The 210,120-nt window shown below is 54.4% G+C and overlaps 4 protein-coding genes across 13 annotated transcripts; all 4 read right to left on the reverse strand.

Annotated features, from left to right (window-relative positions):
* Positions 1–44,097: 44,097 nt before the first annotated feature.
* Positions 44,098–49,306, reverse strand: LOC142905441 (uncharacterized). The gene has a single exon (XM_076052162.1). It carries the CDS (start codon positions 45,856–45,858, stop codon positions 44,395–44,397), a length of 1,464 nt encoding a protein of 487 aa, XP_075908277.1. The 5' UTR covers positions 45,859–49,306; the 3' UTR covers positions 44,098–44,394.
* Positions 49,307–71,883: 22,577 nt separating this feature from the next.
* PEDS1 (plasmanylethanolamine desaturase 1) lies at positions 71,884–92,406 on the reverse strand. Of its 2 annotated transcripts, XM_032945054.2 has the most exons (6): positions 92,172–92,402; positions 85,570–85,689; positions 82,604–82,695; positions 75,154–75,298; positions 72,373–72,585; positions 71,884–72,150 (listed from the first exon to the last, which is right to left on the reverse strand). In XM_032945054.2, the coding sequence occupies exons 1-6, from the start codon at positions 92,380–92,382 to the stop codon at positions 72,029–72,031; spliced, it is 903 nt and encodes a 300-aa protein (XP_032800945.2). In that variant the 5' UTR covers positions 92,383–92,402; the 3' UTR covers positions 71,884–72,028. The 2 variants fall into 2 exon arrangements, with proteins under 2 accessions (XP_032800945.2, XP_032800946.2); XM_032945055.2 differs by lacking the exon at positions 85,570–85,689 and having other exon boundaries at positions 92,172–92,406.
* A 4,263-nt stretch (positions 92,407–96,669) lies between these two features.
* On the reverse strand, positions 96,670–120,122 carry MCM4 (minichromosome maintenance complex component 4). The gene is made up of 19 exons (XM_032945056.2): positions 120,014–120,122; positions 116,086–116,206; positions 114,631–114,852; positions 112,805–112,950; positions 112,371–112,466; positions 111,587–111,685; positions 110,632–110,727; positions 109,913–110,051; positions 109,276–109,496; positions 107,975–108,095; positions 106,394–106,536; positions 106,083–106,199; positions 105,417–105,519; positions 103,778–104,040; positions 103,138–103,265; positions 101,619–101,826; positions 100,487–100,715; positions 99,758–99,891; positions 96,670–98,373 (listed from the first exon to the last, which is right to left on the reverse strand). Exons 2-19 carry the CDS (start codon positions 116,168–116,170, stop codon positions 98,281–98,283), a joined length of 2,643 nt encoding a protein of 880 aa, XP_032800947.2. The 5' UTR covers positions 116,171–116,206; positions 120,014–120,122; the 3' UTR covers positions 96,670–98,280.
* A 4,778-nt stretch (positions 120,123–124,900) lies between these two features.
* On the reverse strand, positions 124,901–195,762 carry LOC116954070 (sodium/hydrogen exchanger 3-like). Of its 9 annotated transcripts, none has more exons than XR_012929621.1 (17): positions 194,695–195,762; positions 160,354–160,656; positions 158,982–159,142; positions 158,475–158,553; positions 157,775–157,952; positions 157,318–157,538; positions 150,605–150,807; positions 150,140–150,229; positions 148,831–148,901; positions 148,420–148,549; positions 147,381–147,496; positions 145,334–145,481; positions 144,419–144,574; positions 143,693–143,762; positions 142,526–142,663; positions 128,098–134,340; positions 124,901–128,048 (listed from the first exon to the last, which is right to left on the reverse strand). XR_012929621.1 is itself a non-coding variant. In XM_076052163.1 (16 exons), exons 1-16 carry the CDS (start codon positions 195,302–195,304, stop codon positions 133,931–133,933), a joined length of 3,084 nt encoding a protein of 1,027 aa, XP_075908278.1. In that variant the 5' UTR covers positions 195,305–195,762; the 3' UTR covers positions 124,901–133,930. The 9 variants fall into 9 exon arrangements, 1 of the variants encoding a protein (XP_075908278.1); XR_012929623.1 differs by having other exon boundaries at positions 124,901–127,560; positions 127,654–134,340; XR_012929627.1 differs by having other exon boundaries at positions 124,901–127,209; positions 127,410–134,340.
* Positions 195,763–210,120: the final 14,358 nt, after the last annotated feature.

Genomic DNA, 210,120 nt, shown 5'->3' on the forward strand with positions numbered 1-210,120 from the left:
TCTCTCCCCCTATCTCTCCCCTATCTCTCCCCCTATCTCTCCCCGTCTCTCTCCCTATCTCTCCCCTAACTCTCCCTTATCTCTCCCCCTATTTCTCCCCATGTCTCTCCCTATCTCTCCCCCTATTTCTCCCCCTATCTCTCCCCCTATCTCTCCCCGTCTCTCTCCCTATCTCTCCCCCTATCTCTCCCCTATCTCTCCCCCTATCTCTCCCCCATGTCTTCCCCCTATCTCTCCCCGTCTCTCTCCCCTATCTCTCCCCCTATCTCTCCCTTATCTCTCCCCCTATTTCTCCCCAGTCTCTCCCCTATCTCTCCCCTATCTCTCCCTCTATCTCCCCCTATCTCCTCCCGTCTCTCTCCCCTATCTCTCCCCTATCTCTCCCTATCTCTCCCCCTATCTCTCCCCCTAGATCTCCCCCCATCTCTCCCCTCACCTCTCCCCTATCTCTCCCCCTATCTCCCCCTATCTCTCCCCTATCTCTCCCTATCTCTCCCCCTATCTCTCCCCGTCTCTCTCCCCTATCTCTCCCTCCTATCTCTCCCTATCTCTCTCCCCTATCTCTCCCCCGTCTCTCTCCCCTATCTCTCCCCCTATCTCTCCCCTTATCTCTCCCCCTATTTCTCTCCCCATGTCTCTCCCTATCTCTCCCCCTATCTTCCCCCTATCTCTCCCCCTATCTCTTCCCTTCCCTCTCCCCTATCTCTCCCCCTATCTCTCCCTTATCTCTCCCCTATTTCTCCCCATGGCTCTCCCCTATCTCTCCCCCTATTTCTCCCCTATCTCTCCCCCTATCTCTCCCCTATCTCTCCCCCTATCTCTCCCCTATCTCTCCCCCTATCTCTCCCCGTCTCTCTCCCCTATCTCTCCCCCTATCTCTCCCCTATCTCTCCCCCTATCTCTCCCCCATGTCTCCCCCTATCTCTCCCCGTTCCTCTCCCCTATCTCTCCCCCTATCCTCTCCTTATCTCTCCCCCTATTTCTCCCCATGTCTCTCCCCTATCTCTCCCCTATCTCTCCCCCTATTTCTCCCCCTATCTCTCCCCGTCTCTCTCCTCTATCTCTCCCCCTATCTCTCCCACTATTTCTTCCCCTTATCTCTCCCCCTATCTCTCCCCATCTCTCCCCATCTCTCTCCCCATCTCTCTCCCCTATTTCTCCCCTTATCTCTCCCCCTATCTTTCCCCATCTCTCTCTTGGCTCCTTGGTCGTGTCTCTCTCTCCCTCTTCTGTATCCTCTCTACCGGGGAGCCGGGGCTTGGGGGGCGGGTGATAGTGTGGGGGGGGTGCTAGTGTGGGGGGGGGGTGGGAGGGGAGATGGGAGGTGGGGGGGAGGTCTCGCGACGCGCGTCGCAGCGGTAATTGGTTGCCATGGTAACGAGCCGCCGTGACGCGCTCGGGTGACATTGAAGGCGTTGGGGTGCGGGTGGGGGGAGTGGGGGGGGGTGTGTGGGGGGGAGTGGGGGGGGGGTGTGTGGGGAGGGCCGGGGACTCTCCGTGTGGATGAGTCTGCGCGTTATGAATCCCGGAGACGATCTTAATTAAATAATGAATGGCAACATTAACATGTGGGGCCGGTGGGGGGGGTCCCTAATTGACCACACACAGAGAAGGGGGTTCGCTCACAGCTGCCCTCACTGCAACCCCCCCACTCCCCCACTCTACCCCAGTAGCCTCCCTCCGCCTCCTCCCTCCCTCATCCTCCACCCTCTCCATCCCTCCTCCTCCGTGTCCCTCTTCTCCAGGAGCGCCTCCACCTCGTCCCACGGCTCTCTCCCTGTGTCCCCCTCTCCTCCCCTCTCTCCCCGTGTCCCCCTCTTTCATCCCCTCTCTCTCCCCTCTTCCTCCGTGTCCCCTTCTTTTCTCTCTCTTCCCTCTCTCTCCCCTCCCTCCCCGTGTCCCCCTCTCCCCTCTCGCCCCCTCCCCTCTCCCTCGCTCCTCTTGCTCTGATTCACCCCTCCGGCGCGCGTCTTCGGCGTTTGTTTCGCAGGCTCCGCCCTGTTCATCTCAGCGCCACTTCTGATTGGCCCGAGCCTAGTCGAGCAAAGGAACGCCACGTGATTGGTCGACAACGCTTGTGAACTGGGTTGTGGCAGAGTGCATCCCGCCACGTGGAATCTCACCGATCATAAGACGCACGCACCCCCCTGTTGTCAATAAAGTTTTGGCCAAACCCACACTAGATTATAAGATGCACTCAATAAAGTTCTACAAATCTGGTCACACACACCAGCCGCATTAAAAGATTAACTAAATTAAGTTATACAAACCTGGGCACACACACCAGCCGCATTAAAAGATTAAACTAAATTAAGTTATACAAACCTGGGCACACACACACACACCTACCGGAGTATAAGATGCGCGAAGCCTAGGGGTGTGGAGCCAGGCCTGGGGTGGTGTTTTGCCGGTAAGCGCCTGATGGCCGGGTGGCCCCCACGTTAGCCGATCGGGCCCAGCCTGACCTGGCTACGCGGGGCCCACCACCCGCAGGGTGAAGGGGCGAGGGGCGGGTGTGCAATGCCGCTGTGTGGCGGGGAGAGCGATGGTCTCAGACGGCCTGGACCTTGGCGACAGACACTCGCTTTTGGGACGTGGAATGTCACGTCACTGGGGGAGGAAGGAGCCGGAGTTGGTGGAGGAGGTGGAAAGGTACCGACGAGACGTAGTCGCTCTCACCGCCACACGCAGCATTGGCACTGGGAGCCAAACTTCTCGATCGGGGGTGGTCTCTCTCCTATCCTGGAGCAACCCATGGTGAGAGGCCCCGGGCAGATGTGGGGATACTCACAAGCCCCCAGCTGGGTGTGGGGATACTCACAAGTCCCTGGCTGGGTGTGGGGATACTCACAAGCCCCCAGCTGGGTGTGGGGATACTCACAAGCCCCTGGCTGGGTGTGGGGATACTCACAAGTCCCTGGCTGGGTGTGTGGGATACTCACAAGCCCCCAGCTGGGTGTGGGGATACTCACAAGCCCCTGGCTGGGTGTGGGGATACTCACAAGCCCCCAGCTGGGGTGTGGGGATACTTACAAGCCCCTGGCTGGGTGCTGTTCAGTTGGAGGTTGTCCCAGTGGATGAGACAGTTGCCTCAATGAGACTTGCGGTCTCAGAAAGGAAAACTCTGATTGTTGTTTGTGCTCATGCACCAAACAGCAGTTTAGAATATTTGACCTTCTTGGAGACAATGGTGCTCGACAGAGTGCTGCCTACCGACTCCACAGTCTTGCTGGGCGACTTCAATGCTCACGTGGGAAAGGATGAAGATACCTGGAGAAGCGTGATTGGGAGGAATGCCCCCCCCCCCCACCTGATCTCAACCCGACAAGTGAGTTGTTATTGGAATCCTGTGCTAGTCACGGAATGTCAATAACAAACACCATGTTCGAACACAAGGATGCTCTTAAGTGTACTTGTTTCAAGAGCACCTTGGGCCGAAGATCAATGATTGACTTTATAGTTGTACAGTATTATCGGACCTAAGGCCATATGTTCTGGACACTCGGGTGAAGAGAGGGGCAGAGTTGTCAAACTGATCACCACCTGGTGGTGAGTTGGATCCCGACGCTTGGGGCACCGACCAGATAGACGTGGAAGACCCAAAGAAATAGTGCGGCTCTTTCTGGGAACGTCTCGCAGAAGACCCAGTGCAGAAAGATTAAACTTCCACCTCCGGGACAACTTCTCCTGCACTCCAGGGGAGCTGAAAGCTGTGTCCGTATTCTTGGTGTTAAATCAAAGTCGTTCACTGTGAGTGTTGGATTCCGCCAAGGGTGCGCCTCGTCTCCACTCCTGTTTATTATTTTCATGGACAGGATATCAAGGCGCAGCCGGAGGTATGGAGAGTATCCAGTACAGGGGGCATGGAGGTGGCGTCGCTGCTTTTGCAGTTAACGTTGTCCTCTTTGCCTCGTCAGTCTGCGATCTCCAGTGTGCACTTGGACGGTTTTATGCCAAATGTGAAGCGGCTGGCATGAGGATCAGCACCTCCAAATCTGAGGTCGTGGTTCACTCCCGGGAGACGGTGGATTGTTCTCTCCAGGTGAGGGCGGAACAGCGCCCTTAGTGGAAGAGTTTAAGCACCTCGAGGTCTCTTTCGCGAGCAATGGGAAGTGGGGAGCGGAAGATCGGCCGGCGGAACGGTGCGACGTCCGCAGTGTTCCGTGGTAGAGAAGTGTGAGCTGGGCTCTCAAACAAAGCTCTCAGTTTACAGGTCGAGCTACATTCACACCCTCACCTATGGTCATGAGCTTTGGGTATTGACTGAAAGGATGAGATGGCAGGTACAAGGGGCCAAAATGAGGTTTCTCCACAGGGTTGCCGGGCTCACTCTCCGTGATCGTGTGAGGAGCTCGGTAATCCGGGTGAGTATCAGACTTGAGCCGCTGCTCCTCCTGATCGAGAGGAGCCAGTTGAGGGGATTCGGGCACCTGGTAAGGATGCGCTCTGGTAGACTCCCCCTGGAACTCGACCAGGCAGCAGCACGTCCCACTGGGTGAAGACCCTGGGGCCGGCCCAAGACACGCTGGTGGGACTATGTCGCTCAGCTGACCTGGGAACGCCTGGGAATTCCCCAGGAAGAGCCAGAGTCTGTCTTTGTATAGTAGTGTAGTGCAGTCCAACCACGCAGAGACGAGCAATACTATAAGGGCTGGTTGCCATTCATTAAAACACGTTCTCACACTGCATCCTACACTCACGCCAGTGTAGGTGCACTCTATTCTCCGTCGCTCACTTGGACCTGGGATAACTATATACGTCGGGTCTACTCCGGCTACCCCTAGGCTCTCTCACCCGTCTGCCCGGGGCGGGGGATCAGCCAACACCACCCAGTGACGAGGACAGAGAGAGAGACCTCTTCCAGCCGATCCTTACCCTGGCTTCCGACGACGACCACGTGTCCGTCACGTGGTCCCCCTCTCGGCAGCTCCTCCCCCCAGCTAGGCCCGCCCCACTTTCCCGAAAGTGCTTCCCGAAAGTCCCCCTATGGAACCCGTGACGCTACGTCATCCTTGACCTCGCATAACTCTCCACCAACTCGCCACTTCCTTACGCTCATCCCTCACTGGCTACTCACAGTACTCCTCTACGGTAGTGTATCGTGTATAATAGCGTAGTGTCTAGTAATGTATCGAAGTGTATAGTGTAGTAGTGATTTGTAGAACTTTATTTAGTAGGAACTAAATAAAGTCCTACAAATCTGTCGACACACACACACGCCGACCGGATTATAAGACGCACCCTCAACCTTTGCTTTGACAAAATGTTGGGAGGAGGGGGCGGTGTGGAGGAGGTGGGGGGGGGGGGGTGCTTGGGGGGTGAGCGGAGCTTTGGGGGCGGGAGGGGGTGAGAGAGGAGGGGGGGGGCGTGAGGGACGCGGGGAGTGGGTGGGGGTAGGAGGCATGGGAGGGAGCGGTGGGTGGTGAGGGGCGGGGCTCCTGCCCCTCGTGTCATTCCTCGCTCTGCAAATTAAATGGAGGTGGGGCTGGTGGGGGAGGAGGTGGAGGAGGAGGACGAATTCTGATTGATATTCATTAGTCCGGAGAGCGCAGAGACACGAAGGCGTGAGAGAGTGTGAGAGTGAGATAGCTTTGTGAGAGTGAGAGAGCGTGAGAGAGTGTGAGAAAGGGAGAGTGTGCGTGACAGGGGGGAGAGTGTGAGAGAGGGGGGAGAGTCAAAGGGAGAGAGTGAGAGTGTGAGTGAGAGGGGAGAGAGTGTGAGAGAGGGGGGGAGAGTGTGAGAGAGGGGGGAGAGTCAAAGGGAGAGAGTGTGAGTGTGAGTGAGAGGGGAGAGAGTGTGAGAGAGAGGGGGGAGAGTGTTAGAGAGGGGGGAGAGTGTGAGAGAGGGGGAGAGTCAAAGGGAGAGAGTGAGAGTGTGAGTGAGAGGGGAGAGAGTGTGAGAGAGAGGGGGGAGAGTGTTAGAGAGGGGGGAGAGTGTGAGAGAGGGGGAGAGTCAAAGGGAGAGAGTGAGAGTGTGAGTGAGAGGGGAGAGAGTGTGAGAGAGAGGGGGGAGAGTGTTAGAGAGGGGGGAGAGTGTGAGAGAGGGGGAGAGTCAAAGGGAGAGAGTGAGAGTGTGAGTGAGAGGGGAGAGAGTGTGAGAGAGAGGGGGGAGAGTGTGAGAGAGGGGGGAGAGTCAAAAGGAGAGAGTGTGAGAGAGGGGGGGAGAGTGTGAGAGAGGGGGGAGAGTCAAAGGGAGAGAGTGAGAGTGTGAGTGAGAGGGGAGAGAGTGTGAGAGAGAGAGGGGGGAGAGTGTTAGAGAGGGGGGAGAGTGTGAGAGAGGGGGAGAGTCAAAGGGAGAGAGTGAGAGTGTGAGTGAGAGGGGAGAGAGTGTGAGAGAGAGGGGGGAGAGTGTTAGAGAGGGGGGAGAGTGTGAGAGAGGGGGAGAGTCAAAGGGAGAGAGTGAGAGTGTGAGTGAGAGGGGAGAGAGTGTGAGAGAGAGGGGGGAGAGTGTTAGAGAGGGGGGAGAGTGTGAGAGAGGGGGAGAGTCAAAGGGAGAGAGTGAGAGTGTGAGTGAGAGGGGAGAGAGTGTGAGAGAGAGGGGGGAGAGTGTGAGAGAGGGGGGAGAGTCAAAAGGAGAGAGTGTGAGAGAGGGGGGGAGAGTGTGAGAGAGGGGGAGAGTCAAAGGGAGAGAGTGAGAGTGTGAGTGAGAGGGGAGAGAGTGTGAGAGAGAGAGGGGGGAGAGTGTTAGAGAGGGGGGAGAGTGTGAGAGAGGGGGAGAGTCAAAGGGAGAGAGTGAGAGTGTGAGTGAGAGGGGAGAGAGTGTGAGAGAGAGGGGGGAGAGTGTGAGAGATGGGGGAGAGTCAAAAGGAGAGAGTGTGAGAGAGGGGGGGAGAGTGTGAGAGAGGGGGGGAGAGTGTGAGAGAGGGGGGAGAGTCAAAGGGAGAGAGTGAGGCCGTGGTAGAGCGAAAGGAAGGGGGTTTGGAAGGGTGGGGGGGAGAGAGGAAAAGCGAGAGAGAGAGAGGTGGTGCAGGCCTCGCATCGTCCTCTCTAGGGGAGAGAGGGAGAGAGAGGGAGGGAGAGAGAGGGAGGGAGAGAGGGAGGGAGAGAGGGAGAGAGAGGGAGGGAGAGAGAGGGAGAGGTGAATGGGGTCGTTGGTGGGGAGGGCGGGAGACGCGGAGGAATGGGGGGGGGAAGGAGAGAGTCGGGACCGTTACTCATCTGGGCTGGTGAGATGGGTAACGCTCTCTCTCTCTCTCAGTTGCTCTCAGTCTCTCTCAGCCTCTCTCTCAGTCTCTAAGTCTCTCTCTCAGTCTCCTCTCTTTTTTACGATCAGAGGAAACAAGAAGATGCTCGGTGTAATCGGCACTTTCCTCCGTTCATCATTTCGGTTTTTTTTTGTTATGCTTTGCTTTATGTAACCCCCCCCCCCCCCCTTTTAAATGAAAGACCCAACAAAATATTTTTTTTCATTTTTTTCTGTTCTTACCCCTTCCCTCTCTGTCTACCCCCCTCTCCGCCCCCCTCTCTCTCTGCCCTCTCTCTTCCTACTCCATTTGGCTCTTTCACTCTCTCTCTTTTTTCTTTATAACTACGACAAGTGCTGCATCTGCACGCAGCCCTTCCCACAGTCAAACGGCTTCCAACGGGTAGCTTAGATCTGCATGCAGAGCTCTCCGTCATCTGCCACCGAGCACACGGCCTCCTCCAGTGCCCACTGCTCCTTGAAGGCCGGCACGGCGTGGGTCAGCCGCGCACGGTGGAACTCCAGCCACACACCCTGGCTCCGACCAGAGCGCGGAAAATGCCCAGGCTGCTGGCTGGACGTTGCCCCTCCAGGGCCACCTTCCTCGCCCTGTATATGGCGAGCTTGGCGTAGCCGAAGAGCACGTTGACCAGCCCCTGAAGATGTTGGGGTCTGTCGCCCTTCGGATATCCAAAGATGAGGACCGTCGGGGAGAAGTGGAGGCTGAACCTTAGGAGGATGTTTCTCAGGACCTTGAACAGCAGGTCCAGGCTCCTGCACATCACGTATTGGTGCGCCACCGTCTCCACTTTACCGCAGAACCGGCACTCCGGGGAAGTGTCGGTGAAGCGCGCCAGGGAGACGTTGGTGGTGACGGTGCCGTGGGCGATGCTGCAGCTGAGGTCGCCGATGCGGTTGTACATCGGGCTGGAGTAGAGTTGCGTCCAGCGAGGCCTCTCCGGAGAGACGCAGGGCTAGGGCTTTCCTCCAGGCATGGTCCTTGTGGCTCCTCAGGGTGTCCTGTTGGTGAAACCGGACCATGTAGGAGTAGAGCACCTTCCTCTTTACATTTGCGAAGGCCACCTCCGGCAGGTCTTCCAGCCGGCACAGGTTGTGATCCGCCTTCGTCTGTCGGTACTGGCGATGCAGTGGCACGATGGAGAGCTCCGGTGGAGGGGGATCGAGAGGGGCCTCATCATCCCCAACGCCGATGGGGGGCGTTCTCCCCGCTGCCGCTGAGAAGGCCCCCTTGGCTTCGGCCAGGATCCGGGCAGCCACCCGGAGCGACTGCAGCCCCCCTGTCTTTGCGGCCATGTCTGCTGGTCCGAGCCACCGGCCCCGTGTTTCAGGCTCCACCAGATCCCCCTTCCTGGTGAGCCGCGCGTTGGCGAGGCGCCTCTCCATGCCAGAGGTGGTGGTGGTGGATGGCAGCTTTGTCTGTGGGTTCCTGAGGATCGATTCGAAGACCAGATCCTCGGCCGATCGCGGTTGGTTCAGCCTCCTGACGGCGAGGGAGCTCCATGTCTGCAGGACGCTTCTGTAGCAGGGTGGCAGCTGTCCCAGGGGGAGGCCCTGCAAGTCCATGTGGAATAGTTGTTTGGAGCACTGCAGACCCCCCAGCTGTTTCAGGAGGAAGGAGGCCGTGACGCTCCAGGCCGGTGCAGGGGCGGCATGCAGGAACTTTTGCGCTGCCTGCAGTCGGAAGGTAGCCAGCTGACTCCGCACGCACACCAGCCCGTGACCGCCCTCGTCCAGTGGCAGGGCCAAGACCCCAGCCGCGACCCGGTGTCCTCCACCCGACCAGAAGAAGTCGAGGACTTGCTTCTGAAGTGCGTTGACGAGGCTCATGGGGGGGGGGGGGGGTGCAGGGAGAAGAGTCGGTGCCACAGCATGGACGTCACCAGCTGGTTCACCACCAACGTCTTTGTCCTGAAGGTGAGGAACTTGCACAGGCGACCCCAGGTGCCCAGCCGCTCCTTCACCTTCTCCTCCAGCTCGACCCAGTTCCTCTGCGGTGGTTCCTCCTCTGGTCCGAGGAACACTCCCAGGTGGTGCAGCGATGTTGTGCTCCAATTGATGGCTTTTGCATTCACGGGACACTTGGTCATGTCCCACGCTCCAACAAGCAGGCCGCTGCACTTTTGCCAGTTCATTTTTGATGAGGAGGCTTTCGAAAAGATCTCCTGGCACTCATGTAGCAGGGCGACATCAGCCAGGGAGCGCAGGATGAGGAGGACGTCGTTGGCGTACGCCGTCAGGACCAACTTGACGCTTGGTTCCCTGTGCACCAGGCCGCTGAGTCTCTGCCTTATGAGATTCAGGAAAGGCTCTAATGCCAGGGCATAAAGTTGGCCCGACAATGGGCATCCCTGTCTCACTCCTCGCTCGAATTTGACCGGGGCAGTGAGGGCGCCGTTAATCTTGATCATGCACTCCGCCTTGGTGTAGAGTAGGCGGATCGTTCGGACAAAGGCATCCCCAAAACCCAAGGTTTTGAGGGTTCCCAGCAGGTACTTGTGGTCCACTCTGTCAAAAGCCTTTTCCTGGTCAAGAGCCAGAAACGCGATTGGGATGCCCAACCTCTTGGACACCGCGATGAGGTCCCTGGCCAGGAAGATGCCATCGTGGATGGTTTGTCCGGGGATGGTGTAGTACTGGTCCCCTTTTACGACTTGTGCAATCACCCCTTTCAGTCGAAGGGAGAGAGCCTTCGTCAATATTTTGTAGTTTGTGTTCAGGAGGGACACCGGACGCCAGTTTTGTAGGTGCCTCAGGTCTCCGTTCTTGGGAAGCAGAGTGAGCACCGCCCTCCTCCAAGACTGAGGCATCACCCCGGTGACTGAGGCTTCCTCCAGCACCTCTCTGTAGTCCTCCCGCAGGGATGGCCAAAAAGCGGCGTAAAACTCCCCTGTTAGCCCGTCTAACCCTGGGGATTTATTCGGGGCCAGCCCTCTTAGGGCTGCGTCAAGGTCAGTCCTGGTGAGCTTTTGCTCTAGCAGCTCTTTCCCGTCTTCCCCCAGGGTGGGTAGACCACTCCATGCCTCTGCCTGGGCCGGTTCCGATGTTTCTTCAGGGGAGAACAGGTTGCCGTAGAAGTCTCTGATGATGGTCGACTTCTGCTGGAGTTCGTGCACCAGGACACCGTCACCATCAAAGAGGCACTCCATGGATTTGCGTCTCCCATTCTGCCTCCCGAGGGAGTAGAAAAGCGGGGATCCCTTGTCAAGGTCGGTGATGAGCTTCACCCGGGATCGCACAAATGCTCACCTCGTCTGCTCCTCCTGTAGTCCTTTGAGATGCTCCCTCTTCTCGTATTCTTGGAGAAGAGCAGGGTCGATGTCCTCGGCGAGGCGACCCTCCAAATTGAGGACTCGGGCTTCCATGTCGGTGATGTCCGCGTTCTTCAGTCTGGTGCTCCCCCAGGTGTATTGTTGGCACAACAGCCTGGTGTGCACTTTGCCCATATCCCACCACTGGGCCATAGAGTCGAACTGCGTTTTGGTTTTTCGCCACTCTTCCCAGCAGTGAGTTATTAAAATGCCAGTGGGCCGCGCCCTCACGGGCCCTCTCCAGCCTGACACGGAGCACGATGAGGTTGTGGTCCGTGAAGGGTGCCGCCCTGATGCCAGACGTTATGGCGCACGTCACAAAGCTCTTAGAGATGTAAAATCTGTCGAGCCTGGACTGCGTCACTGAGCCATCGCGCCTCGTCCTCGTGTACGTGAACTGGCGTTGGCCCGGGTGATGTATGCGCCACACGTCCACCAAGGCGGCGTCCTCCAGGAGTCCCTGCATTTCCTTCTTTGGCCCTACTCCCCCCGGCTTCCCCCCCCGAACGATCCAGGGCGCCGAGTGTGCAGTTGTGGTCGCCACCCACAATCACGCACTTGTCGGCCGGCATCCCGGCCAGGTGCCTCCTCAGGACGTGCAGAAACGGGATCTTCTCCTTGTTGGTCACCGGCACGTACACATTCAGCAGGTGGGTGGTGACATCGCCCACCCTGACCGTTACCGCGAGCAGCCTTCCCTTCACCACTTTGGTGTGGGTGATGAGTTCGGGATGAAACCCTTTAGCGAACAGGGTCGCGACTCCACAGGAGGTGTTGTCAAGGTGGCTGTAGAAGGAGTCCCCTCCCCACTCCTTCCTCCAGTCATCCTCGACCGTGAGATGCGTCTCCTGAATGAAGAAGACAGAGGCAGCGTGTTTCCTCGCAAGAGACATTGCGGAAAACCTCCGCACTGCCTCCCTGCACCCGTTCACGTTCAGGGAGCCGATGTACATAGGCATTGCTTGTTCCTTGCCTCCGTGGCCTCCCACCTTGTAATTTGTTTGCGGAAAAATCTCAGCTTTGCCCTCTCCTTGCCCCGGGACTCGAGTCTCTGCTTGGCAAGGAGTCTCTCTGCTTGAGTCACAGAGGCCTGTATTGCCTTGCTGTCCTTCCATCGAGCCAAGGCAATATCCGCTCTGTCCTTCCTCATGTTGGTCTCGTCGAGGAATTTCCAGAGATCTTTCGAGGTCAGATGAGTCTGAGGGTCAAGGAGTGTAGACCCCTGGCTGTTCTCGCTCCCCATGCTGACGCAGTCGTCCTGATCTGAATCGATTTCCTCGGCGTCCGGCTCCGCTGGAAGAGCTGCAGCGGCTGAGCTGGCGCATGGCCCAGCGGCGTCCTCTCCCCCAGTGTCAGGGATGGCCTGGGATGGCTCCTGCTCAGGCTCTTTGAGTGGATGGCCCGGTGTCTCTTCCGCTGGTTTTGGATCAGCAGTGGGACGGGGACCTTCCTCCTCAATCCCATCCATTTCGTCCTTGCCCTTGGTGAGTGTCTCTCCGCCAACTTCTTCCTCTTGGTCAAGGGCTTCCTGTATAGCTGGTGGGGATTGAGTCTCTATGACAACAGTAGGCGGGTCGATTTCCGTGGTGATGTCGCCTTCATTGTCGACGGTCTCCTGCTGTGGAAACCCTTCCCCAGACGCACGCCGCTTCTTCCTCTTGGCGGGTTTCTTCCTCGCCGCCCGCGCGTCACTCGGCGTGGCGTCCGGGAAGGCAAAAACCACGTCTTCGGCGTCTGGCAGCTGTTCTGCTTCCTCCCCTGGTGTGGGGGGTTTCACCGCTTCTTCCTGTTCGAGGTCTGGGAGGGGTTCCTCCACTGAATCTGACCCTTGAGATCCGGGTCCTTCTGTATTCTTCCTCTTGCGATTTGTCGCTTGAGGCGGCGAAGTTGGGGCCACTACTTCAGGTGTAGGAGGCTGCGTGGCTTGCGGGTCCGGTGTGGGCTGTTGGGAGGCTTGTTGCAATGGGGGCTCTTGCTGCTTTGCCCCCCTTGCTCTGCCTCCCTCCCCTCTCTTTTCTCCGACCCTCGCCGTCGTCGGTTTAGGGCAATCCGTTCGGAAGTGTCCCTCTTCTTTGCAAAGATTGCATGTGATGGAATCTTTGGCATAAAACAATCTATGGGCAATGCCTGCATTGACAATGACAAACGGGCCCTCTTCCTGCTGTCCGGGAGTCAGCAGGACGTGCACCTGCCTCTTGAAAGATAAAATGTGATTGAGAGCAGGGTTTCTGCACCCCAGTGCCAGGGCACGTACTGGCACCACGATGGTGCCCAGCTTGGACACGTGCTCCAACACGGCCTTGTCGGGGATGTAGGGCGGCACGTTCGAAACGACTATTCGCGCCGCCACCGAAGCGATGGGTTCCAGCTGGACGTCAAGTCCCCCCACGGTCATCCCCTTCTCGACGGCCGCATCGGCCACCTTCTTCGTCGTCAGGAAGAAGACGGCTTTCCCGCTGACCTTCGAGGCGTGGGTGATGGTGTCTGGCGGGACGATGGTGGCCAGGGCCTCAACGTACGTCTCGATCGTGACGGAGCTCGAGGCGTAGCAGCGGTGCCGTTCTCGCGCAGCGGCAGTGGTCGCTGCGCGCTTGGGGGGGTTGGCCTTGGAGCAGAGACCCTAGTGGGGGGCCTCGTGACTCCAGGCAGATTGGTAGCTGCGACCTTTGCGTAGGTGGCCATTTTGTTCCTGCTGCCTTCAATTTCTACTTGACTGTGGTGCTGCGCTTCTGTACAGAGTTCCCCTTGAGAGAATGGAAACTGAGGATGAATAAAGAATCCTCGTTTAAGAAAAGAATGAAAGGAAAAAAGAAAGGAAAGCTCTCTCTCTCAGTCGCTCTCTCTCAGTCGCTCTCTCTCAGTCGCTCTCTCTCTCAGTCGCTCTCTCTCAATCGCTCTCTCTCAATCTCTCTCAGTCGCTCTCTCTCAGTCGCTCTCTCTCAGTCGCTCTCTCTCAGTCTCTCTCTCAGTCTCTCTCTCAGTAGCTCTCTCTCAGTCTCTCTCTCAGTCGCTCTCTCTCAGTCGCTCTCTCAGTCGCTCACTCTCAGTCTCTCTCTCTCAGTCTCTCTCTCAGTCTCTCTCTCTCAGTCGCTCTCTCAGTCGCTCTCTCTCAGTCGCTCTCTCTCAGTCGCTCTCTCAGTCGCTCTCTCTCAGTCGCTCTCTCTGCCGCTCTCTCTCAATCTCTCTCTCAGTCGCTCTCTCTCAGTCTCTCTCTCTCAGTCTCTCAGTCTCAGTCGCTCTCTCTCAGTCGCTCTCTCTCAGTCGCTCTCTCTCAGTCGCTCTCTCAGTCTCTCTCTCTCAGTCGCTCTCTCTCAGTCGCTCTCTCTCAGTCGCTCTCTCTCAGTCTCTCTCTCAGTCTCTCTCTCAGTCGCTCTCTCTCAATCTCTCTCAGTCGCTCTCTCTCAGTCTCTCTCTCTCAGTCGCTCTCTCTCAGTCACTCTCTCAGTCGCTCTCTCTCAGTCGCTCTCTCTCAGTCGCTCTCTCTCAGTCACTCTCTCAGTCGCTCTCTCTCAGTCACTCTCTCAGTCGCTCTCTCTCAGTCTCTCTCTCAGTCTCTCTCTCAGTCGCTCTCTCTCAGTCTCTCTCTCTCTGTCGCTCTCTCTCAGTCGCTCTCTCTCAGTCGCTCTCTCTCAGTCTCTCTCTCAGTCGCTCTCTCTCTGTCGCTCTCTCTGCCGCTCTCTCTCAGTCTCTCTCTCAGTCTCTCTCTCAGTCGCTCTCTCTCAGTCTCTCTCTCTCAGTTGCTCTCTCAGTCGCTCTCTCTCAGTCGCTCTCTCTCAGTCGCTCTCTCTCAGTCGCTCTCTCAGTCGCTCTCTCTCAGTCTCTCTCTCAGTCGATCTCTCTCAATCTCTCTCAGTCGCTCTCTCTCAGTCTCTCTCTAAGTCTCTCTCTCAGTCTCTCTCTCTCAGTCTCTCTCTCTCAGTCGCTCTCTCTCAGTCGCTCTCTCAGTCGCTCTCTCTCAGTCGCTCTCTCTCAGTCGCTCTCTCTCAGTCTCTCTCTCAGTCTCTCTCTCTCAGTCGCTCTCTCTCAGTCGCTCTCTCTCAGTCTCTCTCTCTAAGTCTCTCTCTCAGTCGCTCTCTCTCAGTCTCTCTCTCAGTCTCTCTCTCTAAGTCTCTCTCTCAGTCGCTCTCTCTCAGTCGCTCTCTCTCAGTCTCTCTCTCTCAGTCGCTCTCTCAGTCTCTCTCTCTCTCAGTCTCTCAGTCTCTCTCTCTCAGTCGCTCTCTCTCAGTCGCTCTCTCTCAGTCGCTCTCTCTCAGTCTCTCTCTCAGTCGCTCTCTCAGTCGCTCTCTCTCAGTCTCTCTCTCTCAGTCTCTCAGTGTCTCTCTCCCAGTCGCTCTCTCTCTACCCCCTCTCCGCCCCCCCTCTCTCTCTGCCCCCTCTCTTCCTACTCCATTTGGCTCTCTCTCGCTCTCTTTTTTCTTTATAACTACGACAAGTGCTGCATCTGCACGCAGCCCTTCCCACAGTCAAACGGCCTCCGACGGGTAGCGTAGATCTGCATGCACAGAGCTCTCTACCGTCATCTGCCACCGAGCACACAGCCTCCTACAGCGCCCACTGCTCCTTGAAGGCCGACACGGCGTGGGTCAGCCACACCCTGGCTCCGACCAGAGCGCGGAAGATGCCCAGGCTGCTGGCTGGACGTTGCCCCTCCAGGGCCACCTTCCTCGCCCTGTATATGGCGAGCTTGGCGTAGCCGAACAGCACGTTGACCGGCCCCTGAAGATGTTGGGGTCCGTCGCCCTTCGGGTATCCAAAGATAAGGACCGTCGGGGAGAAGTGGAGGCTGAACCTTAGGAGGATGTTTCTCAGGACCTTGAACAGCGAGTCCAGGCTCTTGCACACCACGTATTGGTGCGCCACCGTCTCCACTTTACCGCAGAACCGCCACTCCGGGGACGTGTCGGTGAAGCGCGCCAGGGAGACGTTGGTGGTGACGGTGCCGTGGGCGATGCTCCAGCTGAGGTCGCCGATGCGGTTGTACGTCGGGCTGGAGTAGAGTTGCCTCCAGCGAGGCCTCTCCGGAGAGACGCAAGGCAGGGCTCTCCTCCAGGCATGGTCCTGGTGGCTCCTCAGGCTCAGTCGCTCTCTCAGTCGCCCTCTCAGTCTCTCAGTCGCTCTCTCTCTCTCTCAGTCGCTCTCTCAGTCGCTCTCTCTCATTCGCTCTCTCAGTCGCTCTCTCAGTCTCTCTCTCAGTCTCTCTCTCAGTCTCTCTGAGTCTCTCTCATTCGCTCTCTCTCTCAGTCGCTCTCTCAGTCTCTCTCTCAGTCGCTCTCTCTCTCAGTCGCTCTCTCTCAGTCTCTCTCTCAGTCGCTCTCTCTCAGTCGCTCTCTCAGTCTCTCTCTATCAGTCGCTCTCTCTCAGTCTCTCTCTCAGTCGCCCTCTCAGTCTCTCTCTCAGTCGCTCTCTCTCAGTCGCTCTCTCTCAGTCTCTCTCAGTCGCTCTCTCAGTCTCTCTCTCAGTCGCTCTCTCTCATTCGCTCTCTCAGTCGCTCTCTCTCTCAGTCACGCTCTCTCATTCGCTCTCTCATTCGCTCTCTCTCAGTCGCTCTCTCAGTCGCTCTCTCTCTCAGTCTCTCTCTCAGTCGCTCTCTCAGTCGCTCTCTCTCAGTCGCTCTCTCTCAGTCTCTCTCTCAGTCGCTCTCTCTCTCTCAGTCGCTCTCTCAGTCGCTCTCTCTCTCAGTCTCTCTCTCTCAGTCGCTCTCTCATTCGCTCTCTCTCAGTCGCTCTCTCATTTGCTCTCTCAGTTTCTCTCTCAGTCGCTCTCTCTCAGTCTCTCTCTCAGTCGCTCTCTCTCATTCGCTCTCTCTCAGTCGCTCTCTCATTCGCTCTCTCAGTCTCTCTCTCAGTCGCTCTCTCTCTCAGTCTCTCTCTCAGTCGCTCTCTCTCATTCGCTCTCTCTCAGTCGCTCTCTCATTCGCTCTCTCAGTCTCTCTTCAGTCGCTCTCTCTCTCAGTCTCTCTCTCAGTCGCTCTCTCTCATTCGCTGTCTCAGTCTCTCTCTCTCAGTCGCTCTCTCAGTCGCTCTCTCTCAGTCTCTCTCTCAGTCGCTCTCTCAGTCTCTCTCTTTCAGGCAGTGAGAGAGACAGGGGAGAGCGGAGAGAAGAGAGAGTTTAGTGGGAGCAAAGGAAGAGATGATGATGATGATGACACTTCCTTATTTAATGTGGTGGTTGTGTTTGTTATAACTGTGGTTGTCGTGGTGGTGGTGTTGGTGGTGGTGGTGTCCGTGACCTTGAGACTCGAGTTGAACAGGGAGGGGGGGCAGCGGGGAGGAAGAGCGGAGCTTAAATTAAATGAGCGGCAGAGATGGATGCCCCGTGTGGGGGGAGAGGGAAGGAGAGGAGGGGGGGGCAGTGGGGGGGAGATCTCCCGGTGGTTGTGGATTGGAGTGCAGGAGCTCACGCCCGGTAGAAGCGACACCACAACAACACCACCACGGCGCCTGTGCCAGGCTGGATGCACCTTGAAATCATCACGGATGAGGCCATCACGTGAAGTCTCGCTGCTGGAAGGAGGTCACGGGTCAGACCCAGGCGCTGTGGGTTGACTGAATGAGATGACCGGTAGATGCACCAGCTGTACCCCCTACTGTGCCAACTTGCTGTGTTTTATATGCCCGGCGCTCCGCTCGTTGTTGTGAGCGTCGCTCCTCTGCCCTCCGTTGTTGCTGGAGGGCGACTGCCTCCAACTGCCCAGTAGCAGCGTCCTTCACGAGCCTCCTCCATAGAGGCCGATCTTGACACCGCTGGTACCAGTCATTGGCAGTCCACTCAGCTCCACATCCTCCCGTACCGCATCACTCCATCTCCTCTCTAGCCCGTGCCGTGCCCGTTTAGCCCTCTCTATGCGGCCAAACAGAAGCTGCTTGGGCATGCGGTGGCTGGGCATGCGGTGGCTGGGCATGCGGTGGCTGGGCATGCGGTGGCTGGGCATGCGGTGGCTGGGCATGCGGTGGCTGGACATGCGGTGGCTGGGCATGCGGTTGCTGGGCATGCGGTGGCTGAGCATGCGGTGGCTGGGCATGCAGGCTACATGACCCAGCCAAGGCAGCCTCGCCTGCCGGAGGAGCTCATTGATGGGATTGTGTGAGTTCACACAATCCAGTCTGGCTAAGCCCAGGATGGATCGTAGGCAGGCCAGCCTGAATAAATGACGAGTAGCTTCCACACGGCGTTACACAGCCGATGAAAAGGTAAAGCCGCTCGACTGATTCGGAGACCTCTGCTGCAAACTGGAGGTGGTCATGAGCACAAAGTATGGAAACTCATCCATTCTCTCAACACCTGCACCATCACTGACGCTCAGATGATAGGGTGGACACGCAGAGATATGGAGACACAACGACGCACGGAGACAAATATGAAGACCCCCCCCGTGTGGCCTTCACCGATTCTTGGAGAAAGTGCCGCAACAATCGGTGAAGGCTGGCACTGTGGCACACGAGGGGGTGGGTGGGCAGCACCACGCCCGACCGCCTTTGTCTCCCCAGAAGCGATGTTTACACACCGCACCAGGCTAGCTGCATCAGTCACGTGGTAACTAGTGTAGCTAGCCAGGTGGTGTTCACCACCTGGCTAGCTACATCAGTCACGTGGTAACTACGGTAGCTAGCCTGGTGGTCACCACCTGGCTAGCTATACCAGTCACGTGTTAACTATACCAGTTACGTGGTAACTAGTGTATCTAGCCTGGTGGTCACCACCTGGCTAACTACACCAGTCACGTGGTAACTAGTGTAGCTAGCCTGGTGGTGACCACCTGGCTAACTACACCAGTCACGTGGTAAAGAGTGTATCTAGCCTGGTGGTCACCACCTGGCTAACTACACCAGTCACGTGGTAACTAGTGTAGCTAGCCTGGTGGTGACCACCTGGCTAACTACACCAGTCACGTGGTAATGAGTGTAGCTTGCCTGGTGGTCACCACCTGGCTAGCTACACCAGTCACGTGGTAACTAGTGTATCTAGCCTGGTGATCACCACCTGGCTAACTACACCAGTCACGTGGTAACTAGTGTAATTAGCCTGGTGGTCACCACCTGGCTAACTACACCAGTCACGTGGTAACTAGTGTAGCTAGCCTGGTGGTGACCACCTGGCTAACTACACCAGTCACGTGGTAAAGAGTGTATCTAGCCTGGTGGTCACCACCTGGCTAACTACACCAGTCACGTGGTAACTAGTGTAGCTAGCCTGGTGGTGACCACCTGGCTAACTACACCAGTCACGTGGTAAAGAGTGTAGCTTGCCTGGTGGTCACCACCTGGCTAGCTACACCAGTCACGTGGTAACTAGTGTAGCCAGCCTGGTGATCACCACCTGGCTAACTACACCAGTCACGTGGTAACTAGTGTAATTAGCCTGGTGGTCACCACCTGGCTAACTACACTAGTCACGTGATAACTAGTGTAGCTAGCCTGGTGGTCACCACCTGGCTAGCTACACCAGTCACGTGGTAACTAGTGTAGTTAGCCTGGTGGTCACCACCAGGCTAGCTACACCAGTCACGTGGTAACTAGTGTAGCTAGCCTGGTGGTCACCACCTGGCTAACTACACCAGTCACGTGGTAACTAGTGTAGCTAGCCTGGTGGTCACCACCAGGCTAGCTACACTAGTCACGTGGTAACTAGTGTAGCTAGCTTGGTGGTCACCACCTGGCTAACTACACCAGTCACGTGGTAACTAGTGTAGTTAGCCTGGTGGTCACCGCTAGGCTAGCTACACTAGTCACGTGGTAACTAGTGTAGCTAGCCTGGTGGTCACCACCTGGCTAGCTACGCTAGTCACGTGGTAACTATTGTAGCTAGCCTGGTGGTCACCACCAGGCTAGCTACACTAGTCACGTGGTAACTAGTGTACCCCCATCAACAACACAACAACTCACCACAACCCCTCCCCCATCAACAACACAACAACTCACCCCTCCCCCTACCCCCATCAACAACACAACAACTCACCCCTACCCCTTGCCCTACCCCCATCAACAACACAACAACTCACCCCAACCCCTACCCCATCAACAACACAACAACTCACTCCAACCCCTCCCCCATCAACAACACAACAACTCACCACAACCCCTACCCCTACCCCCATCAACAACACAACAACTCACTCCAACCCCTCCCCCATCAACAACACAACAACTCACCACAACCCCTACCCCTCTCACTCACTCACCCCTCTCACTCACTCACCCCTGTCACTCACCCCTCTCACTCACCCCTCTCACTCACTCACCCCTCTCACTCACTCACCCCTCTCACTCACTCACCCCTCTCACTCACTCACCCCTCTCACTCACTCACTCCTGTCACTCACCCCTCTTACTCACTCACCCCTCTCACTCACCCCTCTCACTCACCCCTCTCACTCACTCACCCCTGTCACTCACCCGTCTCACTCACTCACCTCTCTCACTCACCCCTCTCTCACTCCACACTCACTCTATCTCACTCACCCCTCTCACTCACTCACCCCTCTCACTCACTCACCCCTCTCACTCACCCCTCTCACTCACCCCTCTCACTCACTCACCCCTCTCACTCACCCCTCTCACTCACCCCTCTCACTCACTCACCCCTGTCACTCACCCCTCTCTCACTCCACACTCACTCTATCTCACTCACCCCTCTCACCCACTCCATCTCTCACTCACCTCCTCTAATTCTCTCCCTCGCAGGTGAGTTACAGATCTACTCACCGACACACCCACGCACTCACCCACACACTCACTTGCCTACCCACAAAGACACAGATCCCCTGTATAGGCTTAACAGATCGTAGGGGCAAGTGCAGTTAGCGAGCACCGATGAAGACCGGAACGATACACGAGGGGGTGGGTGGCCAGCACCGCGCCCGCTCACCCAACCATCTACCCACTCACCCACCCACCTACCCACTCACCCGCCCACCTACCCGCTCGCCCGCCCACCTACCCGCTCGCCCACCCACCTACCCGCTCACCCACCCACCTACCCGCTCACCCACCCACCTACCCGCTCACCCACCCACCTACCCGCTCACCCACCCGCTCACCCACCCGCTCACCCACCCGCTCACCCACCCCGCTCACCCACCCGCTCACCCACCCACCTACCCACTCATCCACCAACCCACTCATCCACACACACATTCACACACCTGCTCACGCACCCACCTACCTACCCACCCACTCACTTACCCACTCACCTACCCACTCATCAAGACACCCGCTCATCCACCAACGCACTCACCCACACACACATCCACCCACCTACCCACTCACCCACCTACCCACTCACCCACACACACATCCAGATACCCGCTCACCCACCTACCCACCCACATTAGTAAATGTGTGTTCAGTAGCAGGGGTTGATAAACCACGCTGTGTCTCTCCCCCCCCCCCCCTCACGGGGTGGGGGGGGGGGGTGTGAGCAGCCAATCACGGCTCGGCTCTGACGGCGCCCACACGCGGGAAGTCTCAAACACCGCAGCAATCAGCCCGGAGAGAGTCTCGAGATTTAAATAATTAAATATGTATTATACAGTCAAAGATCCCCCAAATAGTCTCAACATACTGTTGGAGCAAGTGCTGTTGGCCACCCACCCCCTCGTGTGCAATGCCAGCCTTCGTAGTTGCTCGCTCAATATGTGTACTGTATATGAATACACAAACAATATATACAAAAGACAAAGATCCCCCATCTAGCCTTGTACATGCTGTAGGGGCAAGTGCTGTTAGCCAGCACTTATGAAGGTCGGAACGGTACACGAGGGTGTGGGTTGCCAACACCACGCCCGGCCACCTTTGTCTCCCCAGTGGCGATGTTTACACATCGCACCAGGTACTCATTTAAGGCTGGCACGACCTAGGGGAGGCCCAGGACCGGTTCGGATAATCGTCACTGGGGTTGGCCGTGAGCGGGAATCGAACTCGGGTAGCCAGGTTCGCATCTCGGCGCGCTTCCCGCGACACTACCGCTCCCCACAAACACAGACAAACACACAGACACACAGACACACACACAGACACACACACAGACACTGACACACACAGACACACACAGACACACACACAGACAAACACAGACACACACAGACACACACACAGACACACACACAGACACAGACACACACAGACACACACACAGACACACACACACAAACACAGACACACACACAGACACACACAGATACACACACAGACACACACACAGACAAACACACAGACACACACACACAGACACACACACAGACACACACAGATACACACACAGACACACACAGATACACACACAGACACACACACAAACACATACACACAGATACACACACAGACACACACACAGACACACACACAGATACACACACAGACACACACACAGACACACACACAGATACACACACAGACACACACAGATACACACAGACACACACACAAACACATACACAGACACAGACACACACAGACACACACACAGACACGCAGACAAACACACAGACACACACAGACACACACATAGACAAACACACACAGACACACACACACAGACAAGTGGCGATGACGTCACCACGACGCTTGTGCCAGGCTATGTGCACCCTGAGGCCACGTGAAGTGTCGAACGCCCGCTGGCAGGAGGTCACGGGGCAGACCCAGGTGCCACGGGTCGACTGACTGAGATGACTGGCTGATGCACCACCTGTGCCCCCTACTGTGCCAACCTTCTGTGCTTTAGCCACCCGGCGCTCCGCTCGTTGTTGTGAGCGTCGCTCCTCCGCCCTCCGTTGTTGTTGGAGGGCGACTACCTCCAACTGCCCAGTAGCGTCCTTCAGGAGCCTCCTCCACAGAGGCCGATTTTGACACCGATGGTACCAGTCATCAGTTCCACGTCCTCCTGTACCACATCACTCCATCTCTTCTCTAGCCCGTGCCGCGCCCGTTTAGCCCCCTCAATCCGGCCGAACAAAAGCTGTTTCGGCATGCGGTGGCTGGGGATGCGGGCTACATGACCCAGCCATCGCAGCCTTGCCTGCCGGAGGAGCTCACCGATGGGACCTTGCACAGATCTTTCAAGGACCTGTGAGCTCCTCACACAATCCAGTCTGGCCAAACCCTGGATGGATCGTAGGCAGGCCAGCCTAAATGTTTCTAACCGGCGAAGATGTTCCATTAGGTGGGTCCACGTTTCGCAAGCGTAGAGAAGGGAGGGAATGACCGTGGCCGAGAAGACCTGAAGCTTAGTGCGGAGCGACAGACCAGGTAGCTTCCACACAGTGTTACGCAACCGATGAAAAGATATTGCCGCTCGACTGATTCGGAGTGAGACCTCTGCTGTTAAACTGGAGCCGGTCATAAGCACACTGCCCAGGTATGGGAAACTCTCCACTCGCTCCACAACTGCCCCATCACCGATTGGGAGTTGTGGGGGTGGAGTGTCCGATGGTACAAAATACCCAAGCAGGTGCTTAGTTTTGGTGGGGCTGATGGTAAGGCCCCACCTTTTAGTGGCACGCTCCAGTCTCAGCAGCAGCGTCTCCAACTCCTCCTCTGAATGAGCAGCCATTACCAAATCATCAGTATACATAACGTGGTTGAGCAATAGGGAGCCAGCCCTTGACCGCACCCGGGCATCGATCAGCCTCCCATTATATCTGTACCAAATGGAGATTCCCCCGATACAGCTATTGAACGCTTCACGAATTACGTGGTCAAAATAGATGTTAAATAATGTGGGAGCCAGAGGACATCCCTGTCGCACCCCAAGGTGTACAGGGAATGGCTCTGACTCCCGGCCACGTAGTTTTACCCGGGCCCGGTCACCATCATGAAGGTCCTTAATGATCGTGAGCAGAGGGTCAGGTACTCCAAAAGCACGAAGAACAACCTAGAGCCCAGGCCTACTGATGGTATCATAGGCCTTGACCAGGTCAATAAAGCAGAGATGTAGGTCTTGTTGGAATTCCCTACACCTCTGCTGTAACAGACGGACAGAAAGTATGGCATCTGTGCAGGACCGCCCTTTCCTGAAACCGCATTGGGGTGCCGCAAGCCTCTCCTCAGCATGCCTGGCAAAGCGATATTGAATAATCCTTGCCAGGACCTTTCCCGGCACACTGAGGAGTGAGATGCCCCTGTAGTTGTTACAGTCTGTGTGGTCCCCCTTCTTAAAAAGGGGGACCACCAGGGCACCCTCCCAATCCTGCGGAACCCGTCAAGTGGTCCAGACTGTTGTTATGATGTCATATAGGGCAGTCTGTGCACAGACACCACCCTCCCTCAGCATTTCGCTTGGGAGATCATCTCTGCCCGCTGCCTTTCCTGGTCTCAGACTCCGGATCGCCTTCATTACTTCCTCAACAGATGTCACCTCAGCCAGCCACTCACAGGTGGTGACATCTTCCAATATTTGAGGCACCGCAGCTTCAGCAGGGTCATCCTCACTTTGTGCCAAGATGTTTTCCTGGCTGAGGGATTTTCCCTCCCCCAGGACCTGACAGAAATGCTCAGCAAATCTGCAAACCTGTTCCTGGGGGTCGGAGATTGGACCACCGTTTTTTCCCCTAATGAAGGTAATAGGTGTAGCGCTGCAGGTTACTTTTTTGATGGAGTTAAATAGAGATTTGTGATCACGGGCCACTGAGGCAGACACCATCTCCTCAGCAACCCGCAACCACCACCCATCCTTGCAGCGCCTCATGGCTCTCCGAACCTCCGAGCGAAGGCTGCGGTAAGCCTCCTCATTATCTGACGTGGGATTCTGTAGCCGATGACAGTGGGCCTGTCGCTCTTTCTCAACCATCCTGAACACCTCCTCTGTCAGCCAGGGTCTTTGGGGAGGTCTGGACCGCGTACCCAAAGCAGCCATTGCAGCTGCATGAGTCATAGTCCTGAACCTCGCCCATTTACCCTCGACATCAGGAGGAGTCGGGGACGATGCCAATCCCAGCCGCAAGCGATGATGAAATTCTCGCTTGTAACTTTCATCAGATAACTGAGACCAGGCCACTTTAGGTTGGAATGGGGTCCTGGGTGTACACTCACCGCCGGAGTGGAAGAATGGCAGGCGCATCTAACAGATAACAAGTCGATGGTCAGAGAGCTGATCAGCTCCACGGTAGGTCCTGGTGTCAAGGACATGGGCTCGCATCCGCTGGTCCGTCACTATGTAGTCCAGCATATGTTCTTGCTTGGACCCGGCATGCATCCATGATGTTGTGTGGATGCGCCGATGCCGGAACAGCGTGTTGGTAATTACAAGCCCATGGGCTGCACAAAAATCTAGCAGCCTCCTACCGTTGTTATTGAGCTGATCTGGCCCATGCCCTCCAATCACTCCAGACCAGGTGCCAGTATCATGACCAACTCGGGCATTGAAGTCACCCAACATGATGACTCTATCCCGAGGGGCCACTTTAGCCAGCACCTGTGACAGGAGGTCATAGAAGGCATCTGACTCATCGGCTTTGCCTGCATCCCTCCACGGATGTTCATCTTCGGTGGGGGCATAAGTAACCACGACCACCATTCCTCGACTCCGGTTGATGGGAAGGCGAGCCCAACGTAGCCTTAGGCTTACAGCTTCCCACACCTCACCGCCACGCTCACACGCCCCCTTCATTATTTTGTTGAAAAGAAGAGCCACACCCTGTTGTTTGGCAGTCTGCTGCCCCGAGTAGAGGACTGTCCACCCCTCATGGTAGCAGGAGCCAGAGCCGGTCCACCGGACCTCCTGAATGCCGCATAAATCCAGGCGGTACCGGTCGAGCTCCCGACAAAGCAGTGGCAGCCTCTCCTCCGCAGTGAGCGTTCGAACCTTCCACGTGGCCACCCGTAGTGCTTTTTCGTTGTTTCTGGAGGAGCCCCGAGGGTAGAGATTCAATCTCCTGGCTCCGCCAAATGGGGTTTGGCCAGGAGACGTCATAGACGCCGGGCCCCCCGGGGCCTCCGGCACAAGCTTAGTTATATACTTATAACACACACACAGACACACACAGACACACACACAGACGCACACACAGACAAACAAACAGACATACACACAGACACAAAGACACACACACAAAAAACACACAGACACACACACACAGACACACACACAGACACAGACACACACAGATACACACACAGACACACACACACAGATACACACACAGACAAACACACACATACACACAGACACACAGACACACACACACAGAGACACATACAGACACAGACACACACACAGACAAACACACAGACACACACACAGACACAGACACACAGATACACACACAGACACACACACACAAACACATACACACAGACACACACACAGACACACAGACACAGATACACACACAGGCACACACACATACAAACACACAGCCACACATACAAACAACAACAACCGCCATTCGCCACTAAGTGGCGGTGACGTCACCACGACACTTGTGCCAGGCCATGTGCACATTGAGGCCACGTGAAGTGTCGAACGCCCGCTGGCAGGAGGTCACGGGGCAGACCCAGGTGCCACGGGTCGACTGACTGAGATGACTGGCTGATGCACCACTTGTGCCCCCTACTGTGCCAACCTGCTGTGCTTTAGCCACCCATGGCTCCGCTCTTTGTTGTGAGCGTCGCTCCTCCGCCTTCCGTTGTTGGAGGGCGACTGCCTCCAACTGCCCGGTAGCGTCCTTCACGAGCCTCCTCCACAGAGGCCGATCTTGACACCGCTGGTACCAGTCATCGGCAAGTCCACTCAGCTCTACGTTCTCCTGTACCACATCACTCCATCTCTTCTCTAGCCCGTTCCGCGCCCGTTTAGCCCCCTCAATCCGGCCGAACAAAAGCTGTTTCGGCATGCGGTGGCTGGGGATGCGGGCTACATGACCCAGCTATCGCAGCCTTGCCCGCCGGAGGAGCTCACCGATGGGACCTTGCACAGATCTTTCAAGGACCTGTGAGCTCCTCACACAATCCAGTCTGGCCAAACCCAGGATGGATCGTAGGCAGGCCAGCCTAAATGTTTCTAACTGGCGAAGATGTTCCATTAGGGGGGTCCACGTTTCGCAAGCGTAGAGAAGGGAGGAAATGACCGTGGCCGAGAAGACCTGAAGCTTAGTGCGGAGCGACAGACCAGGCAGCTTCCACACAGCGTTACGACACCGATGGAAAGATATTGCCGCTCGACTGATTCGGAGTGAAACCTCTGCTGTTAAACTGAAGCCAGTCATAAGCACACTGCCCAGGTATGGGAAACTCTCCACTCCCTCCACAACTGCCCCATCACCGATTGGGAGTTTTGGGGGTGGAGTGTCCGATGGTACAAAATACCCAGGCAGGTGCTTAGATTTGGTGGGGCTGATGGTAAGGCCCCATCTCTTAGTGGCACGCTCCAGTCTCAGCACCAGCGTCTCCAACTCCTCTGAATGAGCAGCTATTACCAAATCATCTGCATACATAACGTGGTTGAGCAATAGGGAGCCATCCCCTGACCGCACCCGGGCATCGATCAGCCTCCCATTATATCTGTACCATATGGAGATTCCCCCGGTACAGCAATTGAACGCTTCACGAACTACGTGGTCAAAATAGATGTTAAATAATGTGGGAGCCAGAGGACATCCATGTCGCACCCCAAGGTGTACAGGGAATGGCTCGGACTCCCGGCCACGTAGTTTTACCCGGGCCCGCTCACCATCATGAAGGTCCTTACACACAGACACACACACACAGACACACACAGAGACACACACACACAAACACACACACAGGCACAGACACACACAGACGCACACACAGACATACAGACAAACACACAGACACACACACAAACACACAGACACACACACACAGACAAACACACAGACACACACACAGACAAACACAAACACAGACAAACACACAGACACACAGACACACACACAGACACACACACAGACACACAGACACACACAACAACAACAACTGCCATACGCCACTAAGTGGCGGTGACGTCACCACGACGCTTGTGCCAGGCCATGTGCACCTTGAGGCCACGGGAAGTGTCGAACGCCCGCTGGCAGGAGGTCACGGGGCAGACCCAAGTGCCACGGGTCGACTGACTGAGATGACTGGCTGATGCACCACCTGTGCCCCCTACTGTGCCAACCTGCTGTGCTTTAGCCACCCGGCGCTCCGCTTGTTGTTGTGAGCGTCGCTCCTCCGCCCTCCGTTGTTGTTGGAGGGCCACTACCTCCTACTGCCCAGTAGCGTCCTTCACGAGCCTCCTCCACAGAGGCCGATCTTTGACACCGCTGGTACTAGTCATCGGCAAGTCCACTCAGCTCCACGTCCTCCTGTACCACATCACTCCATCTCTTCTCTAGCCCGTGCCGCGCCCATTAAGCCCCCTCTATCCGGCCGAACAACGCTGTTTAGGCATGCGGTGGCTGGGCATGCGGGCTACATGACTAAGCCAACGCAGCCTTGCCTGCCGGAGAAGCTCACCGATGGGACTTTGCCCAGATCTTTCAAGGATTTGTGAGCTCTTCACACAATCCAGCCTCGTTAAACCCAGGATGGATCGTAGGCAGGCCAGCCTTCATGTTTCTAACTGGCGAAGATGTCCCATTAGGGGGATCCACGTTTCGCAAGCGTAGAAAAGGGAGGGAATGACCATGGTCGAGAAGACCTGAAACTTAGTGCGGAGCGACAGACCAGGTAGCTTCCACACAGCATTACGCAACCGATGAAAAGATATTGCCGTTCGACTGATTCGGAGTGAGACATCCGCTGTCAAACCCGAGCCGGTCATGGACACACTGCCCAGGTATGGGAAACTCTCCACTCTCTCCACAACTGCCCCATCACCGATTGGGAATTGTGGGAGTGGAGTGTCCGATGGTACAAAATACCCAGGTAGGTGCTTAGTTTTGGTGGGGCTGATGATAAGGCCCCACCTCTTAGTGGCAAGCTCCAGGTTCAGTAGCACACAGACACACACACAGACACACACAGACGGAGACACACAGACAGACACACAGAGACATATACACGGACACAGAGACACACACACAGACACACACACAGAGATACACACAGACACAATTGTGTTGGCACACACAATGCAACAACTTGTGTCTGAAACATTGTGATTGTACTGTTTGTTTAACTTCTTTTGCGCCGTACGTAGCCAGCCGTGCTAATTGTGGCCCTTAATGTGAAGGGGGGGGGAGATTTGTTTATAAAATCGGCGACGTTTCGGCCAATGATCCTTTGTCATATCCGAGAGATGTCTCTATAGGTCATGCAGTTGCCATGTGTGTGACGGTTAAAGTGTTGCCGAACCGAGGGGTGAGCAGCGCCGCTCGACTGACAAAGACGGAGGTGCGACGGTTCGAGTCCACCCCCAGGTGCGGCAGTTGAAACGATGGGTAGCGACTTTTTGAAATCTGCACCCCCCCCCCCCCCACGCAATCTCACCCACCCCAATCTCACCCCCCCCCCATTCCCGCCTTCCCCACCAACCCCCCCCCCCTAATTCCCCCCCCCAATCCCCACCACCCCCCCCCTCAAATTCACCCCTCCCTAATCCCCCTTTCCCCACCGATCCCCCCCTCCGATCCCCCCCCCCCAATTCCCCCACCCCCACAATTATTGATGTGGTGGTGGTTGTTGATGTGGTGGTGGTTGTTGATGTGGTGGTGGTTGATGTGGTGGTGGTTGTTGATGTGGTGGTGGCTGGCGTGTTGGTGGTGGTTGTTGATGTGGTGGTGGCTGGTGTGGTGGTGGTTGTTGATGTGGTGGTGGCTGGTGTGGTGGTGGTTGTTGATGTGGTGGTGGTTGTTGATGTGGTGGTGGCTGGTGTGGTGGTGGTTGTTGATGTGGTGGTGGTTGTTGATGTGGTGGTGGTTGTTGATGTGGTGGTGGTTGTTGGTGTGGTGGTGGTTGACCATTGTGATGGCTTTCTGGAGCTGTGGTGGTGGTTGTTGGTGTGGTGGTGGTGGTGGTTGGTGTGGTAGTGGTGGTTGGTGTGGTGGTGGTGGTTGGTGTGGTGGTGGTTGTTGGTGTGGTGGTGGTGGTGGGTTGGTGTGGTAGTGGTGGTTGGTGTGGTGGTGGTGGTTGTTGGTGTGGTGGTGGTGGTGGTTGGTGTGGTGGTGGTGGTGGTTGTTGGTGTGGTGGTGTTGGTGGTGGTGTTGGTGTGGTGGTGGTGGTTGTTGGTGTGGTGGTGGTTGTTGGTGTTGTGGTGGTGGTTGGTGTGGTGGTGGTGGTTGTTGGTGTGGTGGTGGTGGTTGTTGGTGTGGTGGTGGTGGTTGTTGGTGTGGTGGTGGTGGTTGTTGGTGTGGTGGTGGTGGTTGTTGGTGTGGTGGTGGTGGTTGTTGGTGTGGAGGGTGAGCGCCGCTTAGCGGGTGAGACCCGATCATCGTCGCAATTTCACTGGGCCAGCGGACTTCACGATGATCCCGCAAACCGGCGGGGGTCTCTCTCGAACCTCGCTCGCTCGCCTCGCCCCGCGCCTGCCTCGGCTGCTCCACGCTGGCTAGGAGATGTTAACTCCCTCGCCCGGTATGCAGGAGGTCGTGGGTTCCATCGCAACCCTGACGAAGCCTGCTGCTGCTGCTGTGTATGTGGAGTTTGCGGTGTCTCTCTCTCTCTGCGTGAGAGTCCTCCGGTATTTCACTCCACATTGAGAATCAACGTCACGTGTTTAGAGAGTTGCTTGACTGCTATAAATGTCCACGTGGTAACAGGCCACTTGGTTCAGCTACCATTTGTGATGGGCAGGTCGCTTCTGACAAAGAGCTACGTAGCTCAGTGGGGGCTTGCCTGGTCAAAAAACAAAATAGTTTAATAGTTAGTAGTCGTGAGCCGTCACTCAACACGACTCGTGAGTGAAACGTAGGGCGCGTGGCTGGACGGCACTCAGACGGAGAAGTCGAATCGCTTCTAAAATGGACAATTTTACATTTACATCGCCTTCACTCGAGGCGCTGGATGACGTAGCTCACAAAATCACGGCACTCTTCTCGATTGACGTAGTGGACAGGCGGCGTGCTACGAGGTGTTGAGGAATGAGTGACTGCAGAGACAGAGAGGGGAAGAACACAGCGACTGTCATCACTCTACACACACACAGCGACTGTTATCACTCTACACACACAGCGACTGTCATCACCCTACACACACAGCGACTGTCATCACCCTACACACACACAGCGACTGTCATCACCCTACACACACAGCGACTGTCATCACCCTACACACACACAGTGACTGTCATCACTCTACACACACAGTGACTGTCATCACTCTACACACACAGCGACTGTCATCACTCTACACACACAGCGACTGTCATCACCCTACACACACACAGTGACTGTCATCACCCTACACACACAGCGACTGTCATCACCCTACACACACAGCGACTGTCATCACCCTACACACACAGCGACTGTCATCACCCTACACACACAGCGACTGTCATCACCCTACACACACAGCGACTGTCATCACTCTACACACAGCGACTGTCATCACCCTACACACACACAGTGACTGTCATCACCCTACACACACAGCGACTGTCATCACCCTACACACACAGCGACTGTCATCACCCTACACACACAGCGACTGTCATCACCCTACACACACAGCGACTGTCATCACCCTACACACACACAGCGACTGTCATCACTCTACACACACAGCGACTGTCATCACCCTACACACACAGCGATTGTCATCACCCTACACACACAGTGACTGTCATCACCCTACACACACAGCGACTGTCATCACCCTACACACACAGCGACTGTCATCACCCTACACACACAGCGATTGTCATCACCCTACACACACAGTGACTGTCATCACCCTACACACACAGCGACTGTCATCACCCTACACACACAGCGACTGTCATCACTCTACACACAGACAGCGACTGTCATCCACCTACACACACAGCGACTGTCATCACCCTACACACACAGCGACTGTCATCACCCTACACACACAGTGACTGTCATCACCCTACACACACAGCGACTGTCATCACCCTACACACACAGTGACTGTCATCACTCTACACACACAGCGACTGTTATCACCCTACACTCACACAGTGACTGTCATCACCCTACACACACAGCGACTGTCATCACCCTACACACACAGCGACTGTCATCACCCTACACACACAGCGACTGTCATCACCCTACACACACAGCGACTGTCATCACCCTACACACACAGCGACTGTCATCACTCTACACACACAGCGACTGTCATCACCCTACACACACACAGTGACTGTCATCACCCTACACACACAGCGACTGTCATCACCCTACACACACAGCGACTGTCATCACCCTACACACACAGCGACTGTCATCACCCTACACACACAGCGACTGTCATCACCCTACACACACACAGCGACTGTCATCACTCTACACACACAGCGACTGTCATCACCCTACACACACAGCGATTGTCATCACCCTACACACACAGTGACTGTCATCACCCTACACACACAGCGACTGTCATCACCCTACACACACAGCGACTGTCATCACCCTACACACACAGCGATTGTCATCACCCTACACACACAGTGACTGTCATCACCCTACACACACAGCGACTGTCATCACTCTACACACAGACAGCGACTGTCATCAACCTACACACACAGCGACTGTCATCACCCTACACACACAGTGACTGTCATCACTCTACACACACAGCGACTGTTATCACCCTACACTCACACAGTGACTGTCATCACCCTACACACACAGCGACTGTCATCACCCTACACACACAGCGACTATCATCACCCTACACACACAGCGACTGTCATCACCCTACACACACAGCGACTGTCATCACCCTACACACACAGCGACTGTCATCACCCTACACACACAGCGACTGTCATCACCCTACACACACAGCGACTGTCATCACCCTACACACACAGCGACTGTCATCACCCTACACACACAGCGACTGTCATCACCCTACACACACAGCGACTGTCATCACCCTACACACACAGCGACTGTCATCACTCTACACAGACAGCGACTGTCATCACCCTACACACACAGCGACTGTCATCACCCTACACTCACACAGCGACTGTCATCACCCTACACACACAGCGACTGTCATCACCCTACACACACAGCGACTGTCATCACTCTACACACACAGCGACTGTCATCACCCTACACACACAGCGACTGTCATCACCCTACACACACAGCGACTGTCATCACTCTACACACAGACAGCGACTGTCATCACCCTACACACACAGCGACTGTCATCACCCTACACTCACACAGCGACTGTCATCACCCTACACACACACAGCTACTGTCATCACCCTACACACACAGCGACTGTCATCACCCTACACACACAGCGACTGTCATCACTCTACACACACAGCGACTGTCATCACTCTACACACACAGCGACTGTCATCACCCTACACACACAGCGACTGTCATCACCCTACACACACAGTGACTGTCATCACTCTACACACACAGCGACTGTCATCACCCTACACACACAGCGACTGTCATCACCCTACACACACAGCGAGTGTCATCACCCTACACACACAGCGACTGTCATCACCCTACACACACAGCGACTGTCATCACCCTACACACACAGCGACTGTCATCACCCTACACACACAGTGACTGTCATCACTCTACACACACAGCGACTGTCATCACTCTACACACACAGCGACTGTCATCACCCTACACACACAGTGACTGTCATCACCCTACACACACAGCGACTGTCATCACCCTACACACACAGCGACTGTCATCACCCTACACACACAGCGACAGTCATCACCCTACACACACACAGCGACTGTCATCACCCTACACACACAGCGACTGTCATCACCCTACACACACAGCGACTGTCATCACTCTACACACACAGCGACTGTCATCACCCTACACACACAGCGACTGTTATCACCCTACACACACACAGCGACTGTCATCACTCTACACACACAGCGACTGTCATCACTCTACACACACAGCGACTGTCATCACCCTACACACACAGCGACTGTCATCACAATACACACACACAGCGACTGTCATCACTCTACACACACAGTGACTGTCATCACCCTACACACACAGCGACTGTCATCACTCTACACACACACAGCGACTGTCATCACCCTACACACACAGCGACTGTCATCACTCTACACACACAGCGACTGTCATCACCCTACACACACAGCGACTGTCATCACCCTACACACACAGCGACTGTCATCACCCTACACACACAGCGACTGTCATCACTCTACACACACAGCGACTGTCATCACTCTACACACACATTGACTGTCATCACTCTACACACATAGCGACTGTCATCACCCTACACACACAGCGACTGTCATCACCCTACACACACAGCGACTGTCATCACTCTACACACACAGCGACTGTCATCACCCTACACACACACAGCGACTGTCATCACTCTACACACACAGCGACTGTCATCACCCTACACACACAGCGACTGTCATCACCCTACACACACACAGCGACTGTCATCACCCTACACACACAGCGACTGTCATCACCCTACACGCACACAGCGACTGTCATCACTCTACACACACAGCGACTGTCATCACCCTACACACACAGCGACTGTCATCACCCTACACACACAGCGACTGTCATCACTCTACACACACAGCGACTGTCATCACCCTACACACACACAGCGACTGTCATCACCCTACACACACAGCGACTGTCATCACCCTACACACACAGCGACTGTCATCACCCTACACACACAGCGACTGTCATCACCCTACACACACAGCGACTGTCATCACTCTACACACACAGCGACTGTCATCACCCTACACACACAGCGACTGTCATCACTCTACACACACAGCGACTGTCATCACTCTACACACACATTGACTGTCATCACTCTACACACATAGCGACTGTCATCACCCTACACACACAGCGACTGTCATCACCCTACACACACAGCGACTGTCATCACTCTACACACACAGCGACTGTCATCACCCTACACACACACAGCGACTGTCATCACTCTACACACACAGCGACTGTCATCACCCTACACACACAGCGACTGTCATCACCCTACACACACACAGCGACTGTCATCACCCTACACACACAGCGACTGTCATCACCCTACACGCACACAGCGACTGTCATCACTCTACACACACAGCGACTGTCATCACCCTACACACACAGCGACTGTCATCACCCTACACACACAGCGACTGTCATCACCTAACACACACAGCGACTGTCATCACCCTACACACACACAGCGACTGTCATCACCCTACACACACAGCGACTGTCATCACCCTACACACACAGCGACTGTCATCACCCTACACACACAGCGACTGTAATCGCATTGTGTAAGCCGTACACCACCGCACACAAGTTCATTATTCCCCCCCCCACCGATGTAATTGGTAATTACTACAGCTGTTCCCTTTAGGGCCTTAATTGCAGAGTTTCTCTTCAAGTGTCAGATTTGGTCAGCAAATGGAACGTCACCCGCACATTCACTGAGCAACAACCCCCCCTTACACCCAATAAAGACAAAGACCCCCCCCCCCACACCGTATAGCCTAAACAGACTGTTGGGGCAAGTGCTGAGTAGCAGCAACAGCAGCTGTGAAGGCTGCTGGTGTTCGTGTCACACGGGAGCGTGTTTGGGGTGCCCCGCGCCACGCCTCGCTGCCTTTGACTCCCATCGCGGCGATGTTGCCTTCAGCTGCTGCAGCTACAACTACTACAACCACAACTACAGCTACAACTACAGCTACAACTACTGCTACAACCACAACTACTACTACAACCACAACTACAGCTACTGCTACAACCACGACTACAGCTACAACTACAGCTACAACTATAGCTACAACTATTACCACAAATACAGCTACAACTACTGCTACAACCACAACCACAACTACAGCTACAACTATAGCTACAACTACTACCACAACTACTGCTACAACCACAACTACAACTACTGCTACAACCACAACTACTGCTACAACTACTGCTACAACCACAACTACTACTACAACTACTGCCACAAACTACAGCTACAACTACTGCAACTACAGCTACAACTACTGCTACATCCTGAACACCTCCTCTGTCAGCCAGGGTCTTTGGGGAGGTCTGGACCGCGTACCCAAAGCAGCCATTGCAGCTGCATGAGTCATAGTCCTGAACCTCGCCCATTTACCCTCGACATCAGGAGGAGTCGGGGACGATGCCAATCCCAGCCGCAAGCGATGATGAAATTCTCGCTTGTAACTTTCATCAGATAACTGAGACCAGGCCACTTTAGGTTGGAATGGGGTCCTGGGTGTACACTCACCGCCGGAGTGGAAGAATGGCAGGCGCATCTAACAGATAACAAGTCGATGGTCAGAGAGCTGATCAGCTCCACGGTAGGTCCTGGTGTCAAGGACATGGGCTCGCATCCGCTGGTCCGTCACTATGTAGTCCAGCATATGTTCTTGCTTGGACCCGGCATGCATCCATGATGTTGTGTGGATGCGCCGATGCCGGAACAGCGTGTTGGTAATTACAAGCCCATGGGCTGCACAAAAATCTAGCAGCCTCCTACCGTTGTTATTGAGCTGATCTGGCCCATGCCCTCCAATCACTCCAGACCAGGTGCCAGTATCATGACCAACTCGGGCATTGAAGTCACCCAACATGATGACTCTATCCCGAGGGGCCACTTTAGCCAGCACCTGTGACAGGAGGTCATAGAAGGCATCTGACTCATCGGCTTTGCCTGCATCCCTCCACGGATGTTCATCTTCGGTGGGGGCATAAGTAACCACGACCACCATTCCTCGACTCCGGTTGATGGGAAGGCGAGCCCAACGTAGCCTTAGGCTTACAGCTTCCCACACCTCACCGCCACGCTCACACGCCCCCTTCATTATTTTGTTGAAAAGAAGAGCCACACCCTGTTGTTTGGCAGTCTGCTGCCCCGAGTAGAGGACTGTCCACCCCTCATGGTAGCAGGAGCCAGAGCCGGTCCACCGGACCTCCTGAATGCCGCATAAATCCAGGCGGTACCGGTCGAGCTCCCGACAAAGCAGTGGCAGCCTCTCCTCCGCAGTGAGCGTTCGAACCTTCCACGTGGCCACCCGTAGTGCTTTTTCGTTGTTTCTGGAGGAGCCCCGAGGGTAGAGATTCAATCTCCTGGCTCCGCCAAATGGGGTTTGGCCAGGAGACGTCATAGACGCCGGGCCCCCCGGGGCCTCCGGCACAAGCTTATTAGTTATATACTTATAACACACACACAGACACACACAGACACACACACAGACGCACACACAGACAAACAAACAGACATACACACAGACACAAAGACACACACACAAAAAACACACAGACACACACACACAGACACACACACAGACACAGACACACACAGATACACACACAGACACACACACACAGATACACACACAGACAAACACACACATACACACAGACACACAGACACACACACACAGAGACACATACAGACACAGACACACACACAGACAAACACACAGACACACACACAGACACAGACACACAGATACACACACAGACACACACACACAAACACATACACACAGACACACACACAGACACACAGACACAGATACACACACAGGCACACACACATACAAACACACAGCCACACATACAAACAACAACAACCGCCATTCGCCACTAAGTGGCGGTGACGTCACCACGACACTTGTGCCAGGCCATGTGCACATTGAGGCCACGTGAAGTGTCGAACGCCCGCTGGCAGGAGGTCACGGGGCAGACCCAGGTGCCACGGGTCGACTGACTGAGATGACTGGCTGATGCACCACTTGTGCCCCCTACTGTGCCAACCTGCTGTGCTTTAGCCACCCATGGCTCCGCTCTTTGTTGTGAGCGTCGCTCCTCCGCCTTCCGTTGTTGGAGGGCGACTGCCTCCAACTGCCCGGTAGCGTCCTTCACGAGCCTCCTCCACAGAGGCCGATCTTGACACCGCTGGTACCAGTCATCGGCAAGTCCACTCAGCTCTACGTTCTCCTGTACCACATCACTCCATCTCTTCTCTAGCCCGTTCCGCGCCCGTTTAGCCCCCTCAATCCGGCCGAACAAAAGCTGTTTCGGCATGCGGTGGCTGGGGATGCGGGCTACATGACCCAGCTATCGCAGCCTTGCCCGCCGGAGGAGCTCACCGATGGGACCTTGCACAGATCTTTCAAGGACCTGTGAGCTCCTCACACAATCCAGTCTGGCCAAACCCAGGATGGATCGTAGGCAGGCCAGCCTAAATGTTTCTAACTGGCGAAGATGTTCCATTAGGGGGGTCCACGTTTCGCAAGCGTAGAGAAGGGAGGAAATGACCGTGGCCGAGAAGACCTGAAGCTTAGTGCGGAGCGACAGACCAGGCAGCTTCCACACAGCGTTACGACACCGATGGAAAGATATTGCCGCTCGACTGATTCGGAGTGAAACCTCTGCTGTTAAACTGAAGCCAGTCATAAGCACACTGCCCAGGTATGGGAAACTCTCCACTCCCTCCACAACTGCCCCATCACCGATTGGGAGTTTTGGGGGTGGAGTGTCCGATGGTACAAAATACCCAGGCAGGTGCTTAGATTTGGTGGGGCTGATGGTAAGGCCCCATCTCTTAGTGGCACGCTCCAGTCTCAGCACCAGCGTCTCCAACTCCTCTGAATGAGCAGCTATTACCAAATCATCTGCATACATAACGTGGTTGAGCAATAGGGAGCCATCCCCTGACCGCACCCGGGCATCGATCAGCCTCCCATTATATCTGTACCATATGGAGATTCCCCCGGTACAGCAATTGAACGCTTCACGAACTACGTGGTCAAAATAGATGTTAAATAATGTGGGAGCCAGAGGACATCCCTGTCGCACCCCAAGGTGTACAGGGAATGGCTCGGACTCCCGGCCACGTAGTTTTACCCGGGCCCGCTCACCATCATGAAGGTCCTTACACACAGACACACACACACAGACACACACAGAGACACACACACACAAACACACACACAGGCACAGACACACACAGACGCACACACAGACATACAGACAAACACACAGACACACACACAAACACACAGACACACACACACAGACAAACACACAGACACACACACAGACAAACACAAACACAGACAAACACACAGACACACAGACACACACACAGACACACACACAGACACACAGACACACACAACAACAACAACTGCCATACGCCACTAAGTGGCGGTGACGTCACCACGACGCTTGTGCCAGGCCATGTGCACCTTGAGGCCACGGGAAGTGTCGAACGCCCGCTGGCAGGAGGTCACGGGGCAGACCCAAGTGCCACGGGTCGACTGACTGAGATGACTGGCTGATGCACCACCTGTGCCCCCTACTGTGCCAACCTGCTGTGCTTTAGCCACCCGGCGCTCCGCTTGTTGTTGTGAGCGTCGCTCCTCCGCCCTCCGTTGTTGTTGGAGGGCCACTACCTCCTACTGCCCAGTAGCGTCCTTCACGAGCCTCCTCCACAGAGGCCGATCTTTGACACCGCTGGTACTAGTCATCGGCAAGTCCACTCAGCTCCACGTCCTCCTGTACCACATCACTCCATCTCTTCTCTAGCCCGTGCCGCGCCCATTAAGCCCCCTCTATCCGGCCGAACAACGCTGTTTAGGCATGCGGTGGCTGGGCATGCGGGCTACATGACTAAGCCAACGCAGCCTTGCCTGCCGGAGAAGCTCACCGATGGGACTTTGCCCAGATCTTTCAAGGATTTGTGAGCTCTTCACACAATCCAGCCTCGTTAAACCCAGGATGGATCGTAGGCAGGCCAGCCTTCATGTTTCTAACTGGCGAAGATGTCCCATTAGGGGGATCCACGTTTCGCAAGCGTAGAAAAGGGAGGGAATGACCATGGTCGAGAAGACCTGAAACTTAGTGCGGAGCGACAGACCAGGTAGCTTCCACACAGCATTACGCAACCGATGAAAAGATATTGCCGTTCGACTGATTCGGAGTGAGACATCCGCTGTCAAACCCGAGCCGGTCATGGACACACTGCCCAGGTATGGGAAACTCTCCACTCTCTCCACAACTGCCCCATCACCGATTGGGAATTGTGGGAGTGGAGTGTCCGATGGTACAAAATACCCAGGTAGGTGCTTAGTTTTGGTGGGGCTGATGATAAGGCCCCACCTCTTAGTGGCAAGCTCCAGGTTCAGTAGCACACAGACACACACACAGACACACACAGACGGAGACACACAGACAGACACACAGAGACATATACACGGACACAGAGACACACACACAGACACACACACAGAGATACACACAGACACAATTGTGTTGGCACACACAATGCAACAACTTGTGTCTGAAACATTGTGATTGTACTGTTTGTTTAACTTCTTTTGCGCCGTACGTAGCCAGCCGTGCTAATTGTGAAGGGGGGGGGAGATTTGTTTATAAAATCGGCGACGTTTCGGCCAATGATCCTTTGTCATATCCGAGAGATGTCTCTATAGGTCATGCAGTTGCCATGTGTGTGACGGTTAAAGTGTTGCCGAACCGAGGGGTGAGCAGCGCCGCTCGACTGACAAAGACGGAGGTGCGACGGTTCGAGTCCACCCCCAGGTGCGGCAGTTGAAACGATGGGTAGCGACTTTTTGAAATCTGCACCCCCCCCCCCCCACGCAATCTCACCCACCCCAATCTCACCCCCCCCCCATTCCCGCCTTCCCCACCAACCCCCCCCCCCTAATTCCCCCCCCCAATCCCCACCACCCCCCCCCTCAAATTCACCCCTCCCTAATCCCCCTTTCCCCACCGATCCCCCCCTCCGATCCCCCCCCCCAATTCCCCCACCCCCACAATTATTGATGTGGTGGTGGTTGTTGATGTGGTGGTGGTTGTTGGTGTGGTGGTGGTTGATGTGGTGGTGGTTGTTAATGTGGTGGTGGTTGTTGATGTGGTGGTGGTTGATGTGGTGGTGGTTGTTGATGTGGTGGTGGCTGGCGTGTTGGTGGTGGTTGTTGATGTGGTGGTGGCTGGTGTGGTGGTGGTGGTTGTTGATGTGGTGGTGGCTGGTGTGGTGGTGGTTGTTGATGTGGTGGTGGTTGTTGATGTGGTGGTGGCTGGTGTGGTGGTGGTTGTTGATGTGGTGGTGGTTGTTGATGTGGTGGTGGTTGTTGATGTGGTGGTGGTTGTTGGTGTGGTGGTGGTTGACCATTGTGATGGCTTTCTGGAGCTGTGGTGGTGGTTGTTGGTGTGGTGGTGGTGGTTGGTGTGGTGGTGGTGGTGGTTGGTGTGGTAGTGGTGGTTGGTGTGGTGGTGGTGGTTGGTGTGGTGGTGGTGGTGGTTGGTGTGGTAGTGGTGGTTGGTGTGGTGGTGGTGGTTGTTGGTGTGGTGGTGGTGGTGGTTGGTGTGGTGGTGGTGGTGGTGGTTGTTGGTGTGGTGGTGTTGGTGGTGGTGTTGGTGTGGTGGTGGTGGTTGTTGGTGTGGTGGTGGTTGTTGGTGTTGTGGTGGTGGTTGGTGTGGTGGTGGTGGTTGTTGGTGTGGTGGTGGTGGTTGTTGGTGTGGTGGTGGTGGTTGTTGGTGTGGTGGTGGTGGTTGTTGGTGTGGTGGTGGTGGTTGTTGGTGTGGAGGGTGAGCGCCGCTTAGCGGGTGAGACCCGATCATCGTCGCAATTTCACTGGGCCAGCGGACTTCACGATGAACCGCACACCGGCGGGGGTCTCTCTCGAACCTCGCTCGCTCGCCTCGCCCCGCGCCTGCCTCGGCTGCTCCACGCTGGCTAGGAGATGTTAACTCCCTCGCCCGGTGTGCAGGAGGTCGTGGGTTCCATCGCAACCCTGACGAAGCCTGCTGCTGCTGCTGTGTATGTGGAGTTTGCGGTGTCTCTCTCTCTCTGCGTGAGAGTCCTCCGGTATTTCACTCCACATTGAGAATCAACGTCACGTGTTTAGAGAGTTGCTTGACTGCTATAAATGTCCACGTGGTAACAGGCCACTTGGTTCAGCTACCATTTCTGATGGGCAGGTCGCTTCTGACAAAGAGCTACGTAGCTCAGTGGGGCTTGCCTGGTCAAAAAACAAAATAGTTTAATAGTTAGTAGTCGTGAGCCGTCACTCAACACGACTCGTGAGTGAAACGCAGGGAGCGTGGCTGGACGGCACTCAGACGGAGAAGTCGAATCGCTTCTAAAATGGACAATTTTACATTTACATCGCCTTCACTCGAGGCGCTGGATGACGTAGCTCACCAAATCACGGCACTCTTCTCGATTGACGTAGTGGACAGGCGGCGTGCTACGAGGTGTTGAGGAATGAGTGACTGCAGAGACAGAGAGGGGAAGAACACAGCGACTGTCATCACCCTACACACACAGCGACTGTCATCACTCTACACACACAGCGACTGTCATCACTCTACACACACACAGCGACTGTCATCACTCTACACACACAGCGACTGTCATCACCCTACACACACAGCGACTGTCATCACCCTACACACACACAGTGACTGTCATCACCCTACACACACAGCGACTGTCATCACTCTACACACACAGTGACTGTCATCACCCTACACACACACAGTGACTGTCATCACCCTACACACACAGCGACTGTCATCACCCTACACACACAGCGACTGTCATCACCCTACACACACACAGCGACTGTCATCACCCTACACACACAGCGACTGTCATCACCCTACACACACAGCGACTGTCATCACCCTACACACACACAGTGACTGTCATCACCCTACACACACAGCGACTGTCATCACTCTACACACACAGTGACTGTCATCACCCTACACACACACAGTGACTGTCATCACCCTACACACACAGCGACTGTCATCACCCTACACACACAGCGACTGTCATCACCCTACACACACAGCGACTGTCATCACCCTACACACACACAGCGACTGTCATCACTCTACACACACAGCGACTGTCATCACCCTACACACACACAGCGACTGTCATCACCCTACACACACAGCGACTGTCATCACTCTACACACACAGCGACTGTCATCACCCTACACACACAGCGACTGTCATCACTCTACACACACAGCGACTGTCATCACCCTACACACACAGCGACTGTCATCACTCTACACACACAGCGACTGTCATCACAATACACACACAGCGACTGTCATCACCCTACACACACACAGCGACTGTCATCACTCTACACACACAGCGACTGTCATCACCCTACACACACAGCGACTGTCATCACCCTACACACACAGCGACTGTCATCACAATACACACACACAGCGACTGTCATCACTCTACACACACAGTGACTGTCATCACCCTACACACACAGCGACTGTCATCACTCTACACACACACAGCGACTGTCATCACCCTACACACACAGCGACTGTCATCACTCTACACACACAGCGACTGTCATCACCCTACACACACAGCGACTGTCATCACCCTACACACACAGCGACTGTCATCACCCTACACACAGCGACTGTCATCACTCTACACACACAGCGACTGTCATCACCCTACACACACAGCGACTGTCATCACCCTACACACACAGCGACTGTCATCACTCTACACACACAGTGACTGTCATCACTCTACACACACAGCGACTGTCATCACCCTACACACACAGCGACTGTCATCACCCTACACACACAGCGACTGTCATCACTCTACACACACAGCGACTGTCATCACCCTACACACACAGCGACTGTCATCACCCTACACACACAGCGACTGTCATCACCCTACACACACAGCGACTGTCATCACTCTACACACACAGCGACTGTCATCACCCTACACACACAGCGACTGTCATCACTCTACACACACATTGACTGTCATCACTCTACACACATAGCGACTGTCATCACCCTACACACACAGCGACTGTCATCACCCTACACACACAGCGACTGTCATCACTCTACACACACAGCGACTGTCATCACCCTACACACACACAGCGACTGTCATCACTCTACACACACAGCGACTGTCATCACCCTACACACACAGCGACTGTCATCACCCTACACACACACAGCGACTGTCATCACCCTACACACACAGCGACTGTCATCACCCTACACGCACACAGCGACTGTCATCACTCTACACACACAGCGACTGTCATCACCCTACACACACAGCGACTGTCATCACTCTACACACACAGCGACTGTCATCACCCAACACACACAGCGACTGTCATCACCCTACACACACACAGCGACTGTCATCACCCTACACACACAGCGACTGTCATCACCCTACACACACAGCGACTGTCATCACCCTACACACACAGCGACTGTAATCGCATTGTGTAAGCCGTACACCACCGCACACAAGTTCATTATTCCCCCCCCCCCCACCGATGTAATTGGTAATTACTACAGCTGTTCCCTTTAGGGCCTTAATTGCAGAGTTTCTCTTCAAGTGTCAGATTTGGTCAGCAAATGGAACGTCACCCGCACATTCACTGAGCAACAACCCCCCCTTACACCCAATAAAGACAAAGACCCCCCCCCCCACACCGTATAGCCTAAACAGACTGTTGGGGCAAGTGCTGAGTAGCAGCAACAGCAGCTGTGAAGGCTGCTGGTGTTCGTGTCACACGGGAGCGTGTTTGGGGTGCCCCGCGCCACGCCTCGCTGCCTTTGACTCCCATCGCGGCGATGTTGCCTTCAGCTGCTGCAGCTACAACTACTACAACCACAACTACAGCTACAACTACAGCTACAACTACTGCTACAACCACAACTACTACTACAACCACAACTACAGCTACTGCTACAACCACGACTACAGCTACAACTACAGCTACAACTATAGCTACAACTATTACCACAAATACAGCTACAACTACTGCTACAACCACAACCACAACTACAGCTACAACTATAGCTACAACTACTACCACAACTACTGCTACAACCACAACTACAACTACTGCTACAACCACAACTACTGCTACAACTACTGCTACAACCACAACTACTACTACAACTACTGCCACAAACTACAGCTACAACTACTGCAACTACAGCTACAACTACTGCTACAACCACAACTACTGCTACTACCACAACTACAGCTACAACTACTGCCACAACTACAACTTCTACTACAACTACTGCCACAACTACAACTACAGCTACAACTACTGCTACAACAACTGCTACAACTACTACCACAACTACAGCTACAACTACTGCTACAACTACTGCGACAACTACAGCTACAACTACTGCTACAACTACAGCTACAATCACAACTATTGCTACAACTACAGCTACTGCTACAACTAATGCTACAACTACAGCTACTACCACAACCACTGCTACAACTACAGCTACAACTATAACTACTACTGCTACAACTACAACCACAGCTACAACTACACATACTGCTACAACTACAACCACAGCTACAACTACACATACTGCTACAACTACAACCACTGCTAAAACTACACATACAACTACTGCTACAACTAAAGCTACATCTACAACTACTACCACAACTACAGCTACAGCTACTACCACAACTACTGCTACAACTATAGCTACAACTACAGCTACAACTACTGCTACAACTACTGCTCCAACCACAACTACAACCACTGCTACAACTACAGCTACTGCTACAACTACAGCTACAACTACTACCACAACTACTGCTACAACTACAGCTACAGCTAAAACTACTGCTACAACTAATGCTACAGCTACAACCACAGCTACAACTACTGCTACAACTACAGCTACAACTGCTGCTACAACTGCAACTACTGCTACAACTACAACTACTACCACAACTACTGCTACAACCACTGCTACAACTACTGCTACAACTACTACCACAACTACAACTACTGCTACAACTACAACTACTGGTTCAACTACAGCTACAACTGTAGCTACAACTACAGCTACAACTACTGCTATAACTACTGCTACAACTACAGCTATAACTACTGCTACAACTACTACCACAACTACTGCTACTACCACAACTACTGCCACAACTACTACCACAACTACAACTACAGCTGCAACTACTGCCACAACTACAGCTACACCTAATGCTACAACTACAGCTACAACTACTGCTACAACTGTAGTGTTGTAAAGACGAGTAAACTTCATAGGAGGCACACTCTGTTTATTGTAACTTTTTCCTCATACAATCCTTAACAGACACAGAGGGGCATTCGGTCCCCTCACCCGATACCCTAGGGAGGTACAGCCTCCTAGCGTGGTGGGACTCACACGTCTACCACTAACCTCCTAGCGTGGTGGGACTCACACATCTACCACTAACCTCCTAGTTTGGTGGGACTCACACGTCTACCACTATCCTCCTAGCTTGGCGGGACTCACACGTCTACCACCAACCTCCTAGCTTGGCGGGACTTGCACGTCTACCACTAACCTCCTAGCGTGGTGGGACTCACACGTCTACCACCAACCTCCTAGCTTGGCGGGACTTGCACGTCTACCACTAACCTCCCAGCTTGGCGGGACTCACACGTCTACCACTATCCTCCTAGCTTGGCGGGACTCACACATCTACCACCAACCTCCTAGCTTGGCGGGACTTGCACGTCTACCACTAACCTCCTAGCGTGGTGGGACTCACACGTCTACCACTAACCTCCTAGCTGGGTGGGACTCACACGTCTACCACTAACCTCCTAGCGTGGTGGGACTTGCACATCTACCACTAGCCTCCTAGCTTGGTGGGACTCACACGTCTACCGCTAACCTCCTAGCGTGGTGGGACTTGCACGTCTACCACTAACCTCCTAGCTGGGTGGGACTCACACGTCTACCACTAACCTCCTAGCGTGGTGGGACTCACACGTCTACCACTAGCCTCCTAGCTTGGCGGGACTCACACGTCTACCACTAACCTCCTAGCGTGGTGGGACTCACACGTCTACCACTAGCCTCCTAGCTTGGCGGGACTCACACGTCTACCACTAACCTCCTAGCTTGGCGGGACTCACACGTCTACCACTAACCTCCTAGCTTGGCGGGACTCACACGTCTACCACTAACCTCCTAGCGTGGTGGGACTTGCACGTCTACCGCTAACCTCCTAGCGTGGTGGGACTTGCACGTCTACCGCTAACCTCCTAGCTGGGTGGGATTTGCACGTCTACCGCTAACCTCCTACCTTGGCGGGACTTGCACATCTACCGCTAACCTCCTTGATACCTAAGGAGGTACAGCCTCCGAACTTGGCGGGACTCACACGTCTATCGCTATCCTAGCCTAGAGTCCTCCGGCTGGGACCTAGGGGAGACTATCTGACCCACCGCTGGCCTGGTTAGTCCTGACCACTGGGTATGCTGAGCCTTAGCCCTCAAAAGGGCTGGAAGGCTGGTCCAGGGTCCTAGCTAGGCTCCAGCCCAGTCTTCTGTCTTCGTGTAGGGAGGGAACTCTCTGAGCTCTGTTGGGTCACCCGTCTTATACTCCTTCGTGGCCAGGTAGAACCAATCACACATTCCCACGTGGAACAGTCTGATTGGTTCTTACCAAACCGTGGCAACGATCCACTTCACCTCGTCTGACCCCAACCGCTGTACCCAGAGGTAACGCTGCACTGCCCTGGTGGCAATGCAGGTTACCCAACAGTGCGTAGTTAACACCTCTACACAACTAATGCTATGACTACTGCTACAGCTACAACTACTGCTACAGCTACAACTACTACCACAACTACTGCTACAACTACAACTACAGCTACAACTACTGCTGCAACTACTACTGCAACTACAGCTCCAACTACTGCTACAACTACAACTAATGCTACAACTACAGCCACTGTCACAACTACAGCTACAACTACTGCCACAACTACAGCTACAACTACTGCTAGAACTACTACTACATCTAAAGCTACAACTACTGCTACAACTACTGCTACAACTACTGCTACAACTACTGCTACAACTACAGCCACTACCACAACCACTGCTACAACTACAGCTACTGCTACAACTATAACTACTACTGCTACAACTACAACCACAGCTACAACTACACATACTGCTACAACTACAACCACTGCTACAACTACACATAAAACTACCGCTACAACTAAAGCTACAACTACTACCACAACTACAGCTACAGCTACAACTACTACCACAACTACTGCTACAACAACAGCTACAACTACTGCTACAACTACAGCTACAACTACAATTACTGCTACAACTACTGCTCCAACCACAACTACAACCACTGCTACAACTACAGCTACAATTACTGCTACAACTACAGCTACAACTACTACCACAGCTACTGCTACAACTAATGCTACAGCTACAACCACAGCTACAACTACTGCTACAACTGCTGCTACAACTGCAACTACTGCTACAACTACTGCTACATCTACAACTACTACCACAACTACTGCTACAACCACTGCTGCTACTGCTACAACCACTACCATAACTACTGCTACAACTACTGCTACAACTACTGCCACAACTACTGCTACAACTACAACTACTGGTTCAACTACAGCTACAACTACAGCTACAACTGCAGCTACAACTACAGCTACAACTACTGCTATAACTACTTCTACAGCTATAACTACTGCTACAACTACTACCAAAACTACTGCTACTACCACAACTACTGCCACAACTACTACCACAACTACAACTACAGCTGCAACTACTGCCACAACTACAGCTACAACTACTGCCACAACTACAGCTACACCTAATGCTACAACTACAGCTACAACTACTGCTACAACTGTAGTGTTGTAAAGACGAGTAAACTTCTTAGGAGGCACACTCTGTTTATTGTAACTTTTTCCTCATACAATCCTTAACAGACACAGAGGGGCATTCGGTCCCCTCACCCGATATCCTAGGGAGGTACAGCCTCCTAGCTTGGCGGGACTCACACGTCTACCACTAACCTCCTAGTTTGGTGGGACTCACACGTCTACCACCAACCTCCTAGCTTGGCGGGACTCACACGTCTACCACTAACCTCCTAGCGTGGTGGGACTTGCACATCTACCACTAACCTCCTAGCTTGGTGGGACTCACACGTCTACCACTATCCTCCTAGCTTGGTGGGACTCACACGTCTACCACCAACCTCCTAGCTTGGCGGGACTCACATGTCTACCACTAACCTCCTAGTTTGGTGGGACTCACACGTCTACCGCTAGCCTCCTAGCGTGGTGGGACTCACACGTCTACCGCTAACTTCCTAGCTTGGCGGGACTCACACGTCTACCGCTAACCTGCTAGCGTGGTGGGACTCACACGTCTACCACTAACCTCCTAGCTTGGCGGGACTTGCACATCTACCTCTAATCTCCTAGCTTGGCGGGACTCACACGTCTACCGCTAACCTGCTAGCGTGGTGGGACTCACACGTCTACCACTAGCCTCCTAGCGTGGTGGGACTCACACGTCTACCGCTAGCCTCCTAGCGTGGTGGGACTCACACGTCTACCACTAGCCTCCTAGCTGGGTGGGACTCACACGTCTACCACTAACCTCCTAGCGTGGTGGGACTCACACGTCTACCACTAGCCTCCTAGCTGGGTGGGACTCACACGTCTACCACTAACCTCCTAGCGTGGTGGGACTTGCACGTCTACCACTAACCTCCTAGCTGGGTGGGACTCACACGTCTACCACTAACCTCCTAGCTTAGTGGGACTCACACGTCTACCGCTAGCCTCCTAGCTTGGTGAGACTCACACATCTACCGCTAACCTCCTATCTTGGTGGGACTCGCACGTCTACCACTAACCTCCTAGTTTGGTGGGACTCACACGTCTACCGCTAGCCTCCTAGCTTGGTGGGACTCACACGTCTACCGCTAACTTCCTAGCTTGGCGGGACTCACACGTCTACCGCTAACCTGCTAGCGTGGTGGGACTCACACGTCTACCACTAACCTCCTAGCTTGGCGGGACTTGCACATCTACCGCTAATCTCCTAGCTTGGCGGGACTCACACGTCTACCGCTAACCTGCTAGCGTGGTGGGACTCACACGTCTACCACTAGCCTCCTAGCGTGGTGGGACTCACACGTCTACCGCTAGCCTCCTAGCGTGGTGGGACTCACACGTCTACCACTAACCTCCTAGCTTGGTGGGACTCACACGTCTACCACTAGCCTCCTAGTTTGGTGGGACTCACACGTCTACAACTAACCTCCTAGCTTGGTGAGACTCACACGTCTACCACCAACCTCCTAGCTTGGCGGGACTCACACGTCTACCACCAACCTCCTAGCTTGGTGGGACTCACACGTCTACCACTATCCTCCTAGCTTGGCGGGACTCACATGTCTACCACCAACCTCCTAGCTTGGTGGGACTCACACGTCTACCACTATCCTCCTAGCGTGGTGGGACTTGCACGTCTACCGCTAACCTCCTTGATACCTAAGGAGGTACAGCCTCCGAACTTTGCGGGACTCACACGTCTACCGCTATCCTAGCCTAGAGTCCTCCGGCTGGGACCTAGGCGAGGCTATCTGACCCACCGCTGGCCCGGTGGGTCTTGACCACTGGGTATGCCGAGCCTTAGCCCTCAAAAGGGCTGGAAGGCTGGTCCAGGGTCCTAGCTAGGCTCCAGCCCAGTCTTCTGTCTTCGTGTAGGGAGAGAACTCCGTGCGCTCTGTTGGGTCACCCGTCTTATACTCCTTCGTGGCCAGGTAGAACCAATCACACATTCCCACGTGGAACAGTCTGATTGGTTCTTACCAAACCGTGGCTACGATCCACTTCACCTCGTCTGACCCCAACCGCTGTACCCAGAGGTAACGCTGCACTGCCCTTGTGGCAATGCAGGTTACCCAACAGTGCGTAGTTAACACCTCTACACAACTAATGCTACGACTACTGCTACAGCTACAACTACTGCTACAGCTACAACTACTACCACAACTACTGCTACAACTACAGCTACTGCTACAACTACTACTGCAACTACAGCTCCAACTACTGCTACAACTACAACTAATGCTACAACTACAGCCACTGTCACAACTACAGCTACAACTACTGCCACAACTACAGCTACAACTACTGCCACAACTACAGCTACAATTACTCCTACAACTACTGCTAGAACTACTACTACTACATCTAAAGCTACAACTACTGCTACAACTACAGCTACAACGACTACTGCAACTACAGCTACAACTACTGCTACAGCTACAACTACTGCTATAACTACTGCTACAACTACAGCTATAACTACTGCTACAACTACTACCACAACTACTGCTACTACCACAACTACTGCCACAACTACTACCACAACTACAGCTGCAACTACTGCCACAACTACAGCTACAACTACTGCCACAACTACAGCTACACATAACGCTACAACTACAGCTACAACTACTGCTACAACTGTAGTGTTGTAAAGACGAGTAAACTTCTTAGGAGGCACACTGTTTATTGTAACTTTTTCCTCATACAATCCTTAACAGACACAGAGGGGTATTCGGTCCCCTCACCCGATACCCTAGGGAGGTACAGCCTCCTAGCTGGGTAGGACTCACACGTCTACCACTAACCTCCTAGCGTGGTGGGACTCACACATCTACCACTAACCTCCTAGCTTGGCGGGAATCAAACGTCTACCACTAACCTCCTAGTTTGGTGGGAATCACACGTCTACCACTAACCTCCTTGATACCTAAGGAGGTACAGCCTCCGAACTTCGCGGGACTCACACGTCTACCGCTATCCTAGCCTAGAGTCCTCCGGCTGGGACCTAGGGGAGACTATCTGACCCACCGCTGGCCCGGTGGGTCCTGACCACTGGGTATGCCGAGCCTTAGCCCTCAAAAGGGCTGGAAGGCTGGTCCAGGGTCCTAGCTAGGCTCCTGCCCAGTCTTCTGTCTTCGTGTAGGGAGAGAACTCCGTGAGCTCTGTTGGGTCACCCGTCTTATACTCCTTCGTGGCCAGGTAGAACCAATCACACATTCTCGCGTGGAACAGTCTGATTGGTTCTTACCAAACCGTGGCAACGATCCACTTCACCTCGTCTGACCCCAACCGCTGTACCCAGAGGTAACGCTGCACTGCCCTGGTGGCAATGCAGGTTACCCAACAGTGCGTAGTTAACACCTCTACACAACTAATGCTACGACTACTGCTACAGCTACAACTACAACTACTGCTACAGCTACAGCCACTGTCACAACTACAGCTACAACTACTGCCACAACTACAGCTACAACTACTGCCACAACTACTGCTACAACTACTGCTACAACTACTGCTACAACTACCGCTGCTGCTATATTTACTGCTACAACTACAACTACTGCTACAACTACCACAACAACTACTACTGCAGCTACAACTACAGCTACAACTACTGCTACAACTACAGCTACAACTACAGCTACAACTACTGCTACAACTACTGTTACAACTACTACCACAACTACTGCCACAACTACTGCTACAACTACTACTGCCACAACTACTGCTACAACTACTGCTACATCTACTGCTACAGCTACAACTACTACCACAACTACTGCTACAACTACTGCTTCAACTACTGCTACAACTACTACGTGTGCATGTGTGTGCGTACGTATGCTCGTGTGTGTGCGCGCGTGTGCGCGTGTGTGCGTGCGTGTGTTCGTGTGCGTGCACGTGCGCGCGCGTCCGTGCGCGTGCGTGCGTGCGCGTGCGTGTGTGTTCGTGCGTGTGTGTGCGCGTGTCCCACGTGGCCATCCGTAGTGGCTTTTCGCTGTTTCTGGCACCTGGGTCTGCCCCGTGACCTCCTGCCCGCGGGCGTTCGACACTTCACGTGGTCTCAAGGTGCACATGGCCTGGCACAAGCGTCGTGGTGACGTCACCGCCACTTAGTGGCGAATGGCGGTTGTTATTGTTATTGTGCGCGTGTGTGGGGGTGTGCGTGTGTGGGGGTGTGTGTGCGTGGCCGTGTATGTGCGTGGCCGTGAAATGGGGGGAATCTATAACACGTTTCAAATCATTGTCCTGCTTCGTAGACAATGGAGCTGTGAATTGGCGTTGTTTCAATCTCCTCCTGTTCTTGCTCCACCTGCTTCGCATCGTCTTCATCGTCTTCGTCATCTCCGTGTCACGAGCAGCATCATGAGATCTCACAGCGCCCTGCCGCTCCACTGCTGGATGAGGGCCTCCCAGCGCCGAGTCGGTCACGTGGCTTGTGTGACCATGCTTCACCACGCCGGGCGGCGCGGGTTGGTGGAGGAGGGCGGGGGCGGTTCTCCGATCACGTTCGCCACTGATGATGCTTATGGTGGTGGTGATGATGATGAGGGTGATGGTGCTGATGGTGGTGGTGATGGTGCTGATGGTGGTGGTGGTGGAGATGATGGTGGTGGTGATGATGGTGGTGATGATGGTGGTGGTGATGTGATGGTGGTGGTGATGATGGTGGTGGTGATGATGGTGGTGGTGATGATGATGATGGTGGTGGTGGAGATGGTGGTGATGATGATGCTGATGGTGGTGGTGGAGATGGTGGTGGTGGTGATGGTGGTGCTGATGGTGGTGGTGGTGGTGGAGATGATGGTGGTGGTGATGGTGCTGATGGTGGTGGTGGTGGAGATGGTGGTGATGATGATGCTGATGGTGGTGGTGGAGATGGTGGTGGTGATGGTGGTGCTGATGGTGGTGGAGATGATGGTGGTGGTGATGGTGCTGATGGTGGTGGAGATGATGGTGGTGATTATGCTGATGGTGGTGATGATGATGGTGATGATGCTGATGGTGGTGATGATGGTGGTGATGGTGGTGATGATGATGGTGGTGGTGGTGGAGATGATGGTGGTGGTGGTGATGATGGTGGTGATTATGCTGATGGTGGTGATGATGATGGTGATGGTGGTGATGATGGTGATGATGATGGTGATGATGATGAAGATGATGGTGGTGGTGGTGATGATGGTGGTGGTGGTGGTGATGATGGTGGTGGTGATGATGATGGTGGTGGTGGAGATGATGGTGGTGGTGATGATGGTGGTGATGGTGGTGATGGTGGTGATGGTGGTGGTGATGGTGATGATGGTGATGGTGGTGATGATGGTGGTGATGATGGTGGTGCTGATGGTGGTGGTGGAGATGATGGTGATGGTGGTGATGGTGATGGTGGTGATGATGATGGTGGTGGTGATGGTGGTGATGATGGTGGTGATGGTGGTGATAATGGTGGTGATTATGATGGTTGTGGTGATGATGGTGGTGATGATGGTGATGGTGGTGGTGATGGTGGTGGTGATGGTGGTGGTGATGGTGATGACGGTGATGGTGGTGATGATGGTGGTGCTGATGGTGGTGGTGGTGGTGGTGATTATGCTGATGGTGGTGATTATGATGATTATGATGATGGTGATAATGGTGGTGATGATGGTGATGATGATGGTAGTGATGATGGTGGTGATGATGGTGATGGTGGTGATGATGGTGGTGAATATGGTGGTGATGGTGGTGATGATGGTGATGGTGGTGGTGATGGTGATGATGGTGGTGGTGGTGGTGATGATGGTGGTGGTGGTGATGATGGTGATGGTGGTGATGATGGTGATGGTGGTGATGGTGGTGATGGTGGTGGTGATGGTGGTGATGATGGTGATGGTGGTGATGGTGGTGGTGATGGTGGTGGTGATGGTGGTGGTGATGGTGATGATGATGATGGTGGTGGTGATGATGGAGGTGGTGGTGATGATGATGGTGGTGATGGTGGTGATGATGATGGTGGTGATGATGGTGGTGGTGATGATGCTGATGATGGTCGTGGTGATGGTGGTGATGATGGTGGTGATGGTGCTGAGGATCGATGATGATGGCCGTGGCTGGAAATTGATCTCAGCTGCGATGGGTTCGGAGGGCGCTAACCGCTGCGCCACCATTCCCATCCAAGTGTAGGTGTGTCAATATCAATACCATTCACGTTCAGCTGATATCACCACTAAACACATTATCTATTCAATGAAACGAGCCATTGAATTGAGCATAATTGACGATCCTCACCACCACCATCATCATCACCTCTTCATTATCACCATCAACTCCACCACCATTGCCAGCATCATCACCGCCACCACAACTACCATCATCACCGCCATAACTACCACCATCACCATCATCACAATCACTCCGATCATCATCACCACCGCCATCACCATCATCACGATGACCACGCAGAGAGACAAACAGAGAGAGACACACACATAGACACACAGGCAGAGAGAGACTCAAACATAGACACACAGACATAGACACAAGCAGAGAGAGACTCACACAGAGACAAACAGAGAGAGACACACGTAGACACACAGACAGAGACACACAGACACGCAGAAAGACTACGTCTCTGTGTCGAGGCCTTAGAGAGGGGGGGGCAGGGGGGGGGGGCAGAGGGGGAGTTGTATGGAATTCCTGCCCATAGTGGCCGGAGGAAAGATTGGGTACAAGCACGGTAGAAATCAAATTTAGTAAAATTGGGAAGTGTAATGCAATGCAACACAGAGAGTCGGTTAGCACACAGTTAACGCATCGCCTGGTTCATTATGTTCTTCTAAAGATTGCTAAATTAGATTGGTTGATTACGTTCTTCCAAAGATTGCTAAATTAGATTGCTAAATTATCCGAATGTCGAAACCGGTCCAGAGAGTTCGGCTTGTGTTCAATCATTAAAATCAAATCACCACCCCGATGCTAATGATGGTGATAATGTAATTGATGCTAATGATGGTGATAATGTAATTGATGCTAATGATGGTGGTAATGTAATTGATGCTAATGATGGTGGCAATGTAATTGATGCTAATGATGGTGGTAATATAATTGATGCTAATGATGGTGGTAATGTAATTGATGCTAATGATGGTGGTAATGTAATTGATGCTAATGAGGGTGGTAATGTAATTGATGATAATGATGGTGGCAATGTAATTGATGCTAATGGTAGGAATGTAATTGATGCTAATGATGGTGGTAATGTAATTGATGCTAATGATGGTGGTAATGTAATTGATGCTAATGATGGTGGCAACGTCATTGATGCTAATGATGGTGGTAATGTAATTGATAATGATGGTAGTAATGTAATTGATGCTAATGATGGTGGTAATGTAATTGATGCTAATGATGGTGGTAATGTAATTGATGCTAATGATGATGGCAATGTCATTGATGCTAATGATGGTGGTAATGTAATTGATGCTAATGATGGTGGTAATGTAATTGATGCTAATGATGGTGGCAATGTCATTGATGCTAATGATGGTGGTAATGTAATTGATGCTAATGATGGTGGCAATGTCATTGATGCTAATGGTAGGAATGTAATTGATGCTAATGATGGTGGTAATGTAATTGATGCTAATGATGGTGGTAATGTAATTGATGCTAATGATGGTGGCAACGTCATTGATGCTAATGATGGTGGTAATGTAATTGATAATGATGGTAGTAATGTAATTGATGCTAATGATGGTGGTAATGTAATTGATGCTAATGATGGTGGTAATGTAATTGATGCTAATGATGATGGCAATGTCATTGATGCTAATGATGGTGGTAATGTAATTGATGCTAATGATGGTGGTAATGTAATTGATGCTAATGATGGTGGCAATGTCATTGATGCTAATGATGGTGGTAATGTAATTGATGCTAATGATGGTGGCAATGTCATTGATGCTAATGATGGTGGTAATGTAATTGATGCTAATGATGGTGGCAATGTCATTGATGCTAATGATGGTGGCAATGTCATTGATGCTAATGATGGTGGTAATGTAATTTATGCTAATGATGGTGGTAATGTAATTGATGCTAATGGTAGGAATGTAATTGATGCTAATGATGGTGGTAATTGATGCTAATGATGGTGGTAATGTAATTGATGCTAATGATGGTGGTAATGTAATTGATGCTAATGATGGTGGTAATGTAATTGATAATGATGGTGGTAATGTAATTGATGCTAATGATGGTGGCAATGTCATTGATGCTAATGATGGTGGTAATGTAATTGATGATAATGATGGTGGTAATGTAATTGATGCTAATGATGGTGGCAATGTCATTGATGCTAATGATGGTGGTAATGTAATTTATGCTAATGATGGTGGTAATGTAATTGATGCAAATGGTAGCAATGTAATTGATGCTAATGATGGTGGTAATTGATGTTAATGATGGTGGTAATGTAATTGATGATAACGATGGTGGTAATGTAATTGATGCTACTGATGGTGGTAATGTAATTGATGATGGTGGTAATGTAATTGATGCTAATGATGGTGGTAATGTAATTGATAATGATGGTGGTAATGTAATTGATGCTAATGATGGTGGTAATGTAATTGATGCTAATGATGGTGGTAATGTAATTGATGCTAATGATGGTGGTAATGTAATTTATGCTAATGATGGTGGCAATGTAATTGATGCTAATGATGGTGGCAATGTCATTGATGCTAATGATGGTGGTAATGTAATTGATGATAATGATGGTGGTAATGTAATTGATGCTAATGATGGTGGTAATGTCATTGATAATGATGGGGGTAATGTAATTGATGCTAATGATGGTGATAATGTAATTGATGTCTTTGTCTTTGGGGCAGTAAGTGTAGCCGAAGACGAAACATTTACAGGAGGCGACGATTTCGGGCAGATGACCCTTTGTTCACAGCAGATGTTCAAGACGAGAGAAATACCCGCTATGAAAGAGGGCCATTGCCCGAAACGACGTCGCCAAATGATGCGGCCAATCCCCTTGACGACGCTGCCGAGCACTCACGCGGCACTGCGACCCCCACGCGCCAAGTCAACAACAACAACAACCCCACACCTAGTCAACAACAACAACACCACACCACACCTAGTCAACAACAACACATCTAGTCAACAACAACAACACCACACGTAGTCAACAACAACAACACCACACCACACCTAGTCAACAACAACAACACCACACGTAGTCAACAACAACAACACCACACCTAGTCAACAACAACACCACACCTAGTCAACAACAACACCACACCTAGTCAACAACAACAACACCACGCCTAGTCAACAACAACACCACACCTAGTCAACAACAACAACACCACACCTAGTCAACAACAACACCACACCTAGTCAACAACAACGACACCACGCCTAGTCAACAACAACAACAACACCACGCCTAGTCAACAACAACAACACACCTAGTCAACAACAACAACACCACACCTAGTCAACAACAACAACAACACACCTAGTCAACAACAACACCACAACTAGTCAACAACAACAACACCACACCTAGTCAACAACACACCTAGTCAACAAAAACAACAACACCACACCTAGTCAACAACAACAACACACCTAGTCAACAACAACAACACGACGCCTAGTCAACAACAACAACACCACACCTAGTCAACAACAACAACACCACACCTAGTCAACAACAACACCACACCTAGTCAACAACAACACCACACCTAGTCAACAACAACAACACCACGCCAAGTCAACAACAACAACAACACCACACCTAGTCAACAACAACACCACACCTAGTCAACAACAACACCACCACGCCTAGTCAACAACAACAACTACACCACGCCAAGTCAACAACAACAACACCACACCTAGTCAACAACAACAACACCACGCCTAGTCAACAATAACAACTACACCACGCCAAGTCAACAACAACAACACCACACCTAGTCAACAACAACACCACACCTAGTCAACAACAACAACACCACGCCTAGTCAACAACAACAACTACACCACGCCAAGTCAACAACAACAACAACAACACCACGCCAAGTCAACAACAACAACAACACCACGCCAAGTCAACAACAACAACAACACACCTAGTCAACAACAACACACCTAGTCAACAACAACACCACACCAAGTCAACAACAACAACACCACGCCTAGTCAACAACAACAACACCACGCCTAGTCAACAACAACACCACGCCTAGTCAACAACAACACCACCACACCTAGTCAACAACAACACCACACCTAGTCAACAACAACAACACCACACCTAGTCAACAACAACAACACCACACCTAGTCAACAACTACAACACCACACCTAGTCAACAACACCACACCTAGTCAACAACAACACCACGCCTAGTCAACAACAACAACACCACGCCTAGTCAACAACAACACCACGCCTAGTCAACAACAACACCAATACACCTAGTCAACAACAACACCACACCTAGTGAACAACAACACCACACCTAGTCAACAACACCACACCTAGTCAACAACTACAACACCACACCTAGTCAACAACACCACAACTAGTCAACAACAACGACACCACGCCTAGTCAACAACAACAACAACACCACGCCTAGTCAACAACAACAACACACCTAGTCAACAACAACAACACCACACCTAGTCAACAACAACAACAACACACCTAGTCAACAACAACACCACAACTAGTCAACAACAACAACACCACACCTAGTCAACAACACACCTAGTCAACAAAAACAACAACACCACACCTAGTCAACAACAACAACACACCTAGTCAACAACAACAACACACCTAGTCAACAACACCACCACGCCAAGTCAACAACAACAACACGACGCCTAGTCAACAACAACAACACCACACCTAGTCAACAACAACAACACCACACCTAGTCAACAACAACAACACCACACCTAGTCAACAACAACACCACACCTAGTCAACAACAACACCACACCTAGTCAACAACAACAACACCACGCCAAGTCAACAACAACAACAACACCACACCTAGTCAACAACAACACCACACCTAGTCAACAACAACAACAACACACCTAGTCAACAACAACAACACCACACCTAGTCAACAACAACAACACCACGCCTAGTCAACAACAACTACACCACGCCAAGTCAACAACAACAACAACACCACCCCAAGTCAACAACAACAACACCACGCCAAGTCAACAACAACACACCTAGTCAACAACAACACACCTAGTCAACAACAACACCACACCAAGTCAACAACAATAACACCACGCCTAGTCAACAACAACACCACGCCTAGTCAACAACAACACCACCACACCTAGTCAACAACAACACCACACCTAGTCAACAACAACAACACCACACCTAGTCAACAACAACACCACACCTAGTCAACAACTACAACACCACACCTAGTCAACAACACCACACCTAGTCAACAACAACACCACGCCTAGTCAACAACAACAACAACAACACCACACCTAGTCAACAACAACAACACCACACCTAGTCAACAACAACAACACCACGCCTAGTCAACAACACCACGCCTAGTCAACAACACCACGCCAAGTCAACAACAACACCACGCCTAGTCAACAACAACAACAACACCACGCCTAGTCAACAACAACAACACCACACCTAGTCAACAACAACACCACACCTAGTCAACAACAACAACACCACACCTAGTCAACAACAACAACACCACACCTAGTCAACAACAACACCACACCTAGTCAACAACAACAACACCACGCCTAGTCAACAACAACACCACACCTAGTCAACAACAACAACACCACACCTAGTAAACAACAACACCACACCTAGTCAACAACAACAACACCACACCTAGTCAACAACAACACCACACCTAGTCAACAACAACAACAACACCACACCTAGTCAACAACAACAACACCACGCCTAGTCAACAACAACAACACCACGCCTAGTCAACAACAACAACACGCCTAGTCAACAACAACAACAACACCACGCCTAGTCAACAACAACAACACCACGCCTAGTTTACAACAACAACAACACCATGCCTAGTCAACAACAACAACACCACACCTAGTCAACAACACCACCACACCTAGTCAACAACTACAACAACACCACACCTAGTCAACAACAACAACAACACCTAGTCAACAACTACAATACCACGCCTAGTCAACAACAACAACAACAACAACAACACCACACCTAGTCAACAACAACAACAACACCACACCTAGTCAACAACAACACCACGCCAAGTCAACAACAACAACACCACGCCTAGTCAACAACAACAACACCACACCTAGTCAACAACAACAACACCACACCTAGTCAACAACAACAACACCACACCTAGTCAACAACAACAACACCACACCTAGTCAACAACAACAACACCACACCTAGTCAACAACAACAACACCACGCCAAGTCAACAACAACAACAACACCACGCCAAGTCAACAACAACAACAACACCTAGTCAACAACAACACACCTAGTCAACAACAACACCACACCAAGTCAACAACAACAACACCACGCCTAGTCAACAACAACAACACCACGCCTAGTCAACAACAACACCACGCCTAGTCAACAACAACACCACCACACCTAGTCAACAACAACACCACACCTAGTGAACAACAACAACACCACACCTAGTCAACAACACCACACCTAGTCAACAACTACAACACCACACCTAGTCAACAACACCACACCTAGTCAACAACAACACCACGCCTAGTCAACAACAACAACAACACCACACCTAGTCAACAACAACAACACCACGCCTAGTCAACAACACCACGCCTAGTCAACAACAACACCACGCCAAGTCAACAACAACACCACGCCTAGTCAACAACAACAACAACACCACACCTAGTCAACAACAACAACACCACACCTAGTCAACAACAACAACACCACGCCAAGTCAACAACAACAACAACACCACGCCAAGTCAACAACAACAACAACACCTAGTCAACAACAACACACCTAGTCAACAACAACACCACACCAAGTCAACAACAACAACACCACGCCTAGTCAACAACAACAACACCACGCCTAGTCAACAACAACACCACGCCTAGTCAACAACAACACCACCACACCTAGTCAACAACAACACCACACCTAGTGAACAACAACAACACCACACCTAGTCAACAACACCACACCTAGTCAACAACTACAACACCACACCTAGTCAACAACACCACACCTAGTCAACAACAACACCACGCCTAGTCAACAACAACAACAACACCACACCTAGTCAACAACAACAACACCACGCCTAGTCAACAACACCACGCCTAGTCAACAACAACACCACGCCAAGTCAACAACAACACCACGCCTAGTCAACAACAACAACAACACCACGCCTAGTCAACAACAACAACACCACACCTAGTCAACAACAACAACACCACACCTAGTCAACAACAACACCACACCTAGTCAACAACAACACCACACCTAGTCAACAACAACAACACCACGCCTAGTCAACAACAACACCACGCCTAGTCAACAACAACAACACGCCTAGTCAACAACAACAACACCACGCCTAGTCAACAACAACAACAACACCACGCCTAGTTTACAACAACAACACCATGCCTAGTCAACGACAACAACACCACACCTAGTCAACAACAACACCACACCTAGTCAACAACAACAACACCACGCCTAGTCAACAACAACACCACACCTAGTCAACAACAACAACACCACACCTAGTCAACAACAACAACACCACACCTAGTCAACAACAACAACACCACACCTAGTCAACAACAACACCACACCTAGTCAACAACAACAACACCACACCTAGTCAACAACAACACCACACCTAGTCAACAACAACAACAACACCACGCCTAGTCAACAACAACAACACCACGCCTAGTCAACAACAACAACACGCCTAGTCAACAACAACAACACCACGCCTAGTCAACAACAACAACAACACCACGCCTAGTTTACAACAACAACACCATGCCTAGTCAACAACAACAACACCACACCTAGTCAACAACAACACCACCACACCTAGTCAACAACTACAACACCACACCTAGTCAACAACAACAACACCTAGTCAACAACTACAATACCACGCCTAGTCAACAACAACACCACACCTAGTCAACAACAACAACACCACACCTAGTCAACAACACCACGCCAAGTCAACAACAACAACACCACGCCTAGTCAACAACAACAACACCACACCTAGTCAACAACAACAACACCACACCTAGTCAACAACAACACCACACCTAGTCAACAACAACAACACCACACCTAGTCAACAACAACAACACCACACCTAGTCAACAACAACAACACCACACCTAGTCAACAACAACAACACCACACCTAGTCAACAACAACAACACGCCTAGTCAACAACAACAACACCACGCCTAGTCAACAACAACACACCTAGTCAACAACAACAACACCACGCCTAGTCAACAACAACAACAACACCACGCCTAGTCAACAACAACAACACACCTAGTCAACAACAACACCACGCCTAGTCAACAACAACAACACACCTAGTCAACAACAACAACACCACACCTAGTCAACAACAACAACACCACACCTAGTCAACAACAACACCACACCTAGTCAACAACAACACCACGCCTAGTCAACAACAACACCACACCTAGTCAACAACAACACCACGCCTAGTCAACAACAACACCACACCTAGTCAACAACAACAACACCACACCTAGTCAACAACAACACCACACCTAGTCAACAACAACACCACGCCTAGTCAACAACAACACCACGCCTAGTCAACAACTACACACCTAGTCAACAACAACAACACCACGCCTAGTCAACAACAACAACACACCTAGTCAACAACAACACCACACCTAGTCAACAACAACAACACACCTAGTCAACAACAACACCACGCCTAGTCAACAACAACAACACCACACCTAGTCAACAACAACACCACGCCTAGTCAACAACAACACCACGCCTAGTCAACAACAACACCACGCCTAGTCAACAACAACACCACGCCTAGTCAACAACAACACCACGCCTAGTCAACAACAACACCACGCCTAGTCAACAACAACACCACGCCTAGTCAACAAGGCCACCACGAGGTAGGGATTTACATTTGTACAGGTTGTGTTGTTTATTAACGATGCCTTATTCACTTACAAAACGTCTATTTACAGCGCCAGCACGCACAGCGACAACAACAACAGCGGTCGTCTCTCCCTGGTCCGACGCGACAGAGATCCACCCTCACGCAGTACAGCCTGCACACACGGGGGGGGGGGGGGGGGTAGAGCACCGCCCCCGGCCGCCTTTGTCTCCCCTCTCTTGGCGACGTTTACCTCACGCATCGCACTGGGTACTAACTTGAGGCCGAGCCGACCTAGGGGAGGCCCTGCACCGGTTAGGATACTCGACGCCGGTGTCGGCTGACCGTGAGGCGGACTCGAATTCGGAGCGCAGCGCGAACCACAGCGCCACCGCTCCCTCACCCGACGGCCCCGCAGCAGTCGACGCCTCCCACGTGGCCGAGCGCGGTGAAGACGCCGTGACGCAGCTGACAAGAGCAGGGTGAAGACGCCGTGACGCAGCTGACAAGAGCGGGGTGAAGACGCCGTGACGCAGCTGACAAGAGCGGGGTGAAGACGCCGTGACACAGCTGACAAGAGCAGGGTGAAGACGCCGTGACACAGCTGACAAGAGCGCGGTGAAGACGCCGTGACACAGCTGACAAGAGCAGGGTGAAGACGCCGTGACACAGCTGACAAGAGCAGGGTGAAGACGCCGTGACACAGCTGACAAGAGCGGGGTGAAGACGCCGTGACACAGCTGACAAGAGCGGGGTGAAGACGCCGTGACGCAGCTGACAAGAGCAGGGTGAAGACGCCGTGACACAGCTGACAAGAGCGCGGTGAAGACGCCGTGACGCAGCTGACAAGAGCGGGGTGAAGACGCCGTGACGCAGTTGACAAGAGCAGGGTGAAGACGCCGTGACGCAGCTGACAAGAGCAGGGTGAAGACGCCGTGACACAGTTGACAAGAGCGGGGTGAAGACGCCGTGACGCAGCTGACAAGAGCAGGGTGAAGACGCCGTGACACAGCTGACAAGAGCGCGGTGAAGACGCCGTGACGCAGCTGACAAGAGCGGGGTGAAGACGCCGTGACGCAGTTGACAAGAGCAGGGTGAAGACGCCGTGACGCAGCTGACAAGAGCAGGGTGAAGACGCCGTGACACAGTTGACAAGAGCGGGGTGAAGACGCCGTGACACAGCTGACAAGAGCAGGGTGAAGACGCCGTGACGCAGCTGACAAGAGCGGGGTGAAGACGCCGTGACACAGCTGACAAGAGCGGGGTGAAGACGCCGTGACACAGCTGACAAGAGCAGGGTGAAGACGCCGTGACACAGCTGACAAGAGCGGGGTGAAGACGCCGTGACGCAGTTGACAAGAGCAGGGTGAAGACGCCGTGACACAGCTGACAAGAGCGGGGTGAAGACGCCGTGACACAGCTGACAAGAGCAGGGTGAAGACGCCGTGACGCAGTTGACAAGAGCGGGGTGAAGACGCCGTGACGCAGTTGACAAGAGCGGGGTGAAGACGCCGTGACACAGCTGACAAGAGCGGGGTGAAGACGCCGTGACACAGCTGACAAGAGCAGGATGAAGACGCCGTGACACAGCTGACAAGAGCGGGGTGAAGACGCCGTGACACAGCTGACAAGAGCGGGGTGAAGACGCCGTGACGCAGCTGACAAGAGCAGGGTGAAGACGCCGTGACACAGCTGACAAGAGCAGGGTGAAGACGCCGTGACGCAGCTGACAAGAGCAGGGTGAAGACGCCGTGACACAGCTGACAAGAGCAGGGTGAAGACGCCGTGACGCAGCTGACAAGAGCGGGGTGAAGACGCCGTGACGCAGCTGACAAGAGCAGGGTGAAGACGCCGTGACACAGTTGACAAGAGCAGCGTGAAGACGCCGTGACACAGCTGACAAGAGCGGGGTGAAGACGCCGTGACACAGCTGACAAGAGCGGGGTGAAGACGCCGTGACACAGCTGACAAGAGCGGGGTGAAGACGCCGTGACGCAGCTGACAAGAGCGGGGTGAAGACGCCGTGACGCAGCTGACAAGAGCGGGGGGTTTGCTGTGCCCCCCCCCCCATGATACAACAATCGTCATCATGACGCCCGTGCCCACCGCCTTTACATTGCCCGCAGGTGGCGGATGAATTCCAACAGAGGCCGTGTTTACAGCCCCCCCCACGTCACCACCCCCCCATCACCCCCCTCATCATCATCCTCCCCCCACATCACCACCCCCCACCCACATCACCCCCCCCCCACGTCACTCCCCCCCCACGTCACCCCCCCCCCATCGTCACCCCCTCCCCACGTCACCACCCCCCACGTCACCCCCCACGTCACCCCCCCCCCATCATCACCCCCCGCCATCATCATCCCCCCTCATCATCACCCCCCCATCATCACCCCCCTCATCATCACCCCCCCCCCCGTCACCCCCCCCATCATCACCCCCAACTTATCATCACCCCCTCCCCACGTCACCCCCCCCCCCACGTCACCCCCTCCCCCCACTACCACCCTACAGCGCGGCACAGGAACTGGGCATGAGTAATCAAATAAATAAGCAGCCGCGACGCGAACATTTCCAACATCCCTTGTCCCCCCCCCCCCGCACATACATCACAAATAGAAACATCACAAATAGAAACATCACAATTAGAAACATCATCATTAGATTTTTACACATCCCGTCAGTCAGACGGCCTTCTTGGAGTGCATCCTTTCAGCAGCATTGGCTTAACAGCACAAGCACAACTGTGGACAGGTTTCGACACATCAGTGTCTCATCAGCAGCAGCAACAGCGCCATGCTTCGCTTGAGCCTGTGCTGGAGGCGAGCTGGCGGGCAGCTGTTTGTTAGCAGGCTATGGGTCCTGCTGCTAATATCGCGATAACCGCGTTCATAGGATCATCGGATTAATACAGTACAGGAATAAAACACCATCGTTATGGATAGGCGCAGCTGGTGTTGTAGTGGTAGTGCCTTACGCCGACAATCCGGACTCCAAGCCAGCCGCCGAGCGGCGTTGCGGGAAACGCCGCGTGAGAGTGTCAAGCCCTGGCATCGTCCACTGGCCACAACAGCCAGCGGCACCGCGCACCTAAGGCAGCACAGACAACCCAAACCTTCGTCGTGCCCATCTCTTTCGTTTATCGGCGGGGCGAATGACCGCCAATCGCTCGATTCGCCTCTCGTGGCAAGCGTCTGTCCCAGCACGCAGTGCGAGCGGGCGAGCCACGTGATGGCCACGTTGCTCGGGTGGCCTCAACGCGAGTGAGAGGGGCTGCTGCTGCTGCGGCGGCGAGCACGCGGGACTAATTCTACACTCACGCTCAACAACAACATCATCATCGTGATCACGCCATGACAGTTTCTACATTATTGCTTTGTTTCCCCCTCCAGCTCAACAGCCCCCCACCCACCCCCCATCGTGGTGGCGATGCCAGAGGCCGAGGCAAGAGCAGCTGGCGGCCCCGCTCGCATTCTTTACGCGGTTTTGTGTTTTAACCAATTATTTTTTGTTTACCAGTTAAGGCTCCACTGAGCTATGTAGATTTATTTTCTTCCCAGCAGCGACCTGCCCATCACAGAATGCGAGTTCGACTAATTGAATTGGCTTATCGTGTGGAAATGTATAAGCGGCTAAAATTACTCTAAACGCGTGATGTTGATTCTCAATGTGGAGGGGGAAAACCCGGAGAAGAAAAATCCACGCGACCACAGGGAGAGAGAGACACGCAAACTCCAAAGACACAGGAATCGTCTGGGTCGGGTTCGAACCCACGGACCTCCTGCACACCGGGCGAGGTAGTTAACATCTCATAGCCACCGCGTCTGCTGACGACGCCCAACACAACTCAATCCCTTCCAGAGTTTGCGTGCTTCAACACACTGTCGTCGCGAGTGCGGCAAGGTCGACAGGCTGACGGGACTGTACAACAATAAACATCGACACCTGATGCTGGATGTGTTTGTTTGTGCAGACAGCGTGCACTGAATTAGCATCCCCGTTGCCATGGTGACGTTTGGGGGCGGGAATGGATCTCGGTTCGCGATATCAGCCGGTCCACTACAGGGTACTCCATTCTCTAAAACTTAACAGTTTCTTGTGAGGTTTGTTTAGAAAACATAAATGAATACGCAAAATGAAAAAAAAACTGTTAGGGTCAACGAATTGGGGGAGGGGGGGTCACAAGACATCTGGACCACCCCTGTACATCCGCGGTGCCATCTCCACGTGGTGGGACAACTGGTTCAATAAAGCACGCCGGTCGCAAGGGACTCCGACTCCTGCCAATGGGCTCTCGACTCCGTCTGCCGCGGAGACGACGTCAGCACGTGGCACGCTCTTCATCAACACCCGCGAGCAGGTCCACACCACATGCCTCGCGACTCGCTCGCCATTCGTCACCGCTCCATGATTCCGAGTGGCCCACACGAACCTGTCCCGCACATCTGGCGACCCACAAAGAACCCCCGCCACGCGCCGTGTAGCCTTGACAGACCCTCTGGGGCAAGTGCTGTTAGCGAGCACCTGTGAAGTACACGAGGGGGTGGGTGGCCAGCGCCACGCCCGGCCGCCTTTGTCTCTCGACTGGCGATGTTTACGCTCCGCACCAGTTACTCATTTGAGGCTGAGTCGACCTAGGGGAGGCCCAAGAACGGTTCGGATAATCCCCGACGCGCGAATACACCCACGAGCGCGTGTTCAGTGTAAGCAGCACAACTGGGTGCCGTTTCTCTCCCATAGTGCACATCGACACGAGCAGTAACACGTCTCATAGTGCTCACAGGCTACACCACCTGGCACCCGACGACTGGAGTGGGTACGACTTAGGGGTGGGGGACGGGGGAACTTGGGAGGGAGATCCCCCAGAGTTTTTCAAATTCATTTTTTTTATTTTACCTTGATCCAGCAGTGGATCGATCAAGGCTGCCGATGATTGGATGGCGTCAGCCCTTCCGTCCGCAGAGGGTAGATAAAATGCGTACCACAGAGTGGTTGTTTGGATGGCTAAAGGGGTTCATAAAAGCCGGGTTCCAGCCGCCTGTGGTTGAACCGGCTTCTCAAAGCTCGGGGCCTCAGCCGCCGATGGCTTAACAACAAAAACAAAAACACATCATCACACATTTGCTTTCCCCCACTTTTAAACTGGCAAAAAATAATCGACGCCCCGAGAAATTCGAAAATAATTCGTCCCCGACTGCCTGGGCGCTTCCAACAGCAGGGGATGCTGAAGACGAAAATGGGGAAAAGCAAAACGAATATTTGGCCGAGCCAAGTCAGCAGCAGCAGCAGCAGCCACTGCGGCAGCCAAGAGCTGAGCACAGAAGCGGCGACTCTGGCGTGGAGACGTCGACGCAGGCAATATAAGGCATTTACGAAACACGCAGCAGCAACAGCAGCAGCAGCAACAGCAGCAGCAACAGCAGCAGCAGCAACAGCAGCAAAGCGCGCACGCTACATGAACACGAGAACACGGGAAACAACGCACGCTCGTCGCGGTAACGATTCACCTTCCACGACGCACGACATCGCGAGAGAGATATACTGGATGTGGTGGTGGTGGTGTGTGTGTGCCAGGGTGCTAGCGGCCTGTTTGGGGAGATTCTGGTTTTTGTTGTTGTGGGAATTGTTCTGGCAAGGCATCGGAATGAGTAAGGTGGTCCCGTGGCCACGCGCTTGATTGGGGTTTTTGTCTCCCCCTCTCTCCATCTCTCCCCCTCCACTCCTTCCCATCTTGCTGTGTAATCTGCTGCCGCTGCCACCAACACCGCCGCCGCCGCCGCCGCAGCGCTAATCCGATCGCCGAGCGAGAGTTATTTAAATCTGCGGCTCCTGCAACTGTGTCAAGCAATTTGGGCACACCCCCCCCCCACCACCACAAGTGGCAATCACCGCGGGCCCCCGCGAAATAAACACCGCTCCTCTCCACACCTCGCCGCCTCGTGAAGACGCAGCTTCCGTCGGTTACAAGCCCCGGTGGTGGAACGCTCCATCACTCGCCCGGGATTGCCACCTACTCTGGAATTCCCAGGAACCCTCACCTCTGACTGCTTGTATATCGACTCGTTTTATATACAATCTCGTTGCATGTCGTCTGGTTGAATGTACGGTGTCCCCTAGATTCCCACGGCACTGTTTCCGCGGTGTGTTGAAGTCGAAGCCGGGCGGGAATCCCATCGTCCGCTCGTTGTGCGCGCGCGTGTGTGTACGTGTGTGTACGTGTGTGTGTACGTGTGTGTGTACGTGTGTGTGTACGTGTGTGTACCTGTGTGTGTACGTGTGTGTGTGTACGTGTGTGTACGTGTGTGTGCGTACGTGTGTGCGTACGTGTGTGTACGTGTGTGTGTACGTGTGTGTGTACGTATCAGGGACGTGCAGTCAGGGGAGAGAGTGGAGGCAGAGCCTCACCTGTTATACTCCAATGAAAATAGCTGTTACGAAAAGTAGAAAAAAGATAAATTAAATAAAATAAATATTATTTTTCCACTGATCTGTTATGTCATTTCTGTACAATTCCAATCATTTTTAACGTCAAAATCGCCAAATTTGCGGAGCTCCGCTGCAAATACAGGAAGAGACGAGAGGTGAGGCAGCGGCGAGCTCAGCCTCCCCTGTGATTGCGCAACCCCTCAGTAACTGGGCAATAAGCCCGTGCCTGTTACTATCTCAGTATGTCGCCAATGTAATGTTTGTAGACCCCTACATTTCATGTCCTCGCCTTCCATACTCGAGGTAACTTATTTCACGTACGTGTATAAAGATATTTAGGCTCGCTGGTCTCGTCATGCAATGAAAAAGCACCAGGGGAGGCAGTTATCACATCTGCCTCACTGAGGGGGGCGTGTGTAACACGCCCCCTTCAGTGAGGCCACGCCCCCTCAGTGAGGCCACGCCCCCCTCAGTGTGTGACTGACTGACACTCGCCAGTGCCTCCCCAGCCATTGAGCTTACCGCACGTCACTGGTACGTGTGTGTACATGTGTGTGCACGTATAGTGTGTGTGTGTGTACACGTATAGTGTGTGTGTGTGTGTACACGTGTATGCACGTATAGTGTGTGTGTGTACGTACGTGTGTGCATCACTTTATGAGGTGTGTCTAACTCTGCGGAACATCTTAATTCATGATCTGGCAAGACACAGTCTCCTATGACTGAACCAAACGACTCTCTCATTGGCTCACCCGACGGTCCCCGACACTACCAAAGTTGATGTTAAAGACCCTGTGTGTGCATCTCACACCATCGCCCGTCGCTCACAACAGCCTACGTTCCCAAATTGTGCATTGTGTGATCACCCCCCGCCCCCCTCCCCCCGTCACTCCGCTGCTGGATGAGTTACCTCCCCACGTCACGAGCGGTGGAGGTGGGTCGAACAAATCCATTGTCAGCTTCACCACGGCCACCACGTCGTCGTCCACCAACCACCACCATTACCAAGAACAGCACAGCACAGCACACAACAACAACCACAACAACCCCTCCCCCCCTTCCTCCACCACAAAGACAAAAAAACCCCGATAGCCGTACAGACTGTTGGGGAAAGTGCTGTGAGCGAGCAGCACCTACGAAGGCAAGCTTGGTGTACAAAGAGGGGGTGTGGCCGCAACCACGCCGATCCGCCTTTGTCTCCCTAGTATTCATGCTGAGTCGACCTATGGGAGGGTGCCAGCAGCGGTTCTGATGATCGCCACCCATGTCCGCTGTGGTCGGGGAATTGAACTTGAATCGCTGGCTTCATGGAGCAAGTGCTGCGCTAACCCACCGCGCCACCGCTCCCCACACTCACACAATCTCCGGCAACACCCATACCCACACATACCCACACACGCACACCTAAGCGCACGACCGCCACCAACACACACCATGACACTACCCTCACTCACACACGTGCACTACACAACAAAAACAGCCGACATTCGGCGCTACGTGACGGGAGACGTCGTTGTCGCAGCGCTTGTGCCAGGCTAGGTGCACACAGCGCGCTCGCTCGCACCCTCTCTGGGGTTCACTCGGTGGTGGCTGACGTCTCTCCGTCGCGTCTCCCCACCTCCCCTCCCCCCGCCGCTCTTCCTGCCCCCCCCCGCCATCCACTCTTCACGACGAGGTGCAGGGCGCATGGTTTTGTTTTTGGGGGGGGGGGGGGGGGGGCGCCACGGAAGCGAGGGGAGCGGGGGGCTCGCGTCCAGATGAGCCGTGGAGCCTGGGACGACCCGGAAGCTGATGGACGGAGGGACGAGCGGGCGGACGAGCGGGCGAGTCCACCACAGAGGCTGAGGCTACTTGACCTTCTGTGTCCACTTGAAGTCGTCCGCGCGCGGCTTCTCGCCCGTCACCGCCTCGATGAGTCTCTCCAGCCTCGGCCAGAAGCCCAGGAACTCCAGGGGGTAGTTCAGCCAGCCTGGGGCAGGGGGTGGGCAGGGGGTGGGCGGGGGTTGAGGGCAGGAGCGGTCCGGCTAGCACAAGGTAGCGGTGCGCGGCTCGCCGACGGTGACGATGCAGCTGGGGTACGCGTGGCGGCGGCGGCGGCGGTGACGATGGCGGTGATAATGGCGGCGGCGGTGTTGGTGGCGGTGATTGCGATGGCGGCGGTGACGGCCAAGTGCCGCGGTGCGCCGCTCACCGGTGGTGATGCAGAAGTAGGTTTCGTGCGGCGCCACGTGGTGCACGCGGTGGTGGCGGCGCGGCAGGACGATGTGCACCGCCTGCAGCGCGGTGACCCAGCGCGGCAGCCCGAAGTAGGTGTGGGACCACTTGTGGATCTGGTTGGTGAGCGTGACGAACACGGCCAGCGCAAACACGTAGCACTCCCACGCGTACGTCTCACGCACCGCCTCTGTGGAGGAGGGGCGGTGGGGGGCAGGGTGCGAGTCGAGAAAGTCGGGCACTGGCGGTCCGATCCTCGAGTCCCGAAGACAGCCGCTTCCGTTTCTGTTCCCGAGGAAGCTTTGGACAGCGTGGAGCTAACCGTGGGACGTCGTCCCGGCTCACGCATGCACAGCCCGTTAGCCGACTAAGTTTGTAGAGAGACAGGGCTGGGCAAAGCCGAGCCCACTCGTCACCCAGGCAACTGGAGAGCAGCACAGACTAAGTGTTACTAACCCTACATTAAAACTACACAATGACATATTTAAGAATCAAAGTTAAGAGACAAAGCAACATGTTTCCTTTTAATCAGAACAATTAAAATAAAATCAATTTACTTCAAATCCAGTACCCACCCAGGCTGCTATTATCATTCAATTTAAAACGGTGTGAGCACCAACTGAACGCCACGAGGAAAATGTTTGAGGACCGCTTTGTCACGTTATTTACGAAGGACCATCCCCTCTCGTATCCATCACGGGCACTGCGGCTCTTGAAGTAGAGGTTTTGTTTTTTTGTTTTACCGAATTCGAAAATAAATAAATTACTCATCTTGTTACTTCGGTCACCGATCCCCTGGGCAGAGCGATAATAACCCAGGACCCAGGCACTCCACATCACTCACGTATCTGTACCTTCACATTAAACGAAACTATATGTCTATTAAACAATTTTTATTTTACCCCATAAGGCCCAGTGAGCTCTTTTTCAGAAGAGACCTAGCTATCACAAATGATAGCCCAACGAAGTAGCTTATCGCGTGGGAATGTACGGCGGCCGAATACTCCAAACGTGTCACGTTCATTCTAAATGTGGAAGGGAAGAAACCGGAGGCTCAGAGAAAAATCCACGTGAATACGGGGAGAGAGACATGCAAACTCCAACCATACAGGCGTCAGGGTCGAACACATGACGTCCTGTACACCAGGCAAGGCAATTAAAATCTTACCACCCCTTCCCCCCGGCCACCCCTATACTGTTTTTTATAGCCACACGCAATCGTCAACACCTATGTGGACGTTTGTTAGAGGCGCTGACAGTTTATCAAACGTTATGTTCAGGAAAACAAACAACTCTCTGTTTCTGTGTGCATGTGTGTGCAGTTGTGTGTAGAGTGGTGTGGGACCAGTGGCGCAGCGGTTAGCGCACTGCGCTACGAACCCGACGACCCGAGTTCAATTCCTGCTCACGACCAAAAACAGTGGCGAATATCTGAACCAATCCTGGGCCTCCCCTAGGTGGACTTAAAACAAAGTACCTGGTGCGATGTGTAAAACATCGTTACTGGGGAGACAAAGGCGGTCGGGCGTGGTGCTGGCCGCCCACCCCCTCGTGTGCCATGCCGGCCTTCACAGGTGCTACTCGCTAACAGCACTTGCCCCTACAGCCTGTTGAGTCTACGCTGGGGATCTTTTGTCTTTGTGCGATTGCGTGGTGGCCTTTCAACTCGCATCGCACCGCGGGCAATTTGGCTCGGCGCCGGTGGCTTGCAACGGAAATCGATTTCTCATGCTCGTGGTTTTGTTTAATTTTCGCTTGCACCCAAAATCAGAACCAAGCGACGAGCGGGCGAGCGAGCGCAAGGCGGGCACGGCGGTTATCAAGGCACTGCGCTCCGAACCAGGCCACCAGAGTTCGATTCCCGCTCACAGCCAGCACCGGTGACAGCAAATGTCTCAAACAGGTCCTCGGGGCCTCGACTCGGCATCCAATGATGGGTGCTGCGGTGGCTAGGAGATGTTGACTCCCTCGCCTGGTATGCAGGAGGTCGTGGGTTCTATCCCGACCCTGACGCCTGCTGTACATTTGGAGTTTGCGGTGTCTCTCTCCGGTTTTTCCTCTCCACATTTGGAATCAACATCATCGCGCGTTTAGAGTCTTTGGATGCTGCTTTAAATTTCCACTTGATAAGCCATTTTTTGTTGAGCTATCATTTGTGGCCAGGTCGCGTCTGAAAATTATTTTTTCGCTCAGTAGGCATTACCTGGTAAAATAAAAAAGTGTATTGTTTATAGTTTTAGTACATGGTGTGATGTAAAAAGGGAGTGGCGGCACAGTGGTTAGCACATTACACTATGGACCCGGCGACCCGAGTTCTATTCCCACCCACAGGCAACATCTGTGACGAATATGTGAAGTGGTCCCGATCCTCCCCTAGGTCTACTCAGCCTCAAACAAGTACCTGGTGCGACGCGTAAACATCACCACTTGGGAGACAAAGACGACCGAGTCTGGTGCTGGCCACCCGCCCCCTCGTGTGCCGTACCGGCCTTCACCGGTGTTGCTACTGGCTAACGGCACTTGCCCCAACAGTCTGTTCAGGCTATACGGGGAATGTACGAATGTTAGACTTCTTTCGCAATGTACGTAGCCAACCGTGCTAATCGGAGGTGCGGGGGGGGGGGGGGGAAGGACACGAGTTTGTCAATCCTTCAGAAGGAAGAGCGTTCCAGACGGCCGCGCAAGCGCGCGGGAAAGCGCCGCGCGATGATCCGGTGTTCCGCCTTCGGGGTGCGTGGCTTTGCGTGCGGGGACGCACCGGGGGACAGGGTGTGGAACTTGTAGGCCATGTGGGAGAGCGGCAGCAGCGTGGCGAGGCAGTTGTCCCCGTTGGTCTCGACGAGGTCGTGCCGCGTGATGGCGGTCGGGTCGATGTGGTGCTCGCGGAACGGCCGGATGAACGCCTGCTCACCGCAACAACAACCACAACGGCAACAAGCACAATGACAATAACACCCACAACGGAAAAAAATACGACAACCACGACCACAACAACACTACAACAACCACAAATGACGACAACACAACAACGACAACGTCCACTACAACCATAACAAATACAACCACAACAACAACCACAATTAGGACAATAACCACGACAATAACAACCACAACAATAACCACAACAACCACAACAACAACCACAACGACGACCACAACAACCACCACAATAACCACAACAACCACAACAACAACCACAACAACCACAACAACCACAACAACAACCGAAACAACCACCACAACAACAACCACAACAACAGCCACAACAACAACCGAAACAACCACCACAACAACCACAACAACCACCACAACAACAACCACAACAACCACAACAACAACCACAACAACAACCACCACAACAACGACCACAACAACAACCACGACAACTACGACAACAACGACGGTTTAATGGTGATAACTTTCTTTTTTTTGCGCTGTGGTCCCCAGTGAGGGACGCTGCAGCTGCTGCTTCCCGCGGTGGAGTTAAAACTATCAAACTTATTCAACTTGTTTTATTTTATTTGACCAAGGTAAGGCCCTATGAGCTATGTAGCTTTTTTTCAGAAGCAACCCGGCCACAAACGATAGCTCAACAAAGTGGCTAATCTAGTAATAGGTTTTTACCCTTTCATCTGGCACCAAAACTGACACCTTTATACAAGGGATCATGTTTGCAATTACCACAACACAAGCAGTAAAAATGCAAACAAAAAGAGACAACTCTGATAATGATATGCACTGTCCTTGTGCATATCATTATCAGAGCATTTACATTGAGCTCTCAATACTCTGATAGTGCGCTGTTTTTAGAGTTGTATGCCTTTTGGTGTCATCTGGTCCAACACCAGTGGAGACTAGGCTCTAAGAAAAGCCGTCTCGGGTGTGGACCAATCAAATTCAAGGACAGTGCCAATATCATTATCAGAGTTGTATCTTTTTGTTTGAATTTTGGCTGCTTGTGTTGTGGTTACTGCAAACATGATCCCTTGTATAAAGGTGTCAGTTTTGGTGCCAGATAAAAGGGTAGAAACCAATTACTATATCTTGCTACTGGCAAAGGAGGTCTCATAAAGTGCCTAATCATCACGTGGAAATTTATAGCAGCCAAAGTCTAAACGCGTGATGTTGATTCCACGCTACCAATGGGGAGAGAGGGAGACGTGCAAACTCCAAATATACAACAGGCGTCAGGGTCACGATCAAAGCCGCAACCTCCTGCATGCCGGGTGAGAGAGAGGACATCTCCTAGCCACTGAGATACCCCCCGGTGTCACGGTGAGCACACCGGTAACGCAACGCAGCGGCCACCCGCTCGACACCAAAGCTCCCAGCAACGCAGATGATGGCGCAATTTTCTTAAATCCCCCTCCATCCCATCCCTCCCTCCCTCCCGCCCGCCCCACCACAACTATCTGTCCACCCAGCCTGTCAATCAGAACACTATGTGGGGTAAAGTGTGGATAGTCCCTGACATATTCCAAGACGTACCGACCAGCGTGGAAGGGTAAGCCGAAAAAATACCCTCCAGAGGAGGTCTACAGCTCCACTGGAGCCCCTCTAGAGGAGATCTACAGCTCCTGTGGAGCCCCCTCTAGAGGAGGTCTACAGCTCCTGTGGAGCCCCCTCTAGAGGAGGTCTACAGCTCCTGTGGAGCCCCTCTAGAGGAGGTCTACAGCTCCTGTGGAGCCCCTCTAGAGGAGGTTTACAGCTCCTGTGGAGCCCCTCTAGAGGAGGTCTACAGCTCCAGTGGAGCCCCTCTAGAGGAGGACTACAGCTCCTGTGGAGCCCCCTCTAGAGGTTTACAGCTCCTGTGGAGCCCCCTCTAGAGGTTTACAGCTCCTGTGGAGCCCCCTCTAGAGGTTTACAGCTCCTGTGGAGCCCCCTCTAGAGGAGGTTTACAGCTCCTGTGGAGCCCCCTCTAGAGGAGATCTACAGCTCCTGTGGAGCCCCCTCTAGAGGAGGTTTACAGCTCCAGTGGAGCCCCTCTAGAAGAGGTTTACAGCTCCTGTGGAGCCCCCTCTAGAGATCTACAGCTCCACTGGAGCCCCTCTAGAGGAGGACTACAGCTCCACTGGAGCCCCTCTAGAGGAGATCTACAGCTCCTGTGGAGTCCCCTCTAGAGGAGGACTACAGCTCCTGTGGAGCCCCCTCTAGAGGAGGTTTACAGCTCCTGTGGAGCCCCTCTAGAGGAGGTTTACAGCTCCACTGGAGCCCTTCTAGAGGAGGTTTACAGCTCCTGTGGAGCCCCTCTAGAGGAGGTTTACAGCTCCTCTGGAGTCCCCTCTAGAGGAGGTTTACAGCTCCTGTGGAGCCCCCTCTAGAGGTTTACAGCTCCTGTGGAGCCCCCTCTAGAGGAGGTTTACAGCTCCACTGGAGCCCCCTCTAGAGGAGGTTTACAGCTCCTGTGGAGTCCCCTCTAGAGGAGGTTTACAGCTCCTGTGGAGTCCCCTCTAGAGGAGGTTTACAGCTCCTGTGGAACCCCTCTAGAGGAGGTTCACAGCTCCTGTGGAGCCCCCTCTAGAGGAGGTCTACAGCTCCTGTGGAGCCCCCTCTAGAGGAGGTTTACAGCTCGTGTGGAACCCCTCTAGAGGAGGTCTACAGCTCCACTGGAGCCCCCTCTAGAGGAGGTTTACAGCTCCTGTGGAACCCCCTCTAGAGGAGGTTTACAGCTCCTGTGGAACCCCTCTAGAGGAGGTTTACAGCTCCCGTGGAGCCCCCTCTAGAGGAGGTTTACAGCTCCTGTGGAACCCCCTCTAGAGGAGGTTTACAGCTCCTGTGGAACCCCTCTAGAGGAGGTTTACAGCTCCCGTGGAGCCCCCTCTAGAGGAGGTTTACAGCTCCTGTGGAGCCCCCTCTAGAGGAGGTTTACAGCTCCCCTGGAGCCCCCTCTAGAGGAGGTTTACAGCTCCTGTGGAGCCCCCTCTAGAGGAGGTTTACAGCTCCTCTGGAGCCCCCTCTAGAGGAGGTTTACAGCTCCTGTGGAGCCCCTCTAGAGGAGGTTTACAGCTCCCGTGGAGCCCCCTCTAGAGGAGGTTTACAGCTCCTCTGGAGTCCCCTCTAGAGGAGGTTTACAGCTCCCGTGGAGCCCCTCTAGAGGAGGTTTACAGCTCCTGTGGAGCCCCTCTAGACGAGGTTTACAGCTCCACTGGAGCCCCCTCTAGAGGAGGTTTACAGCTCCTGTGGAGCCCCCTCTAGAGGTTTACAGCTCCTGTGGAGCCCCCTCTAGAGGAGGTTTACAGCTCCTGTGGAACCCCCTCTAGAGGAGGTTTACAGCTCCTGTGGAACCCCCTCTAGAGGAGGTTTACAGCTCCTGTGGAACCCCCTCTAGAGGAGGTTTACAGCTCCTGTGGAACCCCCTCTAGAGGAGGTTTACAGCTCCTGTGGAACCCCCTCTAGAGGAGGTTTACAGCTCCTGTGGAACCCCCTCTAGAGGAGGTTTACAGCTCCTGTGGAGCCCCTCTAGAGGAGGTTTACAGCTCCTGTGGAGCCCCTCTAGAGGAGGTTTACAGCTCCTGTGGAGCCCCTCTAGAGGAGGTTTACAGCTCCACTGGAGCCCCTCTAGAGGAGGTTTACAGCTCCTGTGGAGCCCCCTCTAGAGGAGGTTTACAGCTCCACTGGAGCCCCTCTAGAGGAGGTTTACAGCTCCTGTGGAGCCCCTCTAGAGGAGATCTACAGCTCCACTGGAGCCCCCTCTAGAGGAGGTCTACAGCTCCTGTGGAGCCCCCTCTAGAGGAGGTTTACAGCTCCTGTGGAGCCCCTCTAGAGGCGGTTTACAGCTCCTGTGGAGCCCCCTCTAGAGGAGGTTTACAGCTCCTGTGGAGCCCCTCTAGAGGCGGTTTACAGCTCCTGTGGAGCCCCCTCTAGAAGATGCCCCTCTATCCCAGTGTTTCTCGAATGTATTTGGTCCGCAGTCCACTCAGCACATGCAAACATTTCCGTGGACCACCCAGCCCCCCCCCCCACCCCTACTGACAAAACGCATTAACTTTCTCTCTATATGAATACCACTAACACAAAATGATTCACATAACCGGAAAATAAAAACATATTTTTTATTATTTTATTGTTTCCCTTCTACGTGACTTTACCGAAAGAACCAAGAATATGAATCCCTGCAGTCACGAAAGCTTTAAATCAAAAATATATATTTAAATGCAGCGATACGTTTTGGGTTTTTTTCTCGGAGGGTATTTATATGTTAGGGCTGGGGAAGCTAAATCAGGGGAGTTTGGACTCACTTTTTAAATTTAAATATCCCGAGAAAAATATTGCTTAATGTCCGAAACAAAACATTTGCCATTTTTGTCCTGATCAACCTGCACAGCCATCGCAGCCCGTGGACCACCTGGAAGATCACTGAATAAGAATCAGAATGTTCATGTTATACTGCAGGAGGAAGCCGATGAGCTAGAAAGATTTTTCTTCACAGATGTCCAGTAGGAGGCACGGAGCCAGAACGTTACAACAACAAACAGTTAAAAACACACGGTGGTAGTGCAGAGTACAAGAAAGGTCAACAAAATCGCCCAAACACAAACAAATAAAACACTAAACAATCCCCATCCTAGCAGGCAAAGCCCACTGAGGAGGTATTAACTTGTTGTTCAGAAGCTACCTGGCAACACACAAACTATACCCCAAGCAAGTGGACTATCATTTAGACATTTATAGCAGCAAATTCATCTCAATAATCTCATTTTGGACCACTGGTGGGTCCGGGCTTCCCATTCTAAGAACCACTGGGCAAGAGGAGCTCCCTCTCGTGGCGAGCCTAGGAGGAACTTATCCTACTATTGGCGACCAGACTGTGACCATCAACAAATCAGACCATCAACTCGCTTGCACTTGGCGAACCGGTTTCATCACTCTGGTTGGGCGTCTCCAACCGCAAGATTTAAAATCTGGGATCTCAGCAGACGGTGGCGACGGCTCTGGCGCTCTGATGACCTCTAAGCCACCGGCGGCCACCTCCCCCACCAACGCTTAAATATTGACAGAGGCACGCGCAAACATGCACGTACACACAGCACATACAGCGCACGCACGCCACCCATTGTTGTACAGCGGTGGAGGTGTGGAGGGTGGAGCAGTGTAAATAAGCAAGTCCCTTAAGTTTGTATTATTATTGTTGTAAACGTTTCTTTTACCCAGCAAAGGCTTTTGCGGGAAGGTCCTTGGCAAGTTTTGGTTGAAGGGGGCGATGACTGCTGCTGCTGCTATCACAACTGAATAACGTGCGGGGCGCCACGGTGGCGAGATATTAACTACCTCGCCTGGTTTGCAGGAGGTCATGGGTTGCATCCAGGGGTGGAGCCACAGGGGGGGCAGGATGGGGCTCAGCCCCCCCCTGAAATTTTGGGAAAGTCGGTAATGGGGATAACCGGCTGCTGCAGAATGCTGGCAGCCACCTCGTGCTGCCCTGCACGCTGCCACCTTGTGCTGCCCTGCAGGCTGCCACCTTGTGCTGCCCTGCAGGCTGCCACCTTGTGTGCTGCCCTGCAGGCTGTTTTAAGTGGCAGCCTTTCGAACTCATCGAACTTACTAGCCACATCAGCGGCTCCGACCTATTAATAAACTCCGCGTTCAAATCCAATAAAATTTGTTTTATGCATTTGTGGCGCCCATTGGAAAACATAAACACTGGATATCTCAGAATATTGAAGTCAGCCCCCCCCCCAAAGTCTAAATCCTGGCTCCGCCCCTGGTTCCATCCCGATTCCCACCTTGACGCCTGCTGTACATTTGGAGTTTGCGTTTCTCTCTCTCTCTCTCTGTGGTCACGTGGAATTTTTCTCCAGGTCCTCCGGTTTTTCCCTCCACATTGAGAGTCGACGTCACCACGCGTTTAGAGTATTTAGCCGTGATAAATGTCCACGTGATAAGCCACTTCGTTGAGCTATCATTTATGGCAGCCAGGTCGCTTCTGAAAAAGAGCGATAAGAGCTCAGTGGGCCTTGCCTGGTAAAATAAAAAAGAGTTTTAGTTTCGCTTTCAATTTGTCTAACTTGTCCCCGCTCTTGCGATGACGTCGGGGAATCTTTAACATCCACCGTGGTTGTTACGGCACCGCCGCAGTACTAGGCAGGGCCACCGCTGGAGTTGAACCGTGAACCTCTGCCACGGCCGCGCCGCGTCACCGCCTCGCGCGGTCGCCCAAGTTCACCCGCGAGAGAGCAGTGCACCACCCCGAGGGCACCATGTCGTTAAATAGACTTCTGTCGGCCCGGCGACCGCCAATAAACCTCGAGTGAGTGAGCAGAAGGTGTAGAGGTCACGGCGACGCCGGTATCGACCGCCTCCCTTACAGCCCTTCCTCCCTCCCTCCGTTCCTCCCTCCCTCCGGCCCTGCCTCCCTCCCTCCCTCGCGCTGCACTATGAGACTGTGCAGACCCGGGTTTGATACCCTGCCGCAGATACCATCCTTAGCGATCGATATCACAACCAGTCCCGAGCTTCCCCTAGAGCCACTCAGACTTAAAAGAGTACCACGAGAGGCGTGCTACATCCCCAATGGGGGGGGGAGGGGGGGTGAGGAGGGAGACAAAATCAACCGGGCGTGGTGCTCGCCACCCCCCCCCCTCGTGTGCCGTGTTGGCTCAGGTGGTGGCGCAGTGGCAACAATCGTGCGTCAGAGCCAGCAGCTGTTGGTTCTGTGCGGAGTTTGTATCTTGTCCCCATTCCTCTAGGATCTCCGAGTTTTCTCCCACAGTTAAACAGAACACACAAAGGGCACATCCCAATGGCGAAATAATTATCTGCACATTACTCAATTGGGATTCACACGCAGCAGCAACATCTCCCCCGACTGCAAAAAATCTCGGCACTACGCTCCTTGGCAGTAACCTCGTGAGACGACTCAGTGAGGGTTTCCTGGGTGAACAAGTTGAATCGTAAATAAATAAACAGAAATAAGAGCCCATTCTCACCGGCTGAACAAGCGACTCAAGTTGGACTCGCGCTCGTGGCCAACATCGGTGACGAACATCCGAAGCGGTCATGGGCCTCCCCTTAGGTCAACTCAGCCTTAAAGCAGTACCTGGTGCAGTGTGTAAACATTAGCACTGTGGAGACAAAGGTGGGTCCGGGCATGCTGCTGGCGACACCGCTAACTAATTAGGTGCGCGCTGCGCCAGCCTTCGTAGGTGCTCACAAACTGCACTTGCCTTAACGGCCCGTTAAGATTATACGGGGGACCTTTGTCTTTGTACCTTGCCGAAGATCGGCATGTCCACGGAGCCCCACGTGTCGGCTCCCCAGTGCACCAGACCCGACAGGAAGTCGGCCGTCACCATCCCGGCCACTGCAACGGAAAAAACGGCGGCACCGTCGTCACGGCAACGGCAAAACGGCGGCACCGTCGTCACGGCAACGGCAAAACGGCGGCACCGTCGTCACGGCAACGGCAATCCCGCGGCACCGTCGTCACGGCAACCGGCGAGGCCCCACGTGTCGCGCCACTGGCCTGATAAGCAACTGACAAAACATTCAAACGTACCAAACGACCTGGTGCTGCTGCGTTTTGGCAGTGGTGCGCAAGCACAGATAAACAAGACAACTCAACACCTGTGACGCTCTGGCCCTCAAGATGAAGGCGGAGGGCCGATTGTCCGAAACGTCTCCTCATATAAAACAAATCCCTCAGTACGGCAGGACGCGTTGTGAACGGCGGGACGGCTGAATTAAACAGTTATCACGAGTCCAGTCTTGTTGAGCCGAGGCGACCTGTGGCTGGGTAGGGATTGCCAGCTGCCCTGGCTTGCCCCAGGATCACCCTCTCGTTGAGCAAGGCAACTTGGTGTCCTGGGAAATCTGTACGTGTTCCCGGGGATACGTTCAAAGTCCCCGTTTTTAAATCAATAACAATAATAATTCACTGCTCAAGAGACAATGCATTCACGCGTAGCCTCCCACCTCCGCTGAGCTCGTCAGAATTCCTTCTGCCTCCCGCTCAAGACGGCTCCCGGGATGTTTTTTTCACCCTGGGAGGTGGCTACAGCGACGGCTGTGGTGTCGATGTTTCAGAGTATTTGTCTGCTGCTATAAATGTCCACGTGATGAGCCACTTCGTTGAGCTATCATTCGTGATGGCCAGGTCGCTTCTGACAAAATTGCTAAATAGCTGAGTGGGCCTTACCTGCTAAAAAAAAATAAAAAAATGCGGATAGTTAGTTTTCTGCTGCTGCATGACAACTTCTCTCTGCGGTTGTGGCGTCATTTCTCAACGAGTATTTTCCGGGCTCGCTGGTGACAACCGGAGTAGGTGGCATGTGACTAGCAGTAGCCACAGCCATAGTGAGATAGAGAGAAAGAGGGGGGGGGTGCAATACTGGATGTGGCGTGCTGGGGGTGGAAACGGTTGGACGACAACAATGCGCTCTTCCCGACCCCTAAGGCCGAGTCGAACAAAAACGAGCGAGAGAGAAGATGCAAGGCACTCGAACCAAGCCAGCAGGCAGTACTAAACTTTTATTTTACCGGGTAAGGCCCACTGAGCTATGTAGCTTTCTTTCAGAAGCGACCTGGCTATCATAAATGATAGCTGAACAAAGTGGCTTATCACGTGGAAATGTATCGCATGGCGATTCTAAATGCGGAGGCAAAACCGGAGGACCCGGAGAAAAATCCACGCAACTACGGGGAGAGAGAGACATGCAAACTCCAAGTATGCAGCAGACAACAGGATTGGGATCGAACCCAGACCCTTCTGCGTACCAGGCGAGGGAGATAACATCTCTCTAACCGTCAGTGATTCTTGAACCTAACCGTGACACCAAAGGATGGCAATTGAGGGTTTTTTTTGTACACGGTTGCTGAGCGCAGGCCCAGAAGGCCATGAAGCTGCCAGCAACAAACAGCACTAATATCAAAGATGTAACAGATATTCTTGGGTCTTTCGGTAAAGTCACGTAGATAGGTCAAAAAAAAATAACAAAAAAACTACGACGTTTCGATCACAACACAAGCGGTCGTCTTCAGGAAAAGGGGGTTTAGCTTCCAAGGCAAACTGCTTATAAGGGGTTTGAAATGGGCGTAGCCCCAATGTCAACAGCCAATGATAATGTAAGTGGTGGGCAGCCCAACCCGACGGTGGTTGGTTTTCCACCAAAGTGACGAATATTGAGTAGCTGCTGTGTAAACATCGCCACTTGGTAGACAAAGGCGGCCGGGCCTGGTGCTGGCCACCCACACCCTAGTGCACCGTCCCGGCTTTCACAGGTGCTCGATAACAACCAAGAGTCGTGAACGATTAGTGCACAACCTGAAGCAATAAGGAAAAGTGTTTAATCGCCGCAGCCCCCCCCTGCCCCTCCCCTTTCCTGCCTACCCACAACCCCCCCACCTCCGATCATCAAAGCAACAAGATGACCTCTCACCCAGATGCCCAGACAGAGCAAACTCCACGTGTAACTTCCAGTCTCACCAGGGGTCACCAGTCGCATGTGTTGTGTTGACTTTTGGCCGTTATCGATAAGCACAAACAACAGAGAACGTGTAAAACGTGCTCATCTCGATTTATTCATCGACCGGAGGCGGTGAAGCACGGTCAAACGAGCCTCCGTCTCCATTCAGCAGTGCATTGGCGAAGGTCTGTAGGTTGCGTTTACGTACGCGTTGATGCATCATCCCTCCGGGGGGCCGATAAAACAAGTATCATTTTGCGGTACCAAATCAGCAGCGCTTGTCCTATGGACAGACTCGCCCCCCTACCTTACGAATGTGGATACCCCACCACTGGCTCCACAGGACTGTTAACAGGAAATGAGCAGCAATGGCTCGGAGCGGGTTGGAGCCAGGCCGTCGCTCCGTGGCCATGTCACGGGTCGTCACGTGACCAATCGCAGCGGAATGCGCCGTGCGGTTTGAACGTATGCGGTGAAGAGCAAGACCATGCGGCTGATGGGATGTGTAAAAAAATATATATTGGATTTTCGTTGATGAAGGAACAGATATGCAAAGGAAGCAAATTTCCTCGCTTATTTATATTGTTGGTTATATAATCTCGGCGAACGGCAATGTTTGTGACGAGTTTGGGCGGCCACATTTTAACTGGCTAAGATCGATATTTGGGAACCGGTAATCGATTCCGTTCTTTTTTTACTTACGATTAATCGACTCGCAGCCCTCGTCACAAGCGGAGGTGAAAGTGCGCGGTGGGGGGGGGGGGGCAGTTTACCGATGGCGATGAGGATGTAGTGAGCCTGGTCGACGCTGAAGTTAATGACGAGGTGGTAACTGTTGAAAATGACGAGGATGGCGCACAGCATCACGCTCACCCACTCCTGCAGACGCTTACCTGCAGACGAAAAGCGTGGCATTGTAAAGCAACACACGACAGCATGGGGCAGCGCGTTACGGTACAATGCAACAATATGCAATGCGTTACAATACAGCCATTACAATTGTGGCCAAAATGCGAAGTGGCGCATATAACCCATTGCAATCCACTGCAATACAACACATTAACTGCATTGCAATAAATCACCACGCTCACCCACTCCAAAGACAAAGATCCCCAGCATAGCCTTGACAGACCGTAGGGGCAAGTGCTGTTAGCGAGCACCTATGAAGGCCGACACGGCACACGAGGGGGAGCGTGGCCAACTCCACGCCCGGCCGCCTTTGTCTCCCCAAGGGTGATGTTTACACACCAGGTACTCATTTGAGGCCGAGTCGACCTAGGGGAGGCCCAGGAGCGGTTCAGATAATCGTCACCGGTGTTGGCCGTGAGCGGGAATCGAACTCGGGTCACCGGGTGCGTAGCGCAGCGTAGCGCTAACCGCTACGCTACCACTCCCCATAATACAATACAGCATCGCGCTCAGCCACACCTACGTATGGTAGTAAACCACGACACCACGAAACGACACATACACCACTACGTGGCAAACATTGCCCAGTTGCCAGCCGGTGCTGCGTACACCTTGTGCCACACAGGGGCAGCTGCCACTGGGGTCCCCCCCCCCCAGGTTAACTGCAGCAGAGCACTGCAATGGTTCAGGTGAGAGGTCATGTAAAGGGCTTTGAGTTGCCAAGGCATTTAAGCCAGCACCCTTTACATGTCCTGCAATGCTTATCACTAACAAACACAATGTATTGCAATACAGCGCCACTTTGTATTTTGCAAGCTCCTTCAGATGAGTAATATGCAGGAGATTGCAAGACACAAGGCTATCGTCTCCTTCCTCATGTGGCCGATGTTGACGTAGAGTAATTCTACATTGAGATGTGGTTGAGCCAATTACTTTCGGCAGTTAATTTTGATGGTTGTGGTGATGGTGATGAATGTCATGACGATGATGGTGATCATTGCCGTGGTAATGATTTTTTGTCATGGTAATAGTTATCGTGGTGACGACAAGGTGTGGTGATTACAGTGATTGTGGTGATGATGGTGATTGTGGCGATTATCATTAGTTGTGGTGATGGCGATCATGCTGGCAGTTGAGGCTGCTGATGGCTGCACTATCCAATATTTATAATATGTACGAAGGGAGCGGTGGCGGTCAGTGATTTGGGGTGGGGAATGAGGCGGTGTGGCGGGGGTGGCGGTGGGGGGGAGTCTCATAGATGAAGCAGCAACTCCGGTTACCCCCCAGGCTTGTGAAAAAAAAAGGTCGGCAGGATTCTTGACACCGGAGTCACGATGGACCGCACCCTGCCCCGCGCCACGCCCAGCGATCCCGCAAGCCGGTGCCTACGTGACGACCGCTTCAGCTGCCCACAAGGAGGGAAGTTGAGGCAGCAGTGGCGGTGACGGCGGCGGCGGTGGTGGTGGTGGGGAGCGGTAGTGGTCGCGGTCAGTGCACTACGAACCCGGCAACTCGAGCTCGATTACCGCTCGCAGCCAACACCACCGGTGACGATTATCTGAACCGGTCCTGGGCCTCCCTAGGTCGACAACGCCTCAAACGAGTACCTGGTGCGGTGTGTCAACATGGCCACTGGGGAGACAAAGGCGGCTGGGCGTGGTGCTGGCCTCCCACCCCCTTGTGTGCCGTGCCTGCCTTCATAGGTGCTCGCTAACAGCACTTGCCCCAAAAGTTCGTTCAGGCTATACGGGGGATCTTTGTCTTTGGTGATGATGAGTTACAGTGGCGGACATTGTGGTCACTGTGCAGTTGCGATGGTGATTTTGATGATAACGATAGTTACTGATGGGGTGGTGGAGATGATGCTGGTTGTGACGATTGTGATAATTATGACGGCGAGGTTGGTAGCGATGATGATTATGATGGTAACGGTCGTGGTGATGGTGATGATTGTGGTCATCTGCTTGTGAAACAGAGAATGCCAGTATATGAGCGTTACCAGTAGGGCACTTGGAACCAATATAATAACGTCCTTCACCCAAGAAAGCTTCATTAAGCCTCAAACCTCTTATTCATGGGGAAACCAGAATTGCCGTAAATTATAAACGTATAATTAGTCATGAATTGCAATCACAATGCAATTGCAATGTGACATAACGATGCCACTGTAATCACAATTATCATTAACCCCACTTCTGGGGGACACAGGGTAACATGCAAATCCCTTCACAGACTGATACGACAATGCACTGCTCTACTTCCAGGCTCAGCCGTGCTTCAGTTTGAGATCTGGCAAACTCCAGGTGACGTTGCAAGCTTGACTTGCAGAGTAATTACAATCCATGTTAACGGCTCTCTTATCACTTCAGACTTTTAGAGCAAAGATTGCATTTTGAAAGTGTCACGCAGTAAGCACCACCTGCCACGCAGACAGCTTTTGAAATGCTTTCATTACGTAATCAGCAACACTCCTTCGCGGCAGACACTTTCCATCTCCAGCTCTCACGTCAACACATCGATCAATACCCATCATTTTGTGTGAACGCGTTTCAACAGCGTGAGTGTGTGAATACATAAGACGCCTATGGGTGGAACCAGCAGTTCCCTTACATAATTGTACTGGACAGAAGTTAACACGTAGTAGGCTAGATTTAAAGCTTTCGTGACTGCAAGGATCCATACTCTTTGGTTCTATTGGGTAAAGTCACGTAGGTGAAAATAAAATAACAAAAAATCACGACGTTTCGGCCACAACACAAGCGGCCTTCATCAGGTGAAGGGACGAGACTGTCTGGAGGACAGCGCTGGAGTGAGAGAAGCTACGCTTAGATCACGACCTTTAAGCTGTGTGAGATGAAAACAAAGCGCCTTGACAAAGGAATTAGCATATAATTTAGCATTGAAATGGCTCATTGAAATAGCTAAGTGCTAATTAAGTGCTAAATGCTATTTTTTATGCTAATTTCTTTGTCAGAACACCATGTTTGCTCGCACACAGTTTAAAGGTCCGCTGTCTGAGCGTGGTTGTGTTTCTCTAAATTCTCCTGTTTGATTAGTACTAGGTGCCTCGGTGAATGTATATGCTCTGACTTTAACATAGCTATTTCTGTGACCAGTTACAAGCTAATCACTCAGCTATTTCAATGCTAAATTCTATGCTAATTCCTTTGTCAAGGGGTACCTCTGCGGATGTGTATACTTTAACTTAGCTATTTCAATGAGCCATTTCAATGCTAAATTATATGCTAATTCCTTTGTCAAGGCGCTTTGTTTTCATCTCACACAGCTTAAAGGTCGTGATCTAAGCGTGGCTTCTCTCACTCCAGCGCTGTCCTCCAGACAGTCTCGTCCTTTCACCTGATGAAGGCCGCTTGTGTTATGGCCGAAACGTCGTGATTATTTGTTATTTTATTTTCACCTACGTGACTTTACCCAATAGAACCAAAGAGTACGTAGTAGGCTTTCGCGACCGATATTACTCATAAAGAAGGCTTTTTGGGTTAGATCGCGTAGCTATGTGTCGTTAATCCACCACCACCCGACACAGCCAATTAGTGAGGTCTGTCAGTAAACAAAACGTCACCAATTAGTTACTCCTTCAGCACTCCGGTGTGTTAGAGGGTAAACCCACAACATTTACCATTTGAGTACGACATTGGCGCTGGCGATTACAAGAACCAGCTTCATCAGGTGATTTGCCAGAATTATGAAAAAGTCTTCCTGTTTCCGGTCTTCAATAGAGTAAAGTGACGTCATCACTGTGAGCCTATCAGGTGCAAAGATCTGAAGGGGGTGAATGTAATCACATAAATTACAATTGATTGTTAATCTGAGAGTGTGCAGTATATATTAACGGTTGGATTAGTCACAGTTCATCAACATACAATAGATTATGATAATCTGAGATTATGCAGTACATATTACCGGTCAGATTTGTCACAGTCAATAAGTCGAGTTTATTGATCACTTGATCGCCAGCTGCCAGCCACCTCTGTATCACTCTTCTGACGCTACTACCATAGTTACTGTTCCCATGAGGTTCACTCACTGATTCCTCCAACTATAGTGAGGACTCAGTCTACCAGACTGACCGTGTCGTCTCATCCACAGTGTTCAACCACCACACTGCAGGTCACAACAACTCACCTCAAACTCTCCCATCCATCCACTCACTCACCACACTGGAGGTCACAACAACTCACTCACCTCAAACTCTCCCATCCATCCACTCACTTACTCACCACACCGGAGGTCACAACAACAACACACTCACCCACTTACTCACCACACTAGAAGTCACAACAACACACTCTCCCACTTACTTATCACACTGGAGGTCACATAACACACTCACGCACAAACTCTCTCACTCCACAAGGGAAGTCACCCCACACTCACCCACTTACTCACCACACTAGAGGTCACACAACAACACACTCACCCACTTACTCACCACACTAGAGGTCACACAACACACTCACCCACTTACCACACTAGAGGTCACACAAGAACACACTCACCCACTCACCACATTAGAGGTCACACAACAACACACTCACCCACTTACTCACCACACTAGAGGTCACACAACAACACACTCACGCACAAACTCTCCCAGTCACTCACCACACGGAAGGTCACTTACACTTCTCATTGTGCTCCGTCCCTTCGCGCTGATCAACTTCCAATGTTCCTCCCACCGCCTCTTTTCCCAAGCTCTTAGAATAGCCTTGCTCAATTCAAGGGACGTATTAACCGTAACCTATGACACCTTCAAGTACCGTTTATTGCTGGTTGCATGGTGTTTGGGACGGTGTAAACATCTAAAATAGCTCATCAACCAAAAACTATTTTAAAACTATTTTTTTTATTTTACCGGGTAAGGCCCCACTGAGCTATGTATCTGCTTTTCAGAACCGACCTGGCCATCACAAATTATAGATCAACTTAGTGGCTCATGTGGAAATTTATAGCAGCCGCCAAATAGTCCAAGAGCATGTTTCTAAATATGGAGGGAAAAACCGGAAAAAATTAACGCGACCACAGGGAAAACATTCAAACTCCAAACATACATCAGGCGTCAGGCTCGGGGTTGAACCACACGACCTCCTGTATACGAGGCAAGGGAGTTAACATCTCCTAGCCACCGTGACTGCATACGCGTGATACACAAGGGCGTGTGATGTCGCCACCGTTGATGCAACACAAAATGAGCACTTGCTCTCACCCACGCGTAACGCTACCGTACACGCAGTGTCTTTCTCCCCAAATAATAATCCGGGCTGGGATGTCGGCGTCACTTCATGAGATGAACCCAAGTCAGAAATCTCGCAGAGCCGTGACTGCATCACCCCGTGTCATTTGGAGGACGGCCCAGGGAAGTGGACTTCGCAGAACTACCACCGAGAACCCATTGGATTGCCCGGCTCTGGCTCGCGACACAGTAGCAGGCAAAGGCGCTGCCCTTCCGCTCTGCGTTATGTGCGAGCCATAACAAGTAGCCATCCCTATCGGCACTTTATTTGCCGATAAGCGCTGCCTCTCTGAAAGCCATAAACACTGAAGGGCTCACCAAGGCCACGTTTCGCTTTAACCGGACATCGACCAACCGCATACCCCCGGCGACACAGACGAGAAGCGAGTGCGGGAATTGTATAACCATACTTCACCACGCCGGTCAGTGCGGGTTGGTGACGGCGGGGAGAACGGACGAGGCAGCCGATTGATATTTAAACGATTTACCAAGGAGAGCCTCGCAGAGTCTCGGGATCCCATTCCATGTATCTTCTGCTACAATGGGTATATTTGGCCAATGCTGTACTATTTTAACGAGTGTTTATAAACCGGAGCACCCAACCAGAAGCATAGAAGCACAGTACAACAAACTCTGATGCACTACCCTCTTCTGCTGGGCAACATGAACACTGGATATCGACAAGCGTGCAGCTCATCAGCGAGCCAACTCCATCTATTTGACAGCCATCAAAACTCAGAAGAGACAAAGATCCCCCGTGTAGCCTGAACAGACTGAAGGGGCAAGTGCTGTTATCGAGCACCTATGAAGGCCATAACCACGCCTTTGTCTCCCTAGTGGCAATGTTTACTACACACCGCACCAGCTACTCATTTGAGGCCGAGTCGACCTAGGGGAGGTCCAGGACCGGTTCAGACCGGGTGTTGGCCGTGAGCGGGAATCGAACCCGGGTGTACGGGCTCGCAGCGCAGCGCTAACACCGAGGGAGCAACATCCACAAGCTGTTAGCGCCCAAGTTCCATCTCCCTGAATGTGTTGGCGCAACAACCGTAAAGTTTACCCCGAGAGCGCAACACCCCCAACACCGCGGGCAGCGGCTACCCGCCGCCCAGGGCTACCACCAATCCCGGGCATGGACGCCTAGGCGACACCGGGGAGATCGGCTTTGGTAGGCCGCGACCGCCGTCAACGCAGCCCCCGTCGCAGCCTCACCGGGCGAGTAGAGGTCCGCCAACTCGCGCGCCCCCGCGTGCTGAGGCCCCCAGCGCGGTGCGCGCTCTTCGCGGGCCTCCTCCTCGGGCTGGTTCTGGTTGGGGTCCTCCTCGGCCATGGAGCCCCGCGCCCGAGGTACCTCAGACGACGCCGCCGACGCCGCCATCGCTGCGTCCCGCCCGATGACGCCGCGACGGGGGCGGGGGGGCATCGCGCCACTCCACGCGGACCAATCGCGATGCCGTGACGTCACAGGGCCCACTAACCACACCCCCCCGAGCCCCCCCTCCTCCCCAAGCCCCCCCCAGCCCCCTCCTCCCCAAGCACCCCCCCCCCCCTTAGCCCCCACCCTAAAACAACCACCACGCTGATTGAAGTCGTTTACGTCACCAACCATTCCATTCCACCGCCCTCACAATTAGCCGACTTCGGCGGTTTGTTCTCGCTGTGGTTGTCCCACCTGATGACGATTGCTTGTCTTGCGATCGAAACGTCGTGATCGATTTTTCTACCTACGTGACTTTAGCGAAAGAACCAAAGAGTAGCTCTGTCGTCCCGACAGGTCTGTTCCTTTCACCTGAAGAAGGCCACTTGTGTTGTGGCCGAAACGTCGTGATCGATTTGTAGGATTTAGATTTAAGAATAGATTCTTTTGGTGGGGGGGGGGGGGTCCGAACGTTACGACAACAAACGATGAAAAACACGATATGAGTGCACAGTATAGGAATGGGTTAGCAACTCACAAATTTACTGAGCCAAGAATGTTTGTGTCCCCCGCGTGACGTCACTCCACGTGGGCCAGCCCCCCTCATTAATAATCATGATAAGGTGACGTCCTCCACATGCAGCACCCCCCATCATTAATAATCATGAGCAGGTGACGTCACTCCACATTAAACAGCCCCCAACATTCATAATCATGAAGAGGTGACGCCTTCCAAATAGACATCACCCACCATTAATATTAATTAGCGGGTGACGTCACTCCTCATGGGGGGGGGCGAGGCGCCTCCTCCCCCCTCCTCGGCGTCAACTCACAACCCTCACTACAAAGGCAGAACCCTCATCACGTCACGTGATCTCCGTGACGCTGTTGAGACATCGAAGTAAAAAGGACGTCGTGATGAACAAGGGATTATAACTTTTATACATTAAACAAGTCTGTGTCACCGCGGCCTTACAAATTGCACACGCATTGATGCAATGAATATCAAGTCGCGGTCTGATTTTCGCTTGCAAGTGTCAGATTTAATGCAATACACACGTGCTAGGACGGGCAAAAGGCTAGTATACAAATAAAATACAATTTTCCATCTTAGCAGGTAAAGCCCACTGACGTATTAACTTATTTTTCAGAAGCGACCTGGTCACAAATGATTACAAGTGCCGGTCGCCTTGCTAAACCGCGGGAATCTGTGGGTACACAAATACCGCGGGTATGAAAAACGTGGTTGGTGAGGGCTATTCTTCTTTCGTATGGCATTGTGAAAAGCAACAGTTTGTATTTGTTCTTAATGGTCGTCAAATTAATGTAAAGGTTCCTCATCCATACTCTTTGGGTCTTTCGGTAAAGTCATCACGGAGATAAAAATAATAATTTTATTATAAACCAAATTCTTATATTTTATTATTATATTATTTTTTATTTTATTATAAAAAATTATATTTTTTATTATATAATTTTTATTTTATTTTATTATAAAAAATATTGTATTTTATTATGTTTCTATCTACGTGACGTTACCGAAAGCTTTAAGTCAAGTTCCTCATCCAGCCCAAGGAGGTCGTTGGCGCAGCGTGGATTTCAGCGACACTGCCACGATGTGCATGGATGAAGCGTTCATCGGCGACCTGCTTGGTGCTTTGGGCTTCTCCACAGTCGCAGTTTGGCGATTCTTTGACCTTCCGTTGATGGAACGTGCACGCGCATCCACCGTGTTCGTTCGAGCGCGGTTCAGCGTGGTCCGTAGTCGTCGTGGGAGAGAGAATCCCGGTACTTCCACCGCCGCGTCGCTAGTGATGTTTTTGTTTGCCACGTCCATAGCCGCCCACGATTCAGAGCACCGAGTGGCGGTGTCTTCTTGTTTCCGGCTGCTCGAGCGGAAGTGCTTATCCAGAACGGTTTCCTGGATAATCGTGATTTGAAGCTTTCGTGACTGCAGGAATCCATACTCTTTGGGTCTTTCGGTAAAGTCACGTGGGTATAAAATAAAATAAATCACGACGTTTCGGGCGCAACACAAGCGTCCGTCATCAGGTAGGAAAGCATGGTCTGCTGCTGAGGGAGACTGTTTTTAAAGGTTTGAAATGGGTGTAGCCCAAGGGTCATAAAGAAGTTGCCGGGGCTAGTGATGTTAAAGTGAGAAATTAGCATGTAACTGTAAGATAGGAGAGCGGCCTCCTGGAAGAGGGCACGGAAGTGGCTATGTTAATGTGAGAGATAAACATGTGAATGTGAAATCGAAGAGTGGTGCAATCCAAAGGCATGAGTGCAATCCAAAGGGTGCATTCCAAAGGACATGTGGGCATGAGAGTGCAATGCAATGGACATGTGAGCATGAGAGTGCAATGCAAAGGCATGAGAGTGCAATGCAAAGGACATGTGAGCATGAGAGATCTAAGAGAGAGGCATAGAGAGCCACAGAGTCGGAAATAACAGCTGACATAGGCAGGTAGGATGGAAACATAACAGTCAGTTAAGACTTACCTGGTTAATAACGTCCTTCCAATGATTGCTCAGTTCGTACCCATCTTCTCGGTTGAAGTTGTATCTGTGTTTATATAACTGGATGGCTTCATGAACAAATCTCTGAAGGTAGCCGGTAGGTTTGCAGAGTACCTCCGTCTTGGAAAAATCAATTTTGTGAGTTCACAGCATTAAAACAATGATTGCCAACGGCAGAGGTATTGGTCCTACCGTGTTTCAGATCTGCTTTATGTTCACGAACGCAGTCCGAGACATGTCGTTTCGTTTCCCCAATGTAACTGCCGCCGCAGCCACAACTTAGTTTGGAGACACCAGGGGATTGCATGTCAGGAATCACATCCTTTACAGATGGGATTAAATCACGGATTTTGTGCACTGTGTTGAAACGAACCTGGATAGTGTTTAAGATTTTGGAAATCTTTTTGGTAACCCCTGCTATGTACAGTAAAGCGATGGTTTTGGTTGGATCCTCAGAAGGTTGTCTCCCCATGGCTGGGGAGACAGCTTTTCGGATTGTACGGTCAAAGTATCCGTTCATCCTGAGGGCTTGGTGTACGTGTGCTCCAACTCACACCATAGGGAGTTTGCACGTGGTCACGTGGATTTTTCTCTGGGTCCTTTGGTTTTTCCTTCCACATTTAGAATCAATATCACGCACTTAAGAGTATTCGGCGACTGCTATACATTTCCACACAAGCCACTTCGTTGAGCTATCATTTGTGGCCAGGTCGCTCCTGAAAAAGAACTGTATAGCTCCTGGAGAGCTGCGAAACAGACCTTCAAAGCTCATCGGATTGCTCTAGTTTAATATTTTGATTCTGGGTGTGCCGAGTCCGTTGTGTAAAAGTGGGTGACGGGAGCAAACCAATTGAAAAGTAATTTCTTTAAAAGGGCTTTTTGTCTTTAGTTTGTTGTGCTTCCTCACACCTTCGATTAGCACGGTTGGCTGCGTACGGTGTGAAAGAAGTTCAACACACACAGAGAGAGACAACGCAGAGCAGTGGACTCGAGTCCTTGTCCGTTTTACAGTCACCCAAATATCTCTAATTAATATTCCTGTAACTCGATTTCTTTCTAATTGTGCTCTGAGTAGTCAGAATGTAATGTGCCCGAGCCCACTTTTAATGATTCGTTGTAATGTTTAGTGTTTAACATTCATTCGTGTCTGTGCAACGGTCTCTTTAGGAGTCCTCGTGTGAGACGGAGCCAGTCGATTTTGCTCCAATTTATACAAAAGACGTTTTTCACGATTGCATGCTTGATTTAGTAATAATCGATTACTTGTGCTGTAGATAAAATCTGCCAATCTCCCTTATAAACCCATTAATTTCACCATTCGAGTAAACTATTTGATTAATATTTTAAACAATAAGCATTTTTATAATACTCTGTGCCTCAGTCTCGTCAGATCTCAGAAGCTAAGCAGGTTTGAGCCTGGACAGTGCTTGGATGGACGACCACCACCATATAACAGGTGCTATAGGCTACGCTGTGGTCAAGTACAGGAACAGATTGCCCTGCATTCCTCCAGGGTGGAGAAGTATGGTCAAATATCACCTATACATGACCATCTCCCTATGCACGAGGCCCTCGTACATCCAGCAGTGGATTGACAAAATTGGCTGCATGTGCTGCAGTATACGCGTAATGACCGGCGTAGTGAAGTATGGTCAAGTACCCCCCCCCCACGGCTGTCGGGCATCCCTCGTGCATGGGGTGGGGGGAGAGTGTGGGAGTCGAATTGTCAAGACTGTAGCACAAACAAACAAAAAACTAGTCACGAACAAACACTGCAACAAACTTTGTTATCTTTATTACGTTTACACACGCGTGCGATAAACCACAGCCGTGAAGGAGAGAAACTCGAGGCTTGGTGGCGCGCGTGTTACACACTGGCAGTGCTGCTGCTGGCTGTCGGCCATACCGAGGCAGGGCTCAAGAGTAACGACACACGACGTCACGATTACCTAACGCCACTATTCAATACTCAACGCATCAACTTTTACCTCAAACACACCACAATTTACCTCCCGCACCTCATCATTTACCACGAAAAATACTAACGCATCAACATTTACCTCACACACCTCATCATTTACTACAAAAATTACTAACTCATGAAAATTTACCTCTCACTGCATCATTTACCACTAAAACACCTCACTACAACACCTCACTTCTTACCTCTTGCCTCATTGTTTACCAATAACACCTCATTATTTACCTCACTACTAACATCTCATCATTTACCACGAACTCACACTTAGTCTTAAAACAGTCTACCAACATCACGATTCATAATCAACTTATTTTGGATTATATTGTGTAGGTATGTCAATGTTTAACTACAATCCTTTCACAACTTACTCAACTACACATTATATTTTACCAGGTAAGGCCCACTGAGCTACACAGCTCTTTTTCAGAAGCAACCTGGCCACAAATGATAGCTCAACGAAGTGGCTTATCGCGTGGAAATTTATAGGAGCCAAATACTCTAAACGTGTGATGTTCATTCTAAACGTGGAAGGTAAAACCGGAGGACCCGGAGAAAAATCCACGCGGCCACGGAGAGAGACATGCAAACTCCAAATATACAGGTGTTAGGGTCGGGGTCGAACCCACGACCTCCTGCACAACCGGCGAGGGAGATAACATCTCGCCACTATTGCTTGAATCGATTGGCGATGTCGGGTGGTGGAGGGTTCGAGTCAAACACTAGACATCATGCCCACACGATCCAATCCGACAAACCATTTATGAATCGCCACAAGCTGTTGACTTTAACAACGGGGGGGGGTCAACACGGAAACAGAAATGAGAGGGGGGTTGCGGGCTCAGCAGCTCCGCTCGCACACGGTCCCAACTTGTGAGAAACGCATTTTCACCGGAAAAAAACACAAATGGTGGAAAATGACAAAATCCGAGTTTGCCTCAGGACAGCGGAAGGCCCAGGGACGCCAGCGTTTAACGCTTTTATTTATTTTATTTACGGTCACTCCGCTGCTGCCCTGAGGGGGTAAGAGAGGGAAGTGAAAGGTAATGGAACATCGTGGCTCACAGCGTGCGGGAGGACTGGGTTCAGGTGCTGGTGACCATGGAACGGAACTGGGCTGGTTCCCTGGCAACTGGGCCCTGCCTGCCAGACAGTGGCGGAGGCGTTGCATGCAAACCGGGACGGAGGGAGGGATGGAGGAGAGATGGAGATAAAGATGCAGGGAGATATGGAGGGAGAGATGCAGGGAGGGATGGATGGAGGGAGAGAGGGAGGGATGGATGGAGGCAGAGAGGGAGGGATGGATAGAGCGATGGAAGGAGGGTTGGTGGAAGGGAGGGAGACAGGGAGGGATGGATAGAATGAGGGATGGAGGGATAGATGGAGAGAGGGAGGGAGGGAGGCAGTTAGAGCAGACGGACGGTCTTGCCGGTGACGGTGAGGAAGTCCTCGTCAGCCAAAGCCCGAAGCGTCTCATCAAACAGCTCCTTCGTAACGGCCTGCACAAGCACACGTCAACACACACAGATAAAGATCCCCCCATCTAGCCTTGACAGACTGTTGGGGCAAGTGCTGTTAGCGAGCACCTATGAAGGCTGGCACGGCACACAAAGGGGTGGGTGGCCAGCACCCCACCCTGCCGCCTTTGTCTCCATAGCGGCAATCATTACACACCGCACCAGGTACTCATTTAAGGCTGAGTCTACCTAGGGGAGGCCCAGAACCGGTTCAGATAATCGTCACGGATGTTGGCCGTGAGTGGGAATCGAACTCTGGTCGCCAGGTTGGTAGCACAGCAGGCTAACCGTTGCACTACCGCTCCCCCATACATAAACAGGCACGCATACCCGAGCGAGCAAGTAAGCGATCGGCTGGTCAAGTGAGCGGGTGCCCTATTGGTCTGGTGAGTATACGAGTGGTTGAGCAAGCAAGTATTTGAATGGCGAACTGGCAGAACGAGTGCTTGAGTATCAGAGTGAGTGAGTGTTTGAGTATCAGAGTGAGTAAGTGTTTGAGTATCAGAGTGAGTGAGTGTTTGAGTATCAGAGTGAGTGAGTGTTTGAGTATCAGAGTGAGTGAGTGTTTGAGTATCAGAGTGAGTGAGTGTTTGAGTATCAGAGTGAGTGAGTGTTTGAGTATCAGAGTGAGTAAGTGTTTGAGTATCAGAGTGAGTGAGTGTTTGAGTATCAGAGTGAGTGAGTGTTTGAGTATCAGAGTGAGTGAGTGTTTGAGTATCAGAGTGAGTGAGTGTTTGAGTATCAGAGTGAGTGAGTGTTTGAGTATCAGAGTGAGTGAGTGTTTGAGTATCAGAGCGAGTGAGTGTTTGAGTGGCAGAGTGAGCGAGTGTTTGAGTATCAGAGTGAGCGAGTGTTTGAGTAGCAGAGTGAGCGAGTGTTTGAGTATCAAAATGAATGTTTGAGTAGCGGAGTGAGCGAGTGTTTGAGTAGCGGAGCTAGCGAGTGTTTGAGTATCAGAGTGAGTGAGTGTTTGAGTATCAGAGTGAGTGAGTGTTTGAGTATCAGAGTGAGTGAGTGTTTGAGTATCAGAGTGAGTGAGTGTTTGAGTATCAGAGTGAGCAAGTGTTTGAGTATCAGAGTGAGCGAGTGTTTGAGTAGCAAAGGGAGCGAGTGTTGGAGTAGCGGAGTGAGTGTTTGAGTATCAGAGTGAGCGAGTGTTTGAGTATCAGAGTGAGTGAGTGTTTGAGAAGCGGAGTGAGCGAGTGTTTGAGTAGCAGAGTGAGTGTTTGAGTATCAGAGTGAGCGAGTGTTTGAGTATCAAAGTGAGTGAGTGTTTGAGTGGCGGAGTGAGCGAGTGTTTGAGTGGCTGAGTAAGCGAGTGTTTGAGTGGCGGAGTGAGCGAGTGTTTAGAGCGAGCTGCCCGCACCATGTCGGACTGCGTGCGGAGTTCGTCGAGTAGGCCCTGGTACTTGAGAGCCGGGCCCCGGCCCTTGGCCTGGATCAGCTTCTTGAGGGCCTGGACCAGCTCCTCGCGGCGCTTACGGGCGGTGGCGCTCATCCCTGCACCATCGCAACACAAATACAACGCCGCACAAACACACATAATAAACAAACAAGCGCAGCAATAACCACACGCACGTGGCGATTGTAACAATGCCAATGTCCACATACCCGTCGTGATGGTAGCGAGGATGGTCGCGATCGTGATGATGGAGGTGGTGATGGTGATGATGTTCACATACCCATAGGGATGATAGGTGATTGTGGTGATTGTGGTGATTGTGGTGATGGTAATGATGGTGGTGATGTTGACGATGGCGATGTCTCCGTACCCGTGGTGAAGATGGAGATTGTGGTGATGATGGTAGTAATAATGTTGGTGATGACAATGACGATGGTCATGATGATGATGTTGACGATGGCGATGTCTCCGTACCCGTGGCGAAGATGGTGGTGATAATGTTGGTGATGACGATGGTAAAGATGGTGGTGATGATTTTTGACGATGGCGGCGACGTCTTCCGTAGGCGAAAATGGAGATTATAGTGATGGTGGTGGTGATGGTGGTGATGATGTTGACGATGTCTCCGTAACCGTGGCAAGGATGGAAGATGACGGTGGCGATGATGACGATGGCATCGCCGTCCCCCCGTACCCGTGGTGAAGATGGAGATGTCCACGATGCCGGTTCGTGGGTCAGTAGCGGCCTGCTTCAGGGCCTCCCGGTGCAGCCTCTTGGCCTCCTCCACGTCAATCATCTCAACGCGCGGGGACAACCGCACCTTGGCGTGGGCCTCGGCCAGGCGAATCAGGCTCTCCAGCTGACGTGGGTAGGCCGACACGGAGCCGTGGCCGCTGCCCACCTTGCGCATGTCCACGTAGGCCTACGGGGGGAGGGGAGGAGGGTTGAGACAAGAGGGGAGGGGACATCGTCATCAACACCTTTTATTCACTGGCACAAGTGAGCCGTGCCGGCGCGCTCTCCCCGTCTCTCTCCCTCCACCGGCTTTCCTTTGGGCAGCAGGTTCAGCCTAAATGTCGCCTGCTGCAGCCTGCACCACCATCACCACCACCCCCAACCACCACCACGAACCACCGCCGCCGCACCTCAGACTCTCAGCCACCCCCCCTCCCCCCCCCCGTATACCCCGTCCCGCACCTCCGATTAGCACGGTTGGCTACGTATGGTGCGAAAGAAGTTAAAACGTGCGTACGCACATCTCTCTTCTCGCTGCTGTCGCCCTGCACTGTGGCTCATAGTGGATCTCTCTGCAGTGGCAGTACCGGCAGTGACGGCTTCCCCCCCTCCTCTCTACACCCTGGACCATGACCAAGGCCACTGCCGAGCGTCGTTTCTCCGTGGCAGCCCCCGCCCATCCGGAACACGTCCATCTTCGTTGTCACTGTCGTCACCGTCAATGCCGTTATCGTCGTCGCTATCATCGTCGCTATCGTCATCATCATCATCGTAGTCGTCATCATCATCTTTTGTACCGTACGTAGCCAACTGCGCTAATCGGAGGTGCCTCCTGGGGGAAGGACAACAAACTAAACACAAAAAGCAGTTCAAATGAAATCAGTTTGTCAACCTAGACGATGATTTAAAAGTGCATAGCTCCCCCAGTGGCTTCCTAACATCGGCAGAGCGTTCCAGACGGCCGCACAAGCGCGTCCAAAATCGTCGCATGATATGGCGACCGTCTTTTGTCCACCGGCTCCGCGTGGAGGGGCTTAGGGTGGGGGGGGCGGAGTGGGGGGGGGGGGGGGTCGGAGGGGGGATGCCTCACCTGGATGAGCGTCTGGCCGGCCTCCTCGCTGAGTGTGGGGTGCACGTAGAGGCGTGAGTAGGCGATGTAGTCACGCAGCACCGCCATGTCCAGGAACTCCTCGTCCACCTCCTCCTGCGACTGGAAGTAGAGTGAGACGAGGTGGTGCGCCAGGCGGCGGTCAAACGCCTCGTCCTGCGGGTCCAGGATGAGGAAGATGAGGTCGAACCTGCATCATGCGCCACACGCGCATGTACACGGTGGGGGGGGGGGGGGAGACACACAGGAGAGAGAGAGGGAGAGACGGAGACCAGGAGGGGGACAGAGACCAACAGGGAGCGAGGGAGGGAGAAAAAGGTTACTCAACTCTTTCTACACATTTACAATTGTGGGTGAGTAGATGGGCAAGGGGGTTAGTAGGTGGGTAGGTAGGCGAGTGCGTGGGTGGGTGGCCGAGTGAGTGGGTGAGTATCTGCAATCCACCAACTCTCAGACAAAGCAACTGAGCGGCTAAATCAGTGAGAAGCGAGTCTCCAGAAGTTGCTCTTCGTCAGCCCCATGAAACCAACAGTTTTGTGTGCCACGGTGGTGAGATGTTAACGACCTCCCCTGACATGCAGGAAGTCGTGGGTTTGATCCCGACCATGACGCCTGCTGTAAATTTGGAGTTTGCAAGTCTCTCTTTATCCCCGTGGTCGCGTGGATTTTTCTCCGGGTCCTTCGGTTTTTCCCTCCACATTTAAGACTCAAAATACGTTTAGAGTATTTGTCTGCTATATATTCACACATTGTAAGCCACCTCGCTAAAACTATCATTTGTGGCCAGGTCACTTCTGAAAAAAAGAGCTGTATAGCTCAGTTGCCCTTACCTGGTAAAATTAAAAATGCCTAGTTAACAGTGCCATCAGGAATCGAACTCCGGTCGCCGGGTTCACAGTGCGTGGCGCGCACTCACCACTGTACCAACTCCTCACCACTTACACTAAACATTTTTTTTAATTTTATCCAGTTCGGCTCACTGAGCTGTATAGCTCTTTTTCAGACGCGACCTGGAGAAATGATAGCTCAACGAAGTGGCTTGTCACGTGGAAATTTATAGCAGCAGCCAAAAACTATAAAAGCGTGCCGTTGATTCTAAATGCGAAGGGGAAAAACTCGGGAGGGGACCCAGAGAAAAATCCACGTGACCACGGGGAGAATTTCGATTTAAAGCTTTCGTGACTGCAAGGATTCATCTTCTTGGTTCTTTCGGTAAAGTCACGTAGAATGAGAATAATTGTTTTATTCTCATTCTACGTGACTTCACCGAAAGAACCAAGAACACGGGGAGAATGACACGCAAACTACACATTTACAACAGGCGTCAGAGGTTCGGGATGGAACCCCACGACTGAACAAAGGCAAACCCCTCCACAGCTCTGAGGACCGAGCGCATCGGCTCAACTGTCGACGTGTGATGGAACGGAACGTCGGACTCTCCGCGCGTCAGGGGGTGTGAGGACCACCCGTGCCTCCCCCACCGCTCCGCTCCGGTCCTCACCGCGAGAGCAGCGTGTGAGGCAGCTGGATGTTCTCGATCGTCGTCTTCTTGTGGTTCCACTGCGACTCCACGGGGTTGGCAGCCGCCAGGATGGAGGTGCGGGCATTCAGCTGGCAGATGATGCCCGCCTGAGGCCGCGCGCGGAGACAAAGTACAAAGGGTCAACCCCCCCTCAGCGCTCCATTCGGTCCGCGCGGCAGTTGGGGCGAGCGCCGTGATAGCGAGAAGCAGTGTCGGATGAAGGCTGGCACGGCACACAATGGGGGTGGGCCAGCACCGCATCCCCGGCCGCCTTTGTCTCCCCGGTGCCGATGTTCACACACCACGCCGGGTACTCATTTGAGGCAGAGTCGGCCTCGGAGAGGCCCAGGACTGGTTCAAATAATCGTCGCCGATGTTGGTGGCCGCAAGCGGGAATCAACCCCTGGGCCCTCGGGTTCGAATCGCTGCTCCCCTGGCACGCACAGGACCAAGACAACTCCTACGATACGCCACCACATCTCCTGTCAAGGGAAACTCGACAATGGTGGCAAACCTTACGCACGATCCAACCGGCGTCTCTTGTCGACACGGCGCAGCACACCGCTCGCGTTCACACGGAGCGTCTGGTGGTGCTGCAGCCACCCCCCCCCCCCGTCACCTTGGCGATGGAGAGCGTCTGCTGCTCCATGACCTCGTGCAGCACGGAGCGCGTGCTGTCGTTCATCTTGTCAAACTCGTCGATGCAGCAGACGCCGTTGTCGCTGAGCACGAGGGCGCCCGTCTGCAGCACCGTCTGGCGCGTTTCGGGGTCGCGCGTGACGTACGCCGTGAGCCCCACGGCGCTCGAGCCCTTGCCGCTCGTGTACTGGCCCCGCGGCACCAGCCCGTGCACGTACTGCAGCAGCTGAGACTTGCTGGTGCCTTGCGTGTGGAGAGGGGGCGGGGCGGGGGAGAGAGAGACACCGTGATAGTGCTGCCACGAGTATTTCTCACACACACCCGTGTGTGTGTGTGTCAGTGTGCTCGTTAACAGCACTTAATCCAAAAAGTCTGTTCAGGCAACAGTCTTGACTTAAAACTTTCGTGACTGCAGGAATTCATATTCTTGGATCTTTCGGTAAAGTCACGTAGATAGAAAATGAAAATAATAAAACACAATTAAAATAAAAATTGAAATAAAAGCAAAAAACCCACAGGGGGGGGGTAGAGATAGGGGGAGAGAGTTATAATTCTAGATTTGAAACTTTCGTGACTGCAAGGATTCATATACACTCGTCTTTTCAGTAAAGTCACGTAGGTAAAATAAATGAAAACTCAATTAGATCACACAAGCTTCCGTCTTCAGGTGGAAACCGTCACAGCAAAATTGCATACAGCAATTGCATACGTTGTGATTTAATTTAGTTGTTTTCATTTATTTTACCTACGTGACTTTATCGAAAAACCAAAGAGTATGAGAGAGTTCTACTCTACCCCCACTCTCTCCCCCTATCTCTACCCCCTTCCTCTCCCCCATTGTCTGACTGGCTGTCCCGCCCATGCTGCTAACGCTACACAAGTTCTCCTCCCGCCAGCTCTCGTCCCCCGCCCACTCACTTTGGAAACCCTTATAAGCAGTTACATTTGGAGGCTTGCCCTCTTTTCTCTCTACCTGATGAAGACCGCTTGTCTTGCGATTGAAACGTCGTGGGTTTTTTTATTTTTTTTCTGTGTGACTTTACTGAAAGAACCAAGAATAGACAACAGTCTGTTCTATATGGAGGGGAACTATGTTTTTGGTAACGTAGCGATTAGCACGCAGCGCTACGAACCCGGCGACACGGGGTCGATTCACGCTCACGACCAACACCAGTGACGATTATCTGAACCGGTCATGGGCCTCCCCTAGGTTGACTCGGCTTCAAATGAGTACCTGGTGCAATGTGTAAATATCACCACCGGGGAGACAAAGGCGTGCCGCCGGCCTTCATAGGTGCTACTCGCTAACAGCACTTGCATCAACAGTCTGTTAAGGCTATACGGTGGATCTTTGTCTCGTGTCTGTGTGTGTGCGCATTGTGGGGTGACCAAAACACAGCAAGTTGGCACAGCAGGGGGCCAAAGGTTGTGCAGTCATCACAGTCAATCAACCCATGGCAGCGGTGGAGCCTGACACTTCACGTGGCCTCATAGTGCACCTGGCCTGGCACAGGCGCCGTCACCGCCACTTAGTGGCGAACGGCGGTTGTTGTTGTATGGGCCACGTGGGCTACACGGGGGCCCTTTGTGTGTTGTGTACAAGCGTGTCGCCCGCTCACCCGGGTCTCCGCACAGGAGGATGTTGATCTCCGCGCGGAAATTCCCGCGGCCGGTTCCACTGAAGTCTTTGCGGGTGCCGCCAAACAGCTGCAGTAGGATCCCCTACGGCCACATCATCATCGAAGTCACCATCATCAACATCGTCATCATCATTATCGACATCATCGACATCGTCAACATCACCCATCGTCAACATCATCAACATTGTCATCGTTGTCGACGTCATCATTGAAATCAATGTCATAGATGTTGTCATCAAAAACATCTTCGACGTCATCAATCACGTCACCTGTTCACGTATAATCCACTCCCTGATTGGATGAAGGCATCGTAATTATAAACTCACTTCTACCCGTGGGTGTCACAGCAGCAGAGTCACAGCAGCAGAGTCACAGCAGCAGAGTCACCGTGCGTCGTCGCGAGTGTTCTGAGCTCCCGGACAGCAGTTTGGCTGGCGCTGCGTCTGTGCCGATGGCCTCAGCGAGTTTGTCATCAGGAGGCACAATGGATGGCTCCGACCGAGATCGCATCAGTGCGATTTTACTAAAGGAGTCCGATCGTGCACCCGCAACTGTCTGTCATCGGACCCCAAGAGCCGCAACTCCTTGCTCTCCAACCCTACTTAGTTGTGACCCCGTGACCTTGTGACCCCATGAGCCTCTCGCCTTCTTGATGTCGTTGTTCTCGTAGATGCTGGGCGCTAGAGCGGAGGAGAGACGGTCGTAGATGTCCGGCTTGGACGCCAGCTCCTTCAGAACCTCCACGCGCTCCGCAGAGAACACCTGGGGACGCGGGGAGAGACGCGGGGAGAGTGACGGGCAGGGATGGGGCGATGAGCGTCGTACAAAATAAACCCAGGGGTCTCTGCGATCGTGGAGTTCCCCCGACTCCTGCTTTGATCTCCCTGAACCGCGACAAGGTGGACCGAATTGTAACAAAGCAAACGAGGTGTGGGGGGGGGGATGTCGCCCGGCACCTTGTGCTGCTCCTCGTCGTCGATGCCGCGAAGGCGCTTGGCATCCGTCTTGATGAAATTCACCACGTCGATGTGGGTCTTGTACACGGACTTCACGTTGCCCGCACGCGGGTGAACACGCAGTGGCACCGCGCGGTAGATGCCTGCTCGCCCGCATACCGCAACGCAGCCGCAGGTTACTCGCACAGCACAGCCCACGCAGCCCTCTTCACCCACGTCACCCACGTAGCCCTCGTCACCCACGTCACCCACGTCATCCACGCAGCCCGCATCACCCACGTCACCCACGCAGCCCGCATCACCCACGTCACCCACGCAGCCCGCGTCACCCACGTCACCCACTCAGCCCGCGTCACCCACACAGCCCGCGTCGCCCACGTCACCCACGTCACCCACGTCATCCACGCAGCCCGCGTCACCCACGTCACCCGCACAGCCCTCGTCACCCGCGTCACCCACACAGCCCGCGTCACCCCCACAGCCCGCGTCACCCACGCAGCCCACTGGGGCGAGCGAAGTCTAACAGGCTCCTCCATTTAGGCCGCCATGAGCAGGCCGTCGACACCAACCGCACACGGCCGCCTTTGTATCCCCAAATACCAACGTTCACACGCCACACCGGGGTACTCGTTTACGAGGCCGAGTCGACCTCGGGGAGGGGTCCGGGACCGGTTCGGATATTGGTCACTGGTGTTGGCCGTGAGCGGGAATCGAACTCGGATCGCCGGGTTCAAAGCGCAGCGTAGCGCTAACCGCTACACCACCGCTCCCCGCATTTACAAAGACCCCCTCATACCCTTAACAGACTGTTGAGGCAAGTGCTGTTAGCGAGCACCTATGAAGCCCAGCAAGGCACACGAGGGGGTGGGTGGAAACACGATGCCTGACCACCAAGTGACGATGTTTACCCATCGCAACAAGGTACTCGTTTGAGGCTGAGTCGACCTAGGGGAGGCCCAGGACCGGTTCAGATAATCGTCACTGGTGTTGGCCATGAGCAGGAATCGAACCCGGGTTACTGGGTTTATAGCGCAGGGCACTAACCGCGACACTTCCGCGACGCACACGTACACGCACGGGAATAAATGCACTGCTAATCAACACGCCCGCTCATCCACTCATCCCTCTGTGTACTAACTGTCATACTCACTCACCTATTTGCCCATCAACTCGCCCGCTCGTGCATTTGCCGACCCATCCACTCACCCAACCACTCAATGACTCGCCCAACTCACTCATAAACTGGCCCACTCTCTCATCTACTCACTCATCAATTCATCCACCCACCCAATGCGTTCTACAAACGCATTGACCAACTCTCTCATCCAGTCACAAAATCACACACACACTTGCCCGCTCACCCACGTGCTCACCCACCCACCCTCCCAACCACCTGTGCGTGCTCACCCACTTTCCCGCCCGCTCGACTGCTGATCCAACCGCTTTCCCAAATGCTCACCTACCCGTCCACCCATTCGTGCGTGCTTACTGGCCCACGCCCATGCGTGCTCACCTATCTGCCCACTCAACCGCTCGCTCGCCCTCCCCCGTGCGTACGTGTGTGTGTGTGTGCGTGCTCACCAGTGACATTGACACGGTCCCCGGGCTGCACCTTGTCCACCAGGTCGTTGTGTGCATACAGCACCACGGTGTGCGGCGTCTGCCCGGGCGGCATGTCGTCCGGGGACTCCTGCAGCTTGATCTGAGCACGCACACAGCGCCACCGCTTGTCACTCGCCACGTCCACCACCGCCACGTTCACCACCACCACGTCCACCACCACCATCACGTCCAGCAGCGCGAGTTGCCCAGCACCACCACCATCGCCGTTAGTCGCTCAGCAGGGATGAGGTGCACATAATTAACAGAGTTCGCGATGGTAGTGACGATGGTAGTGACGATGGTGGTGATAATGGTAGCGATAATGATGGTAGCGATAATGATGGTAGCGATGATGATGGTAGTGGTGATGGTAGCGATGATGATGCCAGTGATGTTGACCTATGATATATAGCCTGTGACTTTTGGCCTATGTTAAAAAGACCACGACCCGACTGAAAATCTTTGTGCCGATTCACCACCAGAGGGCAGCACACACACACAAAGATCCCTGTGGAGCCTTAACGGACTGTTGGGGCAAGTGCTGCCAGCGAGTAGCACCAATGAACGCAGGCACGGCACACGAGGGGGTGGGCGATCAACACCACGTCCGGCCGCCTTTGTCTCTCTAGTGGTGATGTATCATACACCGCACCAGCTACTGATTTGAGGCTGAAGCTAGAGACACCAATACCAATACGCGCCATTCGCCACTAAGTGAAAGTGACGTCACCATGGCGCCCGTGCCAGGCCAGGTGCACTTTGAGGCCACGTGAGGTGTCGAAGGCTCACTGCTGACAGAAGGTCATGGGACAGACCCAGGTGCCATGCGTTTGCTAACTTTATTTGACTAGCAGATGCACCACACCTTTGCCCCCTATGCACACTACCACACTGAACAGACCGTTGGGAAAAGTGCTGTTAGCGAGGAGCACCTATGAAGGCCAGCACGGCACTCGACGAGAGGGTGGGTGGCCAGCAACACGCCCGGCCGCATTTGTTTCCCCAGTGGCGATGTTTACACACTGCACCAGGTACTCAAATCTATTTGAGGCCGAGTCAACCTAGGGGAGATCCATGATCAGTTTAGATCATCGTCACTGGTGTCGGCCGCGAGCGGGAATCTAACTCGGGTCGCCGGCTTCATAGCGCAGTGCGCTAACCGCGACCACTACCGCTCCCCTCCGCACACACACGCACGTAGCCACACACCTCTACCCTCGCTCACTCACGCACTCACCGCGAGCCCTCACCCCCCCCCCCCCACCCCCGCGGGCCCTCACCATCTGCTTGTCGGAGAAGAGCGAGCGGTTGTGTATGAGCGCCATGCTGTGCGTGGTGTTGCAGTTGCGGCAGAGCGCCGGCTCGGCGATGCGCCCGCGGTCGATCTCGACGCGGGCGCCGGCGCCGCACACGTGGCAGCGGAACACCGCCTCCTGCATCTCGGGGATGAGCTGCGACGAGCGGATCACCATCCCCGAGATGGTGATCAGCTGGTCGATGTCTACACACGCACGGGCACGCACGCACACGGGTGTTAGCACGTAGCGCGTGTGGTGTGTAGCCCGTGTGTGTAACTTGTAGCGTGTAGCGTGTTTGCAGTACGTAGCGTATGCGGCGAATAGCGTGTGGCGTGTGTGCGGCGAGTAGCGTGTGTAGCGTGTGTGCACCGTGTGTGAGGTGTGTGCCCTGTGTGTAGCATGTGTGGCGTGTAGCGTGTGTAGCGTGTGGGGCGTGTACCGTGCGTGCGGTGTGTAGCGTGTGTGGCATGTAGCATGTGTGGCGTGTAGCGTGTGTGGCGTGTAGCGTGTGTAGCGTGTGTGGCGTGTACCGTGCGTGCGGTGTATAGCATGTGTGTAGCATGTGTGGCCTGTACCGTGCGTGTGGTGTGTAGCGTGTGTGGCATGTAGCGTGTCGTACCCTCGGGGTTGAGGTTGCGCATGTTGCGCGTCTTCACGGCGTTGTAGGGCCGCACCTGCAGCTGGTGCTCCAGCACAGAGTCCGCGTGGCGCTCCACAAACAGCTCGTTGGCTGCCATGTCCAGCGTGGGGATCACTTCCTGCCGTGGCAAGCACAACCAGCCGCACCTCAACCTCACGACCTCGCTCGCCGCGACCTCGCTCGCCGCGACCTCGCTCGCCGCGACCTCGCTCGCCGCGACCTCGCTCGCCGCGACCTCGCTCGCCGCGACCTCGCTCGCCGCAACCTCGCTCGCCGCAATCTCGCTCGCCGCAATCTCGCTCGCCGCAATCTCGCTCGCCGCAATCTCGCTCGCCGCAATCTCGCTCGCCGCAATCTCGCTCGCCGCAATCTCACTCGTCACAATCTCACTGATCCCTTGCAATGAGATACGACCACAGGCGCGGTGTGCGTGTTACAAAGCGGCATGAATGACACCGCGTTCCTACTCACTGCACACAAAGAGTGCGCATTTATATTACAGAAGTAACCAATCATGGGCCTCCGCGCGAGTCCGTGGGCCTCCGCGCGAGTCCGTGGGCCTCTGCCCGAGCGAGAGAGTTTATCGGTCCCTATGCGAGTGTCAGCATCTGTTTGTGAGCAAACGGCTCCGTGGGGTAGGGGGCGGGCGCGTAACCATACTTCACCGCTCCGTGTGCTGCGCATGGTATGGGCGCTACCTGGGGGTAGTTGACGAGCTGGCGGTAGAGGTCAGAGTCGAAGAGCCGCAGGTGCTCCAGGTTCACGTTCAGAAAAGGCTCCCCGATCACACTTACCTGGGGCGGGGAGGTGAGGTACACATTTATGTATGCAAGGCGCCACGGTGGCTCGGAGATGTTAACTACCTCGCCTGGTATAAAGGAGGTCTTGGGTTCCTCTCGACCCTGACGCCTGCTGTATATTTGGAGTTTGCGTGTCTCTCCCCATGGTCGAGTGGATTTTTCTCCAGCTCCTCCGGCTTTTGCCCTCCACATTGACAATCAACATCACCACGCGTTTAGAGTATTTGGCTGCTGCTATACAATTTCTGAAAAAAAGACCCATGTAGCTCAGTGGGCCTTACCTAGTAAAATGAATATGTTGATAGTTTCAGTTATTCATATAATGACTTGGTTACCCGATGGTGAATGATGGTGGTGGTAGTGTTAGTTTTGATGATGATGTTGGTGATGATGTGTCATAGAGAGGAGGTGAGCGACGAGCAGTGAGCCGCATTTGCCGAGGCCGTGTCGGGAGAGTGAGGCAAGGGACGCGACTGGTTCGCTCGCTACGTCGTGGTGCAAGTGAGCGAGTGGTGAGTGAACTGGTGAGCGAGCGGGCAATTGGTGAGCGAGCGAGTGGCAAACGAGATGGAGAGTGATGAGCGAGCAAGTTGGCGAGCGACCAAGTGGGCGAGCGACCGAGTGGGTGATGAGCGAGTGGTGAGCAAGTGAATTTCGAATGGGTGAGCGAGCGAGTGGGAGAGTGAGCTGGCGAGTGAGTGATGAGCGAGCGGCGAATGAGCGGATGAGCAAGCAGGTCAGTGAGCGAGCTGGTGAGTAAGTGGGCGGGTGAGCGACGGGTGGGTGCGTAGCGAGCGAGAAAGTGGGTGAGCGAGCAAGCGAGTGGGTCAGTGGTGAGTGAGCGGGCGGTCACCTCCTCGAGGCGCTGCATGTAGAGGGGCGCCGCGAGGTCGACCCCGGGGCAGTCCTCGTCCTCGCGCTCCTCGCTTGTCACGAAGCGCAGCAGGAAGCGCTGAGCGCACAAACACACGGACGCACAGACGCAAGGACACACGTTCCCCAGGGAGGACACGCGGGATGCGGGGTAAAGTGCCGCACGTGAACAACGCACCCACACACAGGTGGGCGGGGAAGAGCGACGCGCCCGGCCGCCTGTCTCCCCCAGTGGGTCGATGTTTTTACACGCTGCACCGGGCGCTCATTTGAGACGGTTTCTCAAACTAGACGGGGGCCCAGGACCGGTTCGGATAATCGCCGCCGGTGTTGGTGGTGACCGTGAGCGGGAATCGCACTCGGGTCGCCGGGGTTCGTAGCGCAACGCGCTAACCGCTGCGCCACCGCTGCATGCGTACACCGTTAAAAATGGGTAGGAGAATGCGTGTATGGGGGCAGGGGTGAGTGCATGGAGGATCTAGGAGGCGGAGAGAGGGATCTTGTGGGTGACGCAGGGAAACTGGGTGGGGAGGCGGTGTAGGGATCAGAGGATTGGGGAGCCGAGGTCCCGTTCACAGGTGCAGAATGTGGCTGTGGCATTTGGACCACCCTGCCTCTTACTCACCCACCGACTCACACACTCACCCACCCACCCAGCAACCTACCCACTCAACTATCCACTTATTCACTCACCAAGACAGTTCACATCGTATGGGGCTGGCAACTCCACGAAGCAGCTCTAGAGCCTCAGACGGGAATCGAACCTTGAACTTGTCCTTGCAGGTGTTGACGTTGACGTCCGTGCCCCAGATGACGAGCTTCTGTCCCATCGACTGCTCGCTCGCCACCGAGTCATCCGCCTGCGCTCCAACCACCACCACAGCCGCCGTGAGTGCAACAGCGGTTACAACCGCAACTAAGAGCACCGGCCACTGCTGCACCAACCGCACTTACTACGCCAACCATACCAACCACAGCGACCATACCAACCACGCCAACCGAACCCACCGGAGTGTGTGGATGGACAGGTGTGTGTGTGGGTGAGTGGGTGGACGGGCAGGTGTGTGGGTTGGTGTGTGAACGGGTAGGTATGTGGGTGTGTCGACAGGTGGTTGTGTGGACGGGTGGGCGGTAGCGTGCGAAGGGTAAGTGGTTGAACGGGCGTATGAGAGGGTGGGTGAGCGGGCGAGTCTCTCACCGACTGCTCCACGGCCGCCAGGTCCACCTGCCGGGGTTTGTGCGCGGAGCCGAGGTCGGGGCGCTGGCGCCGTGGGGTGCCGCGGGCGCCGCTGCGGCCCGAGCTCGGCGTGCCGTAGCACAGCGGGGAAGATGGCTCGCTCGCTCCTGCACAGACAAAAGCGCCCCGGGTAGGCCACGCCAGCTAATAGGGCAAAGTGTAGCACCCTACGAAGGCAGGGACGGCATGCGCGTGCACGAGGTGGCCGGCACCACCGCGCCAACACGGCCACCTTTGTCTCCCCAGCGCGGGCTGTTTGGTTAATTTACACGCCGTACCGGGAGCTCATTTTTAAGGTTGAGTCCACCTAGGGAAGGCCCAGGACCCGGTTCACATAACCATCACCGGTGTTGGCGACTGCGAGCGGCAACCGAACTCGGTTCGCCAGGCTCGTAGCTACCGCTCCAAAGACAAAGATCCCCCATATAACCTTAACAGACTGTTAGAGCAAGTGCTGTTAGTGAGTAGCAGCACCTATGAAGGCGGGCACGGCACACGAGGGGGTGGGTGGTGGCCAGCACGATGCCCGGCCGCCTTTGTCTCCGACGCACTCACAGACGCCAATGGCAATCTGGTGGCATCTGCCAAGTGTCCAATGGTTACGGTGTGCATCTGGTAGCATCTGGCATAATCTGGTATGATCTAGAGCTGTGTTCTTCACTGCAAGGCCCGTGGGCCACCTGGTGGGCTTTAGTACAGCCCCTGATGCACCCCTATCATCATCGTGCTGCTGTCAAGCCCCCAATGGTTTCAAACATGTGGCGGCCCTCACACACTAGATGATGTCTTATCAGCGCCTCTGCCTCCTCTGCCTCCTCTGCCTCCTCTGCCTCCTCTGCCTCCTCTGCCTCCTCTGCCTCCTCTGCCTCCTCTGCCTCCTCTGCCTCCTCTGCCTCCTCTGCCTCCTCTGCCTCCTCTGCCTCCTCTGCTGCCGCCTCTGCTGTGATTCAAAATTGAGTTATTTGCGGGGGGAATTTCTCAACAGCATTGGGCATGGACGGAGTTTGGGAGAGGGGGGGCACGGGGGTGAAGGGGGGGGGCAAGACCTCCCCAAACTGGGCACCATTTATTTTCAGAAGTTTACAATAAAGATTTAAAATAAATCAATGATATGCACCTACAATTCCGAATGTGGGGGACAAAGATAACCCCTGCCCCAACCCCCACGAAATACAGAAGTCAAACTCTGCCTATGGCATTGGGATGTGGCTGTTTGTTTGGCTGATACCGGTTCCGCCGTGTGTGTGGGTTTAGCTATGGGAGGAAAGCGGAGGAAACGCACGCAGACAAGGGAGAGAACAAACAGACTCCACTCACTCACACTCTCACTCTCTCACACGCTCACTCTCACACTCTTAACCCTCCACACTCTCTCACTCTTTTACACTTACTCTCTCACTCTTACTCACTCATACTCACTCTTACTCTCTCATACTCACTCTCTCACCCTCTCACTATCTTACTATCTTACTTTCTCACACTCTCACCCTCCACACTCTCTCACTCTCTCACTCTTACTCACTCTCACTCTCTCATACTCACTCTCTCACCCTCTAACTCTCTCACTATCTTACTTTCTCACACTCTCACTCACACTGTTCTCCGTTCATACGGAGGCAAACTCCACACGGAGAAAGGCAGCGCCCGAGTCGGGAAACGAACCCAGGGGCTTGCCGCTGCGAGGCCACGGCGCCACCGTCCTGGCACCGCTGTGTGCGTGAGCGTGGGGAGGCGAGGGTGGGGGTGCGTGAGGGTGGAGGACCTGGGGGGGGGGGAGGGGGTGGTACCTATGGTGCTGGGCTGGCGCGAGGGCGGCGCGGGGCTGGAGAAGAGCGAGGTGCGTGCGGGGCTCGGGGCGCCGGTGCTGCCCACGCTGCCCACACTGGCGCCGACCACCAGCGGGGATGCGGGCAGCGGCACGAGGTCGGCAGAGCCCGGGGACGCCACGGCGTCGGCGGCCAAGAGCCGGGCACGCTGGAGGGGGGGCGAGGACCCCCCCACGGAGCCCGCTGCACGCACACACACCACCGTAAATACCAGACACACCACCGCACGCGCACACACGCACACGCACGGTACACACCGCTCACACCGCCTCGTAAACAAGATTGTAAATTTTGTGGGTTTACTCTTCAACACACCGGTGTGTGCTGAAACAGTAACCAATTGGCACGTTTTGTTTAAGTGACAAACCTTACTAATTGGCTGTTTCGGGTGGTGACGGATTTAAACGCATTTATATTTACGCGATCTAAACCAAATTTAAAAACCTCTATTGTGGCCTGGTTGTCTGTTGGATCAAAAGCGTTTAATGTGGCTGTCCCCCCAAGTTTTGGAAGCACCCAAGATTCGTCTTTTGCCACCACTGTCCTCACTTTAACTGACTTATTAACAATCACTTAGTTTAATATGTTGTTAAAAAGGTAATTTTAACAACATAAATGCAATTATTATTAAGTTTGTTGTTTTTTTTTATTTACTCTGGAACTGTGGGACGCTGCAAGCAGAGTTGCCCTCGAAAAAGAGCTTGAGCTCTATGGCTTCACTCGTTGGGAAAAAACCTCCTGGTTCCGAGTCTCTGTCTCTCAGTCACACGAGGCCATTAAACAAGGGAAATGTTTAAACGAAACTTTTTATCTTACCAGGTAAGGCCCCACTGAGCTACGTAGCTCTTTTTCACAAATGATATCTCAACGAAGTGGCTTATCAAGTGGAAATTTATAGCAGCAGCCAAATACTCTAAAACACGCGACGTTCTAAATGTGGAGAAAAATCCACGTGGCCACGGGAAGAGCGAAACACACAAACTCCAAATACATAGCAGCAGGCATCAGTCGGGATCGAACCCACGACCTCCATCAGTTAACATCTCCTAGCCATTTAAAGCTTTCGTGACTGCAAGGATTCATCTTCTTTGGTTCTTTCGGTAAAGTCACGTAGAATGAAATGAAGGCCGCTTGTGTTGTGGCCGCAACGTCGTGAGAATATTATTGTTATTTTATTTTATCAATTTATTATTTTATTCTCATTCTACGTGACTTTACCGAAAGAACCAAAGAAGATCTCCTAGCCACCGTGGCGAGGGCAGTAAGAGCGATATCACTATAAGGGCAGCAGATGACAGCGATGGGGGTGGGAGATGTCATTGGGAGCACACAAGCGAGCGGCAGCACGAGGAGGGCAGCGACGGGTCGGGGGAGGGCAGAGGGGCAGAGGGGGGCGGTGGGGCAGCAGCCACGTACGTGTGCTGGGCACGCTGCTGTCGCCGGCATTCTCGCGACTGCGCTTGCCGCGCTTGTTCTGCGGGGTGGAGGGTGGAGAAGACATTGCCCTGACGATGCCGCTGCTGCTGGTCGTGGGGGGCTGGAGAAGGGCAAGGGGGGAGGGGGGGTGGGGGCGAGAGGAGGGGTGGGGGGAGAGTGGGGGAGGCAGAGAGGGACGGGAGCGGCATGGGTTAGAGTACAGCTGAGCTAGGTTAGTGTTAGGGCCAGTGTTTGTGTCTGAGCTAGGTTAGTGTTAGGGCCAGTATTAGTCTCTGAGCTAAGTTAGTGCTAGGGCCAGTGTTAGTCTCCAAGCTAGGTTAGTGTTAGGGCCAGTGTTAGTCTCCGACCTAAGTTAGTGCTAGGGCCAGTGTTAGTCTCTGAGCTAGGTTAGTGTTAGGGCCAGTGTTAGTCTCCGAGCTAGGTTGATGTTAGGGCCAGTGTTAGTCTCCGAGCTAGGTTAGTGCTAGGGCCAGTATTAGTCTCCGAGCTAAGTTAGTGCTAGGGCCAGTGTTAGTCTCCGAGCTAGGTTAGTGTTAGGGCCAGTGTTTGTGTCTGAGCTAGGTTAGTGCTAGGGGCAGTGTTAGTCTCTGAGCTAGGTTAGTATTAGGGCCAGTGTTAGTCTCTGAGCTAGGTTAGTGTTAGGGTCAGTGTTAGTCTCTGAGCTAGGTTAGTGTTAGGGCCAGTGTTAGTCTCTGAGCTAAGTTAGTGTTAGGGTCAGTGTTAGTCTCTGAGCTAGGTTAGTGTTAGGGTCAGTGTTAGTCTCTGAGCTAGGTTAGTGTTAGGGCCAGTGTTTGTGTCTGAGCTAGGTTAGTGTTAGGGTCAGTGTTAGTCTCTGAGCTAGGTTAGGCGTTAGGGCCAGTGTTAGTCTCTGAGCTAGGTTAGGCGTTAGGGTCAGTGTTAGTCTTTGAGCTAGGTTAGTGTTAGGGCCAGTGTTTGTGTCTGAGCTAGGTTAGTGTTAGGGCCAATGTTAGTCTCTGAGCTAGATTAGTGTTTGGGCCAGTGTTAGTCTCCGAGCTATGCTCATGTTAGGGCCAGTGTTAGTCTCTGAGCTAGGCTAGTGTGTTAGTGTGAGGTAGGCTAGTGTTAGTGAGAGCTAGGCGAGTGTTGGTGTGTTAGTGTGAGCTAGGCTAGTGTTGGTGTGTTAGTGTGAGCTCAGCTAGTGTGTTTGTGTGAGGTAGGTTAGTGTTAGTGTGAGGTAGGCTAGTGCGTTAGTGTGAGGTAGGCTAGTGTTAGTGTGTTAGTGTGAGCTAGGTTAGTGTGTGTGAGCTAGGTTAGTGTTAGTGTGTTAGTATGAGTTAGGCTAGTGTTGGTGTGTTAGTGTGAGCTAGGCGAGTGTGTTAGTGTGAGGTAGGCTAGTGTGTTAGTGTGAGGGAGGTTAGTGTTAGTGTGAGGTAGGCTAGTGTTAGTGTGAGGTGTGTTAGTGAGGTAGGCTAGTGTGTTAGTGTGAGCTAGGTTAGTGTGTTAGTGTAAGGTAGGCTAGTGTGTTAGTGTGAGGTAGGCTAGTATTAGTGTGTTAGTGTGAGGTAGGTTAGTGTTACTGTGAGGTAGGCTAGTGTGTTAGTGTGAGGTAGGCTAATGTGTTAGTGTGAGCAAGGCGAGTGTGTTAGTGTGAGGTAGGCTAGTGTGTTAGTGTGAGATAGGTTAGTGTTAGTGTGAGGTAGGCTAGTGTGTTAGTGTTTGTGTGAGGTAGGTTAGTGTAAGTGTGTTAGTGTGAGCTAGGCGAGTGCTGGTGTGTTAGTGTGAGGTAGGCTAGTGTTGGTGTGTTAGTGTGAGGTAGGCTAGTGTTGGTGTGTTAGTGTGAGCTAGGTGAGTGTTGGTGTGTTGTGTGAGGTAGGCTAGTGTTGGTGTGTTAGTGTGAGCTAGGCTAGTGTTAGTGTGAGGTAGGTTAGTGTTAGTGTGAGGTAGGCTAGTGCGTTAGTGTGAGGTAGGCTAGTGTTAGTGTGTTAGTGTGAGCTAGGTTAGTGTGTGTGAGCTAGGTTAGTGTTAGTGTGTTAGTATGAGTTAGGCTAGTGTTGGTGTGTTAGTGTGAGCTAGGCGAGTGTGTTAGTGTGAGGTAGGCTAGTGTGTTAGTGTGAGGGAGGTTAGTGTTAGTGTGTTAGTGTGAGGTAGGCTAGTGTGTTAGTGTGAGGTGTTAGTGAGGTAGGCGAGTGTGTTAGTGTGAGCTAGGTTAGTGTGTTAGTGTAAGGTAGGCTAGTGTGTTAGTGTGAGCTAGACGAGTGTTGGTGTGTTAGTGTGAGGTAGGCTAGTATTAGTGTGTTAGTGTGAGGTAGGTTAGTGTTAGTGTTACTGTGAGGTAGGCTAGTGTGTTAGTGTGAGGTAGGCTAAGTGTTAGTGTGAGCAAGGCGAGTGTGTTAGTGTGAGGTAGGCTAGTGTGTTAGTGTGAGATAGGTTAGTGTTAGTGTGAGGTAGGCTAGTGTGTTAGTGTTTGTGTGAGGTAGGTTAGTGTAAGTGTGTTAGTGTGAGCTAGGCGAGTGTTGGTGTGTTAGTGTGAGGTAGGCTAGTGTGGTGTGTTAGTGTGAGGTAGGCTAGTGTTGGTGTGTTAGTGTGAGCGAGGTGAGTGTTGGTGTGTTGTGTGAGGTAGGCTAGTGTTGGTGTGTTAGTGTGAGCTAGGCTAGTGTTAGTGTGAGCTAGGTTAGTGTTTTAGTGTGAGGTAGGCTAGTGTTGGTGTATTAGTGTGAGCTCGGCTAGTGTTAGTGTGTTAGTGTGAGCTAGGTTAGTGTTAGTGTGAAGTAGGTTAGTGTGTTAGTGTGAGGTAGGCTAGTGTTGGTGTGTTTGTGTGAGCTCGGCTAGTGTGAGCTAGGTTAGTGTGTTAGTGTGAGCTAGGTAGTGATAGTGTGTTAGTGTGAGGTAGGCTAGTGTTGGTGTGTTTGTGTGAGCTCGGCTAGTGTGAGCTAGGTTAGTGTGTTAGTGTGAGCTAGGTAGTGATAGTGTGTTAGTGTGAGTTAGGCTAGTATTGGTGTGTTAGTGTGAGGTAGGCTAGTGTGTTAGTGTGAGGTAGGCTAGTGTGTTAGTGTGAGGTAGGCTAGTGTTGGTATGTTAGTGTGAGGTAAGCTAGTGTGTTAGTGTGAGGTGGTGTGTTAGTGAGGTAGGTTAGTGTTAGTGTGTTAGTGTGAGGTAGGCTAGTGTGTTAGTGTGAGCTAGGCTAGTGTGTTAGTGTGAGCTAGGTTAGTGTGTTAGTGTGAGCTAGGCTAGTATGTTAGTGAGGTAGGCTAGTGTTAGTGTGAGCTAGGTTAGTGTGTTAGTGTGAGGTAGGTTAGTGTGAGCTAGGCTAGTGTGTTAGTTTGAGCTAGGCTAGTGTGTTAGTGTGAGGTAGGCGAGTGTGCTAGTGTGTTAGTGTGAGCTAGGCGAGTGTTGGTGCTAGGATGGCCTGGGCCATCATTTTGAGGCCTCGCTTGAGACAGCGACTGCCAAGTGAGCAGCGGGGCGCGCACAGCAACAGGCGGGCGCGCGACACCACAACCACAGCCTCCGCCACATCCCATGGGGGTGATGGCGGTTGTCAATAAGACAGTGACAGCTATTCGAGGTTGTTAAAGACTTTCGCGCCAAAACTAAACACACTTGTCGTACGGTGCCGCGTTGGCAGTGGCGCACGAGCACACACACAACGCAACACATTCTCCAAACACACACAGCGGCCAGAACGGAAACACATGACAGGCGACGTTTCGGACAACCGCCCTCCTCGCATAGCCAAAACGGGAGCGGCGGGCCCAGCGCTTTGACGCGACCCCCCCCAGCCTCGAGTCTCTCTGCCCTCTCGGGGACCCGCGCGGACCTCGTCAGCCAGCCGAGCCGTTCCCTCTCGCGATACACGATGGAGCACTCCCCCCCTACCCCTAAAGGTGCAGATACGTTGAGGAGGGGGGGGTCCTGGAATCCCGTGCCCCCCACTTTTAATTCTCACCGAGTGATTGGAGGTGGAGATGCCGCTGCTGCTGTACACGCCACCTCCGAGTGCCTTTCCCGCCAAAAGTGGTAACCACGTGACGAGTTTTCGCGGGTAAAAAAGCAGTTGACCAATCACAAGGCAGGGTTTTGTGAAGGGGCGAGGCGGCGGGAGGAATCGATAACTTTACTCGCATGAATCGATACCAACACACTGCTTTACATTCAGAGGAATCGCTTGTCGCAGACTCCGTAAATTCGATTATAATCACCGACTCCACCCACTTAGCGGGTAGCCCCGCCCTCCGCTGGCATCCGATGGAGCCATGAAGCAGGGCCATGACGCGAAACGTCGCCACCTGACAGACTTTCCCTTCCAAAGGCCGCAGTGCTGTTGTCGGCTGTGCGTGTTCACCACTGCCAGCAGCATGACCAGCAATAATGTGTTCGACATTGATTGACGTGTGTGTCAATTCGAGAGACGCGTTCAGCAATCATCAGGCGCGTGCAGCGTGTGGAGACTTCGTCGGTTTTTCAAAACAGAGGTCGGATCGGTAGAAACCCAGGAGATGATGCGTCACGACACACGTGTGTGTGTGTCCGCGAGTCATCATGTGTTTGCCATGTGTGTGTGTGTGGGGGGGAGCGGTGGTGCAGTGGTTAGCGCTGCACTGCGCTACGAACCCGGTGACCCGAGTTCGATTCCCGCTCACGGTCACCACTAGCACCAGTGAGGATTATCTGATACAGTCCTGGTCCTCCCCTAGGTCGACTGGGGAGACAAAGGCGGCCGGGAGTGGTGTTGTCCACACCACGCACGTCCTCTTCGTGTGCCGTCCCGGCCATCTCGCTACTGCACAAGAGCTTCATAGCTCATCGGATTCCTCCACATATAAATAAACATCGGATTCTGTTTCTTTCCCAACCGTCGTCTAAAGGCTTCACATTTACATTATTTAGATTATTTTTCTGCTATAAATTTCCACGTGAATAGCCACTTCGTTGAGCTATCATTTGTGGCCAGGTCGCTTCTGAAATAGAAGCGCGTTGCTCAGTGGACTTTACCTGGTAAGATTTAAAATGTAGTAACAGTATTAGTATATTTTTGGTAGTGATTTGTTTACCTTTCCTATACTTTGCACTCCAATCGTGTTTTTGTACTGTTTGTTGTTGCAATGTTATCAGCCCATGCCCCGACTGGACATCTGTAAAAAAACAAGAGCTTTATAGCTCATCGGGTTAATTCTCCTGCTGTAGTATAACTATTCCGAGTGTCCACGTGACGCCACGTGACCGCTGTGTTGTCAGTGGACGCCCCTTGCACCCACAGGTGAACATACTTCAACAATCGTGATTTGAAACTTTGGTGACTGCAGGAATCCATACTCTTTGGTTCTTTCGGTAAAGTCACGTAGGTATAAAATAAAACACGACGTTTCGATCGCAACACAAGCGATCTTCATCAGGTGGGACAACCACGGCAAGAAAATGAAGTGGACGGGAGAGCTGCCGTGGCAAGAGGTGATACCGTGTAGGAACCTCCTGGTTACTACACCACCAGCACCAGCCCACAGGGGGTTATTGTGTCCGTCCGTCGTGCGTCCAAAAGTGGGAGGGGTGGGGCTGGGTGGAGAGGGGCTGGGTGGGGAGGGTGGGTGGGGAGGGTGGAGAGGGGCTGGGTGGAGAGGGTGGGTGGGGAGGGTGGAGAGGGGCTGGGTGGAGAGGGTGGGTGGGGAGGGTGGAGAGGGGCTGGGTGGAGAGGGTGGGTGGGGAGGGGCTGGGTGGGGAGGGTGGGGAGGGGCTGGGTGGGGGGTTGGAGGGGTGGGGCTGGGTGGGGAGGGTGGGGCTGGGTGGAGAGGGAGGGAGGGGAGGGGCTGGGTGGGGTGGGGAGGGTGGGGACGGGCTGGGTGGGGAGGGTGTGGCTGGGTGGGGGGTTGGAGGGGTGGGGCTGGGTGGAGAGGGTGGAGAGGGTGGGGGGTGGGAGGGGTGGGGCTGCGTGGGGGGTTGGAGGGGTGGGGCTGGGTGGGGGGTTGGAGGGGTGTGGCTGGGTGGGGGGTTGGAGGGGTGGGGCTGGGTGGGGGGTTGGAGGGGTGGGGCTGGGTGGAGAGGGTGGAGAGGGTGGGGGGTGGGAGGGGTGGGGCTGCGTGGGGGGTTGGAGGGGTGGGGCTGGGTGGGGGGTTGGAGGGGTGTGGCTGGGTGGGGGGTTGGAGGGGTGGGGCTGGGTGGGGGGTTGGAGGGGTGGGGCTGGGTGGAGAGGGTGGAGAGGGTGGGGGGTGGGAGGGGTGGGGCTGGGTGGGGAGGGGCTGGTCACCCCGTGGTGCCCTTGTAAAACTCAACGTTTAACCTACTCACGCCGGCTTGTGCCCGCCCTCACAGTCGGGCATATTTGCGGAATACACCACGTGGTGGTGCCGTTGACCCGGCCATTGACCGAGCAACCCGACGTTCCTAGCAGCTCCCTCCGCTAGAATGTGTTATAGGTCAGAGGGGGGAGGAGGCAAGGGGGGGGGAGAAAGAGAGAGGGGGGTGTGGGGTAGGGGGGGGGGCGTGAGCGCTCGGGGAAGAGGACGCGAGGCTGGGGGAAGGGGGGAAGTGGGCGGGGCTGAAAGTGGTAAGGTGGTGGAAGAAGAGAAAGAGGATGCCAGGCTGGGGGAGCGTGGACAGGGCTAGCAGTAAGCCGGCAGGTAATGATGGAAACAGCAAGTAAAGGTTTTACCTGGTTAATAACATACTTCCAATGATTGCTCAATTTGTATCCATCTTCTCGGTTGAAGTTCTGTCTATGTTCATGAAGCCATCCAGATATAAACTTTTGATAGTAGCCCGAAGGTTTGCAGAGTACCTTGGTCTCGGAAAAAAATAATATCATGAGAGCCCACAGCGTTATAACAGTGGTCAGCTACGGCAGAGGTATTGGTCCTGCCGTGTTTCAGAGCTGCCTTGCGTTCGCGAACACGGTCCGAGATATGTCGTTTCGTTTCACCAATGTAACTGCGACCGCAGGTACAACTCAGTTTGTAAACTCCAGGGTATTGCATGTCAGGAGTGACATCCTTCACAGATGGGATTAGATCACGGATTGTGTACTGTATTGAATCGGACCTGGATCTTGTGTTTAAGATTTTAGAAATATTTTTGGTAATGCCTACTATGTATGGTAACGTGATGGTTTTGATTGGCTTCTCAGGGGGTTTATTCTCCATGGTTGGAGAAACAGCTTTGCGAATAATGTGGTCCGAGTACCTATTCATCTTGAGGGCCTGGTGTACCTGTTCCAGTTCACTGGCTAGGTGGTGTTGGTCGGAGATGAAGTGGGCCCGATGGTGTAGTGTTTTGATGAGGGAATTCTTCTGTGCCGGACGGTGGTGGGAATCAGGTTTTAGATAGGAATCTGTGTGGGTGGCTTTCCTGTGGACAGTGTTCCAAAGAGCTGTCAGGCCTCTTCTCAAACAGAACATCCAGGAATGGTAGCTTACCATCCTTCTCCACTTCCATGGTGAATTTTATGGATGGGTGTATGGAATTGATGTGCTTGAGAAATTGGTTCAATGCTGGCAGGCCATGTGGCCAAATGACGAAAGTGTCATCTACGTATCTCTTCCACAAGGAATGACGTAGGGTGGATGTGTGGATGGCATCTGTTTCAGATTTCTCCATGAAAATATTCGCTATCACTGGTGATACGGGGGAACCCATTGGGGTACCTTCATTTTGTTCGTAGAAAGTACCATTCCAGGTAAAGTGTTGGTAAGGCAGTGCCTAACCAGAGTAGGTACATCAGAATTCAGACCATGTTGGACCAAGTCTTCAATTATTGCTAAGGTGTCAGGTACAGGAACCTTGGTGAACAGAGAGACTACATCAAAGCTGACAAGCACATAATCTGGAGACAGTGAGATCCCCTTTATTAGAGACCAAGTCAGCTGAGTTACGTACTGCTGAGGTACTCTTGCCCGTGAATGGAAGCAAGGTCTCAGACAAAAATCGGGCCAGTTTGTAGGTAGGTGAGTTGATGGTGGAAACGATGGGCCGAAGTGGAGTACCTTCTTCATGGATTTTTGGAAGACCATAGAATCTGGGTGGTCTAGCAGCAGAGGGTTTTAGGGAGAGCCGCTTGAATGGTTCGATTAGAGAAGTCGAATTATTGATATTGTTGGTTTTTGTAGCCAGGCAGTTGGTAGGATCCTTGTTAATTTTGGTGTGACTGCCATCATTAAGAAGGTCCTGGATTGTTGTTATATGTGGTTTTATCCATGATGACAGTAGCATTGCCCTTGTCGGCTGAGAGGATGACTGTCCTCTCTTTTTCAATTTAGCGAGATCAGAGCGCTCGTCTATGCTGATTTTACTAATGGACTTCTTAGCATTTTTAAGGATGGTGGCAACTTCAGATCTTGCCACGTCAGCTGGGATGTGTCCCAAGCCTTTGAGGGCTACATCTACCTGGGCAATTATATCATCCACTGGGATGTGTTTGGGGGTGACAACAAAATTCAGCCCACTAACTAGTACCGATTTTAGGCTGAGATTGTGCTGTTACTGAGAACCCAATCAGGCAATACCTGCCGGTTTACTGCTAGCCCCGCACACGTCCCCCCCCCCCCCCCCAGCCTCACGTCCTCTTCCCCTCGCGCTCACGCGGCACCCCCCTCCTCCCCCTACCCTCTCTCTCCCCCCTCTCTTACCGATACAACCTCTTGCCACGGCAGCTCTCGCTTGTGTTGCGATCGAAACGTCGATGTATTTGATTTTATTTCTACCTACGTGACAATTCATTACAAAACCCGGACAGGACCCTTGGGAAATTCTGGCCGAGGATTATGGATTCGCGCCTCCTCCCTCGTTCAGAATAGAGGCAGACCGAGAGAAAGCAGAGACGGAACAAACGAGACGGGGCACGCGTGACTGCCGCGTGAGTTTGGGTGCTCATCACGCGGATTGCTCTTCTCTTTATTGCTCGTTCCGAACAGCTTCGCCGTGGGCACGTGGAGGAGGGTCACGGGCAACGCGGACACGACACGACACTCCACTCCCGCGCCGCGCCTATACATCCATGCCGGGTTTCGCTTCTCTGCTCCGGAGGAGTCGGGGTGGGTGGGAGGAAGGGTGGAGGGGTGGGGTGTGTGGGTGGGGTGTGTGGGTGGTGTGTGTGGGTGGGGTGGGAAAGGTGGGGTGGGAGGGGTGGTGTGTGTGGGTGGGGTGTGTGGGTGGGGTGTGTGGGTGGGGTGTGTGGGTGGTGTGTGTGGATGGTGTGTGTGGGTGGGGTGTGTGGGTGGGGTGTGTGGGTGGGGTGTGTGGGTGGGGTGGGAGGGGTGGGGTGTGTGGGTGGGGTGGGAGGGGTGGGGTGTGTGGGTGGGGTGGGAGGGGTGGGGTGTGTGGGTGGGGTGCGGTGGGTGTGGGCAAGTGATCCTGTGGTCACCGACACACAGCTACCCACGAGGCGACTCGCCTTGCCATTGAACATCTGGGCAAATCACCCGCGGCATTGACCCTGGGCCGGTTTCGACATTCAGTATCTCATCAGCAGGGTTGAGCTTGGTGGTGAACCTACACCCCCCCCCCACCCCCGGAAGGCCGTATGGCCGATGGGATGTTTAAATGTTAAAGTACTTTAAATGTTTGAATGTGGAGAGACAAACATGGACAAGAGCCGAATTGTCCGCTTAATTATTTTGCATGTAATGTTCTCCGCTACGACACACTCATGATGATTCTGTGCTGCCAATCATCGAGTTTTGCTTGGAACCAGGACCAGCCGCCGTCTAACACGGGCGGGTGGGGGGGGCCTTGCCAATTAACATCTGGCAGGCAAATTTTGATTTAAAGCTTTCGTGACTGCAGTAATTCATATTCTTAGCTCTTTCGGTAGTCACGTTGAAGGGAAACAATAAAATAATAAAATATATACAACAATAAAAATTCTCACGACGTTTCGACCATAACACAAACGGTCGAAACGTCGTGAGAATTTTTATTGTTTTATATATATTTTATTATTTTATTGTTTCCCTTCAACGTGACTTTACCGAAAGAGCTAAGATTATCTGGCAGGCAGTTTCACGTCCACCATTGGTTCTAGCAAAGCCCGACCCTGCTGCTGATGATGAAACATCGAATGTCGAAACCTGCATCCACACCGGTCGATGAGCGTGAAGATAAATCAAACATTTGTTTTGCAAAACCCAAGCTATTCATCACCACGCGGTTCACTTCGCTATTGCATAATTATTTGCTGGGTGGTGGGAATACAACTCCGAATCGTCACGATGCGATGCTCCGTTACTGAACGGACGATACGATTATCGTGAATACACACGCGAGTCCTACATTCAAAAAACACAGCCCTGCTGCAGAGCCAACGGTTGACATTCCACATTCCTATGGCAGGGGAGGGGGGTGGATACATAGAACAAAGCGCTGTTGACTTCACCACAAGGTGGTATATATTTTATTGACCCCGCTGGGATGATGCCCACTCCCCACCCGCTTCCTAACAAGGATTTGAACTCGCAAACTTCCACCGAGCCTGTATATTACAGTGACATCAACAACAACAGCCTGTATATTACAGTGACATCAACAACAACAGCCTGCATATTACAGTGACAACAACAGCCTGGATATTACAGTGACATCAACAACAGCCTGGATATTACAGTGACATCAACAACAACAGCAGCCTGCATATTACAGTGACATCAACAACAGCAACAACAGCCTGCATATTACAGTGACATCAACAACAGCAACAACAGCCTGCATATTACAGTGACATCAACAACAGCCTGCATATTACAGTGACATCAACAACAACAACAGCCTGCATATTACAGTGACATCAACAACAACAACAGCCTGCATATTACAGTGACATCAACAACAACAACAGCCTGCATATTACAGTGACATCAACAACAACAACAGCCTGCATATTACAGTGACATCAACAACAGCCTGTATATTACAGTGACATCAACAACAACAGCCTGTATATTACAGTGACATCAACAACAACAGCCTGTATATTACAGTGACATCAACAACAACAGCCTGTATATTACAGTGACATCAACAATAACAGCCTGCATATTACAGTGACAGCAACAACAACAAAACAGCCTGTATATTACAATGACATCAACAACATCAGCCTGGATATTGCAGTGACATCAACAACAACAGCCTGGATATTACAGTGACATCAACAACAACATCCTGGATATTGCAGTGACATCAACAACAGCCTGTATATTACAGTGACAACAACAGCCTGGATATTACAGTGACAACAACAACAGCCTGCATATTACAGTGACATCAACAACTGCCTGTATATTACAGTGACATCAACAACAGCCTGGATATTACAGTGACAACAACAACAGCCTGTATATTACAGTGACATCAACAACAACAGCCTGCATATTACAGTGACATCAACAACAACAGCCTGCATATTACAGTGACAACAACAACAGCCTGCATATTACAGTGACATCAACAACTGCCTGTATATTACAGTGACATCAACAACAGCCTGTATATTACAGTGACAACAACAACAGCCTGTATATTACAGTGACATCAACAACAACAGCCTGTATATTACAATGACATCAACAACAGTCTGCATATTACAGTGACAGCAGCAACAACAACAGCCTGCATATTACAGTGACAACAACAGCCTGTATATTATAGTGACATCAACAACAACAGCCTGCATATTACAGTGACAACAACAGCCTGTATATTACAGTGACATCAACAACAACAACAACAGCCTGCATATTACAGTGACAACAACAGCCTGTATATTACAGTGACATCAACAACAACAGCCTGGATATTACAGTGACATCAACAACAACAGCCTGGATATTACAGTGAAATCAACAACAGCCTGCATATTACAGTGACAACAACAGCCTGTATATTACAGTGACATCAACAACAACAGCCTGGATATTGCAGTGACATCAACAACAACAGCCTGGATATTACAGTGACATCAACAACAACAGCCTGTATATTACAGTGACATCAACAACAGCCTGCATATTACAGTAACAACAGCCTGGATATTACAGTGACATCAACAACAGCCTGTATATTACAGTGACATCAACAACAACAGCCTGGATATTGCAGTGACATCAACAACAACAGCCTGGATATTACAGTGACATCAACAACAACAGCCTGTATATTACAGTGACATCAACAACAGCCTGCATATTACAGTAACAACAGCCTGGATATTACAGTGACATCAACAACAGCCTGTATATTACAGTAACAACAGGCTGTATATTACAGTAACAACAGCCTGCATATTACAGTGACAACAGGCTGTATATTACAGTAACAACAGGCTGTATATTACAGTAACAACAGGCTGTATATTAGTGACATCAACAACAGCCTGCATATTACAGTGACATCAACAACAGCCTGTATATTACAGTAACAACAGGCTGTATATTACAACAACAGCCTGCATATTACAGTAACAACAGGCTGTATATTACAGTGACATCAACAGCCTGTATATTACAGTAACAGGCTGTATATTACAGTAACAACAGCCTGCATATTACAGTAACAACAGGCTGTATATTACAGTGACATCAACAACAGCCTGTATATTACAGTAACAACAGCCTGTATATTACAGTAACAACAGGCTGTATATTACAGTGACATCAACAACAGCCTGTATATTACAGTAACAACAGGCTGCATATTAGTGGCGATGCTGCTGCGTTGGCAGTGGTGGTGCACCAGCACAGTCTAACAGCGACTCGAGGTGCTCCTCAACAACAACAAGGCCAGGCGTGGCCTTCAAAGGAAAACATATACAACGTTTCACACTGTTTTGGGCCTTTATGTACTTTGCAGAAGGGCCATTGCCCGAAACGTCGCCTATTATTGGTATTTTGAAGCCACCCGCGGCGCTCTTATTGACTGTTTGGAGTTTAATTGCTTCATACATAAGCACATAATCATCATTATCTATTGACATTAATCATATTTGACAAATATAAATTAGGTGGCTACACGTTGCTCGCGTCTTGATGCAAAACAGGTTCGGCGTGACACGTGCGGATTCATGTCACGTGTACGTGTGTGTGTGTACGTGTGTGTGTGTGCTGGCACGGTAGGAGGCACCGCTGGTGGTGCATCTGCCAGTCATCTCAGTCAGTCAACCCACGGCACCATCTGGGTCTGTCTCCACTTCACGTGGCCTCAAAGTACACGCAGCCTGGCACAAGCGTCACTGCCACGTAGTGGGGAATGGCGGCGGCTGTTGTTGTGTGCCTGTGCATACGTGGCTTTTGTACGTGTGCGCACATGGACGTGTGTGCCTGTATGCATGTGTGAATGTGTGTGCGCGCGTGTGAATGTGTGCGCGCGTGTGAATAATGTGTGCGCGTGTGAATGTGTGCGCGTGTCAATGTGTGCGCGTGTGTGAATGTGTGCGCGCGTGTGAATGTGTGCAAGTGTGTGAATGTGTGCGCGTGTGTGAATGTGTGCGCGTGTGTGAATGTGTGCGCGCGTGTGAATGTGTGCAAGTGTGTGAATGTGTGCGCGCGTGTGAACGTGTGCCGACGTATTTGCGTCCCTCGTGACGTGGGGGGCGGAGCACCACGTCGCGTGGGATCTGTTTAGCAAACATCGGGTAAGTGGAGTGCGTAAGAAATTAATGTTTGGGATTTTTTTTTCGCTTCTATTTGCTGCCAATATTTTAGTATTTACTTTTGTCATGATGTTTGGCGACCCAGGTCAACCACTCACGCACCGTCCTGGCCTCGTGAGAGAGTCTCTCTCACCTGGAGACAAACGAGTTCAAGACCGGAGCGAAAAGGCTCATCCACAGACCACTCGTTCGTAGGAGATGAGCAAAACCTATTTGCTGTACTGCATACTAAACCATGTATGTCCAATACCAAGCGTTAAGGTGACGTGTCCGCTCAATGGTACTGATTTCAAGACGCATTCGTACACACGTGTATCTAACACGCGCACACAAAGCCAAAGATCACTCGTGGAGCCTTAACAGACGTAAGGGCCCCCCCAGTGGTGTGAGCGAGCATCTATGAAGGCCGGCAGGGCAACACGAGAGGGGTGGGTGGCCAGCACCACACCCAGCCGCCTTTGTCTCCCCAGTGTTGATGTTTTAATACACAGCGCACCAGGTACTTGTTTGAAGGCAGAGTCGACCGAGGCAACTAACCAGGAACGTCTTCTTTGGTTCTTTCGGTAAAGTCACGTAGAATGAGAATAAAATAATAAAATAACACGATAAAATTCTCACGACGTTTCGGCCACAACGCAAGCGGCCGTCTTCAGGTGAAAGGAACAGACCTGTCGGCACGACAGAGCTTCAATGAACGATGTTAAGATTCGTAGCGACTTTTAAGCTGGTAGGGAGAAGTGAGGCACCTTGACAAAGGGGTTGACATATCAAATAGCTGAGGGATTCGCTTGTGACTGGTCACAGAAATGGCTATGTTAAAGTCAAAACCTACACATCCACAGAGGCAACTAGTAATTTAGCATTGAAATAGCTAAGGGATTAGCTTGTGACTGGTCACAGAAATAGATGTTAAAGTAAAGGCCTACACATCCACAGAGCTGCAATGAACGCTGTTAAGATTCGTAGCGACTTTAAGCTGGTTGGGAGAAGTGAGGCACCTTGACAAAGGGGGTTTACATATCAAATAGCTGAGGGATTAGCTTGTTACTGGTCACGGAAATGGCTATGTTAAAGTCAAAACCTACACATCCACAGAGGCAAAGGGGGCTGCAACAACTCAACTGTCATACAGTAAACCGATGTGAAAAACCTAATTCTAAATGACATCGGTTTACTGTATGACAGTTGAGTTGTTGCAGCCACCTTTGGCGTCCATGTACGAGGTGCCTCTGTGGATGTGTAGGTTTTGACTTTAACATAGCCATTTCCGTGACCAGTCACAAGCTAATCCCTCAGCTATTTGATATGTAAACTCCCTTTGTCAAGGTGTCTCACTTCTCCTAACCAGCTTAAAGTCGCTACGAATCTTAACAGCGTTCATTGAAGCTCTGTGGATGTGTAGGCCTTTACTTTAACATCTATTTCTGTGACCAGTCACAAGCTAATCCCTTAGCTATTTCAATGCTAAATTACTAGTTGCCTCTGTGGATGTGTAGGTTTTGACTTTAACATAGCCATTTCTGTGACCAGTCACAAGCTAATCCCTCAGCTATTTGATATGTCAACCCCTTTGCCAAGGTGCCTCACTTCTCCCAACCAGCTTAAAAGTCGCTACGAACCTTAACATCGTTCATTGAAGCTCTGTCGTCCCGACAGGTCTGTTCCTTTCACCTGAAGACGGCCGCTTGCGTTGTGGCCGAAACGTCGTGAGAATTTTATCGTGTTATTTTATTGTTTTATTCTCATTCTACGTGACTTTACCGAAAGAACCAAATAAGATGAATCCTTGCAGTCACGAAAGCTTTAAAACGAAATTTAACCAGGACCGGTTCAGATATTCGCTGTCACTCAGGTCGCAGGCTTGGCAGTAGAGTGCAGCACGTGTGCTTTGACCACTGCGCCACCACTCCCCACAAAGACAAAGATCCCCCGTATAGCCTTCACACACACACACACACCCCTTGGTCACCTGTGGCAAGCACTCCAAAACACATAAACCCGAACTTCTCCACGCATGTGCAAAATAAATATAGATCCCGTCTCCCTCTACAGTATACATACATCTCACTACAATATATACAATATATTTTGGGAAGTGTGGTGTGGGGAGGGAGGGGGGTCAGAATGGTAATGTGCAGGATTACGGCCAGCAGCCAATGTTTTGGACAGGGCGCATAGATCACATCTGAAGGCGCCCCCCTATGTCATCATATTTACTGTTGCTACGTTTGATATTTTTTTGATATGCAGGGACTCTTCTACTTACGAACTAGTGAGGTTCCAGAGGTCTGTTCGTAAGTCGATTTGTTCGTAATTCCAACTGTACTCCTGTCGATTCCAAACGTGTTGAACGGCGTGTACACTAAACACGGGGAATGGCTTTAAAAGTTATTAAATTAAATCACGACGTTTCGGGCGCAACACGGGCGCCCATCATTCAGGTAGGACAACCAGAGCAAGAAACAATTTTTGAAGTGGGCAAAAGGGCTGCTGTAGTAACAAGAGGCCATATAGACAAGAGAGGGTGGGGGGAGCCAGGGAGGAGAGACAGAGGAGGGGGGGGTAGCAGCCCTTTTGCCCACTTCAGCAATTGTTTCCTGCTGTGGTTGTCCCACCTGATGACGGACGCCCGTGTTGCGCCCAAAAACGTCGTGATTTATTCTATTTGATACCTACTACGTGACTTTACCGAAAGAACCAAAGAGTATGGATCCCTGCAGTCACGAACACTTCAAATCTAGAGTGATACAACTTTTAAATCCAATCTCCCGTGGACGTAGGTGCCACCGCTTCTTCACGCTCTGCTGATGTAGATGCCGCCACCACCACTGGCATCTATTGCGCGGCGCCTGAACAGACGACGCTCGGCCCGAACAGGCAAAACGACATACGGGGGGGGGGAGGCGGTGGGGGACAGGTTTGTTCGTATCTCTGAAAGCTCACAAGTCGAGTGTTCGTAAGTAGAGGAGTCCCCGCACATATAGCATTGGGGTCGTCCTTCGTGGGGGAGTGCGGAACCCGGGGGAAGGGGGGGGGGGCGCAAACCCCACACCAGGTAGGCCCCTCCCCGTCGCCATCAGACTAAAGCGGAAGTGCGACATTTGACACTGTGACGTCCAAGTGCTCCCCGCCCCCCCCACTAAAGCGCGGGGCCCTGGGCAGTCGTCCCGACTAGCCCCGTGTCCCTAGGGGTCGGCTCCGTGTTGAGGGTTCAAAACGTTCAACAGCAATGTTGATTTGCTTATACACGTGTGACTGTTCAACGTTTGCCGAGTGAACGTGTTCACTCCCCGTTGTTGGTGTTACGTGTTCCTCGACTATCAAAACGCGTAATTTATTGGTTAGTGGTTTTTTTTTTTAAAAAAAACGTGCAAACAAGCGTAAATGCAATTAAAACTATGGAAATTATTTAAGTTATTTAATATCCTGTCGATAGTTGTGGATACATTAAATACTTTAATTAAATGTTATCGATTTTTTTTTAACACGTATAGACATTATTTTAGTTTTTACTCAAACCTAGCAAGAAATATCATGCCATACAATTGAGCAGCAGCAGCAGCAATCATTCTGCCACAGAGTGCCCCACTACGATCAGTCCGGACCGTGCATCACAGGTGCTAAAGGCTACCGCGAGGCTATGGTGTGCAGTACAGCACACCTAGATTAGTGTGCTGTACTTTCTCTATGCTACCCCGCATTGGCTAACCCACCCCCGACACCAGCGTCCGGTACTGGGGGTACACGCTTGGGGCATGGTACACGTGTGTGTGTGTGTGCGTGTGGTCACGGTCTGGAATTGAACTTTGGTGGTGTAGTGTGAAGGTGTGAGAGACAACTCCACACACACGCGCGCGCATGGGACAAACACAAAGATCCCCCGCCCCCCGTATCGCCTTTTGGGGCAAGTGCTGTTAGCGAGTAGCACCTATGAAGGTCGGCACGGCACACGAGGGGGTGGGTGACCAGCACCACGTCCGGCCGCCTTTGTCTCCCTCGTGGTGATGTTTACGCACCGCACCAGGTACTCATTTGAGGCTGAGTCGACCTAGGGGAGGCCAAGGACCGGTTCAGATAATCGCCGCCGGCGTTGGTGGCCGTGAGCGTGGATCGGTTTTGTTGTGCAGCGCGCTAACCGCTGCGCCACCGCTCCTCACACACGTAACGTCACACACTCACTCGCGCGTCTTCCTACCCACGTGTGTCCACCACATCACCACCACCATCATCATCATCTCACATGTAGCTCGACTCTCCTGCACCGCCGCCGCCGCCGCGCTGGTCGTCAGCTGCTGTGCGCCCCTCCCCTCCGTCCCCGGGGGTCCCCGCGGGGGCGGCCGCCACGGAGCCTGGCACGAGCGAGACCCCCGTGCTCGAGCGGGAGCGGCCCCAGCCCACGCGGCCCTCCTCCTCGGGGATGTCCGCGAGCGCGAACGAATCGGTGGAGCGAGTGCTGGCGCGCAGCGGGGTCAGCCGCGGGAAGCCCCCGGGGGTCTGGGGGATCGCCCTCTGGGCGCGGGCCGACGGGGTCGCCCGCTCGTCGCCTCGCCTCCACGGCAGATCCCCGCACTCCCAGGCCCCCGCGTCCCCCCAGCCGGGGGTTGGGTCGTCGGCGGCGAACGCCGGGTTCTCGTAGCCCCCCAGCGCTGGTTTGTTGGAATGGGGGAGGGGGAGGGGAGGGATGGAGATGAGAGGAGGTGGTAGGAGGGAAGGGGATAGGAGGGAAGGGGACGGCCAAGCGAGGGGATAGGGAGGGAGAGGGGGGGGGATCATCACCGTCGTGTAACGTTCACAACGCGCCTCCCCCCCACGGGGCAAGTCTGGCCCCCTAGGCGACCCCCCCCACAGCCCAGCTCCAGTGGCAGCCGTCCCCCGTGTGGTGGCTCGGCGAGGTTCTCTCCCCCCGCACCCCGAGGAGCGGGGGGCTGCGGCCCACGGCTCTCGTCGAGAGACCGACGCCACGGGACGCCGCCTCGGCAGTGCTGCTGCACCCGCAGTGTTGGGGCAGGGAACCAGGGAGGAGGGGGGCCTTGTGGGGGGAGGGGCCTTGTGAGGGGGAGGGGCCTTGTGATGGAGGGGGCCTTGAGGGGAGGGGCCTTGTGGGGGGAGGGGCCTTGTGAGGGGGAGGGGCCTTGTGATGGAGGGGGCCTTGAGGGGAGGGGCCTTGTGGGGGGAGGGGCCTTGTGAGGGGGAGGGGCCTTGTGATGGAGGGGGCCTTGAGGGGACGGGCCTTGTGGGGGGAGGGGCCTTGTGAGGGGGAGGGGCCTTGTGAGGGGGAGGGGCCTTGTGATGGAGGGGGGGCTTGTGAGGGGAGGGGCCTTGTGAGGGGAGGGGCCTTGTGAGGGGAGGGGGCGCCTGGTGAGAGGGAGGGGCCTTGTGAGGGGAGGGGCCTTGTGAGGGGAGGGGCCTTGTGAGGGGAGGGGCCTTGTGAGGGGAGGGGCCTTGTGAGGGGAGGGGCCTTGTGAGAGGGAGGGGCCTTGTGAGGGGAGGGGCACCGTGCGTGTAGATCCATGTGGTGGCTGCTCTATTAACATTGACACGCGACGATAAGCCACTTGTTGTTGTTGAGCTGTCATTTGTGGCCTGGGGGGGAAAAAAAACAACTTTATATAGCTCGGTGGGGCCTTGTCTGGCAAAATAAAAATAGTTTATAGAAGAGGGGACTTAAGGCAATGTCGAGTGACCTTGGGGCTCGGGGGGGGGGGCGTTTGTGGGATGTGGGGGGCTCTGAGAGGCGCTTCGAGCGGCGGTGGTGTCGCAGTGGTGAGTGCACCTTGCTGCGAACCCGGCCACCCGAGTTCAGAACAAATGTATTTAATGATCTATTTAGACTGCAGGAGGAATCCGATGAGCAATAAAGCTTTGTTTCACAGATGTCCAGCAGGGGCGAGTCAGAACGTCTCAACAACAAACGCTACAAATGTGGCGTAGCATTCTTGCTTCAGTTATATTTCTATGATATATTCTCGGTTCTTTCAGTAAAGTCACGTAGATAGAGAATATAAATTCAAATGAAGTAACAAAATAAAATATAAAATAAAAGTAAAAAAACCACGACGATCCGATGGCAACACGGTTCTTCATGCGGCGGACAGGAGAGAGGGGCAAGCCTCCACAAGGCACTGCCCTTCAGTGAGCTGTGCGGCGTTAACAGCATGGGCGGGGCACGACTTGCACTAGTAGTGCAGGTAGTGCAAGTAGTGCAGGTAGTGCAGGTAGTGCAGGTAGTGCAAGTAGTGCAGGTAGTGCAGGTAGTGCAGGTAGTGCAAGTAGTGCAGGTAGTGCAGGTAGTGCAAGTAGTGCAGGTAGTGGAGGTAGTACAAGTAGTGCAGGTAGTACAAGTAGTGCAGGTAGTACAAGTAGTGGAGGTAGTGCAAGTAGTGCAGGTAGTACAAGTAGTGCAAGTAGTGGAGGTAGTGCAAGTAGTGCAGGTAGTGCAGGTAGTGCAAGTAGTGCAGGTAGTGCAGATAGTGCAAGTAGTGCAGGTAGTGGAGGTAGTACAAGTAGTGCAGGTAGTACAAGTAGTGCAGGTAGTACAAGTAGTGGAGGTAGTGCAAGTAGTGCAGGTAGTACAAGTAGTGCAAGTAGTGGAGGTAGTGCAAGTAGTGCAGGTAGTACAAGTAGTGCAGGTAGTACAGGTAGTCCTAGTTCAGGTAGTGCAAGTAGTGCAGGTAGTGCAAGTAGTACAGGTAGTGCAAGTAGTGCAGGTAGTCCTAGTGCAGGTAGTGCAGGTAGTCCTAGTTCAGGTAGTACAAGTAGTGCAGGTAGTGCAGGTAGTGCCGGTAGTGCAGGTAGCACAAGTAGCGCGAGTAGTGCAGGTAGTGCAGGTAGTGCAGGTAGTGCAGGTAGTGCCGGTAGTGCAGGTAGTACGAGTAGTGCATGTAGTGCAGGTGGTGCCGGTAGTGCAGGTAGTGCCGGTAGTGCAGGTAGTGCAGGTAGTACAAGTAGTGCAAGTAGTGCAGGTAGTACAAGTAGTGCGAGTGGTGCAGGTAGTGCAGGTAGTGCAATTAGTGCAGGTAGTGCAAGTAGTGCAAGTAGTGCAGGTAGTACAGGTAGTGCAAGTAGTGCAGGTAGTACAAGTAGTGCAAGTAGTGCAGGTAGTACAAGTAGTGCAGGTAGTGCAAGTCGTGCGTGAGACAATGGGGGGAGGAGCAACAGGAGAGAGAGAGAGGTGGAGTAGAGGTGGAGCTGATGGCGATGGCGCAGTCCAAGTGTGTTAGTCCACCCGACTCGATGACGTGTTACCAGGTGGACGCTGGTTGACTATATACAACTGGGTGACTCTGTAGCTGCTACACGACGTTCACTATATAGCCGACTCCCTATGGAGGAGCCGTCGATGTAGTAGCCACGGCGAAGATTGTACAACTCCCTTCCCAGGGCGATCACCAGCGATGAGAGCGACGACGGCCCGGACCCCGAATCCCCCACGGCAGCCCCGAGCCCCGCCACGCGCTGCCTTTTAAATCCCCTCGGCTCTGCCGCGTCCCTTTCCCCAAACTCTCTCCCCCTTGCCTCACGAGAACACCCCGGGGGGAGTTCCATCGCTACCCCCCCCGCGGTGACTCCTCACCCAGTTACCGAAACTTGGCCCTGCCCGTCCTCATCGCTGCAATCACTTATTCAAGGCCACTAGGCCCCGTAGTGTCCTGACACAAACGACGCGATACGAGTGGAAAGTAAAAGGAAAGGTAAAAAGAAAATCACTTACATATATATACAAATACAGGTTTGTTTTAATCTTATCAGGCAAAGCCCACCGAGTTAAAACACATTCCTGCGGAGGGAGATGCGGAGGGAGATGTGGAGGGAGATGCGGAGGGAGCTGGTAGCAGCGGAGGGAGCTGGTAGCAGCGGAGGGAGCTGGTAGCAGCGGAGGGAGCTGGTAGCAGCGGAGGGAGCTGGTAGCAGCGGAGGGAGCTGGTAGCAGCGGAGGGAGCTGGTAGCAACGTTGGGTTGCTCGGTCAATGGCCGGGTCAACGGCGGCACCACGTGGTGCATTCAGCACAATATGCCCGACTGTGAGGGCGGGCACAAGCCAACGTGAGTAGGTTAAACGTTGAGTTTTATGAGGGCACCACGGGGTGACCAGCCCCACCCAGCCCCACCCTCACCACCCAGCCCCACCCAGCCCCACCCTCACCACCCAGCCCCACCCAGCCCCACCCTCACCACCCAGCCCCACCCAGCCCCACCCTCACCACCCAGCCCCACCCAGCCCCACCCTCACCACCCAGCCCCACCCAGCCCCACCCTCACCACCCAGCCCCACCCAGCCCCACCCTCACCACCCAGCCCCACCCAGCCCCACCCTCACCACCCAGCCCCACCCAGCCCCACCCTCACCACCCAGCCCCACCCAGCCCCACCCTCACCACCCAGCCCCACCCAGCCCCACCCTCACCACCCAGCCCCACCCAGCCCCACCCTCACCACCCAGCCCCACCCAGCCCCACCCTCACCACCCAGCCCCACCCAGCCCCACCCTCACCACCCAGCCCCACCCAGCCCCACCCTCACCACCCAGCCCCACCCAGCCCCACCCTCACCACCCAGCCCCACCCAGCCCCACCCTCACCACCCAGCCCCACCCAGCCCCACCCTCACCACCCAGCCCCACCCAGCCCCACCCTCACCACCCAGCCCCACCCAGCCCCACCCTCACCACCCAGCCCCACCCAGCCCCACCCTCACCACCCAGCCCCACCCAGCCCCACCCTCACCACCCAGCCCCACCCAGCCCCACCCTCACCACCCAGCCCCACCCAGCCCCACCCTCACCACCCAGCCCCACCCAGCCCCACCCTCACCACCCAGCCCCACCCAGCCCCACCCTCACCACCCAGCCCCACCCAGCCCCACCCTCACCACCCAGCCCCACCCAGCCCCACCCTCACCACCCAGCCCCACCCAGCCCCACCCTCACCACCCAGCCCCACCCAGCCCCACCCTCACCACCCAGCCCCACCCAGCCCCACCCTCACCACCCAGCCCCACCCAGCCCCACCCTCACCACCCAGCCCCACCCAGCCCCACCCTCACCACCCAGCCCCACCCAGCCCCACCCTCACCACCCAGCCCCACCCAGCCCCACCCTCACCACCCAGCCCCACCCAGCCCCACCCTCACCACCCAGCCCCACCCAGCCCCACCCTCACCACCCAGCCCCACCCAGCCCCACCCTCACCACCCAGCCCCACCCAGCCCCACCCTCACCACCCAGCCCCACCCAGCCCCACCCTCACCACCCAGCCCCACCCAGCCCCACCCTCACCACCCAGCCCCACCCAGCCCCACCCTCACCACCCAGCCCCACCCAGCCCCACCCTCACCACCCAGCCCCACCCAGCCCCACCCTCACCACCCAGCCCCACCCAGCCCCACCCTCACCACCCAGCCCCACCCAGCCCCACCCTCACCACCCAGCCCCACCCAGCCCCACCCTCACCACCCAGCCCCACCCAGCCCCACCCTCACCACCCAGCCCCACCCAGCCCCACCCTCACCACCCAGCCCCACCCAGCCCCACCCTCACCACCCAGCCCCACCCAGCCCCACCCTCACCACCCAGCCCCACCCAGCCCCACCCTCACCACCCAGCCCCACCCAGCCCCACCCTCACCACCCAGCCCCACCCAGCCCCACCCTCACCACCCAGCCCCACCCAGCCCCACCCTCACCACCCAGCCCCACCCAGCCCCACCCTCACCACCCAGCCCCACCCAGCCCCACCCTCACCACCCAGCCCCACCCAGCCCCACCCTCACCACCCAGCCCCACCCAGCCCCACCCTCACCACCCAGCCCCACCCAGCCCCACCCTCACCACCCAGCCCCACCCAGCCCCACCCTCACCACCCAGCCCCACCCAGCCCCACCCTCACCACCCAGCCCCACCCAGCCCCACCCTCACCACCCAGCCCCACCCAGCCCCACCCTCACCACCCAGCCCCACCCAGCCCCACCCTCACCACCCAGCCCCACCCAGCCCCACCCTCACCACCCAGCCCCACCCAGCCCCACCCTCACCACCCAGCCCCACCCAGCCCCACCCTCACCACCCAGCCCCACCCAGCCCCACCCTCACCACCCAGCCCCACCCAGCCCCACCCTCACCACCCAGCCCCACCCAGCCCCACCCTCACCACCCAGCCCCACCCAGCCCCACCCTCACCACCCAGCCCCACCCAGCCCCACCCTCACCACCCAGCCCCACCCAGCCCCACCCTCACCACCCAGCCCCACCCAGCCCCACCCTCACCACCCAGCCCCACCCAGCCCCACCCTCACCACCCAGCCCCACCCAGCCCCACCCTCACCACCCAGCCCCACCCAGCCCCACCCTCACCACCCAGCCCCACCCAGCCCCACCCTCACCACCCAGCCCCACCCAGCCCCACCCTCACCACCCAGCCCCACCCAGCCCCACCCTCACCACCCAGCCCCACCCAGCCCCACCCTCACCACCCAGCCCCACCCAGCCCCACCCTCACCACCCAGCCCCACCCAGCCCCACCCTCACCACCCAGCCCCACCCAGCCCCACCCTCACCACCCAGCCCCACCCAGCCCCACCCTCACCACCCAGCCCCACCCAGCCCCACCCTCACCACCCAGCCCCACCCAGCCCCACCCTCACCACCCAGCCCCACCCAGCCCCACCCTCACCACCCAGCCCCACCCAGCCCCACCCTCACCACCCAGCCCCACCCAGCCCCACCCTCACCACCCAGCCCCACCCAGCCCCACCCTCACCACCCAGCCCCACCCAGCCCCACCCTCACCACCCAGCCCCACCCAGCCCCACCCTCACCACCCAGCCCCACCCAGCCCCACCCTCACCACCCAGCCCCACTCAGCCCCACCCTCACCACCCAGCCCCACCCAGCCCCACCCTCACCACCCAGCCCCTCCCCACCCTCACCACCCAGCCCCTCCCCACCCTCACCACCCAGCCCCTCCCCACCCTCACCACCCAGCCCCTCCCCACCCTCACCACCCAGCCCCTCCCCACCCTCACCACCCAGCCCCTCCCCACCCTCACCACCCAGCCCCTCCCCACCCTCACCACCCAGCCCCTCCCCACCCTCACCACCCAGCCCCTCCCCACCCTCACCACCCAGCCCCTCCCCACCCTCACCACCCAGCCCCTCCCCACCCTCACCACCCAGCCCCTCCCCACCCTCACCACCCAGCCCCTCCCCACCCTCACCACCCAGCCCCTCCCCACCCTCACCACCCAGCCCCTCCCCACCCTCACCACCCAGCCCCTCCCCACCCTCACCACCCAGCCCCTCCCCACCCTCACCACCCAGCCCCTCCCCACCCTCACCACCCAGCCCCTCCCCACCCTCACCACCCAGCCCCTCCCCACCCTCACCACCCAGCCCCTCCCCACCCTCACCACCCAGCCCCTCCCCACCCTCACCACCCAGCCCCTCCCCACCCTCACCACCCAGCCCCTCCCCACCCTCACCACCCAGCCCCTCCCCACCCTCACCACCCAGCCCCTCCCCACCCTCACCAACCAGCCCCTCCCCACCCTCACCACCCAGCCCCTCCCCACCCTCACCACCCAGCCCCTCCCCACCCTCACCACCCAGCCCCTCCCCACCCTCACCACCCAGCCCCTCCCCACCCTCACCACCCAGCCCCTCCCCACCCTCACCACCCAGCCCCTCCCCACCCTCACCACCCAGCCCCTCCCCACCCTCACCACCCAGCCCCTCCCCACCCTCACCACCCAGCCCCTCCCCACCCTCACCACCCAGCCCCTCCCCACCCTCACCACCCAGCCCCTCCCCACCCTCACCACCCAGCCCCTCCCCACCCTCACCACCCAGCCCCTCCCCACCCTCACCACCCAGCCCCTCCCCACCCTCACCACCCAGCCCCTCCCCACCCTCACCACCCAGCCCCTCCCCACCCTCACCACCCAGCCCCTCCCCACCCTCCCCACCCAGCCCCTCCCCACCCTCCCCACCCAGCCCCTCCCCACCCTCCCCACCCAGCCCCGCCCCACCCTCCCCACCCAGCCCCTCCCCTCTCCACCCAGCCCCACCCAGCCCCTCCCCACCCAGCCCCTCCCTACCCTCCCCTCTCCACCCAGCCCCACCCCTCCCACGTGGACAGACATCCACAGACATACACAATTAATCCCCTGCTTCCTGTGAAGAATTAATCCCGGTTGGGCTTCCAGTCCACTACGTTTCCTACCAGTATTATTTTACAGCTTGATTCCCGCTCACGGTCACCAACACCGTTGACAATTATTTGAACCGGTCCTGGGCCTCCTTTAGGTCGACTCCGCATGAAATTAGTACCTGGTGCAGAGTGTAAACATCGCCAATGGGGAGGACAAAGGCGGCCGGGCGTGGAATTGGCCACCCACCCCCTCGTGTGCCGTGCCGACCTTCATAGGTGCTCGCCAAAAGCACTTGCCCCAACAGTCTGTCCAGGATATATGGGGGATGTTGTCTTTGGTGGAGGGGAGGGGGTATAAACTAAACTTTATTTTTACCAGGTAAGTCCCCACTGAGCGACGGAGCTCTTCTTCAGAAGAGACCTGGCCACCACAAATGATAGCTCAACCAAGTGGCTTATCAAGTGGAAAGCTACAGCAGCAGCAGTCAAACACTCTACCACGCGCCACGTTGATTCTCAATGTGGAGGGGAAAACCGGAGGACCCTGATAAAAATCCACGCAGTGACCACGGGAAGAGAGACAAATACACAGCAGCAGCAGGCGTCAGGGTGGTGATCAAGCCCACGACCTCCTGTAGACCAGGCGAGGTAGTCAACATCTCCTAGCCACCCTCCCCCCCCCCACTCACCCTGGCGCAGGTCAGAGACGAGCTGGCTGGGCGAGCGCGCCATGAAGGTGATGGCGCCCGGCTCCATGGAGGAGAGCTCGGAGGCCTCGCTGCACTGGGAGCGGCTGTCGGCCTCCGACTCGGTCAGCGACAGCGCGTCTGGCTCGCACACGGGGAGCCACAGCGCTCACCACCAACGCTCACCACCAACGCTCACCACCAACGCTCACCACCAACGCTCACCACCACCGCTCACCACCAACGCTCACCACCACCGCTCAAACCAACACTCAACACCGCCGCTCACCACCGCCTCTCACCACCGCCGCTCACCACCAACACTCAACACCACCGCTTACCGCCGCCGCTCACCAACGCCTCTCAACACCGCCGCTCACCACCGCCGCTCACCACTGCCTCTCACCAACGCTCACCATCACTCACCACCGCCGCTCACCACCACTCACCACTGCCTCTCACCAACGCTCGCCACCACTCACCACCACCACTCACCAACACTCACCACCGCTGCTCACCGCCGCTCACCATCACTCACCACCACCGCTCACCACCACTCACCACCGCCACTCACCACCACTCACCACCGCTGCTCACCAACGCTCACCATCACTCACCACCGCCGCTCACCACCACTCACCACCGCCGCTCACCAACGCTCACCATCACTCACCACCGCCACTCACCACCACTCACCACCACCACTCACCAACACTCACCACCGCCACTCACCATCACTCACCACCGCTGCTCACCAACGCTCACCAACGCCACTCAACACCGCCGCCGCTCACCAACACTTACCACCACCACCGCTCACTAACATTCACCAATACTCACCACCACCGCTTACCAACACTCACCAACACTCACCAATACTCACCACCAACGCTCACCAACACTCACCAATACTCACCACCACCGCTCACGAACACTCACCAATACTTACCACCGCCACTCACCAATACTCACCACCAACGCTCACCAACGCTCACAAGCACTCACCACCACGCACCCTGTCTCGATTGACAGCACCACCACTCACCAACGCTCACCGCCGCCGCTCACCAACACCTCTCCAGCACTCACCAATACGCTCCCTCTCTCGATCGACATCACCACCGTCGCCCACCAACACTCACCACTGCTCACCAATCCTCTCAAACTCACCTTTCTCCACCCAGCTCACAGACTTCTGCGGCAGGGGGCAGAACCCGTTGGGAATGAGTTCACCGTTCACCTGCACACGTGCGCACAAAGGCAAAGGTCCCCCACGTAGCCCTTAGCAGGCCGTTGTGGCAAGAGCCGTCACGGCGAGCAGTGGGGGGCTATGGGGGGCTGTGGGGGGCGCGAAAGCGACCGTTCGATCCCGTTTGAGTGACCCGCGGGGTGATGATCCAGAGCGGTAGCCAGAGCCACGGGGGGGGGGGGGGCAGACGGCGCGTGGCAGCGGCCGAGGCTTTGAATGCCACGCGACCGCCAGCGTTCACCAGGGCGGCACCTCGGATTCGAACCGCGAACCTCCACGACCATGTGAATTATCGTGGTGGGAGGGGGAGGAGATGGTGGGGGGCAGGGGGAGGAGATGGTGGGGAGGAGGGGGAAGAGATGGTGGGAGGGAGGGGGAAGAGATGGTGGGGGGGAGGGGGAGGAGATGGTGGGGGGGAGGGGGAGGAGATGGTGGGGGGGGAGGAGATGGTGGGGGGGGGGGGAGATGGTGGGGGGGGGAGGAGATGGTGGGGGGGGAGGAGATGGTGGGGGGGGGAGGAGATGGTGGGGAGGAGGGTGAAGGAGATGGTGGTGGGGGGAGTGTGTTTCCTCTTCACACCCGCGCCTCACCATGCCCCCCCCCAGCTCACCACCCCGACCCCCCCTCAGGCCCCCCCCCCCCCCCACCTTGCTCCCGCGGTGCGAGCGGTTCCCACGGCGTCCCTGCTTGCTCTGGCTGAACGACTCGAGGCGCTTGAGCATCGTGCGCTTGAAGATCTCCTTCTGCTGCTGCTCCTGCACGCTGCTGGTGCCGGCCGCCTGCCGGCTGTACAGGGACTGCACCTGCACGGGGGGGGCGGGGGGGGGGGTGAGCGCACCTGTGGGGTCACTCAAAGTTGCCGCGCAGTACGCGGCGAGTGTGGTGTACGTGTCTGCGTGTCTGTGTCTGTGTGTGTGTGTGTCTGTGTGGTGTACGTGTCTGTGTGTGTGTGTGTGTCTGTGTGTGTGTGTCTGTGTGTCTGCGTGGTGTACGTGTCTGTGTGTCTGTGTGGTGTACGTGTCTGTGTGTGTGTGTGTGTCTGTGTGTGTGTGTCTGTGTGTCTGCGTGGTGTACGTGTCTGTGTGTCTGTGTGGTGTACGTGTCTGTGTGTCTGTGTGTCTGTGTCTGCGTGTCTGTGTGTCTGCGTGTCTGTGTGTCTGCGTGTCTGTGTGTCTGCGTGTCTGTGTGTCTGCGTGGTGTACGTGTCTGTGTGGTGTATGTGTCTGTGTGTCTGCGTGTCTGTGTGTCTGCGTAGTGTACGTGTCTGCGTGTCTGCATGGTGTACGTGTCTGCGTGGTGTACGTGTCTGTGTGTCTGCGTGGTGTAGGCGTCTGCGTGGTGTAGGTGTCTGTGTGTCTGCGTAGTGTACGTGTCTGCGTGGTGTACGTGTCTGTGTGTCTGCGTGGTGTACGTGTCTGTGTGTCTGCGTGGTGTAGGTGTCTGTGTGTCTGCGTAGTGTACGTGTCTGCGTGGTGTACGTGTCTGTGTGTCTGCGTGGTGTACGTGTCTGTGTGTCTGCGTGGTGTAGGTGTCTGCGTGGTGTAGGTGTCTGCGTGGTGTACGTGTCTGCGTGGCGAGTAGAGGTTGTTGCGCAGCATGCGGTGAGTGACGACGTCCTCGCGGTGCCGGCCGCTCTTGGCCCCGCCGCGCTCCATGGCGTGCAGGTCGAGCTGCGTCACCGCCAGAGACCCGGCCGCACTTTCCCTGCGGCTGGGTCACACACGGGGGTGGGGGGACACCTTGTTGGTGGTGGTGGTGTCACCGTCCACGTGGTGGTGGTGGTGGTGTCACCGTCCACGTGGTGGTGGTGGTGGTGTGACCGTCCACGTGGTGGTGGTGGTGGTGGTGTGACCGTCCACGTGGTGGTGGTGGTGGTGGTGTGACCGTCCACGTGGTGGTGGTGTGACCGTCCACGTGGTGGTGGTGGTGGTGGTGTGACCGTCCACGTGGTGGTGGTGGTGGTGGTGGTGTGACCGTCCACGTGGTGGTGGTGGTGGTGTGACCGTCCACGTGGTGGTGGTGGTGGTGTGACCGTCCACGTGGTGGTGGTGGTGTCACCGTCCACGTGGTGGTGGTGGTGGTGTGACCGTCCACGTGGTGGTGGTGTGACCGTCCACGTGGTGGTGGTGGTGGTGGTGTGACCGTCCACGTGGTGGTGGTGGTGGTGGTGTGACCGTCCACGTGGTGGTGGTGGTGGTGTGACCGTCCACGTGGTGGTGGTGGTGTCACCGTCCACGTGGTGGTGGTGGTGGTGTGACCGTCCACGTGGTGGTGGTGGTGGTGTGACCGTCCACGTGGTGGTGGTGGTGGTGTCACCGTCCACGTAGTGGTGGTGGTGGTGGTGTGACCGTCCACGTAGTGGTGGTGGTGGTGGTGTCACCGTCCACGTGGTGGTGGTGTGACCGTCCACGTGGTGGTGGTGGTGGTGTGACCGTCCACGTGGTGGTGGTGGTGGTGGTGGTGTCACACCGTCCACGTGGTGGTGGTGGTGGTGGTGTGACCGTCCACGTGGTGGTGGTGGTGGTGTCACACCGTCCACGTGGTGGTGGTGGTGTGACCATCCACGTGGTGGTGGTGGTGGTGTCACCGTCCACGTGGTGGTGGTGGTGGTGTGACCGTCCACGTGGTGGTGGTGGTGTGACCGTCCACGTGGTGGTGGTGGTGGTGTGACCGTCCACGTGGTGGTGGTGTGACCGTCCACGTGGTGGTGGTGGTGGTGGTGTGACCGTCCACGTGGTGGTGGTGGTGGTGGTGGTGTGACCGTCCACGTGGTGGTGGTGGTGGTGGTGTGACCGTCCACGTGGTGGTGGTGGTGGTGTGACCGTCCACGTGGTGGTGGTGGTGTCACCGTCCACGTGGTGGTGGTGGTGGTGTGACCGTCCACGTGGTGGTGGTGTGACCGTCCACGTGGTGGTGGTGGTGGTGTGACCGTCCACGTGGTGGTGGTGGTGGTGGTGTGACCGTCCACGTGGTGGTGGTGGTGGTGGTGTGACCGTCCACGTGGTGGTGGTGGTGTCACCGTCCACGTGGTGGTGGTGGTGGTGTGACCGTCCACGTGGTGGTGGTGGTGGTGTGACCGTCCACGTGGTGGTGGTGGTGGTGTCACCGTCCACGTAGTGGTGGTGGTGGTGTGACCGTCCACGTAGTGGTGGTGGTGGTGGTGTCACCGTCCACGTGGTGGTGGTGTGACCGTCCACGTGGTGGTGGTGGTGGTGTGACCGTCCACGTGGTGGTGGTGGTGGTGGTGTCACACCATCCACGTGGTGGTGGTGGTGGTGGTGTGACCGTCCACGTGGTGGTGGTGGTGGTGTCACACCGTCCACGTGGTGGTGGTGGTGTGACCATCCACGTGGTGGTGGTGGTGGTGGTGTCACCGTCCACGTGGTGGTGGTGGTGTGGCTGTTCCATGGTGGTTGTAGTGGTGGTGGTAATGGAGTGTCTGAGCCGTGGTGGTGGTGGTGATGGTGTGGCTGACCATGGTGGTGATGGTGTGGTGTGGTGGTGTGGCTGAACCATGGTGGAGATGGGTAGGTGGTGTGGCTGAACCATGGTAGAGGTGGTAGGTGGTGTGGCTGGCCATGGTGGAGGCGGTGCTGGTGGTCTACTCACTACATGTTGGCGATGGACACCTCGGAGGCGCGCCGCAGGCCCACGAAGTCGATACTGGAGGTGACGTGCTCGGGGCTGGCCGAGTGGATGAACGCCAGCGAGCCGCTGCGCTCCCCCTGGCGGGGAGGGGGGGGAGTGATGTCAGCGAGCAACAGCGGCACCTCTGAAGGTCGGCACTGTGGCACACGACGGGGAGGGTGGCCAGCGACCACGCCCGGCCGCCTTTGTCTCCCCAGTGGCGATGTTCACACCGCACCAGGTACTCGTTTGAGGCCGAGTCGACCTAGAGGAGCCCCCAGGACCGATTCAGATAATCGTCACTGGGTGTTGGCCGTGAGCGGGAATCGAACCCGGGGGTCGCTGGGTCTGTGGCACTGTGCTCCAACCACTGCACTGCCGCTCACCACAAACCTAATACACACACTCGTACGTACGCACACACACACACACACTCGTACGCACGCACACACACACACACACACTCGTACGCACGCACACACGTACACACACGCACGCACACGCTCGTACGCACGCACACACGCACACACACACACACACTCGTACGCACGCACGCACACACACACACTCGTACGCACGCACGCACACACACTCGTACGTACGCACACACACACACACCGCTCGTACGTACGCACACCTACTACGCTCGTACGTACGCACACACACACGTACACACACACACGTACACACACGTACACACACACACGTACACACACACGTACACACACACACACGTACACACACACTCACAGTCCATGGATTCGTGCGCCCTCGGGCCCGTGGGCCAAGTGACCGCTGGGGCCTGGCGGGGGCGAGGGGGGGCGAGAGGGGGCCTGGCGGGGGCGAGGGGGGGCTAGGGGGCGAGAGCGAGGGGGCTGGGGGGCTAGGGGGGCTAGGGGGCGAGGGGGGGCTAGGGGGGGCTAGGGGGAGCTAGGGGGGGCTAGGGGGGGCTAGGGGGGGGCGAGGGGGGTTAGGGGGGGCTATGGGGGGCTAGGGGGGGCTGGGGGGGCGAGGGAGGCACCTGGCTCACGAAGTTGATGGCGTCCTGCACGTTGAGGCTGTGGTAGACGTCCCACAGCAGGCAGCGGTTGCGCCGTGCCGACTTGCGCATCAGGATGGGGTTCAGGTACTTGAAGTCAAAGTACTCCCATCTGGGGGGCGGGGGGCGGGGGGAGACGAGAGGTAAGTGGAGCGTTGAGGATGTAGATAAGGGAGAGTTGAGAGCTTAGAGAGGCGAGGGAGGGAGATCATGGAGACGAGAGATTGAGACAGAATCGAGAGGGGTGAGGGGTGAGGGAGAGGGGTGAGGGTGAGGGGTGAGGGAGAGGGGTGAGGGGTGAGGGAGAGGGGTGGGGGTGAGGGGTGAGGCGTGGGGGTGAGGGAGAGGGGTGAGGGAGAGGGGTGAGGGGGAGGGGTGGGGGGGTTTCCGTACTTGTGTCTGACGTAGTGGTGGCCGTACTCGCCAGAGATGTCCTCTACGGCAGAGAGGATGTGGTCGAACGCCTGGGGGCGAGGGGGCGAGGGGGCGACCACACCACAAGGTCAGCCACAACACAAGGGGACACCGGGTCACCCTCACAATACGCAGAGACACCACGGGTCAGACCACACCACAGGGGTGAACATCAACGTGCGGGCCACACCACGGGACACCACTCAGCTCTTTGTGGCCACACCACACGGGGACATCGCGGGAGCCGCCACACCACGACACATAACACACACAACACACACACCACCACGACGACACAACACACACACCACGACACACACCACGACACACACACACACGCACACACCACTACACACACCACTACACACACCACTACACATAACACATACAACACACACACCACCACGACGACACAACACACACGCCACTACATACACACCACCACGACGACACAACACACACGCCACTAAACACACACCACGACACACACACCACTACACACGACACACACACACCACTACACAACATACACACACACACCACTACACAACATACACACACACACCACTACACAACATACACACACACACCACTACACAACATACACACACACCACTACACAACATACACACACACACCACTACACAACATACACACACACCACTACACAACATACACACACACACCACTACACAACATACACACCACTACACAACATACACACCACTACACAACATACACACCACGACACAACATACACACCACGACACAACACACACACACCACGACACAACACACACACACCACGACACAACACACACACACCACGACACAACACACACACACCACGACACACAACACACACACCACGACACACAACACAACACACACCACGACACAACACACAACACAACACACACCACGACACAACACAACACACACCACGACACAACACACACCACGACACAACACACAACACAACACACACCACTACACACAATACACACCACGACACACACACACACACCACGACACAACACACACACCACGACACACACACAACACCACACCACGACACACAACACCACACCACGACACACACACAACACCACGACACAACACACACACCACAACACACACACCACGACACAACACACACACCACGACAATACACACACACACCACGGGGCGGCCACAACAGGGGGGGAGGAGGAGGGTGCAAGGAGGAGGAGGAAGAGGAGGAGGAGGAGGGTGCAAGGAGGAGGAGGAGGGTGTCCCTCTCCCTCACCCGGTCGAGCATCTCCTCGCTGAGTTTGGGCTCCCGGTGCTCGCTGCGTTTCACGCGGAGCCAATTCACTAGCGGCTTGATGGTGAGACCCTGCACCACCACACACCATCACACACCATCACACACCATCACCACCATCACACACCATCACCACCATCACCACCACCTTCACCACCATCACACACCATCACACACCATCACCACCACCACACACCATCACACACCATCACCACCATCACCACCACCACACACCATCATCACCACCACAACCAGTCAACATCATCGACATCAAAACCACAATCACCATAATCACCATCACACACCATCATCATTAACATCATCACCACCACATTCACTAAAAACATCATCATCATTATCACCGTTCACCCTCACCACCATTTCCATCGATCTCAACATCAACCAACACAATTATCCACAATCACCGTCACCACCACCACCGCGCACCTGGAAGATGACGGTGAAGAAGACGACGATGATGGTGGTGCTCACAAAGAGGCGCTTCTCGGGCACCAGCTCCTCGTCGAGCAGCGCGACGAGCGCGAAGGCGACGGCGCCGCGCAGGCCTCCGTAGGACATCACGGCCTGGTCGATGGGGCTCAGCGGCACCACGCGGAACCAGTTGAGGATCCACGTCTGGATGACCACGCCTGGGCACCGCCCGCCGGGACGGGGGCACGGGAGGGGAGGGAGGAGACGAGAGAGGGAGAGAGGGGAGGAGACAAGGAGGGGCAGAGCAGGAGAGAAGAGAGAGGAGGGGAGAGAGAGGAGGGGAGAGAGAGGAGGGGAGAGGGCAGGAGAGAGAGAGAGAGAGATGGAGGACGAGAGAGAGACTTTTGACTTTTAAACAACCTTGATTACCTCGGCCGCAAAAATGTGCCGGGGCGATTTGAGTGCTGGGTCGTGCGTGAAACACCAAAGACAAAATCAGGGCTAGCGCGTCATCGTGCGCGCAGTCAAATGACACAACTGATCACCATCCCTACAGGTAAGCATACAAAACCCGCTTCACAACGAAACAAGTGGAAAAAACCCAGATCTAGGACGCGACACGTGCGCTGCGCCAGGGGGTGGGGGGGGGGGGGTGGCGAGTCCCCTGCCAGCACAGGTAAGTACACACGTGCGAAAAAACCGCTTCGAGGTCTGCGCGCGTCATCGCGCGCACAGCCAACCGACACAGCTGATCGCCACCAATGCAGGTAAGTACAAAACCGCTTGACGACAAAAGAAGTGGGGAAAAAACCCCGGGTCCAGAACGCGACACACGCGCTGCACAGGGGGGGGGGGGGCGAGTCCCCTTGCCAGCACAGGTGAGTGCACACGTGCGAGATAAAAAACCGCTTCGGGGTCCGCGCTCAACAGCGCTCGCGTGAACCCCGGTCCACGCGCGTCTCCGCGCGCGCAGTCAGCGTCACCGCTGTACCTACACGCGTGTCGCATGCTGCAGAGTAAGGATCGCACAGCGCGCCTCTTGGCGCGGCCACCGCCAGCTCAGGTGGTCTCACGCTGCGCAGGCGACTCAAGATCTACCGCCAGCTCAGGTGGTCTCATGCTGAAGCAGGTGACTCAAGGTCTACCGCCAGCTCAGGTGGTCTCGCGCTGAGCAGGCGACTCAAGATCTACCGTCAGCTCAGGTGGTCTCATGCTGAAGCAGGTGACTCAAGGTCTACCGCCAGCTCAGGTGGTCTCGCGCTGAGCAGGCGACTCAAGATCTACCGCCAGCTCAGGTGGTCTCACGCTGAACAGGCTGCTCAAGATCTACCGCCAGCTCAGGTGGTCTCACGCTGAACAGGCGACTCAAGATCTACCGCCAGCTCAGGTGGTCTCACGCTGAACAGGCTGCTCAAGATCTACCGCCAGCTCAGGTGGTCTCACGCTGAACAGGCGACTCAAGGTCTACCGCCAGCTCAGGTGGTCTCACGCTGAACAGGCGACTCAAGGTCTACCGCCAGCTCAAGTGGTCTCACGCTGAACAGGCTGCTCAAGATCTACCGCCAGCTCAGGTGGTCTCACGCTGCGCGAGCGACTCAAGGTCTACCGCCAGCTCAGTTGACTCAAGGTCTACCGCCAGCTCAGGTGACAAGGTCTACCGCCAGCTCAGGTGACTCAAGGTCTACCGCCAGCACAGGTGATCTCACGCCGAGCGGGTGACTCAAGATCTACCGCCAGCTCAGGTGATCGCCTGTGCAAAGGAACCCGTTTCGAGTCCGCGCGCGTCATCGCGCACCTTGCCATTATTAATGCCCGAAGCCATGACGCTAGGTGGTGATGTTGGCGGTGGCCCCCGGGGGGCCCTTTGGCTGGGAGAAGTGCTTCTTCTTTACCTTGCGTGCTAGAGCCTCCAGCCTGCCGGCCTCCTGCCGGCTGAAGGCGTACCTGTGCGGCTCTTTACAAATCCGTTGCGTGGTCTGCACGAAGCCTAGCGCGTCGGGGAATGTCTCTCCGACGCTGACCCCACGCCACCTGAAGTTTTCTTTTATGTGGCCAAGGATGTCCCACGGGTCGTACTCTTTCACCCCCCGGACTTGCGGGAGGCTCGTTTCGCTTGTGTTGTCAACAACGTAGGACGCTAACTGCCCGTCGTCGTTGTCGTTGTTATTGTTGTTATAGTCGCCTTGCATGTTCTCGTGGGGCTTGGCGGCCGCCTCTTCTATCGGGCCACCCCGAGCCGGGGTCTCCACAGGCTTGGGGTGGAATTCCTCCGCAGGTCCGGCAGCCATTGCCTCGCCAGATGAGGAGGCGGGCTGCTCGGCATTCGCGAGCCCCACGGCACCATCAGGCATCACGGCACCGTCAGGCGTCACGGCGCCATTAGGCGCGGCAGCGTCGGTGAAAGTGGCGGTGGTGGTGGTCTGCGATTCTGGGGCGGCCAAGGCCGGGTCTGGCTCCGACGGTCGCTCTGCCACCGCGGCGTCGTCCGGCGGGTGGAGTTCGCCGTCGTCGCCCCTCCCGTCCCGCGGCTCGGGCTCGTCGTCGCTCCCCGTCGCCGCGGTCCTCCGGCTCGCTGTCGTCGCCGGCGACCGCCGTCCGCTTCGCGGGGGCCGCGACGCGTCCCGCTGCCGCCGGGTCGCTCCTGGCCCTCCGTTTCCTCGGCTGAACACGGATGAAACCGCCTTGCTCGTCCTCGAGCATCGGCGCTGCTGAGATGACGAAGCTCCTCTGCTGCTGCCGCTGCTGCTGCTGCTGCTGCCGCTGCTGCCGTTGTTGTTGTTGTTGCTGCGGCTGCTGTTTTTTGCCGCTGCTCTGCCTGCACCGTTGCGGGCGGTGCGGCAGGCGCGGCAGACCCGCTCGCGCTGTTCGGGCAGTCTCTCCGGGCGTGGCCGTTACCTCCACACCCGTAACACCGCATCCCAGCTGTGGATGCATACACCGTATACACATGGCCCTCCAGCGTGTATTTAAAGGTAACGTCCAAGTCCGCGTCGCCGCTCTCCAGGACCATAAAGACATGTCGCCGGAACGACAGGACGTGCCCCAACCTGGGGTCCCTCGACCGCAGAGGCAGCGGCGCGATCCTCGACGCCGCCGTTCCAAACCGCCGGAGGTCCCGCAGGAGGTCGGCGTTTCTCAGAACAGGCGGCGCGCCCGAGAGCGCCACGCGGACGGCGGGCGCGGCGAGCGGGGCGCACCGCAGGTGGAGCCCGCCCACGGCGAGCCCCGTCTCCACCAGGCGCGCCGCCATCGCCTCCTCCGCCACGTGCACCGTGACGCCGCCGTTCTGCCGCCGGGCCGCGACGACGTTCCGGTGGCCGACGCTCGCGGCCACCGCGGCGGCGGCGACGGCCTCGGCGGCGGTCTCCTGCGGCGGGAAGACGGCGACGGCGTTCCTCCTCGTGAGGCTCTCCAGGCGGCTTTCCAGACGGGCGTGCTGCGCCAAGATGGCGGGCGGCGGCAGCACACCTGCGCCTGCTTCAGTCGTCGTCGCTGCTGCTGCTGTTGCTGCTGTCGTTGTTGTTGTCGTTGTTGTTGTTGTCATTATTGTCGTTGTCGTTGCCATCGTCCGTGCAGCCCACGAGCCGATTGCGATGGATTATCTCGAAGGGTTCAGTGAGCAAAATAAAAGACCAAATTTCAGAATTTGAATGGGGAATGAATCCAACGAGGGAATTCACGATGTTTAACTTTCTTTTTACCGTATCCTCTCTCGGGCTCGGCCTGGAAGGTGGAAAAACCAGGCCCCTATTGTTCCAGGTGAGAGCTCGGGAGCTTCACCCGTACACAGCCTCCTCCGAGCGCGCTCAGAGAGAGAGGAGGAAGAGAGAAAGAGAGAGGAGAGTAGGAAAGAGAGAGGGGGAGACGATACCACATTTCTGGGAGGCTCAACTGGCACAAGTGGCGAGCCGCTAGCTTCTCCCTCTCTCCATCAGCACGGCCGATCCCTCGCGCACGCACAGAGACGAGTGGGAGCTGGTGTCAGTGAGCGTGCGACAGGGTGAGCGAGTGAGGAAATGAACGATTGAGTGAATGCACGAGAGAGTTACCGAGAGGGTGGATTTAATGAGCGAGCGAGAGTTTGAGCGACTTGGTGACATCTGTGAGTTAAAGAGCTTCATAGCTCATCGGATTCCTCCTACAGTGTGACATAAGGATTCTGATTCAGATTCTGAATTAGCGAGAGACTGAGTGAGTGAGCAAGCGAGAAATTGAGTGAGCATGTGAGCTAGCGAGAGAGTGAGTGAGTGAATGAGTGAAGGAGCGAGAGAGTGGAGAGAGTGAGTGAATGAGTGAAGGAGAGAGTGAGTGAAGGAGCGAGTGAGTGAGTGAAGGAGCGAGAGAGTGAGTGAGTGAAGGAGCGAGAGAGTGAGTGAGTGAAGGAGAGAGTGAGTGAGGGAAGGAGAGAGCGAGAGAGTGAGCGAGTGAAGGAGAGAGTGAGCGAGTGAAGGAGAGAGTGAGTGAGCGAGTGAAGGAGATAGCGAGAGAGCGAGTGAGTGAAGGAGAGAGAGAGTAAGCGAGTGAAGGAGAGAGAGAGAGAGTGAGCGAGTGAAGGAGTGAGAGAGTGAGCGAGTGAAGGAGAGAGTGCGTGAAGGAGCGAGAGAGTGAGTGAAGGAGTGAGAGGGTGAGTGAGTGAAGGAGCGAGAGAGTGAGTGAGTGAAGGAGCGAGAGAGTGAGTGAATGAGTGAAGGAGCGAGAGAGTAAGTAAAGGAGCGAGAGAGTGAGTGAGTGAGTGGAGCGAGAGAGTGAGTGAGCGAAGGAGCGAGAGAGAGTGAATGAATGAAGGAGCGAGAGAGTGAGTAAAGGAAAGTGAGTGAATGAGTGAAGGAGAGAATGAGTGAGTGAGTGAGTGAGTGAAGGAGCGAGAGAGTGAGTGAGTGAGTGAAGGAGCGAGAGAGTGAGTGAATGAGTGAAGGAGAGAGTTAGTGAATGAGTGAAGGAGCGGGAGAGTGAGTGAAGGAGCGAGAGAATGAGTGAAGGAGAGAGTGAGTGAATGAGTGAAGGAGAGAATGAGTGAGTGAAGGAGCGAGAGAGTGAGTGAGTGAGTGAGTGAAGGAGCGAGAGAGTGAGTGAAGGAGAGAGTTAGTGAATGAGTGAAGGAGCGGGAGAGTGAGTGAAGGAGCGAGAGAATGAGTGAAGGAGAGAGTGAGTGAATGAGTGAAGGAGAGAATGAGTGAGTGAGTGAAGGAGCGAGAGAGTGAGTGAGTGAGTGAAGAAGCGAGAGAGTGAGTGAAGGAGCGAGAGAGTGAGTCACAGCACGAGACATCTCACTGCGAGGTTATCTCTCTGGCGAGTCGTTATCTCCCTGCCCGAAGCGCCGGGTGACTTCGAGTGACTTTGACCCCTGAGGTGGGAGGGAGGGGGGAATCTCACCCCCGTCCTCACCTCTCACCCACTCAGCCCACTCAACCCATCACGGAGTTTCCCGGTTCGTGATAAGAGGCCCCATCACCATCATCATCAGAGCAGCAGGGAACTCCTCGTCAGCTGATAAGGGCGAGTGGGGGGCGAGTGAAGGTCGGCACGCTACACGAGGGGTTGGGTGGCCAGCACCACACCCGACACCCAGAGCGGGAAACACCACGGCCCGGAGAGCGGCGCACGTGGGGCACGCCGCACTGCCTGCAGCCACGAATGGAGAGCCGCGAAACGAGGACCTCGCAAGCGACCCGCCACCCCGCCATCCCGCCATGCCACCACCCCGCCCGCCTGGCTTCGACCTCCCAAAAAGGCGCCAATGGGTGCGGTTGAACCAATACCGGTGTGACCACGGGGAGTGTGACCACGGGGAGCGTGCCACCACTTCCGGTGTGACCAGACGGAGCGTGCCACCACTTCCGGTGTGACCAGACGGAGCGTGCCACCACTTCCGGTGTGACCAGACAGAGCGTGCCACCACTTCCGGTGTGACCAGGGGGGAGCGTGCCACCACTTCCGGTGTGACCAGGGGGAGTGTGCCACCACTTCCGGTGTGACCAGACGGAGCGTGCCACCACTTCCGGTGTGACCAGACGGAGCGTGCCACCACTTCCGGTGTGACCAGGGGGGAGCGTGCCACCACTTCCGGTGTGACCAGGGGGGAGCGTGCCACCACTTCCGGTGTGACCAGACGGAGCGTGCCACCGCTTCCGAACAAGGGTGTGGAGTCGTGCTACTGCGCGACAGCCCGGCCACCAGCGTGTGAATGTGGTGAGAGCCAGGAGAGGCCGTGGTGGCACACCATCGTGTCCGGCTGCGGGGTCCATCAGGGCGTGCCGGGCGGACTGTGTTGTGGTTGTTGTGGTTGTTGTTGTTGCTCTGCATGTGCTGGAAGAGGAGGAGGAGGAGGCTGGAAAAGTGGCTCTGTGACTACGTCAGGGGGGCTGACGTCCTCTCAAAAGAACATTTATCTCTCTCTGCATGTATTTTTTTGTAAATGTATCTGCTGGTGATTTGGCCGTGGGGGAGTCGCGTGAAACAGCATTCGCTAAAAAAAAAACACACCGCGCCAGGTACTCATTTTGACGCCGAGTCGACCTAGGGGAGGCCCAGGACCGGTTCAGATAATCATCACTGGTGGTTGGCCGTGAACGGGAACCGAACTTGGGTGGCCGGGTTTGTAGCGCAGTGTGCTAACCACTGCACCACCGCTCCCTACCAGACACACACACACACACACCTATGACCCCTGTAGATGGACACGAACACAAGACACACGCACACACAGACAGACAGACAAACAGACGCACCGATTATCCTGTAGACGGACACGAAGATGAGCGTGGGCAGGATGAAGGCGGTGTTCCAGGTCCACTTCTCGGTGTCCACGGCCGAGATGCCGAGGAAGATGAAGATGATGGTCTCGGCGGCGCTCGCCAACATCTTCATGGTGTACTTGATCACCGTCTGGGACTTGCTGCTGATGTTCGCGTCCACGTAGGTGCGGCAGCAGATGCCGCAGAACGTGATCCTGAGACGCACGCAGATGTAGTGAGAGACACACAGAGGACACACGGAGATGCACACAGACACACACGGAGACAGAGAGACACACGGACGCATAGACACAGTGAGAGATAGACAGGGCGAGAGACACAGATACCAAGACAAAAGCAGATAGGCACACACAGACGGAGAGACACACAGGACCCCCCCACACACACACGAGGGGGAGCGCGAGGGAGAGGGGGGGGGGAAGAGCCTCACGCGAGGATGGCGGACAGGGTGAACATCTCAGCGGTGAGGTAGGCGAGGTAGGAGAGCAGGAAGACGAAGCCCGGCTCGATCATCTTCACGTGCTTGGTGAACCTCGTGACGAAGGCGATGATGAAGGCGAAGATCACCCCGACTGCCGTGCCGCCCAGACTCACCACGAAGAACGACGCTGCCGGGACACGACCACAAAATCGGCAACATCGTCGTCAGCAACATCAGCAGCAACGTCATCATCATCATCATCAGCGTCATCATTAATAGAATCAGCAACAGCATCATCATCATCATCATCGGCAGCGTTGTCGTCATCCTCGCCGGCTCGTCTAGGGGGTAGAGACGCAGCCTCAACTGAAGGCCACCCTCGTTCAGTTTGTTTCGGAGTACCCTGTGAGCCAAGAAGCTCCTAAAATGGTGTTGCATTAACCCTGCAGAGGGCACAGTACTTTGGTCTACTCTTCCGCTGGGGCAGCTGCCTTCCTTTCTCAGCCACGGCACGGGTTAGACTTGCCGAGTTTAATGCTCCACACATTTTGGTGTTTGAATCTGTGAACCGGTAACCGTTTCACCCCCCCCCCCACTCCCATTTGGTTACCGATTATGTATTATATTTTAATAGCATTATAGGTCAGTCCACAGGAGCCTGGGTCAGGGATCGAACCCGGAGTGGGCGAGGAGCGAGGCTGCGTCTCACCGATGCCCTTGATGTAGTCGACTCCTTCAATGTTCTCCCCTCCCAGGGCCACGAACGAGTCGAAGACTTTGTACAGCACCTGGGGGGGGTGGGCACGGGGGGTGGGCACGGGGGATGACTCGGGACACGTGGAGCGCCCGCGGCAATGAAACGGTGACAAGTGGAGAACGGGGAATGAGGAAATTATGGTGGTGGTGGTGATGGTGGTGGTGATGGTGGTGGTGATGGTGGTGGTGATGGTGGTGGTGATGGTGGTGGTGATGGTGGTGGTGATGGTGGTGGTGATGTGATGGTGGTGGTGATGTGATGGTGGTGGTGATGTGATGGTGGTGGTGATGTGATGGTGGTGGTGATGTGATGGTGGTGGTGATGTGATGGTGGTGGTGATGTGATGGTGGTGGTGATGTGATGGTGGTGGTGGTGATGTGATGATGTGGTGGTGATGATGTGATGGTGATGATGATGTGATGATGATGCTGCTGCTGTACTGCGGCTGCTGGCACCCACCACGGTGACGGCGTCGTTGAGGAGCGACTCTCCGAACACGATGATGAAGAGCACCTCGTTGACGTGCACCTCCTCGAACACGGCGATCACCGCCACGGGGTCCACAGCGGCGATCAGACTCCCGAAGAGGAGGAAGTCGAGCAGGCCGGCTTGCAGGTCGCCTGACAAACACATAGATCCCCCCCACCCATGTAGCCCTAACGGACTGTTGGGGTAAGCGCTGCTCGCGAGGGGCACCTATGAAGGCCGGAACAGCACACGAGATGGGGTGGGTGGCCAGCACCACGCCCGGCCACCTTTGTCTCCCCAGTAGCGATGTTTAATACACGCCACACACAGGTACTCATTTGAGGCTCAGTCTACCTAGGGGAGGGCCCATCACCGGTTCAAATAATTGTCACTGGTGTTGGTGGCCGTGAACGGGAATCTAACTTGGGTGGCCGGATTCCTAAAGGAGCAGCACAATCAGCATCAGCAGCATCATCAGCAGCATCATCAGCATCATCATCAGCAGCATCATCAGCGGCATGTGGCTACTCTCAGTTCCTCAGAGGCCTGGTCGGGATGCAAGAGTAGGCCAACTACAACGCTACAGGGACTCTGTATAGCGGCCTCTAGTGGAGGTCTTTCCGCCAGCAGTGGCATGTTATTGGCTCACTGGAGTCCCTATTCCGACTACGAATAGCCAATCACACGCTACCTCGAGCGTGACCTCGACCACAACCTTGACCCTGACTTCAAGCTCGACCTCCACCTCGACCCCGACCAAGACATCGACCCACGACCCCCAAACACAACCTCGTCCCACAACCACGACCACGACCCCCAACCAGAACCACGACCCCCAACCACAACCAGAACCACGACCCCCAACCAGAACCACGACCCCCAACCACAACCACGACCCCCAACCACGACCACGACCCCCAACCACAACCAGAACCACGACCCCCAACCAGAACCACGACCCCCAACCACAACCAAAACCACGACCCCCAACCACAACCAGAACCACGACCCCCAATCACAACCCCCAACCACAACCACAACCCCCAACCACGACCACAACCTCGACCCCCAACCACAACCCCCAACCACAACCCCCAACCACAACCCCCAACCACTACCACAACCCCCAACCACAACCCCCAACCACTACCACAACCCCCAACCACAACCCCCAACCACTACCACAACCCCCAACCACAACCCCCAACCACAACCACGACCCCCAACCACAACCCCCAACCACAACCACAACCACAACCCCCAACCACAACCCCCAACCACAACCACAACCCCCAACCACAACCACAACCCCCAACCACGACCTTCAACTACAACCACAACCTCGCCACCACTCGTCCCTCACCCATGGCGCCGGTGAGGAAGATGCCGTAGAGCGAGAGCCCCGTGGTGGCGGCGTTCCACACGGTGCCCAGCACGGCGTACATGAGGATGGCGCCGATGTTGTCGAAGAAGAGGCGCGCCGGCATGAAGTAGCCGGCGTCCAGCACGATGGGAGGCAGCAGGTAGAAGAAGAAGACGGTGGGCGTGAGCGTGAACTCGGCGTGCTGGCTGGCGCCCCACACGACGCCCCCCAGGGCGAGGCCCAGCACGATGAGGAGGGCGCTCTCGGGGATCAAGGTGGACAGCTTGTGGTTCAGGTGGAACACTGCGTGGGAGGGGGGGGATGAGAGGGGGGGAGGGGGATGAGTTACCCGGGAGGTGGAGTCAGAATCTGGATTTGGACTGCAGGAGAAATCCGACGAGCTATGAAGCGCTTGTTCACGTCCGGCAGGGGCGAGTCAGAACGTTACAACAACAAGCAACACGGCAGGAGTGGAACGTATAGGAAAGGTAAAAACAGATCGCCGTAAAATAATAAACATAAAACTCAACTACTTGCACCTCGCCAGGCGAAGCCCAGCGAGGTGTAGACTGGACGGCTCGGGAAAGCGCAGCGTCTTATGCGGCGTGCTCGGAGCGTGAACGGAACGCGTGGGTAGGGGCACAGAGAGGGATCGACACAGATGTGTGGATGTAGAACTTCTTTCGCACCGTACGTAGCTAACCGTGCTCATCGGAGGTGCGGGGGAAAGACAAACACCAACAACAAGCAGTTCTACAGCAATTAGTTTTTGTTATCTAGATTCTCGAGATAGAGAGAGAGAGATAATAGCAGGGAGGGATAAGGACGGAGAGAGATAGGAACAGATAGGGGGAGAGAGAGATATATATAGTAAGATAGATATGGACACAGAGATAGGGACAGAGATATAGACAGAGAGAGAGATAGAAACAGAGACAGATGGAAATGGAGAGACAGGCAGACAGAGAGGCCAGTGACATGGAGCAGTTGAGCGATGAAGGGATGGTGCTGGGTGAGTGGGTGGGCGGGAGAGTGGGTAAATGGGCGAGTTGGCGAGTGGGTGAGTGGGTGAGCAGGTAGATGGGCGAGTGGGTGGGTGAGTGGGTGAGTAGGTAGATGGGCGAGTGGGTGAGTAGGTAGATGGGCGAGTGGGCAAGTGGGTGAGTGGGTGAGTAGGTAGATGGGCGAGTGGGTGAGTAGGTAGATGGGCGAGTGGGTGAGTAGGTAGATGGGTGAGTGGGTGGGTGAGTGGGTGAGTAGGTAGATGGGCGAGTGGGCGAGTGGGTGAGTAGGTAAATGGGCGAGTTGGCGAGTGGGTGAGTGGGAGAGTGGGTGAGTGGGTGAGTAGGTAGATGGGCGAGTGGATGAGTGGGTGAGTGAGTGGGTGAGCAGGTAAATGGGGGAGTTGGCGAGTGGGTGAGTGGATGGATGGGCGAGTGGGTGGGCGAGTGGGTGAGTGGGTGAGTAGGTAGATGGGCGAGTAGGTGAGTGGGTGAGTAGGTAGATGGGCGAGTAGGTAGATGGGCGAGTGGGTGGGTGAGTGGGTGGGCGAGTGCTCATTATTATTTGTAAATGGTATCCTCATCAGCAGTCGTCATCAAAACAGCGGCCATCATCAGCAACATCGTCACGATCAGACATCTTCATTGCTCGGTTCGTCATCATCACAACCACCATTGCCCATATAGGACTCACCACTGTGATCTCTACATTGGGTCAAACTTAACATCTCTTAATGTTCGACGGCTTGTGCACCAGATCTTATTTATTCACGATGTACTTACAAAAAAATCCGCAGACTACTGGATTTCTTCTCTGCTGGATCTCCTCTGTTTCAAAGAACAAATTTGACCTCAGGTCTTCGCTCATTTACCAGCTTCACATTCCCTATTGCCGTACAAAACCTGGAGTAAGGGCCTTTCCTATTGATGCCCCCAGGGTCTGGAATGCTATTGGCAATAAACTGCAACTTAAATCGCTACCAATGAGATCTTCTCTCAAAACTGCTCTAGAGGAGTTGTACACCCCTAGCTGCCACTGCTATTCATTGGCGTAAAATAAAATAAAATGTTTCGCTCCGGATGACACTGCAAAGTATTATCTGTATTTTGATTTAGCGTGCTGATCTTAAAGGTGCATTGAAACCATTGATACTCCGACTGATGCTCCTGTTGTTGTAACTCGTGCAGCCAGCTATGGCTCTATAGAGCTCTATAGAGCCATAGCTGGCTGCATGAGTTACCCTATAGGGTTTGGTGTTACATGTTATTTATGTAGTTTATTGTAAAAATTCGGTCACAGTCCCTGTGATCACTGTTACGTTGCAATTATGGCTTTATTTTTTGGCGATTTCGAAAAGTGTTTTGGTTTAGCCATGTTTGTTTTGTTGTAGCACGGAGTTAGACTGATGGCCTTAATCTAAGTTTTTGTGGTTGTTGTTGTTGTTGGACTTGCATCCCACTGGGATTTGTTGCACACAGCGTTGGTGTACGGTGCTTTTTTCAGGAATATTTTTGCCACCCCGCCCCCTCCCCTAACTAATCCGTGAACCCAAACACCGCCCCCCCCCCCCCCCGGCCCCCCAGGTGGAGCGGGTGAACAAATATTTGAGTGAGAAGCGGCGGGGGAACAATGGCGGAGCCGTGGGTACCACCGCAGCGCACGTAGCCGGCATTGTGTGGGGGGGTGGGGGGTGGGTGGGTGGGTGAGTGGGTGAGTGGGTGGGTGAGTGAGTGGGTGGGTGGGTGGGTGAGTGACGGCGGGTGAGGTTGGGGGGTGAGTGGGTGAGTGGGTGGGTGAGTGGGTGAGTGGGGTGAGTGAGTGGGGTGAGTGAGTGGGGTGAGTGAGTGGGGTGAGTGAGTGGGGTGAGTGAGTGGGGTGAGTGGGTGGGTGAGTGGGTGGGTGAGTGGGTGAGTGGGTGAGTGAGTGGGTGGGTGGGTGGGTGAGTGGGTGAGTGGGGTGAGTGAGTGGGGTGAGTGAGTGGGGTGAGTGGGTGGGTGAGTGAGTGGGGTGAGTGGGTGAGTGGGTGAGTGAGTGGGTGGGTGGGTGGGTGAGTGGGTGAGTGGGGTGAGTGGGTGAGTGAGTGGGTGGGTGGGTGGGTGAGTGGGTGAGTGGGGTGAGTGGGTGAGTGGGTGAGTGAGTGGGTGGGTGGGTGGGTGAGTGGGTGAGTGGGTGGGTGAGTGAGTGGGTGGGTGAGTGGGGTGAGTGAGTGGGTGAGTGGGGTGAGTGGGTGGGTGAGTGGGTGGGTGAGTGGGGTGAGTGAGTGGGTGAGTGGGTGAGTGGGTAAGTGAGTGGGTGGGTGAGTGGGTGAGTGACGGTGGGTGAGTGGGGTGAGTGAGTGGGTGGGTGAGTGGGTGGGTGAGTGAGTGGGCGAGTTTGTGGGTGGGTGGGGGCGGTGGTGCAGCGGTTAGCGCTACGCTGCGCTACGAACCCGACGACCCGAGTTCGATTCCCGCTGACGGTCACCAACACCGGAGACGATTATGTGAACCGGTCGTGGGCCTCCCCTAGGTCGTCTCAGCCTCAAAAGGAGTACCTCGTGTGGTGTGTAAACATCGCCACTGGGGAGACAAAGGCGGCCGGGCGGGGTGCTGGCCACCCACTTCTTCATGTGACGTACCGCCCTTTATAGGTGCTGCTACTCGCTAACAGCACTTGCCCCTACAGTCTGTAAAGGCTACACGGCGGATCTTTGTCTTTGGGCGAGTGAGTGGGCGAGCGGTGGTGCAGTGGTTAGCGCTACGCCGCGCTACGGACCCGGCAGCCCGAGTTCGATTCCCGCTCACGGCCAACATCGGTGACGAACCAGTTCTGGGCCTCCCCTAGGTCTACTCGGCCTCAAATGAGTACTGTAACTGGTGTGTAAACATCCCCGCTGGGGAGACAAAGGCGTCCGGGCGTGGTGTTGCCCACATTGACCCACTTGATGTGCCGTGCCGACCTTCTGAGGCCTTTGCTAACATCACTTGCCCCAACAGTCGGTGCAGGCTATACGGGGGAATTTTATCTTTGTGTGCCTGTACGCGTGTGATAATGATGATGATGATGGATCTCGATGACGAGTATTAGAACGAGGATGTGTACGTGCTATGAAGGAGGCCCGCTGCCCGAAACGTCGCCGGTGTTCTTGGTCGCACGTGTCGAGTTTGCTTGACAACTGGGAGCACGGCGCCCGTTGATTTGGGATGAGGGTCATGAAGGTGACGGCGGCAACGCTCACAACAACGAGCGGAGCACCGGGCGGATAAAACGCAGCAAGTTGGCACAGTAAGGGGTACCGCTGGTGGTGCATCTCGCGGTCATCGCGGTCAGCCAACCCATGGCACCTGCTGGGTCTGTCCCGAGACCTCCTCCTGCCGGCAGCGAGCCCTTCGACACTTTGCGTGGTAGCCTCAAAGTGCACCTAGCCTGGCACAGGCGCCGTGGTGACGTCACCGTCACCAGAGGCGATACGATGTGTACACAGCCGGAGAGGGCAGCTTCATCTCGACTCGACTGTAAACTATAAAAAAAACTCTCCTTCGCACGCACGTCTGCTGCCTGTTGCAGGGTCGGGCAAGGCGGTGGGTCGGGCCATGTTTATGCCGTCGTGGCCCTGCCATCCTTGACGGTTGTGTTGTGCCCCCTCGAACCTCGCCCGAGCCTTCGACTTGAGGCTGCTCGTCCTTGGGCACACCTCTGCCGGAGGGTCGAATCCCACCAAGCGGTTCTGCTCACGTGGAATCCGCACCTCCGATGAGCACGGTTGGCCACGTACGGCGCAAAGAGAGCGTCAACATTCATACATCTCTCTTACCAGCGACCTGGCCCATCACAAATGAGAGCCCACAACGAAGTGTGGACGTTCACAGCAGCAACCAACTCACTCGAAACGCGTGGGTGCCCTCGATTCTCAATGCGGAGGGGGGGAGGGGGGTCGCGGGGAGAGGGGGGGTCGCGGGGAGAGGGGGGGTCGCGGGGAGAGGGGGGGTCGCGGGGAGGGGGGGTCGCGGGGAGGGGGGGTCGCGGGGAGGGGGGGTTACGGGGAGGGGGGGGGGTCGCGGGGAGGGGGGTCGCTGCGGGGAGGGGGGGCGAGCCGGACCTGGGCGGACTGGACTTTACTGCCCCACTTAGCGGCGAGGGAAGTGTGGGGCCCCAGGTGCCGCTAAACTGGGAACCGACCCGGGCCGGTCAGGCCCAGCGCCCTGTCCGGTTAACGAAGCTCGCAGCTCGTTAATTGGGGAACTCGCGCTGCCAACACGAGGCAAAGTGCCCCCACCACCATCCCCCCCCCCCCATTCCCCGTGACCCCCACAGCCCCACCCCCTCGCAGCCTCCTAATCTGAGATCCGTGCCGAGTGTTAATCTGCGCTGGTTCTGAACCCCGCTCTGGCTCATAACTTCTGGCAATGCCAGCGGAGTGTCGTTTCAATGACCCCCGACACTGCTGATGAGACCCCCCCCCCCCCCGTCTAAACCCCCCCCGCCCCTCCCACAAATAAATGATGGGATTATCTGACGAAGGCCTTTCAAGTGGAATGTTTGCGTCCACGTGGAGAGATGAACCAAGCCTGGTAGGGAAAAAAGGCGCAGCCCCTGCAAGTGCATGGTCACGCCACCACTGGAGGGAGTTCCAGGAGGGTACCTTGGCCTACGCTTCCACGTTGGCCCAGACAGCTTAGAAGAGATGGTGGTGGGGGAGAAGTAAACACTGTTAACTATTAAATTAAAGAAGTGACCCACACTTTACCCCACCACACGCCGCCACGTGCCGGTCAGACTAACAGACTTGCGGTGGTTGATGAACATTTTCCCGCGGCTGCTGGGTGGACAGAGGCGGTAGTGGGGGTAGTGGTGGTGGGGTTTAAGGGACCGCTGTCTAAGCTGCCGCGCCGAGTCCCAGTGTGGTGATTCACCGTTGCACTGCGGTGGGGTATGAACCAGAATCGTTTTCTGGAAAGGTTAAAAAAAAAAAAATCTGACATTTTGCCATAACCGACGGGATTTCTTTTGGGACGTTAAAGCTCAAAGTTCCATACAGATAGATTCAACAATCCACTGCGATCGGTGTTAGTCGCCAGGCCGACAACGCGGTCAAGGAGCTCTGAGCCACCATCACGCAAACTCCGGGGCTCATGCTCGAAGCAGTAGCAGCAGTAACAGCAGTAGTAGTAGCAGCAGTAACAGCAGTAGTAGTAGCAGCAGTAGTAGTAGCAGCAACAGCAGCAGCAGTAGCGACAGCAGCAGTAGCAACAGCAGCAGTAGTAGCAGCAGTAGCAGCAGCAGTAGCAGCAGCAGCAACAGCAGCAGCAGCAGCAGCAACAGCAGCAGTAGCAGCAGCAGTAGCGACAGCAGCAGTAGCAGTAACAGCAGTAGCAGCAGCGGCTTTAATCTCAGCGATGCAACAAAGACGGTGGTCACTGCACATCGCGCGGCGCTATCAGATGCGCATCTGCGGCCGTCCGGAACGCTCTCTCCTTCCGGTATTAGGAAGGCACTGGAGCTATACACGTTTACAGTATCATAATCATCTAGATTGACAAACTCCTTGCTCTAGAACTGATTTTTGTGTTGAGTTTGTTGCCCTTCCTCCAGCCCGCACCTCCGGTTAGCACGGTTGACGACGTACGGTGTGAAGGAAGTTCAACACTCGAGAGGAAATCTCATGTCTACCTGTGTGTCTCTACTCTACATATCTATCCGTCTTGCCTCTACTCTGATGTCTGTCTGTCTCTACTCTGATGTCTGTCTCTGATGTGATGTCTGTCTTGTCTCTACTCTGATGTCTGTCTGTCTCTACTCTGATGTCTGTCTCTGATGTGATGTCTGTCTGTCTCTACTCTGATGTCTGTCTCTACTCTGATGTCTGTCTCTGATGTGATATCTGTCTCTACTCTGATATCTGTCTGTCTCTACTCTGATGTATGACCGTCTCTGATGTGATGTCTGACTGTCTCTGATGTGATGTCTGACTGTCTCTGATGTGATGTCTGACTGTCTCTGATGTGATGTCTTTGCGTCTCTGCTCTCATCGCGTGCGGGTTCATCCCCAGGCGCCCCGTCACGTGCCCCCTTCCCCCCGTCCCATCGCCTCGCCAGCCGCGTGTGAAATCACCACGTGGTCACACGAATGGGTTATAAACGAACGCAATAACGCGATCGTGTTTTCTATTTATGGAGCGCATTAGCTCAAGGCGTGCTCTGTAACGGAGTTTAAAGGCGGCAACGACTAAACGGGAGTTGTTTAGATGGCATGGCGCAGTGCAAGGGTCGAGGAAAGAGTGACCCTAACAGAGAGCACGTGGGGTCACGAAAAGGCGAGGGGATGGAAGAGGGAGTGGAGGGTGCGTTGGAGAAGAGGTGGCGGGGTTGAGAGGAGGGTGGATGGAGGTGACGTGATGTATTTCATCCGTGGATCGCAATGTGCGCCACTCACCCACTCAACTACTCATCCATCCATTCACTCACTCAACTACTCACCCACTCAACTACTCATCCATTCACTCACCCACTTCCTCACGTGCTTACCCAGTTTCTCAATCACCGAACTACTCACCCACCCACTCACCCAATCACCGAACTACTCACCCACCCACCTACTCACCCACCTACTCACTCACTCAGCTACTCACCCAGCCACTCACTCACCTACTCACCCAGCTACTCACCCAGCCATTCACTCACCCACTTCCTCACGTGCTTACCCAGTCTCTCACTCACCCACTCAACTACTCATCCATTCACTCACCCACTTCCTCACGTGCTTACCCACTCACCCAAATCACCGAACTACTCACCCACCCACTCACCCAATCACCGAACTACTCACCCACCCACTCACCCAATCACCGAACTACTCACCCACCCACTCACCCAATCACCGAACTACTCACCCACCCACTCACCCACCCACTCACCGAACTACTCACCCACCCACTCACCCACCCACTCACCCACTCACCCACCCACCCACTCACCCACCCACTCACCCACCCACTCACCCACTCAGCTATTCACCCAGCCACTCACCCAGCCACTCACCCAGCCACTCACCCAGCCACTCACCCAGCCACTCACCCAGCCACTCACCCAGCCACTCACCCAGCCACTCACTCACTCACCCAGCCACTCACTCACCTACTCACCCAGCTACTCACCCAGCCACTCACCCAGCCACTCACCCAGCCACTCACTCGTTCGCCCACCCGCCCAGAACCTGCAGGCTAAGACGGCCAGGGCGAGGCGGGTGGTCGAGGCGAGTTTTTAAAGACGGCGACTCAAACAGCTCGAACGACTCCGAATGTCCGATGAGCAAACAAGGCAAAGAGAGTTGATGTCCCGCGGGGCCCGAAGATGATTGACTAATTAACTAACTCACTCAAATGGTTGTTCCAAAGCAAGGCCGTAATTATAACATATACAATGAAACAAGAAAAAAGCAATGTAATACAATACACTCTTAGACATTATTGTAAAAAAATAATAATAAAAAGTCCATCCCATGTGTTAGTGAATTTTTTTTTTTATATTTTAGGCAAGATTTGGTCCCCCCCCAATGTTGACTCCATGGCTACGGCCTCGTTCCAAAGCCTGGGGAGGAGCTTCGCAGTGGCAACAGCCCCCGACCACCACAGGCAGGCGGAGAGCCGCCGTGGACCTCCTTAGAAGGCGGCGATCGGAAGACTTCGGGGGCATCGCTGGGAGGAGGAGCGAGGAGCGAGGAGAGTCGCCAAGCGATTGGCTCCCTGCCACGAGTGCGGGGCTGACCCCCCGCTGGGTGGGTTGTCAGGGCAGCAGCCGCTCGGCCTCAAGCGCCCGGCTCCACGCACCAAATGGCCAAATAATGAGGAATTCATCACCAGGCGATGGGGTGGGTGGGTGGGGGGGTGGTGTGATGGGAGGGGTGTGATGGGAGGGGGGGGTGAAGGTGAGGTGAAGGTGAGGTGAAGGTGAGGAAGGTCGAACATTCATTATTCAACGGCACGAGGCTCCGGTAAAGTTTCAACCCCCCCCCGCTCCCCGTGCGGGGGGGGGGCGGCGAGAGGCGGGGCTCCTTGGGGGCCCCGCGACGCCGCCCCCCCGCGGGGCACGGCGAAGGATGCCGCCTCTCCGTTATGGCCCCGTAATGACCCCTCAAGCGGAACTGGCTCCGTGTAATGGGGAGAGTAATTGAGGTCGTTGCGGGAGGTGCGCGTGGAGGAATCTGGATGTGGAGGGTGTGGCGGGGGGGGGTTAAGGACACTTATTTGGTTGATAATGAGGGCTGTGCAACATGTGACTACTGACACAAACTACCGCGCAGACTACTTCACGGTGTTGCATGGTTGGGTTGTTGCATGGTTGGTGAGTGTTTCCGTGGGTTGGTAGGTAGGTGGGTGGCTGGGTGGATTGGTAGGTGGGTGGGTGGGTGGATTGGTAGGTGGGTGGGTGGCTGGGTGGATTGGTAGGTGGGTGGCTGGGTGGATTGGTAGGTGGATGGGTGGCTGGGTGGATTGGTAGGTCGGTGGGTGGCTGGGTGGATTGGTAGGTGGGTGGGTGGCTGGGTGGATTGGTAGGTGGGTGGGTGGCTGGGTGGATTGGTAGGTGGGTGGGTGGCTGGGTGGGTGGATTGGTAGGTGGATGGGTGGCTGGGTGGCTGGGTAGGTAGGTGGGTGGCTGGATGGATTGGTAGGTAGGTGGGTGGCTGGAGGGATGGATTGGTAGGTAGGTGGGTGGCTGGATAAATTGGTAGGTAGGTGGGTGGCTGGATGGATTGGTAGGTAGGTAGGTGGGTGGCTGGATGGATTGGTAGGTAGGTGGGTGGCTGGATGGGTTGGTAGGCAGGTGGGTGGCTGGATGGGTTGGTAGGCAGGTGGGTGGCTGGATGGGTTGGTAGGTAGGTGGGTGGCTGGGTGGGTTGGTTGGTGGGTGACTGTGGATTGGTAGGTAGGTGGGTGGCTGGGTGGATGGGTAGGTGGGTGGGTGGCTGGGTGGGTAGGTAGGTGGGTGGCTGGGTGGGTTGGTAGGTAGGTGGGTGGCTGGGTGGATTGGTAGGTGGGTAGCTGGGTTGGTAGGTAGGTGGGTGGCTGGGTGGGTTGGTAGGTGGGTGACTGGGTGGATTGGTAGTGGGTGGCTGGGTGGGTTGGTAGGTAGGTGGGTGGTTGGGTGGGTGGGTTGGTAGGTGGGTGGCTGGGTGGGTGGGTAGGTAAGTAGGTGGCTGGGTGGCTGGGTGATCTAAAGAGCATGTCCCCCAGCACGCTCATTGAAATCCCCCCGCCGTGTGATGCGGGCACATCCAGCGAGCCGCTGGACGCTGCGGGTCTCGGAACAGCGACTCTGAAGGGAGATCGCTGCCGTGGAGTGACGTCAGAGGTGTGGATCTCCCTGCGCGGCAGTGTGACGCTTCTTACATCTGCACCCTGCCCACCCGTCTACACCCTCTGCCCCCCGAGGCCCTGTGATCATCGGCAGCTTAGTCGCGCGCGGTGGGGTAAAGCGTGGGCGCTCTCCCACCTCGTCCAGGACGTCTGGCCAACGTAGCAGAGCGAACATGAGCACGGAGCGAGGGAGGGGGGGCTGCCTGGGAACTCCCTCTCTCGTGCAGCCGCTTCCTCCAGCGGTGTCGTTAAGCAAGCAGTTGCAGGGCTGCGCTTTTACCAATGCATTTGAAAATAAGCCCCCCAACCCGCCCCCCTCCCCCCATCTCCACATAACTCGACCGCGTCCCCCCCCCCCCCCCCCGCTCGTCCCCGGTTTGCACGGCGACAGTCAAATTGACCACTATTTAAACTAGAAACTATGTTTATTTATTTCACCAGGTAAGGCCCCCACTGGAGCTTATGTAGCTCTTTTTTTCAGCCGCGGCCCACCTGGCCATCACAAATGATAGCTGGGCCGAATGGCGGAGTCATCGCGTGGAAATGTACATCAGCGGCCAAACACTCGACACTCCCTGGATGTCGATTCTCAATGTGGAGCGGAAAACCGGAGGACCCGGAGAAAAATCCACGCGACCACAGCGAGAGAGAGACACCGCAGACTCCAGAAACACAGCAGCAGCAGGCGTCAGCGTCGGGATCTAACCCACGACCGCCTGTACACCGGGCGAGGTAGTTAACATCTCCTCGCCACCGTGTTTCATCAGGGCGGCCGCTACAGCCGTCACCTAACCAGACCGCTGGATTATGTAAAAAAAACACAAATTTTTTTAGCACTGACCGATACCGAGCCGAGCCAGCGTGCACGACAGGCTGTGGTTTTCCACTGGGCAGTCGTGTTACATTTGTTGGCGGTGTTGCTTTTGCCGTGCCAAGCCAGGAGATCCGAGCCTCCCAACGACCAGAAGCCTCACGTGTGGAAGGGGGGGGGGGCTCTGGCCGAGCCGAAAGACGGGCAGCTGAGATAAAAAATCATATCTATATTTTATAGATAATTGTAAAATGTATGACCGTTATATAATCATTATTATGGGCCCTACGGAGGATCACAGAAACAGATAGAGGGACTTCGAGAATCTTGTGTGTAAGCCCTCAATAAATCAAAGTAATTTATCTTATATAATAACAAGGAGCAGGCATTTATCAATACCATACTTCACCACGTTGGTCAGGGCGGGTTGGTGAAGGGCGGTGTGAGCGAGGTGGGGGTAGAGAGAGGGGGGGTAGAGAGAGGGGGGGTAGAGAGAGGGGGGTAGAGAGAGGGGGGGTAGAGAGAGGGGGGGTAGAGAGAGGGGGGGTAGAGAGAGGGGGGTAGAGAGAGAGAGGGGGGGTAGAGAGAGGGGGGGGTAGAGAGAGAGAGGGGGGTAGAGAGAGGGGGGGGTAGAGAGAGGGGGGGTAGAGAGAGGGGGGGTAGAGAGAGGGGGGGGGGTTAGAGAGAGACATCAGGGACGACCGCTCCACGCCAATCCTATCTCTCTCCACAGCAGCTCGAGCCTCCCGTCAAATCGCGTGCCTCCTGTGTGGCCATCTCCACCCTTGAGAATATAGAGAGATCTAAATACAAAGACAGACAAAGATCCCCCCGTATAGCCGGAACAGACTGTTGGGGCAAGTGCTGTTAGCGAGCACCTATGAAGGCCAGCACGGCACGCGAGGTGGTGAGTGGCCAGCACCACGCCCGGCCGCCTTTGTCTCCCCAGTGGCGATGTTTACACACCGCGCCAGGTACTCATTTGAGGCCGAGTCAACTTAGGGGAGGCCCAGGACCGGTTCAGATAATCGTCACTGGTTTTGGCCGTGAGCGGGAATTGAACCCGGGTCGCCAGGTTTGTAGTGCAGCGTAGCGCTAACCACAATAATACCTCTCCCCACACGCACAAACGCACACACACACAGAGACACACAATGACCGAAATTCCAGCTCACACACACGAAGAAAACAAACAGAATGGCAGGAAACAGATCAAGTTATCCCATCGTGGCTGGTTGGGAGGCAAGGCTCAAGAAAGGGGATTGGAGGAGAGATTGTGAACTGAAACATCGCGGGGAAGCAGGTCGAGTCTGAGGACCGCCGGGGCAGGAGGATGAGGATTGGACAAGCAGAGTGGAGTGAGCGAAGGTTCGAGAAGGGGAGCTCATTACACACACACACATAGATCTGTGTTTGCCGTGTCGAGCCGGGAGATCTATAGATCTATATAGCCGGTAGATCTATCTATCTGTATAGATCTACCGGCTATATAGATCTATAGATCTCTAGCTCTCCATCGAAACCAGATCAGGCCTCCCGTAAAACCACGTGGCTTCCGTGTGACCACTCCCCTCTCCCCACCCCGCCCACTGTGAAAACAGACGCCGCTACGTGCAGCAGCAGCATCAGCATCAGCAGCAGCGTCGTGACCCCCAGAGCCTCGCGATCCCCACCACCCCCAGATCCCCGTGGTTCCCCATTTCTCCAATCCTTTTCCATCCCCTTCCTCTAATTTCCCCCTTCTCTCTCTTCCACCTCCACTCTCGCTCCCTCTCGCTCGCTCTCTCGTCCCTTCTCCCATTGCACTTCTCTCGTTCACAAACACGGCCCACCCCCACCCCCACCTGCCCCCACCCCGCCTGCCCCCACCCCACCCCACCCCCACCTGCCCCCCCGCCCCCCACCCCCCCAGCACACTCCACCCCACATTTGTTTCCCACGTTGTTCCCTCTGTGTTGTTTGTGTAAATCACGTGTTCATTCTCCTCCTTTGTCTCTCTGCTGCCATATCCATCTGCATGTCTCTGCTGCCATGTCCATCTGTGTGTCTCTACTGCCATGTCCATCTGTGTGTCTCTGCTGCCATGTCCATCTGTGTGTCTCTGCTGCCATGTCCATCTGCGTGTCTCTGCTGCCATGTCCATCTGTGTGTCTCTGTTGCCATGTCCATCTACGTGTCTCTGCTGCCATGTCCATCTGCATGTCTCTGCTGCCATGTCCATCTGCGTGTCTCTGCTCTCATGTCCATCTGTGTGTCTCTGCTGCCATGTCCATCTGTGTGTCTCTGCTCTCATGTCCATCTGTGTGTCTCTGCTGCCATGTCCATCTGTGTGTCTCTGTTGCCATGTCCATCTGTGTGTCTCTGCTGCCATGTCCATCTGTGTGTCTCTGTTGCCATGTCCATCTACGTGTCTCTGCTGCCATGTCCATCTGCGTGTCTCTGCTCTCATGTCCATCTGTGTGTCTCTGCTGCCATGTCCATCTGTGTGTCTCTGCTGCCATATCCATCTGTGTGTCTCTGCTGCCATGTCCATCTGTGTGTCTCTGTTGCCATGTCCATCTACGTGTCTCTGCTGCCATGTCCATCTGCATGTCTCTGCTGCCATGTCCATCTGCGTGTCTCTGCTCTCATGTCCATCTGTGTGTCTCTGCTGCCATATCCATCTGCGTGTCTCTGCTGCCATGTTCATCTGTGTGTCTCTGCTGCCATGTCCATCTGCGTGTCTCTGCTGCCATGTCCATCTGCGTGTCTCTGCTCTCATATCCATATGTGTGTCTCTGTTGCCATGTCCATCTGTGTGTCTCTGCTGCCATGTCCATCTGTGTGTCTCTGCTGCCATGTCCATCTGTGTGTCTCTGCTGCCATGTCCATCTGTGTGTCTCTGCTGCCATGTCCATCTGTGTGTCTCTGCTCTCATGTCCATCTGTGTGTCTCTGCTGCCATGTCCATCTGTGTGTCTCTGCTCTCATGTCCATCTGCGTGTCTCTGCTGCCATATCCATCTGTGTGTCTCTGTTGCCATGTCCATCTGTGTGTCTCTGTTGCCATGTCCATCTGCGTGTCTCTGTTGCCATGTCCATCTGCGTGTCTCTGCTGCCATGTCCATCTGCGTGTCTTTGCTCTCATGTCCATCTGTGTGTCTCTGCTGCCATGTCCATCTGTGTGTCTCTGCTGCCATGTCCATCTACGTGTCTCTGCTGCCATGTCCATATGTGTGTCTCTGCTGCCATGTCCATCTGCATGTCTCTGCTCCGATGTGTATCTGCGTGTCTCCATGCCCCCCCCCCCCCACCCCGATGAAGACCCCGCCAGAGCGATCGCCAACTACACCCACCGTGTGTGAGTTTTTACGCTCCGGCGTCGAATTTTTATCATAAACCGAAAACGCTCTATTTATAAATGTGTCGTAACCCTCCACCACCCGACACGGCCAATCAGCAAAAAAGTGTCAGGTTGACAAAAGACAAAAAGTTCACTACTTTAGCCCACCGGTGTGTTGAAGAGTGAATCCACAACATTTACAGTTTGAGTACGACGTTTCGCTGGTAATTACATCTAGCATCATCGGGCAATTCGCCAGAATGGTAAAGCCCTCGCTTGCTCCTGGTCTTCAATAGAGCAGCAGGGTGACGTCATTTAACTCATTCAGGTGCAGTGATTTGAGGCGGAGGGGGGTATTGTAATTATATAATAATCGATTGGTAATCAGTCAATGGTTATGATTAGTAATGAGTTGTAGATTAGTAATTAGTTGTAATGTGTGTCATTGTGATTATATGCTACGTTAGTAATCCGTTAATTAGTATGCGTTTCCCCTATAAGGAATTGTAATATGTATTATTTAATAATACGCTTCCAAGCCGCACTAAGCTTATAGCTGTCAGAGCGATTAAAGTTATTTCTATTTCTCTCAATTTCAATGGATTCTCTAATTAGTCTTTGCCAATAATCATTAGTTTTACACAACACTTCATTTTATCAAAATCAATTGAGTGTCCTTGTTGACAAGCATGTTCTGCCACTGCCAACAGTTGTGTTTGAGATAATTTAATATTTCTTTGGTGTTATTTTAGTCTTATGCTGATGTAAAGTCTCGTCTGTCCAATATAACATCTGCCACATAAACAATTAATCCAATATACACCTTCTGTTGATAATTTAGGTAATTCGTCTTTAGTGCAAGATACTAGTTTTTGAATTGTGTACTGTACCAAATCTTACTGTAATCTTTTGCTTTTGCAAAACACGGGCTAATTTGTCAGTTACTCCTGAGATATGGAATTTTAATTGTTTTAACAATCTGATCGCTTTCAGCAGTGTTGCTTTGCGATCGTGATTTGGCATTCAGTGCTCTGTTAATTGGAGTATTATTGTAGCCATTCTGTCGTAATGCTTCTTTAACGTGTTTGATCTCTCTCACTAGACTTTCACCATCTGACACTGTTTTAGCCCGATGTATGAGCGTCTTGATAAGAGAGGATTTCTGAGCTGAATGATGATGCGAATCTGCATTCAGATAGGCATCAAAATGTCTAGGAACGGGAGTATGTTATTCACCTCCTTTTTCATGGTGAACTGGATGGCCGGGTTTTGTGCATTGAGATGATTTAGAAAATCATTAAGTGTATCTTTACCATGTGGCCAGACAACCAAAGTGTCATCCACATATCTAAACTAAAAAGATGGTTTTAATGTGCTCGAGGCAAGTGCTCTTATTTCAAAGTTTTCCATGTACAGATTTGCTATAGCAGGAGATAAAGGAGAACCCATTGCTGCTCCTTCCTTTTGTTTAAATAAATCCCCTCTCTATAAGAAGTAAGTGTTATTTAAACAATGGTCAGCATGTTTCGGAATATCTTTTGGTAAACCTGTATTATTTACTAGTGTATCAAGTAATTTAAGCGATTCGTTCACTGGAACCTTAGTGAATAGAGAAATCACATCAAAATTTACCAGAATATCATTAGGATTAAGTATAATATATTTAATCACATTCACAAGATGTTCTGAATTTCTTATGAATGAAGATGTCCTACCGATGTAGGGCTGGATTTGTTTAGTTATATATTTTGCTAATTTATATGTGGCAGAGTCAATTGTAATGACTATGGGTCGTAATGGGATGCCGATTTTATTAATCTTTGGTAGCCCATATAGTCTAGGTGGTTTTGAGGCCCTTGGCTTAATTTGGTATTGCTCATTCTTAGAGATTAATGAATTTGCAATTATTGCAGTCGTCTTACGTTCTAAAGTATTAGTTGGATCTCGTTTAATTTTAATGTAGGTACTTTCCTCTAGTAAATTTCTAATTTTATTATCATAATTGGCTCGTGACATCACTACAGTAGTGCGTCCTTTATCAGCTGCCAGGATTTGGATATCTTTATTTACACGCAGCTCTCTTAAGGCTTTTGCTTCGTTAGGACTAATATTTAGTTTTGGAACTTTGCTATTCTCAATTATTTTTGCAACCTCGTATCTAGTCATCTCTGCCTCGTTATGTGGAAGGAGTCTTACTGCTGATCATGCCTCAGCAATTATCTCATCCACTGGAATTGTGCGTGGGGTAACGGCAAAGTTAAGGCCTTTAGAAAAGACAGAGATCATGTCACTGGTTAAAACAGTGTTAGTCATGTTCATTACGGTTTTGTTTTTAAATTGTTCGTTTTTAGTAGGGATTTGTTTATAATTAAGTCTAGAAAATGTATTCATTTGGTTAGTTTTTGTTAGATTAAACACATTATCAGCCGATTGTTGTGTTATGGTATCGATTATATTCTGATAATGCATGGATACACTATTGCTTATATCTAAGTGTAACTGCTTTAGCGATTCCGAAATGTAAGATAATTCACTCCTATTGTGCTGCATTCTCGCCATTAATAATAAAGTTAAATGATGACGTCACCCTGCTGCTCTATTTAAGACCGGGAGCAAGCGAGGGCTTTACCATTCTGGCGAATTGCCCGATGATGCTGGATGTAATTACCAGCGAAACGTCGTACTCAAACTGTAAATGTTGTGGATTCACTCTTCAACACACCGGTGGGCTAAAGTAGTGAACTATTTGTCTTTTATCAACGTGACACTTTTTTGCTGATTGGCCGTGTCGGGTGGTGGAGGGTTACGACACATTTATAAATAACGCGATCTAACCCAAAAACAACCTTTATTATGAATAATATTGGTCGCGAAAGTCTCCCAAGTGTTAAACCGAAAACGCGAAGCAGAAGTCCGACGACAAGTTCGGAAAATATCATAAACATCAAATACATTGCCGAACCGATATTCCGCAGAATTACGGTCACAAAGAAAACACAATCCCCACAAACCCGTGTAGCCGTAACAGACTGTTGGGGCAAGTGCTGTTAGCGAGTAGCACCTGTGAAAGTCGGCACGGCACACGAGGGGGTGGGTGGCCAGCACCACGCCCGGCCGCCTTTGTCTCCCTTGTGGTGATGTTTATACACTGCACCGGGTACTCATTTGAGGCGGAGTTGACCTAGGAGAGCTCCAGGATCGGGTCAGATAATCGTCTTAGTGGTAAATAAATACTAACAGCACTTGCCCCAACAGTCTGTTCAGGCTATACGGGGGATCTGTGTCTTTGTGTGTCACAGACACGCCGTGGTGGGGTAAGGGATGAGCAAATGACGCCTGGAAGTGGCTGAACAATGCCTGTGTGGGTGGTGGTGGTGATGGTGGTGGTGGGGGAGTCAACAGCGGGTTGTCCTTTGCGTAACTAAGCCTTCGTCCGCCCGCCATAGGAATGTGGAACTTCCCCCTCCCACTGGCTCTGCAGGGCTTGTCAACGCGAGATAAAAGCAGCAGCGCGCCTACGTGCTCAAATGAGCGCGGGACATCGCTTTGACCCTCGCTGCGCGTCCGTGACTCACGGATGTTGGCAAACGCATTAATCATTGTATTCTTGGTTCTTTCGGTAAAGTCACCACGTAGAAGGGAAACAATAAAGTAATAAAAACATAAAACAATAAAATTCTCACGACGTTTCGACTGCACCACAAGCAATCACACTGATGATGATTGCAATCACCACACTGATGATGATTGCAATCAACACCACTGATGATGATTGCAATCACCACACTGATGATGATTGCAATCATCACCACACTGATGATGATTGCTTGTGTTGCAGTCGAAACGTCGTGAGAATTTTATTGTTTTATATTTTTATTGTTTTATTGTTTCCCTTCTACGTGGTGACTTTACCGAAAGAACCAAAACTATGAATCCCTGCAGTCACGAAAGCTTTAAATCAAAAGCAGTAATCATTATTAATTATTTACCACGACGACGACGACAACAATGGAGCCCGAGTGGCGGCGCTTGACATGGCGCTCGCGTTCACTTCACCCGCTCAGCTGGAGGCGCGCTCACACCCCAGCTCGCTTCACCAAAGATAAAGTTCCCCCGCCCCCCGTGTAGCCTTGCCAGGCTGTTGGGGCAAGTGCTGCTAGTGAGCCGGGCCTATGAAGGCCGCCACGGCACACGAGGGAGTGGTGTGTGGACAGCACCACGCTTACACACGGCACCAGGCGCTTATTTGAGGCCGAGTCGACCTAAGGGGGTGAGGCCCAGGACCGGTTCAGATAGTTCGACACCGGTGTTGGTGGCCGTGAGCTGGAAAAGAAACTCGGGCCACCGGGGTTCGTAGCCAAACTGCGCTAACCGCTGCGCCACCGCTCTCTTCACCATGAACATCCGCAAGGACACTTACACAGCAGAGGTATCCCACGAGCTACACAGGAATTTGTTCACAGAGATCACCACGCAGATCCCGAGGAACTCTGCTGCTGTGTAAAGTGGCACAATGCGGAGGTCCGGAGGAAACACCGTCCTCGTCCCATAGAGATACACAGAGACTCATAGAGAGACAGAGAGAGACCCATAGACACCACAGACCCATCGAGATACAGAGACTCGGAGAGAGATGTAGGACCCATAGACACCACAGATTTAGAGATAGATAAAGACCCACAGACACCACAGACTCATAGAAATACACGGAGACTCAGAGACACAGAGAGATACAATAAGATTCATAGAGACACACGGGCATACATGGAGATGCCTGTGCATGAAGGCAAGCCACGGGAGTGAGACTGGGGCCATGCAACCCAAGCTGTGGACCGTATAGTAAACCCAGAGAGACCCATAGAGATGCAATAATCATAGAGATGCATAGAGACCCACGAAGGGTGCGATTGTGACCATGCAACCCAAGCTGTGGACCGTATAGTAGACTCAGAGAGAGATAGAGACCCATAGACACCACAGGCTCATCGAGATGCATCGAGACCTCGTAGAGACAGAGAGATACATTAGCATTCATAGAGACACACAGGCAAACATGGAGACACATTCAAGACAAGCCACAGTCGTGCGCGTGTGGGCATGCGACCCAAACTATGGACCACAGCTTAGTGAGTCCACCAGACGATACAAGACTCCCCCACCCCTCCCCCCTCTCTATGTGTCTACTTGAAGGTGAAGTCACAGGGCCTGCAACTACTCGCACACGGCAACCGCTGGCGGATAAAGGAGCCTCTGATAGATAGACATCGGAGCAGAGACACAAAGGAGGGGAATGAACACGTGGTTTAAACAAAGGGGACACGTGGTTTAAGCAAAGGGGACACGTGGTTTAAACAAAAGAGACACGTGGTTAAAACAAAGGGGACACGTGGTTTAAGCAAAGGGGACACGTGGTTTAAGCAAAGGGGACACGTGGTTTAAACAAAGGGGACACGTGGTTTAAACAAAGGGGACACGTGGTTTAAACAAAGGGGACACGTGGTTTAAACAAAGGGAACACGTGGTTTAAACATAGGAAACACGTGGTTTAAACATAGGAAACACGTGGTTTAAACAAAGGAAACACGTGGTTTAAACAAAGGGAACACGTGGTTTAAACAAAGGGAACACGTCGTTTAAACAAAGGGAACACGTGGTTTAAACAAAGGGAACACGTGGTTTAAACAAAGGGAACACGTGGCTTAAACAAAGGGAACACGTGGTTTAAACAAAGGGAACACGTGGTTTAAACAAAGGGAACACGTGGTTTAAACATAGGAAGCACGTGGTTTAAACAAAGGAAACACGTGGTTTAAACAAAGGAAACACGTGGTTTAAACAAAGGGAACACGTGGTTTAAACAAAGGGGACACGTGGTTTAAACAAAGGGGACACGTGGCTTAAACAAAGGGAACACGTGGTTTAAACAAAGGGAACACGTGGTTTAAACAAAGGGAACACGTGGTTTAAACAAAGGGGACACGTGGTTTAAACAAAGGGAACACGTGGTTTAATCAAAGGGGACAAGTGGTTTAAACAAAAGGAACACGTGGCTTAAACAAAAGGAACACGTGGTTTAAACAAAGGGAACACGTGGTTTAAACAAAGGGAACACGTGGTTTAAACAAAAGGAACACGTGGTTTAAACAAAGGGAACACGTGGTTAAAACAAAGGGAACACGTGGTTTAAACAAAGGGAGCACGTGGTTTAAACAAAGGGAACACGTGGTTTAAACAAAGGGAACACGTGGTTTAAACAAAGGGAACACGTGGTTTAAACAAAGGGAACACGTGGCTTAAACAAAGGGAACACGTGGTTTAAACAAAGGGAACACGTGGTTTAAACAAAGGGAACACGTGGTTTAAACAAAGGGGGGGGGGGGGGTGAAGTGCGTGCCGGGCGCAGGTGGAGGGGGGCGGGGCAGGTGAGGGGGGGGGGTCGAGGGGGGGGCGTATTTCTGAACAAAATGTCTCGCCTGAGAACATTCATTCACTCGAGATCTCTCTCGAGGTCAAGGGTACAGACACGTGATCAATCCACTGCTGGATGAATGGCCGTGGCGATCTGCGAGAGCCGGAGCTTTGCCCCTTTGCTAATGATGGCAAGAGCAGTGGATTGAGCCTGGCTGCTGCTGCTGCTACTCAACAGAGTGATCATTTAGTTAACAAAGAATCTCTGCCGAACGCAGGTTTACACCTGGCGCTGTTGTCCATCACAGGGGATGTTTGGCCATACTTCACCACGCTGGTCAATGCGGTTTGCTGAGCGGGTTGGGAGTGGTGGAGGTGGACACAGGAGGATGGGATGTGGTAAACGCAGTCATTGCGATATTTATTTGGAATGCCAATTATTAACCCAGAAAGGCCTCTGCGAATCTGCAGGCCCCCTCTGTCAGGGTGGGTACTGCCAAATTGGGGAATGTCTGGGCCATCAATTTCTAACAAATGAGAGACCTCGTGACGTCCAGATAAACGTCACAACGGTACACGTCTAGCATTGGTGACGTCACAACGGTACACATATAGCATTGGTGACGTCACAACGGTACACGTCTAGCATTGGTGACGTCACAACGGTACACATATAGCATTGGTGACGTCACAACGGTACACGTCTTGCATTGGTGACGTCACAACGGTACACGTCTAGCATTGGTTACGTCACAACGGTACACGTCTAGCGTTGGTGACGTCACAACGGTACACGTCTAGCGTTGGTGACGCCACAACGGTACACGTCTAGCATTGGTGACGTCACAACGGCACACGTCTAGCATTGGTGACGTCACAACGGTACACGTCTAGCATTGGTGACGTCACAACGGCACAAGTCTAGCATTGGTGACGTCACAACGGTACACGTCTAGCATTGGTGACGTTATTCTGAACGCGGTTCTGGGCCTCCCCTGCGTCGACTCGGCCTCGAACAGGACGACCTGGCGTGGTGTAAAACATCGCCACTGGGGAGACAAAGGCGGCCGGGCACGGTACTACCGCACTGCTCTCCCCACCACCGACCCCGCAGCTACGGCTCGCTGACAGTCAGTCCGCATGTCAAGGGGGGGGTGGGGGGTGGCTGTGTATTTGTCACCACGGCTCGCGGGAGTGTGACACTGCCGAGGGCAGTGGCACGGCAGTGGCACGGTAGTGAGTGGCACGGCAGTGGCACGGCAGTGGCGCGGCAGTGGCACGGCAGTGAGTGGCACGGCAGTGGCACGGTAGTGGCACGGCAGTGGCACGGCAGTGAGCGGTAGTGAGTGGCACGGCAGTGGCACGGTAGTGGCACGGCAGTGGCACGGTAGTGAGTGGCACGGCAGTGGCACGGCAGTGAGTGGCACGGCAGTGGCACGGCAGTGCCGTGAGTGGCCCGGCAGTGAGCGTCACGGGCCATTAAAAAGGCGGTCTCACGCCCACCACCAAGTCGTGAAGGCCGTGGGAGGAGGAGGAGGAGGAGTCTGAGGCGCGTGCCCACGGGTGAAGTTTTACTGCGGCGCGGCTCCTGCCAAACCCGCGCCGCCCCGCCCCGCCTCGACTTTGCACGGCGTTGGGGGTCCGGGGTGGGGGGAATTTGGCAGCGAGTGACCCCCACCACTGCCCCCCCCCCACTGCCCCCCCCACCCTCCCCACAACCTTGACCGTCCAGTCAACCCTCCCCCCACGAACCGCAGGGTCGCCGACTGATCGGAGGTTTCTGGTTCGATTTTCAAAAGTGAATGTTTTTGATCGATCTCTCCGATGTGCTTGTCGGGTTGTGGTGGTTGTTGTTGGTGGTGGTGTTGTTCGGCACGATGTCCGACGTTTCGCTCCCTACGCGTGCTGGCTGGGTGGATAAAATTCAGTTGCTGGAGAAGATCGCGGCACAACGAGAAACCCGGGACGATGATGATGCTGATGATGATGTACAAAGACAAAGACCCCCCCCCCCCCTCTATAGCCTTCATATACTTTTAGGGGCAAGGGCTGCTAGCGAGTACGGCACGCGAGGGACTGGGTGGCCAGCACCACGCCCGACCGCCTTTGTCTTCCCAGTGGCGATGTTTACACACCGCACCAGGTACTCATTTGAGGCTGAGTCGACCTAGGGGAGGCCCAGGACCGTTTTAGATAATCGTCACTGGGTGTTGGTGCACGTGTGTGCGCGCACGTGTGTACACACGTGCGCGCACACACGCGTGTGAAGCGCACACACACGCGTGTGAAACGCACACACACGCGTGTGAAACGCACACACACGCGTGTGAAACGCACACACACGCGTGTGAAACACACACACACGCGTGAAACACACACACACACACGCGTGAAACACACACACACACACGCGTGAAACACACACACACACACGCGTGAAACACACACACACACACGCGTGAAACACACACACACACACACGCGTGAAACACACACACACACGCGTGAAACACACACACACACACACGCGTGAAACACACACACACACGCGTGAAACACACACACACACGCGTGTACCACACACACACACGCGTGTACACGTGTGTGTGTGTACACACGCGCGTACACGTGTGTGTGTGTGTACACACGCGCGTACACACGCGCGTACACGTGTGTGTGTGTACACACGCGCGTACACACGCGCGTACACACGCACACACACACACGCGTACACATGCACACACACACACGCGCACACACGCACACACACACACGCGCACACACGCACACACACGCGTACACACACACACACACGTGTACACACACGTGTACACACTGTGTGTGTGTGTGTACACGTGTGTGTACACACACACGTGTACACACTGTGTGTGTGTGTGTACACGTGTGTGTACACGTGTGTGTACACGTGTACACGTGTACACACACGTGTACACACTGTGTGTGTGTGTGTACACGTGTACACACACGTGTACACACACACACACGTGTACACGCACACACACGTGTACACGCACGTGTAGACGCAGCGTGTGCACGCGACTCGCGACACCCGCGCCGCGTTTGTCGCCGCCATCGCCCGCGTGTATTTAGGCAGCGACGCGACAGTGATTCTAGAGCAGCGAGGAAGCGTGGAGAGCGGGTCAGGGTGCGGTTCGTGCTGTGACTGAGTGAGCGGATGAATGAGTGAGTGAGCGGATGAATGAGTGAGTGTGGGGTGAGTTAATTGAGTGAGTGGCGATTACGTGAATGGATTTCGGAGTGAATGGATTGAGCGGGCGAGCGAATGAATGAGCGCGCCTGTGAGTGAATTAATGCACGGATGAGCGAGTCGGGCGAGCAGGCGACTGAGCGCGTTAGTGAACGAGTCCGTGAGTGGATGGGCGAGTGGATGGGCGAGTGGATGGGCGAGTGGATGGGCGAGTGGATGGGCGAGTGGATGGGCGAGTGGATGGGCGAGTGAGCGTTCGAATGACTGAGGCCAAGCGTGGCCATTTGACCCTGAACTTCAGTGTACCACTCACGCTAGGGGGGGGGGAGAAGCAGCAGCAGATTCTCAATATCGTGAAGAGGAAACTTCGTGACCTGCTGCTGCTGCTCAGTGTCAGAGCACGCCCACCCCCCCTCACCCCCCCACGCCCCGCCCCCCACCCCACGCCCCGCATCCCCCCACCCCACGCCCCGCATCCCCCCACCCCACGCCCCAACCCCACACCCCACGCCCCAACCCCACACCCCACGCCCCCACCCCACACCCCACCCCACGCCCCCGTGTCCCAGGGTCGAACTCTCGCGGATTCTGCCTGCGAGTCGTGACCGGTCACTCGGCACCGTCACCTGCACACGATTATACACCACGCTAGCACACACACAGCCTGTAGCACACACACACACAGCCTGTAGCACACACACAGCCTGTAGCACACACACACAGCCTGTAGCACACACACACACAGCCTGTAGCACACACACACACAGCCTGTAGCACACACACACACAGCCTGTAGCACACACACAGCCTGTAGCACACACACAGCCTGTAGCACACACACAGCCTGTAGCACACACACAGCCTGTAGCACACACACAGCCTGTAGCACACACACACACAGCCTGTCACACCACACACACAGCCTGTAGCACACACACACAGCCTGTAGCACACACACACACACAGCCTGTCACGCACACACAGCCTGTAGCACACACACACACAGCCTGTCACACCACACACACACAGCCCGTCACACCACACACAGCCCGTCACACCACACACAGCCTGTAGCACACACACACACACAGGGGTTCACACACACACAGCCTGTAGCGCACACACACACAGCCTGTAGCACACACACACACACAGCCTGTAGCACACACACACACAGCCTGTAGCACACACACACACAGCCTGTAGCACACACACAGCCTGTAGCACACACACACACACAGCCTGTAGCACACACACAGCCTGTAGCACACACACACACACAGCCTGTAGCACACACACACACAGCCTGTAGCACACACACACACAGCCTGTAGCGCACACACACACAGCCTGTAGCACACACACACACAGCCTGTAGCACACACACACAGCCTGTCACACCACACACAGCCCGTCACACCACACACAGCCTGTAGCACACACACACACAGCCTGTAGCACACACACACACAGCCTGTAGCGCACACAGCCTGTAGCGCACACACACACAGCCTGTAGCACACACACACACAGCCTGTCACACCACACAGCCTGTCACACCACACAGCCTGTAGCACACACAGCCTGTAGCACACACACACACAGCCTGTAGCACACACACACACAGCCTGTAGCACACACACACACAGCCCGTCACACCACACACAGCCTGTCACACCACACACAGCCTGTCACACACACACAGAAAATACACGGGCACTGCGAGTGTGCGGCTCTCTGTGCCTCGAGTCTACTGGAAGCGATGGAATTCGAGGTGGAGGCATTCGCGGAGCGTGCGTGAGACCCAGCCGAGTGCTTAGCCCCTAAGTGCTGTGCGCCCTAGGTGCTGCGCGGCGTCTAAGATCGGGGATTTTGGTTCTGAATAAACACGTCGGGTGAGAGGTACGGGGATTGAGTTATGCGCCGAGTGCATTAGGACACTGCCACCACCACCACAATGAATCTCCGTCCGGGTTGGTGGTGGTGGTGGTAACCCGGTGTTGGGAATACAGTTCCCAGCGGTGAGAGAGTTGTGTGTAAGGCAAGAGAGTGCAAGGGCGGAATGAGAGATCGGATTCAGCCAACACAGAGGGTGGGGGGGGGGTGTCCCGGATTCCATCAAAATGTAAATGCAATAACAGTTCACGAAGCCGCAATGCACCGTGGGATGAATACGAGACTATGTTGGACCTTGATGGGTGACGGCACGAAGCAATCGCTTAGAAAGAGCGACCGGACGCGTTGCCAAAGCCGCAGGTTGCCGACCCCCGAGCCAAGCTAACACACAAAATACAGATTATGTTGTTGTTTGTTTTTAAGTTATTCGAAACGTGATATTAGCGAGGTATTCGAGCAGCTACGGGTATCAAACGTTGCCGTGTTTACTTTAAACAGGAATTTGGAAGGGGAGCTACTTAGCGCAAATGGACTTTATTCGTAAAATAATCTTTAGAAATCGGACTGATTAAACAGTATGTTGCTGTGTCGGGTGGTGGTGGGCTTAACGACACATTTCTATTTACGCCATCGAACCCAAAAACATGTATTATTATGGAGTACCTTGATCCCATCTTCACCGTCAAGGTTTGTATTTCACATTTCCCACTGTGTGGGGGGGGGGGGTGAAATCGAGATGAGAATCGAGGCCCAGATGATGCCCGAGATGGGGGGGGGGAGCGTCAATAATGAACATCTCTCACGCCAGGGCCCTACCCGTCGAACCTCTCCCGGTTTCAACCTTCCACGACCATCAACCGAATCGGGACCGGGGGGAGGGGTGAGGCACCTGATGCCACAAGCGGCGCCATCGAGAATTCGTCGGCCCCGTGAGCTGCGCGGCCACGAATCCCAAACCGTGAGGCTCGCATCGTGGACGCGCCGCCACTGCCGTCACTGTCACTGTCGTCGTCTTAACCACAAGGAGGAATGGACGGAGATCCACTGTCACTGTCGTCTTAACCACATGGAGGAATGGACGGGGATCCACTGTTACTGTCGTCTTAACCACAAGGAGGAATGGACGGAGATCCACTGTCACTGTCGTCTTAACCACAAGGAGGAATGGACGGGGATCCACTGTCACTGCTGCCGTCTTAACCACAAGGATGAATGGACGGGGATCCACTGTCACTGCTGCGGTCTTAACCACAAGGAGGAATGGACGGAGATCCACTGTCACTGCTGCCGTCTTAACCACAAGGAGGAATGGACGTTCGGCCGCCTTTGTCTCCCTAGTTGCAATATTTTTACACACCGCACTAGGTACTCATTTGAGGCCGAGTCGACCTAGGGGAGGCCCAGGATCGGTACAGATAATCGTCGCTGGTGTTGGCCCTGAGCGGGAATCGAAATAAGGGCCGTCTGGTTCGTAGCGCAGCGTGCTAACCATTACACTACTGCACCCCAGTGTCACACACACACACAGAGGTTTACACACACACACACAGGGGTTCACACACACACAGGGGTTCACACACACACACACACAGAGGTTCGCACACACACACACACAGAGGTTCGCACACACACACAGAGGTTCGCACACACACACAGAGGTTCGCACACACACACAGAGGTTCGCACACACACACAGAGGTTCACACACACACACAGAGGTTCACACACACACACAGAGGTTCACACACACACACAGAGGTTCACACACACACACACGGGTTCACACACTCGCAGACACAATGCGTGTTGACACAGAGGCTGCGCGCAGCCATTCCACGGTGTAAAGAAAAGAGCGCCCACGTTTACTTTATAGAGGGAAAGCCATCAGTCATATAGCCCAATGCCGTGAGTCTATGGATCTCTGTGTGAGGCTACGGGCCCCTATGTCTGTGGGTCTCCGTGCGAGTCTGTGGGTCTCCGTGCGAGTCTGTGGGTCTCCGTGCGAGTCTGTGGGTCTCCGTGCGAGTCTGTGGGTCGAGGGGAGTCGACAGCACGGACAGACAGTGGGGGCAGCAGAGGAGAATGAGCGACCGCCCACTGAGTGAAGATTGCCTGGGGAGGTACTTCCAGAGAGAGACACTCGTCTGCTGCAGCGGAGAGAATTCGTGGAGAAGAGTGGAGTGAGACGAGAAGGGAGAGGTAGGAGAGTGGGGAGAGTAAGTCATGGAGGATCCCGTGCGCGATATTGAAAATTGATGCAGGATTGCACTGGGACTGGCGGAGTGATCTTAAGTCATCGGAATCGACTGGAGGAATCCGATGAGCTATGCAGCTTTTGTTCACCTAAGTCAAGTAGACCATTTGGCAGCGAAGTAGGGAGGAGGGGGGGGGTCACGTGATTCATAATTGCCGGGCGAGAATTCCTTCTGATATCCCCCTCCCATCACCCCCCCCCCCCCCACATATCACCCCCCGCGACCCCGCCCCCCCCGCGTGCCTCCACCGCATTGCCCCGCCCCTGAGGGGGTGGGGGAGAGGGGAGGGAGACATCAAACAGAGCGCGTGCCGAGTGCGCGACCATTGTCCCGCGGGGGGCATCGGCCGCGCGTGTTTGGTCAGAGAGGGGAGAGATAAGGGGGGGGTTACGAACATACCCCCCCCCCACCAACCCTACTTCCCCCTCCGCGCACGGCCCCCCACCCTGGCCCGGCCCCCCACGCTGCCCCACCCGCAGAGTTCCATTCACAAACGGCCGGTCACGTGGGTGTCCGCCTCGGTAATGACGCGTCACGTGGTTGTCCGCCTCGGTGATGACGCGTCACGTGGTTGTCCGCCTCGGTGATGACGCGTCACGTGGTTGTCCGTCTCGGTGATGACGCGTCACGTGGTTGTCCGCCTCGGTGATGACGCGTCACGTGGTTGTCCGCCTCGGTGATGACGGGTCACGTGGTTGTCCGCCTCGGTGATGACGCGTCACGTGGTTGTCCGTCTCGGTGATGACGCGTCACGTGGTTGTCCGTCTCGGTGATGACGCGTCACGTGGTTGTCCGTCTCGGTGATGACGCGTCACGTGGTTTGTTTGGGTTAGATCGCGTAAATATATAAATGTTGTGTCGTTAAAACCCGCCACCACCCGACACAGCCAACTAGTAAGGGTTGTCACGTCAACAGAACGTGGCCAAGTCGTCACTAGTACAGCACTAACCGGTGTGTTGGAGAGCCAAGCCACAACATTTACAATCTGAGTACGACGTTTCGCCAGTAATTACAACCAGCTTCATCAGGCGACAGCCAGATTGTGGCTTGGCTCTCCAACACACCGGTTAGTGCTGTACTAGTGACGAATTGGCCACGTTCTGTTGACGTGACAACCCTTACTAGTTGGCTGTGTCGGTGGTGGTGGGCCATGTCTCGCTACCCCCAGAGAGGGCATATCGCACCCCGGTTTAGATTATTTGGTGGCTACTGCTATAAACGTGCACGTGATCAGCCACTTCTCAGAGCTATCATTTGAGATAACCAGGTCTCTTCTGGAAAGAAAAAAAAGAGCTAAATCGCTCAGTGGGGCTTTATCTGGTAAAATAATACAAGTCAGACAATTCGGTGTCTCTTCACCCTACAAACACTATGCGCCAAAAGCGTCACAGCGAAACGTTAAAGACCCAGCGACGTCATTGGCACGAGTTGTGTGCCGGCATCACTGTAGCAATCTTTTGCAGTTATTCATTCCCTTCCAAATTTTGAGAAGAAAAAAACAATCACACCGAAAAATCCCTCAATTGGGATGACGCGACACTCGACAGCAGAATAGCAGCAGCAGCATCGCAAATCTGCTGCGGAAAAAACCTGACAGGACCCTCCTGAAAGAGTCTTGAAACTTGGCGAGGCCTACCTGGGCAACAACAATAATGACAACAACAATAACAACAAACACAGATCCAGTGGACAGTGTTCACGTGGGGTGCGCGCTGCGGTCGAATTGCTACCGCACAGACAAATGCAAAGCTCCCATCAGTTTGTCTGCACGGTCATTTAAAACGCAAATTATTGTTTGGCGATGCTGCTGCTGCTGCTGCGTTGGTGGACACGCAGAGTCAGTGACAACAAAGGCAACTCACATCCCGTGTCAACAACACTCTGTGTGTGGCCTTTAAACTGGGATAAAGTATATAACAGGAGATGACGTTTCGGGCAATGGCGCTTCTTCGCAGCACATAGGCCAGAGGGGTAGTGTCTATACCTCTATGCTATCTGTGCGCGCGCTTTGAAGAAGGGACATTCCCCCAAACGTCAGCTGCTATGCAAATAAGTTTCATTCTAAGAATTATCGGCGGACGTGTCGCGTTATCCGCCGTGCCGATTACCCAGCCGTCTCACATTCACCAGGACCCTGGGTGATCGAACCGAGACTTTGCGAGGTCGCCTGCGTGATGGTTCCTGTTCCTCACGACCCCCCCCCCACTCCGCTCCTTCGCTTTTACCCCAGCACCCTCGCGCGCGTCACCACCACCGACTGGAAAGTTACTGCGGGAGCTATGAATTAAAACATTTTTAAATCAGTTTCAAATTTCTTTTTTTAACGAACGCAGCAACCCAACCCCGTTTCTCGCCCGCCGCCGGCTATTTGTAGAGAGATGTAAATGCGATTACGTAATATGGGTGAACAATGGGGGGTGACGGATTATGGAATTACGTCACACTCCAGCAAGTCCACACCCACCGCGCTAACCACTGCGCCACCGCTCCTCACCCAAGTTGCAGGTCCCCCCCCCCCCACCACAGCGCAGCGCGGTGGGGGAGCGGTGGCGCTCGTGGCGAGCGCAATCGCCGCTCGCTACGAACCCGGGCGCGATCCGTTCTCGCTCACGGCGAACATCAGTGGCAAGTGAGAGCTGTGAAGCGGCCCTGGATAGCCGTCCCGCTGCGCGTCCCACACCGCCAATCTCCCCCGCTCACCAAGCCACTCTGCCCCGCGCGGTGAAGTATGGCCAACAGCTCACCACGGCATGCATGGGACGTCTTCATCCAGCAGTGATACAGACAATGACGTGGTGGTAACGATGGCGGTGGTTATGGTGGTACACCGATAGCAGTCATGCTGAAGTGACCACGAGTCATCTATCCACTGCTGGATGGTCTCCCCCAGTCTCTCTCCACTGCTGGATGAAGTTCTCCACCAAGCCATCGCCATCTCAATACATCTCGCGATTCCACGCTCCACGTCTCTCTCTCTATCCCCTGCACACACGCGCGCCGCTCCATCTCCCCGGCGCGCCTCCTCTCGGGCGCGCTCTCCGCTCCTCGTGCTGCCGCTCCGTCGCCCGGCCTCGACCCCCGGGGGCCTCCCTCCAGCGTCCCCTCGCCGGGCCGCGACGCCTCCTGCCTCGTGCCACGCTCGCGTTGACCAAGTTGGCACCACGAGGGGCGTCCCCACAAACACGCGGCGGCGGTGGCGCGCCCCTCCATCCCCTCTCTCTCAAGACAACCCCTCGCGCGTGCATCTCTCTCATCGTCAGCGTCTATCTACTGCTGGATGAAGGTCACGAGGACGATGTCTCGAGCGCCGCGTGTTCTCTGCTCCGTGGGCTCCTCGGTCTGCCTCGGTATTATCGTATTTCACTCGTCGCAATAATAAAAACAAAGAACCCGTTAGTAGTCGCGGTCCTGCAATTGCCCACTGGCGTCTCATCGACATAAACTCCCTGGCTCCGTCCCACCCAATTAGATTGTCTGTCTGTCTGGCAGAGGAGATGGTGGCGGATGAGATTCCAAGAACTTGCGCTGGTTTAATCTTTGATTTGAAGCTTCCGTGGCTGCGGGAATCCATACTCTTTGGTTCTTTCGGTAAAGTCGCGTAAATAGAAAATGAATAGATTACGACGTTTCGATTGCAACACAAGCGACCGTCTTGCAATGTTTTCGTTTCAAATGGCGCGCCGGGGAGATGGAGTGGACAGGCAGGCGACCTCTGGAATTAAGGTCCAGCGTGCGGACCATTGCCCCACAGCGCATCTCCCCCGGTACCACAGACAGTGCAGCCATGGTGAAATGGGACTGCCCTATCGATAACGTCTCTAGGACTTTACCCCGGGGACAGAACAGAAGACCCCGGAGCCCATGGAAAATAAAAATAACAATATAAACCCCCATTAGGACCCCGCACGGACCCCATACAGCTCCCAGGGCGACCACAAAAAAGGCATCAAAATACGAGACAGGGGACATTTTGTTTCAGGCTAAGTGTACCCAAAGGGAGTCCAGCCCAGGTACGCACGCAGCCGTCGTGTTCCCGCCGCTGCCCCCTCGGTGAGGACCTCGCTCAATGCGAGTGGCGTGTCTCCGGACGTCACGTGGTGCGGTCTTCACCTGGCCGCCTGGGGTTCTCGATTCTGCTCGGGGCAACCATTCTACAAAATAAAAACTATTTTTTTTAGTTTATTTTACCAGCTGAGGTCCCACTTGAGCCTATGGAGCTCTTTTTCAGAAGCGGCCTGGCCACAAATTAAACTCAAGCAATTTGAAGTTGATAGCAGCCAAATACTCTAAACGAATGTTAATTTTAAGCATGTGGAGGGAAACCCCGAAGGACCCGGAGACAAATTCACGCTACCACGGGGAGAGAGACACGTAAACTCTAAATATACAGCAGCAGCAGCAGGCGTCAGGGTTCGAACCCACGACTTCCTGTACACCAGGCGAGGGGATTCACATCTCGCCACCGTGGCGCCCCACGACTCTCTCTCTCCCCTCTCACAATCTCTCTTGCACCCTCCATCTCCCCTCTCTCTCTCACGAACGAACGACAGCACCGACAACCGGCGACATTCGCTTGCGCCAGGCGAGGTGCACCTTGAGGCCACGTCAAGTGTCGAAGGCTCGCTGCTGGCAGGAGATCACGGGACAGACCCAGCAGGTGCCATGGTGTGACCGACTGAGATTGGCTGGCAGATGCACCACCTGTGCCCCCTACTGTGCCAACCTGCTGTGCTTTAGCCACCCGGCGCTCCGCTCGTTGTTGTGAGCGTCGCTCCTCCGCCCTCCGTTGTTGTTGGAGGGCGACTGCCTCCAACTGCCCAGTAACAGCAGTAGCGTCTTTCACGAGCCTCCTCCACAGAGGCCGATCTTGACACCGCTGGTACCGGTCATCGGCAAGTCCACTCAGCTCCACGTCCTCCTGTACCACATTAATCAATCTCTACTCTAGCCCGTGCCGCGCCCGTTTAACCCCCTCTATCCGGCTAAACAGAAGCTGCTTTTGGGCAAGCGATGGCTGGGGCATGTATGCCACATGCGCCTGCCAACACATTTTCGCATGCCGGAGGAGTTCACTAATGATGGGACTATGTCCAGATCGTTGAATGATTTGCAAGCTCCTCACACAATCCAGCCTGGGTGAGACCCAGGATGGAGCGTGGGCAGGGTAGCCTGAAAATGCTTCAAACCGGCGAGGAAGTTCCTTCAGGAGGTGTCCAGATTTCGCAAGCATAGAGAAGAGAGGGCACGGCTGTGGCCGGGACGAACTGGATATTACACTCTTTCATACATAATAAGTTAACATTTATAATAATAATTTTCAGGGCGCTATGCATGAAAGGGCAGGAAAAGGTTAAACATCAACCAAGGAAAGATGGGAGACAAAGCCATTTTAAACAGTCATGTTCTTAGTCGACATTTGAAGATGTGCAGCGTCTCGGAAGCCCCCTGACCTCGAAGGGGCAACGAGTCACAGAGTTTAGTTGCCGCAATTGCAACGACAACGATCACCACCCCCAAGTGTGAAGCCTTAGAGACCGTGGGACAGCAAGCGATGCACAATCTGAGGATTTGAATGAGATATCCGTGGCTGAAGGAGGTCACGAATGCATGGGGAGGAGCAAGTTCATGCAAGACAAGAGAATCGTCAAATGAACACGGGGCCCGGACAGGGCGCCAGTGAAGGGGCAGGAGCACGCGCGGGTGGCGGCCGTCACGAACCTTCAAGTGTCGCGTGTACGAGTTGGTACGAGGTGGTACGAGTTGGTACGAGGTGGTACGAGTTGGTACGAGTTGGTACGAGTTGGTACGAGTTGGTACGAGTTGGTACGAGGTGTTTACTCTGGCGGCCGCACTTTTTGAACATCCATCGCCCTCTCGCCCCGACAAAATCACCACGACGCTCTCTCTCTCTTCTCCACACTCACTCACTCCATCTCTCCCCCCTCTCTCCATCTCCCACCCCCTCTCAATCCCCCCCCCTCTCAATCTCCACCCCCCCTCCATCTCTCCCCCCCCTCTCTCCATCTCTCACCCCCCCTCTCTCAATCCCCCCCCCCCCTGCGGACACACGCTCTGTGGACTACTCACGGATCTTGGCTACGCTGGCCACGAGGATCCACACGGCGATGATGTAGGGGTCCTTGACGTGCTCCCACTGGAACGACACCACCTGGTAGCCCGTGGGCCTCGCGTGTCCGCCACTGCCGTGGGCGCCGCACGAGGGGTCCTGGGTGGGGTGAGTGCCCGAGCCCCCCGCTCCGTTCGAGTCTTCATTCGTGGGGGGCTCGTGAGGCGCGGCCGTCGCCTGATGAGGGTCGGATGCTCCTCCGGCTCTCGGCGCCCGGTTCATCGCGGTGGTTGTTGTTGTTGTTGCTGCTGCGGTGGTGATGCTGGTGGTGGTGGTTGTGGTGGTGGTGGTGGCTGCGGCCACTGCGTGGATGGACCCCAGTTGCCCCCCTCGCGTCGAGAAGCCCCCCTCGATCGCGGCTGCCGGGCCACGCGCAGTGGCGGCATTGGCCTCGTTGCCCGAGATCATCAACATCATCAGCAGCAACGTCATCAGCTGCAGCGTCATCATCAGCTTCGGTATCGTGGGCGTCGTGCGCAGATGACGACGACGATGGTGAGGATGATGATGATGATGAGCAGCTGAGAGCCATTCCGCAGCACGCATGGCCGCGCGTGTTCTCGCGAACATGCGCTCGCTAACAGCACTTGCCCCCAACAGCCGACGTCGTCAGGCTAGACGGGGGAAGCTTTGCCTTTGTGTTGTCTATCCGTGCGTGCGTGCCTATACAGGTGTGCGTGTGTGTGCGTGCGTGTGTCTGTGTGTGTCGACGTGTGTGTGCGTGCGTGTGTGTGTCTCATAGAACTGCACTCGAGCTGAGCCACAGGTGTCACCATCCAACACCCAATTTAAAGCACTCCTCCTCCTCCTAATCACAGCAATCACTGCGGCGACAGTGACGACAACTCGCGTGGCCAGTGTCTCGTTCAAAACTATCCACGTCGCTTGATAATGTTGCTGATGCTGAGATGATGTTGCTAATGATGTTGCTGATGATAGTTCTTCTGATGTTGTTGTTGCTGATTGAGACGAGAAGACATCTGGTACCAGCGAGGCGCCCCTCGCTTTTATACTCAACACCTGCACAGAGACACCCGCACCTGCCCACCCACACAGCGCACTCACCCCGCCCTCTCCTCCACTCAATCCCCACCGGGACGCGCTGGGCCGGAGGGGGGGGGGGGTAAGAGGATAGACGCGGAGCCAATCGCACGATCTGTGATTGTGTTGGCAGCGATGCCGCGGCGCGAGTTAAGTCATTAACGGCTGTAAAATAATGGAGTAGCGGGCGGTGTGGGTAGACTCCCCCCACCCCTCCCCTCCAAACCCTACCCCTCCTACCTCACACCCCTCCCCTCCTACCCCACTCCTCCCCTCCTACCCCCACCCCTCACCTCCTACCCCCACCCCTCCCCTCCTACCCCTATTCACCCCCCCCCCCCCCTTCACGGGAGTGTGCGGGTTTGGCCCAAAGTCACCCCCCAACCATCGTTAGAGACGAAGGTCACTCAGGGTTTTGTTTTAGTGAGCGGAATCGTCGTCACCTCTTTGTGGGACTGATCAGTGAGCCGGGCCCAGACATTGCCAAGCAGTTCCGGTCGTGTTGTTAGCGGTGTCCTTGATCATTGGAGCTCATCAGTGAGATCTGCCCATACGTACGGAATGCCAAGCAGATCCAATAGTATGGATGTAAGTTTAACTTCTTTCGCACCGTACGTAGCCAACCGGGCCAATCGGAGGTTGTTTTTTTTATAGATTTGACGAGTTGTCCGGTGTGTTTTAGGGTTGTACCGAGCACGGTTTTCAAAATTTTGCTCCCTCTCCACCTGCTCCGAGCATCTTCAGAAATATATAAGATGAAAATCCAGTTCCTGATGTTCCTGATTAAGCTCCCAGCACGTGAAGCGAAACTTCGGACATCGTGCGCAATGAGACGCAGCGGGTGGAGCTCAGAGCAGACAGGCGGGGGAGAGCCACTCGCCACCACCGTGACGACCGGAGTCTTCCTCTGCGTCGGGACTCATCGGTTAGCCATGCCCAGATTTTGGGCTGCCCAGAAGATATCCCCAGAGGGTTGTGCGTGTCATCGTGATCACTGGGGCTCATCAGCGACGCATGCCCAGACGTTATCCCCGTCAGTGTGAGCATAACTTTGGGAGGAGAGGGTTGGTGGATCACGCATAGATTTGTAAAAAAATTAAACTCCCAAAGCCTCCGAGACTGCGAGGTGGTGGTCAAGAGATGGCAGTACAGAAAGTGTTGGGTTCGTGTACCCATCTGTGCGGAACTGTCTCCCCCCCTCGTACTGTCTCCCCCCCCGCTCGTACGCAACGTGCTGCCTGTTCTCCGTGTCCTCCCGCACAGAGCCAATCGCTCATCATTATGTAACGTAGCTCTCAGAGACACCGTCTTGTTCTCGGTATATTTATTACAAATAAAGTCCACTGACAACTTCACGAGTAACCGCGAGTGACTCTGTACACTTGGGTAACTTGGACGACTCTATTCTGGGACGACGCCAACTCCAGCCCTTCAAGACAACGAGGCGCTCACTCCAGGACGATGAAGACCACCCGCTCCTATTCCCCAACTCTCGCTCACCGCACCTGGCCCTGTCTCCCTCTGCTCTGATTACCATTCACGACCGTGGGGTGCCGTGCTTCTCCACACGCGACCCTGTCAACGCTTGTCCCATCAATCATCATCAGCGACCATTCAGGTCCCACGTTACCCGTTCGTGACGCTCTCTGTTCCCGGTACGTTCATTAATAACCATGGGTCCCGGGGAGCCGGACTGTCCCTACATCACCCAGTACTGTCCTTACAATTATATAGGGGGGGCGTGGGGGGGGGAGAGATTGGGCGGGGGGGCTGGGGAGAGAGATGGGGGGCGAGGGAGAGCTTGGGGGGGAGGGGGGGGGAGATTGGGGGGGCGAGGGGGAGAGAATGGGGGGGGCGGGGGGGGAGATTGGGGGGGCGAGGGGAAGATTGAGGGGGCGGGGGGGAGAGAATGGGGGGGGGGGGCGAGGGGGAGATTGAGGGGGCGGGGGGGAGAGAATGGGCGGGGGCGAGGGGGAGATTGGGGGGGCGAGGGGGAGATTGGGGGGGCGAGGGGGAGATTGAGGGGGCGGGGGGGAGAGAATGGGGGGGGGCGGGGGGGAGATTGGGGGGGCGAGGGGAAGAGAATGGGGGGGCGGGGGGGGAGATTGGGGGGGCGAGGGGGAGATTGAGGGGGAGGGGGGGAGAGAATGGGGGGGCGAGGGGGAGATTGAAGGGGCGGGGGGGAGAGAATGGGAGGGGCGGGGGAGGAGAGATGGGGGGGGGGCTGGAGGGTTTCAGTTTTGTTGCCAGAAAAAAGGGGAATACCGATGATTATATTCATACGGGAGACCTTTGATTTGTAACGATGGTGGTATTAGTTACAATTATGTGATTGTGATGATGGTGGCGATGGTGCTGATGATGGTGGTGGTGATGGTGGTGGTGATGATGGTGGTGGTGATGATGGTGATGATGGTGGTGGTGGTGGTGGTGATGATGGTGATGATAGTGGTGGTGATGGTGGTGGTGATGATGGTGATGATGGTGGTGGTGATGGTGGTGATGATGGTGGTGATGATGGTGGTGGTGGTGATGGTGGTGGTGGTGATGGTGGTGATGATGGTGGTGGTGGTGATGGTGGTGATGATGGTGGTGATGATGGTGGTGGTGGTGATGGTGGTGATGGTGGTGGTGATGGTGGTGATGATGGTGGTGGTGATGGTGATGATAGTGGTGGTGATGGTGGTGATGATGGTGATGGTGGTCATGATGGTGATGATGGTGGTGATGGTGGTGATGGTGATGATGGTGATGGTGGTGATGATGGTAGTGGTGATGATGGTGATGGTGGTCATGATGGTGATGATGGTGGTGATGGTGGTGATGGTGATGATGGTGGTGGTGATGGTGGTGATGATGGTGGTGGTGATGGTGATGATGGTGATGGTGGTGATGATGGTGATGGTGGTGATGAAGGTGATGATGGTGGTGATGATGGTGGTGATGATGGTGGTGATGATGGTGGTGATGATGGTAGTGGTGATGATGGTAGTGGTGATGATGGTAGTGGTGATGATGGTGATGGTGGCATTATTGATAGTAGCGGCGGTGGTGACGACGAGAGTAAGGGATACACGGACGCCCCTTGTGCAAACCGCGATGGCGAGAGACAAAGGCGGCTGTTTGAACCCCGCTCTGGTTGTGTTTGGGTCCCCCTGAGGTTTGTATTGCGCGCTCAAGGGGCGGGGCTGGGAGGGGGGGTGAGGCAGAAGGGGGGAGGGGTGGAGGATGGAGTGGAGGGGGGCCACGTGGGATGGGTTATCTATTCCCTACACGCGTTCGGGGTGTGACCAAGTTCGCTCTGAACGCATCGCATCTCGGAAGCTAAGCAGGGATTTGAGCCTGGTAGTCACTTGTACGGGTGGCCACCGCCACCACTACTACTGCCGGGGCTTGCCGGGTGTTGTAGGCGCGAGGCTGCGAGGTGCGGCCAGCGATGCCCCCCGCCCCTCCTCGTGTACAGCAGCAGCGCGGTGTTTTCTCTCAGGGTCACGCCATGCAACGCCCCCAACGCGAGCCGATTCCATCGTTCCATCTCCACGATGCACGTCCAACTGATCCCCGTGTCCCTCTCCCAGACAGAACCCTCCCCTCCGCACGCCTGCTGTGATCTAGCGCTGTGGAGCCAGCGGCGAGGGTTGATGGATCACGCACTGATGGGCTGTGAAACTGCCTTGCCCGTGGGCGTCGAGGAGGAGCCGTGCCAGGAGAAGGCGGCACAGCGAGGGGACTAATCGCCATCTGTTGCCATCTGTACGGGGGTGGAGCGTTGCCACCTCTCGCAAGGTACGGATTTTACTAAACTTATTTACATTTTACCAGGTAAGGCCGACTGAGCTATTTGGCTCTTTTTCAAAAGTGACTGGGCCACAAATGAAAGCTGAACGAGGTGGCTTATTGTCACGTGGAAGTTTAGAGCAGTAGCCAAATACTCTAAACGTGACGTTCATTCTAAATGTGGGGATGGGGCGGGGGAGGACCTGGAGAAAAATCCACGCGACCATGGGACGAGAGACACCGCAAACTCCAAATACACAGCAGCAGCAGCAGGCGCCAGGGTCGGGATCAAACCCACGACCTCGTGTACACCAGGCGAGGTAGTCAACATCTCGTAGCCACCGTGACGTCCACGGTGATCCGGTGTCCTGCTCCCACTTGTATATATAAAGAACTCGTCGTTAAAGGTCTGAAAACATCTTAGAATAAAAAATATAAACACGGAATGTAGCGGCAGGACCCTCCTGCAAACAAGATCTAGGGCTCTCCTGTATGAGCCAATCATAATCCTTGATTCGTTTGTGTGGCCCTGCGTTGGCAGTGGTGCGCAAACAACAAACATCACAGTCGTCAATAACAACAACACCGCCGTGTGTGTGGCCTTAAACAAGGAAAACAGATATGATAGGCGACGTTTCGGGCAATGGTCCTCCTAAAAAATGTTTGTAACCCCCCACCAAGCCCCACGTTGACAACCGGGAGGCTCCATCTCCGCGGCTTATCGAGGTGACAACATTTGAATGTAAAACAATAGACGAGCTGGCGATGTGCATACAGTGAAAGCATTAAGCAAATGAAAGGGGCATTGTCCCGAGTCAAACTCTGCCTCCTCCTGGCTCAGCCGCCTAATTCCCCACCCGCCAAAGCTCCCTTGTCATGAATTCATCATCGCCATGACTTCAGTGCATGACGAACCCCCCCTCCTCCTCCTCCCTCGCCTCCTCCTCCCTCTTGGATGTGGCAATATTCTTGAGCAATTCACATTCATCAACACTGAGATCGCAGCCGTAACTGGTCTGATTGTACCCACGCCAGCGGCCACACTGGGGGGGGGGGGGGGGGCAGCGTTATTTCAGTATAACTGGTTCAACACGAGCGACACTCTGGACCGGTTTCGACATTGCGGTGTCTCAGCAGGCAGGCTGCTTTGCTCGAATCAATGCTGCACGTGACCTGCAGCCACGCGTAGGGGAACTCCTCACGAGAGAAAAACAGAACTAATCAAAAAGTCGAAGCAAAGTCGTGCTCGTCAAATAAGCACTGAGGCATCCCCTGTTCATTACAGCCCTGCAGGGCCGGTGGTGGAAATTACACATTTCCATGGCGTGGGCAAGTCTATTCATAGGACAATGACACACACGCCACCGCTCCCCACGTGAATAGCCAGAAACACGTGGGGTCGGCCTCATCCGTCCACGGGAGTTGCTCCTCCGCAGCCGCAAGCGTCCCGTCACGTGTTGGTGGCGACCACGTGGAGCGGGAGACTTCACGTCACAAGATGTTACCAGCTGACGACGACACGTCACCTCTACAATATCTCTGTCCCTTTTGCATTGAATGAAATATAAAAATACAGTTTTAGTTTTAGCACATTCCATCGGCCACACCCAAGCGCGCGCTAGGCTTTCCCTTCTGGGAGTTGCATGATTTTGAGCCGCATTACAATTCTCAACACAAGCAACAACAAAAAAACCCGGGACGGGTGTCGACATTTCTGTGTCTCATCAGCAGAATAACTGTCAGGCTTTACTTGACAGTTGCCGAGGCAATGCCGCGGGTGGTCAGGCACGGGCCCTGGTTTGACACAAAACTCTTGCGGTTGCATTCAAAGTCGTCCATTCTCGCAGTGGATTGTGGCTAACCGTCGAACAAAGATGGTCACTGGATCGCGCGCTTTTAGATGCTGCTGCTCCTGCGGCCGTCTGGAACGCTCTTCTTTCCAATATATTAGGAAGTCACTGGGAGCTATGCACTTTAACGTCATCTAGATTGAAAACTCATTTCTTTAGAACTGATTTTAGTGTTTAGTTTGTTGTCCTACCCCCACACGACGGATTTGCACGGTTGGCTACATACGGTGCGAAATAATTAAACATATATACATTGTGATGCCTTGCGGTAGGTGTCGATTTGATGTTTGAACATCTTTACACCCCCTGTATTATTGTTGGAATGGTTAACGGCTATTATGTTGTCATCATTTTGATACCGGCAAAAAGATCGCGATAGATACAACGTCCGTGTGTGTGTGCATGTCTGTGTGTGTGTACCTCCTCGTGGTGCTGGATGGGCCACTCTGTCATGGACAGTGCTGTGGGGGGAGGGCCAATTCCGATTGGTTCCTCCCCTCATGGCGTCTGTGTCCACCACAGTGGCTTAACGGGGGCTCTGGACGGGTGCGAGGGGCTGGTAACCCCTCCACCTTCAATTAATTACCACTAAACCACGAGTTAAACTGAAATATGTAACAAATAAGCTTGTGCCGGAGGCCCCGGGGGGACAGGCGTCTATGAAGTCTACTGGCCAAACCCCAATTGGCGGAGCCAGGAGATTGAATCTCTATCCTCGGGGCTCCTCCAGAAACAACGAAAAGCCACTACGGATGGCCACGTGGAATGTTCGAACACTCATTGCGGAGGACAGGCTGCCACTTATCTGTCGGGAGCTGGACCGGTACCGCCTGGATCTCTGTGGCATTCAGGAGGTCCGGTGGACCGGTTCTGGCTCCTGCCACCATGAGGGGTGGACAGTCCTCTACTCGGGGCAGCAGACTGCCAAACAACAGGGTGTGGCTCTTCTTTTGAAGAAAATAATGAAGGGGGCGTGGGAGCGTGGCGGTGAGGTGTGGGAAGCTGTAAGCCCCAGGCTACTTTGGGCTCGCCTTCCCATCAACCGGAGGCGAGGAGTGGTGGTCGTGGTTACTTATGCCCCACCGAAGATGAACATCCGTGGAGGGATGCAGGCAAAGCCGATGAGTCAGATGCCTTCTATGACCTCCTGTCACAGGTGCTGGCTAAAGTGGCACCTCGGGATAGAGTCATCATGTTGGGTGACTTCAATGCCCGAGTTGGTCATGATGCTGGCACCTGGACTGGAGTGATTGGAGGGCATGGGCCAGATCAGTTCAATAAAAACGGTAGGAGGCTGCTAGATTGTGTGCAGCCCATGGGCTTGCAATTACCAAAATGCTGTTCTGGCATCAGCGCATCCACACAACATCATGGATGCATGCCGGGTCCAAGCAAGAACATCTGCTGGACGACATAGTGACGGACCAGCGGATGTGAGCCCATGTCCTTGACACCAGGACCTACCGTGGAGCTGATCAGCCCTCTGACCATCGACTAGTCATCTGTAAGATGCGCCTGGCATTCTTCCACTCCGGTGGTGGGTGTACACCAAGGACCCCATTCCAACCTAAAGTGGCCTGGTCTCAGTTATCTGATGAAAGTTGGAAGCGAGAATTTCATCATCGCTTGCGGCTGGGATTGGCATCGTCCCCCACTCCTCCTGATGTCGAGGGTAAATGGGCGAGGTTTAGGACTATGACTCATGCAGCTGCAATGCCTGCTTTGGGTACGTGGTCCAGATCTCCCCAGAGACTCTGGCTGACAGAGGAGGTATTCAGGATGGTTGAGAAAAAGCGACAAGCCCACTGTCATCGGCTACAGAATCCCACGTCAAAGAATGAGGAGGCTTACCGCAGCCTTCGCTCGGAGGTTCGAAGAGCCGTGAGGTGCTAAAAGTATGGGTGGTGGTCGTGGGTTGCTGAGGAGATGGAGTCTGCCTCAGTGGCCCGCGATCACAAATCTCTATTTAACTCCATCAAAAAAGTTAACTGCATTGCCACACCTATTACCATCATTAGGGGAAAAACGGTGATCCAATCTCCGACCCCCAGGAACAGGTTTGCAGATTTGCTGAGCATTTCCGTGAGGTCCTGGGGGAGGGAAAATCCCTCAGCCAGGAAAACATCGTGGCACAAAATGAGGAGGACCCTGCTGAGGCTGCGGTGCCTCAAATATTGGAAGAAGTCACACCCTGTGAGTGGCTGGCTGAGGTGCCATCTGTTGAGGAAATATTGAAGGCGATCTGGAGTCTGAGACCAGGAAAGGCAGCGGGCAGAGATGATCTCCCAAGCGAAATGCTGAGGGAGGGTGGCGTGTGTGCACTGACTGCCCTATATGACATCATAACAACAGTCTGGATGACGGGTTCCGCAGGATTGGAAGGATGCCCTGGTGGTCCCCCTTTTTAAGAAGGGGGACCGCACAGACCGTAACAACTACACGTGCATCTCACTTCTCAGTGTGCCGGGAAAGGTCCTGGCAAGGATTATTCAACATCGCCTTGCCAGGCACGCTGAGGAGAGGCTTGCGGAGCCCCAATGTGATTTCAGGAAAGGGCGGTCCTGCACAGATGCCATATTTTATGTCCGTCTGCTACAGCAGAGGTGTAGGGAATTCCAGCAAGACCTACATCTCTGCTTTATTGACCTGGTCAAGGCCTATGATACCATCAGTAGGCCTGGGCTCTGGGTTGTTCTTCGTGCTTTTGGAGTACCTGACCCTCTGCTCACGATCATTAAGGACCTTCATGATGGTGAGCGGGCCCGGGTAAAACTACGTGGCCGAGAGTCAGAGCCATTCCCTGTACACCTTGGGGTGCGACAGGGATGTCCTCTGGCTCCCACATTAAATAACATCTATTTTGACCACGTAGTTCGTAAAGCCTTCAATAGCTGTACCGGGGGAATCTCCATATGGTACAGATATAATGGGAGGCTGATCGATGCCCGGGTGCGGTCAAGGGATGGCTCCCTATTGGTCAACCACGTTATGTATGCCGATGATTTGGTAATAGCCGCTCATTCAGAGGAGGAGTTGGAGAAGCTGCTGCTGAGACTGGAGCGTGCCACTAAGAGGTGGGGCCTGACCATCAGCCCCACCAAAACTAAGCACCTGCCTGGGTATTTTATGCCATCGGACACTCCACCCCCACAACTCCCAATCGGTGATGGGGCAGTTGTGGAGAGAGTGTAGAGTTTATTATACCTGGGCAGTGTGCTTATGACTGGCTCCAGTTTAGCAGCAGAGGTCTCACTCCGAATCAGTTGAGCGGCAATATCTTTTCATCGGTTGCGTAACGCTGTGTGGAAGGTACATGGTCTGTTGCTCCGCACTAGGCTTCAGGTCTTCTCAGCCACGGTCATTCCCTCCCTTCTCTACGCTTACGAAACGTGGACCCCCCTAATGGAACATCTTCGCCGGTTAGAAACATTTAGGCTGGCCTGCCTACGATCTATCCTGGGTTTAACCAGACTGGATTGTGTGAGGAGCTCACAAATCCTTGAAAGATCTGGGCAAGGTCCCATCGGTGAGCTCCTCCAGCGGGCAAGGCTGCGATGGCTGGGTCATGTAGCCCCCATGCCCAGCCACCGCATGCCGAAACATCTTTTGTTCGGCCGGATTGAGGGGGCTAAACGGGCGCGGCACTGGCTAGAGAAGAGATAGAGTGATGTGGTACAGGAGGACGTGGAGCTGAGTGGACTTGCCGATGACTGGTACCAGCGGTGTCAAGATCGGCCTCTGCGGAGGAGGCTCGTGAAGGACGCTACTGGGCAGTTGGAGGTAGTCGCCCTCCAACAACAACGGAGGACGGAGGAGCGACGCTCAGAACAACGAGCGGAGCGCCGGGTGGCTAAAGCACAGCAGGTTGGCACAGTAGGGGGCACAAGTGGTGCATCAGCCAGTCATCTCAGTCAGTCGACCCGTGGCACCTGGGTCTGCCCCGTGACCTCCTGCCAGCGAACGTTCGACACTTCACGTGGCCTCAGGGTGCACATAGCCTGGCACAAGCGTCGTGGTGACGTCACCGCCACTTAGTGGCGAATGGCGGTTGTTGTTGTTGTTGTGTGTCACTGTGTGTGTGCCACTGTGTGTGTATGTGTGTATCTGTGTGTGTATCTGTGTGTGTTTATGTGTGTGTGTTTCACTGTGTGTATCTGTGTATCTGTGTGAATGTGTGCGTGTGTATATCTGTGTGTGTCTGTGTGTGTATCTGTGTGTGTCTGTGTGTGTCTATTTATGTGTAGCTGTGTGTGTGTATGTGTGTATCTGTGTGTGTGTCTGTGTGTGTGTTTCACTGTGTGTATCTGTGTGTATGTGTGTGGTCCGGCAAAAACAACCCCCTACCTCCTCGTTGGTGCCGGACGGCAACGCTGTGGTGAGCGGTGCCGTGGGGGGGAGGGCCAACTTAAATTGGCCATAACCCCTCCACCTTCAATTAATTACCACTAAACCACGTCTAAAATATCTAATTAAGCTTGTGCCGGAGGCCCCGGGGGGACAGGCGTCTATGACGTCTCTTGGCCAAACCCCATTCGGCGGAGTAACGAGATTGAATCTCTACCCTCGGTGCTCCTCCAGAAACAACAAAAAACCACTGCGAGTGGCCACGTGGAATGTTCGAACACTCACTCAGAAGGAGAGACTACCACTCCTCTGTGGGGAGCTGGACCGGTACCGCCTGGGTCTCTGTGATATTCAGCAGGTCCGATGGATCGGCTCTGGCTCCTGCCACCATGAGGGGTGGACAGTCCTCTTCTCGGGGCAGGAGACTGCCAAACAACAGGGTGTGGCTCTTCTACTGAACAAAATAATGAAGGGGGCGTGGGAGCGTGGCGGTGAGGTGTGTACGGTATGGCTCAGGCTACTTGGGCTCGCCTTCCCATCAACCGGAGGCGAGGAATGGTGGTCGTGGTTACTTATGCCCCCACAGAAGATGAACATCCATGGAGGGATGCAGGCAAGGCCGATGAGTCAGATGCCTTCTATGACCTCCTGTCACAGGTGCTCGCTAAAGTGGTCTCTCGGGATCGAGTCATCTTGTTGGGCGACTTCAATGCCCGAGTTGTTCATGATGCTGACACCTGGTCTGGAGTGATTGGAAGGCATGGGCCAGCTCAGCTTAATAACAACGGTAGGAGGCTGCTAGATTTTTGTGCAGCCCATGGGCTTGTAATTACCAACATGCTGTTCCGGCATCAGCGCATCCACACAACATCATGGATACATGCCGGGTCCAAACAAGAACATCTGCTGGACTACATAGTGACGGAACAATGGATGCGGGTCCATGTCCTTGACACCAGGACCTACCGTGGAGCTGATCTGTCCACTGACCATCGACTTGTCATCTGTAAGATGCGCCTGCCATTCCTGCTGATGAAAGTTGGAAGTGAGAATTTCACCATCGCTTGCGGCTGGGGTTGGCATCGACCCCCACTCCTGATGTCGAGGGTAAATGGGCGAGGTTTAGGACTGTGACTCATGCAGCTGCAATGGCTGCTTTGGCTGACAGAGGAGGTGTTCAGGCTGGCTGAGAAAAAGAGATAGGCCCACTCTCATCATCTACAGCATGCCACGTCAGAGAATGAGGAGGCCTACTGCAGTCTTTGCTCGGAGGTTCGGAGAGCCGTGAGGCGCTGCAAGGTTGGGTGGTGGTCGCGGGTTGCTGAGGATATGGAGCCTGCCTTAATGGCCCGCGATCACAAATCTCTATTTAACTCCATCAAAAAAGTAACCTGCAGCGCCAGACCTATTACCATCATTAGGAGAAAGAACGGTGATCCAATCTCCAACCCCCAGGAACAGGTTTGCAGATTTGCTGAGCATTTCTGTGAGGTCCTGGGGGAGGGGAAATCCCTCAGCCTGGAAAATATCGTGGTACAAAGTGGGGATGACCCTGCTGAGGCTGCCGTGTCTCAAATATTGGAAGAAGAAGTCACCCCCTGTGAGTGGCTGGCTGAGGTGCCATCTGTTGAGGAAGTCCTGAAGGCGATCCAGAGTCTGAAACCAGGAAAGGCACCAGGCAGAGATGATCTCCCAAGCGAAATGCTGAGGGAGGGTGGCGTTTGTGCACAGACTGCCCTACATGATATTATTATAACAATCTTGATTTGAAGCTTTCGTGACTGCAGGAATCCATACTCTCTGGTTCTTTCGGTAAAGTCAAATAGAAAAAAAAACACGACGTTTCGGTCGCAACACAAGCGTCCGTCATCAGGTGAGAAAGAATGAGCTGTTGTTGTAGCTTTATATAGACACGGGGGGAAGGGGAGGGTTTGTGACGTGCAGGGACGGGTGGGGGCTGGAAAACAACACGGGTGTAAGAGTGAGAATCACAGCAGTTTAATCTTGACGTTGTTTATCCCGTCCTTCCAATGATTGCTCAATCTGAATCCATCTTCTCGATGCTCACAACAACGAGCGGAGCGCCGGCTGGCTAAAGCACAGCAAGTTGGCACAGTAGGGAGCACAGGTGGTGCATCAGCCACTCATCTCAGTCATCTCAATCAGTCGACCCGTGGCACCTGCTGGGTGTGCCCCGTGAGCTCCTGCCAGCGGGCGTTCGACACTACACGTGGCCCCAACGTGCACATAGCCTGGCACAAGCGGCGTGGTGAAGCCACTGCCACTTAGTGGCGAATGGCGGTTGTTGTTGTAAGAACAGTACTGGATTGTATAAAACCAATTTAACCCTTTATTTTTATTTTAGCAGGTAAGGCTCAGAAGCGACCTTGCCACAGATGATTGCTCAACAAAGTGTATTATTGTATGGCATTGTATAGCAGCCAAATACTCGAAACGCGTGACGTTGATTCTCAATGTGGAGGGACAAAGAGGAGTGCCCGGAGTAAAAATCCATGCGACCACGGGGAGAACGCGCAGACTCAAAATATACAGCAGGTGTCAGGATCGAACCCACGACCTCCTGTATATCAGGTGAGGTAGTTAACATCTCCTAGGCACCGTAGGCACCCCGTATTCATAGACCATCCATATCCACTGCTGGATGAAAGCTTCCCCCCCACCCTCACACCAAGCCGTGCCAGTTGAGAGTTATTTGACCATACTGAATTACGATCGACAAACGAATTTATTACTCGTCCCACGCCTCACTGCCCCGTCTTGATATCAGACTTCCTCAAGACTTTAACCTTTGATAGTAAAGACAAAAATCCCCCGTGCAGCCTACACACTGTGGGGGCGAATGCTGTTAGCGAGCACCTATGAAGGCCGGCGCGGCACTTAAAGGGGGCAGGGGAGAGGCCAACAGGACGCCTCGCCGCCTTTGTCTCCCGAGTGGCGATGTTTCACATATTGCACCAAAAAAGGTACTCGTTTGAGGCTAAGTCGACCTAGTGGAGAAAGCCCAGTTTCGGTTACCGGTTCAGATAATCGTCGTCCTTGGCCGTGAGCGGGAACGGAACGCGAGTCGCCGGGTCCGGAGCGCGCGCAGTGCGCTAACCGCTGCGCCACCGCTCCCCACCCCGGGCGCGAGGTGGGGGGGGGGCATCCTCCTGCGAATGCAAATAGGGCAGCGGTGATAATCCGGCAGCTGGCGCAAGACGCGACCCTCCTTCCTGTCATCATAGCCGTAAAACAATCAAATCAGCAGCGACCACAAAGGTCCCCGTGTGGGCTGCAATAGAACTCAGGGGCAAGTGCTGCAGAGCGAACCAGCGGGCTTCAGGGGCGGCACGCGGTGGTGCAACTCGACCATCGGCGCGCCCGCTACGGGACCGATGATCTCACGCACCGCGCCAGGTCATTCGCTCGAGGCCGAGTCGGACCAGGGATGAGAGGGGTCCGGGACCGGTCCAGGCATTCGCCACTGATGGTGGTCCGTGAGCGGCGCGAGTCGAACCCGCGTCGCCGGGTGAGTAGCGCAGTGCGGTGATGGACAGCGTCGGCATCAGCAGCAGCACTGGGGAGACAAAGGCGGCCGCGCCACCACCGCCTCGTAGGTGCTCGCTAACAGCACTTGCCCCTACAGTCTGGTGTAGGCTCTACGGGGTGGGGGCTTTGCCTCGTAGGCGTCGTGCAGTGTGTGTGACGTGTTGACACGTGTGTGTGTGTGTGACGTGTTGACACGTGTGTGTGTGTGACGTGTTGACACGTGTGTGTGTGACGTGTTGACACGTGTGTGTGTGACGTGTTGACACGTGTGTGTGTGTGTGACGTGTTGACACGTGTGTGTGTGTGTGACGTGTTGACACGTGTGTGTGTGTGACGTGTTGACACGTGTGTGTGTGTGTGTGACGTGTTGACACGTGTGTGTGTGTGTGTGTGACGTGTTGACACGTGTGTGTGTGTGTGTGTGACGTGTTGACACGTGTGTGTGTGTGTGGGGAGCGGTGGCGCAGTGATTCGCGCTTCACTGCGCCACGAACCCGGTCACCCGAGTTCGATTCCGGCTCACGGCCACTAAACACCAGAGAAGATTTTCTGAACCCGTCCTAGGCATGCCCTAGGTTGACTCAGCCTCAGATGAGTACCCAGGTGCGGTGTGTAAACATCGACACTGAGAAGACAAAGGCGGCCTTCAGAGGCGCTACTCGCTAACAGCACTCGCCCTAACAGTCTGTGTGGTCTATACGGGGGATCTTGGTGTCCGTGTGTCATCTTCATCAGCCATGAACAATCCACTGCTGGATGAATGCCTCCCTCCCGTAGCCGTCACCAACTCTCACGGTGCTGCGATGTCACGCAGGAGGCGCCCGC

This window comes from Petromyzon marinus, chromosome 54 (genome assembly GCF_048934315.1).
Source record: "Petromyzon marinus isolate PM22_M1 ecotype Great Lakes invasive population chromosome 54, UKy_Petmar_22M1.pri1.0, whole genome shotgun sequence".
In the NCBI taxonomy this organism is placed as follows: domain Eukaryota; kingdom Metazoa; phylum Chordata; class Hyperoartia; order Petromyzontiformes; family Petromyzontidae; genus Petromyzon; species Petromyzon marinus.

Excerpts from the sequence above, each read along its gene's own strand:
- LOC142905441 (XM_076052162.1), bottom strand. The coding sequence starts at position 45,858 with ATGAAGTTTACTCGTCTTTACAACACTACAGTTGTAGCAGTAGTTGTA.
- PEDS1 (XM_032945054.2), bottom strand. The coding sequence starts at position 92,382 with ATGCCCCCCCGCCCCCGTCGCGGCGTCATCGGGCGGGACGCAGCGATG. Across the intron at positions 72,586-75,153 it reads GTTCCACACCCTGTCCCCCG|AGGCGGTGCGTGAGACGTAC; the intron begins GTGCGTCCCCGC and ends CCTCCTCCACAG. Across the intron at positions 72,151-72,372 it reads CTACTTCTGCATCACCACCG|GCTGGCTGAACTACCCCCTG; the intron begins GTGAGCGGCGCA and ends CCCCTGCCCCAG.
- MCM4 (XM_032945056.2), bottom strand. The coding sequence starts at position 116,170 with ATGTCTTCTCCACCCTCCACCCCGCAGAACAAGCGCGGCAAGCGCAGT. Across the intron at positions 112,951-114,630 it reads GCGCCAGCCCAGCACCATAG|GAGCGAGCGAGCCATCTTCC; the intron begins GTACCACCCCCT and ends TTGTCTGTGCAG. Across the intron at positions 110,728-111,586 it reads ACATGCAGCGCCTCGAGGAG|GTAAGTGTGATCGGGGAGCC; the intron begins GTGACCGCCCGC and ends TCCCCGCCCCAG.
- LOC116954070 (XM_076052163.1), bottom strand. The coding sequence starts at position 195,304 with ATGTTCGCGAGAACACGCGCGGCCATGCGTGCTGCGGAATGGCTCTCA. Across the intron at positions 148,902-150,139 it reads GCGAGGAGATGCTCGACCGG|GCGTTCGACCACATCCTCTC; the intron begins GTGAGGGAGAGG and ends CCTCGCCCCCAG. Across the intron at positions 145,482-147,380 it reads GTGTCCATCGCCAACATGTA|CCGCAGGGAAAGTGCGGCCG; the intron begins GTGAGTAGACCA and ends TGTGTGACCCAG.